General features: G+C 38.7%; 1 protein-coding gene across 1 annotated transcript; it reads right to left on the reverse strand.

The window, feature by feature from the left end:
- Window positions 1-26,244: 26,244 nt before the first annotated feature.
- Window positions 26,245-225,458, reverse strand: TMEM192 (transmembrane protein 192). Its single transcript, XM_053703799.1, has 6 exons — window positions 225,322-225,458; window positions 212,375-212,521; window positions 210,754-211,006; window positions 164,769-164,903; window positions 65,561-65,663; window positions 26,245-26,540 (listed from the first exon to the last, which is right to left on the reverse strand). The coding sequence occupies exons 1-6, from the start codon at window positions 225,349-225,351 to the stop codon at window positions 26,423-26,425; spliced, it is 786 nt and encodes a 261-aa protein (XP_053559774.1). The 5' UTR covers window positions 225,352-225,458; the 3' UTR covers window positions 26,245-26,422.
- Between the last annotated feature and the right edge of the window lie 62,900 nt (window positions 225,459-288,358).

The following is a 288,358-nucleotide window of genomic DNA, read 5'->3' on the forward strand; positions in this document are numbered from 1 at the left end:
TAAAAAATGATGTCAAAGAATCGGCAGTGGCTAATCACTTTAACAGTGAACACTTCACTAATGCAGCCAATATGTCCATTCAGGTCATTGATAGGGCGTTAGTGCCCCTTAGAGGAGGCAACAAATATAAGATGTTGGAGAAAAAAGAGCTCTATTGGATACTAAAATTAAAAACATGCAGTCCATTAGGCATGAATAGGGAGTGTGATATAAACTATTTTATTGACACATAACCTATATAATTGCACTCTGTGAGACATTAATGCCTAGTTTCTTTATTCATTTATTGTAATTAATTTCTTTATTCTTGTATTCATGTATCTATTTAATTATCTCTGTAGATGAATTGAGTGAGTAGTTACTAATATTGATTTACCAAGAATATAAAAGAAAGTTTTAGTTCCCATGGGAATAGGGCCCTCAATTCCCCCTTTATCTGTCTGTAAAATGTTGTCTTTTATTGTATTGTTTCACCGTTGTACTTTTATCCTTGTACCCATGGGCAGCACTGCAGAATCTGTTGGCGCTTTATAAATAAAGAATAATAATAATTTACATGAATTTGTTTAATACACTATTCATATTTGTCGCAAAATATCAACATGCAGTGAATCTTTATATATTGATTATTTTTTTTATGCTCAGATAGTCATCATTTATTTTCTTTCTGATGATAATATATTTTCTTTTTCATAATTTTTTTGTAAGTTTTTTATACATATTGTTTTTCCTGACATGACGTCTTTGCTATGTTGAATTCTCTATTTTATCATGTACTAATATTATACATTACCATGTTAGAGGTTCTGTGGTTCTTAATAACTTGTGTCCTTTATTGTATTCCCTTTAAGACACTTTAAGGTTGTTTTTTATGCATTAATTGGTTAATGTGTAATTGGTGGGGGTATTTATAGGTTAAGAGTTAGGAATAAAATATGTCTATGAGTAAGCGCCTGTAGAGGGCGTGAAACATGTTAGACGTTACCTGTTGTCCGTCTGTGTTTTTGTTTTGTGCCTGTTTTATGGACAATTAGTCTTTTTAATTGCCAAACAAGTTTTGGAATAAAGGTTGGAATTTTTTACTCTTGCCCTCATCTCGAGTGCCTGCTACTTTTTTTTCCCCATAGTCTCTACGGTCTGATTCAACCGCAGCTACGGCACTCTAAGCCTCAGCAGTTGTTTTTAGGGTTGCTTTCATTTGGATGCATTTCCGCTGTGGGGGACAGTCATTCCTGAGATGCCGAGAATGTCTGCTTCCTGTCTGTTACACACTGCTGTAGCATTGTATGACTGAAAATGTAGATGAGTCTCCCTTTCCAACAGGGGCCAACTCTGAAGGGCTCAGACACCCTGTGCTCTCTGAGACTCCCAGACTGCATCCCAGCCTGAAAAACTTGCATCAGTCAAGATCACAAACCAACTAGGATGAATAAATGAAGTCTCCTGAATATTGGACTGATGATCCAGCCACCAAGACAGGGACTATCTTGTCTTGGGATCCAAATAAATCCTCTGAGAAGCTAAATACTGTATAATCCCTGCACCATTTCCGATGCATACAAAGCGGAAGAGACCTCATGTGAAAACTAGCAAGAGAAAAAACTGTTGTCATTTTGAAAGTAGGAACCCTGAGAAACTATTCAGGGATTTAAAATCCAAAACTATACTAAAAGTATCTTCCTTCTTTGGTACAATGAAGAGATAGAAATCCAACCCCTGTTCCAAAATTGAAACTGGAACAATGATGCCCATGGACTCCAGATACGAAATTAACTGAAAGAGTTTTCCTTTAAATAGAGCATTTGGAACATTAGACAGAAGAAACCTTCCTCTGGAAGGCCTCATCCTGAAACCTATTCTATAACCCTGAGAAACAATATTTAAAACCAAGGGATCCTGAACAGACTGAAACCAAACCTCCTTCAAAAGGTGTAACTTTCCCCCTATCAGAATATCTGGATCTGCGGCCGCACCATCATGCTAACTTGAGGGAGCAAGTTTCTTAGATAGTTTAAATCTGTTCTAATTTGAACTAGGCTTCCATGCTACATTGGAAAATCCTTGTTTCTGAGAGGAGAAAGAAGATTCTTGTTCCTTACTCTGACAAAAGCAATGAAAAAATGATTAGGAGTTTCAAATTTACCCTTAGATTTCTAGACTCGGGGGAAAAAAAGCTCTCTTACCTATAGTCAGAGAAAATATAATAGAATTTAACCCAGAACCAAACAACATATTTCCCTAAAAAGAAAGATAAAAGTCTGGATATGGAACCATATTAGCTGACCAGGACTTAAACTACAAAGTCCTTCTAGAAAGAACTGCCAGTGACATTCTCTTAGAATTAATCTAAATCATGTCAATAACTGCCTCACAAAAACAAAATTTATGCTTACCTGATAAATTTCTTTCTTTCTTGACACAATGAGTCCATGGATCATCATTAATTACTATTGGGAACATCACCCCTGCCTAGCAGGAGGCGGCAAAGAGCACCACAGCAAAGCCGCTAAATATCTCCTCCTCTCCCTCCCACCCCAGTCATTCAACCAAAATAAAGGAGAGAAAGGAAGAAACAAGGTGCAGAGGTGTCTGAAGTTTATAACATACTAAGAACCTGTCTAAATAACAGGGCGGGCAGTGGACTCATCGTGTCAAGAAAGAAATAAACTTATCAGGTAAGCATAAATTTTGTTTTATTTCTAATGACACGATGAGTCCACAGATCATCATTACTGTTGGGAATCAATACCCAAGCTAGAGATCACAGATGATAAGGGAGGGCCAAGACAGGAAACTTAAACGGAAGGCACCACTGCTTGAAAAACCTTTTTTTCAAAAGAGGCCTCAGCCGAGGCAAAAAAAACATAATTTATGTAAGAACTTACCTGATAAATTAATTTCTTTCATATTGACAAGAGTCCATGAGCTAGTGACGTATGGGATATACAATCCTACCAGGAGGGGCAAAGTTTCCCAAACCTCAAAATGCCTATAAATACACCCCTCACTTCACCCACAATTCAGTTTAACGAATAGCCAAGTAGTGGGGTGATAAAGAAAGGAATAAAAAGCATCAACAAAGGAATTTGAAAATAATTGTGCTTTATACAAAAAATCATAACCACCATAAAAAGGGTGGGTCTCATGGACTCTTGCCAATATGAAAGAAATGAATTTATCAGGTAAGTTCTTACATAAATTATGTTTTCTTTCATGTAATTGGCAAGAGTCCATAAGCTAGTGACATATGGGATAGTAATACCCAAGATGTGGAACTCCACAAAAGAGTCACTAGAGAGGGAGGGATAAAATAATAAAAACCATTTTCCGCTGAAAAAAAATAATGCACAACCTAAATTATAAGTTTATTTTCATAATGAAAAGAAAAAGCTTAAACATAAGTAGAGGAATCAAACTGAAACAGCTGCCTGAAAAACTTTTCTACCAAAAGCAAATACATAAAAACGGTAGAATTTAGTAAATGTATGCAAAGAAGACCAAGTTGCTGCTTTGCAAATCTGATCAACTGAAGCTTCATTCTTAAAAGCCCACGAAGTGGAGACTGATCTAGTAGAATGAGCTGTAATTCTCTGAGGCGGAGCCTGACCCGACTCCAAATAAGCCTGATGAATCAGAAGCTTTAACCAAGATGCCAAGAAAATGGCAGAAGCCTTCTGACCTTTCCTAGAACCAGAAAAGATAATAAATAGACTAGAAGTCTTCCTGAAATCTTTAGTAGCTTCAACATAATATTTCAACGCTCTTACCACATCCAAAGAATGTAAGGATCTCTCAAAAAAATTCTTAGGATTAGGACACAAAGAAGGGACAACAATTTCTCTATTAATGTTGTTAGAATTCAGAACCTTAGGTAGAAATTTAAATGAAGTCCGCAAAACTGCCTTATCCTGATGAAAATCAGAAAAGGAGATTCACAAGAAAGAGCAGATAATTCGGAAACTCTTCTAGCAGAAGAGATGGCCAAAAGGAACAGCACTTTCCAAGAAAGTAGTTTAATGTCCAAAGAATGCATAGGCTCAAACGGAGGAGGCTGTAAAGCCTTCAAAACCAAATTAAGACTCCAAGGAGGAGAGATTGATTTAATGACAGGCTTGATACGGACCAAAGCCTGTACAAAACAGTGAATATCAGGAAGCTTAGCAATCTTTCTGTGAAATAAAACAGAAAGAGCAGAGATTTGCCCCTTCAAGGAACTTGCAGACAAACCCTTATCCAAACCATCCTGAAGAAACTGTAAAATTCTAAGAATTCTAAAAGAATGCCAGGAGAATTTATGAGAAGAACACCATGAAATATAAGTCTTCCAAACTCGATAATAAATCTTCTTAGAAACAGATTTACGAGCCTGTAGCATAGTATTAATCACCGAGTCAGAGAAGCCTCTATGACTAAGCACTAGGCGTTCAATTTCCATACCTTCAAATTTAATTATTTGAGATCCTGATGGAAAAATGGACCTTGAGACAGAAGGTTTGGTCCTAATGGAAGTGGCCAAGGTTGGCAACTGGACATCCGAACAAGATCTGCATACCAAAACCTGTGAGGCCATGCTGGAGCTACCAGCAACACTAACAATTATTCCATGATGATCTTGGAAATAACTCTTGGAAGAAGAACCAGAGGCGGGAAGATATAAGCAGGTTGGTAACACCAAGGAACTGCTAACGCATCCACCGCTTCTGCCTGAGGATCGCTGGACCTGGACAGGTACCTGGGTAGTTTCTTGTTTAGATGAGAAGCCATCAGATCTATTTCTGGACGACCCCACATCTGAACAATCTGAGAAAACACATCTTGATGGAGCGACCACTCCCCCGGAGGTAAAGTCTGGCGGCTGGGATAGTCCGCCTCCCAATTGTCTATACATGGAATATGAACCACAGAAATTAGACAGGAGCTGGATTCCACCAAAACAAGTATCCGAGATACTTCTTTCATAGCTTGGGGACTGTGAGTCCCACCCTGATGATTGACATATGCCACAGTTGTGATATTGTCTGTCTGAAAACAAATGAACAGTTCTCTCTTCAACAGAGGCCAAACCTGAAGAGCCCTGAAAATAGCATGGAGTTCTAAAATATTGATTGGTAACCTCGACTCTTGAGATTTCCAAACCCCCTGTGATCCCCAGACAGCTCCCCAACCTGAAAGACTTGCATCTGTTGTGATCACAGTCCAGGTTGGATGAAAAAAAGAGGCCCCTTCAACTATACGATGGTGATCTAACCACCAAGTCAGAGAGAGTCGAACATTGGGATTTAAGGATATTAATTGTGATATCTTTGTATAATCCCTGCACCATTGGTTTCAGCATAGAAAGCTGGAGAGGTCTCATATGAAAATGAGCAAAGGGGATCGCGTCCGATGCTGCAGTCATGAGACCTAAAACTTCCATGCACATAGCTACTGAAAGGAATGATTGATACTGAAGGTTCCGACAAGCTGAAACCAATTTTATTCGTCTCTTGCCTGTTAGAGACATAGTCATGGACACTGAATCTATCTGGAAACCTAAAAAGGTGACCCTTGTCTGAGGAATCAAGGAACTTTTTGGTAAATTGATCCTCCAACCATGTCTTTGAAGAAACAACACTAGTTGATTTGTGTGAGATTCTGCAGAATACCACGTTCTCTGATTACAGAGAGTAGGGCACCGATAACCTTTGAAAAGATTCTTGGAGCTGTCGCTAGGCCAAATGGAAGAGCGGCAAATTGGTAATGCTTGTTTAGAAAAGAGAATCTGAGAAACTGATAATGATCTGGATGAATTGGAATATGAGGATATGCATCCTGTAAGTCTATTGTGGACATATAATGCTCTTGCTGAACAAAAGGAAGAAAAGTCCTTATAGTCACCATTTTGAAAGTTGGCACTCTTACATAACGATTAAAAATGTTCAGATATAGAACTGGTCTGAATGAATTTTCTTTCTTTGGGACAATGAATAGATTTGAATAAAACCCCAGACCCTGTTTGTGAAACGGAACTGGTATAATTACCCTGAAAACTCCAGGTCTGAGACACACTTCAGAAAAGTCTGAGCCTTTACTGGATTTGCTGGGATGCGTGAGAGAAAAAATCTTCTCACAGGAGGTCTTACTCTGAATCCTATTCGGTACCCTTGAGAGACAATACTCTGAATCCATTGATTTTGGACAAAATCTGCCCAAATGTTTTGGAAGAATCTTAATCTGCCCCCCACAAGCTGAGCTGGAATGAGGGCTGCACCTTCATGCAGACTTGGGGGCTGGCTTTGGTTTCTTAAACGGTCTGGATTTATTCCAACTTGAAGGTTTCCAATTGGAACCAGATTCTTTGTAGGAAGGATTAGGTTTCTGTTCCTTATTTTGTCGAAAGGAATGAAAACGGTTAGAAGCTTTAGATTTACCCTTAGGTCTTTTATCCTGAGGAAAAAAACCTCCCTTCCCCCCAGTGACAGTTGAAATAATCGAATCCAACTGAGAACCAAATAACTTACTACCTTGGAAAGAAAGAGATAGTAATCTAGACTTAGATACCAGATACCAGATAGCATTCCAATATTTTAGCCACAAATCTCTTCTAGCTAAAATAGCTAAACATAGATTTAACATCAATTTTGATTATATCAAAAATGGCATCACAGATAAAATGAGTAGCATGTTGAAGCAAGCGAACAATGCTAGACAAATCAGGATCCATTTCCTGTTGCGCTAGACTTTCCAACTAAAAAGTTGATGCAGCTGCAACATCAGCCATAGAAAAATGGCAGGCCTGAGAAGATAGCCAGAATAAGCTTTCTTTAGATAAGATTCAAGTTTCCTATCTAAAGGGTCTTTAAAATAAGTACAATCTTCCATAGGAATAGTAGTACGTTTAGCAAGAGTAGAAATTGCCCCATCAACTTTGGGGATCTTTTCCCAAAACTCCAATCTAACTGCTGGCAAAGGATACGATTTTTTAAACCTTGAAGAAGGAATAAAAGAAGTACCAGGCCTATTCCATTCCTTAGAAATCATATCAGAAATAGCATCAGGAACTGGAAAAACCTCTGGAGTAACCACAGTAGGTTTATAAACAGAATTTAAACGTTTACTAGTTTTAATATCAAGATGACTAGTTTCCTCAATATCCAATGTAATCAACACCTCTTTTAACAAGGAACGAATATACTCCATTTTAAATAAGTAGATTTGCCAGTGTCAATATCTGAGGAAGTATCTTCTAAATCAGATAGATCCTCATCAGAGGAGGATAATTCAGTATGTTGTCGGTCATTTGAAATTTCATCAAGTTTATGAGAAGTTTTAAAAGACCTTTTACGTTTATTAGAAGGCGGGATGGCAGACAAAGCCTTCTGAATTGCATCAGCAATAAAATCTTTTATATTCACAGGTATATCATGTACAATAGATGTTGAATGAACAACAGGCATTGTACTATATTACTGATGGACACATTCTCTGCATGTAAAAGCTTATCATGACAACTATTACATACCACAGCTGGAGATATAATCTCCATAAATTTACAACAAATGCACTTAGCTTTGGTAGAACTGTTATCAGGCAGCAGGGTTCCAACAGTGATTTCTGAGAAAATTATCAATTTCCATATATAGCAGTTTCTGGAATTGGAAAAAAATGCAAACAGCATAGCCCTCTGACATAGAAAAAGGCAAGAGGCATATAGGAATGGGGTTTTTAAATAATGAAATAATTTGGCGCAAAGTATGACGCACAACGCAACTGAAATTTTTTTGGCGCTAACATTCGGAAATGACACACTCACGTCATTGAAGACGCAACCTTGTGCAAAGAACTCGGCATCAACTAAGACGCAGGAAATGACGAATGTGCATCATCGGACGTACTTTCGCGCCCAAAAATTCTCGCGCCAAGAATGATGCAATAAACTACGGTGTTTTGCGCCCTCGCGAGCCTAATTTTGCCCACGAAATTTAATGAAAAAAGGGGTCAATTTGAAAAAAGACTAAACCCCAGGTAAGAAAAAATATTTCCTAAATATGTTTTTTCCCAAATATGAAACTGATAGTCTGCAAAAGGAAATATTTATAAACCTGACTCATGGCAAATATAAGTACAATACATATATTTAGAATAGGTGTAGAAAGGAGATGTGACCTGGGCGCTGTGAAATAGAAATTCGAAATCCAAATGCTGCCAGAAATTCACCTATTGTGTTTCCGGATTCCCTCAAATCCATATGCACAATACAATAGATGATTAAAAAGAAGGGGGTTTGTGAATTGGCGCAAACGAAATTCAAAATAAAATATATATTTATAGATATCAAAAATAAACAATATAGAATAAATACAATAAATACAGAAAATATATATTCACAAATACTAAAATAACAGGTAAGAATTGCTATTAAAAATTCAATTGTAGTCTAATAGACATAAAAAAACAGATATAAAATCATGTATAAATACATATAAAATATATATGATATATAAAAAAAGAGTCCCAGTAAAGGAAAAAACATCAATGACTTCCAGTTTTAAATAAACAAGAGGTAGTCAAAAGTTCATAATAGCATAGTTGGAAAATTAGAATCCTGGTCCCTAATGGGCATCTACTTACACTCTTCTCAATCAATATGAGGTAAGGGCCGCACAGTGTAGAGAAGATCTAATCATAGACACCAGGGATAGCTTGTCTCCACGTTGTATAGTGATAGTATCCAACGTTGTCCAAACATGCAGTCACAGATCACATGAAATACAAATGGAGAGAGGGATAGTGCAACACAGTTTTTATTGTTTACAAACAACAGACATACATTCAGCACCATATGGTTATGTGCTCACATTTATCAACCTCAATAAATATGAGGTAATCATAAAACACTTCCACAAAGTATACTCAACTTCTCTGAAGCTGGATGCAAATAAGGACAATAACAGTGGCGTTATCTCCAAAGAAATCCTGATGCGTTTCATCTCTATCATATATATTTTATATGTATTTATACATGATTTTATATCTGTTTTTTTATGTCTATTAGACTACAATTGAATTTGTAATAGCAATTCTTACCTGTTATTTTAGTATTTGTGAATATATATTTTCTGTATTTATTGTATTTATTCTATATTGTTTATTTTTTATATCTATATATAGTTTTTATTTTGAATTTCTTTTGCGCCAATTCACAAACCCCCTTCTTTTTAATCACATATATTTAGAACTTTATATTAATGCATAAAGTGCCAAACCATAGCTGAGAGTATCTTAAGTAATGAAAACATACTTACCGAAAGACACCTATCCACATATAGCAGATAGCCAAACCAGTTATCAGTAGAGGTAATGGAATATGAGAGTTTATCGTCGATCTGAAAAAGGGTGTAGGAGATGAATCTCTACGACCGATAACAGAGAACCTATGAAATAGATCTCCCGCTAGGAAAACCATTGCATTCAATAGGTGATACTCCCTTCACATCCCTCTGACATTCACTGTACTCTGAGAGGAACCGGGCTTCAAAATGCGTAGAAATCTTAGCACAAACTTACTTCACCACTTCCATAGGAGGCAAAGTTTGTAAAACTGAATTGTGGGTGTGGTGAGGGGTGTATTTATAGGCATTTTGAGGTTTGGGAAACTTTGCCCCTCCTGGTAGGATTGTATATCCCATACGTCATTAGCTCATGGACTCTTGCCAATTACATGAAAGAAAGTCAAATTTAAAAAAAGTTTGAAAAAGTGTGAAGAGAGGAGCAGGTTGCGGGCTTGCAAATCTGTTCCGTAAAGGCTTCAATTTGAATGCCCAGGAAAAGGGAACAACCCTCGCAGACAAAGCCATTACTCCCTCAGGAGACTGCTGTCCAGCAGTTTCATAAGCAAAGCAAATGATACTCTTCAGCCACAAAGTAAAAGAAGTAGTTGTAGCTTTCTGTCTCTTACGTTAAACAGAAGACTGACGAAAATCCTTAGTTGCCTGTACAAGGAATCATAGTGCACGTACCACATCCAGATTGTGTAGAAGCCGTTCCTCATAAAAAGAAGGAATAGGACACAAGTAAAGAACACCAATCTCTTGATTAATGTTCCGATCTGAAACCACTTTAGGGAGAAACCCTAAATTAGAACGTAAACCCACCTTATCCGAGGTAAGGAGACTCATACTGTAAATCCGAGAGCTTTGACACTCTACGAGCAGAGGAAATATCTAAGGAATGCAGCGGCTCAAATGGAGCCCCTTGAAGAACCTTAAGAACTAAATTAAGACTCCAAGGAGGAGTAACTGATTTGAACACAGGCCTGATCATGACCAAGGCCTGACCAAACAAATGTACATCTGGGAAGTCCGCCAAACGATCATGTAACTGTTAGGAATTGTTAGCATGACTAGCACCATCTTGTTCTTGGCTGCCATTTTGTCTTAGGCATCCATCTTGTCTAATGAATCTTTTATTATAGCAGTTATTATGTAGTAAGAAATATGCTGATCTTAGTAAGAATTGTATTAGTAAGGTTGGCCTTGCAAAGGTTCCTGGCAAGACGCCTGGAAGACTGTTATCTAGGTAAGAGGCCCAAACGACCTTGCTTTAAGCTGAAATAGGCGCACAGATGTATTTTCGCTACTGTTATAAGAAACACTCCTTCATACTCCTCTTTCTCTCATATATTTTAATAAGCTTCTTTTGTTCATGAAATATGGTATAACATGACACAGTCATAACATGTCATCAAGTTAACCCTGTATGCTGTAATTGTTGGCTATAAGACATGTTGTGTGTCTTTCAATAAACAGAATTGTTTTTAGATCATTGCTGCATGGTCTGAATTCTATTCTCTTGGATATCCTCATCAAATATATTCATTTCCAGCTGATAAGGTGTGTTCCAGGCCAAGCCCTGACTGACACGGTCCCCCTCTGAAAACAACATCTAACAATTCTGGTGTCAGCTCGTGGGATTCGCACTGGATAAGTAGATGAGTGTTTTTTACTCTATTTTCCTTCTGTGAATCTAAACCTAAATTTAGTTGGTTTTATTTTTTTTTTAATAGGTGTTGGTAATATATGATAAAGGGTTAAGGGGATTCCTGCAGTAAAGAAAGAAGCAGGGTTGGTGCAGAGGTTCTTAGTCCTATCGGCACTTGTGACAATCCCTCTAGACAGGTTAATAGTCCTGTGCTAGTTTAAGACAGGTATTGTAGTCCTGTCTGGTGAAGTGCGCAAGATAAAAAAATTAGCATGCATTTGACGGGAGGTTATCATTCCCCCGGGCCAGTTGGCATCGCTTTGTTATAATGAGTTTGAGTCTCATGTGTGTCCCTATACAGTCCTATAGTAGTTTTTGTTACCTATCACTGGAAATGGATAAACTATTTGGTGCTTGCTTGCTTTTTATTCCTATTTGATTGCTGTGCTTAGAGAATATTAAGTGACTTAGCATTTTAGCATTGCTGCTCTTATTGTGCATGTAACAATGATAATAATGCATACATAAAATATGTAGGAGATTGCATTTTTAATGTCTACAAAGGGGTTAACAGAAGAATTTCAGGTGGGGAGATATCCACTCTAGAAAGGGTGGGGGATTATAAACCTGTCAGCTTTGTAGATTCAACAAGAAAACATCCTCTGTGTTAAAGAATGTTGTGGGCATGGGGGGGGGGGGGGCACTGAGTGCACACACCAGAGCACATATTCAGAGAACGAAAAAAAAAGAGGATGTTTTTATCCTGTTTGAAATGTGTTTTTCTCAATTTGTGGGGAAAATGGACATTCCTTGCAAATTCGGACACTTTCAAATACATTTTAAATTTGGTGGAAAGTTAATCTTATTGTATTTTTATATGTCTTTGGTATGTTATGAAATATATGTTTTCCTGAGAAGGAAAGAAAAAAGGGAGTGAATTTCTGGTATGCGAGATGAGATGAGCTTGTGTGTGTGTGTGTATCGCTGTAAAAATTACCTTGGTGCATTTTTCTTTCTGTATGGTAATTATTTAAGCTAGTTCCTTAGCTAAGAAATCAGACATTGTAATGAGGTATTTTGAAGTTTTATTGTTACAACTTTAAAGTCATAAGCATGTTTTTAAGTATGTGTGTTATTAATAGCAGTTTTTAGTTTTAAGTAATATTTGTTGTATGCAAATATAAAAACTGTCCACCTGTTGCGGCATATAAATATATTGTTTTTGCAAGTGAACTAATTAAGGGATCTGTGAATGTGTGGATGATTGAGTGACCTTTGGTCATGTTCTGGTAAATAAAAAAAATTAACAGGTTGATTCAAGTATGTTGTATTTGCAAGATTTGTGCACGGCATTAGTAGAAAAGATAAAATAAGGTTATAGGCTGTATATCATTAAATTTATCTAAAAGTATTTGGGTCCATTTCTGTTGCAAGTAAATTAATTCAGTAGAAGTTTTAATATACATGGGTGTTACATGATAAATGATTAGTCCTTAAAGGGACAATGTACTGTAAAATAGTTTTTTTATATTAATGTATTTTTAATGACTTGTGATACAAGCTGAATAGTTTAAAATATAGGGGAAGAATTGCATTACCGAGTTTATTTGTGTATATAAAGTAGCTAGTTTTATGCTTTCAAAACACAGTTGATTACAGTGGGTTGAATTTTCGGATAATTAGCATATTTTATTGTGTTCCTTATCTTATATTGGTCTGTAAAACCGGAGATCAGTGCTTAGACAGAGCAATGGAAAATTGTCATTTTATTACTTAAAGGACCAGTTCACTCATGTGAAAGGAGTTCATGAGCAGCAATAACACTGTATTAGTAGTTTGCAAAATATATTTCTTGAGACCTTTCCTTGTATATATTGTTTTTAAATCTGCCGTTTAGATAGCAGATATTTACGCAGTGTAACTTAATTCTCTCTGCAATGCAAGCTGAAAAGATAAATTTCCTGCAATTTTGGTGTTGCAATCTGTGAGACTAGCAAAATAGGAAAAAGAAGAAGAGAAAATATTTAAAGGGATAGAGGCAAACTGAGATCTGAGATTTTAAAGAAATATTTAGAGAGAGAGAAAAACATAATTTATGTAAGAACTTACCTGATAAATTCATTTCTTTCATATTGGCAAGAGTCCATGAGCTAGTGACATATGGGATATATAATCCTACCAGGAGGGGCAAAGTTTCCCAAACCTCAAAATGCCTATAAATATACCCCTCACCACACCCACAATTCAGTTTAACGAATAGCCAAGCAGTGGGGTGATAAAGAAAGGAGTAGAAAGCATCAACAAAGGAAATTTGGAAATAATTGTGCTTTATACAAAAAATCATAACCACCATAAAAAGAGTGGGCCTCATGGACTCTTGCCAATATGAAAGAAATTCATTTATCAGGTAAGTTCTTACATAAATTATGTTTTCTTTCATGTAATTGGCAAGAGCCCATGAGCTAGTGACATATGGGATATCAATACCCAAGATGTGGATCTCCACTCAAGAGTCACTAGAGAGGGAGGGAAAAAAAATAAAAACAGCCATATTCCACTGAATAAATTAATCCACAACCCCAAAAAAATAAGTTTATTTTCATTTTTAAAAGAAAAAAACTTAAATCAAAAGCAGAAGAATCAAACTGAAACAGCTGCCTGAAGAACTTTTCTACCAAAAACTGCTTCCGAAGAAGCAAATACATCAAAACGGTAGAATTTAGTAAATGTATGCAAAGAGGACCAAGTTGCCGCTTTGCAAATCTGATCAACTGAAGCTTCATTCTTAAAAGCCCACGAAGTGGAGACTGATCTAGTAGAATGAGCTGTAATTCTCTGAGGCGGGGCCTGACCCGACTCCAAATAAGCTTGATGAATCAAAAGTTTCAACCAAGAAGCCAAGGAAATAGCAGAAGCCTTCTGACCTTTCCTAGGACCAGAAAATAAAACAAATAGACTGGAAGTCTTCCTGAAATCTTTAGTAGCTTCCACATAATATTTCAAAGCTCTTACCACATTCAAAGAATGTAAGGATCTTTCCAAAGAATTCTTAGGTTTAGGACACAAGGAAGGGACAACAATTTCTCTACTAATGTTGATAGAATTCACAACCTTATGTAAAAATTGAAAAGAAGTCTGCAAAACTGCCTTATCCTGATGAAAAATCAGAAAAGGAGACTCACAAGAAAGAGCAGACAACTCAGAAACTCTTCTAGCAGAAGAGATGGCCAAAAGAAACAACACTTTCCAAGAAAGTAGTTTAATGTCCTCCAAAGAATGCATAGGTTCAAATGGAGGAGCCTGTAAAGCCTTCAGAACCAAATTAAGACTCCAAGGAGGAGAAATTGATTGAATAACAGGCTTAATACGAAAAAAGCCTTTACAAAACAGTGTATATCAGGAAGTATAGCAATCTTTCTGTGAAATAAAACAGAAAGAGCGGAGATTTGTCCTTTCAAGGAACTTGCAGACAAACCCTTATCCAAACCATCCTGAAGAAATTGTAAAATTCTAGGAATTCTAAAAGAATGCCAGGAGAATTTATGAGAAGAACACCATGAAATGTAAGTCTTCCAAACTCTATAATAAATCTTTCTAGAGACAGATTTACGAGCTTGTAACATAGTATTAATCATTGAGTCAGAGAAACCTCTATGACTTAGTATTAAGCGTTCAATTTCCATACCTTCAAATTTAATGATTTGAGATCCTGATGAAAAAACGGACCTTGAGATAGTAGGTCTGGCCATAACGGAAGTGGTCAAGGCGGGCAACTGGACATCCGAACCAGATCCACATACCAAAACCTTTGTGGCCATGCTGGAGCCACCAGCAACACAAATGACTGTTCCATGATGATTTTGGAGATCACTCTTGGAAGGAGAACTAGAGGCGGGAAAATGTAAGCAGGATCATAACACCAAGGAAGTGTCAGCGCATCCACTGCTTCCGCCTGAACATCCCTGGACCTGGACAGGTATCTGGGAAGTTTCTTGTTTAGATGAGAGGCCATGAGATCTATCTCTGGAAGACCCCACATCTGAGAAAACACATCTGGATGGAGAGACCACTCCCCTGGATGTAAAGTCTGGCGGCTGAGATAATCCGCCTCCCAATTGTCTACACCTGGGATATGCACCATAGAAATTAGACAGGAGCTGGATTCCGCCCAAACAAGTATCATAGCTTGGGGACTGTGAGTCCCACCCTGATGATTGACATAAGCCACTGTTGTGATATTGTCTGTCTGAAAACAAATGAACGGTTCTCTCTTTAGCAGAGGCCAAAACTGAAGAGCTCTGAGAATTGCACGGAGTTCTAAAATATTTATTGGTAATCTCGCCTCTTGAGATTTCCAAGCCCCTTGTGCTGTCAGAGATCCCCAAACAGCTCCCCAAACTGAAAGACTCGCATCTGTTGTGATCACAGTCCAGGTTGGCCGAACAAAAGAAGCCCCTTGAATTAAACAATGGTAATCTATCCACCATGTCAGAGAGTGTCGAACATTGGGATTCAAGGATATTAATTGTGATATCTTTGTATAATCCCTGCACCATTTATTCAGCATACAAAGCTGTAGAGGTCTCATGTGAAAACGAGCAAAGGGGATCGCGTCCGATGCTGCAGTCATGAGACCTAAAACTTCCATGCACATAGCCACTGAAGGGAATAACTGAGACTGAAGGTGCCGGCAGGCTGCAACCAATTTTAAACATCTTTTGTCTGTTAGAGACAGAGTCATGGACACTGAATCTATCTGGAAGCCTAAAAAGGTGACCCTTGTCTGAGGAATCAAGAAACTTTTTGGTAAATTGATCCTCCAACCATGTTTCCGAAGACACAACACTAGTTGATTCGTGTGAGATTCTGCAGTACGTAAATACTGAGCTAGTACCAAGATATCGTCCAAATAAGGAAACACTGCAATACCCTGTTCTCTGATTACAGATAGTAGGGCACCTAGAACCTTTGAAAAGATTCTTGGAGCTGTTGCTAGGCCAAATGGAAGAGCAACAAATTGGTAATGCTTGTCTAGAAAAGAGAATCTCAGAAACTGATAGTGTTCTGGATGAATCGGAATATGAAGGTATACATCCTGCAAGTCTATTGTGGACATATAATGTCCTCGCTGAACAAAAGGCAGAATAGTCCTTATAGTCACCATCTTGAAAGTTGGTACTCTTACATAATGATTCAAAATTTTCAGATCCAGAACTAGTCTGAATAAATTTTCTTTCTTTGGTACAATGAATAGGTTTGAATAAAACCCCAAACCTTGTTCCTGAGGAGGAACTGGCATGATTACCCCTGAAGACTCCAGGTCTGAAACACACTTCAGGAAAGCCTGAGCTTTTACTGGATTTACTGGGATACGTGAGAGTAAAAAATCTTCTCACAGGAGGTCTTACTCTGAATCCTATTTGATACCCTTGAGAGACAATGCTCTGAATCCACTGATTTTGGACAGATTTTATCCAAATATCTTTGAAAAACCTTAATCTGCCCCCTACCAGCTGAGCTGGAATAAGGGCCGCACCTTCATGCGGACTTAGGGGCTGACTTTGGTTTCCTAAATGGCTTGGATTTATTCCAATTTGAGGAAGACTTCCAATTGGAAGCAGATTCCTTGGGGGGAGGATTGAGTTTTTGTTCCTTATTCTGATGAAAAGAACGAAAACGGTTAGAAGCCTTAGATTTACCCTTAGGTTTTTTTATCCTGAGGCAGAAAAATTCCCTTTCCCCCAGTGACAATTGAAATAATAGAATCCAACTGAGAACCAAATAAATTATTACCTTGGAAAGAAAGAGATAGTAATCTAGATTTAGATGTCATATCAGCATTCCAAGATTTAAGCCACAAAGCTCTTCTAGCTAATATAGCTAAAGACATGGATCTAACATCAATTTTGATAATATCAAAAATGGCATCACAAATAAAATGATTAGCATGTTGCAGTAAGTGAATAATGCTAGATATGTCAGAATCCAATTCTTGTTGCGCTAAATTCTACAACCAGAAAGTTGATGCAGCTGCAACATCAGCCAAAGGAATTGCAGGTCTGAGAAGATGACCTGAATATAAATAGGCCTTCCTTAGATAAGATTCAAGCTTCCTATCTAAAGGATCCTTAAAGGAAGTACTATCTTCCATAGGAATAGTGGTACGTTTAGCAAGAGTAGAAATAGCCCCCTCAACTTTGGGGATTTTTTCCCAAAACTCTATAGATTTTTCTAGTAAAGGATACAATTTTTTAAACCTTGAAGAAGGAATAAAAGAAGTACCTGGCTTATTCCATTCCCTAGAAATCATATCAGAAATAGCCTCAGGAATAGGAAAAACCACTGGAGAAACCACAGGAGGTTTAAAAACAGCATTTAAACGTTTATTAGACTGAACGTCAATAGGACTGGTTACCTCAATATCCAAAGTAATTAAAACTTCTTTTAATAAAGAACGCATATACTCTATTTTAAATAAATAAGTAGATTTGTCAGTGTCAATGTCTGAGGAAGGATCTTCTGAATCAGATAGATCCTCATCAAAAGAGGATAAATTATTATGTTGTTGGTCATTTGAAATTTCATCAACTAAGAGGTTTTAAAAGACCTTTTACGTTTATTAGAAGGTGGAAATGCAGACAAAGCCTTCAGGATAGAATCAGAAACAAATTCTTTAAAATTTACAGGTATATCATGCACATTAGAAGTTGAAGGAACTGCAACTGGCAATGTACTATTACTGATGGATACACTATCTGCATGTAAAAGTTTATCATGACAACTATTACAAATGACATTCGGCAAAATAATTTCTACAATTTTACAACAAATGCACTTAGCTTTGGTAGAACCAATGTCAGGCAGCAATGTTCCAGCAGAAACTTCTGAGACAGGATCAGATTGAGACATCTTGCACAATGTTAGAGAAAAAACAACATATAAAGCAAAATTATCTATTTCCTTATATGACAGTTTCAGGAATGGGAAAAAATGCAAATAGCATAGCCCTCTGATAGAGTAAAAAGCAAGAGGCAAACATTCATGGGGTGTTGAAATAATGAAAAAGTTTGGCGCCAAAAATGACGCACAACGTAACAAACTTTTTTGGCGTCAAAAATAACCGGAAATGACACACTCGCGTCCCTAATGACGCAACCGTGTGAAAGGAAATGACAAAGTTGCGTCATAGACGTATTTTTTCGAGCCAAAAATAATTTCGCGCCAAGAATGACGCAATAAAGTTTAGCATTTGACGCACCCGCGGGCCTAATACCACCCGCAATTTGCAAGAAGTAGTCAATTGAAAAAAAGACTAAACCCCAGGTAAGAAATACATTTCTTAAAAAAATGTTTATATTCCCCAAATATGAAACTGACAGTCTGCAGAAGGAAATTCATGAACCTGACTCATGGCAAATATAAGTACAATACACATATTTAGAACTTTATATAAATGCATAAAGTGCCCAACCATAGCTGAGGTGTCTTAAAGGGACACTATACCCAAACATTTTCTTTCATGATTAAGGTAGAGAATATAATTTAAACAACATTCCAATTTACTTATATTACCTAATTTGCTTCATTCTTAAGATATACTTTAATGAAGAAATAGCGATGCACACAGTGAACCAATCACAGGAGGCATCTTTGTGCAGCTACCAATCAGCAGCTACTAAGCATATCTAGATATGCTTTTCAGCAAAGAATATCAAGAGAATGAAGCAAAATAGAGAATAGAAGAAAATTAGAAAGATGTTTATAATTGTATGCTCTGTCTAAATCATGAAAGAAAAATTTTGGGTTTCATGTCCCTTTAAGTAATAAAAAACATACTTACCAAAAGACAACCATCCACATATAGCAGATAGCCAAACCAGTACTAAAACAGTTATTAGTAGAGGTAATGGTAAATTGAGAGTATATGAAAAGGGAGGTAGGAGATGAATCTCTACGACCGATAACAGAGAACCTATGAAATAGACCCCCATTAGGGAAATCCTCGTATTCAATAAGCGATACTCCCTTCACGTCCCTCTGACATTCGCTGTACTCTGAGAGGAATCGGGCTTCAACAATGCTGAGAAGCGCATATCAACGTAGAAATCTTAGCACAAACTTACTTCACCACCTCCATAGGAGGCAAAGTTTGTAAAACTGAATTGTGGGTGTGGTGAGGGGTGTATTTATAGGCATTTTGAGGCTTGGAAAACTTTGCCCCTCCTGGTAGGATTGTATATCCCATATGTCACTAGCTCATGAACTTTTGCCAATTACATGAAAGAAATGAGGTTTACTGTAAGCCTAACACTAGTATATTTAACTGTGTCAGCAGTTTCAATTAAAGATATTTTTTAATTTGGGTAAAATGTCCCTTTAACTAGCCTGCACCCCACTGTGAGTGTGTTTTTTATGCTGGCTGTGTTTGCTTAGGCTATTTAATGAACGTCAGTATACATTTTTTATTATAAGTAAGGCCAATGGATCATTGGGAACAATTTAAAGGGGAAATTTTTTTTTAGACAAACTATCCTTTTTAATCTATTCGTGTAAATTATTATTATTATTCTTTTGTTGAAAGTTTATTTTTTGTTATATGCAATTGTTATATTTAGCTAGATAGCTGCAAAATGGTGAATATCAAATTATAAAACAAAGGTAAATCAAATAATTGTGTATTTATTAAAATTTTGGTTATGTAAAAGTATAAATTGGATTCCAGAGGTTTTCACAAATTATTTGTGCCACACCTGATTTATTTAACAGTGGATTTGCATGGTGCATGCGGGCAGGGGCTATATAGAACAGTGGCTGTACCATTATTATCTGATCTTTCCCAAAATAGGGTACTTAGATGTTTGTGTGTTTCTTTGTAAATTTATGGTTCGGGATTTTATTTGTAAATATGCAACTGGAGTTTATTGATCATCTGCAGTGATTGCATCATTAGTATGATCTCATAGTATTGTGCATGGTAGAATTTGCAGAACCAGGGTATGATGGTTGTTATAGGATTTTAATTATTTGTAGTGTTTTGCGAGTGCTGTGTTTCAGTGAATGTAAGTATATGTTTTGAATTTCAGGTTAATTCTGGTTGTTAAAAGTTTGTGTCGGCTGTTAATGTTTTGTTTTGTGGAATGGACAATTGGTTTTAACTGTTTTCTAAGAGATTGTTATGTTTTTATTTTTCGTGATTGCGTGTGGAAGGGTGCTGTATGAATGGAATATTGCATGTTGAGGTGTATTCAATTTTGCCTGATGTTATGAATAGTATACTACATGTATGAGTGGAGTGCATGATTTGTCTTTTAGTTTCGTGTTATATTGTGTTTGCGTGCCACATGGGATGTTTCACACAAACAAGGGGGAAATATTGATGAGTATTGATGAGTATCTTTATCTGATTTGGGTGATTATTATTTTAAATAAGAAAGTGAACCTAAAATGTTTTTATTTTTCTATTTTGTTCTTAACACAATATTTGTATTTGCAGGATGAGATCATGAAGCTGTATCCAGAGATTAAAGACACTAACTGAATTATTTTTGAGTTTTTCATATTTAGGTAAAATCTGTACAGATAAAATTCCATAGTGCACTCTTCAAAAGATTGAAGATAGAATGCAAGTAAACCTTTTAAAGAGAGAAAAAAATGAAGATAAAAGACCTTTTGTCAAGCTTGTTTTAACCACCATACTGCAGTAAAAGTTGCTGAACCATCTTTGGATCCATTCTTTGCTTTGCATGCTGGTACCAGCCCCAGAACTGGACTCTGGGTAATCTATGACTGTTTCCTATGATGTGATTCCTATGATTCAGAACATAAAAACTATCCTTCTCTGGACTGTGCCTTGCCAGTTGATATTGAGGACCTGTTATGCTGTTACAGGGTCAACCAATTAAATTAGGGGAGTATTGTTTTAACTTGTTTACTTATATTGCTTGTTTTGTATGCTCTTGTATTTGTGTTATTTTTGTTGATCATATTAGTTATAAGAAATCATATAGTTTTGTCTGCAGAGAAGCATGCCTTATTGGTATTAGTGCACATTGTAGTGTATGTACTTAAGCAAAGTAACCCTTTAGATAAGCGTAACTCTAAACCTTGCAGTATTGTAACATATTGAATGACCCACTGAGTATAGAAAATATGTTTGCACCTTTATAGTTTAAAGAAAATGCTGCAATATATCAGAATATTTTAGACCCTCCACCCTATGGAACACAATGAGGACATGTCTATTACTATTAATAGAATTATACAGAGAAATATTTGTTTAGGGAGTAGCATAATTATAGTTTATGAAAGCAAATGTATTTTTCCCTTTTATTAATTGGTATGTTATCTGCAATTTGAATTTGGTAATTCCAGATGTTTGTCAATGAAAAGAATTATCTTACCATAAAGATGTGTTTAACTTTAAGAGATTTTGTAGTTCTAAATGATGTCATGATTGTATTCTTTCCTCATACAGGAGTGTGAGAGAATGTAGGTTGCATAAAATAATTAGTAAACTAGCAGTGTTTATATCAGATGAGATTGCTGACTATTAGGATCATAGTTGGAGAATTATAAACATTACTGATAGTAGTTTTGCAGAATAAAGCAACACTAGGTTCTTTTATTTTTAGTAGTTCCAAGTGACAGTGTAAAGAGATTAATTTTAAAGAAAATATTTTTATTGACTGTTTTATGTTTTCATTTTTGTTACAGGGCAGGCCTTAGCATAAGTTTTAGCATAGCCATTCAGCCTCTTGATGAAGTCTAGCAGTTTACACTTGTTTAGTATTCATGAAGTATCATTTAAATTGTATAGAGAAGCTGTGAATTATTCTCTGTAAAAGTATCAATGTATTTTGTTTGTATTATATATCAACAATGTTTTCTTGATTTTAAATGACATAGGATGAGTTAAGCTAAAGGAATTGTGATGCTTAAAAAAAGATGAAAGAAGTTTTATTTGAACATAATTGTGATTGTATCGGGGTGTGTACTCATCTTGTGCTGTTTTGTTTCCTTCTTAGACTCCTGACTCGAGTGTTTGCTTGCTATGGGGATCCACTGGCTACCTTGTCTACCCCATGAACAAACCATCAGACTTCCAGCATCTCCCTGCAGAAGAACACTGGATAAGCACCCTTATTGCAAATGAACTGTATGGTATTGAAGCAAAGTGTCCGAGGAAGGTGGACCGCTCTAAGAGGACAAAGACTGTTCTTAAAGTGATCAGAGGCCACCTAGAGACATTTGTGCTGTCCCCATGTCATGCTTCACTGTGGAGAGTGTACAGAGCAAAGAACTGTTGGACATATTGGGGGGTGCTAGCAATGCAGGCGGAGAAATAAAAGATGCAGTGTTGTTTGGGGGTAGATAGGGGGCTAGTTGGGTCTTTGTGCCGATAGACCAGTAGTTTGGGGATGCTGGGAGGTAGACTGAGAGTATTGGAGAGGCCGCACCTATGTGCAGTGACAAATTGTGCCCTATTAGCCTATAGAATTATACCACTACATGTGAATATCTTTTCTCTATAGTATTCTCACATAGATTCACGTTACCGTAGTATTAGACTTATATTGTTGTTAAAGGCTTTTCCCGTTTTCTGTACTTTTCTATTTTTGTGTTATTCTGTTAGAATAAAAGGGTGGTATGTTGGGAATTGTTAGCATGACTAGCACCATCTTGTTCTTGGCCACCATTTTGTCTTAGGCATCCATCTTGTCTAATGAATCTTTTATTATAACAGTTATTATGTAGTGAGAAATATGCTGATGTTAGTAAGAATTGTATTAGTAATCTTGGCCTTGCAAAGGTTCCTGGCAAGACGCCTGGAAGACCGTTATCTAGGTAAGAGGCCCAAAAGACCTTGCTTTAAGCTGAAATAGGCGCACAGATGTATTTTCGCTACTGTTATAAGAAACACTCTTTCATACTCCTCTTTCTCTCATATATTTTAATAAGCTTCTTTTGTTCATGAAATATGGTATGATATGACACAGTCCTAACGTGTCATCAAGTTAACCCTGTATGCTGTAATTGTTGGCTATAAGACATGTTGTGTGTCTTTCAATAAACACACCCCGATACAATCACAATTATGTTCAAATAAAACTTCTTTCATCTTTTTTTAAGCATCACAATTCCTTTAGCTTAACTCATCCTATGTCATTTAAAATCAAGAAAACATTGTTGATATATAATACAAACAAAATACATTGATACTTTTACAGAGAATAATTCACAGCTTCTCTATACAATTTAAATGATACTTCATGAATACTAAACAAGTGTAAACTGCTAGACTTCATCAAGAGGCTGAATGGCTATGCTAAAACCTATGCTAAGGCCTGCCCTGTAACAAAAATGAAAACAAAAAACTAATGGAATAACATAATTGCTGCAGCAGACAGACAGTCACTGCAGAGATTAGCTCCCTATAGAAGTGATTGGTGAATAAGGCTAATAAGGTTCCAATATAAAATTCACGAAAATTTATTAGAAATACATAAAATATATAAAAAACAAACAATGGAACCAAAAGGTGGGGTATGCTAGCGACCCCCCTTACACAATAGGCAACGCGTTTCTCAGCATGTCAAAATGCTGTTTCATCAGGCATCTATAGGGAGCTAATCGCTGCAGTGACTGTCTGCTGCAGCAATTATTTTATTCCAATAGTTTTTTTCCTACATTGGAGATCGAGTGTTCCAGTTCTCTGGCTATCGAGGTCAACAGTAAGCTGGGTTGCTGCCAACTATCCAGCCTGCTTCTAATAGCACTGCTGAGTGCTTTTTGGAAATGTGAGTACCCCGATTAGGGTTTACATCCTGTGATTACTATATTATACTACAGGCACACACAGGCACTTCTTTTGTCTCTTTTACCCATTCAGATATTGGAAATCTCTACCTTCAGATGAACAGTGAGCTGGGTTGCTGCGAAATATCCAGCCTGTGTCTAATAGCACTGTCTGAGTGCTCTTCACAAATGTGAGTACCCTGGTTAGGGTTTGTTATTCTGATATCTCCATTGCTACTGGTACACACAGGCACTTCTTTTGTTTCTACTATCTCCCTAGACTTTGCTGAGGTGTCTATCTGCCTTCTGAAACCGGTTACATTCCTTCAGGAAAAGGTCCGGAACTTAGCTGTAGCGCTGTCTGGTCCTAACGCATGTGTAAACACTGAGGACTCTGTTTATAAAAACCAATCTCCAGGTCGCCATTTTTATTGTCTTAAAGTTAAGCCACCAGGAGATAAATTAACATTCTGCCAAGCCTGGAGGCAAATTGAGTCTTCCGCTTGCTAGATAGCAGCTTAGCCCTATATGTAACAGTAAACAATCACCTCATATGGAATCTTTTTTCCTCAGTCCTAGTGATTTAAGCCCCCAGAGTGAAAAAACACCTAATCTATCTCCTCAGCCCCAGTGCCTGCTTAAAAAGTGCTGTCACATAAATCTCCTCCTTTTATATATAGGAGTCTCTATGTCCCAGGTAAATAAAGTGCTCCACTTCCTCTGAGATCCTTTTAATTCCCAGACCCAGAATAAAAAGTCAGCACTTACATTTTAAATCTGCCAGACAGCAAGGCAGCTCACCCGGTTTGAGCGGTTCTTTCCCTCACATAGCCCTGTGGAGAAAAGATAAAGTCTGAGTAATCTTACTTAGGCTATCAGGATTAGGAAAGCATAAATATATGGGAGGCGCAGTGAGAATTATGTCCCACAAGTTCCCATTGCTCTAAAGCCACCACTGCTCTACTGAAGAGACTGATATGGACTACGGCTACACCCCAGAACAAAGCAGCACAATCTTGTACTACTAAAAAAATAATAAACTCTTGATTGAAGAATCTTTTACTAACACCTAACTTTACCACTTCTTTGCTCTAACGTAGGCAAAGAGAATGACTGGGGTGGGAGGGAGGGGAGGAGATATTTAGCGGCTTTGCTGTGGTGCTCTTTGCCACCTCCTGCTGGGCAGGGGTGATGTTCCCAACAGTAATTAATGATGATACGTGGACTCATCGTGTCATTAGAAAGAAAGCATTGGCAGACTTCAATAGAACCAAAAGGTTTAGAAAATCTTCACTAGCAGTATCATCCAAAACCTGCTCTGAAAGACTATCCAATCAAACAGAAAAAGCTGCAGCCACACAGGCAACACTAACTGCAGGCCTAAAGAGAAACATTTTTGCTAGACACGCAGCGTCACTTGATTGATTCTTGAGCCGGCTACAGGGTCACAATGAGGACGTTGTGGTTGTTTGTAATACAGCAGAAAGCGGAGGTGCCGGGGAGCCAAGTACACTAGGAAACACTAGCAGTTAATACAGCAGATGATCCTTTATGAACTGAGTGAGGATGGACTCTGAGGACCCTATAGACGGTACTTTCTGCACTGTATTATTTGCGTTATACAAACCTCATGTGTTTTGAGATTTTAAAGTGTGAGTGTTTTTATTCCTCAAAAATGTAAGTGGTGTCTTCTATACTACACTTAGAGTGGCATGGGGTCTTTTTGTTTGTTTGCTGGAAAATCCTCCTATGAAAATAATCATATTTCCAATTCATAGGCTCCTTAAAAGAAGAACTAGCCTATCTAGATATAACCCAATCCACTTGAGGAACTATCACCCAAAACTCAACATTAACAGCTGGCAAAGGATACATTTTCTTAACCCCTTAAGCCATTTGGAGGTATTTACTGCCTCACAGGGTACTTTGCCCAGTGTACCCTGTTGACGTTGTAGCTTCGTCCTACCTTGTGCCCATGCTGTGTGTCAGCTAAGAACGCAGCCAGAGGCAGAAGGCATCTGTCTACATATGGTAAGGAAGCGCTTATTGTGCTCCTTTACCATATGAAGACAGGTCGCCAATGCAAACAGTGACACTCTGTGCATCAGCTTGCAGAGGTGCTGTTGGTGGTGTGGGAGGGTAAGGAGGGAGGCGGTGACCGGCCCATCGCCGGAGGGGGGCGCGATTGCTACAGAGAAGAATTTTTTTTACACAGAGGGAGGGAGGAATCCACTACACTATGGAAAAAATATTTAGAGAGGGGAGAAGGGCCCTAAAGCATGATTGGAGGCAAAGACAAGACTGATTTCCAGTAAGGTGGGAGGGGTTAGTATAGAGCTCTTGGGGTTTGGGAATCTTTGCCTCTTCCTAGTGGTCAGGAAGAGTAATACCCAGAAGTAATTAATTATGGACTCTCACCACCTGTATGAAAGAAAAAGAACAGATACCAACAAGAGCATCACAAAAAAAAGACTACATTTTACCACATCAATGTGTAAATAGAGTTTCTTTATTCTTTGCAAGTAAGAAAAAAAAAATCTCAGTGCAATTATCTTTATATAAATATTAAGCAACATGGAAACAAATTCCACGAAGAGTCACAGTAGTACATGTATATGGTCTTCAGAGGAAAGAAGAGAGACTACAGGATTTCCCAGGAGTTGTCGTCCTAACTTTGCTGTGGTGTTGCTGCCAGCAGCTGCTTACTCAGCAATGCGTTGTGATGCTGAAGATATTCTATCACATCACCTTGTTTTTCTACGACATCTTCTAAACTCGCTCTTTCCCTTGATTGAAAATTAAAGAATAGGATAAATTAATACCATAAAGCATTTCAGTTACACTTACAAGGCTAAAACAAAGTAACATACTTAAATGCCAAGATTTTAATTACAGCTGCAAATTCTGATTACATTTTTTTTTTTAAAAGTTACATCACCATGTGCATTAAGTCACAGCAGCTGTAGGGTCTTCTCAATTACTTTGTGTCTTGAGCAGATTTAAAAGCTCATATCTCAGCCCCATACCACAAACAGACAAAAGACCCCTAAAAAACATAATTTATGTAAGAACTTACCTGATAAATTCATTTCTTTCATATTAGCAAGAGTCCATGAGCTAGTGACGTATGGGATATACATTCCTACCAGGAGGGGCAAAGTTTCCCAAACCTCAAAATGCCTATAAATACCACCCTCACCACACCCACAATTCAGTTTAACGAATAGCCAAGAAGTGGGGTGATATGAAAGGAGCGAAAGCATCAAAAAACAGAATTTATGTTTACCTGATAAATTACTTTCTCCAACGGTGTGTCCGGTCCACGGCGTCATCCTTACTTGTGGGATATTCTCTTCCCCAACAGGAAATGGCAAAGAGCCCAGCAAAGCTGGTCACATGATCCCTCCTAGGCTCCGCCTTCCCCAGTCATTCGACCGACGTAAAGGAGGAATATTTGCATAGGAGAAATCATATGATACCGTGGTGACTGTAGTTAGAGAAATTAAATCATCAGACCTGATTAAAAAACCAGGGCGGGCCGTGGACCGGACACACCGTTGGAGAAAGTAATTTATCAGGTAAACATAAATTCTGTTTTCTCCAACATAGGTGTGTCCGGTCCACGGCGTCATCCTTACTTGTGGGAACCAATACCAAAGCTTTAGGACACGGATGATGGGAGGGAGCAAATCAGGTCACCTATATGGAAGGCACCACGGCTTGCAAAACCTTTCTCCCAAAAATAGCCTCAGAAGAAGCAAAAGTATCAAATTTGTAAAATTTGGTAAAAGTGTGCAGTGAAGACCAAGTCGCTGCCTTACATATCTGATCAACAGAAGCCTCGTTCTTGAAGGCCCATGTGGAAGCCACAGCCCTAGTGGAATGAGCTGTGATTCTTTCAGGAGGCTGCCGTCCGGCAGTCTCATAAGCCAATCTGATGATGCTTTTAAGCCAAAAAGAGAGAGAGGTAGAAGTTGCTTTTTGACCTCTCCTTTTACCAGAATAAACAACAAACAAGGAAGATGTTTGTCTGAAATCCTTTGTAGCCTCTAAATAGAATTTTAGAGCACGAACTACATCCAAATTGTGCGACAAACGTTCCTTCTTTGAAACTGGATTCGGACACAAAGAAGGCACAACTATCTCCTGGTTAATATTTTTATTAGAAACAACTTTCGGAAGAAAACCAGGTTTAGTACGCAAAACCACCTTATCTGCATGGAACACCAGATAAGGAGGAGAACACTGCAGAGCAGATAACTCTGAAACTCTTCTAGCAGAAGAAATTGCAACCAAAAATAAAACTTTCCAAGATAATAACTTAATATCTACGGAATGTAAGGGTTCAAACGGAACCCCTTGAAGAACTGAAAGAACTAAATTGAGACTCCAAGGAGGAGTCAAAGGTTTGTAAACAGGCTTGATTCTAACCAGAGCCTGAACAAAAGCCTGAACATCTGGCACAGCCACCAGCTTCTTGTGAAGTAAAACAGATAAAGCAGAAATCTGTCCCTTCAAAGAACTTGCAGATAATCCTTTCTCCAAACCCTCTTGTAGAAAGGATAGAATCTTAGGAATTTTTACCCTGTTCCATGGGAATCCTTTCGATTCGCACCAACAGATATATTTCTTCCATACCTTATGGTAAATTTTCCTAGTTACAGGCTTTCTAGCCTGAATAAGAGTATCAATGACAGAATCTGAGAACCCACGCTTTGATAAAATCAAGCGTTCAATCTCCAAGCAGTCAGTTGGAGTGATGCCAGATTCGGATGTTCGAACGGACCTTGAACAAGAAGGTCCCGTCTCAAAGGTAGCTTCCATGGTGGAGCCGATGACATATTCACCAGGTCTGCATACCAAGTTCTGCGTGGCCACGCAGGAGCTATCAAGATCACCGAAGCCCTCTCTTGATTGATCCTGGCTACCAGCCTGGGAATGAGAGGAAACGGTGGGAACACATAAGCTAGGTTGAAGGTCCAGGGCGCTACTAGTGCATCTACTAGAGTCGCCTTGGGATCCCTGGATCTGGACCCGTAGCAAGGAACCTTGAAGTTCTGACGAGACGCCATCAGATCCATGTCTGGAATGCCCCATAATTGAGTTATTTGGGCAAAGATTTCCGGATGGAGTTCCCACTCCCCCGGATGAAATGTCTGACGACTCAGAAAATCCTCTTCCCAATTTTCCACTCCTGGGATGTGGATTGCAGACAAGTGGCAGGAGTGAAGCTCCGCCCATTGAATTACTTTGGTCACTTCTTCCATCGCCAGGGAACTCCTTGTTCCCCCCTGATGGTTGATATATGCAACAGTCGTCATGTTGTCTGATTGAAACCTTATGAATTTGGCCTTTGCTAGTTGAGGCCAAGCCTTGAGAGCATTGAATATCGCTCTCAGTTCCAGAATGTTTATCGGGAGAAGAGATTCTTCCCGAGACCATAGACCCTGAGCCTTCAGGTGTTTCCAGACCGCGCCCCAGCCCACCAGGCTGGCGTCGGTCGTTACAATGACCCACTCTGGTCTTCTGAAGCTCATCCCTTGGGACAGGTTGTCCAGGGTCAGCCACCAACGGAGTGAATCTCTGGTCCTCTGATCTACTTGGATCGTCGGGGACAAATCTGTATAATCCCCATTCCACTGTCTGAGCATGCACAGTTGTAATGGTCTTAGATGAATTCGCGCAAAAGGAACTATGTCCATTGCCGCAACCATCAAACCTATTACTTCCATGCACTGCGCTATGGAAGGAAGAAGAACAGAATGAAGTACTTGACAAGAGCTTAGAAGTTTTGATTTTCTGGCTTCTGTCAGAAAAATCTTCATTTCCAAGGAGTCTATTATTGTTCCCAAGAAGGGAACTCTTGTTGACGGGAATAGAGAACTTTTTTCTACGTTCACTTTCCACCCGTGAGATCTGAGAAAGGCTAGGACAATGTCCGTATGAGCCTTTGCTTGTGGTAGAGACGACGCTTGAATCAGTATGTCGTCCAAGTAGGGTACTACTGCAATGCCCCTTGGCCTTAGCACCGCTAGAAGGGACCCTAGTACCTTTGTGAAAATTCTTGGAGCAGTGGCTAGTCCGAATGGAAGTGCCACAAACTGGTAATGCTTGTCCAGAAAGGCGAATCTTAGGAACCGATGATGTTCCTTGTGGATAGGAATATGTAGATACGCATCCTTTAAATCCACCGTGGTCATGAATTGACCTTCCTGAATGGTAGGAAGAATTGTCCGAATGGTTTCCATCTTGAACGATGGGACCTTGAGAAATTTGTTTAGGATCTTGAGATCCAAAATTGGCCTGAATGTTCCCTCTTTTTTGGGAACTATGAACAGATTGGAGTAAAACCCCATCCCTTGTTCTCCTAATGGAACAGGATGAATCACTCCCATTTTTAACAGGTCTTCTACACAATGTAAGAATGCCTGTCTTTTTATTTGGTCTGAAGACAATTGAGACCTGTGGAACCTTCCCCTTGGGGGTAGTTCCTTGAATTCCAGGAGATAACCTTGAGAAACTATTTCTAGCGCCCAAGGATCCTGAACATCTCTTGCCCAAGCCTGAGCGAAGAGAGAGAGTCTGCCCCCCACCAGATCCCCGGATCGGGGGCCAGCATCTCATGCTGTCTTGGTAGCGGTAGCGGGCTTCTTGGCCTGCTTACCTTTGTTCCAGCCTTGCATCGGTCTCCAGGCTGGCTTGGTTTGAGAAGAATTACCCTCTTGCTTAGAGGATGTAGAATTCGAGGCTGGTCCGTTTCTGCGAAAGGGACGAAAATTTGTTTTATTTTTAGCCTTAAAAGACCTATCCTGAGGAAGGGCGTGGCCCTTTCCCCCAGTGATGTCTGAAATAATCTCTTTCAAGTCAGGGCCAAACAGCGTTTTCCCCTTGAAAGGGATGTTAAGCAATCTGTTCTTGGAGGACACATCCGCTGACCAAGACTTCAGCCAAAGCGCTCTGCGCGCCACAATAGCAAAACCTGAATTTTTCGCCGCTAATCTAGCTAATTGCAAAGTGGCGTCTAAGGTAAAAGAGTTAGCCAACTTAAGTGCTTGAACTCTGTCCATAACCTCCTCATAAGAGGATGCTTGATTGAGCGACTTTTCTAGTTCCTCGAACCAGAAACATGCTGCTGTAGTGACAGGAACAATGCATGAAATTGGTTGTAGAAGGTAACCTTGCTGAACAAACATCTTTTTAAGCAAACCCTCTAATTTTTTATCCATAGGATCTTTGAAAGCACAACTATCTTCTATAGGGATAGTGGTGCGTTTGTTTAGAGTAGAAACCGCCCCCTCGACCTTGGGGACTGTCTGCCATAAGTCCTTCCTGGGGTCGACCATAGGAAATAATTTCTTAAATATAGGGGGAGGGACAAAAGGTATGCCGGGCCTTTCCCATTCTTTATTTACAATGTCCGCCACCCGCTTGGGTATAGGAAAAGCTTCGGGGGGCACCGGGACCTCTAGGAACCTGTCCATCTTACATAACTTCTCTGGAATGACCAAATTGTCACAATCATCCAGAGTAGATAACACCTCCTTAAGCAGAGCGCGGAGATGTTCCAATTTAAATTTAAATGTAATAACGTCAGGTTCAGCTTGTTGAGAAATTTTTCCTGAATCTGAAATTTCTCCCTCAGACAAAACCTCCCTAGCCCCTTCAGACTGGTGTAAGGGCATGTCAGAACCATTATCATCAGCGTCCTCATGCTCTTCAGTATCTAAAACAGAGCAGTCGCGCTTTCGCTGATAAGTGGGCATTTTGGCTAAAATGTTTTTAATAGAATTATCCATTACAGCCGTTAATTGTTGCATAGTGAGGAGAATTGGCGCACTAGATTCACTAGGGACCTCCTGAGTGGGCAAGACTGGTGTAGACATAGAAGGAGATGATGCAGTACCATGCTTACTCCCCTCACTTAAGGAATCATTTTGGGCAACATTATTATCAGTGGCATCATTGTCCCTACTTTGTTTGTCACATTCATCACATATATTTAAATGGAGAGGAACCTTGGCTTCCGAACATACAGAACATCGTCTATCTGATAGTTCAGACATGTTAATAGGCATAAACTTGATAACAAAGCACAAAAAACGTTTTAAAATAAAACCGTTACTGTCTCTTTAAATTTTAAACTGAACACACTTTTTTACTGAATATACGCAAAAGTATGAAGGAAATGTTCAAAATTCACCAAAATTTCACCACAGTGTCATAAAGCCTTAAAAGTATTGCACACCAAATTTGAAAGCTTTAACTCTTAAAATAACGGAACCGGAGCCGTTTTTACATTTAACCCCTATACAGTCCCTGGTATCTGCTTTGCTGAGACCCAACCAAGCCCAGAGGGGAATACGATACCAAATGACGCCTTCAATAAGCTTTTTCAGTGGATCTGAGCTCCTCACACATGCATCTGCATGCCTTGCTTCTCAAAAACAACTGCGCATTAGTGGCGCGAAAATGAGGCTCTGCCTATGACTAGAAAAGGCCCCCAGTGAAAAAGGTGTCCAATACAGTGCCTGCCGTTTTTTTAATAAAATTCCCAAGATTAAAATAACTCTCCAAAGTTATAAACCATTAAATATGCTTATAAAGTAATCGTTTTGGCCCAGAAAAATGTCTACCAGTCTTTAAAGCCCTTGTGAAGCCCTTTTATTCTTATATTGAAAATTAAGAAAATGGCTTACCGGATCCCATAGGGAAAATGACAGCTTCCAGCATTACCAAGTCTTGTTAGAAATGTGTCATACCTCAAGCAGCTAAAGTCTGCTCACTGTTTCCCCCAACTGAAGTTAATTCCTCTCAACAGTCCTGTGTGGAAACAGCCATCGATTTTAGTAACGGTTGCTAAAATCATTTTCCTCTTACAAACAGAAATCTTCATCTCTTTTCTGTTTCAGAGTAAATAGTACATACCAGCACTATTTTAAAATAACAAACTCTTGATAGAAGAATAAAAACTACATTTAAACACCAAAAAACTCTGAGCCATCTCCGTGGAGATGTTGCCTGTGCAACGGCAAAGAGAATGACTGGGGAAGGCGGAGCCTAGGAGGGATCATGTGACCAGCTTTGCTGGGCTCTTTGCCATTTCCTGTTGGGGAAGAGAATATCCCACAAGTAAGGATGACGCCGTGGACTGGACACACCTATGTTGGAGAAATAAGGAATTGGAATAATTGTGCTTTATACAAAAAAATCATAACCACCACAAAAAGGGTGGGCCTCATGGACTCTTGCTAATATGAAAGAAATGAATTTATCAGGTAAGTTCTTACATAAATTATGTTTTCTTTCATGTAATTAGCAAGAGTCAATGAGCTAGTGACGTATGGGATAGCAGATACCCAAGATGTGGAACTTCCACGCAAGAGTCACTAGAGAGGGAGGGATAAAATAAAGACAGCCAATTCCGCTGAAAAATAATCCACAACCCAAATCAAAAAGTTTTAATCTCAATAATGAAAAAAACTGAAATCATAAGCAGAAGAATCAAACTGAAACAGCTGCCTGAAGTACTTTTCTACCAAAAACTGCTTCAGAAGAAGAGAAAACATCAAAATGGTAGAATTTAGTAATAGTATGCAAAGAAGACCAAGTTGCTGCTTTGCAAATCTGAACAACAGAAGCTTCATTCCTAAAAGCCCAGGAAGTAGAAACTGACCTAGTAGAATGAGCCGTAATCCTTTGAGGCGGGGACTTACCCGACTCTATATAAGCATGATGAATCAAAGACTTTAACCAAGACGCCAAAGAAATGGCAGAAGCCTTCTGACCTTTCCTGGAACCAGAAAAGATAACAAATAGACTAGAAGTCTTTCTAAAATCTTTAGTAGCTTCAACATAATATTTCAAAGCTCTTACTACATCCAAAGAATGTAAAGATCTCTCCTTTGAATTCTTAGGATTAGGACACAATGAAGGGACAACAATTTCTCTACTAATGTTGTTAGAATTCACAACCTTAGGTAAAAATTGAAATGAAGTCCGCAACCCTGCCTTATTCTGATGAAAAATCAGAAAAGGAGATTCACAAGAAAGAGCAGATAACTCAGAAACTCTTCTAGCAGAAGAGATGGCCAAAAGGAACAAAACTTTCCAAGAAAGTAATTTAATATCCAGAGAATGCATAGGTTCAAACGGAGGAGCCTGTAAAGCCCTCAGAACCAAATTAAGACTCCAAGGAAGAGAGATTGACTTAATGACAGGTTTGATACGAACCAAAGCCTGTACAAAACAATGAATATCAGGAAGATTAGCAATCTTTCTGTGAAAAAGAACAGAAAGAGCAGAGATTTGTCCTTTCAAGGAACTTGCAGACAAACCTTTATCCAAACCATCCTGAAGAAACTGTAAAATTCTAGGAATTCTAAAAGAATGCCAGGAGAATTTATGAGAAGAACACCAAGAAATGTAAGTCTTCCAGACTCGATAATAAATCTTCCTAGACACAGATTTATGAGCCTGTAACATAGTATTAATTACTGAGTCAGAGAAACCTCTATGACTAAGAATCAAGCGTTCAATTTCCATACCTTCAAATTTAATGATTTGAGATCCTGATGGAAAAATGGGCCTTGAGATAGAAGGTCTGGTCTTAACGGAAGTGTCCAAGGTTGGCAACTGGCCATCCGAATGAAATCCGCATACCAAAACCTGTGAGGCCATGCTGGAGCCACCAGCAGAACAAACGAACGTTCCATTAGAATTTTGGAAATCACTCTTGGAAGAAGAACTAGAGGCGGAAAGATATAGGCAGGATGATAATTCCAAGGAAGCGACAACGCGTCTACTGCTTCCGCCTGAGGATCCCTGGATCTGGACAGATACCTGGGAAGTTTCTTGTTTAGATGAGTGGCCATCAGATCTATTTCTGGAAGTCCCCAGATATGAACAATCTGAAGAAATACCTCTGGGTGAAGAGACCATTCGCCCGGATGTAACGTCTGGCGACTGAGATAATCCGCTTCCCAATTGTCTACACCTGGGATGTGAACCGCAGAAATTAGACAGGAGCTGGATTCCGCCTATACAAGTATCCGAGATACTTCTCTCATAGCTTGAGGACTGTGAGTCCCACCTTGATGATTGACATACTCCACGGTTGTGACATTGTCCGTCTGAAAACAAATAAACGATTCTCTCTTCAGAAGAGGCCAGAACTGGAGAGCCCTGAAAATCGCACAGAGTTCCAAAATGTTGATTGGTAATCTCGCCTCCTGAGATTCCCAAACCCCCTGCGCTGTCAGAGATCCCCATACAGCTCCCCAACCTGAAAGACTCGCATCTGTTGAGATCACAGTCCAGGTTGGACGAACAAAAGAGGTCCCTTGAATTAAACGATGGTGATCTAACCACCAAGTCAGAGAAGATCGAACATTGGGATTTAAGGATATTATTTGTGATATCCTTGTATAATCCCTGCACCACTGGTTCAACATACAAAGCTGAAGAGGTCTCATGTGAAAACGAGCAAAGGGGATCGCGTCCGATGCAGCAGTCATGAGACCTAGAATTTCCATGCAAAAAGCTACCGAAGGGAAAGATTGAGACTGAAGGGTTCGACAAGCTGAAACCAACTTCAGACGTCTCTTTTCTGTTAAAGACAAAGTCATGGACACTGAATCTATTTGAAAGCCCAAAAAGGTTACCTTTGTCTGAGGAATCAAAGAACTCTTTGGTAAATTGATCCTCCAACCATGTCTTTGAAGAAACAACACAAGTTGATTCGTATGAGATTCTGCAGAATGTAAAGACTGAGCAAGTACCAAGATATCGTCCAAATAAGGAAATACCGCAATACCCTGTTCTCTGATTACAGAGAGAAGGGCACCGAGAACCTTTGAAAAGATCCTTGGAGCTGTTGCTAGGCCAAACGGAAGGGCAACAAACTGGTAATGCTTGTCTAGAAAAGAGAATCTAAGAAACTGATAGTGATCTGGATGAATTGGAATATGAAGATATGCATCCTGTAAATCTATTGTGGACATATAATGCCCTTGCTGAACAAAAGGCAGAATAGTCCTTATAGTTACCATTTTGAATGTTGGTATTCTCACATAACGATTCAATATTTTTAGATCCAGAACTGGTCTGAAGGAATTCTCCTTCTTTGGTACAATGAATAGATTTGAGTAAAACCCCAGACCCCGTTCCAGAACTGAAACTGGCACAATTACCCCAGCCAACTCTAGGTCTGAAACACATTTCAGAAATGCCTGAGCCTTCACTGGGTTTACTGGAATGCGTGAGAGAAAAAATCTTCTCACAGGTGGCCTTACCTTGAAACCTATTCTGTACCCTTGTGAAACAATGTTCTGAATCCAAAGACTGTGAATCGAATTGATCCAAATATCTTTGAAAAATCGTAACCTGCCCCCTACCAGCTGTGCTGGAATGAGGGCCGCACCTTCATGCGGATTTGGGAGCTGGTTTTGACTTTCTAAAAGGCTTGGATTTATTCCAGACTGGAGAAGGTTTCCAAACAGAAACCGTTCCTTTAGGGGAAGGGTCAGGCTTTTGTTCCTTATTCTGACGAAAGGAACGAAAATGATTAGCAGCCCTGTATTTACCTTTAGATTTTTTGTCCTGAGGCAAAAAAGTTCCTTTCCCCCCAGTAACAGTTGAAATAATAGAATCCAACTGTGAACCAAATAATTTATTACCTTGGAAAGAAAGAGAAAGCAAAGTTGACTTAGAAGTCATATCTGCATTCCAAGATTTAAGCCATAGAGCTCTTCTAGCTAAGATAGCTAAAGACATATATCTGACATCAATTCTAATGATATCAAAAATGGCATCACAAATAAAGTTATTAGCATGTTGAAGAAGTTTAACAATGCTATAAGCATTATGGTCTGACACTTGTTGCGCTAAAGCCTCCAACCAGAAAGTTGAAGCTGCAGCAACATCAGCCAAAGAAATAGCAGGTCTAAGAAGATTACCTGAACATAAATAAGCTCTCCTTAGAAAGGATTCAAGCTTCCTGTCTAAAGGATCCTTAAAAGAAGTACTATCCGCCGTAGGAATAGTAGTACGTTTAGCAAGAGTAGAAATAGCCCCATCAACTTTAGGAATTTTATCCCAAAATTCTAATCTATCAGATGGCACAGGGTACAATTTCCTAAACCTTTGAGAAGGAGTAAATGAAGTACCCAAACTATTCCATTCCCTAGTAATTACTTCTGAAATAGCATCAGGAACTGGAAAAACTTCAGGAATAACTACATGAGGTTTAAAAACCGAATTTAAACGCTTAGTAGATTTAGTATCAAGAGGACTAGACTCCTCCATATCTAATGCAATTAACACTTCTTTAAGTAAAGAACGAATAAACTCCATCTTAAATAAATATGAAGATTTATCAGTGTCAATATCTGAGGCAGAATCTTCTGAACCAGATAGATCCTCATCAGAAACAGATAAGTCAGAATGACGACGGTCACTTACAAATTCATCTGAAATATGAGAAGTTTTAAAAGACCTTTTACGCTTACTGGAAGGAGGAATAACAGACAGAGCCTTCCTAATAGATTTAGAAACAAATTCTTTTACATTAACAGGGACATCCTGAACATTAGATGTTGAAGGAACAACAACAGGTAATGGATTATTACTAATGGAAATACAATCTGCATTAGAGAGTTTATCATGACAGTTATCACAAACAACAGCCGGAGGAACAGTTACCAAAAGTTTACAACAGATGCACTTAACTTTGGTAGAACCAGCATCAGGCAGCGTCTCTCCAGAAGTAGATTCTGATCCAGTGTCATGTTGAGACATCTTGCAATATGTAATAGAAAAAACAACATATAAAGCAAAATTATCAAATTCCTTAAATGACAGTTTCAGGAATGGGAAAAAATGCCAAATGAACAAGCGTCTAGCAACCAGAAGCAATGAAAAATGAGACTGAAATAATGTGAAAAAAAGGTGGAGACAAGAATGACGCCCACATTTTTTGGCGCCAAGAATGACGTCCACATTATTGGCGCCAAGTACAACGTCTATATTTTTTGGCGCCAAATATGACGCCACATCCTGACGTCGAAAAAAACGACACCCAAAATTTTGGCGCAAAAATAGGTCTGAACGTCAAAAATGACGCAACCATACACAAACTTCCGGCTTCAATTAGGGCGCCGGAAATGACAAAAAAATTTGCGCCAAAAAAGTCAGCGCCAAGAATGACGCAATAAATTGAAGCATTTTCAGCCCCCGCGAGCCTAACAGCCCACAGGGAAAAAAAGTCAATTGAAAACAATACTTTTAAGGTAAGAAAAAAATATTTCATATGCATTATCCCAAATAATGAAACTGACTGTCTGAAATAAGGAATACTGATTATCCTGAATCATGGCAAATATAAGTTTAAAGACATATATTTAGAACTTTACATATAAAGTGCCCAACCATAGCTTAGAGTGTCATAAAAAATAAGACTTACTTACCCTAAGACACTCATCTACATATAGTAGATAGCCAAACCAGTACTGAAACGAGAATCAGTAGAAGTAATGGTATATAAGAGTATATCGTCGATCTGAAAAGGGAGGTAAGAGATGAATCTCTACGACCGATAACAGAGAACCTATGAAATAGATCCCGTAGAAGAAGACCATTGAATTCAAATAGGCAATACTCTCTTCACATCCCTCTGACATTCACTGCACTCTGAGAGGAAAACCGGGCTCCAGCCTGCTGCGAAGCGCATATCAACGTAGAATCTAGCACAAACTTACTTCACCACCTCCATGGGAGGCAAAGTTTGTAAAACTGAATTGTGGGTGTGGTGAGGGGTGTATTTATAGGCATTTTGAGGTTTGGGAAACTTTGCCCCTCCTGGTAGGAATGTATATCCCATACGTCACTAGCTCATGGACTCTTGCTAATTACATGAAAGAAAGGAGATTACATTCTCTTTAATTTTGTTGTAATAACTGTGGCAATAGTGATCACCTGCCCTAATTAAGCATATGTGCAATGCATGAGTCTGTTTCCCTAATAAACCACACAGGGGTATGAACATGTGGTCTCTAATGGCTTTCATTAGTAGGCCTTTACCATAAAATGTAATTATTGTAAAAGGGAGCATACACAATACCCCTCATATGAAAAAGGAGATTACCAATTTTCAAATGAGGGATCTCATGCTTCTTTTAGGTAGTAGGTTATTGCCATAGAAACTACAATCACCTGTTTACTAGGTGACTTTTATGGTGCTCTGGTCTTTTAAAAGGGACCCTGGCACCCTAAAATAAGCACTACAACAGGCAAGTGACCCGTTTTTTGAAAAAAGTGATTACATTCTTTCAAATGATGGGATCACAGGTCTAGATGGCTTTCAGCCGATAACCATGGTAACATGGATCACCTTACTGTACCATAGGCACTATCAGGGACTGGAGTATCCCACCTCACAATCTATAGACAAACTTAAGACCCTTTATTTGAAAGCAGCAACCCTCAGCTTTTAAAATGAGTGGTACTGTGCCTGTCCAGCTGCCAAGTGATTAACAAAACAATTATATATTTTACCTCACAGCATTGGTTCTATTTTGGGGATACAGGTGGATTTTAAGAGATTAATTACCCACTAACCACAGAAATCCATCATAAGACTCTTTGTTTGAAAAACAGAGGTCCCACAATTTAAATAAAGGAGTTATGACAGTATAATGGTTATCATTGTTCCTATGACAATTAGTTGACCTAGCAGCTAACCTAATTTTGTTGTGTTGCTAGTTTCAGGCTCATAAATCTGATTCTCTGAACTAATAAAACAATTACAGGAATAAAAAAAAAAATATATGTTGTGTGAAATACTATATAGGATGAAGCAAATATTTTATGTCATATACATTTCTACATTCAGTGAGTTTGGACAGGTGTATGAGCATACAAGAATTGTTAGAAAGGGTAAAGGTCCCTTTCTGGGAAATCAGAATTTGTGGAAGTTCTCTAATTATTTATAGTTCAATATTTTACTACTCATGTTCCATGTAAATTGCAAAATTTTGAAAAAGTGACCAAAATAATACATTTAAATTGTAATTTTCATTCATAAATCTAACCATATAGAAATAAAATCCTAAATGTTGGTATTTTGGGAAGGGGCGATGCTAAATGTAGAAAGATAAAATATGTATTTGAAATATTTAAGAAAAAATAATGCCCATGCTGGTATTACCACTTATGCAATAGAAAATGACACAAAAATGTTAGCATTTCATATGGTGGTGTTCTCCCATATTAGGGTAATTTCTGAAAACTAATGTCACTGTATAAAAATGCTTGGCCTGATTTAAAAAAAAAAACATTTGTGTTTAAACCTCACAGATTGAAATCCATGTATAAGTGGAATTAAGCGCTAAACAGCCAAAAACAGCTCAGCACTGAAAGGGTTAATATAATTTTAAGAATATCAATTTATACAGATTTATCTTACTATCTTTTCATCCTATTTAAAGGGACATGAAACCCAAAAAAACCCACATAAATTATGCTTACCTGATAATTTAATTTTCATCGTGGGGAGGAGAGTCCACTGCTTCATTCATCACTTGTGGGAATTAAGAACCTGTCCACCAGGAGGAGGCAAAGACACCCCAGCCAAAGGCTTAAATACCTCCCCCACTCCCCTCATCCCCCAGTCATTCTGCCAAGGAAACAAGGAACAGTAGGAGAAATATCAGGGTATAATTGGTGCCAGAAGAATAAGATTAAATTTAGGTCCGTTCACCGGCAGAAATTATCAGGTAAGCATAATTTATGTTTTCCATCTAAAGGGTAGGAGAGTCCACTGCTTCATTCATTACTTGTGGGAACAAATACCCAAGCTCTAGAGGACACTGAATGAAAAAAACGGGAGGACAAAAGGAGGCAGACCCTAAACTGAGGGCACCACAGCCTGCAGAACCCTTTCTCCCAAAAGCTGCTTCCGCCAAAGCAAAAACGTCAAATTTATACAATTTTGCAAAAATATGTAAGGAAGACCAAGTGGCCACCTTACAATTCTGCTCCATAGAAGCCTCATTCTTAAAGGCCCAAAAAGGGCCACAGCTTTAGTTGAGTGAGTCGTAATCCTCTGAGGAGGCTTGTGTCCCACTGTCTCATACGCCAGATGGATCATACTCCTCAACCAAAATGATAGAGAAGTGGCAGAGGCCCTTTGCCCCCTGAACTTCCCTGAATACACAACAAATAAAGACGAGGCCTGTCTGAACTCCTTTGTGGCCTGAAGATAAAACTTCAATGCCCGAACCACGTCCAGATTATGAAGTAACCTCTCCTTCAAAGAAGAAGGGTTAAGACACAAAGAAGGAACTACTATCTCCTGATTGATGTTACGACTCGACAACACCTTGGGAAGGAATTCCAATCCAGTGCGAAGAACAGCCTTATCAGCATGAAAAACCAAGTAGGCTCACATTGCAAGGCTGCCAGCTCAGAGACTGCGTGCCGAAGCAATAGCCAGTAATAATAGGACTTCCATGAAAGAACCTTAATGTCAAGGGTATGCATAGGCTCAAACGAAGCCCTCTGCAAAACCTTAAGAACCAAGTTTAAGCTCCAAGGAGGAGCTAGATTTCTGAATACAGGCCTGATCCTATCAAGAGCCTGCACAAAAGACTGAATGTCAGGAAGCTCCGCAAGCTTCTTATGCAACAGTACAAATAAAGCCGAGATCTGTCCCCTTAGGGAACTTGCGGCAAGATCCTTATCCAGACTGTCCTGGAGAAAGACCAAAATCCTGGATAACCTGACCTTATGCCAGGGATATCCTCGTTCTTCACACCAGGACAAGTAGGTACTCCACACCTTGTGGTAGATGCGTCGAGTGACCGGATTCCTGGCCTGAACGAGAGTGTCAATCACTTTTTCTGCAAATCCTCTATTGGCTAAGACTAGTCATTTAAAGTCCACGCAGTCAGCCTCAGAGAATCGAGATTTTGATGTAGAAAAGGACCTTGAACCAGCAGATCCCTGCGACAAGGTAACCTCCACGGCGGAGATGACAACATCCCCACCAGATCTGCAAACCACATCCTCCTCGTCCACGATGGAGCAATCAGAACAGCCAAAGCTTGCTCCTGCTTGATGCGGCCCACTACACGAGGTAGAAGAGGCAACGGTGGAAATATGTAAATTAGGTTGAAGTCCCAGGGTACCGCCAAGGCATCTATAAGTTCGGCATGGGGATCCCTGGATCGCGACCCATATCTGGGTAGCTTGAAATTGAGTCTGGATGCCATGAGATCTATCTCTGGCATCCCCCATCTGCTGCAGATCTCCGCGAACATCTCGGGATCCCCTGGATGAAACGTCTATCTGCTCAGAAAATCCGCTTCCCAGTTGTCCACACCGGAAAGTAGATCGCTAAGAGCGAACAATTGTTAATCTCTGCCCATTCCAGAATCCGAGATACTTCCCTCATGGCTAGGGAGCTTCTTGCCCCCCCTGGTGGTTTATGTAAGCCACCGAGGTAATGTTGTCCGATTGGAATCTGATGAATCTGGACGACCCCAGAAGGGGCCAAGCCCTCAGAGCGTTGAATATCGGTCGAAGTTCCAAAATATTTATAGGTAGACTCGACTCCTCTCGAGTTCATCTGCCCTGTGCCCTTCTGGCACCCCAAACAGCTCCCAATCTTGATAGAATTGCATCCATGGTCACGATCTCCCAGGATGGTTTAAAAAAAAGATGTCCCCTGTGACAACTGCCCCGGTTGGGTCAACCAAGATTGGGACTCCCTCACCGGTCTGTCCAGAGATATCTGTTGGGACAGATCTGAATGATCGCCGTTCCATTGGCTCAACAAGCACAGCTGAAGATGTCTGAGATGGAACCTGGTGAATGGAATGACATCTATGCTGGATACCATGAGCCTGATCACCTCTTTACACCTGGCCACAGATGTCCTGGAGGATGTCTGAAGAGCTAGACAGTTGGACGCAAGCTTGCAACGTCTCTGATCTGTCAAGAATATCTTCATGGCTGAAGAATCTATTATCGTACCCCAGAAATCCACCCTGTTGCTGGGGACCAATGAACTCTTTCCTTCGTTTATCTTCCACCAGTGGGATCAAAGGAGAAGGAGAAAAGCTCTCGAATGATCCTCCGCAAGACTGTAGGATGGAGCCTGGACCAGGATATCGTCCAGATAAGGCACCACTGCAATCCCTCTGGCTCTCGCTACTGCAAGAAGAGCTCCCAGAATCTTTGTAAAGTCTCTTGGGGCAGTTGCCAGGCCAAACGGAAGTGCCACAAACTGGAAGTGTTGGTCCAGGAAAGCGAATCTTAGAAACCGGAAGTGATCCTTGTGTATTAGAATGTGAAGGTAAGCATCCTTCAGGTCTATAGTCGTTATGACTTGCCCTTCTTGAACCAGGGGCAAAATTGACTCGATCATCTTCATCTTGAACGATGGAACTGACAAAAACTTGTTTAGGGCCTTTAGGTCCAGAATTGGATGAAACGTGCGCTCCTTCTTTGGGACCACGAAAAGGTTTGAATAATACCCCAGACCTCTTTCTGCCAGAGGAACTGGGACGATTACCCCGAGAGATGAGAGATCCCTTACACACCCTAGGAAGGCGTCTCTCTTTTCTGGTCTTAAAGATATGTTTGACAGGAGGAATCTGCCCCTGGGCAGATATGACTTGAAACCTATCCTGTAACCCTGGGCAATGACCTCCAGAACCCAAGGGTCTAGAACGTCTCTTCTCCAGGCCTCCGCAAAAAGAGATAGTCTCCCCCCTACCTGATCCGGGGATGGATCGGGGGCTGCCCCTTCATGCCGACTTTGACTCGGCGGGCTTCTTGTTCTGCTTGGACATATTCCAAGAGCTAGCTTGTTTCCAAGATCCATTGGATTGCTCAGACTTTGCGGCAGGCTGCTGGCACTGAAACTTGTCCGCACGAAAGGGACGAAAAGTAAATCCCTAAGGATTGACCTACTTATCCTGAGGTAAGAAGGCACACTTGCCAGCCGTGACCGTAGATATAATAGAATCCAGGCCCGGGCCAAACAAAACTTGAATGGGAGAGAAAGCAAGCGAGACTTGGAAGTCATATCAGCAGACCACAACTTTAGCCACAGAGCCCTGCGGGCTAAAACAGAAAAACCTGATGTCTTAGCATTCAGGCAAATGATCTGCATGTTAGCATCACAAATAAATGAATGTGCTACCCTTAAGGCCTTGATTCATTCTAGAATCTCATCAAGGGAGTCTCCACCTCGACCATTGTCGATAGAGCATCACACCAGTAGGTAGCCGCACCAGTCACCACAGCGACTGCCGCCGCCGGTTGGAAAACAAACCCCGTGAGTTGGAACATCTTCCGCAACATGGACTTCATCTTTTTATCCATGGGTTCCTTGAAAGAGGAGCTATCCTCTAGCGGAATAATCGTTCTCTTAGCGAGCGTGGAGATTACATCATACACCTTAGTGACAGTTCCCCACAGTTCAAGCTGCACGTCCGAAATGGGTAAAAGCTTTTAAAAAGAAGAAGAGCGGGAAAAGGATAAACCAAGTTTCTCCCATTCATTCTTAATAATGTTAGCCATCTTGACAGGAACCGGGAAGGCCTGGGGCACTACCCTGTCCTCGTAAACCCTATCCAGTTTAGGGATCGAAGGTTCCGCCGTAAGCTTTGGTTCCGGAACCTTATAATTATTATCAGGTATTTATAGAGTGCCAACAGGTTCTGCAGCGCAAACCTCAAACGTAGCAAGCACCTCCTTCAGCAGAAAGTGCAAATGCTCCATCTTAAATTTAAAATCTGGTTCCTCTGCGGACGGAGGCCTAGAAGTAGCCGATTCCAACCCAGAAGCGACATCCTCCGATAAGTTGGAGTTGTCCTCCTCGGCGGATAATCTGTCTGAGACATCCAGCGGAGTCGAAGACCCCTGAGACGGATAGCAGTGCCGTACCTTCGGCTTGCCGGTTAGTAGGGCGAGGCATTGCATTAATTGCAGCAGAAACCGCAGGAAGCAACTAATCAGCGAAGTCTGGAGGCCAAAGGGCCCCTCCCGTAGGAGGATTAGTAGTGCCCTGGGGAACTGCTTGCGTAATCGGAGATGATAATAGGAAATGCACCTCGAGGGCAGAGAACCCTCAGAGGTAGACGGCTCAGTCATACTAAATACTTTATTCTTTTTAAAATATAGCAATATTGTCAAAGCATGTGGAAAAGAGTATCCTCTAGCATATCAGAGTACTCCATAGTTTGCGCCTTTATTACGGACTTGATCAAAAAATAAATGGCACCTTTATATCCCAATGGCCGGGGCACTCACCAACTCCTATGACCTGGACTACAAGAAACAGCTTTCGTCTCCATCGAACTCAGGTCGAGAAACAGTAAGTTACAGAGGCCACACCCAGTCACATGGAGTGCCATGCAGGACTGCAACCAGCATTCGAGAGGACGCGCCAAAAAAAGCCCATCTCAATCTCTCACTATTGAACGGACTGTTCCACACTGACAGAGCCCCATCTCACACAAGTGCAGCAGAAAACACAAACAATATTATGCATAATAAAATCCCCCCTGTTCAATAACCCCCTTCCGAGGGTATTACCCTAGATTCTATAAAGAAAAAGGAGCCACATTGTGACCCTGTCTTCTAGCGTTATCACATATAAATAAATTAAACGATCTTACCAGAATCAACGCCCTGGAACAGGAACACGGCCCTTCAAGTGTGAGAGGGTAGTAGCATTGCTCCTGACATGGATTTGAGAGAAGAATAGCAGGCAGCGAAACTCGTCAACGCCGATTGCTAATGGAGCTGTTAAAATGAGTCAGGATGGGTTTGCAGAAAGACTCTCCCTGCATCTCCGGACTCTAACATTCACCCATGCTCTCACTGAGAGGCTGACAGGACTACTTAAAACTCCAGTCCCATTTCGAAGAGTAATACCCTTCATAAGAGACTACTCCAAATCTTCCGACACTTCTCTGCCAACCTCCTGTGACGAAAGGCAAAGAATGACTGGGGGATGAGGGGAGTGGGGGAGGTATTTAAGCCTTTGGCTGGGGTGTCTTTGCCTCCTCTGGTAGCCAGGTTCTTGATTCCCAAAGTAATGAATGAAGCAGTGGACTCTCCTACCATTAAGATGGAAATGTTTTCATGATTTAGGTAAAACAAACAATTTTAAACAACTTTCCAGTATACTTTTATGATCAAATTTGCTTCATTCTCTTGGTATCATTTGCCGGTTGAGCAGAAATGCACTACTAGTTTCTAATTGTACACATGGGTGAGCCATTGACAAATCGATTATATATATATATATATATATATATATATATATATATATATATATATATATATATATATACACAGCCACCAATCAGCAGCTAGGACCTAGGTTCTTTGCTGCCCCTGAGTTTACCTGAATAAACATTTCAGCCAAAAGATAACAAGAGAAGGGAGCAAATTAGATAATAGAAGTAGATTGGAAAGTTGTTTAAAATTGTATGCTCTGTCTAAATCATGAATGTCTAATTAGGACTTTAACTGTCCCTTTAAATAGTGTGTGACAGATTTTACTGGAGCTTGCTATTATAATTATTGTTATATTATTATTGTTATAGTATTTATTTGTGTAAAACTACACAGATAAAAATTTTAAACCAAGCAATTAGGATAATGTAAGGAACACTAATGTAAAGTGTAACCCAGGAGAATAAATCTTAAAAAAAACTCCTCTGTTTTGTACACTATTTATAATTCTCCTGACAAGCATTTGTCCAAATTAAAAGAACTACATTCTGCATTGATATATCATATTCTTCCCTAGAAAACAATATATAATAGTGTGCAGAAGAATACATTTTATTCTCATAAGTGCATTATCATTCATGTCTCCAGGACTAATTAAAATCGATAAATCGGTCCCAGAATAACGCAGACAGATAGAATGTGACCTTAGTTTAACCTAAACATATTTTTGGGGGGATTCCGCATTTTTTTAAAGGATCATTTAGCTAACTAAATCACTCAAACTGATGACCAGGACTGTTAACTATACAAATGACTCATAAATTTAAAAGAGTAACATTCTGTGCTAAATTAGAATATAATAGCACTATTTGGTGTAGTCAACTTATATCAAGAGTTTAAAGTAAGGATAACTTTAATATAGTCATTGTCTACAAATCAATCCTATGAGCATTTTATGTATATAATATTTTCTAAATTAGTGTTAATCCTGACTGGCTGAGAGGCAGTTTAGCTCCAGTTAAAATTGAATTATTCCGTTAATAAAAAGTTACAGCATAAATTTGCAGCAGGGTGCATATATGTGCTTTAACAGCCCCCAATTAGGTGTATGTGAATATAGCAATACTCTGTTATTTAATCACTGTCCTAGTATCTGTTTAAACTATTACACCCTTACACTCTTAATAAAGTAGTTGTACTTACTGTTAAAAAGCATTTGTCTGAAGCAAACATCCATTCACACCACAGCTATTTCAATCAAAGGAAACTGGTTTACACATCAAATCCATTTGTCTTCATTTTGAAAATAACATTATTTAGAACACAGAATTCCTCAGCTTTATGCTAGAGGTAGTGCAGGCAAGGAGGCACATTACTACATATATGGTGGTTTGCCCTGCATTATCCCATACTGGAATATAGTTACCCTTGAGATGATTATTCCCATACCAGTTGATCCTACAATATGTCTGTTTAATAAAATTCCTAAAATGAAATACAAATTAAGGATTACACTTTTAAGTATTATGTTTAACTGTGCTATAAAGCTAATCCCCAGATTATGCAAAAAGAAGGAAGTACCATCTTTAGAGGACTGGAGTAACTGTCACTTTAGTATTATTTCTAGAAAAGTATCATTACCTGGTGTTTAACCAAACAAGATGATTATCTTGCTATAAAATTTCTTTAGGATGAATGTCTTAAAGGACCAGTCAACACAGTAGATTTACATAATCAACAGATGCAAGATAACAAGACAATGCAATATCACTTAGTCTGAACTTCAAATGAGCAGTAGATTTTTTTTCTGACAATTTTAAAAGTTATGTCTTTTTCCACTCCCCCTGTACCATGTGACAGCCATCAGCCAATCACAAATGCATACACGTACCATGTGACAGCCATCAGCCATTCACAAATGCATACACACTTATTCTTACACATGCTCAGTAGGAGATGGTGACTCAAAAAGTTTAAATATAAAAAGACTGTGTACATTTAGTTAATGGAAGTAAATTGTAAAGTTGTTTAAAATGGCATGCTCTATCTGAATAATGAAAGTTTAATTCTGATTGAGTGTCCCTTTAACTCTCGATAATGCAATTTTGTTTGTTTGTCTCTTCGCTACTAATTGAAACTTTATACCTTTTTGTTATTATCTCTGTAAACTGTTAAATTGTTATTTTGCTGTAATATGCTTATTTTGGAATAAAGTTTGTTGAAAATTAAAAAACAACAACAAAATTATTTAGAACACACTGATTCCATCTACAAAGAAAATGAATGAATTAAAAAATAAAACCACTCTTGAATAGAAGCATTGTTGTAGAATGGATGGACCACACCAGTTTTATAGGGAATCTAAAACAATGCCATGAATATGTAATCCAAAATTAAATGTTTCAAATTAAAGCCATTTATCAAGCTGCAGAGTCCGTTTTGAAGCTGTTGTGGTGCAGGCTCACTCATGCAAGCGTACTAATGCCAGTTAAGGGTACATGAAACACAAATTGGGTCAAATAGAGTATACAGTAAATGCTGCTTGTCCGCTGCCAACTCACCACAGACAAATGATGTCTAGTTAAAAACTTCTCCAAAAAAAGATCATACAGAAATTAAATCTTACAAGAATATTTATTAAAAAAAAGTGCTACCTAGGTGCGGAACCAAAAATGGACTGGCTCCAAAGCTTTACATTCCTGTTTTTAAATAACAATACCAAGAGAACGAAGAAAAGTTGATATCAGGAATTAGAAAGTTGCTTAAAAACTGCAAGCTCTATCTGAAGAAAAAAAATTGGGTTTCATACCCCTTTAAGCCATAGACATGAAAGTGTTAAATAAATATAAATAATAAGTGGGGGGGAATAAGTATCATTCAGATTATGATGGTCACACACTGAAGTGACACCATTTTAAAATGCGGAAACATGCAAAGTTTTTACAGCCACAAACAATAACAGACTATCAAAAAGTAACTGGCTAAAAATAAAAAACAAAACAAAGAAAACACCTGTAACAACAGGGTTAATGTTGAAATGAGCTACAGGTCTAGAAGGTCAGGAACTAGGGATGTACATTCAGATCTTTTGTGAGGATTGTGCCCTTTGGATAAATCCAGATCTTAGATTGGGGATCTTTTACAAGAATCAATCAATCTAACTACAAAAATATTCAAAGGGGATGAGCCGCTGCCTAGTTCCACATTTGGATCCTCACGAAAGATCCAAATGTACATCCCTATGAGGAACTATCTGTGGAAAAAAAACTTTTCCCACTCAAGAACCGGAGAAAAGAATTAAAACAAAGTTACTATGCATGATAATGTCTACAATATATAAATATTTAAAATTGTATTAGTTGTTTAAATATTGAAGAAATAAGTGTAAAGATTTAGATTTTTTTTCTCTTTCATGATTCAGATAGAAAATACAATTTTAAACAACTTTCCCATTTTAATTCTAGTATAAATTTTGATCATTCTCGTGATATCCTTTATGGAAGGGAGCTATCTCAACACAGTGGTAAACTAATAAGATGCACATATGAGCAGCCACCAATCAACATCTAGCTCCTAGCTTCTGAGCCTATCTAGGTGTGATTTTCAACAAAGGATACCAAGAGAAAATGTAAATTATATAATAGAAGTCAATTGGAATGTTGTTTAAAATTATATGCTCTATCTGAATTATGATAGAAATATTTTAGGTATAATGTCCCTTTAAGAAGAATATGCTTTTAAATCTAGGATAACTCATTTATAACACGGTGGGCCCATATTTTTATAGCAGTGGTTCCCAATGTTTTCTGGACTAAGGAGCACTTCAACGAGAAAGAAATTTGAAGTAACAGAAACTTGCTTGTAAATGGCCACTAAAGTCAAAATTAATTTTCATGATTCAGATACAGCATGCAGTATAAATAAAATATACTATCAAAACGTGCACATTTTTTATATACACATTTTCTGAGGCTCCAGCTCCTACTGAGCATGTGCAAAAGTGCACAGTATATCCATTTTGTGTTTGGCTGACTGCTGTCCCATGATACAGGGCAGGGTGGATAAAAATCAATGATTTCAAATGATTTTTATTATTTATTTAAAAAAATGTTTCTTGAGGAAATATTGATCTAAAGATTTATATTTAAGATACATTATAATACAGAGGTTGAAATAATGATTTGTTTTTAATTATGTAGCATGAGGCTGTATATTCATGGCTAAAAGATAAAAGGAGTAGGCGCAGAGGGCATTGTGCCAATCTTCTAAATAAGCTCCTCACTAGCTTATAAACAGAAAAAAACGTTATTAATAGGTGTGAAGTGGCACAGCACATCGGCTACCAACTGCACAATGCCGGAGGAGTATCGCATGGAGAAGGTTTCACTTGCCGCAGGTAAACGGTTTGAGAGACATTCCACATACTTCCCAAAGACAAAAGGCGGATGACAAGGTACTGTGAGTGGTTCTATTTGGCTTTGCAACGCTGAAATCTATAAGTGATATGGAGTATCTGTGAGATATCAGTAAACCACTGACTGATCTTATATAAAGGTGGTCTCTGACTTTTGTTTTTAATGTTTTTTTAATGTTTGTTCTAACACACATTTGTAGGACAAAAAGCTAATCCCAAGTGGAACACTTGATATTATCTAAAACAGGGAGACGTCCCTAAATCTACTTTTGGTTTATATTACCTATTCTTTGACTGAACAAATTTGAAGCTGACATCACTTTTATCTCTTTTTATAGATATACATATATATTATATACAGTATTTATATATATATCTTTAATATTTTCTATTAAATGGTTTGATCTTATCATAGCTAAAAGCTAAACTATAGTGTTAGCTTTTTAGTGCCCTCTTCACACCTATTAATACTGTATATTCATAGCTGCAAGGTTTCATTTTTTGGTGAATTAATTCTCTTAATCCATTCACAATGTCATGCTCTCCTAGAGGTTTCTGTAAGATTTGAATGAACATTTTTTTCTATCTAGAATATATCATAACATATTCTTGGTTTAAAAGTTCTCAAAACTGTGATTTTGTGCCTGTAGGTATAGCATGCCTCTTCTTCAGAGCAGTTGAGAAACAGACCTTAAAAGGGACATAAAACCCCCTCTGGACACAAGCATTTTCCTGAGCCCCTATCTGCCTACCTAGATTAACTCTATATAACAAAAGATACCAAGAGAACAAAGCAAATTTGATAATAGTAAAAACATAAATTATGCTTACCAGATAATTTCATTTCCTTCTGTATAAGGAGAGTCCACGGCTTCATTCCTTACTGTTGGGAAATACTGAACCTGTCCAACAGAAGGAGGCAAAGACACCCCAGCCAAAGGCTTAAATACTTCTCCCACTTCCCCTACCCCCCAGTCATTCTGCCAAGGGAACAAGGAACAGTAGGAAAAATATCCGGGTATAAAAGGTGCCATAAGAAAAGCATTTAGGGATCTGCCCATTGGAGAAGCACGGGCGGGAGCCGTGGACTCTCCTTATACAGAAGGAAATGAAATTATCTGGTAAGCATAATTTATGTTTTCCTTCTTAATATAAGGAGAGTCCACAGCTTCATTCCTTACTGTTGGGAAACTTATACCCAAGCTCTAGAGGAGACTGAATGATAACGGGAGGGACAAAAAAGAGGCGGACCCTAATCTGAGGGCACTACAGCCTGCAAAACCTTTCTCCCAAAGGCTGCTTCAGCAGAAGGAAAAACATCAAATTTGTAGAATTTAGAAAAAGTGTCTAAGGAGGACCAGGTAGCCTCCTTACAAATCTGATCCATAGAGGCCCCGTACTTAAAGGCCCAAGAGGAAGCCACTGCTCTAGTAGAATGAGCCATAATTCTCTGAGGAGGACTATGTCCCACTGTTTCACAGACTAAGTGGATAAGACTCCTCAACCAAAAAAGATAAGGAAGGTAAAGAGACCTTTTGACCCTTACGCTTCCCAGAATATGCCACAAACAAGGAAAAAGTTTGTCTAAAATCCTTAGCAGCTTGAAGATAAAACTTCAAAGCAAAAACCACGTCCAAATTATGAAGTGAACGTTCCTTTGAAGAAGAAGGATTAGGACACAAAGAAGGGACCACAATTTCTTGATTGATGTTACGATCTGACACAACTTTAGGGAGAAAATCTAACTTAGTAGGACAGCCTTATCCAAATGGAACACCAGATAAGGAGGCTCACATTGCAAGGCGGCAATCTCATATACTCTGCGCGCCAAGGCAATAGCCAGTAGAAAGAGAACTTTCAAGGACAACAATTTAATATCAATTTCATGCATAGGCTCAAATGGAGCCCATTGCAAAACTTTAAGAACCAAATTCAGACTCCAAGGTGGAGCCGAAGATCTGAACACAGGTCTGATCCTAATCAGAGTCCTAACAAAAAAGACTGAACATCTGGAAGCTCAGAGAACCTCATGTGCAGTAAAACAGACAAGGCCAAACAGTAAAACAGACAAGGAACTGGCCGAAAGACCCTTTTCCAGAACATCCTGGAGAAACAGCAGAATCCTGGCAACCTTAACCTTATGCCAAGCAAAACCACGCTCTTAACACCAGAATAAGTAGGTTCTCCACACCTTATGATAGATGCGACGAGTAAATGGCTTACGAGCTTGGATGAGTATCAATAACTCTCTCTGAAAAACCTCTCTTGGCTAGGACTAAGCGTTCAATCTCCACGCAGTCAGCCTCAGAGAATCTAGATTTTAACGAACAAAAGGACCTTGTTGCAGCAGATCCCTGCGACAAGGTAACTTCCATGGAGGAGAAGATGACATCCTCAATAGGTCCGCGAACCACTTCCTTCACAGCCACAATGGAACAAACAGTATTACTGACGCCTGCTCCTGCTTGATCCGGGCCACAACTCGAGGAAGGAGTGGTAAACGCGGAAACAGGTAGATTAGATTGAACCTCCAAGGCACCGCTAATTCATCTATTGTCTCCGCCTGATGATCCCTGGACCTCGACCCATATCTGGGTAGTTTAGTATTTAGGATTGGAGTAAAAGAAGAAGAGCCCTCGAGTGATCCTCTGCGAGACTGAACGATGGTGCCTGGACTAGATTGTCATCCAGATAGGGCACCACAGAAATGCCTCTGGATCTGGCAACTGCAAGTAGCACCCCCAGAACCTTTGTGAAGACTCTCTGGGCCATTGCCAGACCAAAAGGAAAGGGTCACAAACTGGAAATGTTGGTCCAGGAATGCAAATCTCAGGTCCCTGTGAAAAGACACATTACGGTAGACATCCTTCAAGTCTATTGTCGTCATGAACTGACCCTCTTGAACTAGGGGCAGAATAGATCCGATCGTTTCCATTTTGAACGATGGAACAGCCAGAAATTTGTTTAAACATTTTAGGTCCAGAATCGGGCGGAACGTGCCCTCCTTCTTTGGGACCACAAAAAGGTTTGAATAGTACCCTAGACCCTTTTCTGCTGGTGGTACCAGTACAATTACTCTGAGGGAAGAGAGATCCCTCACATATTCCAGAAAAGTGTCTCTTTTCTGGACTAGAAGATAGGTTTGACAGGAGGAATCTGCCCCTGGGTGGATGAGACCTGAACCCTATCCTGTATCCTTGGGCGACAACCTCCAGACCTCAAGGGTCCTGAACATCCTGCAACCAGGCTTCTGAGGAGAGATAATCTGCCCCCTACTTGGCCTGGAGAACTGTCGAGGGCCGCCCCTTCATGCTGACTTTGTTTCGGTGGGCTTTTTGTTCTGCTTGGACTTATTCCAAGACTGAGCTGGTTTCCAAGTGCCCTTGGACTGATCCGCTTTTGCGGCGGGCTGTTGGCATTAGGCCTTGTCTGCATGAAAGGGACGAAAAGTAGATCCCTTAGGATTAACCTTCTTATCCTGCAGTAGGAAAGCGCCCTTGCCTCCCGTAACCGTGGATATGATCGAGTCCAATCCTGGACCGAAAAGGATCTTTCCCTGAAATGGAAGGGATAGCAATCTAGACTTAGAGGTCATGTCCACAGACAACTACTTTAGCCACAGAGCCCTGTGGGCTAATACAGAAAACCTGACACCTTAGCGTTCAGACGAATAATTTGCACATTGGCATCACAAATAAAAGAATTAGCGACCCTCAAAGCCTTAATTATTTCCTGTATCTCATCGAGGGGAGTCTCCCTCTCGACTATGTCAGACAGAACCTCGCACCAATATGTTGCAGCACTGGCAACCGCAGCTACCGCCGCTGCCGGCTGACAAAAAAACAAACCCTGTATGTTGAAACACTTTTCTTAACATGTTCTGTAACTTTTTATCCATGGGCTCTTTAAACGATGAACTATCCTCAAGAGGAATCGTTGTCCGCTTTGCGAGTGTAGAGATAGCACCATCCACCTTAGGGACAGTCCCTCTAGCTTGAGCAGAGAGTCCGGGATGGGGAACAGCTTCTTAAAGGAAAAAGAAGAGGAAAAGGAAGAACCTTATCTCTCCCATTCATTCTTAATAATGTTAGCCATCTTAACAGGAACCGGGAAGGTCTGAGGCACCACCCTGTCCTCATATACTTTATCAAGCTTAAGAATCGAAGGTTCCTCCGGTAGCTTCGGTTCTGGAACCTCGAGGGTAACAAGCACTTGCTTCAGCAAAAAGCGCAAATTTTCCACCCTAAACCGAAAGTCAGGCTCCTCTGCCGTCGACAACATAGACTCTGACCCAAAAGGAACGTCCTCCGAAGAATCAGAGTCATCCTCATCAGCGGATAATCTTTATGAAATATTTATTGGCGTAGATGCCTGGGTTGGATCGCCATATTTTACCTTACGCTTGCGCTTGGCAGAAAGTCGTAAGGCACTAATCACCTTACAGACCGCCGTTTGCAATAAATCCGCAAAATCTGACGGCAAACGGATCTCTCCCGTAGGAGAAAGTCATGCCCTGGGGAGCTGCATGAGTACTCGGAGATGAATGTAGGGAACGCACCTCACGGGACGGGGAACCCTCAGAGGTGGACGGCTCAGTAGTACTAGACATCCTATTCTTTCTAGATGTCGTGACTTTATCAAGGCATGTGGAACATAGTTGAGCAGGCAGATCTACCGGAAAGTCCTCACAATAAACACAATTACTAGACTTAGTTAAAGAGGGAGTACCCTCTAACCCGTCAGAGTCCTCCATAGCTTACAGCTTTATTATGGACTAGTTATACATATAAAAAATGGCACCCTTATAACCTCCAATGGCCGGGGCACTCAACACCTCCTATGACCCGGACCACAGAAACCGTTACGTCTCCTGCACCGCCGGTCAAGCAAGGAAGTCGAGTAGGCCACACACGATCAGAACAAATACCTTGCAGGACCGCCCCTGCACTAGGGAGAAAACGCTAAGTTCACCCATTTCCAGAGGCTCATCTCACACATGTCACAGCAATGACACAATAAACAATATTATGTATAAACACCCCCTGTTCAATAATTCCCCTACCAGGGATATTAAACCCTTGATTCTATAAAGATAAAATGTATTACACTGTGACCCTGTCTTGTGCGTTATCATTATGTGTATAAAAAATGAAACGATCTTACCAGAATCTATGCCGTGGAACAGGAACACGGCCTCTCAAGTGTGACAGTGTAGTAGCATTGCTCCTGACATGGACTTGAGTGTAGAAAGCAGGCAGCGTAACTCGTCAACGCTGATTGCTTATGGAGCTGTTAAAATAAGTCAGAATTGTTTTGCAGAAAGACTCTCCCTGCATCTCCGGACTCTAACTTTCACCCAAGCTCTCACTGAGGGGCTGACAGGACTACTTAAAACTCCAGTCCCATTCCGAAGATTACTATCCTCCATAAGAGACTACTCCGAATCTTCCGACACTTCTCTGCCAACCTCCTCTGACGAAAGGCAAAGAATGACTGGGGGATGAGGGGAAGAGGGGGAGGTATTTAAGCCTTTGGCTGGGATGTCTTTGCCTCCTCCTGGTGGCCAGGTTCTTATTTCCTACAAGTAATTAATGAAGCCGTGGACTCTCTTCCCCTTTAGATGGAAAACGGCACCTTTATACCCCCAATGACTGGGGCACTCACCACCTCCTAGACCCAGGCAACCAGAGAAGAAGCGACCTCTCTGACAGCTAGCTCTGTCAGGAAAGAGAAAATGAAAGTGTGACAACACCTGCTCACGTGGTGTGCAATGCAGGACTGCCCCTGCTATGAGAAAAAGCATGCCAAGCTACAAGCTGTGCAGCGTTCAAAATGAAAGTAAAACACCTGTATGTTCTGTTACCGCATAACAGTCTATGAGCCCAAATAAATCTCACACATAAAGCAGCATAAATCAAAGAAAACACATCTGATTAATCCCCACTGTTCAATAACCTCCCTCAGGAGATATTAACCCAAGATTCTATAAAGATAAAAAGTCACACTGTGATCCTGTCTTCAGCAATTTCAACATAAGTAAAAATTTAAACTATCTTAACAGAATCCATGCTGTGGAACAGAAACACAGCCTCTCAAGTGTGACAGTCTAGTAGCATCGCTCCTGACAGTGAAACCCGTCAACACTGGTTGCTTAAGGAGCTGTTAGCAGGCAGTCTGGATGGGTTCGCAGAAAGACTCTCCCTGCATCTCCAGACTCTAACTTTCGTCAATGCTCTCACTGAGAGGCTGACAAGACTACTTAAAACTCCAGTTCCATAACGAAAGGCATATATCCCTCCTGAGGAACAACTCTGAAATCTTCTGACACTTCTCTGCCATCCTCCTGTGACGAAAGGCAAAGAATGACTGGGGGACAGGGGAAGTGGGAGGGGTATTTAAGCCTTTGGCTGGGGTGCCTCGTCCTTGTGGCCAGGTTCAGTATTTCCCTACAGTAAGGAATGAAGCCGTGGACTCTCCTTAAATTAAGAAGGAAAAGGTACATTTTATACATAGTGTGACCATATCCACAAAACAATAAATGTAAATATTTAGTAATAGCAAGATGGTTGTTTGTGGAGTAGTTTTCACAGAATTACCTGAATATTGCTCACTTAAAAAGGGACAGTAAAGTCAATCTTAAACTTTAATAATTCAGATAGAGCATGCAATTCAAAAAAACCTTTCAAATCTATTTCTATTATCAAATGTGCTTTCTACTCATGGTATCCTTTGTAGAAGAGTAAAGCTAGGTAGGCTGTTAGGAGTATACGCGTGTTTATAGCTGCCAATGGCAGCATTGTTTGCAACTATGTATAACATTGCTATATACAATGTTGCAAACACGGATGCCACATGAGTAAAGACACATGCACACTCCTGAGATCACCTTCCATTTTGTCTTTAACAAAAGGATATCAAGAGAACTAAGCCAAATTTATAATATAAGTAATTGGAAAGTTGTTTTAAATGTAATGTTCTATCCAATTAATTTAATTCCTTCACTACTGGGAATTTGCCCAAAACACTGGATAATTTTTAGCATTTTTGCCATCACTCCATCTAAACAGAAATAGAGCCTTTTTTTAAAATTATTATGTACCAGTCAAAATTATATATAATTTTTTTAAGTAGACAACGCAAAGTATTGATCTAGGTATATTTTGTTATATTTAATGCCACCGTTTCACCGCCAAATGCGTTCATATTAAAACAAAATCATTAACTTTTTCACAAACTTTCTGTTTCTCACTGAAATTATTTACATACCACTTCTGCAATCATGACACAAATGATAGTAAAATATTCTCTGGGATCCCCTTTGTTCAGAAAAAGCAGACATGGATGGCTTTGCCATTGCTTTTTGTTAATTAGAAGACCGCTAATTGCAGCTGAACACCTCCCTTCTTTTATTTCCAGCAGTGAATGGTTAATTTTAGTGTAGAGATTACCCTCCAACCTCCCCTTCACGATGCCTACCTGATCCATCCCAAACAACTCTCTTCCCTCTCTTACCCCCCACTGGTCGCCACCATCTTAGATATTGGCAAACAGTCTGCCAGTATGCAGTTTAGGGTTTGTTTGTATGAGCAAAACCAACACAGGTTTATCTAAAAAAATATAAATATATGTATAGCACAATTATTGGCACCCTTTTAGTCAATACTTTGTGCTACCCCCCTTTGCAGAGATAACAGCTCTGAGTTTTCTCCTATAATGCCTGATGAGGTTGGATAATACATGTCAAGGGATCTCACCCCACAGCTCTATTTTGGTTTAATCTGACCATGGAATCCAATCATTTGAAGTTCCAGTAGCGTGGGTGAGAGTAGAGGCTTTTTTTTCTTGAAACCCTTCCAAAGAACTTGTGGTGATGTAGGTGACATTGGATTGCAGTTTTGGAGAATTTCTGACCACAAGACACAACTAACTTCTTTAATTCTCCAGCTGTGATCCTTGGAGATATTTTGGCCACTTGAACCATCCTCTTCACAGTGCACTGAGACAATATATACACACACGTCCTCTTCAGGTTGATTCATAACATTCCCAGTTGACTGGAACTTCTTAATTATTGCCCTGATGGTGGAAATAGGCATTTTCAATGCTTTTGCTATTTTCTTATAGCCACTTCTCATCTTGTGAAGCTCAACAACCTTTTTCCGCACATCACAGCTATATTCCTTGGTCTTACCCATTGTGATGAATGACTAAAGGGAATTTGGCCTATGTGTTACCTCATATTTATACCCCATGTGACAGGTAGTCATAGTTGAACAATTTCCTGTTCCTAGTCACCCAGGTGTACTTAAAAAATGTAAAATATCAATGGGAATATACTTCAAAACATAATTTATGCTTACCTGATAAATTTGTTTCTCTTGTAGTGTGTTCAGTCCACGGGTCATCCATTACTTATGGGATATATTCTCCTTCCCAACAGGAAGTTGCAAGAGGATCACCCAAGCAGAGCTGCTATATAGCTCCTCCCCTCACATGTCATATCCAGTCATTCGACCGAAACAAGACGAGAAAGGAGAAACTATAGGGTGCAGTGGTGACTGGAGTTTTAATTAAAATTTAGAACTGCCTCAAAAAGACAGGGTGGGCCGTGGACTGAACACACTACAAGAGAAACAAATTTATCAGGTAAGCATAAATTATGTTTTCTCTTGTTAAGTGTGTTCAGTCCACGGGTCATCCATTACTTATGGGATACCAATACCAAAGCTAAAGTACACGGATGATGGGAGGGACAAGGCAGGAACATTAAACAGAAGGAACCACTGCCTGTAGAACCTTTCTCCCAAAAACAGCCTCCGAAGAAGCAAAAGTGTCAAATTTGTAAAATTTTGAAAAGGTATGAAGTGAAGACCAAGTTGCAGCCTTGCAAATCTGTTCAACAGAGGCCTCATTCTTAAAGGCCCAGGTGGAAGCCACAGCTCTAGTGGAATGAGCTGTAATTCTTTCAGGGGGCTGCTGTCCAGCAGTCTCATAGGCTAAACGAATTATGCTACGCAGCCAAAAAGAGAGAGAGGTGGCCGAAGCCTTTTGACCTCTCCTCTGCCCAGAATAAACGACAAACAGAGAAGAAGTTTGCCGAAAATCTTTAGTTGCCTGTAAGTAGAACTTCAGGGCACGGACTACATCCAGATTATGCAAAAGACGTTCCTTCTTTGAAGAAGGATTAGGACATAATGATGGAACAACAATCTCTTGATTGATATTCCTGTTAGAAACTACCTTAGGTAAAAACCCAGGTTTAGTACGCAGAACTACCTTGTCTGAATGAAAAATCAGATAAGGAGAATCACAATGTAAGGCAGATAACTCAGAGACTCTTCGAGCCGAGGAAATAGCCATCAAAAACAGAACTTTCCAAGATAACAGCTTAATATCAATGGAATGAAGGGGTTCAAACGGAACACCTTGAAGAACTTTAAGAACTAAGTTTAAGCTCCACGGCGGAGCAACAGTCTTAAACACAGGCTTAATCCTAGCTAAAGCCTGACAAAAAGCCTGAACGTCTGGAACTTCTGCCAGACGTTTGTATAAAAGAATAGACAGAGCAGAAATCTGTCCCTTTAACGAACTAGCAGATAAACCCTTTTCTAAACCGTCTTGTAGAAAAGACAATATCCTAGGAATCCTGACCTTACTCCATGAGTAACTCTTGGATTCACACCAATATAAATATTTACGCCATATCTTATGGTAAATTTTTCTGGTAACAGGTTTCCGAGCCTGTATTAATGTATCAATAACCGACTCCGAGAAACCACGCTTTGATAGAATCAAGCGTTCAATCTCCATGCAGTCAGTCTCAGAGAAATTAGGCTTGGATGATTGAAAGGACCCTGAATTAGAAGGTCCTGCCTCAGAGGCAGAGACCATGGAGGACAGGACGACATGTCCACTAGGTCTGCATACCAGGTCCTGCGTGGCCAAGCAGGCGCTATCAAAATCACTGATGCTCTCTCCTGTTTGATCCTGGCAATCAATCGAGGCAGCAACGGAAACGGAGGAAACACATAAGCCATCTTGAAACCCCAAGGTGCTGCTAGAGCATCTATCAGCACCGCTCCCGGGTCCCTGGATCTGGATCCGTAACAAGGAAGCTTGGCGTTCTGGCGAGACGCCATGAGATCCAGTTCTGGTTTGCCCCAACGATGAATCAGTTGAGCAAAGACCTCCGGATGAAGTTCCCACTCCCCCGGATGAAAAGTCTGGCGACTTAGAAAGTCCGCCTCCCAGTTCTCCACGCCTGGGATGTGGATCGCTGACAGGTGGCAAGAGTGAGACTCTGCCCAGCGAATTATCTTGGAGACTTCTAACATCGCTAGGGAACTCCTGGTTCCCCCTTGATGGTTGATGTAAGCCACAGTCGTGATGTTGTCCGACTGAAATCTGATGAACCTCAGTGTTGCTAACTGAGGCCAAGCTAGAAGAGCATTGAATATTGCTCTTAATTCCAGAATATTTATTGGGAGGAGTTTCTCCTCCTGAGTCCACGATCCCTGAGCCTTCAGGGAGTTCCAGACTGCGCCCCAGCCTAGTAGGCTGGCATCTGTTGTTACAATCGTCTAATCTGGCCTGCGAAAAGTCATTCCTTTGGACAGATGAACCCGAGACAACCACCAGAGAAGAGAATCTCTGGCCTCCTGGTCCAGAGTCAGTAGAGGGGACAGATCTGAATAATCCCCATTCCACTGACTTAGCATGCATAATTGCAGCGGTCTGAGATGTCCATTGCCGCGACCATTAAGCCGATTACTTCCATGCACTGAGCTACTGATGGCCTTGGAATGGAATGAAGGACACGGCAAGCATTTAGAATCTTTGATAACCTGGACTCCGTCAGGTAAATCTTCATCTCTACAGAATCTATCAGAGTCCCTAGAAAAGGAACCCTTGTGAGTGGTAACAGAGAACTCTTTTCCATGTTCACTTTCCACCCATGCGACTTCAGAAATGCAAGAACTATCTCTGTATGAGACTTTGCATTTTGAAAACTCGACGCTTGTATCAGAATGTCGTCTAGGTACGGAGCCACCGCTATGCCTCGCGGTCTTAGTACCGCCAGAAGTGAGCCCAGAACCTTTGTAAAAATTCTCGGGGCCGTAGCTAACCCGAAGGGAAGAGCTACAAACTGGTAATGCCTGTCTAGAAAGGCAAACCTTAGATACCGATAATGATCCTTGTGAATCGGTATGTGAAGGTAGGCATCCTTTAAGTCCACTGTGGTCATATACTGACCCTCTTGGATCATGGGTAGGATGGTTCGAATAGTTTCCATTTTGAACGATGGAACCCTTAGGAACTTGTTTAAGGTCTTTAGGTCCAAGATTGGTCTGAAGGTTCCCTCTTTTTTGGGAACCACAAACAGATTTGAGTAAAACCCTTGCCCTTGTTCCGTTCGCGGAACTGGGTGGATCACTCCCATTACTAAGAGGTCTTGTACACATTGTAGAAATGCCTCTTTCTTTATTAGGTTTGTTGATAACCTTGACAGATGAAATCTCCCTTGTGGAGGAGAAGCTTTGAAGTCCAGAAGGTATCCCTGAGATATGATCTCCAACGTCCAGGGATCCTGGACATCTCTTGCCCAAGCCTGGGCGAAGAGAGAGAGTCTGCCCCCCACTAGATCCGTTTCCGGATAGGGGGCCCTTCCTTCATGCTGTCTTAGGGGCAGAAGTAGGTTTTCTGGCTTGCTTGCCCTTGTTCCAGGATTGGTTGCTTTTCCAACCCTGTCTGTAACGAGCAGCAGTTCCTTCCTGTTTTGGAGCGGAGGAAGTTGATGCTGCTCCTGCCTTGAAATTACGAAAGGCACGAAAATTAGACTGTTTGGCCTTTGATTTGGCCCTATCCTGAGGAAGGGAGTGACCCTTACCTCCCGTAATGTCAGCAATAATTTCTTTCAAGCCGGGCCCGAATAAGGTTTGCCCTTTGAAAGGAAAATGAAGCAATTTAGATTTAGAAGTCACATCTGCTGACCAGGATTTAAGCCATAGCGCTCTGCGCGCCTGGATGGCAAATCCGGAGTTCTTAGCCGTTAGTTTGGTTAAGTGCACAACGGCGTCCGAAACAAATGCATTAGCTAGCTTAAGTGCTTTAAGCTTGTTCATGATCTCATCCAATGGTGCTGTGCGAATAGCCTCTTCTACAGACTCAAACCAGAAAGCCGCCGCAGCAGTGACGGGCGCAATGCATGCAAGGGGCTGTAATATAAAACCTTGATGAACAAACATTTTCTTAAGGTAACCTAATTTTTTATCCATTGGATCTGAGAAAGCACAACTATCCTCCACCGGGATAGTGGTGCACTTAGCTAAAGTAGAAACTGCTCCCTCCACCTTAGGGACCGTCTGCCATAAGTCTCGTGTGGTAGCGTCTATTGGGAACATTTTTCTAAATATCGGAGGAGGGGAAAAGGGCACACCGGGTCTATCCCACTCCTTGCTAATAATCTCTGTAAGCCTTTTAGGTATAGGAAAAACGTCAGTACACACCGGCACCGCATAGTATTTATCCAGCCTACATAACTTCTCTGGGATTGCGACCGTGTCACAATCATTCAGAGCCGCTAACACCTCCCCTAGCAATACACGGAGGTTCTCAAGCTTAAATTTAAAATTTCTGAATCCGGTCTCCCTGGATCAGATCCGTCACCCACAGAATGAAGCTCTCCGTCCTCATGTTCTGCAAATTGTGACGCAGTATCGGACATGGCTCTCGTGTCATCAGCGCGCTTGCCTCTTAACTCAGGCAAATTAGATAATACTTCTTTCATAACATTAGCCATATCTTGCAAAGTGATTTGTAAGGGCCTTGATGTACTTGGCGCCACAACATCACGCACCTCCTGAGCGGGAGGCGCAGGTACTGACACGTGAGGAGAGTTAGGCGGCATAACTTCCCCCTCGATGTCTGGTGATAATTTCTTTACCGGTAAAGACTGACCTTTATTTAAAGTAAAATCAATACAATTGGTACACATATTTCTATTGGGCTCCACATTGGCTTTTAAACATAATGAACAAGCAGATTCATCTGTATCAGACATGTTTAAACAGACTAGCAATGAGGCTAGCAAGCTTGGAAATTACTTTCAGAAAATTTTCAAGCAATGTAAAAACGCTGCTGCGCTTTTAAAAACACAAAAAGACAATTACAGTTGAAATAACAATGAACAAATTCAGTTATAGCAACCAAATATTTACATTAAATGTATGAAATTAGCAGAGGATTGCACCCACTAGTAAAAGGATGATTAACCCCTTAATACCCAAAAACGGATAATCAATTTAACAGTTAACGTTTTTATCACAGTCAAACACACTGTCACAGGTCTGCTGTGACTGATTACCTCCCTCAAATATAAATTTTGAAGACCCCTGAGCTCTCTGGAGACGTCCTGGATCAAGGAGGAAGAAACAGGAAGACTATGATTGAATTTTAACTGCGCAACAAGGCGCTAACAAAAAGCCCCTCCCAGTCATATTACAACAGTGGGAGACCAGCTATAACGGTTTCTATGCAGAAATATACGTTAGCCATGTGGAAAAAATCATGCCCCAAGAGATTTATCACCAAAGTACCTCACAAAACGATTAACATGCCAGTAAACGTTTTAAAAAACAACATTTCATATGTTGTGTAAAGTTATCACTAAGCCTGCTACCAGTCGCTTCTACTGCAGTTAAGGCTCATATTATTTCAGTATTAACAGTATTCTTTCAGTCAAATTCTATTCCTTAGAAAATAACTCTACTGTGCATACATTTACCAGCCTGATACCAGTCGCTACTACTGCATTTTAGGCTGTACTTACATCATATGGGTATCGGCAGTGTTTTCTTAGTCAATTCCATTCCTAGAAAATATTTTACTGCACATACCTCATTTGCAGGGGACCCCGCATGCTATTCCCTTTTCTGAAGTTACCCCACTCCTCAGAATGTGCGAGAACAGCCAGTGGATCTTAGTTACGTCTGCTAAGATCATAGAAAACGCAGGCAGATTCTTCTTCTAAATACTGCCTGAGAGAAAAAACAGCACACTCCGGTGCCATTTAAAATAACAAACTTTTGATTGAAGAATAATTAAGTAAAAAACTCCTAACTCCTCTCACGACCTCCTTCTTTGTTGAGAGTTGCAAGAGAATGACTGGGTATGACATGTGAGGGGAGGAGCTATATAGCAGCTCTGCTTGGGTGATCCTCTTGCAACTTCCTGTTGGGAAGGAGAATATATCCCATAAGTAATGGATGACCCGTGGACTGAACACACTTAACAAGAGAAATATATTTTTCTCATATGAATTCATAGGGGTGCCAATAATTGTGGCACACATATTTAACAAAGTTTTTTGGGGGGATAAACCTGTGTTGTGCTTGCAACTGTTTGATATCCATTAGAGTATTTTTGTGCATTTTTTGAACAAAAGCTCAAATGGTTAAACAATAAAGATTTTCACACCCTTCTTTGATCATATTTACCAAGGGTGTCAATATTAGTGGAGGGCACTGGCCCCACCCCACCTTTTTTTGCTGTAACGTAGATCCCCATCCATCCTTCTCACTTCATTTTTTTTGTGTAGGGCCCATCCCACTCCCTCCCCCTCCGCTAGTGGACCGCCCACCTGCCTCCCGCAGTGTCCAGCAGATAATCGTTACAGATGGTGACACAGAGTGTCACCATCTATAACGGTCTGGCATCTGCCTTCATATAGAACCGGAGCAACTATCGTGCTCCGGTCCCATATGTAGGCAGATGCCTGGAGCTTAGAAACGCCAGCCCTCGGATGTAACTTTACAGAAAAGACTGCTGGAGCTTTCTGCAGCTCAGACGTATATACGTCATGCGTTATGATAGGCAAAATACAGCATGATGTATATATATATATATATATATATATATATATATATATATATATATATACACATATATACACACACACACATACACATATATACCCTATTGGGTTAAGGGATTAAGTTTAATTTGGACTTTAAAGTCCCGTTAAAAAAGTCGATAGTTTTAAAGTCATAAAGGCCTTAAGTAGTTTTTGAAGACCTCAAACCTTGTGCCTCACATATAAAGAATTATTATTACAAAATATATAAATAATTAAATTAGATTGAATACCTGAATCCAATTTCTGGATTGACATGCCTTTCGTAGGCATGAATCTTCTCTTCTTCAATTATATCTGGGCTGGGCATAGTACTGTTAAATCTTTGTATTCTCACTGAAACATATAAAGAAAAAAATTGTCACACTTTTTTTTTTAAATGTTGTACATTAGCCTCTTACCATTACGCTTTATTAAAAAAGACAATTTTAAGCCTTAAACCCTTAAGTGGACAAATCTGGTTAAATTTCATATGTATAATTTCTTTCTATAGATTGTTACTATAGAGGCTATTGTTTGTAGAAAATAAAGAAACTTGTCTAATGCTCATTATCATACAATTAACTTTTTGTAAACATCAGGGGCGAGATTTCATATATACGGCGTAGGTTTCAGTGCAACTGCTGAAACCCACACCGCCCGTAAGTTCACCTTGCACATCGGGTGAATCACATATATGGCACCGTCAGATGATAAACTGCCGTAAGTCGGATAAACTGGCGATGTTAAGAAATGTTCAGAAATATAAATTTCTGGAGTCAACAGTGACTTACGGCAGTTTATGATCTGCCGGTGTGTAAGAAAAAAAACAAAAAAAATGAAATTGCCCGTAAAGGTCTAACCCGCCTCCTAAAAATGAAACCCAACATGTCAAAACGCCTATATCCTCTATCCCCCCATATCGCAACTAATAATAAAGTGTATTAAAGGGACACTCAATCAAAATTAAACTTTCATGATTCAGATAGAGCATGACATTTTAAACAACTTTCCAATTTACTTCCATTAACAAAATGTGCACAGTCTTTTTATATTTAAACTTTTTGAGTCATTAACTCCTACTGAGCATGTGCAAGAATAAGTGTGTATGGCATTTGTGAATGGCTGATGGCTGTCACATGGTACGTGTATGCATTTGTGATTGACTGATGGCTGTCACATGGTACAGGGGGAGTGGAAAAAGACATAAGTTTTAAAATTGTTATAAAAAAATCTACTACTCATTTGAAGTTCAGACTAAGTGCTATTGCATTGTCTTGTTATCTTGCACTTGTTGATTATGCAAATCTACTGTGTTGACTGGTCCTTTAACTTCTAAACTCCCATCCCCCCACATTGCAACTACTAACAATAGTATTAACCACTAAAACGCCAACCCCCCACATCGCAATCTACCTAATAAAGTAATTAACCCCTAATCCGCCATTCACCCACAACGCTAATTAAAGTATTATGTGGAGTAGGATGATTTATTTATTTCTTATTTCTTTTTTCATTAGAGTGAGCCTATATAGGTAATGTAAATAGGCTTATTTATGCAAAATATTCATGAGATTAATGAATTGGTCCAGTTTCCGATTAACACATATTTAATAAGATTTACACGAAAGGATTGTTAGGTATACTTGTGAAACTATTATAATAATGTGAAAAAGTTTAGATCTCAATAATACATGTTTCAAATATTTGATATAAGTACTTGACTAACGTCCAAGCTGTATCAAGACCCTTACTATCAATGGTTGTCTCTTTCTTTAGTCATAAAACTCAAATCAAGATCCCTAATATGTGAGGAACAATTGTATTTATATACTCATCTCTTAACATATCACAGTGTGTACAATGTTTATTTTTTTAGGCTAAATCACTTGTTACTTATCAATACAAATATATATATATTTTTTAATTGCTCGCCTGCTAGTATGGTGTCCTTTCCATGATGCCTATTGGTGATTGGATACGTTCACCATTTAAGGCAGAGTCAGGGCATAGGATATCTATGATTAAGTGCCGCACGGCACGAAACACGTAAGGACTCCTCCCCCTCCGTCCATGCTTTGTTTTTTGAGTGTTTGTTTTATTTATTTGAACAGCCAATAGGAATAAAGCAGCTGTCACCCTATTGGCTGATTTCAAAATTTTAGCATATAGGAATGCAAGATACCCAATATAAAACGGGGAACCTTGCTTTCAATCTTCAGTGTACGGTGATTATCACATGAAGAGGATCCTCCACGCTGGATGTCTCCACGGCTGCCGTTCCTGCTCCGCGCCGCCTTCGCTCCGGATGAAAAAAGAAGATGTCCCCGCGCTGGATGAAGATGGAGCCGTCTGGAAGACCTTCACTGCCTGACTTCAGGAATGGTGAGTACCTATTTCGGGGTTAGAGGTTTTTTTGTTTTTTAGATTAGGGCTTTTTTATTTTAATGGGCAGCAAAAGAGCCGAATGCCCTTACAAATGCCCCTTTAGGGGCAATGGGTAGCTTAGTTTTTTTTTTTTTAAAGAGTTAGTTTTTTTATTTTGGGGGGAAATTCTGTTAGGGGGTAATTTGTACTTTATTTAGGTAAAAGAGCTGATCGCTTTAGGGCAATGCCCTATAAAAGGCCCTTTTAAGGGCTATTGGTGGTTTAGTTTTAGATTAGGGGGTGTTTTTATTTTGGGGTGGCTTTTTTGTTTTTATAGGGGTATTAGATTAGGTTTATTTTTGATAATTTGGTTTATTATTTTTTGTAATCTTAGATTTTTTTATTTTTGGTAATATTAGATTTTCTTTTTTTATGTAATCTTAGGTTTATTTTTACTGTAATGCTAGGTTTTTTATTTTAATAGGAAGTTAGGATATTTTTATTTAAATACTTTTTTTTAGGTAACAGTAGTTAATTTGGGATTAAGTTATGGGGTGTTAGGTTAGAGGGCTCAATGATTAGATTGATACTTTGCGTTGTGGGAGGTTGGCGGTTTAGGGGTTAATAGTGTAATTAGGTACTTGGCGGTTTAGGGGTTAATACTTTAATTAGCTTATTTGCAATGTGGATGAATGGTGGATTAGGGGTTAATCACTTTATAAGGTAGATTGCGATGTGGGTGAATGGGGGATTATTGGTTAATCACTTATGTACTTTGCAAAGTGGGGGTTGGCGGATTAGGGGTTAATACATTTTATTTAGTTATTGCGGTGGGGGGATGGTGGTTGACAGGTAGATATTGCGCATGCATTAGGTATTTGTTAATACTTCTAGGCAGTTACGGTAGTTTTATATTCAGCGCAAGGTTTTATGTGCCTGCCTATGTGTGGCGAGGTGAAAATGGAGTAAAATTTCTCCATTTTCGCAAGTCCTTGCGCTGAATATGTAATACCGACTTGCGACGCCGGTTCTATATTAGTTTATGGGAGTAAAAATAGCGGGCGACAGGTGAAATAAACGTGTGGGATTTATATGTGGCGCCATATATGTGATAGCAATAGCCGACTAAAAAACAGCCAACATGCTGGTCGTTAAGGGGTCAAGGAACAGCATTGTACTACTGGCAGCTTGCTGAACACATTTAGTTAGACAATCACAAGAGACAAATGTAGGCAGACACCAATCACCAGCTACCTCCCACTAATGTAGGATATATGCGTATTCATTAACAACAATGGCTACCAAGAAAACAAAGCACATTTGAAAATAAAAGTGATTTTAAAAGAGTCTTAAAATGACATGATCTATCTGATTCTTGCAAGTTTAATTTTGACTTTCCTTTCCCTTTAAACTTGATTTATATAAACTCCTCTAAATTTGTGTGCACTGCATTTTTGGTAAAACTAAAAAGTTTATTTAAAAAGTACAGTAACACTAACTAGTATACTTACTATACTGAAAGTGTTTATACTTAGAGACATGAAACATTTTTTTAATTCATGATTGAGACTTTTAAACAACTTTGAAATTTACTTATTTTATCTAAATTTACTTGGTATCCTTTGTTGAAAAACATACCGACAGGGAGGCTGACGCTCAGAAGCAGGAAGGGAGCTAACGGATGATTGGTGGCTGCACATATAAGCCTCTTGTCATTGGCTTAACAATGTGTTTAACTAGCTCCCTCCAAGTAGTGCATTGCTGCACCTTCAACAAAGGATACCAAGATAATGAAGCAAAATTGATCATAGAAATAAAACGAAAAGTTGCTTATAAATGTATGCTCTAGTTGCATTTCTCATGGCTTTCTTCGTCGGGGTGGTCATGTTTTTGTTAATAATTACTTTCTATTTAGGTTACAAATGATTAAAACAAAGAACAAATACAACACAGTACACAGTCACTTACATACATATACACACTCATTTTCTATACCACACATACTTGTCGGTTGAATTAGCGCAATGTGGCTTTACTCATGCAGTGTCAGTAACACCATGGTATTGCGTCAACCAACAACCATTTTTACTCACCCCACATAGTCTCACTTTAATTTGAAAGATTTATTAACCATTTTGTTAAATAGATAAGCAGCTACTGGCTTTGCACTTAGTATTAAGTTTAATTGTACTTTCCAGTTATTTACGGAGTCCGTTTGTTCTGAAGCTGCACATAATTTGTTGGGGTTTTTTAAGCATCACTTAGGGATAGTGCATTTTTCAACTTGTGACCAAATGTACACCTTAAGCATCTTCTTCATAAACCTGTATACACACTCAATGAACCAGGAAAAAACATAACAGCACTTCAGTGCAACAAAGAAGCTCTGTTGCTCCCATTTGCAACCACAGAAGCTCATTCCACAGAGGAGTCCAACATCAGGTAGAAAACTCACCGGATTAACATGCTGGAAGAGGCAGATCAAGCCCCCTTGACAAATAAACTAGAAGTTGAGAGAAGCAGGTTTTAGTCCTACTCATCCTGTGATGGACAGAACTGAAAATTAGAAGACTAACAAAGGGAGTGGCCAACTTTGTTCTTTCCCAGTTAGAAGTAAGAATTCTCACCTGTTGACTACTTATTAGGTATGCCAAGAAACCACAAAATACATTTTTTTTAAAATATATATTTTTAAGAGTGTTCCCTGTGCAATGGTTAAGTGTGGAAATGTATTATGTATGAATAAAAGGATGCCCACTTAATGTTTACAGATAGGAAAGAAAATGACAAATAATGACACTCCAACGTATTAATAAATAAAAAGAAATATCTTAAACTGTTCAATTGATTCTAAGATTCTAATTCTAATATTGCATAACAAAATCTCAGAATTTTTTATTCTACATTTTAAAATATGTTTAATTGTCAATATTAAAAGACTGTGATACAATCGTTAGGGTTACTAGACAAAATGGCTTATGACTTATAAGTACAACTACCTCACTAGAGACGGCAACTGCCACAGGTAAAATTCCCCAAAACAATGGAGGATGGCAAACCTGTTCACTACCAATATCTAGTTTGTGTTATTTAAAATACATTTGTATTGCTTTTTTCTTACTCGGGAGGCAATAATTAAACATTCTTGCATATCAAATGTCTCCATAAGTACAGAATGGAATAAGTTATCTATTTGTTAGCCCTTTAAACCAAAATTTCCTACTATTTCCTAGATCTGTGGTAGCCATTTTGAATGGGAAATCGGCACTTTATTTTCTTCCTAGGCTAAAATCTGTAGTGAACAGATGTCATAAGTAGATTAGTCAAGTGAGTAGTAACAGTTTAGTATTACATTTAACACTACTAGTAAGCATAGATAATAAAAACTGTACCACAGTCTTGGTTCTGAGCAAAGAATCAACAGATCAATGCTACCCATATATAATGGCCCATTAGCGTTTCCCTTTGTTGTTCTTTGTGAGAGGAGCAGGGTTCCCTCCATTGTGCCCGAAGACCACCTGCCTATTTGGGAACAGTCTATATAACTTTACTAGACCTGCTCACAATGGTTCTCCCACAGAAGGGAATGAATATCAAATAGAAGGCTGTAAAGTAATCAGACAGGCCACCAGCATGACAGTTGTTGGTGGTCCAATTATACCCCTCTATTGTACAACACATTTCAGAACAAGAGAACTTGTTACTTCAGAGGAAATCCATTAAAGAAAATGAAAACAAACAATAAAACAACTGTAAATCAGGTCACAGCTAAGAAAGTATTAGAAGACTGGCAATCTATTCATTTGTTAGCTAATAGCAAAATGTAACAGCATTTGATTAAATGAATATTATATGTTTTTAAAAACAGATAATCTAATAAGAGACCCTGATGAAAGTTTGCATATATAAAGAATGTGGGCATTATACAGACATTTAATACAGAAAATAAGATTTACATCTACATATACATCATTGATATAGAAGCTTTAATTATGATTGCATAGCTAAGTGCAACTTTGTGTTTCTATAAATTTCATAGTCGTCTTTACATCTTCCCTTCCCTTAAATATCTTCCACCAATTTTTGTTGGCTTTAGCTCACAAGAAGTCAAGCTAGGAAATATTTAGTTAAAGATTGAGAAATAGGATTGTCCCTAACAGTAACTCAGAGTAAAGACCTGGACTCAGGTACAAGGAACCTAGTCACAACTTCGTCTTTCTCCAATTATTGCGCTGCCCCACGAGCTGGACGCCAAAGCCGGATTCGTTATCGATCTGCTAAAGAAAGCAGGAGCTACAGGCGGAGGATCTACGTTATGTTTACTATAATGCAAAGTAACTATTTTAAAAAATAAGCATCATTGTAAGCTTTAATGAATTAAATTGCCCGTTTTTAAGAGTATTATTTGATACTGGGCTTTAATTTGTTATAGTTTACAGTCATTTTAATCCTCATATTGGCAGACTGTCTGCCAGTACCTAAGATCGAGGCGACCAGTAGAGGGTGAGGAAGGGAAGCAAGCTGTTTGGGAGGGATCAGGGAATAACGTCAGGTGGGAGGGTAATCTCTACACTAAAACAAAATTTTACCTTACAAGCTACCTGATTAACCCCATTCACTGCTGGAAATAAAAGTAGTGAGGTGCACAGCTGAAAATAGCAGCATTCTAATTACCAAAAATCAAAGACAAAGCCATATAAGTCTGCTATTTCTGAACAAAGGGGATCCCAGAGAAGCTTTACAATCATTTGTGCCATGATTATACAAGCGGCATGTAAATAATTTCAGTAAGAACCCCAACGTTTGTGAAAAAGGTAGCAATTTATGTAATATAATTGCATTTGGCGATAAAATGGTGGCATGAAATGTACCAAAATGGGCCTAGGGTTGTCTAATTAAAAAAAATGTATATATATATATATATATATATATATATATATATATACATATATATATACATATATACACTATTCATAGTGCAAATCAATTTAATATTAAAAAGGCAAATAGCAAATAAACAACATTCAGGAGTAAATCCTACTCACAAAGGGAACCCCAATCATATGAGGTAAGTAATGTCTGTCGGATCCTTAAAGTGTCCCCACTTATTCCAGGCAACAGTCACAGTTATGTCTCCACTTAGGTATAGGTTAGTAAGTCCCAAAAAGTAGGAGAATCTCCTTATGTACAACAATTCCTCAGGTTTAACAGAGGTAGCGGTCAATGTTAAAAAGGAAATCCTGTCTGTCTTACCGCTCCTGTTGTTTGTTAAACAAACCGAGGCTGTGCGATGAGTTTTTCTTGCAAACCAGCGTGGATCCGTAGCTCTGTAGATCAACGTAGTAATGTCTAATTCAGAGCTCTCCTTTCCTCCTGTTTGCCTGAGATTCACAAAGGACGTAAGGTGGGCGTGGCCTTACGCGTTTCACGGTAACTTCCGCTTCATCAGAGGCTTGTAGTGCGCCCACCCTACCTGCTGTTCTAATATGACAGCGTCAAGGTACACGCCCCACTTACGTCCGTCTCAATATGACAACCTGTTAGTGCCACATGTTTAAATGCAAAAGTATAATATATTGGTTTGCAATAAACATTGTTGTCTGCGAGCAATTTATCTTCTAATGGCACCCAATTTAACACATCATAGTGACTATGCTATAAAGTGCGCCCTCAGTGCGCTTTATTAGTGAACAATTTTCAAATCTAGAAATCCTTATTGATGTTATCACACTAGTACATACTAATCAACAATTCGGAGTTTAAATTGAACATATAGTTAAATTCTAAATATAAATATAAAACCCTCCAAATAATCTAAAGCCACATTTGAAAGACACCAAAAATTATTTCTTTATTAGAGTATGGAGACTTTTTATATATAATTTTTTTATTTTATTTGAGAAAACTATTTTATGTTATTGTTGTAACTGATTTTGACCAAAAATCTCTAAGTGGTAGACTCAATGTGGATACCATGGGAATCATGTGATCAAATTCTATGTGCAACATGATTATTCTTACCCATTTGAATATCTGTCCTGAACATGAATTATATTTTTTATAAATTTAATCAGTTTCTAAATGAATTCATACTGACACTCTCTTTGATACTGAATCTAAAACCCATTGTGTATAGAATCCATAATTTAATATTGTGCTTAAAAGCCAAAAAAAAAAACATTTTTTTTTTTTTTTTTTTTTTTTTTTTTTTTTTTTTTTTTTTGGGAGCTAAATTCAATTGATTTGCCATTGTTAAAAAACCACAGTTCATCTCATTTTATTTCTACTTTAAAATTAGGATATAGATTCAATCCAATTCTTATAAAATTAAAATAAAATTACAGATGTTATTAAAATATAAAAAAATATATAAAAATATATTTAGACCAAAAAAGCCTGGATGTCTACTTCTCTATTCATTCCGTGAGGCTCCAAGGTCTGGAGGGAGTGGATCCAGAATGTCTCTCTCTGTCTCAGACGTAACATTCTGTCTCCTCTCCTCTCATCCAGAACAACTTGTTCTATTGCCTTGAATCTCAGACAGGATGGATCATTGTTGTGTTTTTTCCTATAATGATCCGTCACTCCATGAGATACATCCCCTTTTTCTATGTTTGCAACATGTTCCAAAACCCTTCTCTTTACTGTTCTTTTGGTCCTTCCTATATATTGCAACTTGCAACTGCATTCTAGGGCATACACGACGTACTTAGAATGACAATTCATAGATGTCCTGATAGACCTAGAAAAACCATTAACATGAGATGTTATTAGTTTGTTGTTTTGATCAATTAGTGGGCATGTGTTGCAATTTTTTCTGTTGCACTTGAAAAAGCCAGAGCTCGCTCTGTTCAGCCAATTATGTTTATTTGGATCCTGTCTCAATCTACTGGGAGCTAGAATGTCCTTTAGGTTTTTGTTTTTCTTAAACACAACCTTTGGGATTTGTTCTAAGGATTTGTTTAGAATGGGATCTTCTAAAAGAACATGCCAATGTTTTTTCAACACTTTCTTTATATCCCATGATTTATCATTATATTTTGTTAGAAATAGGTTATCCATCTTTTTGTTTTCCATATTTAAACTAGATTTTTGTTTTAAGAGAGTTGTTCTGTCTAATTGGCGTGCTCTTGAGTATCCATTTTCTACCAAATCCATGGGGTAACCTTTAGCTTTGAACTTGGTTTTCAATTCTTCAGATTCCCTGTCAAAAGAGGCAAGACTCGAACAGTTCCTCCTAACTCTCTGAAACTGGCCATATGGTATGTTTTTGATCCAATTCCTATGATGACCACTCCTAGCATGGAGGTAACTGTTCGAGTCTGTTTCCTTCCTATACAAGCTTGTGGTTATTTTATCCCCACTTCCTGTAAATACCACATCTAAAAATTCAATTTTTATACTATTTACATTCTTTGTAAATTTCAAATTGAATTCATTATGGTTGATATAATCAAAAAATCTGTTGATTTCACTTTCATCCCCTTTCCAGATGACTATAACGTCATCTATGAAACGTTTCCAAACAATAATGTTTTCCTTAAAAGGATTGTTACCCCATATGTATTTATCTTCCCAAGTTCCCATGTAGAGATTTGCATAGTTGGGGGCGAAGCGAGTACCCATCGCTGTGCCCCCAACTTGCAAATAAAAATCCTTACTGAACAGAAAATAATTTTTCTGCAAGATGAACTTAATAGCTTTTAGTAAAAATTCTCTTTGTTTAACTGGCAGGTGTTCATATTTGTCAAAATTATATTTGACACTCTCAACACCTGCATCATGTGGGATGCAGGTGTAGAGAGAAGCAACATCTAGTGTTAACCACCTATAGTCAGGTTGCCATTTTATAGTTTCCATGATAGATAGAATATGAGGGGTATCGCGCACATACGATTTTAGGGTAACGACCATCGGTTTTAAAAAATAATCAACAAACTGAGAAAGGTTGCTGGTCAGAGAGTTAATGCCCGAAATAATAGGGCGTCCAGGTGGCTTTTCCAAGTCCTTGTGGACTTTGGGCAAATGATAGAAAATTGCCACTCTACATTTATCCAACAGAAGAAATTCATATTCTTCCTTGGAGATGTTACCCAGCCTTAAGTTCTCAGTAAGTAGACTTTTTAATTCTTTAATAAAACCATTTGTAGGGTCTCCCTTTAATTTTTGATAAGTTGTAGTGTCATTCAGGATTCGATAGGCCTCTGTCAAATAATCCTCTTTATCCTGGATGACTATACTGCCACCCTTATCCGCTTCCCTTATTACTATTGTTGTGTCCTCCTTTAGTTGTTTTAGGGCTCTCATCTCAAAATGATTTAAATTGATATTTTGTTTGTACCCAGAACTGTCTTTTTTGCACAAGTCCATCAGTTCTTTCTCAACCAGTTTATAAAAAACTGGTATATGGTTACCTTGCGAGTATAGAGGATAAAAAATGGACTTAGGTTTAAATGAGGGTCCATTTTTATACTCTAAATTGGTTTTTTCAAGGTCCAATAATAATTCCAATGTATACTGGTCAAGACCATCTGCCAATTTTTCCATACCCCAATTTTCACATTCTAGAGAAATTAAATTTGTGAGGCTGGCAAAGTCTGTCTCATTCAAGTTAGCTCCTTCTTTTTTGCTTTTAAGTTTTGTAAAATGTCTATTCAAAGTAAGTTTCCTAATGAATCTATTTAAATCAATAAAGAGATCAAAATCATTAGGGGAACTATTCGGTGCAAAGTTGAGCCCTTTAGTTAGTAGACTATATTCAGATGGATTGAGGGGGCGTTTGGATAAGTTAAAGATTTTTGTGTAGTTCTTACTTAATTCTACTTTCTCCTTTTTATTTCGTACATGTCTTCCTCCTCTGTGTCCTCTTCGGAATCTATTCTTCTTTTTAATTGGGCTGTTTTTGTGAGATATTGTGCAATGGAAGGTGTTTTCCCCCACGACTTTGGTGGTTTTGGTTTCATACCTTTCTCTAAAAAAGGTGTTGGTGCACTGGCGCTATCTGCTTTGTTTCTTTCATGTTCTCTAAAATTTTGATTATCCCCTATTGCTTCTCTATTTCTCAAATTGGGATCATTTATATGTGTCATAAAGTAATGTGATCTCAATTCTTGATCCTCTCTAGGTGCATTAAATCTCCTGTTTTGGTATTCCATCTCCTGAAAATCTAATGGATATTCATTTTGAATATTCGACCTAGGTGGTTGATGTTGTGTATTTTGTTTTTGTTTGATTTTATTTTTATTAAAATTATTAGTACCGGACTTGGGCTGGCCATTAATGTATGTTCTAGTGTTTGAATTTGACTGATAGTCTCTATACATAGATGCTCCCATATGGGGATTTTGATTTTTCCATTGCGGTCTTAGGTGGTATGTATTTGGCTGTTTGTTTTTTGTACCTATATTTGTTACTGCTGGACTATTTAATGATGTAGTGTCCATTATAGCCCCACCTAATTCTTGCTCTTTTTCTATTCTGTTTTTTTCTATAGCTTCTTCTATGTCTCTTTTTAATTTTCTATTTTTTCTGCTTTTAATTTCCATTTCGTAAGTATGTACCCTTTGTTTAGTTTCCTCATTCAATTGCTCATAGAGGACATCCCCTTTATGTCTTTCTAATTCTTCTCTGATTTTATTCATTTCCTCTGTTATTTTGGAAAATTTGTAGTCCCTGTATTTTATCAATATATTAATAAAAGTTTTTGAGCAATCATTGAGAGCTTGCTCCCACTCTGTGTGATATTCCACATCAGCTAGGTCAAATATTGGTGTTTTTTGTAGTCTCAACCCCTTAGGGATAATTCCCTTCTTGATATATCTCTTAAGTATTTTCCTGTCATAGTATTGATTAATTTGACCCTTACTAAGTTTTTCTAAATTGATAAATAAATCAATTGGGTCTATGAAGTTAGAATCATCCTCTTCATCTTCAATTGAAGAAGTGCTCTCTAATCTTCTGTTAGAAAAATAATTTCCATAGTGAAATGTGGACATTTTAGAGTACAAAGTGCAGCTGCCACACAAGAACCAAACAGATGAATACAAATAATAAGATCACAGTAGAGAATTCAAATAAATGAATCTCACTACTGGGAGTCTAGGCTGCGCACACTTGTAATAAATTTAAAGTAGATGGTGATGATTTATCTAATGATAACAATTTACAGAGATAATAACAGTTGGTATAATATACACATTAGTAATAACAAGTATACTTATCACACTCTGCAAACTTTCCTGAAGAGAGGTGAAAGAGAAAGAAAACAACAATGTCCTTCTGAAATAAGATTTCAAGTTGCTGGGTGAATCCGTGCTGCTCGTTGAGGTACCACTCAAGGTTCAGTTTGAGTGAAGAAAATACAGCTGCAAATATCTAGAAGAACAAGCGCACAGATACACTATTCATAGTGCAAATCAATTTAATATTAAAAAGGCAAATAGCAAATAAACAACATTCAGGAGTAAATCCTACTCACAAAGGGAACCCCAATCATATGAGGTAAGTAATGTCTGTCGGATCCTTAAAGTGTCCCCACTTATTCCAGGCAACAGTCACAGTTATGTCTCAAAAAAAAAAAAAAAAAAAAAAAAAAAAAAAAAAAATGTTTTTTTTTTGGCTTTTAAGCACAATATTAAATTATGGATTCTATACACAATGGGTTTTAGATTCAGTATCAAAGAGAGTGTCAGTATGAATTCATTTAGAAACTGATTAAATTTATAAAAAATATAATTCATGTTCAGGACAGATATTCAAATGGGTAAGAATAATCATGTTGCACATAGAATTTGATCACATGATTCCCATGGTATCCACATTGAGTCTACCACTTAGAGATTTTTGGTCAAAATCAGTTACAACAATAACATAAAATAGTTTTCTCAAATAAAATAAAAAAATTATATATAAAAAGTCTCCATACTCTAATAAAGAAATAATTTTTGGTGTCTTTCAAATGTGGCTTTAGATTATTTGGAGGGTTTTATATTTATATTTAGAATTTAACTATATGTTCAATTTAAACTCCGAATTGTTGATTAGTATGTACTAGTGTGATAACATCAATAAGGATTTCTAGATTTGAAAATTGTTCACTAATAAAGCGCACTGAGGGCGCACTTTATAGCATAGTCACTATGATGTGTTAAATTGGGTGCCATTAGAAGATAAATTGCTCGCAGACAACAATGTTTATTGCAAACCAATATATTATACTTTTGCATTTAAACATGTGGCACTAACAGGTTGTCATATTGAGACGGACGTAAGTGGGGCGTGTACCTTGACGCTGTCATATTAGAACAGCAGGTAGGGTGGGCGCACTACAAGCCTCTGATGAAGCGGAAGTTACCGTGAAACGCGTAAGGCCACGCCCACCTTACGTCCTTTGTGAATCTCAGGCAAACAGGAGGAAAGGAGAGCTCTGAATTAGACATTACTACGTTGATCTACAGAGCTACGGATCCACGCTGGTTTGCAAGAAAAACTCATCGCACAGCCTCGGTTTGTTTAACAAACAACAGGAGCGGTAAGACAGACAGGATTTCCTTTTTAACATTGACCGCTACCTCTGTTAAACCTGAGGAATTGTTGTACATAAGGAGATTCTCCTACTTTTTGGGACTTACTAACCTATACCTAAGTGGAGACATAACTGTGACTGTTGCCTGGAATAAGTGGGGACACTTTAAGGATCCGACAGACATTACTTACCTCATATGATTGGGGTTCCCTTTGTGAGTAGGATTTACTCCTGAATGTTGTTTATTTGCTATTTGCCTTTTTAATATTAAATTGATTTGCACTATGAATAGTGTATCTGTGCGCTTGTTCTTCTAGATATTTGCAGCTGTATTTTCTTCACTCAAACTGAACCTTGAGTGGTACCTCAACGAGCAGCACGGATTCACCCAGCAACTTGAAATCTTATTTCAGAAGGACATTGTTGTTTTCTTTCTCTTTCACCTCTCTTCAGGAAAGTTTGCAGAGTGTGATAAGTATACTTGTTATTACTAATGTGTATATTATACCAACTGTTATTATCTCTGTAAATTGTTATCATTAGATAAATCATCACCATCTACTTTAAATTTATTACAAGTGTGCGCAGCCTAGACTCCCAGTAGTGAGATTCATTTATTTGAATTCTCTACTGTGATCTTATTATTTGTATTCATCTGTTTGGTTCTTGTGTGGCAGCTGCACTTTGTACTCTAAAATGTCCACATTTCACTATGGAAATTATTTTTCTAACAGAAGATTAGAGAGCACTTCTTCAATTGAAGATGAAGAGGATGATTCTAACTTCATAGACCCAATTGATTTATTTATCAATTTAGAAAAACTTAGTAAGGGTCAAATTAATCAATACTATGACAGGAAAATACTTAAGAGATATATCAAGAAGGGAATTATCCCTAAGGGGTTGAGACTACAAAAAACACCAATATTTGACCTAGCTGATGTGGAATATCACACAGAGTGGGAGCAAGCTCTCAATGATTGCTCAAAAACTTTTATTAATATATTGATAAAATACAGGGACTACAAATTTTCCAAAATAACAGAGGAAATGAATAAAATCAGAGAAGAATTAGAAAGACATAAAGGGGATGTCCTCTATGAGCAATTGAATGAGGAAACTAAACAAAGGGTACATACTTACGAAATGGAAATTAAAAGCAGAAAAAATAGAAAATTAAAAAGAGACATAGAAGAAGCTATAGAAAAAAACAGAATAGAAAAAGAGCAAGAATTAGGTGGGGCTATAATGGACACTACATCATTAAATAGTCCAGCAGTAACAAATATAGGTACAAAAAACAAACAGCCAAATACATACCACCTAAGACCGCAATGGAAAAATCAAAATCCCCATATGGGAGCATCTATGTATAGAGACTATCAGTCAAATTCAAACACTAGAACATACATTAATGGCCAGCCCAAGTCCGGTACTAATAATTTTAATAAAAATAAAATCAAACAAAAACAAAATACACAACATCAACCACCTAGGTCGAATATTCAAAATGAATATCCATTAGATTTTCAGGAGATGGAATACCAAAACAGGAGATTTAATGCACCTAGAGAGGATCAAGAATTGAGATCACATTACTTTATGACACATATAAATGATCCCAATTTGAGAAATAGAGAAGCAATAGGGGATAATCAAAATTTTAGAGAACATGAAAGAAACAAAGCAGATAGCGCCAGTGCACCAACACCTTTTTTAGAGAAAGGTATGAAACCAAAACCACCAAAGTCGTGGGGGAAAACACCTTCCATTGCACAATATCTCACAAAAACAGCCCAATTAAAAAGAAGAATAGATTCCGAAGAGGACACAGAGGAGGAAGACATGTACGAAATAAAAAGGAGAAAGTAGAATTAAGTAAGAACTACACAAAAATCTTTAACTTATCCAAACGCCCCCTCAATCCATCTGAATATAGTCTACTAACTAAAGGGCTCAACTTTGCACCGAATAGTTCCCCTAATGATTTTGATCTCTTTATTGATTTAAATAGATTCATTAGGAAACTTACTTTGAATAGACATTTTACAAAACTTAAAAGCAAAAAAGAAGGAGCTAACTTGAATGAGACAGACTTTGCCAGCCTCACAAATTTAATTTCTCTAGAATGTGAAAATTGGGGTATGGAAAAATTGGCAGATGGTCTTGACCAGTATACATTGGAATTATTATTGGACCTTGAAAAAACCAATTTAGAGTATAAAAATGGACCCTCATTTAAACCTAAGTCCATTTTTTATCCTCTATACTCGCAAGGTAACCATATACCAGTTTTTTATAAACTGGTTGAGAAAGAACTGATGGACTTGTGCAAAAAAGACAGTTCTGGGTACAAACAAAATATCAATTTAAATCATTTTGAGATGAGAGCCCTAAAACAACTAAAGGAGGACACAACAATAGTAATAAGGGAAGCGGATAAGGGTGGCAGTATAGTCATCCAGGATAAAGAGGATTATTTGACAGAGGCCTATCGAATCCTGAATGACACTACAACTTATCAAAAATTAAAGGGAGACCCTACAAATGGTTTTATTAAAGAATTAAAAAGTCTACTTACTGAGAACTTAAGGCTGGGTAACATCTCCAAGGAAGAATATGAATTTCTTCTGTTGGATAAATGTAGAGTGGCAATTTTCTATCATTTGCCCAAAGTCCACAAGGACTTGGAAAAGCCACCTGGACGCCCTATTATTTCGGGCATTAACTCTCTGACCAGCAACCTTTCTCAGTTTGTTGATTATTTTTTAAAACCGATGGTCGTTACCCTAAAATCGTATGTGCGCGATACCCCTCATATTCTATCTATCATGGAAACTATAAAATGGCAACCTGACTATAGGTGGTTAACACTAGATGTTGCTTCTCTCTACACCTGCATCCCACATGATGCAGGTGTTGAGAGTGTCAAATATAATTTTGACAAATATGAACACCTGCCAGTTAAACAAAGAGAATTTTTACTAAAAGCTATTAAGTTCATCTTGCAGAAAAATTATTTTCTGTTCAGTAAGGATTTTTATTTGCAAGTTGGGGGCACAGCGATGGGTACTCGCTTCGCCCCCAACTATGCAAATCTCTACATGGGAACTTGGGAAGATAAATACATATGGGGTAACAATCCTTTTAAGGAAAACATTATTGTTTGGAAACGTTTCATAGATGACGTTATAGTCATCTGGAAAGGGGATGAAAGTGAAATCAACAGATTTTTTGATTATATCAACCATAATGAATTCAATTTGAAATTTACAAAGAATGTAAATAGTATAAAAATTGAATTTTTAGATGTGGTATTTACAGGAAGTGGGGATAAAATAACCACAAGCTTGTATAGGAAGGAAACAGACTCGAACAGTTACCTCCATGCTAGGAGTGGTCATCATAGGAATTGGATCAAAAACATACCATATGGCCAGTTTCAGAGAGTTAGGAGGAACTGTTCGAGTCTTGCCTCTTTTGACAGGGAATCTGAAGAATTGAAAACCAAGTTCAAAGCTAAAGGTTACCCCATGGATTTGGTAGAAAATGGATACTCAAGAGCACGCCAATTAGACAGAACAACTCTCTTAAAACAAAAATCTAGTTTAAATATGGAAAACAAAAAGATGGATAACCTATTTCTAACAAAATATAATGATAAATCATGGGATATAAAGAAAGTGTTGAAAAAACATTGGCATGTTCTTTTAGAAGATCCCATTCTAAACAAATCCTTAGAACAAATCCCAAAGGTTGTGTTTAAGAAAAACAAAAACCTAAAGGACATTCTAGCTCCCAGTAGATTGAGACAGGATCCAAATAAACATAATTGGCTGAACAGAGCGAGCTCTGGCTTTTTCAAGTGCAACAGAAAAAATTGCAACACATGCCCACTAATTGATCAAAACAACAAACTAATAACATCTCATGTTAATGGTTTTTCTAGGTCTATCAGGACATCTATGAATTGTCATTCTAAGTACGTCGTGTATGCCCTAGAATGCAGTTGCAAGTTGCAATATATAGGAAGGACCAAAAGAACAGTAAAGAGAAGGGTTTTGGAACATGTTGCAAACATAGAAAAAGGGGATGTATCTCATGGAGTGACGGATCATTATAGGAAAAAACACAACAATGATCCATCCTGTCTGAGATTCAAGGCAATAGAACAAGTTGTTCTGGATGAGAGGAGAGGAGACAGAATGTTACGTCTGAGACAGAGAGAGACATTCTGGATCCACTCCCTCCAGACCTTGGAGCCTCACGGAATGAATAGAGAAGTAGACATCCAGGCTTTTTTGGTCTAAATATATTTTTATATATTTTTTTATATTTTAATAACATCTGTAATTTTATTTTAATTTTATAAGAATTGGATTGAATCTATATCCTAATTTTAAAGTAGAAATAAAATGAGATGAACTGTGGTTTTTTAACAATGGCAAATCAATTGAATTTAGCTCCCAAAAAAAAAAAAAAAAAAAAAAAAAAAAAAAAAATATATATATATATATATATATATATATATATATATATATATATATATATATATATATATATATATATATACACACACACACACACATATACACACAGTTTTGATAGGTAAATATAAAAGGCAAGGCTCTATTTCTGTTTAAATAGAGTGATAGAATTTTTTTTTTAAATTCTCCAGTATTTTGTGCAAGTTCTTATCTGAAAGTCCCGGTAGTGAAGGGGTTAACACAGTGGGTGCCAGTTTACACCTCCCTCAAGGCCATACTTAACTCCAGACATTTTATTTAAGCTTTTCTCTTGACGGGTGTTACATAAATAATATACCTCATTCAGAATTGAACAACTTTCCATTTTACTTCTACAAATTTACTTTATACTCTTGGTATCCTTTGTTGAAGGAGTAGCGAAGCATTACTGGGAACTAGCTTCTGGTGAGCCAATGGTAAGAGGCATATATGTGGAACCACCAAATTACCAAACAGCACCCTGTAGTGCATTGCTGCAGAGGATATGTACATATTCTTTTCAACAAAAGATCTCAAGAGAACAAAATAAAATTGTATGATAAAAATTCAAAAGGAGTATTAAAAAGTTACATGCTAAATCTGAGTCATGGCCGTTTAATTTTCACTTTCCTATCCCTGTAACTTCAAACATGGCAGCGCTCATTACTGTTAAAATAGGCTGATCTTTGCTTTGAATTAAATCATCACATCATTTACTGTTTAAAGAGACGGTATACACCAATTTTTATATAACTACATGTAATAGACACTACTATAAAGAAGAATATGCACAGATACTGATGTAAAAATCCAGTATAAAACCTTTTAAAAATGTACTCTCTCATAGTTTAGCACTGTTGATGAGGTTAGGCTGGGACACCCATTAAAAGGGGTTTAAAAATCAGGAAGAGTAGACTCCTCCCCTGCATATGAAAAGACACATTACACAAACAGAAGCAAGCAGGAATCTGTATACCTGAGTCTACATCTGATACTTTGGGGCTTGGTTAGGAGTCAGCACAATGTTATTAAAAAATAAGCAAAACTATACAAAGTTACAAAAACACTCCTAGATGGGCTATCTAAATGGATCATCAACAAAACGTGTATGCAAAGAAAAATCTAGTGTATAATGTCCCTTTGATATCCCTTTAAAAAGGAACCAAACTACAAATCTAATTTAGAAATAAGATGTGCGAAGAGCAGAAAATGTCTTTACAGAACCTTGAAAAAAGCCAGAATGAAGAATGATCGTCCAACCTCAGCTGACTACTGAGGACTTATTTATAGTGTTCTACAGAAACTGTAGCTCCCACAAAACTGACAGGTAGGCAGGCATTGTCCCCACATATAAAAAAGAAAAAGGTTTTCCTCTTAAATGGTTTGTGCATTACCAGTGAAATAAAGAATTCAGTAACCATAACATAAAATCTATGCCCAATTGAAGCCTTATCACTGAAGAAAGAATAGTTTCCACGTAAATAGAGCAATTGGTGAAAAAAAAGACATATACAATTCCCCCTGGGCATCTTACATGATACACAGCTTCTGTTTTCCATTGAAATCTGTATTTATGGTTTTTATCTAGAACTGTTTTGTTACAAAAAAGGTAATTATATTGGATGAATATATTGGCAGCTGTACAAATTTGCTTTCTATTTCAGAAAAAAAATGATATGAAAATGATTGGTTTGCCCTCAGATTAACAACCCCACAAAAACCTGCAGTTATATGAGTCACCATTTGAAGTGAAATGCAACTACAGACGTGATAAAAGATTAAATTTGTGGGGGGGGGGCGAATGCAAGAGTTTTATTCCTTTACAAAAATGCTGTAGTACCATGTAAGGTTTTATAGCTCCAGCATACTGTGATAAGCAAGTCTAATATAAAAAAAAATTGCCTTTACTTGTAGCAGAAGTAAGAATTTGGTACCTTTTGCACATCACAGAACATATCCAGGCGCTGATTGGTGCATCATGCACCAATCAGCAACTCTGTATGCTTTGAGATCAACAAGGGGCTGAGTTAAAGGGACAGTCTAGTCCAAATTAAACTCTCACGATTCAATAGGGCATGCAATTTTAAACAACTTTCCAATCTACTTTTATCATCAAATTTGCTTTGTTCTCTTGGTATTCTTTGTTGAAAGCTCAACCTAGGTCGGCTCATATGCTAATTTCTAAGCCCTTGAAGGCCGCCTCTAATCTCTGTGCAGTTTGACAGTTTTTCACAGCTAGAAAGCACTAATTCATATGTGCCATATAGATAATGTGTTAACTCCTGTGGAGTTATTTATGAGTCAGCACTGATTAGCTAAAATGCAAGTCTGTCAAAAGCACTGAAATAAGGGGGCTGTCTGCAGAGACTTAGATACAAGGTAATCACAAAGGTAAAACGTATATTAAAAGGACATGAAATTCAAATTTTCTTTCATGATTTAGGTAGGACATACAATTTTAAACAACTTTCCAGTTTGCTTCTATTATCAAATTTGCTTCATTCTCTTGGTATCATTTGTTAAAAGAGCAGCAATGCACTACTGTTTTCTAGCTGAACACATGGGTGAGCCAATGAAAATCGGTAAGTATATATGCAACCACCAATCAGCAGCTAGAGCCTAGCAAAGGACAGCAATGGAATGAAGCAAAATAAATAATAAAAGTAAATTGGAAAGTTGTTTAAAATCACATGCTCTTTGTGGGTTTCATGTCCTTATAATATAACTGTGTGCAAAACTGTAGAATGGGTAATAAGGGGATTATCTATCGTTTTTTACAATAAAAATTCTGGAATAGACTGGCCCTTTAAGAAACTGATTTCAGCTACAAGCAGGAATAGCAAACAAATGTTCACTGAAATGGGTCAATATGTTTCTAAAATAAACTGTTCTAAACAGTATCTTAGGAGGAGCCTCATAAGAATAATGGAAATGAGTTACTTTGAAGTCCCAGACTTAAAATGGCGATCTGCTTGCATCTATGTGCCTGTGTGCAATACATGCAGAGTGGCAGTACAGGTTGCCATTGTTATCTACTGATTAGCTCCTGAATGACATCTGATCTTGTTTGCTCTTCCTCTAATGTTGAATTGCTGTCTTGGAACCGTATAGAGACTTTTAAACTTCCAGTATCTCAGGGAAGGATGATATGGTACATTAACAAATCAGCTGACTGTGGCGACAATGGTCCTGATATTCAAAACCTCGCCGCCATGGAGACAAATAATGCAAAAACTTTGGGATATACTTTAGACCCTATATTGTAATGTAGGAGTCTCTCCTTTATATATATATATATATATATATTTCAAATTCAAATTTGTGGTTGATGTTTTTTAGGGACCTCTCCATACTGATGAGATGTCTTCGATCATCTCACATGAGCGGCGGGCTTTTGAATATCAGGCCCCATGTCTGACAAAGGGCCTGACTCAAACTCCCAAGCATGGAGAGAAATCATCAGTCTATTTTACTGAGCACTATATTGTAAACGGTCTATCCTTAACATAGAACATATTAATAAACGTAAGCTACACAGTCCCCAAGGTAAAATTGCCTTTAAAAAAATCTCTGAGGGGCCATGTAATAATGACAATATATCTTAAAGATTCTCACCAGACCAAAGAGTTTTAGAGGATCTAATCAATAACTATTCTTCTGAACACAGTGTTGCTTTTTAATTTTTCCCTTGAACAGAGATTCCGTCTTTTAAAAGAGTATTCCTTCCTTAAAACAGAATGTAGTCAATAATACCATTTATCTAGATCAAGAGTAATGGATTTGCTAATAAACCAAACTAAAACCTAGAACCTAAAAATAATGCTTATAAAACCAACCACCTTCTGCCATTACCAGCTTTACCTATGATATGCATACAACATGCAATTCATTGGATGAGCGGACATTGCTATAGTGCACAGGCTGCTCTGAGAGTAACTGACATTTCTAAATCTACTTAGATTTTTTTTGTTCACCAATAGAGAAAAAAAATGTATTATTTATTTATCATGGCCCGAATGGGGCCGTATACACGTTACCGCGTGAGCCTTCATGCTCGCCGGAAACAGGAGTTAAGCAGCGTATGCTGTCGACATTTATCGATATCTGGCGGACATGATTCGATATAGCGGATCATGTCCGCCAGACACTTGATAAATCGACCCCATTGTGTCTATAAACAGCAGCCTCTTTTCTGACTAATATGAGTAATTAAATAATACAGGTGATTTCCATTAGAACAAGGAGGTTTATAAAATGCGTATGAATGTGCACTATTTCAACATTCTAATCTTTTTCATGAAAAAAGAGAAAAAAAAAGGTATTTTAAAATAATTTAATATATTTATAAATATTCTTTACCGCAGATCATTTTTTGCATTACAGACCCTAGTGCATCATGGGCTAGATTACAAGTGGAGCACAAACATATTAGCGATACTGGGTGCTAAACATTGCTTGAGCTTATTCAATAGCGATTTTATTCTTGTGTTCATATTACAAGTTGAAAGTAATGCTTTAGTGCTCGAGTACCAACATCTGCATGTTGGATAGCGGGGATGCACTAAATCCTTCACATAATAGACTCCTATGGATGTGAACTAAAAACTCATGTCAACTATCACTACAGCACTAAGACGAAGTTGTGCTAATCCTTTGCTCAAGTAGTGGATTTCTTTACTTGCTCTTATACTATGATTTTCTATTGAATTAATAATATGTAAAAAAAAAAAAAAAAAAAAGAAGTGAAATACTTTTTTAAATATACTTCTTTAATATACTTTTGATGTGTTTTGTTGACACTTTACGTCAGGTCTACAAAAGTGCAACATTTTCCAGTGCTATTTTGTGTTGTGCTTGGGCATAACACAACTCAATGCTTGTAACAAGAATAGGGAATGCAAAATATATATACTGTATGTATGTATGTATGTATGTATGTATGTATGTATGTATGTATGTATGTATATATATATATATATATATATATGTGTGTATATATATATATATATATACATATATATATACATATATATATACACATATATATATATACACACACACACACACACCTTGAACTTCATAGAAAGGTGCATCCAATCCTGAGAAAAGGTATTTAAGGTGGCCAATTGCAAGTTGTTGTACTCTTTGACTCTCCTCTGAAGAGTGGCAACATGGGGGCCTCAAAACAACTCTCAAATGACGTGAAAACAAAGATTGTTCAACATTATGGTTTAGGGGAAGGCTACAAAAAGCTATCGCAGAGATTTAAGCTGTCATTGTCCAATGGGAGGAACATAGTGAGGAAATTGATGACCACAGGCACAGTTCTTGTTAAGGTCAGAAGTAAAATATTGGAGAGGCAAAGGATAGTGAGAACGGTCAAAAACAGCCCACAGACCACCTCCAAAGACCTATATCATCATCTTGCTGCAGATGGTGTCACTGTGCATCGTTCAACAATTCAGTGTATGGGAGAGTGACACGGGAGAAGCCTTTTCTGCACACACGCCACAAACAGAGTCGCTTGAGGTATGCAAACACACATTTGGACAAGCCAGCTTCATTTTGGAAGAAGGTGCTGGGGACTGATGAAGCAAAAATTGAGTTATTTGGTCATAACAAGGGGCGTTATGCATGGCGGCAACAAAGAACACAGCGTTCCAAGACAAACACTTGCTACCCACAGTAACATTTGGTGGATGTTTCATCATGCTGTGGGGTTGTGTGGCCAGTGCTGGTACTGGGAATCTTGTTAAAGTTGAGGGTCGCATGGATTCCACTCAATATCAGCAGATACTTGAGAATAATGTTTAGGAATCAGTCACAAAGTTATGCTGGAGCTGGATACTTCAACAAAACAACGACCCAAAACACTGCTCAAAAGCTACTCTGGCATTTATGCAGAGGAACAAGTACAATGTTCTGGAATGGCCATCCCAGTCCCCAGACCTGAATATCATTGAAAATCTGAGGGGTGATTTTAAGCTGGCTGTCCATGCTCGGCAACCATCAAACCTAACTGAACTGGAGATGTTTTGCAAGGAGGAATGGTCAAAAATACCTTCATCCAGAATCCAGACACTCATTACAGGCTATAGGAAGCATCTAGAGGCTGTTATTTCTGCTAAAGGAGGCTCTACTAAATATTGATGCAATATTTCTGTTGGGGTGCCCAAATTTATGCACCTGTCTAATTTCATTTTGATGCATATTGCACATTTTCTGTTAATCCAATAAATCTCATTTCACTACTGAAATATTACTGTGTCCTTCAGTTATTGGATAGTTCAAAATGAAATTGCTGAACCAAACATTAAATTTAAATATATATATATATATATATATATATATATAAATCATGTTAAGATTTTCTAGTACAAATGTTTTACCCTCCCCTTGTAATCCCATATTGTAAGTTATTCTTCATGCAATGTCACACAAAAGATAACACACCCTGCGCTAACGATTATACCACAATTCTAATCTAGCCCTATGTTTTTAACCCACACAAAGGGAGGGGTAGAAATAAATTTAGAGTTATGATAACAAAGACAAGAGGCAAATATGATTTAGCTTTTCCGCTTATAAAAGTGTAAAAACAAAGTTTTTTTTTGTTTAAGCATTTTAAAAAGAAAATCCCCTTTTCAATGCATTTTAAAACCATTCTAAGTTGTGCACCTAGACTCAATACATGGATAGTGAGCAAATGAGAAGCTGAATACTTACATATGCTTCAATCATACACACCCACACACCTTCAAAGTGCATGTCTGTGTTTTAATCTCAGTGAAAAGGTGATTTTGTCTAAATAAAATAAAATGTAAAAATAAAATGCTTTCATTCAAGTTCCATTTTTGGCCCTTCTTTTACAAAGGTTGGGATTCCCCCTAATAGATTATAAAGGCAGATGCCAGCAGATAGGCTCATCTGGCTACAAAAAGACTCATTGATCCGTAATCCTGAAAGCTGACCCTGGCAAACAAAACAAAGAGGAGGAAAAAGATCATAGCATTTTTGTTTTCCAACAGCATTATCTAGTGCACCCCAGTCATTAGCAAAGAGGGATGATCCATGTATTAAGGCATCATGTGTTGCATCTTAAATCTTTTCTCTCTGGCTTTGTTTAATCCTAAATTTGCAGTCCTGCTTAAACCTATATATGTGTTCACTTAATGCCGGATTATTTGGTAAATGATGCTGAAACAGGTGTGAAGTTCCTCATTTTAAATGCATGTTTAATTTACACACAGCAAGATTTGGGGACTAAGGGTCCGCTTCAAACACTTTTATTGACAAAAGCTAACAGCTTAGCAGACTGTTTGTCCATATGAAACATAGTTACATACAACAGGACACAGAAACAAGTACAAAGACCAAGTCAGTAAGAAGAAAAATACTGAGACTTTGATCTTATTCTTCTGTCTGTGTAGCTCCTGCACTTTACCTTAGGTTTTCACTTGCAAAATAACTAAACAAAGAAAAACTACAAAGTTCAGAAAAACACACAAAAGGCAATAGAAATATCAAAGTAAAACTTGAGTTTTAAGGATGAAAAAAACAAACATAATTAGGATGATACAAAGGAGTCCATAAACATAAGAAAGAGCACGAGCTGCTATTAAGTAGGAAGATACAGAAGAAAAACATCCTTTATTGAAGGGCATTAGAAAGTTTGTACATTTATAGGATGGTGTGCGTCTGTGTGTTTCCCAACAGACTCTTGCAACTGAGGAAAAGAGAGACTTTCTGGATCTATAAATTAAAAAAACAGAAAATCATATGGCTTAAACACAGATGTAGATCTAGCAGCATTTCTCTGATCCACATTGCTACCAAAAGACAAAGATGACAATTCCACACAAAACCAATATTTAAACATAACCTAAAAAATCTGCTTATTTTATGGGTTCATAATTTTTTTCCTCCTCTTTTTCTAATACAATTTTTTTTCTATTAATTTTTACAAATTTTTATTAATTTTTACGTTTTATCAATTTTTATACTTCATAATAATTTTAGCAATTCTAAACCAGACATTCCATAAATTAAAAAATATGTCTAAATGAAATTACTCCTTTCTATAATCTAGATAAATAATACTAAAAATGCCTCATCTTTTATAAATTTATCTCTAAACCAGTAGTTTTTAAACCATTTATTTTTAACTAGTTATTCGTATATAAGAAAAATTTATCTGAATCAAGATTCTGGAAAAATAGGCAACACATTTCTTTGTTCATATATATATATATATATATATATATATATATATATATATATATATATATATATATATATATATATATATATATATATATATATATATATATATATATATATATATATATATATACATATATATATATATATACATATATATATATATATATACATATATATATATATATATATACATATATATATATATACATATATATATATATATACATATATATATATATATATATATATATGTATACACACATACACAGTTTATATATATATATATATATATATATATATATATATATATATATATATATACACACACACACACACACACACACACACACACACACACACACAGTGTGTATATATATATATATATATATATATATATCACAGATGTTTGATTACATTCCAAAACAAGTCCATATGAAACCAACCTAAACAGATTCATTTTACTCCAGTATTAGTCCCAATATACCTCCAGATAATTAAGACACAATTAAACAATTAAGGAGACCATCTTCCAATTTGCAGACTATTTAAGCCTGCACAGGATGGTTACGGATTATCCTCTGATGAAGTGAGCATAGAGGCTAATGCTCATTCCTGACATCACTTCCGGGTTATCCTAGTCAGTCACTCGGCATGCTACTCTGCAGCGGTATTTGCAACGATATTTGTTGCCACCAACACTGGCATTTTAACTTTATTACTATATTTTTTTACTAAGAGAGATCAATAATAATGAGATGTGCTTATCTCACCTTTTAAATATTTCTTAAAGTATTTGTTTTAATTTTATTTTTAAAATACTCAGCCTAGCTCTAGAATAAAATTGAAAACCCCCTATTTTTTCCACTCATTGTAAAACACACTGAGCGAAGAGGGGGCTTCATACAATTTCTGATATTTTAATAAGGAAAAGAGACAGCCGGGTTTAATAAGAAAATAAAACCATCTTTTAGAGGTTCATTACTGGAGTCACCGAACCGGATCAAATCAACTATAACTCATCTTACCAAATACATCAGGTGAGCCGATATTATCGTTTACCATTCCCAATTGAACACAGTTCTTTATTATATCATTTCATGTGACAACACTGAAGAAATGACACTTTGCTACAATGTAGAGAGTGTACAGCCTGTATAACAGTGTAAATTTGCTGTCCCCTCAAAATAAATCAACACACAGCCATTAATGTCTAAACCGTTGGCAACAAAAGTGAGTACACCCCTAAGTGGAAATGTCCAAATTGGGCCCAAAAAGTCAGTATTTTGTGTGGCGACCATTTTCCAGCACTGCCTTAACCCTCTTGGGCATGGAGTTCACTAGAGCTTTACAGGTTGCCACTGGAATCCTCTTCCACTCCTCCATGACGACATCACAGAGCTGGTGGATGTTAGAGACCTTGTGCTCCCCCACATTCCATTTGAGGATGCCTCATAGATGCTCAATAGGTTTTAGGTCTAGAGATGTGCTTGGTCAGTCCATTACCTTTACCCTCAGCTTCTTTAGCAAGGCAGTGGTCATCTTGGAGGTGTGTTTGGGGTCGTATGTTTAAATACTGCCCTGCGGTCCAGTCTCCGAAGGGAGGGGATCATGCTCTTCTTCAGTATGTCACAGTACATGTTGGCATTCATGGTTCCCTCAATGAGCTGTAGCTCCCCAGTGCCGGCAGCACTCATGCAGGCCCAGACTTTTGACACTCCCCCCACCATGCTTGACTGTAGGCAAGACACATTTGTCTTTGTACTCTTCACCTGGTTGCCGCCACACACACTTGACACCATCTGAACCAAATAAGTTTATCTTCATCTCATCGGACCACAGGACATGGTTCCAGCAATCCATGTCCTTAGTTTGCTTGTATTCAGCAAACTGTTTGCAGGCTTTCTTGTGCATCATCTTTAGAAGAGGTTTCCTCCTGGGACGATGCAGACCAATTTTATGCAGTGTATGACGTATGGTCTGAGCACTGACAAGCTGACCCCCCACCCCTTCAACCTCTGCAGCAATGCTGGCAGCAGTCATACATCTATTTCCCAAAGAAAACATCTGAATATAACGCCGAGCCCGTGCACTCAACTTCTTTGGTCAACCATGGCGAGGCCTGTTCTGAGAGGAACCTGTCCTGTGAAACCGCTGTATGGTCTTGCCCACCATGCTGCAGCTCAGTTTTAGGGTCTTGGCAATCTTCTTATAGCCTAGGCCATCTTTATGTAGCGCAACAATTCTTTTTTTTTTAAGATCCTCAGAGAGTTATTTGCCATGAGGTGCCATGTTGAACTTCCAGTGACCAGTATGAGAGAGTGTGAGAGCGATAACCCCAAATTTAACACACCTGCTTTCCATTACCACCTGAGACCTTGTAACACTAACGAGTCACATGACACCGGGGAGGAAAAATGGCTAATTGGGCCCAATTTGGACATTTCCACTTAGGGGTGTACTCACTTTTGTTGCCAATGGTTTAGACATTAATGGCTGTGTGTAGAGTTATTTTGAGGGGACAGCACATTTATACTATTATACAGGCTGTACACTCACTACTTTACATTGTAGCAAAGCGTAATTTCTTCAGTGTTGTCACATGAAAAGATATAATAAAATATTTACAAAAATGTGAGGGGGGTACTCACTTTTGTGAGATAATGTATATACACACACACACATATACACACTCACACACTTGAAAAAAACTTGAAATCTATCCTAGCGCCAAGCCAACTAAAAACCATTGCTACTCAAGGTTCTAATTGGTTGGGAAAACATTCTGAGGGGCTTTATAAATGTAACCAAAAAAAATTGTGAGGCATGCATCCACCATTCCAATGGGAATAAACTGACAAAAAAATTTAAATCCAACCATACAGGAAAATAATTTGATATAAAAGCTTTATGTAATTGTAAAACCGAGTATGTGGTTTACATGTTACAGTGCAGCTGTAATTTACAGTATATTGGTAGGACCACCAGACCATATAAAAAAAGGTTATTGGAACATATAACAAATATACTTATGGGGGGGGGGGGGAACACACAACAGAAATGTACACAACAAAGACCACCAATGTCTCAGGGGAACCATCCTTGAACATTTGAAACCACACAGAAGAGGTGGCAGCAGAGTAATTGCACTAAGAAAAAAAGAAACTTTCTGGATCCATACTATGAACACTTTAACACCAAAAGGTCTAAATAAGGATAAAGACTAAGCTGCCTTTTTAGAAATCTGACAGAAGTATTTTAACCTTTATTTATTTATATTGAAACATCAAGTATTAACTTCATTACTGTCAAATCTGAATTATGCAAAAAATATTCATTTTATATGGGATTATTAAGTCTTAAAACTCTCTTTGTCCCCCCCCCCATCTTTTTCTTTAAAAAAAAGTATTTATATATATATATATATATATATAATTTATTAAGCATACATTTTAAATTTTTATATGGAACTTTTGTGGTATAATATGTTAAGAAAGAATGGATTTTAACGATTAGGCTTTCCAATGTTCTTTTAATGTACCTGATCTTTTTATTATATCAGGTTTCCTATAAAAAGGGAAAAAAAGGTCTTAATTTCTTTCTGTAGATTATGTGTCTAGGTATCCCTTTCGGGTGGAGACTTTTCCTCACATCAAACTGCTTGAAAGAACATACTTCTAATTATATATATATATATATATATATATATATATATATATATATATTATACTTTACACAGGACAAAATTTACAAACACATACAGGAGGAATTGAGGGCCCTATTCCCTTACAATCTAGAAGGGTAGGGGGTTGAGAAACAGGAGGTGAGGACTGCAAGACTGAGAAAGATGTTAATGCAGAGTTAGAGGAGGGAAATGTTGTTAGGTAAGATAAATATTATTGAGTTGGGTGGTAGGCTTCTCTGAACAGAAAAGTCTTCAGAGTGCATTTAAAGGAAGAAAGATTAGCCTGACAGCACGAGGGAAAGTGTTCCAGAGGGTAGTTGCTGCACAAAAGAAGTCCTGCAGTCTAGTATGAGAGGAGGTAATAGTCGCAGATGCAAGGAGCAGGTCATTGTTGGATCTTAGTGGGCGGGCTGGAGTATACTTGTTGATTAGAGAGGATAGGTAGAGGGGAGCGGTGTTGGTGAGCGCTTTGTATACAAGGGTGAGAATTTTGAATTTAATTCTGCTGTGTATGGGGAGCCAATGAAGAGACTCACAGAGAGGTGTAGCAGATAAAGAGCGACAGGAAAGGTGGATCAGCCTGGCAGAGGCATTTAGGATGGATTGAAGGGGGGAAGAGGCGGGAAAGAGGAAGGCCAGTAAGTAGGTTATTGCAGTAGTCAAGTCGGGAAATAACAAGGGAGTGGATTATTTGCTTTGTGGTGTTAGCGCACAGAAAAGGTTGAATCTTGGAAATGTTGCGTAGATGGTTGCAGCAGGATGTAGAAAGCGAATGGATATGGGGGGGTGAAGGATAGATTTGAGTTAAGTGTAACTCCGAGGCAGCGGACTTGGTGCGATGGGGAAATGGTGATGCCGTCAACAGGGTTAGAAAAGTCACAAGACGGCAAAGAGCTTTAGGGGGGGGGGGGTTAAGAAGGAGCTCAGTCTTGGACATGTTAATCTTTAGGTGGTGAGAGGCCATCCAGGAAGAAATACCAGATAAGCAGTTGATGACATGAGAAAGGACAGAGGGAGAGAGAGCAGGGGTGGAAAGGTAGATCTGGGTGTCATCAGCATAGAGGCGATATTTGAAGCCATAACTGTTGATAAGTTTACCCAGCGAAGAAATATAGATGGAGAAGAGTAGAGGACCCAGAACAGATCCTTGAGGTACTCCAACAGACAGAGGCATTGGAGAGGAGGAGTCGCCGGCAAATGACACAGAAAAAGACCTGTGAGAAAGATAAGAGTGAATCCAGGAAAGGGCAGTGTCACAGAGGTCAAAAGACCTAAGGGTCTGTGTGTATATATATATATATATATATATATATATATATATATATATATAAAATAATTATTTTTTTATGTGAAGAACATAGGAATGTAAAATATGTCTAACAAGATTTTTATACTTTTGCTCTAATGCGGTGTCAGGTTAGTGCACAAGAAGAATTAATAAATAAATAAAAAAAAAAAAAAAAAAAAAATATATATATATATATATATATATATATATAGTCATTCTATGGATTATTTAGAATTTTTAATAGCATGTATAAACATTTTTGAATATTAATATTTTATATGTAATATTTCAAGAACATGCTTTACGCATGCGACGTCATTTTCTCAAGCTGAGAACCGGCTCCCTGGTTTACTCGAAGTACGTTTAGTACAGCCACCAACAAACAACATGCCTTGTTCCGGATAAACCATCGTTAAAGACCCTGGAAGTGGAGGACTTCTTAACGATAACAGTTTACAGTAACGTATTAACGGACTAACCTGTTCGTAATCTTTACAATGCAAGGTGTCTTTCCTGGAAACAAGTGTCTTATAACATTATGCAATATAGTTTGAATTAGTGCTGGATTGGAACTGACATGTTTATCAACGTTGCATAAGCATTATTTAATAATGGTTCTAACTAGAGCATGTTATTTTGCAACTTTGTTATGTTAATGTTGCTTATATGTGGCTGTAATTACGCACTTATTACATTTTGAACATAGATCCTGAATGATTTCCATGGTAGCAAGTACCTTATTAAGTGAGTGGTGCTATCCTCTGGTTGGGGTGTTGTTCATCTCGTATAGTGTGTAAATTGTGTTGATTATATACTATCCATTTACACTGCTTCATTGATAGTGTTAATTTTTGGCATAGATCCTCAGGTGGTTTGTCTCATGATAACAGATTTCCAATCTTTATTGGGTTATCCTCTGAGAGAGGTGTTGCCATTTAATTTAATCTTAGAAACGCTTCTTGCATGGATCCCCATTTATAATCCATGGTAGCAGATTCCTGTGGGACTACAGGGCTACCCTCTGACAGGGGTGTTGCAATTTAGCGTCTAATTGGAGTTCTTTGTACTGTGTAAACCAAGTGTGAGCTGGCCAGCTTTTTTATTATTGAATATACATATTGTATGTAATATGCATGAGGTTATTTGTATATAATAAATATTTTTGCAACAAACATGGATGTGGTTTCGTTTAGGGGACCCAGCTGTTGTGTAATTTGCACCGGAGTGGAAATGACCAAAATAAACTTCGTTTTTTGATGAACTAAATATCTTGTGTGATTGACCAAGTTATTTCATATAAGAATTTTGAGTGCTGAAATCCCTGGCTGTTGTGGGGTCACGACAGTGTCCCCCTCTTTTTCTCTCTGTTTTTTTATCTAAATAAGTTTTATCAGATAGTGTTTATAGGACTGTACCTGTATATTTCAATGTATTTATGTTGTGTTTAGTGCATTTTTTTTCATGCATTACCCTCTACGTGAGGTTTTCAGCCGCACTAACCGAACAAGCGTAAAACGTGACAGCACTCTTGCGAAGTGGTGAAGTTCTTTGATAACAAATAAATATGTGACATAGCTCTCTAGTATGCGCGTACGGTCCTAAGTATAATGACTGAGGTCTCTGTAATAAATGCCTTTGTGAATCCCACTCCACCACTGGCAAGACAAGTCAACATGAGACCATAGGATCCAAGAAATTAACATTTATTTTTATATATATATATATATATATATATATATATATATATATATACATATATACATACATACATACATACATACATATACACACACCATATAAAAAGGACAACATCAAGCAAACAGGTAACGTTCAAGGACAAGTTCAGTTATGACCTACAGCTAAGAAAACACTGGGTGATATTCAGCTTTCTCATCTGTTCAGTTCCATCACTTTGAAATTTCTGCCTTACGTGCTGTGTCCAAAAACAGGTAAATCCAACGTACGTGTCCCCCACAAGGGCTTTTTCAAGGAGTAATTTCCTCTGCATTTTTCATTCCTTATGGATCGAGTGGGATTCACAAAGGCGTTTATTACTAAGAGCTCAGTCATTAGCACTCTAGTATGCGAGTACGGTCCTGAGTATATGTCACATATTTATTTGTTATCACAGATCTTTTTTACCTCTTTCATTTTGAGGTTATCTGTAAGTGAATATCTGAAGAGTTGTGTACATCACAAGCACTATATCCGTATTTATATTCTGTTACATATTTATAGTGCACAGTGTTATACATTACTTTTTGTTTCTTTATTATATTTTATGTAATAGTATTTGCACATTGTAGTAAGTGATAATTTCTGTTTTGCTTGTCAAGAATATAAAATAAAACAAACCATGAATTCATGGAAGAGCAGCACGAGTGAAAAGCCTACTGTCAGTTCAACAAGAAAATTGAATAATTTGAGCAATGCAATGATACCCTTGTACAAGGAAAGAGCAGACATTATTTGAATAGATTTCTCCTTTGTATTCAATAAGGGCCAAGAAGAAGAAATTACAAGAAATGCTGCAGACAAATTGCTTCTAACATTGGACATAATTAATCAAGCTGTTAGCTAAAATCTTTTCCCACCAACCTTTATTTCAAACCCTTCAAGGTCTAAATTATGGTCTACAAAGAAAAAGTTGCCAAAGCATAGAATTTATAACTGGGTCATAAATTGCAATAAAATGTAATTCTCTAAACTTAAAACAGAAAGGAAAAGAATAGGTCTTTATAATGATAGTTCTACAAAAGGAGGATAAGAGCAAATGACATGTTAATAGGACGGAGAACTTTTTTTTCTAGCTGTTTTTCTTTCAGAATTGTATTCTAAATAATCTTCATAAAACAAAAACAACAAAAAAATACCCCCCCCCACAAAATTAGAGAATAGTTTATTGTATTTTTTGCTACAGAAATACGTAATTACAATACAAAATTGCATTTTTAGTTAACTTCATTCTATACATAATAAACCACTGTATAATTTTCTTATTTATACCCTTAAATAAATGATTTAAAGAAATAAAGTAATTTACCACACTTATATACAGTAACATCAAAACTTTTAGTTTAACCTCGGACAACAATGAAAACAGAATTTATGCTTACCTGATAAATTACTTTCTCCAACGGTGTGTCCGGTCCACGGCGTCATCCTTACTTGTGGGAATATCTCTTCCCTAACAGGAAATGGCAAAGAGTCCCAGCAAAGCTGGCCATATAGTCCCTCCTAGGCTCCGCCCACCCCAGTCATTCGACCGACGGACAGGAGGAAAAAATAGGAGAAACCATAGGGTGTCGTGGTGACTGTAGTTAGAGAAAATAATTCATCAGACCTGATTAAAAAACCAGGGCGGGCCGTGGACCGGACACACCGTTGGAGAAAGTCATTTATCAGGTAAGCATAAATTCTGTTTTCTCCAACATCGGTGTGTCCGGTCCACGGCGTCATCCTTACTTGTGGGAACCAATACCAAAGCTTTAGGACACGGATGAAGGGAGGGAGCAAATCAGGTCACCTAAACGGAAGGCACCACAGCTTGCAAAACCTTTCTCCCAAAAATAGCCTCCAAAGAAGCAAAAGTATCAAATTTGTAAAATTTGGCAAAAGTGTGCAGTGAAGACCAAGTCGCTGCCTTACATATCTGATCAACAGAAGCCTCGTTCTTGAAGGCCCATGTGGAAGCTACAGCCCTAGTGGAGTGAGCTGTGATTCTTTCAGGAGGCTGCCGTTCGGCAGTCTCATAAGCCAATCGGATGATGCTTTTAAGCCAAAAGGAAAGAGAGGTAGAAGTTGCTTTTTGACCTCTCCTTTTACCAGAATAGACGACAAACAGAGAAGAAGTTTGTCTGAACTCTTTTGTAGCTTCTAAGTAGAATTTTAGAGCACGGACTACATCTAAATTGTGTAGCAAACGTTCCTTCTTTGAAACTGGATTCGGACACAAAGAAGGAACAACTATCTCCTGATTAATATTTATGTTGGAAACAACCTTTGGTAGAAAACCAGGCTTAGTACGCAGAACAACCTTATCTGAATGGAACACCAGATAGGGTGGAGTACACTGTAGAGCAGATAACTCAGAAACTCTTCTAGCAGAAGAAATAGCAACCAAAAACAAAACTTTCCAAGATAACAACTTAATATCTATGCAATGTAAAGGTTCAAACGGAACCCCTTGAAGAACTGAAAAAACTAGATTTAAACTCCAGGGAGGAGTCAAAAGGTCTGTAAACAGGCTTGATCCTAATTAAAGCCTGAACAAATGCTTGAACATCTGGCACAACTGCCAGTCGTTTGTGTAGTAGGACAGATAAAGCAGAAATCTGTCCCTTTAGAGAACTCGCAGATAATCCTTTATCCAAACCTTCTTGTAGAAAGGAAAGAATCCTAGGAATCTTTATCTTATTCCATGGGAATCCCTTGGATTCACACCAGCAGATATATCTTTTCCATATTTTATGGTAAATCTTTCTAGTTACCGGTTTTCTGGCTTGAACCAGAGTATCTATCACGGAATCTGAAAACCCACGCTTTGATAGAATCAAGCGTTCAATCTCCTAGCCGTCAGCTGGAGGGAGACCAGATTTGGATATTCGAATGGACCCTGAACAAGAAGGTCCTGTCTCAAAGGTAGCTTCCATGGTGGAACCGATGACATATTCACCAGGTCTGCATACCAAGTCCTGCGTGGCCACGCAGGAGCTATCAAGATCACCGAGGCCCTCTCCTGTTTGATCCTGGCTACCAGCCTGGGAATGAGAGGAATTGGTGGAAACACATAAGCTAGGTTGAAGGTCCAAGGCGCTACTAGTGCATCCACTAGAGTCGCCTTGGGATCCCTGGATCTGGACCCGTAGCAAGGAACCTTGAAGTTCTGACGAGACGCCATCAGATCCATATCTGGAATGCCCCATAGTTGCGTCAACTGGGCAAAGATCTCCGGGTGGAGTTCCCACTCCCCCGGATGGAATGTCTGACGACTCAAATAATCCGCTTCCCAGTTTTCCACACCTGGAATGTGGATCGCAGATAGGTGGCAGGAGTGATTCTCCACCCATTGTATTATTTTGGTCACTTCTTTCATCGCCAGGGAACTCCTTGTTCCCCCCTGATGATTGAGATACGCAACAGTCGTCATGTTGTCTGATTGGAATCTTATGAATCTGGCCTTTGCTAGCTGAGGCCAAGCCCTGAGAGCATTGAATATTGCTCTTAGTTCCAGAATGTTTATCGGGAGAAGAGACTCTTCCCGAGACCACAGTCCCTGAGCTTTCAGGGATTCCCAGACCGCGCCCCAGCCCACTAGGCTGGCGTCGGTCATGACGATGACCCACTCTGGACTGCGGAAGCTCATTCCCTGGGATAGGTGATCCTGGGTTAGCCACCAACGGAGTGAGTCTCTGGTCTTCTGATCTACTTGAATCACTGGAGACAAGTCTGTATAGTCCCCATTCCACTGTTTCAGCATGCACAGTTGTAATGGTCTTAGATGAATTCGCGCAAAAGGAACTATGTCCATTGCTGCAACCATCAATCCTACTACTTCCATGCACTGAGCTACGGAAGGACGAGGAATAGAATGAAGAACTTGACAAGCGTTTAGAAGTTTTGACTTTCTGACTTCTGTCAAGAAAATCCTCATTTCTAAGGAATCTATTATTGTTCCCAAGAAGGGAACTCTTGTCGACGGAGACAGGGAACTTTTTTCTATGTTCACCTTCCATCCGTGAGATCTGAGAAAGGCCAGAACGATGTCTGAGTGAGCCTTTGCCTTTGAAAGAGACGACGCTTGTACTAGAATGTCGTCCAAGTACGGTACTACTGCAATGCCCCTTGGTCTTAGAACCGCTAGAAGGGATCCGAGTACCTTTGTAAAAATCCTTGGAGCAGTGGCTAACCCGAATGGGAGGGCCACAAACTGGTAATGTTTGTCCAGAAAGGCGAACCTTAGGAACTGATGATGTTCTTTGTGGATAGGGATATGTAGATACGCATCCTTTAGATCCACGGTAGTCATAAATTGACCTTCCTGAATTGTGGGTGGAATCGTACGAATGGTTTCCATCTTGAACGATGTTTAGGATCTTTAAATCCAGGATTGGTCTGAAAGTTCCCTCTTTTTTGGGAACTACAAACAGATTTGAGTAAAATCCCATTCCTTGTTCCGCCATTGGAACTGGGTGTATCACTCCCATCTTTAACAGGTCTTCTACACAATGTAAGAATGCCTGTCTCTTTATTTGGTTTGAGGATAAGTGAGGCATGTGAAACCTTCCCCTTGGGGGTAGTTCCTTGAATTCCAGAAGATAACCCTGAGAAACTATTTCTAGCGTCCAGGGATCCTGAACATCTCTTGCCCAAGCCTGAGCAAAGAGAGAGAGTCTGCCCCCCACTAGATCCGGTCCCGGATCGGGGGCTACTCCTTCATGCTGTTTTGTTAGCAGCAGTAGGCTTCTTGGCCTGCTTACCCTTGTTCCAGCCTTGCATCGGTTTCCAGGCTGGTTTGGTCTGTGAGGTATTACCCTCTTGCTTAGAGGATGCAGAATTAGAGCCCAGTCCGTTCCTGAAATTACGAAAGGAACGAAAATTAGACTTATTCTTGGCATTGAAAGGCCTATCTTGTGGGAGGGCGTGGCCCTTTCCCCCAGTGATGTCTGAGATAATCTCTTTCAATTCTGGCCCAAAGAGAGTTTTACCCTTGAAGGGGATATTAAGCAATTTTGTCTTGGATGATACATCCGCTGACCAAGACTTTAGCCAAAGCGCTCTGTGCGCCACAATTGCAAACCCTGAATTTTTCGCCGCTAATCTAGCTATTTGCAAAGCGGCATCTAAAATAAAAGAGTTAGCCAACTTAAGTGCGTGAACTCTGTCCATAACCTCCTCATATGGAGTCTCTCTACTGAGCGACTTTTCTAGTTCCTCGAACCAGAACCACGCTGCTGTAGTGACAGGAACAATGCACGAAATGGGTTGAAGAAGGTAACCTTGCTGTATAAAAATCTTTTTAAGCAAACCCTCCAATTTTTATCCATAGGATCTTTGAAAGCACAATTATCCTCGATAGGAATAGTAGTGCGCTTGTTTAGAGTAGAAACTGCCCCCTCGACCTTAGTGACTGTCTGCCATAAGTCCTTTCTGGGGTCGACCATAGGAAATAATTTCTTAAATATAGGAGGGGGAACAAAAGGTATGCCGGGCTTCTCCCATTCCTTATTCACTATGTCCGCCACCCGCTTGGGTATAGGAAAAGGCGTCGGGGTGCACCGAAACCTCTAGGAACTTGTCCATCTTGCATAATTTTTCTGGAATGACCAGGTTGTCACAATCATCCAGAGTAGATAACACCTCCTTAAGCAGTGCGCGGAGATGTTCTAATTTAAATTTAAATGTCACAACATCAGGTTCAGCCTGTTGGGAAATTTTTCCTGAATCTGAAATTTCCCCATCTGACAAAACCTCCCTCATGGCCCCTTCAGATTGGGTTGTGAGGGTATGACAGAACAATTATCATCAGCGCCCTCCTGCTCTTCAGTGTTTAAAACAGAGCAATCGCGCTTTCTCTGATATGCAGGCATTTTGGATAAAATATTTGCTATGGAGTTATCCATTACAGCCGTCAATTGTTGCATGGTAATAAGCATTGGCGCGCTAGAAGTACTAGGGGGCCTCCTGCGTGGGCAAAACTGGTGTAGACACAGAAGGAGATGATGTAGAACCATGTCTACTCCCTTCATCTGATGAATCATCTTGGGCAACTTCATTATCTGTGACCAGTACTGTCCTTACTTTGTTTGGACGCTTTGGCACAATTATCACATAATTTAGAAGGGGGAGACACATTGACTTTCATACATATAGAACATAGCTTATCTGAAGGCACAGACATGTTAAACAGGCTTAAACTTGTAAAACACAAAAACCATTTTAAAACAAAACCGTTACTGTCTCTTTAAATTTTAAACAGAGCACACTTTATTACTGAATATGTGAAAAAATATGAAGGATTTGTCCAAAATGTACCAAAATTTCACCACAGTGTCTTAAAGCATTAAAAGGTATTGCACACCAATTTTCAGTGCAACAGCAACAGTGCTACAGCCTTTGCCTGCGACTCTACCAAGCCCAGAGGGGAATACGATACCAAATGACGCCTTCTAGGAACTTTTCCAGCTAATTTCAGGTCCTCACACATGCATCTGCATGTCTTGCTCTTAAAAACAACTGCGCAATAATGGCGCGAAAATGAGGCTCAGCCTACAACTGGGAAGGCCCTTCCAGACTGGAAAAGGTGTCTAACATAGTGCCTGACGTTAAAAAACGTTCCCCAAGTTTATAAATGTGAAATACCAGCATAAACATGTATAAAATGCCCAAATAAAGCAATCGATTTTGCCCATAAAAGTGTCTACCAGTTTTTATAGCCCATATTAAGCCCTTTATTCTGCTTGAGACTAAGAAAATGGCTTACCGGTCCCCATGAGGGGGAATGACAGCCTTCCAGCATTACACAGTCTTGTTAGAAATATGGCTAGTCATACCTTAAGCAGAAAAGTCTGCTAACTGTTTCCCCCAACTGAAGTTACTTCATCTCAACAGTCCTATGTGGAAACAGCAAAGGATTTTAGTTACTGTCTGCTAAAATCATCTTCCTCTCACAAACAGAATTCTTCATCTCTTTCTGTTTCAGAGTAAATAGTACATACCAGCACTATTTTAAAATAACAAACTCTTGATAGTAGAATAAAAAACTACAACTAAACACCACATACTCTTAACCATCTCCGTGGAGATGTTGCCTGTGCAACGGCAAAGAGAATGACTGGGGTGGGGCGGAGCCTAGGAGGGACTATATGGCCAGCTTTGCTGGACTCTTTGCCATTTCCCTGTTGGGGAAGAGATATTCCACAAGTTAAGGATGACGCCGTGGGACCGGACACACCAATGTTGGAGAAATGTTAACACTTTTTAAATAGCCCTAGCCCTCTACAGAACACTGTTATCCCATGATTGAAGTCAACATAGAAAAGCTAAAAACGTTGCTTTTCATTATATGACTGCATCTTAAAAGCTATAGTAACATATTTACTATAGCTTACAGTAGCATATTTACTATAGCTAGAGTAGCATATTTACAATAGTTACAGTAGCATTTCTAGAGACGAGTCATTCAGTTACACATGTTCTAAAATGGGATTTTACCAGTTCTGACCGTGCAAATCATTAAATCATTTACGAGCTTCCCTCCATTGTGATAATGTAGCCGCAAAATTTATGACTGGATTACAACATATTGGGCAGTCTTAAAGTAGGTAGAGGTCTGGCAAAAATGGAAGGTAGAAGAAGTTCTCTGAATCCTTGCACATGCTCAGTAGGAGCTGGTGCCTCAGAAAGTTTATATTCAAAAAGATTGTGCACATTTAGATAATGGAAGTGAATTGGAAGGTTGTTTACTATTGAGTGCTCTGAATAATGAAAAGTTTAGATTTTTTACTTTAGTGTCCCTTTAAGCCCATACAGATTAAATGTGGATCTTAAAGGGACAAACAATTGAAAAAGAAAGTGCTGTAATATGCACTAATATGAACATTTTATTTTTGATTGCATAATTAATGCCTTCAAAGGGATTAAACACATTGTTAAAGTCAACTCCAGAGATGCAATAACCAACTGGGAGGTACATGAATACATCTGGCGAACCAATGACTAGAGACAAATGTGGGTAGCCATCAATCACCAGCTAGATCCCAGTAGTGTACTGTTGCTGGTTATATGTACAGATTCTTTTTAACAAAGTAAACCAAGAAAACAAAGTACATTTAATATAAGTACATTTAAGGGAGTCTTAAAATGTAAATCTCTATCTGAATTAAAAAAAGGTTTCATTTTGGAGTGTCCCATAAAAGGGACACTCAAGTCAAAATTAAACTTTCATGATTCAGATAGAGCATGCAATTTTAAACAACTTTCCAATGTACTCCCATTAACAAAATGTGTACAGTGTTTTTATATTACACTTTGAGTCACCAGCTTCTATTGAGCATTTGCAAGAATTCACAGAATATAAGTATAAGCATTATGATTGGCTGATGGCTGTCACATAATACAGGAGGAGTGGAGATAGACATAACTTTGAAATTTGTCAGAAAAAAAAAATCAATTAATTATTTCAAATTGCATTGTCTTTTTACCATGCATTTGTTAAATATGAAAATCTACTATAGTTACTGGTCCTTTAACTTAATTACATTGAAAGAGTAGGTTATAATATGTTCTATAATAAAAAGGTATGGTCTACATTTCAAAATACTTTCAAATGTCTAAGCTCTATTTTATTACCTACCACATGAATAATGGTGCTGTTAGATGAAAGCTAGATTGCAATTATCTTTCAGATCCCAGTATAGAATACACTGGTTTGATTAGTTTGGTGAAGTCCAAATTTAAAAGTTCTATGCCCCTCAGACATGAATATAAGTGAGAAGAGAGATTTTAATTTCTTCTATTTCTCTTGTCATTGGTTTCTATGAGAACTAAGAACATCAAGGGAACTCATACTTGTTGAGTTCTAGTCTTATGCAATGATGAAATTTCCTTTTTACTTATGCCTTATCATTAGGTCTACATGTTTGCCTGTCAATTTTAAAACAGGTACTTAAAAGAGATAGTAAAGTCAAAATTAAACATTCATGATTCAGATAGAGAATACATACATACACACATACACAGCGTCCCTGCCTCATACAAAACCTGAACTGAAGTGCAGACCAGACATATATAGTTCAAAACATAAGCCCAACCCCTATTAACCAATCAGTGAACCGATAATCATCCCCATCATACCAGTGTCAAGATACAAAACATACCAAATTATTTACAAAATAACTCACTCTCACCTCTATAATAAGCACAGCCCTATAGTTCTTTCAGGGCGCATCTAATATAGGACACAATCATACTCTAATAGTATGCATGCAATTTGACGTTTACTACATCAACACTAATGTGCAAATATTCTCCTAGGGGTGGGTACAACCAATTATATTGGATTGAGCTAGTGCTATAAGTCACTACGTACATGACGCAATACCCATATGCTCATTGGTCTTCCTAACATGTGGATAATGTATGTAAACAATAACACATGGCTAACACTATTACATCCCTATAGATCGTTGCCAAATAAGACTAAGAAGTGTCCTTGTACTATATCGATGTGCTTTAAACCATATGCATTTTAAAGGGGGTGGATATATCTGACTCGTTACCTCCACCTAATATTATATGGCCATATCTTTAACAACATACTGGTAGAGTGTGTAATGTACTCTTGGCTGTAATAAATATAACATTATGTGGAATCCTTAATGTATAATAATTATTCATTGTATGTGCGTGACTAACCCCACCTCTTCACTATTCAATGGACTACTACTTAGTGAAGTACATACCAATAGAGGGAGAGAGTTATACACTTTCATTGGATAGATCACCGTGTCCATAGAGTAAACTATTACTCTTGTATCTAAGGAGAGATAAGGGGGTAAATGGGCCATAGTATCAATTAAAAGTTCATGGTCCAATTTCTACAGGAAACATTGCCTTTTTTCAATTAAAATAATAATTTAAAAAATGATGTTCAAAGTTTCCATTATGTCTCATTTTTTTTTTTCTTTTTTCACTAAATATTGTATGTAAACTGACTAATAGTTCAAAAAGTTATTTTGCTTAATGGTCTACCGTTACTTATTTTGTCCAAATTACATAAAATAAAAGTGTTGTTTTTACAGTGGTTTTGATACAAAGCTCATAATACAATGCTTAATGACTTCTACTACCATGCATTGTAAACCAGTAAATTGCCTACTAGTTTTTGGATTCAATGTTCTGAAACCACTCTTGTCGAGAAACTCACTAATTGAGCCTTGCATACACTTTTACAGCATGGGCTAAATCTGAAAAAAAAAAAACACTAATGGGTGCCCTGTTACAATCTCTTAGCTATTGCCTTGTTGTGGGTCATACCCAGCTGATCAGGAGTGTTCTGATTAACCACATGGTTATATGCAAACTTTATTATGAATTTTTTGTTAGGGGCCATACAGTAACTTGTCTCCAATGGGTAGAAAACTAGTATTAAACAGCAAAACCATACCAGCAGGAAAGGAATTTAATTAGTACAGCTCTCCTGGCAGTCAACGAGGAAGTATTTTATTTCAGGGTAAGGTTTTTGGGGTTGGGTGCCAATATAACCAAGGTTAGGTTTGAGTTTTAGGGTTATAGTTAGATAAAAAAGCAAACTTTAGTACCTTAATCATTGACAAGTACTGTACAACCTGAAAGATACTAGTTCGTTTTACATAGGATTTCAGCTTCCTTTCCAGGAAAGAGATCCCATTTTCAGAGACTAAGTACTGAGGATAAAATCCTAACATTTATTAAGAGAATCCAACAATCACCTTCTGTATTTAGGTTCATGCAAACAATAATATACCTCTTAGATACAAATGTACTGGGCAATATATTTCATTTCCACTCTTATCGTATTAACCCTTAGCCCTTCCAAATATCTGGTTAAATTAAAAAAGAAATATTGTTGTTAAACATTTTAGTAGGGCTGCAACTAACGATTATTTTCATAATCGATTAATCGGCCGATTATTTGTACGATTAATCGACTAAAAAAAATAATCAATAATTGTTTCCTATATTTTAAATAGAATCCACATACTGAGTGTTACAAATATAAACTTCAGACTAAAACTTTACATTAACACAACCGTTTGTCCATTTTTTAAGCAGCAGAGCACAGTTTTATAATTAAGCAAAACAAAAAACAAAACTATTTGAAAAGAGGTAGAACTTCCACCTTGGCAAGGGGCCTCTCAAGCTATAAGGTTAGCGGAAAATATCTAGTCCGCTCTAAAAATAACAGATATATACTTATAAAGGATGAATCTGGTACATATTGATTAAAAATATAAAAAATATAAAAAAAACTAAATCAAAATCGCTAAGGACTATATATCAATAACAGGACAAAGCCTTACACATTTATTTATACAGTACATATAATCAGCAATAGCAAGCAATCTGCTAATAATTTTGCAAAACAGATAATAGTGCACGTCAATTTAAATAACTCCCATCAATCTAGGGGCTAGGTGTAAATAACAAGCTTGGCACTATATCATGCAAAGCATAGTTCCAAATCCCCTGATTTAATATAAACAATCCAAATGATGACTCCTATTATATCTGGGTTGCACATAAGCCAGGGGTAGTTGTAAACTTATACTGTCCTGAAAAAGTGAAAAGTATACGTCTGTAGACATCCTTTAGGCTAAGGACATAACCATAAAACACAATACCATGTGCAGGAGCTCAGTGGAGTTAGGCAGCTGGTGTTGTGCACAGACCAACTAATTGCAAACCAACTAATCGATTATGAGATTAGTTGACAACTATTTTCATAATCCATTATTATCGATTATGACGATTAGTTGTTGCAGCTCTACATTTTAGGTTTGTGGTTTGAATTACAGAGCAGATCTGCCTAATATTTAGGTGCATAACATTTTGACAATCTACATTAAAAATGCCAGTCCCATATTATTTTCCAAGATTTGTACTTTTACACTACTTTAAGATGTTTTTTTTCCCACAATAAAGTGTTATCATCTTTTGCTGGAAAACATGTAAAGTCTATAACATTTTAATATTTAAAAAAAACAGTTATCAGCTGTTATATAAACAGCTGAACATTTAGACTTATTGAATAAATAAAATCATAATGTTCTTTGTAGACCCCATAAGGTTCATAGAAATGTATAACACATATGAATTATGTACTAACAATGATTTAAGACTTTCTCATTTAGTATTGTTTCCTTCTAAGAAGATTGAGATTTTTTTATTGTCGTATATAAAATTGATATTGAGTAAAGTTTGGAGATTGATATGTTTATATTTGTGCCTGTAATACAGCATACACTACGGCACTCTACCTTTAGTCATTTATTTAGATTTACAGAAGATGAAAAAATCAGAATTTATGCTTACCTGATAATTACTTTCTCCAACGGTGTGTCCGGTCCACGGCGTCATCCATTACTTGTGGGAAATATTCTCCCCACAGGGAAAGGCAAGGGAGAGCACACAGCAAGAGCTGTCCATATAGCTCCCCCCTCTGCTCCGCCCCCTAGTCATTCGACCGACGGTTAGGGAGAAAAGGAGAGAACTATAGGGGTGCCGTGGTGACTGTAGTGTATAAAGAAAAAAAATTTCAACCTGATTAGGAAACCCAGGGCGGGCCGTGGACCGGACACACCCGTTGGAGAAAGTAATTTAGCAGGTAAGCTTAAATTCTGTGTTCTCCAACAGTGGTGTGTCCGGGTCCACGTCGTCATCCATTACTTGTGGGAACCAATACCAAAGCTTTAGGGACACCGGATGAAAGGGAGGGAGCAAATCAGGTATACCTAAATGGAAGGCACCACGGCTTGCAAAACATTTCTCCCAAAAATAGCCTCCGAAGAAGCATAAGTATCAAATTTGTAGAATATTGGCAAATAGTGTGCAGAGAGGACCAAGTCGCTGCCTACATATCTGATCAACAGAAGCCTCGTTCTTGTAGGCCAAGTGGAAGCCCACAGTCCTAGTAGACGTGAGCTGTGATTCGTCAGGAGGTTGCCGTCCGCAGGTCTCATAAGCCAATCGGATAATGCTTTTCAGCCAGAAAGAGAGAGAGGTAGTAGTAGCTTTTTGACCTCTCCTCTTACCAGAGTAAACGACAAACAAAGATGAGGTGTTGTCTAAAATCTTTTGTTGCTTCTAAGTAGAACTTTAAAGCACGAACAACATCTAAATGTATAATAAACGTTCCTTCTTTGAAACTGGATTCGGACACAGAGAAGGAACAACTATTTCCTGGTTAATATTCTTGTTGGAAACAACTTTTTGGGAAGAAAACCAGGCTTAGTACGCAAAACAACCTTATCTGAATGGAAAACCAGATAGGGTGGATTACATTGCAAAGCAGATAATTCAGAAACTCTTCTAGCAGAAGAAATACGCAACCAAAAACAGATTTTTGCCAAGATAATAACTTAATATCTATGGAATGTAAAAGGGTTCAAACGGAACCCCTTGAAGAACTGAAAGAACTAAAAGTTAGACTCCAAGGGAGGAGTCCATGGGTCTGTAAACAGGCTTGATTCTAACAAAGCCTGAACAAAAGCTTGGTACATCTGGCACAGCTGCCAGGTCCGTTTGTGTAACAAGACAGATAAAGCAGAAATCTGTCCTTTTAGAGAACTAGCTGACAACCCTCTTATCCAACCTTCTTGGAGAAAGGAGGAGAATCTTTGGAATTTTAATCTTAGCTCCAGGAGAATCCCTTGGATTCACACCAGCAGATAATTTTTTTTCCATATTTTATGGGTAAATCTTTCTAGTCACAGGTTTTCTGGCTTGGACCAGGAGTATCTATCACAGAATTCGAAAACCCACGCTTGGATAAAATCAAGCGTTCATTTCCAAGCAGGTCAGCTGGCAGAGAAACTAGATTTGGGATGTTCGAATGGACCTTGTACTAGAAGATCCTGTCTCAAAAGGTAGCTGTCCGATGGTGGAGCCGATGACATATTCACCAGGTCTGCATACCAAGTCCTGCGTGGCCACGCAGGAGCTATCAGAATCACAGAGGCCTTCTCCTGTTTGATCCTGGCTATGAGCCTGGAAAGGAGAGGAAACGGTGGGAAACACATACGCTAGGTTGAACGACAAGGCGCCACTAATGCATCCACTAGAGTCGCCTTGGGATCCCTGGATCTGGACCCGTAGCAGGGAATCTTGAGATTCGACGGGACGCCATTAGATCCATGTCTGGAATGCCCCATAATGGGGTTAACTGATTAACAGGAGCAAAGACCTCCGGGTGGAGTTCCCCCTCTCCCCCGTATGGAAGGTCTGACGACTCAAATAGTCCGCCTCCCAGTTGTCTACTCCTGGGATGTGAATAGCAGATAGATGGCAGGAGTGATTCTCTGCCCATTGGATAATCTTGGTTACTTCCTTCATCGCTAGGGAACTCTTTGTTCCCCCCTGATGATTGATGTACGCAACAGTCGTTATGTTGTCTGACTGAAATCTTATGAACCTGGCTTCCGCTAGCTGAGGCCAAGCCAGGAGCGCATAGAATATTGCTCTTAGTTCCAAAATGTTTATCGGGAGAAGCGACTCTTCCCGAGACCATAGGCCCTGAGCTTTCAGGGAGTTCCAGACCGCGCCCCACCCCAAGAGTCGTGACGATGACCCACTCCGGTCTGCGGAAACTCATTCCCTGAGACAGGTGATCCTGGGTCAACCACCAGAGAAGTGAGTCCCTGGTTACCTGGTCTACTTGAATTTGGGGAGACAAGTCTGTATAGTCCCCATTCTACTGATTGAGCATGCACAGCTGTAATGGTCTTAGATGAATTCGAGCAAAAGGAACCACGTCCATTGCTGTGACCATTAGTCCTATTACTTCCATGCACTGAGCTATGGAAGGTTGAGGAATAGATGAAGACTCGACAAACGTTTAGAAGCTTTAGCTTTCTGACTTCTGTCAGGAAGATCTTCATTTCCAGAAAAGGAACCCTTGTGGACGGTGACAGTGAACTCTTTTCTATGTTCACCTTCCACCGTGAGATCTGAGAAAAGCCAACACAATGTACTGTGTGGGCCCTTGCTTTGGAAAGAGACGACGCTTGGATTAGGATGTCGTCTAGATAAGGTGCTACAGCGATGCCCCTTGGCCTTAGGAGACCGCTAGAAGGGACCCCTAGCACATTGTGAAAATTCTGGGAGCGGTGGCTAAACGAATGGAAGAGCCACGGAACTGGTTATGTTTGTCCAGAAAGGCGAACCTCTGGAACTGATGATGAGTTTTGTGGATTGGAATATGCAGATTACGGCATCCTTTATATCCACGGTAGGTCAAATATTGACCCTGCTGGATTGTCGGCAAGATTGTCCGAATGGTTTCCATTTTGAAGGATGGGAAACACTGGAGGAACTTGTTTAATATCTTTAAATCCAGAATTGGCCTGAAAGTTCCTCTTTTTTGGGACCACAAACAAGGTTTGGAGTAAGAAACCATAGACCTTGTTCCCCGGAGGGGACTGGGTTTTATCACTCCCATCTTTGATAGGTCTCTTACACAATGTAAGAATGCCTGTTTCTTTATCTGGTCTGAAGATAAGCGAGGACAGGTGGAACCTTCCCCTTGGAGGAAGTCCCTTGAACTCTAGCAGGTATCCCTTGGAGACTTCTCTAGTGCCATGGATCCGGAACATATCTTGCCCAAGCTGAGCGAAGAGAGTTAGTCTGCCCCCTACCTAGGATCCGGTCCCGGATCGGGGCTACCCCTTCATGCTGTCTTGGTTGTAGCAGCACAGGTTTCTTGGTCTGTTTACCCTTGTTCCAGGCCTTGGCATGGGCTTCCAAGCGGGTTTGGGCTGGGCCGCGTTACTGTCTTGTCTAGCGGCAGTGGAGTTATTAGCCGGTCCGTTCCTGAAATTGCGAAAGGGAACGAAGAATTAGACTTGTTCTTAGGCCTGAAAAGGCCTATCCTGGGGAGGGGCATGGCCCTTACCTCCCAGTGATGTCTGAAATAATTTCCTTCAATTCCGGCCCAAAAAGGGTCTACCCTTGAAAGGAATTATTAAGTAACTTAGTCTTGGACGACACATCTGCCGACCAGGATTTCAGCCAAGCGCCCCTCGCGCGCTACTATAGCAAAACCCTGAGTTTTTCGCCGCCAATTTCGTTATTTGAAAGGCGGCATCCTATATAAAGGAATTAGCTAATTTTAATGCGTGAAATTCTGTCCATGACTTCTTCATAGGAAGTCTCTTTCTGGAGCGACCTTTCTAGTTCCTCGAACCAATAAGGACCGCCGCTGAAGTGACAGTAATAACACACGTAGCTGGTTGAAGGATGGACCCTTGCTGAACAAAAATCTTTTTAAGCAATCCTTCCAATTTTTGAAAGCGCAGCTGTCCTCTATAGGAATAGTGGTGCGCTTCGCTAGTGTTGAAACAGCTCCCTCAACCTTCGGGACCGTCTGCCATGCGTCCCTTCTAGGGTCTACTATGGGAAACATTTTCTTAAATATAGGAGGTGGGGCAAAGGGTACACCTGGCTTCTCCCACTCATTTTCCACTATGTTCGCTACCCTTTTGGGTATTGGAAAAGCATCGTCGTGCACTGGGACCTCTAAAAATTTGTCCAATTTGCACAACATCTCTGGTACTACCATAGAATCACAGTCATCCAGAGTAGCTAATACCTCCTTTAGCAAAGCGCGGAGATGTTCTAGCTTAAACTTAAATGCTACTATATCAGGTTCTGCCTGTTGAGAAATTTTTCCTGAGTCTGAAATTTCACCCTCAGACAGCCCTTCCCTCACAGCCAATTCCGATTGATGTGAGGGTAAAATAGATAAAGCATTCGGCCTGCGTCGGATTGTTCATCTCTTTATCTTGTATTAAAGCTGAACAATCACGCTTTCTCTGAAATGCTGGCAGTTTGGATACAAGATTTTGCTATAGGAATTATCCACTACTGCTGTTAATTGTTGCATAGAAAATAAGCACTGGCGCGCTAGGTGTCGCCTGCGCGCGGGCAAAGCTGGTGTAGACACAGAAGGAGAGGATGTAGAACTATCCCCCACTACCCTTCATTAGATAAATCATCTTGGGCAACATTATGAAATGTAACAGAGCTGTCCTCATTTTGTTTGGACGCTAAGACACAATTATCACAAACACTCGAAGGGGGAACCACATTTGTCTCTACACACACAGAACATAGGTTATCTGATGGCACAGACATGTTAAACAGATTTAGGCCAGGCAAACAATGCAATTAAAAAATCGATTTTAACACAAAAACGGTTACTGTCTTAAATTATAAAATGGACACACTTTATGTTCTGAATGGTTCAAAAAACTATGAAAGGCAATATCCGATTTTTCTGAAATTTGCACACCCAGTGTCTTAATGCTTAGAAAGTATTGCACAGCAAATATGGAGACTCTAGCTCTTAAAACACGCAAACCGGAGCTAATTGTTGATTTAACCGTTTTTATACACCACAATCCCTGCTTACAGCATTGCTGCAGCTTTTACCTTTCTTAGGGGGTCAATCATCCACTGAAATAAGCCTTCTGGGAGTCACTTTCTGAGCCACAGGACCCTCTCACATGGAACTGCATGCACTGCCTTGAAATTAACTAAAGTGCCAAAATGAGGCCTCCTCCCTCATTACACTAGAGTGAAGGGGCCCTTCCTGACTAGGATTTTAGGTGTCTAAAGCAAGCCAGATCAATAAGAAAACGTCCCCAAGTGTATATGAGCTTATAAAACATTTCAATTGCCATGATATTGTAATAAAAACAATCGATTTGGCCCCTGACAGTGTCTACCAGCATAAAAATCAAAAAGGGGAAGCCTGTTATCTTTTTTGCTGAGGTGAAAGAAAAATGGCTTACCGTTTTTCCCTGAGGGGAAAAATGGACTGTCATCTAGCATTAGCCTGTGCTGTTAGAAGGAGACTAGTCATACCTGAAGCAGATAAGTCCTGCAAAACTGTTACCCCCAACTGAAGTTCGCTGGTTTCAAACAGTCCTGCGTGGTAACAGAAATGGATTTTTAATTACTTGTGCTAAAATCATAGCCCTCTTAAACAGGAAAACAGAATTTATGTTTACCTGATAAATTACTTTCTCCAACGGTGTGTCCGGGTCCACGGCGTCATCCCTTACTTGTGGGATATTCTCTTCCCCAACAGGAAATGGGCAAAGAGCCCCAGCAAAGCTGGGTCACATGATCCCTCCTAGCTCCGCCTTCCCCCAGTCATTCGACCGACGTAAGAGGAGGAATATTTGCATAGGAGAAATCATATGATACCCGTGGTGGACTGTAGTTAAAGAAAATAAATTATCAGACCTGATTAAAAAACCAGGGCGGGCCGTGGACCGGACACAGCCGGTTGGAGAAAGTAATTTATCAGGTAAACATAAATTCTGTTTTCTCCAACATAGGTGTGTCCGGTCCACGGCGTCATCCTTACTTGTGGGAACCAATACCAAAGCCTTTAGGGACACGATGAAGGGAGGGAGCAAATCAGGTCACCTAGATGGAAGGCACCACGGCTTGCAAAACCTTTCTCCCAAAAATAGCCTCAGAAGAAGCAAAAGTATCAAATTTGTAAAATTTGAGTAAAAGTGTGCAGAGAAGACCAAGTCGCTGCCTTACATATCTGATCAAACAGAAGCCTCGTTCTTGAAGGCCCATGTGGAAGCCACGGCCCTAGTGGAGATGAGCTGTGGATTCTTTCAGGAGGCTGCCGTCCGGCAGTCTCGTAAGCCAATCTGATGATCGCTTTTAAGCCAAAAAGAGGAGGAGAGGTAGAAGTTGCTTTTTGACCTCTCCTTTACCAGAAAAACAACAAACAAGGAAGATGTTGTCTAAAATCCTTTGTAGCATCTAAATAGAATTTTAGAGCACGAACTACATCCAAAATTGAGCAACAAACGTCCTTCTTTGAAAACTGGATTCGGACACAAAGAAGGCACGACTATCTCCTGGTTAATGTTTTTGTTAGAAACAACTTTCGGAAGAAAACCAGGTTTAGTACGCACAACTCATATAACACTTTTAAAAGGAACAAGAAACTTTCTCTACAAGAGAACAAAATTTCAGACCCGCTTGGCAAACAACAGGATACAACATAAACAGCACAACCACCAAAATTACTACCAGAGAAATAAGAAAGAAACAGGACTACTTCCAGAGTAAATAGAACAGAATATTTACACCAACCTACTTATTACAGAGAACAATACAAAAACCACAATTACTACAATAGAAACCAAGAGTATACAACCAACACAACTCACAACCATGGTTGGAACAACAAAAATAAAAATAACAGGACTGAAAAAGGAAATTGGACAGTGCCCACATACAACAGATTATGCCCCTTTAGAAATGGAAATACTATCACAAAAGGGTGAACACTCCGCTGTAACTACTGAACAACATTTTTTAGAGGTAGGACCACACCCAAATACCAGAAGAAAAAGAAAACCATTCAGAAGAAGAGGTAACAGAGGGGAGGGGAACAGAGAGGAGAAAGAGGAGAGCCCCAATACCAAACCAACCAAGCGAAAAGAATGAGATAAAGCAAAATGGCATCTTTAATCTTAGCAAAGTCACTCTAAATACATCCCAAATAGAAATCTTGAATAAAGGCCTCTCTTTTGGCACCAACAAGAAAACAAATATAGACGCCAGCAAATTTATTAGGAAATTAACCCTCAAAAAAATATTTCCAGAAGACCTCTCTCGAAAGAGAAATAACTAATGACATCACAAACACCCAAACAGACAACTTTCATACACTCAGGGCTAAAAGAAAAATCAAACTTTTATCCTAAACATGAAAAAGGCAACTACATAGAAACCTTTGAGAAACTGATTTTAGAAGATATAAGCAACATCGCACAAAAGAAAATAAAACAGTAACATCACACTAAAACAAAAAACCTTATAAAAGACTAGAAGAAAAACAACGAAATCACAATAAAGCCAGCGGATAAGGGAGGAGGGATAGTCATCTTAGATACAAACAAATACAAAGAAATGGTACATTCACTTATACAAGATGTGAACACCTACAAAAAATTACGGTGTAATCCAACCATCATTTACAAAGTATTTCTAAAACACCTTCTGGATAAAGCATCTAATATAGGTATTCTTAATGAGAAAGAACACAACTACCTTCTCCCTAACCACCCTATTATTCCAGTCATATACGTCCTTCCAAAAATCCACAAATCACTTACTAACCCACCAGGCAGACCAATTATTTCAGGGATTGACTCACTAACGTCAAATTTATCAGCCTATATCGACAAATATCTTCAAAAATACGTCATAAACTTAGACTCATATTTAAGAGACTCAACAAACCTATTAATAATGTTAGATAATTTCAAATGGACTGATGAATATATACTAGTGACATGCGATGTTCAGGCACTGTATACCTCCATTAGACACGAAGATGGCCTCCATGCCATCAATAAATATTTAAGAAATGACCCAACTATGTTAAAAGAACAACGAGAATTCATAATAGATTGTATAGAATTTATTCTAACCCATAACTTTTTTATGTACGAAAAACACATACTATGAACAGATTTGCGGAACAGCTATGGGCACTAAATTTGCCCCTAGTTACGCAAATCTGTTCATGGGAATATGGGAAACACAATTCCTACAAGAGAGCCCCTTCAAAAATAATTTCATCATGTATAAAAGATTTATTGATGATCTCTTCTTTGTCTGGAAAGGCACAACACAAGATTTAAATACCTGCTTAGAACATATGAACAACAATCAACTTAATCTAAAATTCACTGCAGACTACAGTACAGAGAAAATACATTATCTAGACCTAGAAATTAGCATAGAAAATAACGAGCTTCTCACAAAAACCTATTTCAAAGAGGTCGATGCCAACAACTTCATACACGAAACAAGTGGTCACCTCAAGCGGTGGAAACAAAATATACCAAAGGGTCAGTTCCTTAGACTCAAAAGAAACTGTAAAAAAGACACAGATTTTGAAATCCAATCAAAGAGACTTAAAGAGAAATTCATAGAAAGAGGATACACAGAGGAAGAAATAGAAGTGGAAAGACTTCAAGTACAAAAAACCAACAGAAAGGACATACTCAAATATAAACCCAAAGATAAAACTAACACTATAGAAGAATCTAAAGAATGGTTCATCCCTTTCATCACAGAGTACAGTGAGGATAGAGGTGAAATAGAAAAAATTATCAAATCACACTGGAAAATACTACAACAAGATCCACACTTAGGAGAGAAATTACCACAAAACCCAAAATTCATTTACAAAAAGGCCAAAAACCTAAAAAGTTCACTAGCTCCAACCATAAAACATAACAAACCGAAAATCCAAAAAGGAGTTCAAGGTGAAACATTACAGGGATTTTATCCCTGCGGTTTCTGCAAAGCATGCAGACATGCAAAAAAAGCTAAATCATTCAAATCCAGCATCACAAACAAGGAATATAAAATAAAAGAGACTATAAGATGTACAGACACAAACATAATATATCTTATAACATGCACAAAATGTGACAAACAATATATAGGTGAAACGGAAAGGATGATAAAAGAACGAATAAGGGAACACATATTATCAATAGAAAAATCGGAACTAGAAAGAAATAAAGACCTGCCAGTTCCCAAACACTTCAGAACTTGCAATAACAGCAATCTAAAATATTTCAACTACACAGCTATACAAAAAATTAAACAAAATATAAGAGGTGGTAACCAGGCAAACAACCTACTTAAAAAAGAAGCAAAATGGATCTTCGAAATGCAAACCTTAAGACCAAAAGGTCTGAATATAGACTTCAGTCTAAACTGTTTCTTGAATACTTGAACCACAAAAAATCCTGCATGCCAACACCAAAAACCCAATCTGATAACAACACTTCATAAACAATTCAAAATTTCACCAAAAATTTAAAAAAATCGTTTTATAATACAATCCTTCAACAAAGGCTAAAAGAGAACAACCACTCCAAATTCGGAAGAGAAACCCAACAGGTTGATACACAACTAATAATAATGGATGTTCTATATCCTTGAACCAATACAATTGTAATGATGAATACCAAAATATTAACCTGCTCTTCAACAAAAGATTATAAAAGAACAAACACTAAAAATAAATAAATTACAAAAATAGGAATAAAAATTCCAGAACCAATAATAATGCATGTTTTACCAAAAACCCAATCTGATAACAATACTTCATAAACAATTCAAAATTTCACCAAAAATTTTAAAAAATCGTTTTATGACACACTCCTTCAACAAAGGCTAAAAAAGAACAAACACTCCAAATTCGGAAGAGAAACCCAACAGGTTGATACACAACTAATAATAATGGATGTTCTATATCCTTGAACCAACACAATTGAAATGATGAATACCAAAAGATTAACCTGCTCTTCAACAAAAGATTATAAAAGAACGAACACTAAAAATAAATAAATTACAAAAATAGGAATAAAAATTCCAGAACCAATAATAATGCATCTGATAACAACACTTCATAAACAATTCAAAATTTCACCAAATTTTAAGAAATCGTTTTATGATACCCTCTTTCAACAAAGGCTAAAAGAGAACAAACACTCCAAATTCGGAAGAGAAACCCAACAGATTGATACACAACTATTAATAATGGATGTTTTATATCCTTGAACCAATACAATTGAAATGATGAATACCAAAAGATTAACCTGCTCTTCAACAAAAGATTATAAAAGAACGAACACTAAAAATAAATAAATTACAAAAATAGGAATAAAAATTCCAGAACCAATAATGCATGTTTCATATACTTGCACCAAAGCAATAATAATGGAAATAACGATTATTAATAAAAAAACTGCTTTTTAACAAACGATTACTAAAGATCAAACAAGAACACGCAAAATTGAAATTTCCCATTCCACTGTTATATTAAATTGCATCATCAAAACAAATGACTAAACCTCTAATTTACCAACCCTAGAATTGAACCAACAATAAAATATGAATTCTTGCACTAAAGGACTAAATAGAACATAATAAATATTCAAATTGGCATATACCAAAAACCTTATACTGACTCACAAACCCTGTAAGGACAGATTCTCTGACGTACAAAAAGTTATTTATGTTTTTATTATAACAATACATTCGTATTTGTGTTTACTACTGGAACAAGTTTTCATAACGTTTTATGCATTTACTTGGTCATCTGATACAAATAAGTGAAAATTCCCCCATCACCGTGATAAACTGAACCATTAATAGGTCACATGCTAAGGAATGACCAATCAAAAGCACCGACACAACAACCAATAGGATCACCAGATTGTAAAGATACAACTACCTAGGGGATCCAATAGAATCAAATCACAGAATACAAAAACCCACTGTTTACAACTGCAAGGATATGCTTGATAAAGGCTGTATTAATCAGCTGAAACGCGTTGCCTACTCCTTGCTACACTGAACATTTTCATAGTCCACTTTCGAAGTGGACCGCCAAGACTACATCAAACCACGGACCAACAAATACGCTTGAAAGATATTCTGAAGCGTTCAAGAACAACCTTCAAAGCACCTAGTCCTCCTTTCAAAGGACCGCCAAGAACAACTGAAATACCTTACCTAATAATTGGGCCTAAAGAAACCTGTGGACACCTGCAGATCGGATACTCTGAAACAAATAGAGTACGGATCTAAACAGAACACATTCGCAACAATTCAAGAGGTTTTGAAAACCTGAACCAGGCAAAAAGCCCAGCCATCTGACAAAAGGATTAACGGTTAAAGCACACTACCACAATACCCCAGCATCTACTTCTTCAAGTGTGTGTAATCGCAGAGACAAACCAACTCGACATACTGAAACCACTACAACACCGGCAGCGGCTATCCCGGCTTCCGATCCACATTCATCACAGTAAAGATTGAATTGGGTACAAAAAGAAACTAGACCAGAAACAAAGTATCCCAAAAGAAACAACGGGTAAGATTTATTATACCTACACCAACTAAGGAAGTTAATGTGAAGGACAGATAACCAAAACTACTTAACAGTGACTTATAATCGCAATATATATAGCAATTAGATAAAAACGTGTTGCAGCACGCCCGCACATACTATCCCCACGGAGGACTTAACAACAGCGCTTTTAACAAAAAGCAATTAACAATTACTCTAACGATCACGGCAGAAAGACTTTATCTTTCATAACTTATACGATTTTTACTGTATCACTTTATTTTTGTTTCACTTTTATTATTTGTTACTATTGTTGATACCATTGACGCTATTTTAATTATATTGTTGATACCATTGACGCTATTTTAATTATGTATGTTCAGCTTTAAACAAACGAATATGGTAAATATGGTAATTAAGAATTAATATTGCGAATATTCTTTGTGGATACCATACTTCTTCACAAGTCCACTATATCAAATCCATAAAAAATATCTGCAATTAAACCAAAATTCAAAAATTCAAATATACAGATATGTTTGTATAACACACTAAGTAACAGGGATTGGAAAACATATTATAACATTTTATTCACACTGTATGGTTGGCCAACCAGTTAGATTTGTTTTAAGAATCAATTTCTATTGTTTTAAATTTTATTGTATGTATTTATAATTCTAAAAATAAATAGATCTCATTGAATCCAACTACATAGTAAGACTATCTTTCCTTATTGGGTAATTAAGCACAAGCGCTTAAGAGTCTCATCCAATCCAGATTAGTACGCAAAACCACCTTATCTGCATGGAACACCAGATAAGGAGGAGAACACTGCAGAGCAGATAACTCTGAAACTCTTCTAGCAGAAGAAATTGCAACCAAAAACAAAACTTTCCAAGATAATAACTTAATATCAACGGAATGTAAGGGTTCAAACGGAACCCCCTGAAGAACTGAAAGAACTAAATTGAGACTCCAAGGAGGAGTCAAAGGTTTGTAAACAGGCTTGATTCTAACCAGAGCCTGAACAAAAGCTTGAACATCTGACACAGCTGCCAGCTTTTTTGTGAAGTAACACAGACAAAGCAGAAATCTGTCCCTTCAAAGAACTTGCAGATAATCCTTTCTCCAAACCTTCTTGAAGAAAGGATAGAATCTTAGGAATTTTTATCTTGTCCCAAGGGAATCCTTTAGATTCACACCAACAGATATATCTTTTCCATATTTTATGGTAGATTTTTCTAGTTACAGGCTTTCTGGCCTGAACAAGAGTATCAATGACAGAATCTGAGAACCCTCGCTTTGATAAAATCAAGCGTTCAATCTCCAAGCAGTCAGTTGGAGTGAGACCAGATTCGGATGTTCGAACGGACCTTGAACAAGAAGGTCCCGTCTCAAAGGTAGCTTCCATGGTGGAGCCGATGACATATTCACCAGGTCTGCATACCAAGTCCTGCGTGGCCACGCAGGAGCTATCAAGATCACCGATGCCCTCTCCTGATAGATCCTGGCTACCAGCCTGGGGATGAGAGGAAACGGTGGGAATACATACGCTAGTTTGAAGGTCCAAGGTGCTACTAGTGCATCTACTAGAGTCGCCTTGGGATCCCTGGATCTGGACCCGTAGCAAGGAACCTTGAAGTTCTGACGAGAGGGCCATCAGATCCATGTCTGGAATGCCCCACAACTGAGTAATTTGGGCAAAGATTTCCGGATGGAGTTCCCACTCCCCCGGATGAAATGACTGACGACTCAGAAAATCCGCTTCCCAATTTTCCACTCCTGGAATGTGGATTGCAGACAAGTGGCAGGAGTGAGACTCCGCCCATTGAATAATTTTGGTCACTTCTTCCATCGCCAGGGAACTCCTTGTTCCCCCCTGATGGTTGATGTACGCAACAGTCGTCATGTTGTCCGATTGAAACCGTATGAATTTGGCCTTTGCAAGCTGAGGCCAAGCCTTGAGAGCATTGAATATCGCTCTTAGTTCCAGAATATTTATCGGGAGAAGAGATTCTTCCCGAGACCAAAGACCCTGAGCTTTCAGGAGTCCCCAGACCGCGCCCCAGCCCACCAGACTGGCGTCGGTCGTGACAATGACCCACTCTGGTCTGCGGAAGCTCATCCCCTGTGACAGGTTGTCCAGGGACAGCCACCAACGGAGTGAATCTCTGGTCCTCTGATCTACTTGTATCGTCGGAGACAAGTCTGTATAATTCCCATTCCACTGACTGAGCATGCACAGTTGTAATGGTCTCAGATGAATTCGCGCAAAAGGAACTATGTCCATTGCCGCGACCATCAAACCTATTACTTCCATGCACTGCGCTATGGAAGGAAGAGGAACAGAATGAAGTACTTGACAAGAGTTTAGAAGTTTTGATTTTCTGGCCTCTGTCAGAAAAATCCTCATTTCTAAGGAGTCTATTATTGTTCCCAAGAAGGGAACTTTTGTTGACGGAGACAGAGAACTTTTTTCTACGTTCACTTTCCACCCGTGAGATCTGAGAAAGGCCAGGACGATGTCCGTGTGAGCCTTTGCTTGTGGAAGGGACGACGCTTGAATCAGAATGTCGTCCAAGTAAGGTACTACTGCAATGCCCCTTGGTCTTAGCACCGCTAGAAGGAACCCTAGTACCTTTGTGAAAATTCTTGGAGCAGTGGCTAATCTGAACGGAAGTGCCACAAACTGGTAATGCTTGTCCAGAAAGGCGAACCTTAGGAACCGATGATGTTCCTTGTGGATAGGAATATGTAGATACGCATCCTTTAAATCCACCGTGGTCATGAATTGACCTTCCTGGATGGAAGGAAGAATTGTTCGAATGGTTTCCATTTTGAACGATGGAACCTTGAGAAACTTGTTTAGGATCTTGAGATCTAAGATTGGTCTGAATGTTCCCTCTTTTTTGGGAACTATGAACAGATTGGAGTAGAACCCCATCCCTTGTTCTCCTAATGGAACAGGATGAATCACTCCCATTTTTAACAGGTCTTCTACACAATGTAAGAATGCCTGTTTTTTTATGTGGTCCGAAGACAATTGAGACCTGTGGAACCTCCCCCTTGGGGGAAGCCCCTTGAATTCCAGAAGATAACCTTGGGAGACTATTTCCAGCGCCCAAGGATCCAGAACATCTCTTGCCCAAGCCTGAGCGAAGAGAGAGAGAGTCTGCCCCCCACCAGATCCGGTCCCGGATCGGGGGCCAACATCTCATGCTGTCTCGGTAGCAGTGGCAGGTTTCTTGGCCTGCTTACCTTTGTTCCAGCCTTGCATTGGCCTCCAGGCTGGCTTGGCTTGAGAAGTATTACCCTCTTGCTTAGAGGATGTAGCACTTGTGGCTGGTCCGTTTCTGCGAAAGGGACGAAAATTTGGTTTATTTTTAGCCTTGAAAGACCTATCCTGAGGAAGGGCGTGGCCCTTACCCCCAGTGATATCAGAAATAATCTCTTTCAAGTCAGGGCCAAACAGCGTTTTCCCCTTGAAAGGAATGTTAAGCAATTTATTCTTGGAAGACGCATCCGCTGACCAAGATTTTAGCCAAAGCGCTCTGCGCGCCACAATAGCAAACCCAGAATTTTTCGCCGCTAATCTAGCCAATTGCAAAGTGGCGTCTAAGGTGAAAGAGTTAGCCAATTTGAGAGCATGAATTCTGTCCAAAATCTCCTCATAAGAAGAATCTTTATTGAGCGCCTTTTCTAGTTCATCGAACCAGAAACACGCTGCTGTAGTGACAGGAACAATGCATGAAATTGGTTGTAGAAGGTAACCTTGCTGAACAAACATCTTTTTAAGCAAACCCTCTAATTTTTTATCCATAGGATCTTTGAAAGCACAACTATCTTCTATGGGTATAGTGGTGCGTTTGTTTAGAGTAGAAACCGCCCCCCTCGACCTTGGGGACTGTCTGCCATAAGTCCTTTCTGGGGTCGACCATAGGAAACAATTTCTTGAATATAGGGGGAGGGACGAAAGGTATGCCGGGCCTTTCCCATTCTTTGTTTACAATATCCGCCACCCGCTTGGGTATAGGAAAAGCTTCGGGGGGCACCGGGACCTCTAGGAACTTGTCCATCTTACATAATTTCTCTGGAATGACCAAATTCTCACAATCATCCAGAGTAGATAACACCTCCTTAAGCAGAGCGCGGAGATGTTCCAATTTAAATTTGAATGTAATTACATCAGGTTCAGCTTGTTGAGAAATTTTCCCTGAATCTGAAATTTCTCCCTCAGACAAAACCTCCCTGGCCCCCTCAGACTGGTGTAGGGGCACTTCAGAACCAATATCATCAGCGTCCTCATGCTCTTCCGTATTTTCTAAAACAGAGCAGTCGCGCTTTCGCTGATAAGTGGGCATTTTGGCTAAAATGTTTTTGATAGAATTATCCATTACAGCCGTTAATTGTTGCATAGTAAGGAGTATTGGCGCACTAGATGTACTAGGGGCCTCCTGTGTGGGCAAGACTGGCGTAGACGAAGGAGGGGATGATGCAGTACCATGCTTACTCCCCTCACTTGAGGAATCATCTTGGGCATCATTTTCTCTAAATTTTGTGTCACATAAATCACATCTATTTAAATGAGAAGGAACCTTGGCTTCCCCACATACAGAACACAGTCTATCTGGTAGTTCAGACATGTTAAACAGGCATAAACTTGATAACAAAGTACAAAAAACGTTTTAAAATAAAACCGTTACTGTCACTTTAAATTTTAAACTGAACACACTTTATTACTGTAAATGTGAAAAAGTATGAAGGAATTGTTCAAAATTCACCAAAATTTCACCACAGTGTCTTAAAGCCTTAAAAGTATTGCACACCAAATTTGAAAGCTTTAACTCTTAAAATAACGGAACCGGAGCCGTTTTTATATTTAACCCCTATACAGTCCCTGGTATCTGCTTTGCTGAGACCCAACCAAGCCCAAAGGGGAATACGATACCAAATGACGCCTTCAGAAAGCCTTTTCTATGTATCAGAGCTCCTCACACATGCATCTGCATGTCATGCTTCCCAAAAACAAGTGCGCAATAGAGGCGCGAAAATGAGGCTCTGCCTATGATTAGGGAAAGCCCCTAGAGAATAAGGTGTCCAATACAGTGCCTGCCGGTTATTTTACATAATTCCCAAGAATAAAATAATTCCTCAAAGCTATGAAGTATTAAAAATGCTTATATATCAATCGTTTTAGCCCAGAAAATGTCTACCAGTCTTAACAGCCCTTGTGAAGCCCTTTATTCTTATGTAATAAAAATGGCTTACCGGATCCCATAGGGAAAATGACAGCTTCCAGCATTACATCGTCTTGTTAGAAATGTGTCATACCTCAAGCAGCAAAAGTCTGCTCACTGTTTCCCCTAACTGAAGTTAATTCCTCTCAACAGTCCTGTGTGGAAACAGCCATCGATTTTAGTAACGGTTGCTAAAATCATTTTCCTCTTACAAACAGAAATCTTCATCACTTTTCTGTTTCAGAGTAAATAGTACATACCAGCACTATTTTAAAATAACAAACTCTTGATTGAAGAATAAAAACTACAGTTAAACACCAAAAAACTCTAAGCCATCTCCGTGGAGATGTTGCCTGTACAACGGCAAAGAGAATGACTGGGGAAGGCGGAGCCTAGGAGGGATCATGTGACCAGCTTTGCTGGGCTCTTTGCCATTTCCTGTTGGGGAAGAGAATATCCCACAAGTAAGGATGACGCCGTGGACCGGACACACCTATGTTGGAGAAATCTTCATCACTTTTCTGTTGTAGAGTAAATAGTACAAGCCAGCACTATTTTAAAATAACAAACTCTTGATAGAAGAATAAAAAACTACAACTAACACCACAAAATCCTCACCATCCCCGTGGAGATGCTACTTGTTCAGATCGGCAAGGAGAATGACTGGGGGGCGGAGCCAGAGAGGGAGCTATATGGACAGCTCTTGCTGTGTGCTCTCCTTGCCTTTCCCTGTGGGGGAGAATATTTCCCACAAGTAATGGATGACGCCGTGGACCGGACACACCAATGTTGGAGAAAGTGAAAACAGCACTAGTTATATAGTGCTAGCTAGTGTGAGCACTAGCTTTAAATTAAAGTACAAAATCATATTTTAAATCAAGGTAAGGTTAATAAATGACAACTGGGCATTTGTGTAGACCGTGTTTTACTTTTTCTTTAAAAGGTTTTTATTTTATTTGAGCATACATTATTACTGAGAATGAAGATTGTATCTCTTTATAGTCATGCAGTTTATGATTCTGTTTAATTTCTCTTTAAGTAAAATAATCTATTATAGCAGAAGAATTGCTGTAAAGCTCAAATGTATACGGCAAAATAAAACATTCACCATTCTAAAAAACTGCCACTTACCATACAGTCTGCCAGGCCTAATAAGTCAATTGAATTGCTTTTGTGAGGTCTCAAGTTTATTTATTTTTTTAAAACAGAGCTGCTTCAAGAAGATAATTGTTTTACGGAACTTTATAATAATCTCTATTTACAGGACAATACCAAATTCAGAGAATATAGTTTCTCTAGAGAATGACCTTGTTAAATTGGCATCTAGGTGAGATAAATGGAAAAAGTTATTTAAAAGGGAACAGCTATTAAATAAATATAATAAAAAAATATAAATATATTTTGTGTTAATAGGTAAGGTTTTGTGGCTTTATTTGTATATAACCCCCCCCCCCTTCTCAATCTCTTAAATCAGTATAGTGAATTGGCCTACTTCACATAAGCTACTTGTTCAGGTTTACAGGAATGTTATACTGAATGGGAAATGTACATTTAAAAAAATAATAAAAATGTAAATCAACCAAAAATGTTAGAACAATCAGATGTATCTGGTAAGCAGTAGTAGTACCCTTTCAATAAAGATAAGCACATATATTTGACTATTAAAAATGAAATATCACAGTTCATTGAAAAGGGTTCTTGTGGGTAAGATAAGCTTAGTTCCCATACTAAAAACTTACATTGCGTTTTAATTACCATTATATAGATGGAGTAGTAATAGAGATCCGATGTATGGAAGCTCATTTTGTATTGGAATTACTACAAAATCTAACAATTATAGAGTGCATTTGTAGGCTCTTTTCCACTTAGTGTGGACAATTTTTTTTTCGGTATACCTATAGCCCCAATGGCTAAGGGGCTCCGTTTGTAACAGGATGGATCTTACACTGACTTAGTGGCTTTTAAAAAAGCAAGTCAATCTGAGCAGTATTTCTGGAAATATTAAAAAAAATTAAAAAATGTAGACCTTGATAAAAAGTCAATACCGGTGACAGAGCATTACAAACCAAACTTAAAGAACTTAAAACAGGAATATAGAGGGAAACCCATTTCAGATCAATCTATTGTTGCAATAATCTGCTTCCAGAGCAATTTTTTTTTAAAGGGCATTCTATAGCAAAAAATTACTTGCACAAAGTCCATTCCTTTTACTTCCTTCCAAGGATCCAATAATAGGAAGAATCTTGTATGACAAATTTCTATTCTGCGCCTTAGGGAATCTGAATTGTTTAGCAATGATGAAAAAGACATAAAATCCATATACAGCAAACCTCGTTTTATTGCAGTATACTTTATTGCGCTTCACAGATTTATCTCTTTTTACAAAATGAAGGTTTGTGGCAAACCTGTGCCGAGCAAGTCTATTGGTGCCATTTTTCCAACATATATACACACATATAAATACACACATATACAGTGGATATAAAAAGTCTACACAAAGATGAGACAAAGATAAATCATTTCAGAACTTTTTCCACCTTGAATGTGACCTATAAACTGTGCAACTCAATTGAAAAACAAACTGAAATCTTTTAATTGGAGGTAAGTAAAAATAAAAAAATAAAATAATATGGTTGCATAAGTGTGCTGTTCTAGTAGGTTTTTCCTGACATTTTCTTAAATCGCATCCTACAGAAAAAGCCATGGTCAGCAGAGAGCTTCCAAAGCATCAGAGGGATCTCATTGTTAAAAGGTATCAGTCAGGAGAAGGGTAAAAAAGAATTTCCAAGGTATCTGATATACCATGGAACACAGTGAAGACAGTCATCATCAAGTGGAGAAAATATGGAGCAGCAGTGACATTACCTAGAACTGGACGTCCCTCCAAAATTGATGAAAAGAAGAGAAGAAAACTGGTCTGGGAGGCTGCCAAGAGGCCTACAGCAACATTAAAGGAGCTGCAGGAATATCTGGCAAGTACTGGCTGTGTGGTACATGCAACAACAATCTCCCATATTCTTCATATGTCTGGGCTATGAGGTAGAGTGGCAAGGCAGAAGCAAAACATACAAGTACGGCTAAATTTTGCAAAAACACATCTGAAGTCTCCCAAAAGCTTGTGGGAAAAGGTGCTATGGTCTGATGAAACCAAGGTTGAACTTTTTGACCATAATTCCAAAAAATATGTTTGCTGCAAAAACAACACTGCACATCACTTAGTCAAGGTAGAGGGAATTATGAACAGTTCCAAATACCAGTCAATATTGGCACAAAACCTCCAGGCTTCTGCTAGAAAGATGAACATGAAAAGGAACTTTACCTTTCAGCATAACGACCTAAAGCATACATCCAAATCAACAAAGCAATGGCTTCACCAGAAGAAGATTAAAGTTTTGGAATGGCCCAGCCAGAGCCCAGACCTGAATCCAATCGAAAATCTGTGGGGTGACCCGAAGAGGGCTGTGCACAGGAGATGCCCTTGCAATCTGTCAGATTTGGAGTGTTTTTGCAAAGAAGAGTCAGCAAACCTTGCCAAGTCAAAAAGACTGAGTGCTGTAATAAAATCAAAAGATGCAACCATATTTTACTTCCCTCCACCTAAAAGATTTTAGTTAGTTTTTCAATTGAGTTGTACAGTTTATAGTGAAATAGAAAAAAAGCAAAGATCTAAGATGACAAAAAGTGCATTTATTAAATGCCACAATAAAAATGAAGTTGCAAGTGCATCAAACAGGTTATAAGGGTCATCTGTAGTACAGACCCACAGCTGACAGCCTGCCAAAGCTTCCAAGAGGAGGATAGATAAGCAGCTGTGTTTCAGTCCGTAGCCGTAGTCAAAGCTGATACAATTTTAAAACAAACCGCCCCCCCCCCTTTATTTTTATTTTTTTTATTATTATAAAAGAGGCCTGGTATCCTCCTGTTGCTCTCTTCAGTTCCAATGAATCTGGTGTGGCGAACATTACACAGGAATACCTGATAAAACAAGACACTGTGGGAATTGCATACAATTCAAAGTTACCTATTCTAATACACAAATGTAAGTTTCAATCTGTTGCTATACTTACATGTAATGCTGCAGTTTATTTTGAAGCTAATGAAAAATATACCTTCTATGAAAATACTTGAAACCGGCTATTCTATCGTAGCTCCTAAATCTGAATTTATATGTGTTTATTCCTTAATTTTCAAAGGATCTAAGTGCCTGACATTTTAATTATATAAACATTAACATGAAGATGCTAAGTATGTACAGTATAAGGCAATCTCGACCTCAATCATGAATGTTTAGCAGTATTCTCAAAAAAGTATTTAAATTTGGATACAGTCTAAATAAACATATATTCCTTTTTACCTTAAATCTAAAATGTATGGTGCACTATACACTAGAGGGGATGAGGTGATAATGGCTCTCAAATATAATATATAGTTCTATATTTACTGGTGCAGACTCATTGTAACTGAAGAAATTAATAGGAAAAAAGGGGCAGTTTGTATTTAATTGTTATCAGCTTTGACTATGGGCCGAAACGCATCAGCTGCTTATCTATCCTCCTCTCTGAAGCTTTGGCAGACTGTCAGCTGTTTGGACTCTTATTCAGTGAGTTTGGCTGCTAAGGCACCGCTACGGGGTGCCCTCCTCCCACCGCCTATGATTGGCCAGCCTTAAGGATGGGTAACATACCGCCTATCAAGCTACAACAATGGAGATCTGAAAGAGGGTGTGTCAGCTTGTCTGATGCTTCAGCCGAGGGATGGCAGTTTGCGGAAGCAGTCAGTCCTGAGGATATCTGTCGGCTCTGAGCCATAGGTATGTTGTATACATTTTTTGGCTACCAATATTGGGGACTGAATGTTACACACAAGGACCACCTTATGACTGGATCCAGATAACGTAAGTCCCTAGGATAAATCCTGCAACCGTTATATTGTAAGCTGAACGCACCTCACTCGAGGTATTAATTAGACTGCCCTTCCTGTATTTGGACCGTATTAAACTTGGGCCTATACTAGATTTGACCGGGTTAGAGTTTATTCCCGATTCTTCTGTTACTGTGTGTACAGTTTATAGTTATAGGTCACAATAAAGGTGGAAAAAGTTCTGAAATTATTTATCTTTGTCTCGTGTTTTTACATCACAGAAACCTGACATTTTAACAGGGGTGTGTAGAATTTTTATATCCACTGTACATATAATGCAAAAAAAAAAAAAAAAAAAAAATATATATATATATATATATATATATATATATATATATATACATACACATATACATATACATATACACACATACACACACACATTTTTATTATTTTTTTTTATTTTTTTATTATTATTATTTTTTAAGACATAATGCTATTGCACACTTAATATACTACAGTGTAGTGTAATATAACTTTTATATGCACTTAAAAACAAAATTAAAATTAGGGTGACTCACTTTATTGCTATATTCGCTTTATTGTGGTGGGCTGGAACCAAACCCCCAACATCTCCGACGTAAGCCTGTACACTGGAATAGTCTTAACCTAACTCCTAAAAGCAGACATTGGAAAGGTATGGATTGACCATCAGGCTTCCAGGGGCTTGGTCTGTTTATATGTTCTAGATTCTGACATTTATGACTCAATGATCAAAATCTTGTAGGAATGGATGCAATATCTGCTACTCTGTGTAGATTGGTGATAACCTGCCTATTATCTTAGAAATGTGAGACCATATCGTCATCTTATTTGGATATATGACATCTGCAAACAATGCTGACACAGAAGATGTAATATTTGTGTTGATTCTACCTCTGCCCACTGATCCAGAGTGTTGAGGCCTAAGGCAAACTCTATGAAGAGAAGCCCACAACTACCCCCACCCCCCGGTTATAGAACAGTCCAGGTAAACAGTGAATTGATACTGAAATTAAAATCCTACAAAACGACCAAACAATCTCTTATATCCGTTGCAAGTGAGAAAGAGAGATTTAAGAATACATCAATAATTTACCTGGTGTCAGGGTTTTTCCCTGCTGTGCTTGCCATGTGCTGCTGGCAGCCATTTTACTCACCTCTCTTCCTGACTCTGGTGCATACTGTGTGATGCCGCTCATTTCCTGCATTTCACTTCCTTTTATTGTCAGACTGGTGTACATCATCCGTGTGAGACAGGATGCAGTCTCAGATGTCATCACTTATTATTTAAAGGGCCTAGGTTCAGTATGCTTTGCCTTTGCGTTGTCTCAGACCTGTTTGTGAGAGTTCCTGTGTATTACCTGGCTGCCTGACGTGATTCCTGATCCCTGGCTTGTTCCTGACTCTGCTGTTCTCCTTGTTCCTGATTCAGGCTCGTCTGACTATTCGCTTTGGCTCCTGACTCGGCTCGTCTGACTACCAGCTCTGGTTTTGATTCCTGGCTTGTTATTTGACTTCTGGACTTTTTATTATTTTTTGCTATTAATAAAGGTGTGATTATTTTTGCCCTTCTCGTCTCAGTCTAATTCCTGGCACCCTGAAATTACGCAAGGGCCATGAATCCTGATGGTGCTAATAATCCACCTTTACCTGCCATCATTTCCAGGATGGATGAACAGGATAACCGCTTGGATCAATTTGCACTAGCCCTGCAAACCCTGCTGACTCGCACTGCACATTTGGACCAAAGTGTTCCGCAAGTTATGGCTGCTCCTGTTTCCGCTGCAGCACCTAGTCCTACCAGGAGCATATCTGGTTCTGCACCTCTACCTCAGCGATATGGAGGCGATCTTAAGAAGTGCAGAGGGTTTTTGAACCAGGTGGGCATTTTCTTTGAGATGTTACCTCAGGCGTCTCCCTCTGACAGAGCTAAGGTGGGATTTCTCATCTCGTTACTCTCTGACACAGCTCTTGCCTGGTTGAATCCCTTGTGGGAGACTAATAAACCTGTGATTTCAAATTACCCTGAATGTTTGGCCTCCTTTTGAAGGGGTATTTGATATTCCGGCTCGCTCCTCCTCTGCTGCTAAACGAATCATGTCCATTCAGCAAGGTACAAGATCTCTTGCTCAGTATGCCATTGAGTTCTGTACGCTTTCCGCAGAGGTAGGTTGGAACAATGAAGCCCTTGTTGCCGACTTCTTTCATGGGCTCTCTGATGCGATTAAAGACAAAGTTGCTGCCAGAGATTTACCAGAACAACTCAAGGCATTGGTGTCTATTTTGATCCTAATTGACATCAGACTAATTGAGAGGCCCTCTTTCAAGGAGCGCTTGTGGAAGCCTCCTGTTTCGTTGTCTCCTACGTGTTCGTTCCCACCCATGCCTCCCTCTCCTCCCATGTCTCCTGGTCCCGAGTCACCAGGTACTGCTGAGCCGATGCAGTTGGGGATTCACGCGTCTCTCCGAGGGCGGAGAGGGCCTTTAGGAGGAGGGAGGGGCTCTGCCTCTATTGTGGGTTACAGGGGAACCTTTTGAAGTCTTGTCCTACACGTCCGAGAAACGCTCACACGTAAGGTCCTGTCGGGGGCAGACCTTGGGTGGTTTATCCTCGTCCCCGGGAACCACTAAAGGAGAAACCTTTGGTCACAGTTGTCCTTCCCTGGGTGGACTCTTCCATAGTCACCCAGGCTCTTGTTGACATCCGGTGCTGCGGGCTATTTCATTGACAGTGCTTTTGTATCAAAGCACTCCATTCCTGTTTTGCTTTGGTCTGTTCCGCTTGCTATTGAGGCCATTGATGGCAGGCCCCTTCAGCCCGCACTCGTTACTCACAAAACTGCTCCGTTATCCATGGCTGTTGGGGTTCTCCATTTTGAAACCCTCCAGTTCCAGGTGATAAACACTCTCGCATTTTCAGTTATTCTGGGTTATCCCTGGCTCAAAAGCACAATCCCAGTCTTGACTGGCGCAGGGTTCGAAATTTTGTCGTGGTCTCCGCAATGTAATTCCACTTTTCTTCGGAAACCAGTTAAATTCTTGTGCGCGTCTTCGGTATCTTCAATTGCCAGAGGAGTTCTGAGAGTTCCTAGACATTGACAAGGGTGCGTGCCGGTACTTTGCCTCCTCACCGGTCTTACGATTGTGCCAATAGACCTGCAACCCGGAGCCATTCCTCCTCGGGGCCAGGTTTACCCTCTGTCTGTTGCGGAGAATTGTGCTATGGAGGAGTATGTTGCCAATGCTCTGTCGCGGGGACAGGGATCATCCGCAAAATCCTGTTCTCCTGCAGGGGGCTGGCTTCTTCTTTGTGAAGAAAAAGGGTGGTGAGTTAAAACCATGCATCGATTATAGGGGTCTTAATCATCTTACCATTAAGAATGCTTACCCCTATTCCGCTCATTAACGGAACTCTTTGACCGCCTCATGGAGTTACGGTCTTTTTCTAAACTTGATTTGAGAGAGCGTACAATCTCGTTAGGATCAAGGAGGGCCACGAATGGAAAACGCATTTTAACACCATGAGTATCTTGTAATGCCCTTTTGCCTATGTAATGCCCTGCGTTTTCCAGGAATTTATTAATGATGTCCTACGAGATATGTTGCAACAGTGTGTTGTGGTTGTACTTGGACGACATCCTCATACACTCACCCACACTTGAAGCTCATCGTTCTGATTTTACACGGGTTCTTCAGAGACTATGTGAGAACAGTCTGTTTTGTAAACTCGAGAAATGTGAGTTCCATCAGACTCAAGTAACCTTCCTAGGTTATGTTATCTCTGTTGCAGGGTCTTCATGGATCCTGAAGTTATCTGCAGTTCTGCAGTGGCCTCGTCCAGTTGGTCTTCGGTCTATTCAACGTTTTTTGGGGTTCGCCAATTACTATAGGAAGTTAATTAAAAACTTTTCTTCCTTGGTCAAACCTATCACAGACAAGACCCGTTAAGAGAATGATCCACTCCATTGGTCACCTACTGCCATTAAGGCCTTTGATAGTCTTAAGACTGCCTTTGCTGCTGCTCCAGTTCTGGCTCATCCTAACCCTGTCCTGCCTTTCATTCTTGAGGTCGATGCATCTGAGACTGGAGTAGGTGCCCTCATGTCTCAACGTCCCTACACCTGACGGTTCCTTGCATCTGTGTGGTTTCTTTTCTATAAATTGTCTCCAGCGGAGTTGCAATTAAGAAATTGGCGACAGGGAATTACTGGCCATAATTTTGGCACTCAAGGAATGGAGGCATCTTCTCGAGGGTACTAGCGTGCCAGTGCTCATTCTTACTGACCACAAGAATTTTAACTTATCTATCTGAAAGCAAAACGTTAGTCACCCTGACAGGCCAGATGGGCGCTATTTATGTCTCGGTTTAATTATGTGGGTCTCCTACCTGCCTGGGTATAAGAATGTTAGGGCTGATGCCCTCTCTCGACAATTTTTGCCTCTGTCCAAGGAGGAGTCTGTACCTAATCCAAGTATACTTCCTGACCATATTTTGGCTACCATACGTACTAATTTGACTTCTCCCTTGGGGGAGGAGATCCTGGCTTCACAAACCAATGCACCTCCTGAGAAACCTAGTGGTAAGTGTTTTGTTCCTGAGAATCTTCAAAACTAAATTTTTGCACACTTACCACTATCCTAAAGCCGCAGGTCACCCAGGCAAGAACCAAATGATTTGGTCTGTCACTCGACAATTCTGGTGACCAGTTTCTTCGTTCTGATGTTGCTGCGTATGTTGCCTCCTGCTCAGTTTGTGCACAGAATAAGACTCCTCAACGTCTTCCTGTGGGTCTTCTTCAACCTATTGCTAATGGTGAGCGTCCTTGGACACACCTTTCAATGACTTCATTGTCAAGCTCCCTGATTCCACCGGCAATACTGTTATCCTTATTGTGGTTGACCGTTTTTCTAAAATGTCACATTGCATTCCCTTGAAGAAGTTGCTACCGCTCAGGAGCTTGCTTCAATTTTTGCCCGCGAGGGTCTTCCTTTTACATGGGTTACCCAAGGAGAAAGTGTTTGGACAGAGGTAGCCCGTTTGTCTCCAGATTTTGGCATTCCTTTTGTGCTCAAATGGGGATCCAGCTTTCCTTCTCCTCTGCATATCACCCTCAATCCAATGGGGCTGAGGAACGGGCTAATCAAGCTCTGGAACAGTTCCTCCGTTGCTATGTCTCAGATCACCACAATAATTGCTCTGAACTGTTACCCTTGGGCAGAGTTTGCTCGTAATAGTGCTATTAATGCTCTTCTCCAATTTATCCCCGTTTATGGAGAATTATGGGTTTCAACCATCCTTGCTGCCCGATTCATTCATGTCTCAAGGTATTCCTGCTTTGGAGGAGCATCTCCAGGAAACTCCGTTCCACGTGGGTGCAGATTCAGGATTGTCTTAATCGTTCTATGCAGCGCCAAAAGTTCCAGGCTGATCGTAGGCGTCTGCCCGCGCCTTCCTACCAGGTTGGTGAGAGAGTTTGGCTGTCCTCCCGCAACTTGAACCTTTGTGTGCCTTCCAATAAACTGGCACCCCGTTATGTTGGTCCTTTTAGAATACTCCGACGGGTCAATCCCGTGGCCTACGCTCTTGAACTTCCTCCTGCAATGCGCATCTCCAATGTTTTTCATGTCTCCCTCTTGAAACCATTGGTTTGTAATCGGTTTACCACTGTGTTGCCTCGTCCCCATCCTATCTTTGTTGACCAACCATGAGGAGTATGAGGTCAGCAGCATTATTGACTCTCGTATGTCCAGGGGCCACGTACAGTATTTGGTTCACTGGAGGGGCTACGGTCCGGAGGGGTGTTCATGGGTTCCCTCCTCTGTGCCTTCCATGCCCGTTTCCCCAATAAGCCTTTTGTCCTCCCGCTGGGGAGGGGTCGTTGAGGGGAGGGTACTGTCAGGGTTTTTCCCTGCTGTGTTTGCCATGTGCTGCTGGCAGCCATTTTACTCACCTCCCTTCCTGACTCTGGTGCATACTGTGTGATGCTGCTCATTTCCTGCACTTCCTTTTATGGCCAGACTGGTGTACATCATCAGTGTGAGACAGGATGCAGTCTCAGAATTGTGATGTCATCACTTATTATTTAAAGGGCCTCTGTTCAGTATGCTTTGCCCTTGCGTTGTCTCTGACCTGTTAGTGAGAGCTCTGTGTATTACCTGGCTGTCTGACGTCCCCTCCTGGTTCCTGATCCCTGGCTTGTTCCTGACTCTGCTGTTCTCCTTCTTCCTGATTCCGGCTCGTCTGACTACTCGCTTTGGCTCCTGACTTGGCTTGTCTGACTACCAGCTCTGGTTTTGATTCCTGGCTTGTTATTGGGACTTGTGGACTTTTTTTTTTTTTTTTTGCTTTTAATAAAGGTGTGATTATTTTTGCACTTCTCGTCTCAGTCTGATTCCTGGAACCCTGACACCTGGATCTGAGCTTTGATGGCGATTAGTAAAGAAGATTTAATAGCTGCTTTGTCACAGTTACTGGATGATTATTTTCAGAGCTTAAAGGGACAGTCAACACCAGAATTTTTGTTGTTTTAAAAGATAATCCCTTAATTACCCATTCCCCAGTTTTGTATAACCAACACAGTTATAATAATACACATTTTACCTGTGTGATTACCTTGTATCTAAGCCTCTGCAGAATGCCCCCTTATTTCAGTTCTTTTGACAGACTTCCATTTTAGCCAATCAGTGCTCACTATTCGGTAAATTCGCAAGCATGAGCTCAGTGTTATCTATATGAAACACATGAACTAATGCCCTCTGGTGGTGAAAAACTGTCAAATGCAGAGGTGGCCTTCAAAGTCTAAGAAATTAGCATATGAACCTCCTAGGTTTAGCTTTCAACTAAGAATACCAAGAGAACAAAGCAAAATTGGTGATAAAAGTAAATTGGAAAGTTGTTTAAAAATTACATGCCCTATTTGAATCATGAAAGTTTTTTTGGACTGGACTGTCCCTTTAATGCATCATTTTACTTTAGAACGGGGAAGTGTGCAGGACATGGAAGACCAAAGAGAATGACAGATGCAATTAAGCTATGAGCAATCTAAATGTGACGCTCTGCAAGTCTGTTCAGATGAGGTGGTTAAGGGATAGTAAAGTCAAAATTAAACTTGCATGATTCCGATAGAGCATGTCATTTAAGACACTTTTAAATTCACTTCTATTTTCAAATGTGCTTCGTTCTCTTAGTATCCCTTGTTAAAAATGAATATGCACATAACATACACTAGTGGGAGCTGCTGCTAATTGGTGCCTGCACACATTTGTCTCTTGTGATTGAATAACTAGCTATGTTCAGTAGCTGCCAGTGGTGCAATGCTGTTCCTTCAGCAAAGGATAACAAGAGAATTAGGCACATTTGATAATAGAAGTAATTGGAAAGTTGTTTTAAATTGTATGTTCGGTCTGAATTATAAAGAAAATGTTGGGGTTTACTATCCCTTTAATTCACCTATACAGGTCATGATGGTGGCGTTGAAGCTACATGTGTTGTATGTCTAGTGTGTGTGTGTGTGTTTTGTATGAGAGTATGTGTACTGTGTGTGTGTTTTGTATGAGAGTATGTGTACTGTGTGTGTGTGTTTTGTATGAGAGTATGTGTACTGTGTGTGTGTTTTGTATGAGAGTATGTGTACTGTGTGTGTATTTTGTATGAGAGTATGTGTACTGTGTGTGTGTTTTGTATGAGAGTATGTGTACTGTGTGTGTGTTTTGTATGAGAGTATGTGTACTGTGTGTGTATTTTGTATGAGAGTATGTGTACTGTGTGTGTGTTTTGTATGAGAGTATGTGTACCGTGTGTGTATTTTGTATGAGAGTATGTGTACTGTGTGTGTGTTTTGTATGAGAGTATGTGTACCGTGTGTGTATTTGTATGAGAGTATGTGTACTGTGTGTGTGTTTTGTATGAGAGTATGTGTACCGTGTGTGTATTTTGTATGAGAGTATGTGTACCGTGTGTGTTTTGTATGAGAGTATGTGTACCGTGTGTGTTTTGTATGAGAGTATGTGTACTATGTGTGTGTTTTGTATGAGAGTATGTGTACTGTGTGTTTTGTATGAGAGTATGTGTACTATGTGTGTGTTTTGTATGAGAGTATGTGTGTTTTGTATGAGAGTATGTGTGTTTTGTATGAGAGTATGTGTACTGTATGTGTGTGTTTTGTATGAGAGTATGTGTACTGTATGTGTGTGTTTTGTATGAGAGTATGTGTGTGTTTTGTATGAGAGTATGTGTACTGTATGTGTGTTTTGTATGAGAGTATGTGTACTGTATGTGTGTGTTTTGTATGAGAGTATGTGTGTTTTGTATGAGAGTATGTGTACTGTGTGTGTGTGTCTTGTATGAGAGTATGTGTGTTTTGTATGAGAGTATGTGTACTGTGTGTTTTGTATGAGAGTATGTGTACTGTGTGTTTTGTATGAGAGTATGTGTACTGTATGTGTGTGTTTTGTATGAGAGTATGTGTGTTTTGTATGAGAGTATGTGTACTGTATGTGTGTGTTTTTGTATGAGAGTATGTGTGTGTTGTATGAGAGTATGTGTACAGTATGTGTGTGTTTTGTATGAGAGTATGTGTGTTTTGTATGAGAGTATGTGTACTGTGTGTGTGTGTCTTGTATGAGAGTATGTGTCATGTGTGTGTGTGTGTAGTGTGTTTTGTATGAGAGTATGTGTAGTGTGTGTTTTTGTATGAGAATATGTGTAGTTTGTGTGTGTGTTTTGTATAAGAGTATGTGTACTGTGTGTGCGTTTTGTATGAGAGTATGTGTTCTGTGTGTGTGTTGTGTTTTGTATGAGAGTATGTGTACTGTGTGTTGTGTGTGTTTTTGTATGAGAGTATGTGTTTTGTATGAGAGTATGTGTACTGTGTGAGTGTGTTTTGTATGAGAGTATGTGTATTGTGTGTGTCTGGTATGAGAGTATGTGTACTGTGTGTGTGTTTTGTATGAGTGTATGTGTAGTGTGTGTTTTGTATGAGAGTATGTGTAGTTTGTGTGTGTGTTTTGTATGAGTGTATGTGTAGTTTATGTGTGTTTTGTATAAGAGTATGTGTACTGTGTGTGTTTTGTATGAGAGTATGTGTAGTGTGTGTGTGTGTGTGTTTTTTGTATGAGAGTATGTGTAGTGTGTGTTTTTTATAGAGAGTATGTGTACTGTGTGTGTGTTTCGTATGAGAGTATGTGTACTGTGTGTGTGTGCGTTTTGTATGCGAGTATGTGTACGTGTGTGTGTTTTGTATGAGTGTATGTGTACTGTATGTGTGTGTTTTGTATGAGTGTATGTGTACTGTATGTGTGTTTTGTATGAGTGTATGTGTACTGTATGTGTGTGTTTTGTATGAGAGTATGTGTGTTTTGTATGAGAGTATGTGTACTGTATGTGTGTGTTTTGTATGAGAGTATGTGTACTGTATGTGTGTGTTTTGTATGAGAGTATGTGTGTGTTTTGTATGAGAGTATGTGTACTGTATGTGTGTGTTTTGTATGAGAGTATGTGTACTGTGTGTGTGTTTTGTATGAGAGTATGTGTACTGTGTGTATGTGTCTTGTATGAGAGTATGTGTACTGTGTGTATGTGTCTTGTATGAGAGTATGTGTCATGTGTGTGTGTGTGTTTTGTATGAGAGTATGTGTAGTGTGTGTTTTGTATAAGAGTATGTGTACTGTGTGTGCGTTTTGTATGAGAGTATGTGTTTTGTATGAGAGTATGTGTTTTGTGATGAGAGTATGTGTACTGTGTGAGTGTGTTTTGTATGAGAGTATGTGTATTGTGTGTGTCTTGTATGAGAGTATGTGTACTGGTGTGTGTTTTGTATGAGAGTATGTGTTGTGTGTGTGTGTGTTTTGTATGAGTGTATGTGTAGTGTGTGTTTTGTATGAGAGTATGTGTAGTTTGTGTGTGTGTTTTGTATGAGTGTATGTGTAGTTTGTGTGTGCTTTGTATAAGAGTATGTGTACTGTGTGTGTGTGTTTTGTATGAGAGTATGTGTTACTGTGTGCTTTGTATGAGAGTATGTGTACTGTGTGCTTTGTATGAGAGTATGTGTACTGTGTGCGTGCGTTTTGTATGAGAGTATGTGTACTGTGTGCGTGCGTTTTGTATGAGAGTATGTGTACTGTGTGCGTGCGTTTTGTATGAGAGTATGTGTACTGTGTGTGTATTTTGTATGAGAGTATGTGTACTGTGTGTGTGTTTTGTATGAGAGTATGTGTACTGTGTGTGTATTTTGTATGCGAGTATGTGTACGTGTGTGTGTTTTGTATGAGTGTATGTGTACTGTATGTGTGTGTTTTGTATGAGTGTATGTGTACTGTATGTGTGTTTTGTATGAGTGTATGTGTACTGTATGTGTGTGTTTTGTATGAGAGTATGTGTACTGTATGTGTGTGTTTGTATGTGAGTATGTGTGTGTTTTGTATGACAGTATGTGTACTGTATGTGTGTTTTGTATGAGAGTATGTGTACTGTGTGTGTGTTTTGTATGAGAGTATGTGTACTGTGTGTATGTGTCTTGTATGAGAGTATGTGTCATGTGTGTGTGTGTGTGAGTTTTGTATGAGAGTATGTGTAGTGTGTGTTTTGTATGAGAGTATGTGTAGTTTGTGTGTGTGTTTTGTATAAGAGTATGTGTACTGTGTGTGCGTTTTGTATGAGAGTATGTGTACTGTGTGTGTTTTTGTATGAGAGTATGTGTTTTGTATGAGAGTATGTGTACTGTGTGAGGTGTTTTGTATGAGAGTATGTGTATTGTGTGTGTCTTGTATGAGAGTATGTGTACTGTGTGTGTTTTGTATGAGAGTATGTGTTGTGTGTGTGTGTGTTTTGTATGAGTGTATGTGTAGTGTGTGTTTTGTATGAGAGTATGTGTAGTTTGTGTGTGTGTTTTGTATGAGTGTATGTGTAGTTTGTGTGTGTTTTGTATAAGAGTATGTGTAGTGTGTGTTTTGTATGAGAGTATGTGTACTGTGTGTGTGTTTTGTATGAGAGTATGTGTACTGTGTGCTTTGTATGAGAGTATGTGTACTGTGTGCGTGCGTTTTTGTATGAGAGTATGTGTACTGTGTGTGTGCGTTTTGTATGAGAGTATGTGTACTGTGTGCGGTGCGTTTTGTATGAGTGTATGTGTACTGTGTGTGTGTGTGTTTTGTGTATGAGAGTATGTGTACTGTGTGTTTTGTTATGAGAGTATGTGTATTGTGTGTGTCTTGTATGAGAGTATGTGTTCTGTGTGTGTTTTGTATGAGAGTATGTGTTGTGTGTGTGTGTGTTTTGTATGAGTGTATGTGTAGTGTGTGTTTTGTATGAGAGTATGTGTAGTTTGTGTGTGTGTTTTGTATGAGTGTATGTTGTAGTGTGTGTGTTTTGTATGAGAGTATGTGTACTGTGTGTGTGTTTTGTATGAGAGTATGTGTACTGTGTGCGTGTGTGTGTGTTTTGTATGAGTGTATGTGTACTGTGTGTGTGTTTTGTATGAGTGTATGTGTACTGTGTGTGTGTTTTGTATGAGAGTAATGTTACTATGTGTGTGTTTTGTATGAGAATATGTGTAGTTTGTGTGTGTTTTGTCAGAGAGTATGTGTACTGTGTGTGTGTGTATATGTGTGTGTGTTTTGTATGAGAGTATGTGTACGTGTGTGTGTGTTTTGTAAGAGAGTATGTGTTACTGTGTGTGTGTGTTTTGTAGAGAGTATGTGTACTGTGTGTGTTTTGTATGGAGAGTATGTGTCGTGTGTGTGTGTGTGTTTTGTATTAGTGTATGTGTACTGTGTGTGTGTTTTGTATGAGAGTATGTGTAGTTTGTGTGTGTTTTGTATAAGAGTATGTGTACTGTGTGTGTGTTTTGTATGAGAGTATGTGTTTTGTTGTACTGAGAGTATGTGTACTGTGTGTTTTGTATGAGAGGTATGTGTACTGTGTGTGTGCATTTTGTATGAGAGTATGTGTACTGTGTGCTTTGTACAGGGAGTGCCAGAATTATTAGGCAAGTTGTATTTTTGAGGATTAATTTTATTATTGAACAACCATGTTCTCAATGAACCCAAAAAACTCATTAATATCAAAGCTGAATAGTTTTGGAAGTAGTTTTTAGTTTGTTTTTAGTTATAGCTATTTTAGGGGGATATCTGTGTGTGCAGGTGACTATTACTGTGCATAATTATTAGGCAACTCAACAAAAAACAAATATATACCCATTTCAATTATTTATTTTTACCAGTGAAACCAATATAACATCTCAACATTCACAAATATACATTTCTGACATTCAAAAACAAAACAAAAACAAATCAGTGACCAACTATAGCCACCTTTCTTTGCAAGGACACTCAAAAGCCTGCCATCCATGGATTCTGTCAATGTTTTGATCTGTTCACCATCAACATTGCGTGCAGCAGCAACCACAGCCTCCCAGACACTGTTCAGAGAGGTGTACTGTTTTCCCTCCTTGTAAATCTCACATTTGATGATGGACCACAGGTTCTCAATGGGGTTCAGATCAGGTGAACAAGGAGGCCATGTCATTAGATTTTCTTCTTTTATACCCTTTCTTGCCAGCCACGCTGTGGAGTACTTGGACGCGTGTGATGGAGCATTGTACTGCATGAAAATCATGTTTTTCTTGAAGGATGCAGACTTCTTCCTGTACCACTGCTTGAAGAAGGTGTCTTCCAGAAACTGGCAGTAGGACTGGGAGTTGAGCTTGACTCCATCCTCAACCCGAAAAGGCCCCACAAGCTCATCTTTGATGATACCAGCCCAAACCAGTACTCCACCTCCACCTTGCTGGCGTCTGAGTCGGACTGGAGCTCTCTGCCCTTTACCAATCCAGCCACGGGCCCATCCATCTGGCCCATCAAGACTCACTCTCATTTCATCAGTCCATAAAACCTTAGAAAAATCAGTCTTGAGATATTTCTTGGCTCAGTCTTGATGTTTCAGCTTGTGTGTCTTGTTCAGTGGTGGTCGTCTTTCAGCCTTTCTTACCTTGGCCATGTCTCTGAGTATTGCACACCTCGTGCTTTTGGGCACTCCAGTGATGTTTGCAGCTCTGAAATATGGCCAAACTGGTGGCAAGTGGCATCTTGGCAGCTGCACGCTTGACTTTTCTCAGTTCATGGGCAGTTATTTTGCGCCTTGGTTTTTCCACACGCTTCTTGCGACCCTGTTGACTATTTTGAATGAAACGCTTGATTGTTCGATGATCACGCTTCAGAAGCTTTGCAATTTTAAGAGTGCTGCATCCCTCTGCAAGATATCTCACTATTTTTTACTTTTCTGAGCCTGTCAAGTCCTTCTTTTGACCCATTTTGCCAAAGGAAAGGAAGTTGCCTAATAATTATGCACACCTGATATAGGGTGTTGATGTCATTAGACCACACCCCTTCTCATTACAGAGATGCACATCACCTAATATGCTTAATTGGTAGTAGGCTTTCGAGCCTATACAGCTTGGAGTAAGCCAACATGCATAAAGAGGATGATGTGGTCAAAATACTCATTTGCCTAATAATTCTGCACTCCCTGTATGAGAGTATGTGTACTGTGTGCGTGTGCTTTGTATGAGAGTATGTGTACTGTTTGCGTGTTTGCTTTGTATGAGAGTATGTGTACTGTGTGTGTGTTTTGTATGAGAGTTTGTGTACTGTGTGTGTGTGTATATGTGTGTGTGTTTTGTATGAGAGTATGTGTACTGTGTGTGTGTGTGTTTTGTAAGAGAGTATGTGTACTGTGTGTGTTTTGTATGAGAGTATGTGTCGTGTGTGTGTGTTTTGTATTAGTGTATGTGTACTGTGTGTGTGTTTTGTATGAGAGTATGTGTAGTGTGTGTTTTGTATGAGAGTATGTGTAGTTTGTGTGTGTTTTGTATGAGAGTATGTGTACTGTGTGTGTGTTTTGTATGAGAGTATGTGTACTGTGTATGTGTGTGGTTTGTATGAGAGTATGTGTTTTGTATGAGAGTATGTGTACTGTGTGTGTTTTGTATGAGAGTATGTGTCGTGTGTGTGTGTTTTGTATTAGTGTATGTGTACTGTGTGTGTGTTTTGTATGAGAGTATGTGTAGTGTGTGTTTTGTATGAGAGTATGTGTAGTGTGTGTGTGTTTTGTATAAGAGTATGTGTACTGTGTGTGTGTTTTGTATGAGAGTATGTGTACTGTGTATGTGTGTGGTTTGTATGAGAGTATGTGTTTTGTATGAGAGTATGTGTACTGTGTGTTTTGTATGAGAGTATCTGTACTGTGTGCGTGTGCTTTGTATGAGAGCATGTGTACTGTGTGCGTGTTTGCTTTGTATGAGAGTATGTATACTGTGTGTGTTTTGTATGAGAGTATGTGTACTGTGTGTGTGCTTTGTATGAGAGTATGTGTACTGTATGTGTGTGTTTTGTATGAGAGTATGTGTGTTTTTTATGAGAGTATGTGTACTGTGTGTTTTGTATGAGAGTTTGTGTACTGTGTGTGTGTGTGTTTTGTATGAGTGTATGTGTAGTGTGTTTTGTATGAGAGTATGTGTACTGTGTTTTGTATGAGAGTATGTGTACCTGTGTGCGTTTTGTATGAGAGTATGTGTACTGTGTGTGTGTGCGTTTTGTATGAGAGTATGTGTACTGTGTGTGTGCGTTTTGTATGAGAGTACGTGTACTGTGTGTGTGTTTTGTATGCGTGTATGTGTACTGTGTGTTTGTGTGTTTTGTATGAGTGTATGTGTAGTGTGTTTTGTATGAGAGTATGTGTACTGTGTTTTGTATGAGAGTTATGTGTACTGTGTGTGTTTGTGTTTTGTATGAGAGTATGTGTACTGTGTGCGTGCGTTTTGTATGAGAGTATGTGTACTGGGTGCTTTGTATGAGAGTATGTGTACTGTGTGTGTTTTGTATGAGAGTATGTGTACTGTGTGTGTGTGTTTTGTATGAGAGTATGTGTGTTTTGTATGAGAGTATGTGTACCTACTGTGTGCGTGCGTTTTGTATGAGAGTATGTGTACTTTGTATGAGAGTATGTGTACTGTGTGTGTTTTGTATGAGAGTATGAGTACTGTATGTGTGTGTTTTGTATTAGAGTATGTGTGTTTTGTATGAGAGTATGTGTACTGTGTGCTTTGTATGAGTGTATGTGTAGCGTGTGTGTTTTGTATGAATGTATGTGTACTGTGTGTGTGTGTTTTGTATGAGAGTATGTATAGTGTGTGTTTTGTATGAGTGTATGTGTACTGTGTGTGTGTGTTTTGTATGAGAGTTTGTGTACTGTGTGTGTGTGTATATATGTGTGTGTGTTTTGTATGAGAGTATGTGTAGTGTGTGTGTGTTTTGTAAGAGAGTATGTGTACTGTGTGTGTTTTGTATGAGAGTATGTGTTTTGTATTAGTGTATGTGTACTGTGTGTGTGTTTTGTATGAGAGTATGTGTACTGTGTATGGTTTGTATGAGAGTATGTGTTTTGTATGAGAGTGAGTATGTGTACTGTGTGTTTTGTATGAGAGTATGTGTACTGTGTGTGTGTGTGTTTTGTATGAGAGTATGTATAGTGTGTGTTTTGTATGAGAGTATGTGTACTGTGTGTGTGTGTGTGTTTTGTATGAGTACTTTGTTTGTTTTGTATGAGTGTGTGTGTGTTTTGTATGAGAGTATGTGTACTGTGTGTGTGCGCGTTTTGTATGAGAGTATGTGTACTGTGTGTGTGCGCGTTTTGTATGAGAGTATGTGTACTGTGTGTGTGCGTTTTGTATGAGAGTATGTGTACTGTGTTTTGTATGAGAGTATGTGTAGCGTGTGTGTTTTGTATGAGAGTATGAGTACTGTATGTGTGTGTTTTGTATGAGAGTATGTGTGTTTTGTATGAGAGTATGTGTACTGTGTGCTTTGTATGAGAGTATGTGTACTGTGTGCTTGCGTTTTGTATGAGAGTATGTGTACTGTGTGCGTGCGTTTTGTATGAGAGTATGTGTACTGTGTGCGTGCGTTTTGTATGAGAGTATGTGTACTGTGTGTTTTTGTATGAGAGTATGTGTACTGTGTGTGTTTTGTATGAGAGTATGTGTACTGTGTGTTTTGTATGAGAGTATGAGTACTGTATGTGTGTGTTTTGTATGAGAGTATGTGTGTTTTGTATGAGAGTATGTGTACTGTGTGCGTGTGTGTTTTATATGAGTGTATGTGTAGCGTGTGTGTTTTGTATGAATGTATGTGTACTGTGTGTGTGTTTTGTATGAGAGTATGTATAGTGTGTGTTTTGTATGAGAGTATGTGTGGTTTGTGTGTGTTTTGTATGAGTGTATGTGTACGAGAGTATGTATAGTGTGTGTATTGTATGAGTGTATGTGTACTGTGTGTGTGTGTGTTTTGTATGAGAGTATGTATAGTGTGTGTTTTGTATGAGAGTATGTGTACTGTGTGTGTGTGTGTGTTTTGTATGAGAGTATGTGTACTGTGTTGTGTGCGCGTTTTGTATGAGTGTATGTGTACTGTGTGTGTGCGCGATTTGTATGAGAGTATGTGTACTGTGTGTGTGTGCGTTTTGTATGAGAGTATGTGTACTGTGTTTTGTATGAGAGTATGTGTAGCGTGTGTGTTTTGTATGAGAGTATGAGTACTGTATGTGTGTGTTTTGTATGAGAGTATGTGTGTTTTGTATGAGAGTATGTGTTACTGTGTGCTGTGCGTTTTGTATGAGTACTGTATGTTGTGTGTTTTGTATGAGAGTATGTGTGTTTTGTATGAGAGTATGTGTACTGTGTGTGTTTTGTTATGAGAGTATGTGTACTGTGTGTGTGTTTTGTATGAGAGTATGTGTACTGTGTGTGTATTTTGTATGAGAGTATGTATAGTGTGTGTTTTGTATGAGAGTATGTATAGTGTGTGTTTTGTATGAGAGTATGTATAGTGTGTGTTTTGTATGAGTGTATGTGTACTGTGTGTGTGTGTGTTTTGTATGAGAGCATGTGTACTGTGTGCGTGTTTGCTTTGTACGAGAGTATGTATAGTGTGTGTATTGTATGAGTGTATGTGTACTGTGTGTGTGTGTGTTTTGTATGAGAGTATGTATAGTGTGTGTATTGTATGAGTGCATGTGTACTGTGTGTGTGTGTGTGTGTTTTGTATGAGTACTTTGTTTGTTTTGTATGAGTGTGTGTGTACTGTGTGTGTTTTGTATGAGAGTATGTGTACTGTGTGTGTGCGCGTTTTGTATGAGAGTATGTGTACTGTGTGTGTGCGCGTTTTGTATGAGAGTATGTGTACTGTGTGTGTGCGTTTTGTATGAGAGTATGTGTACTGTGTTTTGTATGAGAGTATGTGTAGCGTGTGTGTTTTGTATGAGAGTATGAGTACTGTATGTGTGTGTTTTGTATGAGAGTATGTGTGTTTTGTATGAGAGTATGTGTACTGTGTGCGTGCGTTTTGTATGAGAGTATGAGTACTGTATGTGTGTGTTTTGTATGAGAGTATGTGTGTTTTGTATGAGAGTATGTGTACTGTGTGTGTTTTGTATGAGAGTATGTGTACTGTGTGTGTATTTTGTATGTGAGTATGTATAGTGTGTGTTTTGTATGAGAGTATGTATAGTGTGTGTTTTGTATGAGAGTATGTGTGGTTTGTGTGCGTTTTGTATGAGTATGTGTACTGTGTGTGTGTTTTGTATGAGAGTATGTATAGTGTGTGTTTTGTATGAGAGTATGTGTACTGTGTGTGTGTGTGTGTTTTGTATGAGAGTATGTGTAGTGTGTGTGTGTGTTTTGTATGAGAGTATGTGTAGTGTGTGTGTGTTTTGTATGAGAGTATGTGTAGTGTGTGTGTTTTGTATGAGAGTATGTGTAGTGAGTGTGTGTTTTGTATGAGAGTATGTGTACTGTGTGTGTGTGTTTTATATGAGAGTATGTGTAGTGTGTGTGTGTGTTTTATATGAGAGTATGTGTACTGTGTGCTTTGTATGAGAGTATGTGTAGCGTGTGTGTTTTGTATGAGAGTATGAGTACTGTATGTGTGTGTTTTGTATGAGAGTATGTGTGTTTTGTATGAGAGTATGTGTACTGTGTGTGTGCGCGTTTTGTATGAGAGTATGTGTACTGTGTGTGTGTTTTGTATGAGAGTATGTATAGTGTGTGTTTTGTATGAGAGTATGTGTGGTTTGTGTGTGTTTTGTATGAGAGTATGTGTACTGTGTGTGTGTGTTTTGTATGAGAGTATGTGTAGTGTGTGTTCTATATGAGAGTATGTGTAGTGTGTGTGTGTGTGTGTTTTATATGAGAGTATGTGTACTGTGTGCTTTGTATGAGAGTATGTGTAGCGTGTGTGTTTTGTATGAGAGTATGAGTACTGTATGTGTGAGTTTTGTATGAGAGTATGTGTGTGTTTGTATGAGAGTATGTGTACCTACTGTGTGCGTGCGTTTTGTATGAGAGTATGTGTACTTTGTATGAGAGTATGTGTACTGTGTGTGTTTTGTATGAGAGTATGAGTACTGTATGTTTGTGTTTTGTATGAGAGCATGTGTGTTTTGTATGAGAGTATGTGTACTGTGTGTGTGTGTTTTGTATGAGAGTATGTATAGTGTGTGTTTTGTATGAGAGTATGTATAGTGTGTGTTTTGTATGAGAGTATGTATAGTGTGTGTTTTGTATGAGAGTATGTGTGGTTTGTGTGTGTTTTGTATGAGTGTATGTGTACGAGAGTATGTATAGTGTGTGTATTGTATGAGTGTATGTGTACTCTGTGTGTGTGTTTTGTATGAGAGTATGTATAGTGTGTTTTGTATGAGAGTATGTATAGTGTTTGTTTTGTATGAGTGTGTGTTGTACTGTGTGTGTTTTGTATGAGAGTATGTGTACTGTGTGTGTGTGTTTTGTATGAGAGTATGTATAGTGTGTGTTTTGTATGAGAGTATGTATAGTGTGTGTTTTGTATGAGAGTATGTGTGGTTTGTGTGTGTTTTGTATGAGTGTATGTGTACGAGAGTATGTATAGTGTGTGTTATTGTATGAGTGTATGTGTACTGTGTGTGTGTGTTTTGTATGAGAGTATGTATAGTGTGTTTTGGTATGAGTATTTTGTGGTTTGTTTTGTATGAGTGTGTGTGTACTGTGTGTGTTTTGTATGAGAGTATGTGTACTGTGTGCGTTTTGTATGAGAGTATGTGTACTGTGTGTGTGTGCGTTTTGTATGAGAGTATGTGTACTGTGTGTGTGCGCGTTTTGTATGAGAGTATGTGTACTGTGTGCTTTGTATGAGAGTATGTGTAGCGTGTGTGTTTTGTATGAGAGTATGAGTACTGTATGTGTGTGTTTTGTTTGAGAGTATGTGTGTTTTGTATGAGAGTATGTGTACTGTGTGTGTTTGTATGAGAGTATGTGTACTGTGTGCGTACGTTTTGTATGAGAGTATGTGTACTGTATGCGTGCGTTTTGTATGAGAGGATGTGTAGTGTGTGCTTTGTATGAGAGTATGTGTAGCGTGTGTGTTTTGTATGAGAGTATGAGTACTGTATGTGTGTGTTTTGTATGAGAGTATGTGTGTTTTGTATGAGAGTATGTGTACTGTGTGTGCTTTGTATGAGAGTATGTGTACTGTGTGTGTGTTTTGTATGAGAGTATGTATAGTGTGTGTTTTCTATGGCCTAGATTTGGAGTTCGGCGGTAATAGGGCTGTTAACGCTCCGCGGGCTTTTTTCTGGCCGCACCATAAATTTAACTCTGGTATCGAGAGTTTAATCAAATGCTGCGTTAGGCTCCAAAAAAGGAGCGTAGAGCATTTTTACCGCAAATGCAACTCTCGATACCAGAGTTGCTTACGGACGCGGCCGGCCTCAAAAACGTGCTTGTGCACGATTCTCCCATAGGGAAACAATGGGGCTGTTTGAGCTGAAAAAAAACCTAACACCTGCAAAAAAAGCAGCGTTCAGCTCCTAACGCAGCCCCATTGTTTCCTATGGGGAAACACTTCCTACGTCTGCACCTAACACCCTAACATGTACCCCGAGTCTAAACACCCCTAACCTTACACTTATTAACCCCTAATCTGCCGCCCCCCGCTATCGCTGACCCCTGCATATTTTTTTTAACCCCTAATCTGCCGCTCCGTAAACCGCCGCAACCTACGTTATCCCTATGTACCCCTAATCTGCTGCCCTAACATCGCCGACCCCTATATTATATTTATTAACCCCTAATCTGCCCCCCTCAACGTCGCCGACACCTGCCTACACTTATTAACTCCTAATCTGCCGAGCGGACCTCACCGCTACTATAATAAATGTATTAAACCCCTAAAGCTAAGTCTAACCCTAATACTAACACCCCCCTAAGTTAAATTAATTTAAATCTAACGAAATAAATTAACTCTTATTAAATAACTTATTCCTATTTAAAGCTAAATACTTACCTGTAAAATAAATCCTAATATAGCTACAATATAAATTATAATTATATTATAGCTATTTTAGGATTAATATTTATTTTACAGGCAACTTTGTAATTATTTTAACCAGGTACAATAGCTATTAAATAGTTAAGAACTATTTAATAGTTACCTAGTTAAAATAATAACAAATTTACCTGTAAAATAAATCCTAACCTAAGATATAATTAAACCTAAACACTACCCTATCAATAAATTAATTAAATAAACTACCTACAATTACCTACAATTAACCTAACACTACACTATCAATAAATTAATTAAACACAATTGCTACAAATAAATACAATTAAATAAACTAGCTAAAGTACAAAAAATAAAAAAGAACTACCGTAAGTTACAAAAAATAATAAAATATTTACAAAACATAAGAAAAATATTACAACAATTTTAAAGCTAATTACACCTACTCTAAGCCCCCTAATAAAATAACAAAGCCCCCCAAAATAAAAAATTCCCTACCCTATTCTAAATTAAAAAAGTTACAATCTCTTTTACCTTACCAGCCCTGAACAGGGCCCTTTGCGGGGCATGCCCCAAGGATTTCAGCTCTTTATGCCTGTAAAAAAAAACCATACCATACCCCCCCCAACATTACAACCCACCACCCCCATACCCCTAATCTAACCCAAACCCCCCTTAAATAAACCTAACACTAAGCCCCTGAAGATCTTCCTACCTTGTCTTCACCATCCAGGTATCACCGATCCGTCCTGGCTCCAACATCTTCATCCAACCCAAGCGGGGGTTGGCGATCCATCATCCGGTGCTGAAGAGGTCCAGAAGAGGCTCCAAAGTCTTCCTCCTATCCGCTAGAAGAGGACATCCGGACCGGCAAACATCTTCTCCAAGCGGCATCTTCACTCTTCTTCCATCCGGTGCGGCGCGGGTCCATCTTGAAGCAGGCGACGCGGATCCATCCTCTTCTTCCGTTGTCTCCCGACGAATGACGGTTCCTTTAAGGGACGTCATCCAAGAGGGCGTCCCTCGAATTCCGATTGGCTGATAGGATTCTATCAGCCAATCGGAATTAAGGTAGGAATTTCTGATTGGCTGATGGAATCAGCCAATCAGAATCAAGTTCAATCCGATTGGCTGATCCAATCAGCTTGAGCTCGCATTCTATTGGCTGATCGGAACAGCCAATAGAATGCGAGCTCAATCTGATTGGCTGATTGGATCAGCCAATCGGATTGAACTTGATTCTGATTGGCTGATTCCATCAGCCAATCAGAAAATTCCTACCTTAATTCCGATTGGCTGATAGAATCCTATCAGCCAATCGGAATTCGAGGGACGCCATCTTGGATGACGTCCCTTAAAGGAACCGTCATTCGTCGGGAGACAACGGAAGAAGAGGATGGATCCGCGTCGCCTGCTTCAAGATGGACCCGCTCCGCACCGGATGGAAGAAGATTGAAGATGCCGCTTGGAGAAGATGTTTGCCGGTCCGGATGTCCTCTTCTTGCCGGATAGGAGGAAGACTTTGGAGCCTCTTCTGACCTCTTCAGCACCGGATGATGGATCGCCAACCCCGCTTGGGTTGGATGAAGATGTTGGAGCCAGGACGGATCGGTGAACCTGGTATGGTGAAGACAAGGTAGGAAGATCTTCAGGGGCTTAGTGTTAGGTTTATTTAAGGGGGGTTTGGGTTAGATTAGGGGTATGTGGGTGGTGGGTTGTAATGTTGGGGGGGGTATGGTATGTTTTTTTTACAGGCAATAGAGCGGAATCCTTGGGGCATGCCCCGCAAAGGGCCCTGTTCAGGGCTGGTAAGGTAAAAGAGATTGTAACTTTTTTAATTTAGAATAGGGTAGGGAATTTTTTATTTTGGGGGGCTTTGTTATTTTATTAGGGGGCTTAGAGGTAGGTGTAATTAGTTTAAAATTGTTGTAATATTTTTCTTATGTTTGTAAATATTTTATTATTTTTTGTAACTTAGTTCTTTTTTATTTTTTGTACTTTAGCTAGTTTATTTAATTGTATTTATTTGTAGCAATTGTGTTTAATTAATTTATTGATAGTGTAGGGTTAGGTTAATTGTAGGTAATTGTAGGTAGTTTATTTAATTAATTTATTGATAGGGTAGTGTTAGGTTTAATTATATCTTAGGTTAGGATTTATTTTACAGGTAAATTTGTTATTATTTTAACTAGGTAACTATTAAATAGTTCTTAACTATTTAATAGCTATTGTACCTGGTTAAAATAATTACAAAGTTGCCTGTAAAATAAATATTAATCCTAAAATAGCTATAATATAATTATAATTTATATTGTAGCTATATTAGGATTTATTTTACAGGTAAGTATTTAGCTTTAAATAGGAATAAGTTATTTAATAAGAGTTAATTTTTTCGTTAGATTTAAATTATATTTAACTTAGGGGGGTGTTAGTGTTAGGGTTAGACTTAGCTTTAGGGGTTAATCAATTTATTAGAATAGCGGTGAGCTCCGGTCGTCAGATTAGGGGTTAATAATTGAAGTTAGGTGTTGGCGATGTTAGGGAGGGCAGATTAGGGGTTAATACTATTTATGATAGGGTTAGTGAGGCGGGTTAGGGGTTAATAAGTGTAGGCAGGTGTCGGCGACGTTGAGGGGGGCAGATTAGGGGTTAATAACTATAATATAGGGGTCGGCGGTTGTTAGGGGGTAGCAGATTAGGGGGTACATAGGGATAACGTAGGTGGCGGCGCTTTGCGGTCGGAAGATTAGGGGTTAATTATTTTAAGTAGCTGGCGGCGACGTTGTGGGGGGCAGGTTAGGGGTTAATAAATGTAATACAGGGGTCGGCGGGGTTAGGGGCAGCAGATTAGGGGTACATAAGTATAACGTAGGTGGTGGTCGGCAGATTAGGGGTTAAAAATTTTTAATCGAGTGGCGGCGGTGTGGGGGGACCTCGGTTTAGGGGTACATAGGTAGTTTATGGGTGTTAGTGTACTTTAGGGTACAGTAGTTAAGAGCTTTATGAACCGGCGTTAGCCAGAAAGCTCTTAACTCCTGCTATTTTCAGGCGGCTGGAATCTTGTCGTTAGAGCTCTAACGCTCACTTCAGAAACGACTCTAAATACCAGCGTTAGAAAGATCCCATTGAAAAGATAGGCTACGCAAATGGCGTAGGGGGATCTGCGGTATGGAAAAGTCGCGGCTGAAAAGTGAGCGTTAGACCCTTTAATCACTGACTCCAAATACCAGCGGGCGGCCAAAACCAGCGTAGGAGCCCTCTAACGCTGGTTTTGACGGCTACCGCCGAACTCCAAATCTAGGCCTATGAGAGTATGTGTGGTTTGTGTGTGTTTTGTATGAGTATGTGTACTGTGTGTGTGTGTTTTGTATGAGAGTATGTGTAGTGTGTGTGCTTTGTATGAGTGTATGTGTAGTGTGTGTGTTTTATATGAGAGTATGTACTGTGTGTGTTTTGTATGAGAGTATGTGTACTGTGTGTGTGTTTTGTATGAGAGTATGTATAGTGTGTGTTTTGTATGAGAGTATGTGTGGTTTGTGTGTGTTTTGTATGAGTATGTGTACTGTGTGCGTGTGTTTTGTATGAGAGTATGTATAGTGTGTGTGTTTTGTATGAGAGTATGTATAGTGTGTGTTTTGTATGAGAGTATGTGTACTGTGTGTGTGTTTTGCATGAGAGTATGTGTGTGTGTGTGTGTTTTGTATGAGAGTATGTATATTGTGTGTGTTTTATATGAGAGTATGTGTACTGTGTGTGTGTGCGCGTTTTATATGAGAGTATGCGTACTGTGTGTGTTTTGTATGAGAGTATGTGTACTGTGTGTGTGTGTTTTGTATGAAAGTATGTGTACTGTGTGTGTGTGTTTTATATGAGAGTATGTGTACTGTGTGTGTGTTTTGTATGAGAGTATGTGTACTGTGTGTGTTTTTGTATGAGAGTATGTGTAGTGTGTGTTTTGTATGAGAGTATGAGTACTGTATGTGTGTGTTTTGTATGAGAGTATGTGTGTTTTATATGAGAGTATGTGTACTGTGTGTGTGTTTTGTATGAGAGTATGTATAGTGTGTGTTTTGTATGAGAGTATGTATACTGTGTGTGTGTGAGTTTTGTATGAGAGAATGTGTAGTGTGTGTGTGTTCTATATGAGGTATGTGTAGTGTGTGTGTGTGTGTTTTATATGAGAGTATGTGTACTGTGTGCTTTGTATGAGAGTATGTGTAGCGTGTGTGTTTTGTATGAGAGTATGAGTACTGTATGTGTGTGTTTTGTATGAGAGTATGAGTACTTGTATGTGTGTGTTTTGTATGAGAGTATGTGTGTTTTGTATGAGAGTACTGTGTGTGTTTTGTTATGAGAGTATGTATAGTGTGTGTTTTGTATGAGAGTATGTATAGTGTGTGTTTTGTATGAGAGTAAGTATAGTGTGTGTTTTGTATGAGAGTAAGTATAGTGTGTGTTTTGTATGAGAGTAAGTATAGTGTGTGTTTTGTATGAGAGTAAGTATAGTGTGTGTTTTGTATGAGAGTATGTGTGGTTTGTGTGTGTTTTGTATGAGTGTATGTGTACTGTGTGTGTGTTTTGTATGAGAGTATGTATAGTGTGTGTTTTGTATGAGAGTATGTGTACTGTGTGTTTGTTTTGTATGAGAGTATGTGTAGTGTGTGTGTGCGTTTTATATGAGAGTATGTGTAGTGTGTGTGTTTTATATGAGAGTATGTGTACTGTGTGTGTGCGCGTTTTATATGAGAGTATGCGTACTGTGTGTGTGCGCGTTTTATATGAGAGTATGCGTACTGTGTGTGTTTTGTATGAGAGTATGTGTACTGTGTTTTGTATGAGAGTATGTGTACTGTGTGTGTGTGTTTTATATGAGAGTATGTGTACTGTGTGTGTGTGTTTTATATGAGAGTATGTGTAGCGTGTGTGTTTTGTATGAGAGTATGAGTACTGTATGTGTGCGTTTTGTATAAGAGTATGTGTGTTTTGTATGAGAGTATGTGTACTGTGTGTGTTTTGTATGAGAGTATGTATAGTGTGTGTTTTGTATGAGAGTATGTATAGTGTGTGTTTTGTATGAGAGTATGTATAGTGTGTGTTTTGTATGAGAGTATGTGTGGTTTGTGTGTGTTTTGTATGAGTATGTGTAGCGTGTGTGTTTTGTATGAGTGTATGTGTACTGTGTGTGTGTTTTGTATGAGAGTATGTGTGGTTTGTGTGTGTTTTGTATGAGTGTATGTGTACTGTGTGTGTGTGTTTTGTATGAGAGTATGTGTACTGTGTGTGTTTGTTTTATATGAGAGTATGCGTACTGTGTGTGTGTGTTTTGTATGAGAGTATGTGTACTGTGTGTGTGTGTTTTGTATGAGTGTATGTGTACTTTGTGTTTGTTTTGTATGAGTGTGTGTGTGTGTGTTTTGTAAGAGTATGTGCAGTGTGTGTATTTTGCATGAGAGTATGTGTAGTTTGTGTTTGTTTTGTATGAGAGTATGTATAGTGTGTGTTTTGTATGAGAGTATGTATAGTGTGTGTTTTGTATGAGAGTATGTGTACTGTGTGTGTGTATTTTTCATGAGAGTATGTGTAGTTTGTGTTTGTTTTGTATGAGAGTATGTGTACTGTGTGTGTGTGTAGTATGTGTAGTGTACATGTGTGTGTGTTTTGTAAGAGAGTATGTGTAGTGCGTGTGTGTTTTGTATGAGAGTATGTGTAGTATGTGTGTTATTACCTTTTACAACACACTTTCAAGTTTGACTACAATCAGGAATAAAGTACACACACTTTTTGGTCATTGCAACTATCTTGCTGTGGCAATTCAGAAATCCAGCACTTCAATCCTTGATAGGGTGCATACTGCAGTAGGATTACTGCAAAAATCCTCAAAGTAATGTAAAACAAAAGTAGCAGACGCACCACAAAGTCCTTATGCAGAGGTTCTCTTTATTGTCACAAACTGGGAGCCAGGAAAGCAGAACAACGTTTCGGGCTACAAACCCTTATTCATGTTCATAACTTGTACATCACACATAATCACCTTAAATACCTACAACCAGGTAAAACCACACCTTTTTAATTTAACCCTTTACAAGACATAAAGAAGGCCTGTCATAATGACCTCTAGTGGTTTATACCTGAAAATACATATTTTTCACCACATTTATTTAAAAACATTTTTTAAAAAAAATACAAAGTTAAAATGCATTTAACAGATGTCATAGCAAGATATTATACAAAGAATTCAAAAAGCCAGAGAAACAAGGATTATCAGATAACTCTTAGTATTATTACACCTCTTAAAGGAACACACTCAAATCCAATTCTCTATTCATTCCATTGGGAGCCAATGTGTTTAACTTATTGATCCAGAAAGCCTCACGTTTTTGTAACAATAATTCTCTATTACCACCACGCCTAGGGCTTTGTACAAAATCTATAATTTGAAAGCGCAGTTGTGCAATTGTGTGGTTGCAGCTCAAAAAATGATAGGCTACAGGCGCATTTAAATTGTTGGTCCATATGTTGGATTTATGCTGTATAATTCTATCTCTGACCCGCTGGGTCGTTTCACCTATATAAATTAACCCACACGGACACTTAATTAAGTATATTACAAAGTTTGCATTACAATTAAAGTAGCCCCTAATCCTGAATTTCTGACCCGTTTAGGGATGTATAAAAAGGTCACCTTTTATCATATTTTTGCAATTTGAACAATTCAGGCAAGGGAAGCAACCATTATTTTCTGATGTAATAAAACCTTGTTTAGATTTCTTATTTGACCCAACATCAGCTTTGATTAATTTATCCCTAAGACTGGGTAATCTAGTGTAGGCTGGCATAGGAGGCTGTTGGAATGCTGCAACCTCTGGATTACATTCCTTCAAAACATTCCAATGTTTACGAACAATTTTTTGTATTGCTGCACTGTTAGCACTGTATTCTGAGACAAAAACCAGTCTATTAGGGTCCTTTTTCTTTTTAACATCTGTCATATTGACCCTATTCTTTGGTGTCTGTAGAACTTTTCTCAAAATTGTCTGTATCATATCATAAGGATACCCACGCTCAATAAATCTTACACCCATTTCTTCTAACCTTTGCAGGGCCAATTTTTCATCTTTAACAATACGTTTAACCCTAAGCATTTGACTATATGGTAGTGACTGGATTAGAGAAGGGGCATGGGCACTAGAAAAGTGTAGAAGGCTATTCCTGTCTGTTTTTTTCCTATATAAATCTGTCTTTAGACATGAACCATCCTTATAGACTTTAGTGTCCAAAAAATTAATTGATTCTTCACTCCAAGATAGGGTAAACTTAATACATCTAGAAGCCATATTGAGATCTGTAACAAACTGCTGAAGGGAGCCAACGTCGCCCCAGCAAATGCCAAATATATCATCTATGTAGCGCCACCAGGTGGCGCCACACAGATGAAATAGATTGTTCTCATAAACAAACTTTTCCTCGAATACACTCATAAAAATGTTGGCATAGGTAGGGGCGACGTTGGACCCCATAGCAGTACCCTGCTTCTGTACAAAATAAGAATCTTCAAACAAGAAGTAATTACAGTATAACACAATCTCCATTAATTCAATAATAAACTGCTGCTGCATAACTGTAAATTTATTACTTCTAGCCATCATTAACCTAATAGAATCTAACCCACTGGTGTGGGGTATAGCAGTGTACAGACTCACAATATCAAGACTATACAGAATACATTTATCCATATTACCTGGTAAGTTCTCAATTTTAGATAGAAAATCATCTGTATCTTTGATATATGACATTGCTTGTGACACAAAAGGTCTCAAGAGCTTTTGACTACAATCAGGAGTTTGACTACAATCAGGAATAAAGTACACACACTTTTTGGTCATTGCAACTATCTTGCTGTATTATTACTTCAGAAATGTTCAGACCAAGCATAAAAATAGGGTTGCAAAGGTATGTGGTATCATGGCACTGGGTCTTGGAAAAAAATGTTTGATGAAACCGGCTTTAAAATCTTAACCTTGATTAATTAAAATGAAGCTACTGTGCTGATCTAAGCAATCACTTTAGCATGTTTCAGGGCTATATCATAAATAAATTATGTTGTAAGAAATAGTTTCATATAAGATAAAATGTGTGTAAAGAAACAATGTTTAAAAATCAAAGATAAAGAAATGAAACGCTTCTCATTTCAATATGCGTGACTTTACCAATAAAAATGTACAACGATTGCTTAAAAGGGACATAAAGCATTGTTTACAGTATATTACTTTTTTGCATGAAAAAAAGGATTAAAAGGGACATGAAACACCCCAAAAACATTCTCTCATGATTCAAACATAACATATCATTTTAAACAATGCTTCTGAGCTCACCTGGGATTACTCTTTAACAAAGGATACCAGGAGAGCAAAGCAATATTGATAATAGAAGTATATTGGAAAATTGTTTAAAATTACATGCTCTCTCTGAATCATGAAAGAAAAAAATTGGGTTTCATATACCTTTAAAATGTACATGAAATTAAAAAAAAAAATTATTTCTGGATTCAGATTGATGCAATTTTAAACAAATTTCTAATTTACTTCTATTAAATCTTGTTTACTTGGTATCTTTTGTTGAAAAGCAGAGATGTAAGCTCAGGAGCTTGACTGGAGCACTACAGGGAGTGCAGAATTATTAGGCAAATGAGTATTTTGACCACATCATCCTCTTTATGCATGTTGGCTTACTCCAAGCTGTATAGGCTCGAAAGCCTACTACCAATTAAGCATATTAGGTGATGTGCATCTCTGTAATGAGAAGGGGTGTGGTCTAATGACATCAACACCCTATATCAGGTGTGCATAATTATTAGGCAACTTCCTTTAATTTGGCAAAATGGGTCAAAAGAAGGACTTGACAGGCTCAGAAAAGTCAAAAATAGTGAGATATCTTGCAGAGGGATGCAGCACTCTTAAAATTGCAAAGCTTCTGAAGCGTGATCATCGAACAATCAAGCGTTTCATTCAAAATAGTCAACAGGGTCGCAAGAAGCGTGTGGAAAAACCAAGGCGCAAAATAACTGCCCATGAACTGAGAAAAGTCAAGCGTGCAGCTGCCAAGATGCCACTTGCCACCAGTTTGGCCATATTTCAGAGCTGCAACATCACTGGAGTGCCCAAAAGCACAAGGTGTGCAATACTCAGAGACATGGCCAAGGTAAGAAAGGCTGAAAGACGACCACCACTGAACAAGACACACAAGCTGAAACGTCAAGACTGGGCCAAGAAATATCTCAAGACTGATCTTTCTAAGGTTTTATGGACTGATGAAATGAGAGTGAGTCTTGATGGGCCAGATGGATGGGCCCGTGGCTGGATTGGTAAAGGGCAGAGAGCTCCAGTCCGACTCAGACGCCAGCAAGGTGGAGGTGGAGTACTGGTTTGGGCTGGTATCATCAAAGGGGCCTTTTCGGGTTCAGGATGGAGTCAAGCTCAACTCCCAGTCCTACTGCCAGTTTCTGGAAGACACCTTCTTCAAGCAGTGCTACAGGAAGAAGTCTGCATCCTTCAAGAAAAACATGATTTTCATGCAGGACAATGCTCCATCACACGCGTCCAAGTACTCCACAGCATGGCTGGCAAGAAAGGGTATAAAAGAAGAAAATCTAATGACATGGCCTCCTTGTTCACCTGATCTGAACCCCATTGAGAACCTGTGGTCCATCATCAAATGTGAGATTTACAAGGAGGGAAAAACAGTACACCTCTCTGAACAGTGTCTGGGAGGCTGTGGTTGCTGCTGCACGCAATGTTGATGGTGAACAGATCAAAACACTGACAGAATCCATGGATGGCAGGCTTTTGAGTGTCCTTGCAAAGAAAGGTGGCTATATTGGTCAATGATTTGTTTTTGTTTTGTTTTTGAATGTCAGAAATGTATATTTGTGAATGTTGAGATGTTATATTGGTTTCACTGGTAAACATAAATAATTGAAATGGGTATATATTTGTTTTTTGTTAAGTTGCCTAATAATTATGCACAGTAATAGTCACCTGCACACACAGATATCCCCCTAAAATAGCTATAACTAAAAGCAAACTAAAAACTACTTCCAAAACTATTCAGCTTTGATATTAATGAGTTTTTTGGGTTCATTGAGAACATGGTTGTTGTTCAATAATAAAATTAATCCTCAAAAATACAACTTGCCTAATAATTCTGCACTCCCTGTATATGTCAGCAGTTTTTCAAGAATGTTATCCATTTTCAAAATCACTAGATGGCAGAAGTATTCCCTGCCATGTAGTGCTCAAAACACCTATGTATCTCTTCAACAAAGAATACCATGGGAATGAAGCTAATTTGATAATAGAAGTTAATTTGAAACTTTTTTTCTGTCTGAATCACAAAACAACATTTATGGGTTTCACATCCCTTTAATGCAAACAGTTTTACACTCCGGGTTTAGTAGCACCAATAAGATACAACAGAGAGACTGAGAAACAACAATGACTATATTAAGCAATTCTCCTTTTAACCCCTTAATGACCACAATGTACCCTGTATGTCACTGGTCGTTAAGGGTTTTTTCAGGACATAATAGAACAAGTCTAGCAAGAACACACTATTAATGCCCTCCCTCCAGCAGGCTTTGCGGAATAGAGCAGTCTCAATGCTGGTGGCAAGACCGCGCTATAAAACAATCAAGTCCCAAAAAAGGCCAGCGACATACAGGGTACGTCGCTGGTCCTTAAGGGGTTAAGGAAAAAGGCTGAACCGATCCTTCTGTCGACAGCTTAAACCTGCATCAGTAACAGATATCAGAATAAAGGTACGTTAGTAATATAAGTGCTATATTTATGAACCACAAGTATCTGCGCTAAAGTATTACAAAACCCTGTATATATTTTCCTTTTGGATTGGTTTAGCGTTTGTGTGCTGTCCCTGAACGTCAGTGTGCAGCTAACTGTAGAATATTACCGATTTCTAGCTGCAGCAATGGTTAAGGATTATTTACAATCCCCTATTTAGGGTCTCAAGTGTGGGAAATTGATGAGAAAATAAAAAGAGAGAGAGTGAGAGGGATTCGATGAAGTGAACGACAAAAACTTTGCAAGGCATCTGTCATCACATTTTAGAGCTGTTCCTTCTTGGCCCTTTAAATAAGCCTGAGGGACGTATTCTAAACAGGTAGAAGAAAATCCCAGAAATCTTCAGCTCTGCAGATAACATCCTTGAGAACGCACAAACTGACATCAAAGTAAAAACACAGCACTGAGAGGAAACACTTCTCATTCCAAGGATTGCTAAAGAATGGAGAGGTCTTAAAGCAAGAGATAAAGTCACTCGGAGAAAAGGGCACATTGTTTAAATATCCCGCCCTGATAAAACAACAAACAGTGCTATAAACACTACTACTCCTATATAAATGCTATAACTTTATTAAACACAACTAAAAACTTTATATTTTAGCTAAACAAATACTTTCTACATCCTCTCCCTTCCACTGTTTTGAGTTCCAAGCAAACATTACAGCTTTAATGATGTACTTTCAATTGTTACCGTTTCCTGTTTTCTTTTTTCACTTTAGAAAAAGATAGTCTAAACATTATAAAAAGGTACAGACATGAGGGAAAAACAAAAAAGCGATCCGGTCTGCTAGGTGCTATGAGAGCTATAATGAGGAGTTTACAGAGCCAGTTCTCACCTGTGTAAATTGTTACAAACACAAGGGAAATGATAAGTTCCAGTCCCAGGACACTCAGAATGAGGTAGATGTATAGGTAACCGCTGCCATCAAAGGAATCCTGGGCGGAGATAATCACAAGTAAAGCCGCATTGCCTAGTAAAAAACAAAACAGGAGAATAATATGAAATGTGTCACCTGAAGAAAACTACTTCTACTGTCTGAGTTGGCAAATATGTACTTGTACATACACAACAGTTCCTAAAATGTACTACAAATAATAAAAAGCAAAAGCATTTAAAAGGGGCAGGAAACACCTTAAAGGGATAGTAAACACCAAAAATGTTATTGTTAAAAAGATAGATAATCTTTTTATTACCCATTCCCGTTTTGCATAACCAACACGGTTTAAAAATATACTTTATACCTCTGTGATTACCTTGTATCTAAGCTTCTGCAAACTGCCCTCTATCTCTGATCTTTTGACTTGCATTTCAGGCAATTAGTGCTGACTCATAAATAACATTGTGCTCACGCCCATGGAGTTATTTAAATGGCACACGTGAACTAACACCCTCTAGCTGTGAAAAACTGTCAAATGCATTCAGATAAGAGGCGGTCTTCAAGGGCTTAGAAATTAGCATATAAGCCTACCTTGGTTTAGTTTTCAGCTAAGAATACCAAGAGAACAAAGCAAAGTTGATGATAAAAGTAAATTAGAAAGTTTAAAATGGCATGTCCTATCTGAATCATGAACGTTTAATTTGGACTTTACTATCCCTTTAAGATTCCCTTTTTAGTTATGCGTAATATCGTTGTTTATTTTGCTCCTTTTTCATGTAATTTAAAGGGACACTGAACCCATTTTTTCTTTTGTGATTCAGATAGAGCATGCAATTTTAAGCAACTTTCTAATTTACTCCTATTATCAATTTTTCTTCGTTCTCTTGATATCTTTATTTGAAAAAGGCCTCTAACATTTTTTTTTTATTCAGAACTCTGGACAGCACTTTTTCATTGATGGATGAATTTATCCACCAATCAGCAAGGACAACCCAGGTTGTTCACAAAAAAATGGGCCGGCATCTAAACTTACATTCTTGCATTTCAAATAAAGATACCAAGAGAATGAAGAAAATTTGATAATAGGAGTAATTAGAAAGGTTGCTTTAAAATTGCCATGCTCTATCTGAATCCCGAAAGAATTTTTTTGGGTTCAGTGTCCCTTTAACTCTGAAATTGAAAATGGTGGTGCTTGTAAAACTTGAAATGCACCTGCTGACTTTTCAAGGCTAAACCTGCTACACATCCCCCCTAATTGGCTTTAACTAATAAAACTGCAATTGTAAGCCTTGTTTTCTGTAGAATCAAGCCCAGATTGGCTTTTCCAAATAAGGCAAATGGTGGGTGGCGTTCAGCTAAGCAAATGCAGCAAACAAGATGTTACTTGGCTTTTATGTTATTCTATAGCAACACAACAGAGATGTCTTGTAATTATAGCTGCTTAAAACAAAACTACATCATCTTCTGGAAATTGCTAAAAGCACTGCTACCTCTAATGTTTTCCACCACATTATTACTGAGCATCCCTGTGAATAAAACCGGTGAAGACACGCTGGAGCCCACATTAAAAAGGGAAATGAAACACTACGGGCTAGATTACAAGTTTTGCGCAAAATATCGCTTCCGCAAAAGTGATATTTGCTCTTAACTTAGTAATACCAGTGCATGCAAATGTGCACTGGCATTACCAGTGAGGTGCAATGTGAACGCGACATTGCTTTTACATTGCACGGAAACATTGCGCACACGAGGCCACACTTCCATAGGCTCCAATGGGTCAGACACGGCATGAGAACTAGCGCATAGATGGGTAGCAAGTAACATAATTTATGTAAGAACTTACCTAATAAATTCATTTCTTTCATATTGGCAAGAGTCCATGAGCTAGTGACATATGGGATATACAATCCTACCAGGAGGGGCAAAGTTTCCCAAACCTCAAAATGCCTATAAATACACCCCTCACCACACCCACAATTCAGTTTAACGAATAGCCAAGCAGTGGGTGATAAAGAAAGGAGTAGAAAAGCATCAACAAAGGAAATTGGAATAATTGTGCTTTATACAAAAAAATCATAACCACCATAAAAAGGGGTGGGCCTCATGGACTCTTGCCAATATTAAAGAAATAGAATTATCAGGTAAGTTCTTACATAAATTATGTTTTCTTTCATGTAATTGGCAAGAGAGGTCCATGAGCTAGTGACATATGGATATCAATACCCAAGATGTGGGTGTCTTCCACTCAAGAGTCACTGAGAGAGAGGAATAAAAATAAAAACAGCCATATTTTGCTGAAAAAAATTAATCCACAACCCGAAAAAAAATAAGTTTATTTTCATTTTTGAAAGAAAAACTTAAAACAAAAAGCAGAAGAATCAATCCTGAAACAGCAGCCTGAAGAACTTTTCTACCAAAAACTGCTATCCGAAGAAGCAAATACATCAAAACTGTAGAATTTAGTAAATGTATGCAAAGAGACCAAGTCGCCGCTTTGCAAATCTGATCAACTGAAGCTTCATTCTTAAAACCCACGAAGTGGAGACTGATCTAGTAGAATGAGCTGTAATCTCTGAGGCGGGGCCTGACCCGACTCCAATAAGCTTGATGAATCAAAAGTTTCAACCAAGAAGCCAAAGGAAATAGCAGAAGCCTTCTGACCTTTCCTAGACCAGAAAATAAAACAATAGACTGGAAGTCTTCCTAAAACTCTTTAGTAGCTATCCACATAATATTTCAAAGCTCTTACACATCCAAAGAATGTAGGATCTCACCAAAGAATTCTTAGGATTTGGACACAAGAGGGACAACAATTTCTCTACTAATGTTGTATAGAATTCACAACCTTAGGTAAAAATTGAAATAAGTCCGCAAAACTGCCTTATCCTGATGAAAAAATCAGAAAAGGAGACTCACAAGAAAGAGCAGATAGCTCAGAAACCTCTCTAGCAGAAGAGATAGCCAAAGGAACAACACTTTCCAAGAAAGTAGTTTAAAGTCCAAAGAATGCATAGGCTCAAATGGAGGAGCCTTTAAAGCCTTCAGAACCAAATTAAGACTCCAAGGAGGAGAAATTGACTTAATGACAGGCTTAATACGAACTAAAGCCTTGTACAAAACAGTGAATATCAAGAAGTATAGCAATCTTTCTGTGAAATAAAACAGAAAGAGCGGAGATTTGTCCTTTCAAGGAACTTGCAGACAAACCCTTATCCAAACCATCCTGAAGGAACTGTAAAATTCTAGGAATTCTAAAAGAATATATCTTCTACAAATTTGCACCCAGGCAGTTTTCCTCTGTGGGCAAGTTCTGGTGTTTTGGATACCTATACACACGACCAGGCGTGCCCCTCCTGAATTAACCTCATCATTTCTACCCACTTTGATAAACGGAAACTTTCTTACTGTGATTTGGCTCTAATTGTACAAGATATCGACACAACTTTTTCATAGAGGTTCAGTGTGATTGTTGATGGAATTTGTTCTATAGGCTCCCTTATCTTCTGGTACCAACTATGTCATCACAAGGTGAAAGCCATCAAGATCCTACTGTCACTCATGTGGAAACGGTTGAAGACCCGGCAATACAAGCCAAGGCAGCACAAACAGGGACGGTTTCCTACACCCAGGACGACGCTAACCGCATATTGTTTGCACCCATATCCAGGACGACTGGTGAGACTCCTATTAACTTATATTTTGCATTGTTAAAATTGAAAAAACGTGAGATAGATTATATCTTTACACGGTAGCTATCTTTCAGACTACCACAGAAAAGGGCAAAATTCCAAGGGGGTTTAGGGTACACAACATCCCTACCATAGGTAGAGACAACCCTGAATTCAGAAAGAAGTGGTGCTACATTCTAAACAAATGTTCTTTTGATTTAAATATTGTTGGTCATTGAGGAAGTACACTCTATCTTAGCTAAGGTTTAAATTGAAATTCAGCATTTTTGAAACAACACATAACCCAATTCTTGCTAATGAACAACAAGAGAACTGGTTATCCAAAATCAAAACTCAAATTAATAAATACAAAAAATGACTTAAGTTACATTTAAAAATAGGAAACTGGATACTGTCAAGTTAGATTACTCTCAGGGCAAGGTATACAAATGGCTAACAGGCACTAGAGAGATACAGCCCAGGAGAAGGGCAGCGAGACAGGCGTGTACGCTTTGATACAGTGGATACAAGTGGAGCTGAGTCCACGATACTGAGGAGAGCTCTTAGTGCAAGGCCATAAACCCCACCGGGCACAGGTGACAATTTTGACCAATACAATGCACAGTCAACACCCAGACATTGTTTAGGGGTTACAACACGCTCACAGAGGAGCAGACACACGAGACCCCACATCAGGCGGCAGGCACCAAGACACAGACCACCAAGAAGGGGGAGGCGAGGGATGCAATAATTAATTGAGCTCTCATGTTCTGACAAACGTTGAAATACAACTGCTCAATAAGGGACTATCATTTGTTCCCCAGCACAACAATCAATGAGTACGAGCAGAAACTTGATATTCACAAATTTTGCAGAACCTTAAAGCTTAAAGAGGTTTTTCCAGAACACTGAGCAGATAACACCAAAACTGCAATTGGAACGCCAATGTCATATACCAAGCTCATTTGAACCTATTAATTGTAGCGCCAGCACCAAGACCTTTATCGTATGTCTCTCAAGACCTAGATAAGGACAGAGAGCATCTATATGGAAACACAATCTCACACTAATAGAAAGGAAAAGCTATTAAACGCTACAGGATGACACCTCCCTTACCATTAGACCAGCGGATAAGGAGGGGCCATAGTCCTTCTGAGCTATGACTACTATAAAGGCGATATTGTACATCAACTCTCAGATACATCTACGTATATGGCTCTGAAGGGTGATCCAACAGGTACATACAAAAAACAATTGAATGCAAAGGCACCTCCGGTCGGGCCTAGTGTTGTCGGCAGTGGATTCCTTATGCCAACCGGTGGTCACAGTACATTGACCTACTGTTACAGCCGGTTGTCAGAGGATACACGATCCTTTTTTGCTGATACCAGCAAATTCATTAGACTGTTGGGGGCTGTTCACGTCCAGCCTGGTGATATTTTTGGTCACTATGGACGTGAACAGCCTAGTATACTATCATTCCCCACGGGGAGGGATTAGAAGTGGTCAGGCACACCTCACGAATAACCCCCTCTATGAGGGACCCCCCCATTGAATACCTACTATCTCTCATTGAATTTTGTTTACACAAGAATTATTTCAGATTCGAAACAAATTCTTTCTTCAGATAGCTGGGCACGGCCATGGGGTCATCCATGGCCCCCTCCTATGCTAACATCTTCATGTCACATTTCGAGAATATATACCTATGGGGAAAATGTGATTCATCTATCATTTTCTACCGTAGGTATATCGACGATATCTTTATGATTTGGAGAGGGGGCATGGATGACCTCCATGAGTGGTTTGAAACATTCAACAATACACAGACCACGTTAGATTCAAAATCTTGAGCGATACAGAGTCTATTAACTTTCTTGACCTCAAAGTATACAAAACCACACAGGGATTAGGTAATGTACACTATTCAGTAAACCCACGGATAGAACTCCCTACTGAGGTCAGATAGCTGGTCACCCCCCAGCATTATTAAAGGGTATACTGAAATCGCAGCTTATCAGAACAGTTAGAAATAATTCTGACCCTATCTAGGAGCCACCCAGTTGTCCGAGAATGGGGTGCAAAATTTGCAGAGAGGGGCTACAAGACCCAACATATCATCCAGATGATTGAAGGAAGTGTCACAAGTAACACAAGCACAACTACTGGCCCAAGAACCTAGACAAACGCAGGGTGATGACAAAATCATACTGGCAACTACATTTTCTCCGTAGTACCAGAAATGCTGGACTTTCTTTAAGGACACATTGGCCTATCGTTTCCACTGATCCAAAATTACGAGTTTAGTAAACATCTTACGCCTATGTCGGTTACCAGGAGGGGTACAAACCTGCGAGACTTATTAGTCAAGACTGACTCAAAGGCAAGTATAATCCCAGGACACAGTACCAACATCAGAGGATCTTAACGATGCCTAGGATGTACTACCTGTAATTGTGACTTATAAGTACCAGAATATTTAACCATCCCCATACCAACAGGCAGTTCCATATACGACATTCGATTACCTGTACAACCACGTTTGTCATCTACTTATTGGTATGCCCATGCTCTTGGCATTATGTCGGTAAAAACGACAGGTACCCTGAGAGAAAGGATGGCCAATCATCGCATGCCATAAGGTCGGCTCACAAGTCCGGGGAATCGGAACAACCGGTAGCGAGACACTGGTGCAGGAATACAGACATTCGGTGGCATCAATAAGATACACACTTATTGATCATGTACCCCACTAGATAGAGGGGGAGACAGAGGTAAAATACTTCTGCACACGGGAGGGCACAATAGGATTGTACCGACTGGGTACCTATTTACCCAGGGGGGCTCAACACCACCCCATGACTTTAAGGCTTTGATGTAAGTGGCTATATAGTGTGATACAAGCGCAGGGTACGGCACCTAGACTATCATGACTCTGTGGGCCATATGGTCGGCGTGCCTCGCTCTAGGGGTGCTCCTAAACCTCGTTGGCATACAGCACCAGTGTAAGGAGGTCTTTGGTATTTCTAATACCTGTGTGGAAGTCGGATAGTGGTGCCTTGGAGTTACCAGGGTTTTTTACACACATAGCATTACACATAGTCAAAGCTGGACACTTGATCCTTAATCATCCTAGGAAGAAGAAACAACAACATGGAGAATATTTTGATGGCAGAATAACCAGGATAACATAATGCATATTAAGCATTCGATCCTAAAGGCCACGTTAACCTAGAAGACTAGGGTGTAATAGAAGGCACCGAAGAATGCACAGAAAAAAATACAGAGCGGGTCATTATATATATAAATTTAGAAGTAAATGACCAGGCGCTCTTTATTCTGCATACATGATAATCATGGACTTTTGGAGCTAAATCAATCCCGAATGGATATTGTTTAAGTTAATGGAAAGACCGTCATATCAATTGTTTTTATTTTTTATTTTATTTTTACTTTCATTTTTTTATTCATCTTTATTTGCATTTGTGTTAAATGGTTTGGAGTGTTTAGATAGTGAGTATATGGGGGCATTGCTAGCCGCAAGATGGAAGTGGAATATGCATATATGACCCTCACAGCTCTAATAATGAGATTTAATATGGTGTAAATATATAACCTCATCACTTAATAGGAAGTAGTTGAGCTGTACAAATTCCTTAAAATTTTTTCATGTTCTAAGTAAATAAGGTGTTTTTGACAGAGGGTATGAATAGCATGCATGTCAATAGCTCATGACAATGGGAAGATCGCAGATAAATGATAATTTTTAGTATGTTAGTCGTTTACAAATCGAAGGCTATATATCGGGAGGTATACATCTCCATATGAGACTCCTTTATGAATATTGGGTAGACTGACTTAAATATAAGGCAACACAACAACACGTATATAGCACAATATGCCAGCTGGCGTGTCTCATAATTAGATTTGTTTATCCTCTTTTTTCAATACGTACACCTTCTTTAAACACACATATTGTAGTCAAACAGCACGCTTGCTTTAACACACTTTGATATACCTTGAAACATAACTACTGTTAGTCTGTTCCTGTACAGGATTACATTCTTAGCATTGTTTAGGTTGTCATGGCAACAAGCGGCTGCTACACCTACTATCACTATTTAATGTAATAGCACAATCGTTTGCACGCTAAGAGTTTGTTTTATGTTTTTTAAGATAATATGCCACAATGGTTTTATAATTATGGCATTTACACAGATAAGCCGATTTTTTACGGCTACAGAATTTTGACAACCGGAAGTAGTTTGGCGCACTACTTCCGCCACTTAGCACGTTTGGAACGCACTATGCGGTCCAACACCGGTAATTTTGGCGCCAGCACAGGTAGTGGTTTGAAATGATTTTGAGTGAGTATGTAACTATTTAAAAGTTTGTTTGCTTTCACTTTATTCATGCTGATGAAGGAGGCAAGACCTCCGAAAACGTTACAGAAATAAAAGTAACTTGTTTATGAAAGTCCTGAGAGTGCATTTTCTTTTGGCTGCATATATATATATATATATATATATATATATATATATATATATAATATACATACATACATACACACACATATATTTATGTGTTAATATGTCTATACATTAACACAAATGTATTATGCATATACATTTACAGGGATAACACAGTCCCCATAGACCGCTATGTAAAGGCACTTTTCAGTGACTATTTTTTCCTCTAACACCCCACTTCCGCCACCTTTAACCTCTAAAACTGCCTCCTGCAGTTATTAATTTAAAGGGAAAAAAAAAAATAACAGATGCCACATTTTTGGGGACATTTTAAAATTAACAAGAGGTCTGACCTCTGGTTAATTTTCAGAGAGCTATGGCTGGTTATTTATTTAAACTGAGAATTTGCCCGTTTTCGGGCCTAGCAATAAATTAGCGCTCCACTTATAATGTAGCCCTAAATTTTATGCACCTCCATCTAATTATGGGAGCCACATTTTTGGAACCTAGGTTAAAAATGGCAGGTGAACAGACAAATGCCCAGCGAGCCTCAAGGTAATGAATAAAAGTTCTTTTATTGGTAGAGAAAAGTAAAAAAGCATAAAGCTTATATCCCAAGCATAAGTAGTAAATACAGGTCCTACACGTTTCGGCAGCCCCCTGCCTTATTCATAGTAAGGTAATCTCACCCCTTAAATACACCTGTGTCCCCAGGTGTTAATACCACGTAGATGCATGCAGTTAAAGGGATATTTAGTACATTGTTATCAAATAGCGCATACACTCATAGAATTAGTATGGCAAACTCTAATACCTATATGTTTGAAATTTAAATCTGATTTTAATATTTAAACAGCTAAATCGACAAATTATCTCCCTCCATAAGTGTGACATTCAGTACTTGTTATGAAGCCATAGAGAACCAACACTAAGCTAAAATATGTATGGGAAAACGACATTAAGATCTAACATTTGCATACAAATTATAGGGGTGGGAACTTGAATAACCGGCCGAGTAGGTGATTCCACTATATTTAAATATGACCTAAATGTCAACCTAATCCTATAAAAACAAGGATGGACTGGTATACAGAGCAGACATTGTTAACAAAAACTATTAAGAGGACTGAGAGTTAACAGCATGAAGTTCATTAAATGGCAAAACGCCAGATAGTTGCTAGCAGTTTACTAAGTAATCTAATATTATGCAGTCCCCATTTCACTGGGGCTTGGAGGCAATTCCTAAAGTTATCGATTTAACCCATTCAGTAGCAATGTGCTTGCTTCCTAGTATAAATATATGAGTGGAAATCCAAGTAATGGATGTTCAAACCTTTTCTCAAGGTAACCTACCACAGTGTTGTACTAGGAAGGGGAATGGGATCAAGTAGTGAATCCCACTGGTCAGGGACCGATCGATGAAAAACCATAAAGTACTTAAGACCTACAATGCACAAATATGCATACTCACTCAGAACAATCCAACACCCATAGAAGAATGTATATATATGTGTACTCAACAATGGCCACCAGGTCGGGCCCATAACATTGATAACATCATCAATTCAATTTGACAATACACCTCACACAGTTCACAACCGTGGAATGCTAAAGAAACTACAGCAAGGTCCTTAACAATTAACTCTAATTTCCAGTGCATCTGTGAGTCATCATAATCTTATCAGTGAGCGTCATTATTAGCTGTGAAAGAGATGAATAAAATCACTTTGTAACATATAAAAAAAAAACTGAAAGAAGTGGGAACTATCAATTGGGGGAGGCGCTAGTTCATACAGAACTAGCGCTGATGAGTCCAAAAGTTAATAACGTCCCCATCGATATTAAATCCCTTAGGCCCTTCTGGTCTCTAATTTAATAGATCCAAGAACGCCTCTTTGTATAGCAATTTAGCAGATCGATCTCCCCCGCAAATGCAGGTTTAATATGATCAATGATTTGCCATTTGAAAGTCACAACTGTCTTATTATGGACATGTATAAAGTGTCTCACTAGGTTCAGAACATTCTATTCCGTTTTCAATATTTTTCAAATGTTCCCTGATCCTGCTTCTACACTCACGAGTAGTGCACCCAACATACTGTTTCATACACTGAGTGCAATCCACCAGATATATAACAAACGTAGTGCAGCAATTGGTATAGGAATCCAGACTGTAAATCCTCTGGGTGACATATGATTGAAAATTCCGCGTCACCTTTGCAAATCCACATGAGATGCAATTACTGAAGTGGCATTTATAATGCCCTTTTACCTCTAACCAACTGCCTCTCCTGGTAGAAGACTGACGTAACAGGCTGGGAGACAACAAGTTGCCTAGTGTGCACCCTCGTCTGGGTACAAAGTTGCAGCCTTTAGACACAAAATCTTTTAGGCTGTCTTCAGTCGTAAGTATTGGCAAATGACGACTCACAATATTACAGATGTCATCGAATTGAGCACTATAGGCTGTGATAAACGTAGGTTTCGATGAATCAAAACCTCTATCGGTTTTATCCGTCAGATTACGATTAGACAATAGGTGTTTTCTATCTAACCTAGAAACCTCTAGATATGCACGCTCTATTACCTTCCTTTTTATAACCTCTTTCAGGAGGCTGTCCATCAACTGTTGACTTTCTCTTTCAAAGTCTTCAATTCATCCGTGCAATTCCTCTTAACACGGATGAATTGTCCTTTAGCAACTCCAAAACCAGTATATTTCAGGATGGTTACTCCTTCCATGTAATACAGCATTGGTCACAATAGGTTTTACGATACAGTGTCGTTTTGACACTATGGGGTATCTTTATCTCCCATCAAATGAGATCAGATATGGAATGGAAACCTTATCACATGCATAGGTAAACTGAAGATTACAGTTATTATCGTTTAGATAATCAATGAAATCATCTATTTTTTGATGACCCTCCCGTCCAAAATGAAACAGGAGGTCATCAATGTAACCCTCTTGTACATAAGTATCTCAGCATGAAATGGGTTAGCCTCCTCCAAAGACGTGGCACACCTCCCACCAACCCATAAACAGGTTTGGTGTAGGCTGGGGCAAAAACTTTGCCCCCATCGCTGTGCCACGTCTTTTGGAGGGTAAAAGTATCCCCATCAAATTGAAAGAAATTGTGGGGACAGTAGGAAGTCTAGGGGTGGACTAGCAAGAATCCCTTAAGGACTTCATCATATTCACTAAACCTGTCCAGCATATAGGATACAGCCTCCAAGCCTAATGTGTGGGGGAATGGCAGAATTATAAACTGACAACGCTCAACTGTTATCCATTCAGTTTTCTTCCGTCCACTCTACTTGTTCAATTACATTTTAGAAGATGTTTTAGTATCCCTCAAATATGATGGGAGACTATAAACGATGGGCTGGAGCAAAGATTCAACCCACATAGACATGTTCTCGAACATGGAGGCCAATGCCTGCCACAATAGGCCTCCCCCTTCACCTCCTCAAGGGGACTTGTGCACCTTGGGGAGGGTGATGGAAGATCGGTACCATCGAGGTGTGGCCACATATAGAAAAACAAATCGGCTGTGTCCTGGTCATAGACTCCTAGCTCGAGATCATCATCTATAATAGGACTCTAGTCGTTTTCCAAATTCAACAGTAGGGTTACACGTCAGAACTTGATAAACCTCAGGGTCCCCAAGCTGTCTCATGGCTTCCTGTATATAGTGTGACCTTGTCCTGTACCACCACACTGCCCCCCTTTGTCAGCCTGCTTGATTATAATATCTTCCATCTTCTTAAGGTTTTCTAAGGCCTTTGACAGTTCCTCACTAAGGTTAGGGCTGGGATGGTAACTTTCTGCTGAAAAGACTAATAAGGTCTTCCTCCACTCTACGGTGGAAAGCTTCCAGGAAGGGTCACCCTTTCCCGGTGGTAGGATAAAAAATAGACCTAGGTCTGTATCCACCATGTGTGGCCCTTAAGTAGTGTCTGATCAATTGGTGTGTCTAAGGCTAATTCATGAATGTTAAGGAAGGTCACTTGCCTCACTAAAGTCTACAAGGTCATAAGGTTTAGGGAAAGTTTCCTCCCCCCAAATCAGAAAACCACTGGCAGTATCATTTGTATGCATCTCTTTATTTCCAAAAATACTATTTTTAATGTTAAATTATGAATTAATTTGTTCACGATCTACTATGGACTGGAAAAGATTAAATTGGAGGTTGGTACAAAACCCCAAGCCCCAGACCCAAGTACCTCATTCTCTGCATTACTTAATGTATTACTAGAAATATTTATGAAATTTAGGATGGCATATTTTGTTGCGACCCCCTCTTCTTCTGAACCTTCCTGCGCCTCTGCCTATTTGTCCTCTTCCTGCGTGCCCTCCCTCCCCTCTTCTAAACTGTAATCCCTCTGAAAAACATAATTTATGCTTACCTGATAAATTTATTCTCTTGTAGTTGTGTTCAGCTCCACGGGTCATCCATTACTTATGGGATATATTCTCCTTCCCAACAAGAAGTTGCAAGAGGATCACCCACAGCAGAGCTGCTATATAGCGCTCCATCCCCTCTCACATGTCATATCCAGTCATATCGACCGAAACAAGACGAGGAAAGGAGAAACTATAGGGTGCGAGTGTGGTGACTGGAGTTATAATTTAAAATTTGGAACCTGCCTCAAAAAGACAGGGCGGGCCGTGGACTGAACACACTACAAGAGAAATAAATTTATCAGGTAAGCATAAATTATGTTTTCCTCTTGTTAAGTGTGTTTCAGTCCACGGGTCATCCATTACTTATGGGATACCATACCAAAGCTGAAGAGTAACACCGGATGATGGGAGGGACAAGGCAGGAACATTAAACAGAAGGAACCACTGCCTGTAGAACCTTTCTCCCAAAAACAGCCTCCGAAGAAGCAAGTGTGTCAAATTTGTAAAATTTAGAAAAAGTATTGAAGTGGAAGACCAAGTTGCAGCCTTGCAAATCTGTTCAAACAGAGGCCTCATTCTTAAAGGCCCCGGTGGAAGCCACAGCTCTAGTGGAATGAGTTGTAATTCTTTCAGGAGGGCTGCTGTCCAGCAGTCTCATAGGCTAAGCGTATTATGCTACGAAGCCAAAAAGAGAGAGAGGTAGCCGAAGGCCTTTTGACCTCTTCCTCTGTCCAGAGTAAACGACAACCAGAGAAGAATTTGTCGAAAATCTTTAGTTGCCTGTAAGTAGAACTCTTCAGGGCACGGACCCATGTCTAGATTATGCAAAAGACGTTCCTTCTTTGAAGAAGGGATTAGGACATAACGATGGACAACAATCTCTTGATTAGATATTTCCTGTTAGGAAAAACAACATTAGGTAAAAACCCCAGGTTTAGTACGCAGGACTACCTTGTCTGAATGAAAGATCAGATAAGGAGGAATCACAATGTAAGGCAGATAAACTCAGAGACTCTTCGAGCCGAGGAAATTAGCCATCAAAAACAGGAACTTTCCAAGATAAAAGCTTAATATCAATGGAATGAAGGTGTTCAATACGGAAACACCCTGAAGAACTTTAAGAACCAAGTTGTAAGGAGTAAGCTCCACGGAGGATCAACAGTTTTTAAACACAGGGCTTAATCCTAGCCAAAGCCTGACAAAAAAGCCTGGACGTCTGGATTCTCTGCAGATGCTTGTGTAAAAGAATAGACAGAGCAGAAATCTGTCCCTTTAAGCGAACTAGCGGATAAGCCCTTTTCTAAACCCTCTTTGTAGAAAAGACAATATCCTAGGAATCCTAACCTTACTCCATGAGTAACTCTTGGATTCACACCAATATAAATAATTTACGCCATATCTTGTGGGTAAATTTTTCTGGGTACACAGGTTTCCGAGCCTGTATTAATGTAATCAATAACCGAATCCGAAAACCCATGCTTTGATAGAATCAAGCGTTCAATTTCCAAGCAGTCAGCCTCAGAGAAATTAGGTTTGGATGGTTTGAAAGGTACCCTGGTTTAGAAGGTCCTGCTCAGGGGTTAGAGACCATGGTTGGACAGGACGACATGTCCACTAGGTCTGCATACCAGGTTCCTGCGTGGGCCACAACAGGCGCGACTCAGAAAAAACCGATGCTCCACTCCACTGTTTGATCCCTGGCAATCAGTCGAGGTGAACAACGGAAAGGTTGTAAACACATAAGCTATGCTGAAAACTCAAGGGGCAGCTAGTGCATCTACCAGCACCGCACCCGGGTCCCTGGACCTGGATCCGTAACAAGGAAGCTTGGCGTTCTGGCGAGATGCCATGAGATCCAGATCCGGTTTGCCCCAACGACGAATCAGTTGAGCAAATACCTCCGGGTGAAGTTCCCACTCCCCCGGATGAAAGGTCTGTCGACTTAGAAAATCCGCCTCCCAGTTCTCCACGCCTGGGATGTAGATCGCTGACAGGTGGCAAGAGTGAGACTCTGCCCAGCGAATTATCTTCGAGACTTCCAACATCGCTAGGGAACTCCTGGTTCCCCCTTGATGATTGATGTAAGCCACAGTCGTGATGTTGTCCGACTGAAATCTGATGAACCTCAGTGTTGCTAACTGAGGCCAAGTTAGAAGAGCATTGAATATTGCTCTTAATTCTAGAATGTTTATCGGGAGGAGTCTCTCCTCCTGAGTCCACAATCCCTGAGCCTTCAGGGAGTTCCAGACTGCTCCCCAGCCTAGTAGGCTGGCATCTGTTGTTGCAATCGTCCAATCTGGTCTGCGAAAAGTCATTCCTTTGGACAGATGAACCCGTGACAACCACCAGAGAAGAGAATCTCTGGTCTCCTGGTCCAGATTTAACAAAGGGGACAGATCTGAGTAATCCCCGTTCCATTGACTTAGCATGCATAGTTGCAGCGGTCTGAGATGTAGGCGCGCAAATGGCACTATGTCCATTGCCGCGACCATTAAGCCGATTACTTCCATGCACTGAGCTACTGATGGGCTTGGAATGGAGTGAAGGACACGGCAAGCATTGAGAATCTTTGATAACCTGGACTCCGTCAGGTAAATCTCCATCTCTACAGAATCTATAAGAGTCCCTAGAAAAGGGACCCTTGTGAGTGGTAACAGAGAACTCTTCTCCACGTTCACTTTCCACCCATGCGACCTCAGAAATGCTAGAACTATCTCTGGATGAGACTTTGCATTTTGAAAACTTGACGCTTGTATCAAAATGTCGTCTAGGTACGGAGCCACCGCTATGCCTCGTGGTCTTAGTACCGCCAGAAGTGAGCCCAGAACCTTTGTAAAAATTCTCGGGGCCGTAGCTAACCCGAAGGGAAGAGCTACAAACTGGTAATGCCTGTCTAGAAAGGCAAACCTTAGGTACCGATAATGATCTTTGTGAATAGGTATGTGAAGGTAGGCATCCTTTAAGTCCACTGTGGTCATATATTGACCCTCTTGGATCATGGGTAGGATGGTCCAAATGGTTTCCATCTTGAACGATGGAACCCTTAGGAATTTGTTTAAGATTTTTAAGTCTAAGATTGGTCTGAAAGTTCCCTCTTTCTTGGGAACCACAAACAGATTTGAATAAAACCCTTGCCCCTGTTCCGTTCGCGGAACTGGGTGGATCACTCCCATCACTAGGAGGTCTTGTACACATTGTAGAAATGCCTCTTTCGTTACTAGGTTTGTTGATAACCTTGACAGATGAAAACCTCCCTTGTGGAGGAAAAGTTTTGAAATCCAGAAGGTATCCCTGAGATATAATCTCCAACGTCCAGGGATCCTGTACATCTCTTGCCCAAGCCTGGGCGAAGAGAGAGAAAGTCTGCCCCCCACTAGATCCGTCTCCGGAAAGGGGGCCCTGACTTCATGCTGTCTTAGGGGCGGAAGTAGGCTTTCTGGCCTGCTTGCCCTTGTTCCATGACTGGTTGCCTTTCCAACCCTGTCTGTAACAAGCAGTAGTTCCTTCCTGTTTTGGAGCGGAGGAAGTTGATGCTGCTCCTGCCTTGAAATTACGAAAGGCACGAAAATTAGACTGTTTGGCCTTTGATTTGGCCCTGTCCTGAGGAAGGGTGTGGCCCTTACCTCCAGTAATGTCAGCAATAATTTCCTTCAAGCCTTTGAAAGGAATGTTTAGTAGTTTAGACTTAGAAGTTACATCTGCTGACCATGATTTAAGCCATAGCGCTCTGCGCGCCTGTATGGCGAATCCGGAATTCTTAGCCGTAAGTTTGGTTAAATGCACTACGGCATCCGAAACAAACGCATTAGCCAGCTTAAGGGTTCTAATCTTGCTCAAAGATTCATCCAATGGTGCTGTGCGAATCGCCTCTTCCAGAGACTCAAACCAGAATGCCGCTGCAGCAGTGACAGACGCAATGCATGCAAGAGGCTGTAATATAAAACCTTGTTGAACAAACATTTTCTTAAGGTAACCCTCTAATTTTTTATCCATTGGATCTGAGAAAGCACAGCTATCCTCCACCGGGATAGTGGTACGCTTGGCTAAAGTAGAAACTGCTCCCTCCACCTTAGGGACCGTCTGCCATAAGTCTTGTGTGGTGGCGTCTATAGGGAACATTTTTCTAAATATCGGAGGAGGGGAAAAAGGCACACCGGGTCTATCCCACTCCTTGCTAATAATCTCTGTAAGCCTCTTTGGTATAGGAAAAACGTCAGTACACACCGGTACCGCATAGTATTTATCCAGCCTACATAATTTCTCTGGGATTGCCACCGTGTCACAATCATTCAGAGCCGCTAACACCTCCCCTAGCAACACGCGGAGGTTCTCAAGCTTAAATTTAAAATTTGAAATTTCTGAATCCGGTCTCCCCGAATCAGAACCGTCACCAACAGAATGAAGCTCTCCGTCCTCATGTTCTGCATATTGTGATGCAGTATCAGACATGGCTCTCGTGTCATCGGCGCGCTCTGTCCTTAACCCAGAGCTGTCGCGCTTGCCTCTTAACTCGGGCATATTGTATAATACTTCTTTCATAACATTAGCCATATCATGTAAAGTGATTTATAAGGGCCTTGATGTACTTGGCGCCTTAATCTTACACACCTCCCGAGCGGGAGACGAAGGTACTGACACGTGAGAAGAGTTAGACGGCATAACTTCCCCCTCGTTGTCTGGTGAGGGGGTACAGATTGACTTTTATTCAAAGTAATATCAATACAATTGGTTCACATATTTCTATTGGGCTCCACATCGGCTTTTAAACATAATGAACAAGCAAATTCCTCTGTATCAGACATGTTTAAACAGACTAGCAATGAAGCTAGCAAGCTTGGAAATTACTTCAATAAGTTTACAAGCAATATAAAAAACGCTGCAGCGCTTTTTTTAAAAAACACAATTGAATAACAAAGAACTAGTTCAGTTATAGTCAACAATTCTTTAAATGTATTAATTAGCAGAGAATTGCACCCATTAGCAAAAGGATGATTAACCCCTCAGTACCCAAAAAACGGATATCAAATTAAGATTTAACGCTTTTATCACAGTCAAACACACTGTCACAGGTCTGCTGTGACTGATTACCTCCCTCAAAAACGAATTTTGAAGATCCCTGAGCTCTCTGGAGACGTCCTGGATCAAAGAGGAAGAAGCAGGAAGACTGTGCTAGAATTTTAACTGCGCAACAAGGCGCTAAAAAAAGGTCCCTCCCACTCCTATACAACAGTGGGGGACCTGATATAACGGTTTCTATGCAGAAATATACGTTAGCCGTGTGGAAAAAAATCATGCCCAAAAAGATATATCACCAAAGTACCTCACAAAACGATTAACATGCCAGTAAACGTTTTTTAAAAAAAAAAACAACATTTCAGATGCTGTGTAAAGTTATTACTAAGACTGCTACCAGTCGCTTCTACTGCAGTTAAGGCTCACACACTATATCAGTATTAACAGTATTTTTTCAGTCAAATTCTAGTCCCTAGAAAATAACTCTACTGTGCATACATTTATCAGCCTGATACCAGTCACTACTACTGCATTTAAGGCTGTACTTACATCATACGGGTAACAGCAGTGTTTTCTTAGTCAATTCCATTCCCAGAAAATATTGTACTGCACATACCTCATTTGCGGGAGACCCCGCATGCTATTCCCATTTTCTGAAGTTACCCCACTCCTCAGAATGTCGAGAACAGCCAGTGGATCTTAGTTACGCCTGCTAAGATCATAGAAAACGCAGGCAGTTTCTTCTTCCAAATACTGCCTGAGATAGAAAAACAGCACACTCCGGTGCCATTTAAAATAACAAACTTTTGATTGAAGAATTATTAAGTAAAAACTCCAGCTCCTCTCGCGACCTCCTTCTTTGTTGAGGGTTGCAAGAGAATGACTGGATATGACATGTGAGGGGAGGAGCTATATAGCAGCTCTGCTTGGGTGATCCTCTTGCAACTTCCTGTTGGGAAGGAGAATATATCCCATAAGTAATGGATGACCCGTGGACTGAACACACTTAACAAGAGAAAACCTGCGGTTCTCTATCAGCTGAACTAAGTACCACCTCATAGTTTATTGGCCTAGAATCATTGCCTTTTACTGTCAAAAAATCCTGTCTCCTTTGTTCAATTTGAGAGGACTCAACCTGATCAGTAGTAATTTTCTTATTCAAACTTGAATTCCTAGTGACAATAGGGTCTAGACGAATAATACTGTTGGTTTTGGGTTTTACAGTTTGCTCCACTTGCATCTCAGTGTACTGAGAACTAGGGGCAGGGGGTAGGCATAACTGGGCATCTGTAGTAGGAAGCAAATTAGAATCAGAAAAAGACACATGTTTATCTTGTGAATTTATCACATTCCTACCACGTGACCTGGACCTAGACCTATATCTACTTTGTGTGATGTTATTACGTGTGTGCCAAGTGTAAACTCTGTTGTGTAGGTGGTCATGACTATCCCTCAAAAATTTCTTCAACTTGAAATTATCTAATTCAGTACGAAACTTATTAACAGAGTCTTTCAATAAAGTGTCTATTTCAGTAAATTTGACATGCATGGTATATTCATTCATCCTTAGCTGTAAATCAGTTATTTCTTCTCTAGTTTTCATCAGAGCTTTCTCCTTAAAGGTAATAATTAACTCAATAAGTCTCCTAGAACATTCCGTTAGGATAGTATTCCATTTCAATACAAAAGATGTATCATCAACCTGGAAGGTGGGAAACTTATTTAGGCGTAGGCCCCTGGGAATAAGATCCATCAACAGATATTTCTCCAGGGCCCGCTTATCCCACCATACCTTGTACTCCTTAATAAGGGTTTTCTCCATCTGCAAGAAAATGTCACTTATGGAGAGTGTCTCCCTTTGATTAACAAATGTATCTTCGATACTGAGTCTCTCCATATCCACAAGAGAGCGCATTGAAAATAAATTGTGATTCTCCATAGTAAAGAACTAACAGTTCACTCCTGTAATATATCTAATTATATGAGTCACAAATAGCAACGTTAAGAAACAGGGAGGATCGGTCCTGATAAACAGTCACAGTTAGACCAAGTCGAGCCGTGAGTGGGAAATAGGTAGCAATACAAAAATTCAATTCGTCCCACTTTACAGCTCTAGACTTAGATGGCACAGTGTTACAATGTATGGAAGAAGGGAAGAAACTCACCCGGTAGGCCCATGTAGCGAAACTTATTACGGGACTCCACAGTCGCGGTTGCGGGTAAATTCCACTTACTTGGGAACGTCACTCCTGTTCCGACCGGGATTATCTCTCCGCCAGCCCCAGGTTTCAAACTTCGCTCCACTCACGATAGCCAACACCGGGTGAGTATTCACACTCCGCCAAGAGGCAGCTGCAGCCGCCTACGTCTCAGCCACTTTCCTGAGCAGCACATTCACTGCCGTCTTAACGTCATCAATAGTGCTGTCGGTCCGGAATGCTTACCAAGGCTCCACTGGAAACGATATCCAAAAAGCAGAACAGACAAATGCCAGCGAGCCTCAAGGTAATGCATAAAAGTTATTTTATTAGTAGAGAAAAGTAAAAAAGCATAAAGCTTATATCCCAAGCATAAGTAGTAAATACAGGTCCTACGCGTTTCGGCAGCCCCCTGCCTTATTCATGGACATAAAGGTAATCTCACCCCTTAAATACACCTGTGTCCCCAGGTGTTAATACCACGTGATGCATACAGTTAAAGGGATATTTAGTACATTGTTATCAAATAGTGCATACACTCATAGAATTAGCATGGCAAACTCTAATACCTATATGTTTGAAATTTAAATCTGATTTTAATATTTAAACAGCTAAAATCTTTTTTTTTTTTTTATAATGAACACTACACTAAATTTTAAGGGCAATTGGGGGACATTTTAAAATTAACAAGGAGGTCTGACCTCTGGTTAATTTTCGGAGAGCTATGGCTGGTTATTTATTTAAACTGAGAATTTGCCCGTTTTCGGGCTAGCAATAAATTAGCGCTCCACTTATAATGTAGCCCTAAATTTTATGCACCTCCATCTAATTATGGGAGCCACATTTTTGGAACCTAGGTTAAAAATGGCAGGTATCTAACAGAGTTGCTGTACATGTGCAAACAGATCAGCACTGGAAAACAGTGAAAGCTAGGTTTCAACATGGCAGCACCCATGACTAGAGAGGCAGGGAATATCCTCAATGTAATGTTTATGAAATGTATTTAGTGTTAAATGTCCCTTTAAGTAAAACACAGGCACTTGCTTTCAAAAGTCAGTAGAAAAGCAGTGCTGCCTCCAGGGGTTTGCAGGTGAACTGCCCTAGTTTCATACATCTCTATAAATGCCCCTCTTTTCATTATTTGTAATCCAGATTAGGGACTTTTTATATGTAAATATATTATAGTGACCCTAAACCTTCACAAGTTCAGTGTTCGTCTGTGTTATGTGCTTTTAATAGTATAGTGTGCTCCAAGCATAGCATTTAAAGGGACATCAATTGCAACACTCAATAGCTAGGTTATAGTAAACTTGTCTCTTAGTACCCAGTAACAAAATGTGGTCCCACTATGTGTACACACCAGCTTTAGCAATAAGAGCATGCATACCTAGATTCAGCAATGGGCGTCACAAGAAATAATTACAATACAGATCTTGGATGTTACACAAATGACAGATTTTGTTATATAAAACTTTAGATAAAGTTTCAGTACAGTTTTCAATATAGAAATAATTATGTTGCAAACAAACAATGGCATGTTTCTATTAACTTGCTAAACGGTTCTAAGATAATATGCATTTTCCCTTTAGTCCTTTTAAAGGCGGCGGTCAGCAAAGCAATTCCCGTTGTCCACCCAATTACAAATAACCCCAGTTTTATCATGCTAATGACTGATTAGAAAGCATGGACGCAGAGTCACGGGGAGGCCTTTTATAATAAGTGAATGCCTTCAGCCTCACACATTTACATTTATAGAGCTTAAAATGCATTAAATAATATAGCCCACGGATAAAGAAGATGCAAAAAAAAGACTGCATTTTTTTTAAGTGTTAAAGGTTCAGTAAATTATTTAGAAAGCAAGAAAATGATAGAACTTTCCATTTTTTATGCAATAAAAAAATTAAAATACCACATGACTATAGTATCACCATTTGTATTGTTATTGTGCAACCCTATATTTAGCCTGGGATGTTAAACATATTACAGTTCTTAAACGCCATACACACTAAACACCAAATACATTTAACATAAAGATTAGTATAGTCTACAAGGTCTTGTAAATAAGTAAAATAAATTTATTTCACCATACTCTATTCTATGACTTCCATCATTATTTCACCTTCCCCAAACATATTTTGATTTTTTTCAACTTTATTCCCTCTAAACATTTTCTATATATACTGGTTTCAAAGGGACATGTTAGTCAAAATTAAACTTTTATGATTTACAGAGAATGCAATTTTAAATAATTGTATCATTTAAATCCATTAAAGGGACATGTTACCCATTTGTTAAAGGGATACTAAACCCATTTTTTTTCTTTCATAATTCAGATAGAGCATAGATTTTAAGCACCTTTCTAATTTACTCCTATTATCAATTTTTCTTTGTTCTCATGCTATCTTGATATGAAAAAGCAGTACTGTAAGCTTTAGAGCCAGACCATTTTTTGTTCAGCACATGGGTAGCACTTGCTGATTTGTGGCTAAATGTAGCAAACCAATCAGCAGCTCTACAAGGTGCTGAACTAAAAAATGGGCCGGCTCCTAACCTTTTATGACTGCTTTTTCAAATCAAGATAACATGAGAACAAAGAAAAATTGATAATAGGAGTAAATTAGAAAGTTGCTTAAAATTGCATGCTCTATCTGAATCATGAAAGAAAAAATGTGGGCTTAGTATCCCTTTAAATCACAAGTAATGCAGCATATCTGTAATATTGCGGACCAGAAAAGATCACATGAACATCTCTGTAAAAAAGGAAGTTAGTGCTCTGTGAGAAATTACTCTTCAGCTTTTTACTGCCCTCTTCATGCTGAAAAAAACAACACTTGGCATTATCAGTGCTGAGTTCACACTTTGTTTTATTGTGATCTTGTGCCGTTTAACCTCTTAAGGACATATGACGGAATTTTTCCGTCATAAAACAATTGAGAAAACTGAAAGCTGTGTCCTTAAAGGGTTAACTACAATCTTGCAAGAAGAAAAAACTGTGAAGGGAAATAATGTGACTGTCTACTTGCAAGTTCCAGGACAAGCATTCTGATTGGATGCTTAAAATCCCTTTACACGGGAATGTGGCTACTGAGGGAATTTTGAGGTAAAATGTTCCTTTTTTTGTACATAGAAATGTTTGTGTGATATTTTCTTGTTAGCTTTGTATATGTATGCTGAATCAGACAGTTTCAATGTTATACACTTTTAAACTCTAGATGGCAGAAGGGTTTGTAATAATGTATAACAGTTACATTGTTTCAAACACTGATGTAACATAGTGCCTATGATTTGCATTCCTCCAAGTCTACCTAGGTATGCTCTTCAACAAAGAATACCAAGGGAATGAAGAAAAAGGTGATAATAGTAAATTAAAAAGTTGTTTAAAATTGAACGCTCTGTCTGAATCATGAAAGTTTAATTTTGACTTTCATGTCCCTTTAATAAAAAAATCTCAGTACTGGTATATGCTGCATGCCCGCACTTCTGCATTAGGGATGTGCATTTGGATCCTTTGTGAGGATCCTAATGCGGAAGTAAGCAGCGGCTTGCTGTAAAAGATCCCAACACTAAGATCTGTGCAAATTCAGATCTTAGAGTGGGGATCTTTTACAGCAAGCCGCTGCTTACTTCTGCATTCGAATCCCCACAAAGGATCCTAATGCACATTGTAATTCTTCATTGCACTTATGACATCATGTGACAGCACCAGCTTGATCATCTGTATAGGATAGAGCCGCTTACATGTGACAAACACATATCTGAGGCAGGTCACACACACGTAAAGACGGAAAAATGTAAAGGGACAAGAAACTAAAAAAATGTATTTATGGATTCAGATAGAAGTAAATAGAAAAGTTATTTAAAATTTATGCTCTATTATCTCATTTACTTAATTCTCTTGCTATCATTTGTTGAAGATTAGAATAGATTATCTCCAGCACCTGTGTATCCAGTGGGTGACAACGCCATCCAAGACCTCACACCAAAAGTCCCAAAAGTTAATCCAATAGAGCAAATCAGATGGCAGCACTCCAGTAATCTTAAAAGGTGTATTATTTATTCACCTCAACTCCAAAAAAGACAATAAAACAATGTTTCGGGTGTTACCCCTTAAATGCAACATGATTAACACCCGAAACATTGTTTTATTGTCTTTTATGGAGTTGAGGTGAATAAATAATACATCTTTTAAGATTACTGGAGTGCTGCCATGTGATTTGCGCTATCATTTGTTGAAGAAGCAGCAGCAATAAACTACTGGGAGCTAGCTGAACACATTGGGTGAGCCAATAACATGAGGCATATATGTGCAGTATATTCCCCACTGACCCTGCCGCTTGTGAACTTTTCCCTTTTATACAGCTTTAATAAAAGTTACAGAGTTTCTTGTATTTGGATATTTATATAACCAGTGATCAGCTTCACCGCTGTTCCTATTGACTGCAACGAGGCTCCAGTTACCGCCCACCCAGTGACGTCACCTTACCAGGCACACAGCATGAGTGTGAAGGGGAACGTCGTGGACATAGCAGGTGACAGGCCAGAGGCAAGTCCTCCCCAATAAAAGAAAGTCCTTACAGCTGTTACATTGGATACCATGGAGCCCCCTTAGCCATTTTATATGGATATCAGGACATGGGATGCTTCAATTGGGTGAATGTGCATGAAACAAGTTATATCATTCTGGAGCTCTTTATTTCATATACTTCTATGTTTCTTATTTTATTGAGGGTTATTGAACTTGTTTTAATCAGAGGCAGGCCACACACGTAAAGGAGGAAAAAAGCTCATGCTCAATCTGAATAAAGAAATTAAAAAAAAAATTGATTTTATGTCCCTTTAATTTAAAATTAGCATTAACCTTTAAAAAAAAAAAAAAAAAAAGTAGTATATTCAAAACCTCATATAAACCATTTCCAGACAATCTCAGTAATCCTGGCTGGTTAGGAGGACAAATTCAGTTATGACAATAGCCTAGGTGACTTAAAGGAACATGAAACTCAAAATGTTCCTCTCATGATTCAGATAGAGCATACATTTGTAAACATTGTTCCAATTTAGTTCTATTATCAATATTACGTTATTCTCTTGGTATCCTTTCTTGAAGCAGCAGCAATGTACTACTGGGAGGTAGCTGAACACATTTCTAAGCCAATCACAAAAGGCATATATTTGCATCCACCAATCAACAGCTAGTTCACATTTCATAGGCCTACATAGGTATGCTTTTAAACCAAAGGATATCAATAGAACAAAGCAATTTAAGTAATAGATGTTAATATTGGAAAAAGTTGTTTAAAATGGTATGTTATCTGAATTCATGAAAGAAACCTTTTGGGTTTCATGTCTCTTTAATATCTACTTTTCTATAAGACATGGGTTAAACAACTTTAGGTAAATTCTGACCTTACTTATTACGTAGGTTAGTTTTGACTGTATCTTTTTTGTTAAGATGTCTAAATTAGATCTATGATTATGCATTTGTTTCAACACCACATGTCTACCTTCCCAAGACAGTTGTGGTCATGTGTAAAGATTGCGGTGAGCTTCCAGTGATAGATAGCATTAGTAACAGAGAATCAAGAAGCTTTCCACAAAAGAACAGAACATGAATATCGTTTAAACATTCCAAAGAATCAGACATTAAAAAATGAGACAAAGCATTCTGTCAAGTGAATAAAAAAAATATCACTCACACAGCAGAAAAAGCTATAAAATAAAATAACCAGTTTATGTAGATGATGCAGTGATACAAAGAACCTTTCATTTTAATGTGTAGGATAAAGATAGAAAGTGATGGTAAATTTAGAGCGATTGGCAAATACATTCCTAATCTTTAAGTATGTCCCAGATAAAATCGCTATATTTTTTTTCATTTCCTCTTATTCCTTTATATAAAAATGTATATTTTACTTAGAGCGTTATCGCTCCTTGCCTCCGCTCCCCGTCATTGTATCGGCATCTATAGCACTGTCCAGTCAGCGATCCAGCATGTAGCGCATGCGTATAAATTAACGTAGGCATGTTTGTTTCGCCGACTGGCCTGGGCTGTCATTGGTAGTTTAAAAAAAGGGGACCTGAATAAATGAATGGCGGCCATTGTACGGGATGAGGAAGGCATGTTTAAGAGGTTTCATGAATGAAAGTCACCTTTTTTTACTTTACATACGTTCGCATGTTTGAAGTCTGCATAGTTTCTCATCTCTTTAACTATGAGCTTATGCTGCTCCCTATATAAAAAGAGTATTTAAACAAAAATAAAATACGAGGGAAAGACAAAACCTACCTTGACTAATGTGTCCACAAAATATTAAACACAGTTTTAAAATGCAAAATTATGTAGTTTTGATTACTTAACATTATAGTAACACTTTTTTGTTATGTTGTTATAATTCTGTTTATGTTAAAAAAAAAACATTCCCAGGATGGAATTATTTATCCATATCCCACACAGAACAAATACAGATAAGTAAACGGCATATGTTGAAATATTTGTGAGACTACAGCTCCCCTTAGTGGCTGCATGTGGAACGTTTCTCAATTATGGTCCTCAAGCAGCCCTGAAAATATCTTAGAAGAGAAATACTTAAAGTGAATGACAACTTTCACGAATGAAAGCCCCTGTTTTTTTTTATGTCTAGAAATGAAGAATCCGGCTTCCTCTAAGAACAGCTTCCCCCAGAGCAAACATTGCCTGAGGCCACGCCGTGATGGGAGGAAAGCCGGATCGTCATTTCTGAAGTAAGAAGAGACGTCCTGGGGACGGGGGGACCGCTGCTCTGGTGCACTATACTTGCTAGGAATAAAAGGTAAGTATTTTAAAAGAAACGGCTTCAATGTAAACTTTCACTAAGAAAGTGCCCCTAGTTAAATAGTATTTTTAAAACCAGGGCTTTCATTCGTGAAAGTTGACGCTCACAATAAATTTGTGCCAGTTAGGGCTCCCTGAGGACCTAGAATTGAGAAACAGTCTAATACATTAAACTTTTTAGGTTTTAATATATTTTAGGTCTCTTATTGGCTATCCTATAATTTCCAATGAGAAGTGTATTGTAGTCTTTGTGGAGATTTCAAATTCATACCTATTTGAAATGCTTTTACACCCCATCATAACCCATTTTATTTTATGCATTTGTACCATGAAATCCCCTCCCTAAACATTGAGACAAGTTGACACCAGTATCCCAACCAACTATGAACAGTCATCAACTTTTCAAAGGATTTTTTGGCCTTTTCAAAGTAAATACCATACATATACTATATATCACCTCTGTGATTACCTTGTATCGAAGCTTCTATAGACTGCCCTCTTATCTCAGTGATTTCTTAAAGCTTGCATTTTAGCCAATTAGTGCTGTCTCATGCGTAACTACACTGCTGTGAGCACAATGTTATCTATATGGCCAGGCAAATATGAGCTAGCATTGTCTGGCTGTGAAAAAATGATAAAATGCACCAAGATAAGAGGTGGGCCTACAAGGGCTTAGAAATAGGAAGGCATTTTAGAGGTTTAGATGTTACAAAGTATATTAATATAACAATATTGGTTGTGTAAACCTGGAGAATGGTTAGTAAAAAGCATGATCTGTCTGTTTTAAATAAAAAAAGAAAGCTGTCCCCTTTAAGCAACATTTCAAATATGTTTTAAATACACAAACATTGCACCATTAAACCATTTTGAAATATCTTTTTGTTTGAAATACACTTCACTTCACACTAAGAGTATGCAGGTGCAGACAACCTACTGCTGTATCCTAAGCTGGTCATGCGCACAACAAAATCCATGACTGTAGCAAGTGAGCTTTCTGCAATAATACGTCTAGTGGTATATTAACCTGCTCCCACATTTCAAATGTTATTAAAATGCCCTGCTACGTGAGCATTGAACTGAAGCGTCTTTGCACTTCGCAGGTTTTAAACCTTCAAATCCTCTCAAGTTCAGTGCATTTAAAAAGGGAAGTTATACAGTGCATAGAAAATGAAAGATTGGGGAGCTAGCCTTGGGCCAAACGTTTATTTCTGTATAGTGGACTTTGCATACAAACAAAATAGCTTTAAAAACCCCCACAGTATTCCAGTAGAAAATTCAGCAGGTCATCATGGTCACAGTGTATTGTGTTTAACCGGAAGAATAACAACAAGTGAATAAAAGATCAGCTGTTACTGTACCTTTGCACCACAATCAAGATATTGAACTAGCATTTAACTTCAAAACCTTGCCCCATCTCACACCTTCCTTGTTTTTATCTTAAGGGAACTTAAGATCTGTTCTGTTATAGATAATAGGAATATGGTTGTGTCACCCATGCTTATCCTAGACAGATACGAGTTACACACGCTGCAGTATGTGCAGGGAGAAACATGCATTGTGCCCCCGGTAGAGCACTATTCATTCCTGCCTGCAAACCCTGCAGCATGTGCAACTCATAACTATCCCAGGGGAAACATAGGCGAGGTGGCAACCCTAACTGGGAACAGAAGTTGAAAACTACCTGTGTAATCTTTTCAACAAATGTTATCTTTAACACAAGAAGACATTTATATTTTAAGTGAATGTAAAGTCCAATGAATTAGTGCCCGGTGTCTAAAAGTACTCATTGTAAAGTTTAATGAATGAAAGTGCCCCTGTTTTTAAGAGTATTTTTAAATAGCTGGGAACATATTCATTAAACTTTACATTCACTTTAAAACCCCAAAAGCGGCAGAGCACTAAAGGTACCACAATAAAAATATAAAATGTACCTTTTATTAAAGGGACACAGTCTAGTCCAAAATAAACTTTCACAATTCAGATAGAGAATATAATTTTAAACAATTTTCCAATTTACTTTTATCACCAAATTTTGCTTTGTTCTCTTGGTATTCTTAGTTGAAAGCTAAACCTAGGAGGTTCATAAGCTAATTTCTAAAGCCCTTAAAGGGCCGCCTCTTCTTTTAGGGCATTTTGGACAGTTTTTCACCACTAGAGGGTGTTTATCTATATGGACACACATGAACTAACACTGTGCTCATGCACGTGGAGTTCCAGTGAGCCATCACTGATTGGCTAAAATGCAAGTCTGTCAAAAGAACTGAAATAAGGGGGCAGTTTGCAGAGGCTTAGATACAAGGTAATCACAGAGGTAAGAAGTATATTGGTATAACTGTGTTGGTTGTGTCAAAACTGGGGAATGGGTAATAAAGGGATTATCTATATTTTTAAACAATAAAAATTCTGGTGTAGACTGTCCCTTTAAACTATTAAAAAGTTGAAGCATCAAGGTATAGAAACCCTTATGCATTTCAAGCCAATGACAGGCACTTAATCATTAGTGGCCTGTGATCAACGCAAAATGAGTAAGGGCTTGCCTATGCCTTAAAGGACCAGTCAATGCAGGGACAATTACATAAATTAACAAGTACATAAGAAAAAGGCGATGCAATAGCACTTACTCTAGATTTCAAATAAGCAGTAGATTTTTTTCTTCTGATAAAATTTATTTTGTCTCCCATTTTCCGGCCCGCTGTATCATGTGACAGACATCAGTCAATCACAGACTGGTATACAAATACCCTGTGAGCTTGTACACATGCTAAGTAGGATCTTGTTCCCCAGAAAATTTGAATATAAAAAGACTGTGCAAAATTTGATAATGGAAGTAAATTGGAAAACATCTTAAAACTGCATGCTCTTTCTAAATCATAAAAGTTTATTTTGGACTTGAGTATCCCTTTAAATGGACCTTCCTCAGTTTAAAATTTAATGACTTTATAGCACCTCATAAAAAGGCTATTGTACTTCCATTAAATCCCGTACTTAATGGCTTTTTTTACAGCTATGCTGCATCATATTTCAAGTGATTCCCCATAGAAAGTAATAAAGTGTTTTCTTGGATAGTGATTCTCATAATATAAATTCTCAGTTTGCAACAATATATAATTAAACAAATGTGTTTCGCTATATTTTAACTTGTATTTGCTTCTAATATAGTAGCATTACTTTTCCGTTTGGTTAAATACCCAGCTAATACAGCAGTTAGGGACCCGGAATGCCACTTGTAAGTGAAAACCGCCTTAGAGCGGAGCAAGGTGGTTTTCACTTTCTTTTCACTTGCCAGTGAGTTTAAAAACATGTCTGAACTAACATATATTAGGTGTGCAATAGCGCTAAGTTTAGGTTAATGCTAGCACAGTACAATACTCAATTACGCAAGTACAATACATACAGACACAAGATGGGGGGGTCATATACATAATACAGGTACAGTGCTTTAGGAAATAAAACTGTACAGTACATATAAAACAGTGACAAACTACTGTATTCAAATTTGCCAGAATTACAAAACTGAGGGCACGGAGTGCACTTGCAATTTCGCGATGAGTACAGTACGGTTTCAAAATCCTTGGAGCTTGGACTTCAGCTCCGTATTAGCAAAAAGCTGCAGAGCAAAGAGCGGTAAAAGCTGTGTTTTCCTGTATTATGAACCTTGAATAAAATGAATCTGCATACAGCTTGCAAGTTAAAAAAGGGACAGCAAACCTCTTTATAGTCCTAATTTAAAATGTTTAGTTATGCATAATGAAAAAATATTGCAATTTATTATTTATTTATTTTTGCTCCCTTTTCATGTAATTTAAAAATTGAGCGATTTCTAATTCTCAGAACTTGAAATGCACCCTACTGACTTATCAAGGCTAACTCTGCTACATATGTGTCCCTAAGTGCTTTATCAGATAACAACTGCAAAACAATTAATTTATACTAACGTTATGACAGTGGCTAGCCTTATTGTCTGGAATAAAGCCCAGATTTGGCTCCTCCAAATAAGGCAATTGGTAGGTGGAGTTTGGTTATTGAAAACTAAATTCCTGTAAAAAGGATGTATTGTGTATTTAAAAGAATACTTGGCTGATAGGTTTACTGTCCCTTTAAATCAGTGAGAACTGCAGATGTAAAACGCTTAGAGAATATAATGAGCTGTGAGAGAGCTTCAGACACACCCAGCAAACTCTCCTGTCCCACCTACCTTTGTTGGGCACAGTAGTGAAGCAGCTTAGGCCAGCCTTTACCTTGAAATGGCAGGTGTTTGTAAGTAAATATTTTTTTCTTAAAACGTTTTATTCCTATAAAACCTATAAGTAGATTATATTTGTTTTAAATTTCTTTAGTGAAAAAACAAGGAGAATAATTAGAAGAAAAAAAAAAAAAACTTGCATTAAAGATCATGAACATTTTTATAACTTTCTGGAGTCAGATAAAAGTAATTGCAAAGTTGTTTAAATTTGTATGTTCTATTATCAAAATATGCTTCACGTCCCTTAATGTCCTTTGCTGAAGGAGCAGTATTGCACTGCTGGGAGACAGCTAAACACTTCTAGTCCGGCAATCATAAGAGACAAATGTGTGCAGGCACCAATCATCAGCTTTCCCAGTGCAGGCTATGTACATATTCTTCCTCTTCAAACAACAGATAAAGCACTAAACTGAAGTGAATTTTAAAAGGGTCTTAAAATGACATGTTCTAATTGAATCAAGCAAGTTTAATTTTGACTTTTCTCTCCCTTTAAAGCCAGAGTTCAAGGTGTATTTTTTGCATATAAATTTAGATATGCACAATAATGCTACCACTCACTGGATTTTAATGTCAATTCTATTTTATGGATGTTACTTTAAAAGAACAGAATTACATTAAAAATACACTGAGTACTGTGAATTACTTTTTGAAGTGAAACCATGCACCTCTATTGCAGTACTGGGGCCACTGTGTCATAATTGTCCCCTGAAATATCACAAGGAAAATATGCGACAATGAAAAGTACCAGGTGAATATATAGATGTCCTATACCCAAGTGTGCCACAGCAAAACAAGCCTGATCACCTTGTATGTGAAAAGTTAGATGCAGAAATATGGTAACATGAATATTACACCAAGGGCCAGATTACAAGTGGAGAGCAAAATTTCAATTTCGCTAAAAAATATTTGCCTTTGTAATAACAGCACACGTACATTTTACGAGAGTGTGCTTCCATAGGCTCCAATAGGAGTCTCGTTCTCATGCCGTCAGACACGACTAGCACCGCAAAGGGGGTAAGTCATGCAGCAAAGTGTAAGTATATGCTTATATATTTATGTGTTAATATGTGTATATACACATATTAAACCCAATAAGATAGCAAATATGCAGAAAATAGGATGTAGATAAAACGTAGCATTTATTCCAGCAACATGATAAAAAAGTCCATGGAGGGACAGGTACAAAAAGAGATGACTCAGTATACGCGTTTCGGCTGTATGCCGTAATCACTACTGCTAAAGACAAGTTGGTAGCATACAAACTTAAAAGGTGTACTTGATCCTGATTGGTTAAGAACTCTAATAAGGAAACACCTTGCATAATGTAACAATTGTACCTATTGTCAACTAACTATATTAATGTTGATTATAATTATATGTTATATATACACAATATGTTATTTTTAAACATTAATACCAGATACCATATGTGCTTAACATTCTAAGAGCCAAAAATAATAATGAAATATACATGTCTAGGTGCGAACAAGACACAACATTGTTGTAACATATTTAAAAGCGATAGTAACGTGTATGTGATACACATTGAAACCTATCACAGAATCAGGTTAGCTCATAAATTTCCATATATGATAAGTAAGATATTTGAAAAACAGTAAGAGTATATTTACCAAAAACATAAAGTAAATGGGTAATAAATATACTAAATGTTCAGATGAACTAAATGCAGCACAAAGGATGTGTGAAGAATGAAGATAATATAATGAATAAATTGTGAATGATAAATATAAAATGGGGGGAGAGGGAATGGGGGAGCGGAGAAAAGAAAAGAAAAAAAGTGGGGGGAAGGATGGGGCAGAGTATAAAGCGGGAAAGAAAGGGGGGGAAGGGAAGAAAAAGATAGGAAAAAGGGGAAAGAAAAAAGGGCAAAGGGACTCTACTGAGGGGTGTAAGTGATGTATGGAGAATGAAAATCTCAAATTGTAAACTGACAAGTAAAGTGGTATAAGTAAGTCACTCCCAATAATTTATTAGGTCATATTCAGCATTTAGACCAAAAAGGGACCTTTGTGGATAATTTAAATATCCAAAGCATCTCACGCTTATCTAGTAATCTTTGTCTGTCCTCCACCCCTTTCCGGATGTGGTATGTAATCAATGCCTGCCACTTTAGAGAAGAGGCATCTTTGTTGTGTTTGATACAAAAATGTTGAACTTTAAGTGAGGAAGACTTTCCTAACCTAATCGTGGACAGATGTTCCCCTAATACGAGATCTTATGTCCCTTGTCGTAAGTCCAACGTACTGAACATTGCACAAAGTGCATGTGATGAGATAGATAACAAACTGCGATGTACAGTTTAAACAGTAATTGATATCAAATGAACGTTGGGTGACAGTGGACGTGAATGTGTCGGATGTAGTGACATAGTCACATGGTTTGCACCTGCTGCTCCCACATCTAAACATGCCTTTAGATGTCAGCCATGAACTCATTGTGGCTCAAGGATTGCTCAAAACCGTGGGTGATAAGTAATTACCAATGTTTTATTACGGCGGAAAGAGCATCTCATTCCTTCAGCCACACAGTTGATGAGCTTGTCATCTGCCACAAGGAGTTTAAAGTGTCTTTTGACAATATCGCATACTTCTTGATAGTCAGTACTATAGTCGGTTACAAAAGTAACCTTATCAAATTTGGGAATCAGTTTTCTATTCTTGGCTTCTCTCTCGTTTAACATGAGTTTGCGATCTATACCCTGAACTTCACCAACAGCCCTAATAATAACCTTTTTTGGATATCCTCTGCTACTCAAACGATCAAGTAGATCTTTTTGGTGTTCAGCAAAAGCTTCCTCTGCTTGAGCAATTGCGTTGGCTCTAATCAATTGGCCCTTAGCTATAGAGTACATAACACTTTTTTTGGATGGCAGCTTTTTGCGTGTAAACTGAGTTTCCTGAAATAGGCTTCCTGTAATTACAGGTCTCAATCTTGCCTGAGATATTGCCCTTGAGAGAAATAAAGAAAATTGATGGTGTCAATGTGTGTTTCTGAGGTGAATTTCAATTCAGGGTGTTCTTATTTATGTATTCCAAAAATCTGATTTTGTCTTCTGTACTACCGCTCCAAATGAGGAGTAGGTCATCAATAAAATGACCGTAGTATGTGATGTTGAGTCTGAAGGGGTTCCCATCCCCATAGATGTGGGACAGCTCCCACCAACCCATGTACAGGTTGGCATATGAGGGGGCAAACTTCGCCCCCATCGCTGTCCCACATCTCTGGAGATAGAAAACCCCCTCAACTCAAAAATAATTATGACTTAGAAGAAATTCTGTAACTTCAATCACATACTGCTTGAAATTGTGGTCTAAGTTGGAATAATGCGTCAGAATGAAATCTATAGCCTCAAGGCCAAACTCATGTGGTATAGAGGAGTATAAGGCTGTGACATCAATTGTCATCCAGCTATTAGTGGGATCCCACACCAGATTGTCCATCACTCTCAGGATATGCTTAGTGTCCTGTAGAAAGCTTGGTAAAGCCTGAACCAAGGGACATAGAATGGCATCAAGCCACTCTGATGTGTGTTCAAAAAGGGGATCCCGATCCCACTAACAATTGGATGACCAGCAACGTTAATCAGGGACTTATGCACCTTCAGGAGATGGTGTAACACAGGAGTCACAGGAACTCAACATACAAATAGTCAAAGGTATTTCTATCTAGAAAACCTTGTTCCATACCATTGTCCAGAAGGTGCATAAGTTCAACCTGAAAATGTTTAGTGGGATTATTGGAGAGAACCGTGTACTGTGTAGAATCATTCAGTTGGCGTAGTGCTTCCTTCTTATAATCCACGGTATCCATAACCACAACAGAGCCCCCCTTATCCGCATTGCGGATCACAATTTGATCATTGTCTTTTAGTTCCTTCAAAGCCTTCCTCTTCAATCTAGAAAGATTGTCAGGAGGTTTCTTTTTCTGAAGGGCTAGATCTTTTTGATCCTTCTCAACCCTATTGTAGAATTTTTCTATAAGGGGCCTCTGCTGTGGATAGGATAGAACGTGGATGCCTTCTTGTAACCTATAAATTTGTCCATACATTGCGCTCCCATGTCTGTTGGCTTATCCCTGGCCATAGTATCAAGAGTGATTACATCACAGGTTTCAGAAATGAAAGATCGTTATTCAAGTTAACCCTTGTGATGTTTGAGTCAGCGGTCTCCAATAGAGATAGGTAAAACATCTTGATTACAATTAGAAAAGTGGTTTTTCAGTGTAATGTTGCAAACCAAACATCGTTTTGAACAAATCAAACCCAACGAGAGGTACAAAACCTAATCCCTAGACTTAAAAGTTTGACTTGTGGATCACTTAGAATTGTGTTGGACAGATTGATTACACTGAAGGTGCATATTTGTTGGTCCCTTTCGTTACCCTTAAAGGATAATGACTCTGAGCATTCTGTGTATTCCTCTCCCCCCTTGGGGTTCATTGGGGCAAATGGAAAAACCTGGTCCAATTGGGTATTACTACAATGGGAGTCAGAAATAGAGTGTGTATCTATGTTTTTTGGCTCTGTTCTGTCTGAGGTGGTATTAAAGGGACACTGAACCCAATTTTTTCTTTTGTAATTCAGAAAGAGCAACTTTCTAATTTACTCCTATTATCAATTTTTATTTGTTCTCTTGCTATCATTATTTGAAAAAAAAAAAAAGGCCTCTAAGCTTTTTTTTTGGTTTCAGTAGTCTGGACAGCACTTTTTTTATTGGTGGATGAATTTATCCACCAATCAGCAAGAACAACCCAGGTTGTTCTCAAAAATGGGCCGGCATCTAAACTTACATTCTTGCATTTCAAATAAAGATACCAAGAGAATGAAGAAAATTTGATAACAGAAGTAAATTAGAAAGTTGATTAAAATTCCATGCTCAATCTGAATCACGAAAGAACATTTTGGGTACAGTGTCCCTTTAACTGTTGAGTTGTATTTATTTCTTTCCTTAGATTTTACAGAAGGTGGTACAGTGCCACTATGTGTCTGAGCCCCCTGTGTAGTGGTGTTTTTCAAATACCTGGTCTTACTTCATTACAAGTGTCAGTGTCTGAAATATACTTATACTCACCAGATTCTGCGTCACTGTCTGAAAAGGGTAACACGCTGACTACTATTGGATCTATGGTTCCTGTTGCGTGACCTACTCAGTGTACTACTTTCTGTAAAATCCAATGAACCCCAAGGGGGGAGGGAATACACAGAATGCTCAGAGTCGTTATCCTTTAAGGGTAACGAGAGGGACCAACAAATATGCACCTTCAGAGTAATCAATCTGTCCAACACAATTCTAAGTGATCCACAAGTCAAACTTTTAAGTCTAGGATTAGGTTTGTACCTCTCGTTGGGTTTGATTGTTCAAAACGATGTTGGATGTGAAACGTTTGGTTCGCAACATTAGACTGAAACACTTTTCTAATTGCAATCAAGATGTTTACCCATCTCTGTTGGAGACCCTGGCTCAAACATCACAAGAGTTAACTTGAATAACAATCATTTTCTGAGACCTGTGATGTAATCACTCTTGATACTATGGCCAGGGATAATCCAACAGACATGGGAGTACAATGTGTGGACAAATTTATAGGTTACAAGAAGGCATCCACGTTCTATCCTATCCACAGCAGAGGCCCCCTTATAGAAAAATTCTACAATAGGGTTGAGAAGGATCTAAAAGATCTAGCCCTTCAGAAAAAGAAACCTCCTGACAATCTTTCTAGATTGGAGAGGAAGGCTTTGAAGGAACTAAAAGACAATGATCAAATTGTGATTCGCTATGCGGATAAGGGGGGCTCTGTTGTGGTTATGGATACCGTGGATTATAAGAAGGAAGCACTACGCCAACTGAATGATTCTACACAGTACACGGTTCTCTCCAATAATCCAACGTTTTCAGGTTAAACTTATGCACCGTCTGGACAATGGTATGGAAACAAGGTTTTCTAGATAGAAATACCTTTGACTATTTGTATGTTGAGTTCCCTGTGACTCCTGTGTTCCACCATCTCCCGAAGGTGCATAAGTCCCTGATTAACGTTGCTTGTCGTCCAATTGTTAGTGGGATCGGATCCCTTTTTGAACACACATCAGAATGGCTTGATACCATTCTATGTCCCTTGGTTCAGGCTTTACCAAGCTTTCTACAGGACACTAAGCATGTCCTGAGAGTGATGGACAATCTGGTGTGGGATCCCACTAATAGCTGGATGACAATTGATGTCACAGCCTTATACTCCTCTATACACATGAGTTTGGCCTTGAGGCTATAGATTTCATTCTGACGCATTATTCCAACTTAGACCACAATTTCAAGCAGTATGTGATTGAAGTTACAGAATTTCTTCTAAGTCATAATTATTTTTGAGTTTGAGGGGGTTTTCTATCTCCAGAGATGTGGTGCGAAGTTTGCCCCCTCATATGCCAACCTGTACATGGGTTTGTGGGAGCTGTCCCACATCTATGGGGATGGGAACCCCTTCAGACTCAACATCACATACTACGGTCGTTTTATTGATGACCTGCTCCTCATTTGGAGCGGGTAGTACGAAAGACAAAATTAATTTTTGGATACATAAATAAGAACACCCTGAATTTGAAATTCACCTCAGAAACACACATTGACACCATCAATTTTCTTGATATTTCTCTCAAGGACAATATCTCAGGCAAGATTGAGACCTGTATTTACAGGAAGCCTATTTCAGAAAACTCGGTTTTACATGCAAAAAGCTGCAATCCAAAAAGTGTTATGTATTCTATAGCAAAAGGGCCAATTGATTAGAGCTAAACGCAATTGCTCAACAGAGGAAGCTTTTGACGAACACCAAAAAGATCTACTTGATCGTTTGAGTAGCAGAGGATATCCAAAAAAGGTTATTAATAGGGCTGTTGGTGAAGTTCAGGGTATAGATCGCAAATTCATGTTACAAGAGAGAGAAGCCAAGAATAGAAAACTGATTCCCAAATTTGATAAGGTTACTTTTGTAACCGGCTATAGTACTGACTATCAAGCAGTATGCGATATTGTCAAAAGACACTTTAAAACTCCTTGTGGCAGATGACAAGCTCATCAACTGTGTGGCTGAAGGAATGAGATGCTCTTTCCGCCGTAATAAAACATTGGGTAATTACTTATCACCCACGGTTTTGAGCAATCCTTGAGCCACAATGAGTTCATGGCTGACATCTAAAGGCATGTTTAGATGTGGGAGCAGCAGGTGAAACCATGTGACTATGTCACTACATTCGACACATTCACGTCCACTGTCACCCAACGTACATTTGATATCAATTACTGTTTAAACTGTACATCGCAGTTTGTTATCTATCTCATCACGTGCACTTTGTGCAATGTTCAGTACGTTGGACTTACGACAAGGGACATAAGATCCCGTATTAGGGAACATCTGTCCACGATTAGATTAGGAAAGTCTTCCTCACCTATAGTTCAACATTTTTGTATCAAACACAACAAAGATGCCTCTTCTCTAAAGTGGCAGGCCATTGATTACATACCACATCTGAAAAGGGGTGGAGACAGACAAAGATTACTAGAAAAGCGTGAGATGCTTTGGATATTTAAATTATCCACAAAGGTCTAAATGCTGAATATGACATAATAAATTATTGACTTACTTATACCACTTTACTTGTCAGTTTACAATTTGAGATTTTCATTCTCCATACATCACTTACACCCCTCAGTAGAGTCCCTTTGCCCTTTTTTCTTTCCCCTTTTTCCTATATTTTTCTTCCCTTCCCCCCCTTTCTTTCCCGCTTTATACTCTCCCCCCTCCTTCCCCCCCATTCCCTCTCCCTCCATTTTATATTTATCATTCACAATTTATTCATTTATTTATCTTCATTCTTTACTCATCCTTTGTGCTGCATTTAGTTCATATGAACATTTAGTATATTTATTACCCATTTACTTTATGTTTTTGGTAAATATACAATTACTGTTTTTCAAATATCTTACTTATCATATATGGAAATTTATGAGCTAACCTGATTCTGTGATAGGTTTCAATGTGTATCACATACACGTTACTATCGCTTTAAATATGTTACAACAAGGTTGTGTCTTGTTCGCACCTAGACATGTATATTTCATTATTATTTTTGGCTCTTAGAATGTTAAGCACTTATGGTATCTGGTATTAATGTTTAAAAATAACATATTGTGTGTATATAACATATAATTATAATCAACATTAATATAGTTAGTTGACAATAGGTACAATTGTTACGTTATACAAGGTGTTTTCTTATTAGAGTTCTTAACCAATCAGGGTCAAGTACACCCTTTTTAAGTTTGTATGCTACCAACTTGTCTTTAGCAGTAGTGATTACGGTGTACAGCCGAAACGCGTATACTGAGTCATCTCTTTTTGTACCTTGTTCCTCCATGGACTTTTTATCATGTTGCTGAAATAAATGCTACGTTTTATCTACATCCTAGTTGCAGCATATTTGCTATCTTATTGGGTTTGATGTCTTATGCCCTTATAAGCAGTAACACTTCCCCAGTGGCAACCGTGGAGTCGGCTTTGATGGGAGCTTTCAAGCACCAAGGACGATCCTAGTACCTGCATTGGCCCTGACTGACAAGCCTTGAGACGAGCCTCTTTTCCCCAGCATCCGATTGGTTCACAGAGTGTGAGTGGATACTTCCGGTTTCAGCGGCTTCAGCGTGGAGTGAAGCAAACGGAGCAGCACAACAGTGTTGGGGCTTTCCATCTGGATCACCTGTGACGAAGCCTGGTCTTCGTGGGGGACGGCTCGGTGAGTGAATCGGAACAAGGTTTTAACATTACCCTATTCAAGACAGTTGCCAGCAGGTACATTTTCTTACACGTTGTTCCCAGCTATGGAACTATTTTGCACATATTGTTATTGTTGATAACAATGATCACTTTATAAGTTGAATACGTGTGGAGCAGCCTGTTTACTGGACGTTTACTTGGCTATTTTTATAAGATTCTCAACTTGTGGAATACTTAGCTATCTTGGAAGTGTCTCCTAATCATCAGGCTGTGTGTCTCTCACCACTACATTAACCTCCTTCCTCACTAGCATATTTTTGGTTGTTACTATACACATATTAACGCTCCACTTGTAATCTAGCCCCATAGGTTTTTTTTCTAATACAGGTCACAATATTCAGGAACTACTTGTGTGTTTTGTGTTTTCTATAAATTGCTTTAGTTATTAAAATACCGATTTGCTGCATTAGCATTCAGTAAGACAATTTAAAAAAACAAGTCCAGAAAAAAACAGAGATATTTTTCTGATACCAATTTGTCACATTTGGGGATATGTACAATTGCCTGTTATTTGTTTCATTTAATAATATTTACGTTTTGCATCTTCCGTACACATGGCAACAACGTATGCGTATATGTATACAAAAAGGATCGAGAAACACTGTTCTAGGCAACTGGATTAATGGTAAACCCGCAACTTAAGGAAACATTAACGTCAAAATTAAACATTTGTGATTCAGATAGAGTATGACATTTTAAACAACTTCCATTTGATTTCTATTATTTAATGTGCTTCATTCTCTTGTTATCCTGTGTTGCAAAATATACCTAGGTAAGCGCAGAAGAAACAGTGCACTGCTAGAAGTGAGCTAGTCATGTCTCTAGTCATTGGCTTGTTCAATTAATTTATGGGTTTAAAAAAGTTTCCAATTTACTTCTATTATCAAATTTGCTTTGTTCTCATGTTATTATTTGTTGAAGGGATACCTAGGTAGGTAGCCTGAAGCACTACATGACAGGAAATAGTGCTGCCATCTAGTGCTCCTGCTAATGTATAACATTGTTGCAAAAATGCTGCCATATAGTGCTGTAGACACGTCCACATGCATGAGCTTAGATCCCAGCTTTCAACAAAGGATAACAAGAAAACAAAGAAAAGTTGATAACAGAAGTAAAATTGGAATTTTTTTTTTTAAATGTTATGCTCTATCGGACTCATGAAAGGAAAAACTGTGGGTTTTTATGTCCCTTTAAAGCACTGAAGCACTGCCCTACCTAACTACTACAAGACCTAAACCACCAGAATCCCCAAATTCAATAAACTCCAACTGTTTAAATCCCCAAAAACACAACAGCCTGGATCTCTAGCCATAACCCCCACACTAACATCTCTAACACCCATCACCCCTAAACAATGGCAAAAGTTACTATTAAAAAAAAAATACTTCAATTTCAAACATGTTTTATTAGCAATTGGTAACACTTGTACACTTGTTGAGTTGTACACTCAACTTGTAATTCGACCAAATGTTAGTAAACTTAGGTTCAGAATAATTGAACAAAACCGGGAATCTGAGGAGGGCTGGCAAGAGGGAACGTCTCTTGAATAAAAGAGAAATGCTCTGCCTTTATACATTACATTCTTGTAACCAACAGGTCTACATAGGGACTTTAATTGGTATTTCTAATTGTAGCTACAATTTCTGTGCTTATTTTTTGGTTAAGTATCATTAGTATTTATTTGCGTAGTCCTCGTTTGTATATTGTAAAGATGTATAATTGATTTTATAATTTTTTTTTCAATTTTAACATAACCAAACCTAGCACCACTGGAAATGTAAAGGGACATAAAAGTCACATTTATTTATTTTTTCATGATTTAGAAAGAGCATACTTCTTCATTCTCTTTATATCAATTTTTAAAAGATAATTAAATTGGAAAGTTTTTAAAATTGATGTTCTTTTTGATTCATGAAAGTTTTTTGACGTTATTGTCCCATTAAAAGGGACAGTCTAGTCCAAAATAAACTTTCATGATTCGGATAGGGCATGTAATTTTAAACAACTTTCCAATTTACTTTTATCACAAATTTTGCTTTGTTCTTTTGGTATTCTTAGTTGAAAGCTATTTTGACCACTAGAGGGCATTAATTCATGTGTTTTTTATATAGATAACATTGAGCTCATGCACATGAATTTACAGAGGAGTGAGAACCGATTGGCTAAAATGCATGTCTGTCAAAAGAACTGAAATAAGGGAGCAGTCTGCAGAGACTTAGATACAGTAATCACAGAAGTAAAAAGTGTAGTATTATAACTGTGTTGGTTATGCAAAACTGGGGAACAGGTAATTAAGGGATTATCTATCTTTTAAAACAACAAAAATTCTGGTGTTCACTGTCCCTTTAAATATTCTCACATAAATATGAATATTGGCCACTAGAGGGTACTACAAGCATAAAACACACATACTACTAGTTAGACAAGACTAAGGGCTGATAAAGATTTAAACATCTCTCTGTTTGTAAATGGACCACGATTTAAGACAATAAAATTACTTTTAATTGGAAGTACCAACAAAAAACTATATACAGGAATATGGTTACAGGGACTAGCAAGTCTGTAACCACATTCCTGTAAGATGGCAGTGCTTGTTTTATTGTTCAGTTGCAACCTCCTTTATGGTGCCAATGGGCAGCAAGGTTGAATTCCCCCTATGCAAACTTTTTGAATGATTTTTCTTTATCAGACATCACTTACGTTACCAGAACTATCAATGTCTGGGAGGTACTGGTCATGAAGTAAACTCCAGAGGTTTTACTCTCCCCCGATGACATTTTGATAGACTTATATAGAAAATCAGTGAAGAACTGATGACAGGGTACAAATATAGCACTCATGAACGTTTGAAAAAGTGGTTGAGGAAATAAACTAAAATATAACTTTTACTAAATAATGTTAAAAACTGGGGTTATACACACACTTTAAAATAATATATTAGTCTACTACCATAGAGCCAGGAAAAGTTTATACTGGCTCTTTAGAGACAGAAAAACCCTGTTGGGATATTGATTTAGTCTCATATATGAATAACTCACCACTAGTACAAAATTAGATACTCATAGATTCGCCTTTAGTGATATCTGGGTATCTCAGACCACTATATTACATGATAAAATTATATTTATTAGTGGTACTGGAACGTGATGTGTGCAGTTGTTTAACTTTGATTCTCAAAAAGGTACAATAGATGGATATTTATGAGGCTAGAATTCTTGCCCAACAAACTATCTGTTTGTGTGTAACGTTATACCGTTAGTAAGGAACTCAAGCAAAAATATGTATTAGCCTTATTTAAATTGATCGTATTGTTTTCTGGATATACTGACTCTGGATATCTTTATCTGATAGTGGTACTTAGTGACCCTTTATATAGGAGTCTGGAAATACCAGAAAATTAGTACCTACTAATAACTATGATATCCCATCCTTAGATGGTCTAACCATACCAGAGCAGATAAAATATATCTACATCTGTACCTAGATTTGTAATAAGATAAATAGTCCTACCGAGTCAAAGTCACTTGAACCAAATGTTGCTATATGATTTCTGATATATTCCAAAAATATTGGACATCTATATCATAGGTTATTGTAATTTATCAAACAGGTATATCTAATAAAATTATAGAATAGTAGTTATATCAGGAAAAACCGGACATTTCTGTCTTATTAAGTTATAAATAGTGTAATACCTATACCTTGTATTTACCATAGATAGCTGTATCCAGAAAGTCCGGACACCTATACCTTGTTATTACCATAGATGAATTATTGTGTTTTTTAAATTAATTGTGATTTATAATTGACATAGATAGTCAAAAAGTGCCTATGTCCAAGGATTACCGTAAGTAGCAACTAAGTTATGGATCACCTGGTGGCTAAAAACAACAAGAAGGGAAGAGAGGGGGATGCTACTGACGCGTTTCGCCGAGGTGGCTGTATCAAAGGGCGCCCTTTGATACAGCCACCTCGGCGAAACGCGTCAGTGGCATACCCCTCTCTTCCCTTCTTCTTGTTTTTAAACGTTTAGTCTACTACCAAATTAATAATGACTACCTAATATTCAAAGATATTCTGACCGCTCTGGCGGCCTTAATCTACTCTGACAACGTTGCTCAGTAGAATAGGCCTGACAACTGACAGTATCCAGTATTATTTTCAAACAGCCGGTATAGGTGTTCTATAACTAAAAGCTCAGATACCCGGTTATACTCATTAGCCATTTACAACGGTAATAACAAGGTATAGCAGTTAGGCTTTTCCTGACTAAGATACTGGGTTTATCAGGTATTTAACGAGATTTGAAACTCAGTCTCTATTTACGGTATTAACAAGGTATAGAAGTCAGGCTTTTCCTGATTAAGATACTGGTGTGATCTAGTATTTAGCTAAACTCAGTCGCTATTTACGGTAATAACAAGGTATAGAAGTCAGGTTTTTCCTGACTAAGGTACTGGCGTGATCTAGTATTTAGCCACCAGGTGATCCATAACTTAGTTGCTACTTACGGTAATCCTTGGACATAGGCACTTTTTGACTGACTATCTATGTCAATTTAAAAACACAATTAATTTAAAAACACAATAATTCATCTATGGTAATAACAAGGTATAGGTGTCCTGACTTTCTGGATACAGCTATCTATAGTAAATACAAGGTATAGGTATTACACCATTTATGACTTAATAAGACAGAAATGTCCGGTTTTTCCTGATATAACTACTACTCTATAAGTTTATTAGATATACCTGTTTGATAAATTACAATAACCTATGATATAGATGTCCAATATTTTTGGAATACATCAGAAATCATATAGCAACATTTGGTTCAAGTGACTTTGTGACTCGGTAGGACTGTTTATCTTATTACAAATCTAGGTACAGATGTAGATATATTTTATCCACCTTTAATAAAGATTATCTGCTCTGGTATGGTTAGACCATCTAAGGATGGGATATCATAGTTATTAGTAGGTACTAATTTTCTGGTATTTCCAGACTCCTATATAAAGGGTCACTAAGTACAACTATCAGATAAAGATATCCAGAGTCAGTATATCCAGGAAACAATACGATCAATTTAAATAAGGCTAATACATATTTTTGCTTGATTTCCTTACTAACGGTATAACGTTACACACAAACAGATAGTTTGTTGGGCAAGAATTCTAGCCTCATAAATATCCATCTATTGTACCTTTAAAAATCAAAGTTAAACAACTGCACACATCACGTTCCAGTACCACTAATAAATATAATTTTATCATGTAATATAGTGGTCTGAGATAACCAGCTTTCACTAAAGGCGAATCTATGAGTATCTAATTTTGTACTAGTGGTGAGTTATTCATATATGAGACTAAATCAATATCCTAACAGGGTTTTTCTGTCTCTAAAGAGCCAGTATAAACTTTTCCTGGCTCTATGGTAGTAGACTAATATATTATTTTAAAGTGTGTGTATAACCCCAGTTTTTAACATTATTTAGTAAAAGTTATATTTTAGTTTATTTCCTCAATCACTTTTTCAAACGTTCATGAGTGCTATATTTGTACCCTGTCATCAGTTCTTCACCGATTTTCTATATAGATTGTAAATCGGTACAAGCACCAATCCCTAATACATTACTATTTAAATAATTAGTATTAAATATATCAATTTTCTTTCAAACGGGGAACGTTTATCATTTCTGAGTAGTGCCATTGTTTCTTCCCTATGACAATTTTGATAGACTTACTCTTGTCCACTCAGACAGCCAATCTTAATCTGGGATATCAACCAGAGGCTTGGTGTCTGTAGTTAAAGCATGGCAATTATCTAGAACAATCTCCTGTCATGTGGTTACAATGAACATGAGATAAATATACATTTTAACATGTTTAATTGTAGGGGGGGGGAATTCAACATAGTGTCTCTACTACAAGATCACAATATAATAAACTAACTTGTACATTGTTTGTTATTAATTTGTTTTGTGGTGTTTTTTTCAATTACATAAAGCAGCTACTAACACAATAAGATGAACATAACACATACAAAAATATTATTTTAGAAAGAAAGAAGTGTATAACTTCCCCACCACAATTCTCGCATGTGTCATCTCACATTTCTAAATTTTCTTATCAGTGCTTCACATGCACCTCCCTCCTATTTATGGCTTTCCTTCTCTCTCACCCAATACTTGGAATTTCGCCATCCAGCCAGGAAAAAAAAAAAAAAAGAAAGAAAGAAAGAAACTGCATCTTGTATGCTTACAATATAGTATGAATCACATGACTGTACCTCACCTGTTGACTGTATAAGTAGAGGAAATCTTTTAAGATACTCTGTGGACCGATACAGGTTAAGGTAGCCTCTACTTTTAACTTTTCGATGGTGATATTGGAGAAATCTCTCATTAAGCACATGAAACATCCAGAGTATTACTTTAGAGATGATCACAATAGTTTGAATCTGGAATGGCTTAATATATGGCTTGCATTTCTCTGTTTCTTTAGCGCAGAACAGAGCAGCTACAAATGACAAACTTACGTAGGACACCTAGAAGAAAGAAAAAAAGAAGATATAAAATAGAATTAATGGCATCTGACAATGGAAGCAGTTATCTGGACACATGCCATTACAACATTATCTATATCAATACACACACTCGAGCAATTCTGCTGCAAGAGGAGTTCTACAAACTTCAAACTACCAAGTCAACTAAGATTTTCCAGCTCTTTTCCACAGCTCTAGTACAAATCTGAATTTTAGTAAGTGCTCTACTCTTTCTTAACTTTATACACATTACCAAACTTGACAGGTGCTGTTACCTTTTTGTGGTAAGCTTCTAAAATCTTCTTAATCCATATACTCATAATAAGAGTGAAAACAGCTTACCACTGCCCAAGCACATGTTTATCAAGTCATGCTTTAGAGAAAAATGCAACATTTTGGGGAACAACTCACCCTTTGTCATGTTTGCTCTGGGGAAAAGTGCTCACTCATGGAACATCATCTCAAACACGTGTGTCTTCCACACAATCCAACATATAAGAATATGTAATAAAAAAAAAAACTGGTCCCATTCAAAAGTAAAGTCCAACCCTCAAATACTAAACAAGTCACCTCTGAACAAGAGACAGTAAACCAGAGATGTAAATGTCAATCTAGTATTGAACTCTCCACAGAAATGTAGCTCCATCTCTCTTGGTGTGGTGTGCAAAGGCCACAGTATCTGCTTCCACATTACTATTATCAAAAAAAAAGCCATAAGAATATTTCATGGCTTACTTGGAATTAGAATCAATTCAGGAAAGTTCTGCTTAGTGAAAATCATAAGTGGGCTAAAAGGGACTGTACGATCTCGAACACCAAAAGCTTTTTAAATTTCTTTCCTCTACAAGTTGCTCCTACTTAAATTACTGCACGTCTTACCCATTCTACATAAAATAATGCGTTTGCACATCAGTATTCATACTACGATACTTCATTCTTTTGGTATCCTTTCTTAAAAAGCAGCAATGCACACATGGGAGCTAGCTGAGAAATGGATGAGCCAATGACAATAGGCATCTATGTGCAGCCACCAATCAGCAGCAAGCCTACAATTTGGCATTGCTGCTCCTGAGTCTACCTAGGTATGCTTTTCAACAAATTATATGAAGAGAACAAAGCAAATTGACAAATGGCCAGGCATTTTTTTACCTAAAAATCAGCTTGGGTGTAATCAATAACCATAATTAGATAATCATATATTTATTTATTATTATTTTTTTTTTTTTGGGGGGGGGGGTATTGGGATTTCTCAATAATATTAACATGTTTAAAAATGATCTTACATCCTAATATTTCTGAAAATATGAAAAGTGAAATGAAGCAGTATAATTATAATAAAGCACCAAACAAGTATCTAAGGCATTAGCTTACTTGCACAAGCTGGAGTAGAATGGAAACACAGACGGTAGGAACAGGCTGGAAACTTGGCTTGATCTCAGACATCAGCTTCTGAGATGGCAGAAGAGGGGCATCTAGAAGGCAGTCGTCATCTGCACTCTGTGTGAGCTCCCCAGAACTCTAAATAGGGAAGAAATAGTCACATATTACATACCTGTAACATAAATCTTTTTCATTTAAAGGGACAGTATACTTTAAAATAGTTTTTCCCTTAAATGGACAGCATACTCCAATTTTCATATAACTGCATGTAATAGACAATTTATAAATAATAATATGCACAGATACTGATCTAAAAATCCAGTATAAAACCTTCTAAAAACTTACTTAGAAACTCCCAGTTTAGTACTGCTGAAAAGGTTAGGCTGGGACACCTAGTGAAAGGGTCTGGAAAGCAAAAAGAGCAGAGACACTCCCCCTTTCCCCTGCATATGAAAAGACCTTTTACACAAACAGGAGCAAGCTTGATCTGTGGACTTGGGTCTACATCTGATACTTTGGGACTTGTTTAGGAGTCTGAAAATCAGCACAATGTTATTAAAAATAAGCACAAATTGTCTAAATGTAGCCACCAATCAGCAAATGCTACCCAGATTCCGAACCAAAAATGGGCTGGCTCCTATGCTTACATTCCTGCTTTTTCAAATTGTCAGGGTACCTGTGAAATAACATTAAATAAACTACAGATGTATCCCAGAATATAATATTTCATTTTAGCTAATATCTAATTTGATATAAATGGATCTCACTACAACCCCTGCCCCTCTCCTTGCTGCTTAAGACAAGCTAGGTACAAAATGAAAACATTTGGTTGAATTAGTGAAAGCAGATTTCTTCTTCAAAGCAAGCCTTTATAAGGAGGAGTTTTTCCTATCTGTTGGCAACGGTCGCTAGGCCTGGGACTGATCTCTTTGAAGCCTAAGTATATGCAAGAGTTGATTACCCCTGCCGAGTTGAATGCATGCAAATTCCAGACGTCACGTCTATGTGAAGATTAACTAGCAGGAACACGTTTAAAATGGATTTCAAAGTTACAATTCAAAGTACAACCTATGTTTAAATTTCAATAAGGTATACCTCAGTCTTGTATAAAAATGTATATCTCCATGGATCTGAGAAATGCATTTCAAGTTTGTAATAAATTAAATGAACAACTATATAACCTTATTTTAAAGATGTATGAAACAAATAACATCTTGATTTTTCCAGGAGTATAGAGGTACACTCATCAAGAGATATACAGATATGCAGTATTTATATTAATATGGGAAGTTCAAATCCTGAGAGTTAAGATTTTAACATGTCTTAACCTATGTATTGTTGAAAGCATAGATGTTTTAAGGATTTAAAATGTCTATTCATTTCAAAATGAACAACAACATTATTTCTTTCATTTCAGACTGAGGAGAAAACGGTAAATTGTCCCATAATTTATATATAAATTGTGTTTTTCATTCACTCAAAATAACACTATCAAGAGATGTACAAAGATGTGGGCTATATTTATTTTGAAAATGAATGAGACTCCAATAAGCATATTTTAACATAGAATTGATAATATACTCGTGTTTGATCCCAAATTGTACATTTTCAATTATATTAAATGGGACATATATGTTGGCCAGATAAGTTTATTAATACAAGAAATTATAGTATAGTATATTGAATAAACATTTTAAGGTGAGATATTAAGCTGTAGCAGTATTGATAGTGAGACTGCATTTCTGGTTATCCGCTGCCCCCTCGTGGATTAAAACTGGTATGACAGCCAAAACGAGTTGACTGTTTAAAACATATGCCAAACCAAACAGCCTATAAAATCTTCAGATACCAGAGCGAATTAGAGACAAGCATCCGAGGGCCTATCAAAATCTTGTGGGAATGGTTAAAGAAAAGGAGGAGGGATTCTTTATTATTTTTTTTAATAAAGACCCAGACACACAGTAGACAAAGGACACACAGACTCAAAGAGCATATGTTTTGGAGAGGAAAATACACAGGCTTTGTGCCGAGTAGATTCTCTGCCATTTTGGGACACTTTCTTGAAAAAAGGAAGATAACAGTTTTGAGGCCTGTACCTTTGCGATATAGTGGATAAATCCTTCTTAGATGACCCACAAGAAATTCTGGAAACTGAATAATCATTTGGTTATGTGGTAACGTATGGCAGTGACTATAATTTAAAGGGCCATGATACCCAAATGTTGAAGCACATGCAGCATAGCAGAAGTGATGCAGCATAGCAGTAAAAAGCTCACTATAAAATATTACCTGAACATCTCTATGTAAAAAAGAAAGATATATTTTACCTCAAAGATTCCTCAGTAGCCACATCTCACTGTAAAGGACTTCTAAGCAGTAAATCAGTATGTCTGTCCCGGGACAGCTAAGGGAGTGAGCTTACGTGCACACTCATCTTATTTCCCTATTCAGTTTAAGGAAGTTTACTATTAAATCTCATGAGAGTTAAGTCAAATCTCATGAGATCACAGTAAAAGAGTTCATGACCTCAGCACTGCTGATGCGGATTGGCTGCTGTTCATTTCTTAATTTTTTTTTACCTGCAGCTGAGCAACAGCTGAAGTATATTTTATTTTATGCAGATGCTCAGGTGATATTTTCCTCTCCGCTTTTTACAGTTATACTGCATCAGTTTCAAGTGATTTAGCATACAAGTATTATGTCCATTTAATATTGTAAAGCAAATACATTCATTATTGCTACAGTTTAATTGAATTTAATCATTTTAAAAGGGCACTTTGAATTTTATGCTTATATCCATAGTCCTGTGTAGTCTTAGCTAGCCACATAAATTGGCTGTTTGCATTAGTAATATATATATATATATATATATATATATATATATATATATATATATAAATAAAACTAATCTAAAGAATTTAGAAATAAAAATTAATTTAAATTGTTTCGTATATACATTTTTAATTGGGGGTTTGTTTTAAAGAATAATAAATTATATTATAACCCTGCTATAAACTGACAAAATAAAGATAGAAAGGGAACAAAGAAATAATTATAATATGAGTAAATTAGAAAGTTGCATGCTCTATCTGAATCATGAAAGAAAAAAATGTGGGTTGTGTCCCTTTAATGCTGAATGATTGTATCATAAGCATCAGCTCACAAAGCACTTTCTATATTTCTCAGCTTGTGTGTGATCAAGTATTGGAACTGACTGCATTTACAATGTTTCTAGTGGGGATCCCTGCAACGCACAATTGCTCAATTAGACAAGCATGTCATAGGTTTTAGGGGGAATAAAACCAAAAGTGGCTGGGCTCTATCAATACTGTGTGACAATATTTCCGTTTTAAGGCTTGTAAGTCTCTCACCAAGAGAATGCAAAGGATTTAAGGGCCCATTCACTGTCAGGCACACAATCCTTAATGTGTAAAAAGAGGTCTAATATATTTATTGTCAGTATTAAAAATAAATAAAAACTCACATGCATATTTTTATTCAAACCTGGATATACATTTACACTCATAATTTTGACTCCAAGATGTCATAGATTACATCGTTAATGATGTTATGAAAAGCTCATGCATTCTCATGGAGGGGGGGGGGGGAGATAGATATATACATATACACACACACATTGCAAAAATGCTTTTAATAATCGCATTTGAAAAGGTGTTGTTTCTACATTATATCTGAGGGCTAGAAAAGCAAGTTTATTTGTTTTTAGAGTTAAAAGGACAGTCAACACTAAAATTATTATAGTTTAAAAAGATAATGTCTTTACAACCCATACCCCAGCTTTGCACACACAACATTGTTATATTAATATACTTTATAACATTTAAACCTCTAAAATTTCTGCCTGTTTCTAAGCCACTACAGACAGCCTCTTATCACATGCTTTTTTATTTGGTTCTTACAGCAGGAGACTGCTAGTTCATGTGGGCCATATAGATAACATTGTGCTCGCGCCCCTGGAGTTATTTAGGAGTCAGGACAACACAGCACTAATTGGCTAAAATGCAAGTCAATAGATAATAAATAAAAAGTCATGTGATCAGGGGGCTGTCAGAAGATGCTTAGATACAAGGTAATCACAAAGGTAAAAAGTATATTAATAAAACTGTGTTGGTTATGCAAAACTGGGGAATGGGTAATAAAGGGATTATCTATATAATAACAATTATATTGTAGACCGTCCCTTTAATAAAACAGTCATAAAATAATATTACAAGAAACCATAAAGGTTTTTTTCCTTTCTGAAACCAGTATTATCAGGCTAGACAAAAAAAAAAAATATCGGATGAGGAGCACAAAGAAGAGTACTCAGCTCTGAAATAGGTCTAGCTTTGGGCAAAGCCATTAGCACTACAATCTAAGGCATGCAGACACTTTGTACAAAACTTCAAACGGGTGAATCTGCAGAACCAAAATTTAGATCACAAAGAAGAATGAGATTTTTGAAGAAAGGGCAAATTCTTTCTAGGGCCTAAATATTTAATAATATATCTCATAGCATCAGGATGAAAGGCAATTTAAAAAAAATCTTTTTTTAAGTTTCAGGAAAGTAATCAATAAACCCACATAAATTTGCAGAAGAGTTTTTCTGGTAAACTGCACAGCATTAGTCAAAGGTGGATCAATTTGTAATATAGCATTACCTTTATTAGTGTGTAAAGACAGATAGATAGCTGATAGACAGGTAGATACATTGATAGATAGATAGATAGATAGATAGATAGAATAGATAATTGTTCTCTAAAATATAGCAGGGAGCCCACTGTATTGAGTCATACAACAGTTGAGCATGCTAAAAGTAGGTAAGGTTACAAGGGTGTCACAACTGTTGCTTCTACAATGAACCAAAGGTAAAGGAGTAAAATTCAATACTCCAAACATACTGTAAGTGATAGCTTAAAGGGAATCTATTCCTTACGGCAATTTAATAAAGGTTTGACAAAAATATTGTGTAACCAAAATGCCATTTGATATAGTGATGCATAATATGGTGACACTTTAGAAATAGAAGATACAATGCTTTTTCACTAGGGATGATGACATTAAATGTTTAGATTACCCAGAGGACAAGCAATTTCAATTGAAAATGTTGTTCAAAATTATATATACGTTACATATACACACATAGAAAAAAAACTATAAAAAGTAAGCTACATATTTGCATAACTTTATATCAGATGCCAAATGTATCCTTCTATCAGAACACATCTGCTGCTACAAGAACATAACTACAATGTAAAGAATAACTCTCTGGCTGAGGTACAAAGAGTGTTCAGTATCAATTACTGGAGGAGCAAATGAAATGTATTGGAGGGCAGCAGTTTGGTCCATGGGCCTTAAAGGGACAGTATACACCTTTTAATTACAATACATTTGTCATGTTGCTATAGAATAAATTTATGGGCCGCGTCTTAACATTTATTTTTTAAACAAACTAACATATTTTTCACCAGGCAAACTACACCCTTCACTTGCCTCATTTGGAGAAGCATGAGCCTGCTGCGGACAAGTTAGCCATGGTCAAAATGTTAGTATAAACTGCATGCTTTAGAGATGTTATCAGCTAAACACAATTAGGGATATATATCAGTTCTGACAATTAAAAAGGCACAATTTTCAAAGCTAAATTAAATGAAAAGGGGCAAAATAAATAATAAAAGTATATTGCAAAGGTGTTTACTGTCCCTTTAAGTAGAACAACTCAGATTTTAATCCCAAGGTTCTAGAAGCATATCCATGGCAATGGGAATTCTCTTTTACTGTAAGCACAAGGAAAAATATGCGTAAGACAACACATCAATGTGGTAATGTGAGTAAATGAATGCTGTGTAATAAATTCCTTAAAAAATTGGCCATGCTTAATTTTTCGATATTAAAAAAGGGACATGAAACCAAATGTTTTTCGTTCATGATTCAGATAGAGAATAACATTTCTAAAACAACATTACAATTTACTTCTATTATCTATTCTGCTTCATTCTTTAGATATCCTTTGTTAAAGAAAGAGCAATGCACATGGATGAGCCAATCACACAAGGCATCTATGTGCAGCCACCAATCAGCAGCTACTGAGCCTATTTAAGATTAACAGATATCGATTTAGCAAATATAGTTTGAATCCATTACTGTGTCTGACAGCTTCAATATTCTAGAGGCAACGCTGAGGCCTATGCCTCCAAAGCCCCCCCCCCCCCCCCTTGCGGAGTGCGTCTCTGATGCAGTGCACTACCAAGTGTGTGCTGTACTTACTGTGCCATAAAATTGCATGCTCTACCTGAATCATGAAAAAAGAAAAAAAAATGGGTTTTTATATCCCTTTAGGTTGTCATTTGCTTTTACTACACTATCTTACTAAAATATTTAAGTTAGCATATTGTCTTTACTTGTGCAGTTCAAACTTGCAGACTAATAATTAGTTGCAGAACTAATAATCCCATATAATAATCTATATTATTCAATGACATATTGAATATCACGAAGATCGTAGGACCAATAGTAGCTCTAACTGGCATTATAATAAATTTAAAAATTACTTGACTAACACTTTTCAACTATATAATCCCTATGATGATGTGCACAATAACAATGAGATCCATAAAACACAGAAATCAGCACTCAATTGAGTTCGATATAGATAAAATACTACATTGAGTATTGGAATATCCCGCAATTGGAATTAATGCCGGACGTACAAGATGTTATTTTTGTACAAGGATATGCAAACAATGGTGATGACAGTAGTAGACTTTTAATATGATCTTGGAATAATCAATCACAATGTCATAGTCCACCTTAATGACAAATCTAAGCAAACTTAATAATCCACCTTATCAGTTCATGAGCAGACTTAATGAATGCGCTATTTGGATTAGCTTTCAAGATGACGGACAGTACGTCCTCCTATTAGAAAATTACAGAGGCGGAACTTCCGGTTTATACCGGGTATATATCCTCAGAGAACGGGCAGCTTGCCGCCTTTGATAAAGCCCAGAAGAGTGAAACGCTTCTTGGGGGCTCCTTTTTTAACAGAAGGATTGGAGTAGTTGTTGCTCATACCAGCTGAGTTAATATTTATTACTAATTATAGCGTCTGGTTTCCCAGTGACCTGGGTGAACCGTTTCCTGTGGCTGTGGTTAGCACTATTATATAGTATTCACCAGAACGCTTATATTGAACCTTTAGCGAATAATTACACTTAGTTGATGCCTAACACTTAATCACAGATAAGAGCTAATACACTTTATAATTGTAACTAACACTACCATGATTAATATCTAAGATATAAGTTTGAGAACCAGTTGGCCATATCAGGCACTTGCTGTATCCATTAACTGCAGCGACAAACAATATTGTTTTTATTGATAACCTTTGTCTGGTAGCGCAGTTGATATTTACATTTAGCAAGCTGGTTGTAAAGTGGAACCGGCGAATACAATATACTATAGCCAAATAGCTACATTACCTGTAGCGATAACAAACACTATTACTATAGTTAACACTTGCCCGATAACGAACGGTACCGACACTTAACATACGGGTGGTACAAGTACAATTATCAGACTCAATATATCATAACACAATAGTTACAACAACTGTAGCGTTAACTATTTATTTAAACGGCAACTGCATTTAATCTTTCACACCAGCAAGCTGGTAGTAAATTGTAACCGACGAATATAATATACCTTAGCATACTAGCTACAACTACTGTAGTGATTACAAATGTTGTTACTATTGGAAACATTTGCCTGGTAATGAGTGGCACCAATACTTAGTAAACTGGTGGTAGAAGTGCAACTTATGGACACAATATATCATATGATAATAGTTACAATAACGGCAGTGTTAACAATTTTATTTAAACTGCAGCAACATCCAATACTGTGCATCTGAAGCATTTGCATACATAAAATAACATAAACACTATGGTTATGTTATGACTCCTAGAACGATCTAATGATCTCAGTGATTATTACTTTAAAATACATGTGTTAAAGCATTACACTATCAACAGATCAATAGTGTCCTTATTACTATACCTGGCCTGTTCCATACGGTCAGTGAATTACCATAATGGTGTTTGGATTATTGCCTAAAACACTCACATTTATGGGACAGTAGCTATCTATTATGAATTAATATATTATACTACACTCCCTGAATTAAAGGAGATCTTTAAAGGGACAGTATACTGTAAAATAGTTTTTCCCTTAATGTGTTTACAATTGCTTTTTTTACCAACTGCAGAGTAAAAAATGTATGAAAATTAGCTTTTTAAGGCTTATTTGTGTATATTAAAGCTCTGATTTTGTGTTTTGAAGCCACAACCTAATAAAATAGGTTGAGCTTGTAGGTATAATCGGATCTCATTACTGTATCACATTGTGCACATATACTTGCTTCTTTATCTTATATCTGTCCTTAAAACAATCACCAATACTTTGAGAGAACAATGGAAAATCAACATTTTATTACCTTATCTCTGCTTTATCACACTGGGAGTGTAATTTCTTCTGCTGGCTGTGTTTACAAAGCTTATCTATAGCTGGTACGCGCGGCCACAAACTTTCAGAATAGGTGGGGATACCACATGCTAAATTAACAATTTCAAATGCCAATATAAGGGTAAAGGAGCTACTTGTAAACAATTTAATACACTCCAGCAGGTAAAGTGGATCATTGGGAACAAATTAAAGGGGAGAAAATTTTTGAGTAAACTGTCCCTTTAAGATATTTCAGCATAACCATATTTTGCTGTAACTATACGTATGACTTCTTAATTTGTGAAGCCATAATTATTGTGTGATTCTATATTATTCAACCAACAACAATTGTTGTATACATATGAACCCCTGCCTTTTATTTAAACCCTTATCAATCTAGAGGCTATCATACCTCAGAGGCCCACTAAACTACATAGATTAAGGGTTACTATTATTCAACTACTCCATCCATGGTTTTAATCTCTCACCCACTTTATAATACATTATTAAAAGTTATGTTTTAATGGAGTTGTTTGTTATTTCTGCCTAGTAGTCAGGGCAGCGAGTGCTATATTCGCATTCTTTAGTGGGAATTCTCTCTTCATTCCCTTGTTCTTTGTTGATTGGCAATGCTTGACTACCTGCATTGTATTCGCTCATTTTTACTCATTGATGCAAAGGGATTGACACTTAAACAGCAATAGAAATGTGACAGTTCTTCCTATAACCTTTGTTATTATGTCCTTGGAATTTTATTGTTGTTGTCATAGGTATGAATCTAGTACTTGTTTTTTCTATATATCCTGGGTCCATAAGTGGCGCTTTTTGTCCTTCACACAAGTGAACCTGCAGTAAGGATTATTCAAGCAGCGGTCATCAGACAAATGCCTCCCTGTCATGTTCTCCCTCTTAGGTGGAGAATTTCAGTTTCCTTGGTCTATTCCGACAGGAGAGATTGACAGCTCCTGTCGCGCTTGATTTGGTGTGCATGGGCAGGGGTCGGGTTGCACACAAGCGCTCGTGCGCAATGGTAAATGTGGGCAGCGTATTGCTGCCTGCCAGGGAGAAGGTGATCAGAAAGGGGCAAATATTTACGCCCCTGTCCCCCAGTGAATAATAAACCGAGCTCTATTTGTTAAATATATGTTGGTTGGTCCAAGAGTAGCCACTATTGTTAGGAAACTTAATTTCTCCTCCTTGAAGCAGACTGATATCTGTAGGGGATAGTGACACTCTTAAGATTTGAAATTAGAGGTTACTTTAAACTTGTATATATTGACTGCAGACAAGCATTACATTTTCCATGTATTATTGCATTTGCATTGGCATGAGCATGTGTGAATGTGTAGATTGCTCTTCTGTTAGCCAATATAACTATGTATGTACTTCTATTTGTGTATTTGCATGGCAAATGTTAACACTTTCTCTGTTATGCTTTAATTCTTAAACCTCAATTAAAAAAAATATATATATATATACAGTATATATAATAATAATATATTTACATAAGAGCACACCAAGTCAGGGACAGAGCATGCAATTTTAAGCAACATTCTAATTTATTCCTATTATCAAATTAATTTTCTTCATTCTCTTGTTATGTTTATTTGAAAAGCAAGAGTGTAAGTTTAGATGCCGGACCATTTTTGGTGAACAAACTGGGTTGTCCTTGCTGATTGGACAGCACCAATAAACAAGTGCTGTCCATGGTTCTGAACCAAAAAATGTGCTGGCTCCTTAGCTTAGATGCCTTCTTTTTCAAATAAAGATAGCAAGAGAACAAAGACAATTTGATAATAGGAGTAAAATAGAAAGTTGCTTAAAATTGCATGCTCTATCTTCATCATGAAAGAAAAAATTTGGGTTCAGTGTCCCTTTAACCCTTTGAGTGCTAATGAAGGCTCTGAGCCGTCACAGAGTTTCCCACTCTGGTGCTAATGACGGCTCAGAGCCGTCACTAGCACTCTCCCATCTTGAGGGAGATCTGTGGGCTCCTACCACGGCAATCGTGCCTGTAGAGTGACAGGCATCGCCGGTCTTCCCGTTTTGCGTGGTGACGTCACGCGCAATAACATGATGACGTCACCACGCAACTTTATTTATACTTAACAATGTTAAGTATAGGAGCAGGGGGCATGCTGCTTAGAAGCCTGTATCTCAGGCATCTAAGCAGCTACAGACCCCCAAGACCCACCATTGGAAAGGTAATCGCCTAACCTCTCCAACAGTGTCAGTCTTGGGGGTCTGAAAAAAAAAATGTATTCAAAAAATAAAAAACTTTAAAAAATCTTAGCACCCAGGTGGGAAAGTGCTTAGCACTCAAAGGGTTAAGTACAACTCGTACTTACAAACGGAGAAAATAGAGCTTTATCGCCAATCCTTCTTTCCAGGATAACTTAAAATACTCAAAATCCAATTGTCAGAAGGACAGAAAGTGATGTGAAATTTTCTGAAAAGGGGCACAGATAGAAAAACAAACTTTTCCCTATGCTATCCAAAACTAAAAAAATGTTTGGCTAGAGTTTCACCTAAAAAAAAAGTGCCTGTTCCAACTTACATACAAATTCAATTTAAAAAACAAACCTACAGAACCTATCTTGTTTGTAACCTGGGGACTGCCTGTACTTCCAATAGCAAAAATGCATCATGTAAAAGATATTATTGTTTCAGTGGCATATGCACATATGCTACACATGACTAAAGGATCAGGAGTCTAACAATATACCTGCTCCAAGAGCCGTCAGTGGTGCGTTTTGCATCAGTGAAGAGTTTATGTCATAAAGTGTGGTGCTTGAATGCTTGTGCAGGTGACACCCACATCATATGTTTGAATGATGCTAAAAAACACTAATAGTTTTTGCTACAAGCATTTTTGTTTAAGAAATTATATTGCATAATGTTTCTATTTAAAACTTAAAGGGACAGCATACACCAATTTTAATTTAACTGCATATAATAGACACTACTATAAAGAGTAATATGCACAGAAATGGATATAAATATCCAGTATAAAATCATTAAAAAAAAAAAAAAAAAAAAAAAAAAAAAAAAAAAAAACTTACTTAGAAGCTCCCAATTTAACACTGTTAAAGGGACACGCAACACAATTTTTTTCATTCATGATTCAGATAGAGCATGCCATTTTAAGCAACTTTCTAATTTACTTATATTATCAATTTTCTTCATTCTCTTGGTATCTTTATTTGAAATGCAAGAATGTAAGTTTAGATGCCGGCCCATTTTTGGTGAACAACCTGGGTTGTTCTTGCTGATTGGTGGATAAATTCATCCACCAATAAAAAAGTGCTGTCCACAGTTCTGAACCAAAAAAACAGCTTAGATGCCTTCTTTTTCAAATAAACATAGCAGGAGAATGAAGAAAAATTGATAATAGGAGTAAATGAGAAAGTTGCTTAAAATTGCATGCTCTATCTGAATCGAGAAAGAAAAAATTTGGGTTCAGTGTCCCTTTAATGAGGTCAATCTGGAACCCCCACTGAAAGGGGCTGATAGCAGACCCCCCTACCCCTGCAGATAAATAGATGCATTATACAAACAGAAGCAATGTGAAGTCTGTGAATATCTAAAACTTTGGGGCTTGGTTAGGAGTCTGAAACTCAGCACAATGTTATTTAAAAATAAGCAAAACTATACAGTGTTACAAAAACACTCTCATATATAAATGGATCATCTCTAAAACACATTTATGCAAAGAAAATCGAGTTTACAATGTCCCTTTAAATGCAGCCAGACTCATTTATATATTCGCCTTTCTATCCCTTTAACAAACTAAGCACTACACTTGCAGAAGTTGCTGGGCAACAAGCACTGCTTTGAAGAGAACTGGCAAGTCACGTGACACAAGGGGAAATGTCACAAGACCAGCATTCATGCTAACGCTCCGGGGTTACTGTCATCCAAATACCTAACGTATCCGGTGATTAACCCATTGATTGTGCGAGCGATGAGATATGGACAGCTAATGAGTTTTACAAATATGGCAACAAATATACATTAGCTGTATGTAAGAGATTAATTGAGATCTTACTGCCTAGTGCCTTGGTATGTAATTATTGCAAATGTTATACAGCTACATGACAAGTACTAGAGTAAAACAATAAAGAGACAATAAAACAATAAAGATCTCAAAATTATAATCTAAGCATCATTTTAAAACAATATATGAACAGGGAGCTTGTTGACTGATGATACAATACTAAATTGTAATGCATAGAAAGTAAAATCTTTACAAACTCAAAATATGTTTACCTCAGGAAGTAATGTATGTCTTTTAAATAAAGTTGGGGTTGGCATGTTACACAAAAAAATAAGGATACTGAAAATGGTTAATATGAATCAACTGGCTCCTTAAATGCAGCATCCACACTGACTGAACAGACAAGCTGACAGCACAGAGGATCACGTGACCTACTTACATCTAGTAGCAGCCGCTGATTCCCTGCCATTCTCCTACCGTCATATTCCAGCTCTAGCTGCAGCTCAGGCTCCTATAATTATTATTCCTTTCTCTAAACTCTTACAGCCCTCCCCTTCCTTGCTACATGTGTATTTCCTGTTCCCTGTAAACGATTCCTCTGCACATCAGTTCTGCTGTCCAATAGATGCTCATTTAGCTGCAGAGGGCGTAGCAAACATTACCAAAGGGGAGGTGATAACGTGTTGTGGTTTAGCACATAAACCCCACGTGTCACAGAGGTAGCTGCTCTAGGATGTGCACTGTTAAGAGATAGAATACGTGAAAGCGTCAAATAATTTGAGTGGGGGTGTGGTAAATGTATGTTTCTCAGATCTGTTGTGGGGTGACGATGATGTAGTCTTGTAATTTACTATTGAAATCGAGTTCTAAATTATTTTCCGCCCATACAGCATTATTGTACTTCAAAAAATGTGTACGGGGTTCAAACTATGGCTACAAGATACCACTGTTTGTATCTTCAGGAACAATATAGGAGACATATTTTGGATAGGGTGACCACATATTCAAACTGCCATTCAGGGACGCCCCCCCCCCCCGGGCCGCCCCCCCCCCCCCCTCTGGACCGCAACCCCCCCCCTAGGGCCGCCCCCCCCTCTGGACCGCAACCCCCCGGAATGTGATGTATAGGAACCGGCCATTTTTGGTTGAGAACCTGGGTTACGATTGCTTATAGATGGGTAAATGTAAGCCTCCAATAAGCAAGAACTATCCATGGTGCTGAACCTAAAATGGGCTGGCTGCTAAGATTTACATTCCTGCTTTTAAAATAAAGATAGCAAGAGAACAAAGAAAAATTTATAATAGGAGTAATTTAGAAAGTTGCCTAAAATGGCATGCTCTAACTGAATCATGAAAGAAAAACATTGGGTTTAGTGTCCCTTTAACAATGTGATTAAATGATGGGCTATGCTATTAATACATTGTTTTTAATGAGTTCTCATACTTTCCACAACCTGCTTAATACCTTTTATGTTAAACTTGCATTACTGGGGTTCTTGCAATAACTGCTTCCTTTACAGCAACTATATACACACACAAAAAAATTTATATTATAAGTTCCAAAATCAAAAGTGTGTTTTATACACATACACAATCAACTGTTATTATGACAGATGTATATTAAGTAATAAGTTAACAAAACAGCTAAACTATATCAGCTCTAGTTTAAAGAGGAAGAGAAATTGCTCCTTTAGGTTTAGTTTTAATATGAAACAAACAGCAATCCAATCTAAAGGGCTGAGCTTGCAGGGAGAGCAATCCTTGTTATCTCAACTATCTCTAAACAAATAACTTTTTTTTTTTAAAGCCCCCCTTGGCAATGGCAATTTCAACTAACAGACTACACTACAACATAACATACATAGTGCCAATGTGCCATATGTCAGTGTTTAAATAAGGAAGAAATGTGTTTATACACATTTTGAACCCCTACAAGTATTGTAGGGGTTCAAAATGTGTATAAACACATTTCTTCCGTATTTAAACACACCTTTTGCACTATAACCCTTTGTCCTGCTAGAAATACTACATGCAAAATTGAGTGTATGCAATAAAGCAGGGCACGTTGTGACAAAAATGTATGTGCTACTGCTTACACACAAACTGGACATTGCGATGTACATACCAGGGAGGCACATGCAGTTACACATACATGCACAGTGCCTGATGATGAATATACACAAAAAAAATATCAAATGCAATTGCTAACACACTGAGAAAGGTATACTGCAAGGAGCAACAAACTATTTATATAAACCACAGGCTGTAAAACGATCTGCCTTGGATACCTGCGCTATGTGTAAAATAAACAACTACAAACAGTAACTAACAAGCCCTGTGATAATCATGATATGTCACATACACACACACCTGGCGATTGTGGTGAATTGAATGCAGATAGATGTGACAGTCTGACTGCACGCTCTCCTCCTTGTCGGGCCGGCTCAGCTGGGCTCCAGTCCAAAATCTCTAGGGCAGCACGGCAGTGTCAGTGACAGCACTCCTCCACCGGTCTCTCTCGAGTCTCGACTCCGTCCACTCCACACACATTGTTGCACTCGCATTATATAGACAGGTAGTGTATAGAGTAGCCTACAGATAGAGGCTAGAGCTAGACTACACAGAGCCGCACGTGGCGGCAACTAGAGGGGGCGGATCGGGGTCCAGGGAATCGTGGGGATATATACATAATAAATTAATACACAATTAAATTAATATCCGGAAGGAAGCAGCCCTCTCAACTTACTGGCCAGGTAGCCACTGGCGGGCGGCGCCGGTGCCTCTGTCTGCAGCCTGCTCTGGAATTTGGCCCCCTGTGATGATGTAGTCTAGACTCTAGGAGCCTGGAGGAGTCTCACCAGTCACCACCACTCTTACGTGCGCTGCGGGAAGCCTGCACCTTGCTGCCCTAGAGTCTTAATGCTGTCAGACCTCTCACTGAGTCAATCCGCTCGCGCTGCTGTCAGTGCTGTCAATGCTGTCAGAGTGTCAGTTTCAGGAGTCCGGGACAATGTATGAAGGTGCCCGGGACCCGGGACAGACCTTTAAAATGCGGGACTGTCCCGGGCAATACGGGACACGTGGTCACCTTAATTTTGGAGTGTAAAACCCTGTTTTCCCCATAGATTTTTTAAAGGTCATGATTTACACATGAGCTATGGTCACTTACATTGATACATTGTATGAAACCCTCAGCCAACATTGCTTATATACATTTCAGCAACATTGTTTATATACATTTCAGTATGTTTTTATAAATGTGTTACTATACAGACTTAAAGGGACCATGCAGTACCAACTGTACAAAGCCCTTACTTAAAGGTACAGCTCTCCTTATGCTCACACAGTATTAAAGAGACAGGCGCACACAACCCACACAACAATTAGAGGGATATGAAACCCAAATTGTTTCTTTCACGATTCAGATATGGCATGCAATTTTAAGCGACTTTTTAATTTACTCCTATTATCAGTTTTTCTTTGTTCTCTTGTTATCTTTATTTGAAAAGCAGGACCATTTTTTTGTTCAGCACACTAGGTAGCGCTTGCTGATAGGTGGTTACATTTAGCCACCAATCTGCAAGCGCTACCTAGGTGCAGAACCAAAAATTGACTTGTTCCTAAACTTATATTCCTGCTTTTCAACTAAAGATACAAAGAAAATGAAGAAAAATGGATAATAGTAGTAAAGTATAAAGTTGCTTAAAATTGCATGCGCTATCTGAATCATGAAAGGAAATGTTTGTTTTATATCCCTTTAAAGGGGCAACTCATGCCACAAACACAGTCTTAAAGGGACCCTAAACACCTGTTTTAATATATTAAATATTTTTTTTTATAAACTATTTATTGATTTGTATGTTTATTATTTTCTTACTTTTTTATCCTTGTCTTGTGCATATATATTGCTTTCTCAGTTGTGTACATAAACCACAGCCTACTGAATGTGATGGTCGCCATATTGTAACATACATTCCAGACGTGTCACGTGATGTGCGCTCCAGTATCCATTACTGCAGGAGCATTAGAATAACAGTAATTGCTGAATCTATGAAGCTCATTCTCAGAACCCTCGTGAGCGAGCGTTATACATTCAGTGGAGCCGTTTTTCACTGTATGACAGCTGTGTGAGAGGACCGGCTTGTCAGTGATCCGTGATCATCGATTATCACAACTTTTCTCTCAAGAATATTTTATCTATGAGGTTGTAAAAATCTCCTTATGCTTACTTTTTACCACACAGTTAAAAAATTGTTTCTTTTAAAAATTATTATTTTAACTGCATCTCTTAAAGGGGACTTGAAGTGCATCGATTTTGAGTTCTATCATTGTGATTATACACATTCTAAAACGTTACACCATAAAAGTATTGAATTTAAATACAAGGTATATTTACAATATTTTATTTTATTTGAATAATTCTGTATTTTTTCTCTTTGGTTATTTTTACTTATGTGAGCGCGATGTCTGCATGTATGTGTGCTCATAGCAATAAGCACAGACTTCCGGATTGGTGCACATCACTTTCCCCAAGGTCTGCACAGATTCAGAACGGAGCAGTATCACAACATATGTAAATAAATAAAAAAAATTGGAACACATATATAAAAAAAAATAATAATGCGATTTGACTTTTCATAATTAAAACAGCCTTATGAATAAAAAAAAACCATAAACCCAATTGACAAGTGTTTAATGTCCCTTTAATGAAACAGATCACAGTATGTGCACACATACAGGGCTAGATTACAGTTGGATCTTAAAATAGCGTTTATGCGAAGCCGTAAATTGGGATTAAAAATTGAAAGTAGAAACATCTCTTGCTCTCACTATTTATGGGTTAGTGTATATTATCACAAATGGATTTTCTATGATATAGTGTTCGCACTACATCATTTGCGCGCTCAAAGGCCTGCTTAGGCTGTGATGTCATTAATTGAGGGGATAAGAACCCCTTTTTTAATTAAAACAGACTAATTAAAATGGTGACATCCATTAATGTGTTGGATAACCACTTAGAACGACTGCATATTAACACATCTACCATGTGCATATGCATACACAGAATTTATTTATAGGGTCATCACAAGAAAGAACAATAATCACTTTTTAAATTATACTTACATCTTTAGCAGAGTTTAAAATGATCGCTGGAGTGCACATATGGTAGACACCGTGGCCATGTTTTTATGGACACTTATGATTTATACATAATGCAGGGTATGCAAAGGGAAACAAGAATAGTGATCTCCAGCCCTCAATATATGTGTGCTGTCCAGGGGAGCAATGCTTGTTATGATTTGCACACCGTGAAAAATGGGTATCTCAGAAAACTGCTAGGAAACTAGTACACTGAACAAACGTCATGTTGGAGACTACCATATAAGCATGTGCGCGCATTATGATTACACGTTAAACATTGTGGAGGCATTATGTAGTTTACTAACAAACAACTGTTTAGACAGCAATTATGGGTGCCATACTTTAGAATAATTTATTTACATTGTGGATGCGAAAATTACAAAATGAACATCAATAAAATACAGAAATATCTTCCTGTGTTTAATGAAGGATCAGACTGCTTCTTTGGTATACTAAACTTGACTTGTTTTATGTCTTCTCTTTCGGATTTTCCCTGCATTTGGTGACTAATTGGACTGCTTTTAGGTATCTGACCCTTGGCTTGTCTTCAGACTGTTCTCCTGTTTCCAGTCTGTTACAACTTCTGGTATTTCCAGTGTCACCAAGCTGTCACTCCAGTATCCTTCTTCAGTACCCTAGCCCTGCAGAGTGCGCATTCAAAGCACCAGTATCCTGATCCAGTACCAAGTATTGCAGAGGGCATCTGCCAAGCACCATTTTTCTGCTTCAGTATGCAAACCATGTGAAGGGTGTCTGCCAAGCACCAGTATCCTGCTCCAGTACTCAAGACCTGCAGAGTGCGCCTTCCTTAGCCCAGTATCCTGCTCCAGTACCAAGTCTTGCAGAGGGCATTTGCCAAGCAGCAGTATCCATCTCCAGTACTCAAGTCTTGCAGAGGGTGTCTGCCAAGCACCAGTATCCTGCTTCAGTCCTAGGCCCCTGAGTGGGCACATAAGTTCCAGTGCTTGGCCCTAGAGTGGAAACTCATGTCTTTGACCCTTAAGTGGGCACTCCTGTCTCTGGCCTTCAAGTGCACACTCCAGCCTTGGCACTCCTGTCATTGGTCCTCAAGTAGACACTCCAGTATTTGCCTTAGAGTGGGCACTCCTGTCTTCGGTCCTCAAATGGGCAATCCATTCCTTGGTCCTAGAGTGGGCACTCCAGTTCCTAGCACTGGAGTGGGCTCTGCTTCTAACTTCAGCTCCAGTGTGGCCCCCAAGTGGGCACTGCTCCTGACTTCGGTTTCCAAGTGGGCATTATTGCATCCTATCCTGTTTCCAGAATCCAAACCTTTTTCCTGTACGATACACCTACCTTATCTGTCTCTTTGCTACCATGCTTAAAAAATGGTAATTCTTCAAAGAAGCCCATTCCACTAGCCCCTTTTAGTGCTCTAAGTCTGACACCTCTACACATGAGCCCCAAACCCCTGAACCCACTCTGTTAAGTGTAGCAGATAGTTTGGTAAGACTGGTGAGCCCCTGTGTAAGCACTGTGGTCAGGACTCAGGAGGTATTTTTATCTTTACCGGGACTCTTTCTAGATGATGGGGAACACCTAAAGTTGGATTTAACAGCTTCATTTTAAAAGCCAATTATTAGTGTATAACTGTTTTTTCCCTCTGTATTGTAGAGGTTAGTTTATTGTATATTATAAGCATCATACATGTTCTGAATATTATCTTGGAAAAAACAGCCTAGAGTTATATGCAATATCACCATAAAATATATGCCTCAGAAATAACAGCCTTGAGTTTTATGGACACATCACCATAACATATGTTGGTTAGATAAATGCCTTAGAAACACCAGCCTTGAGTTATACGATAGCATCAGTATGGCATTATGTCAATATTTTTTATAATCAAATTTTTTATAATTGTTTCCCGGTAATTGGAAATCCCTGTAAGTTCAACATTCCTTGTTAATATCTCAAGCACAGAGCAATATAATCAGGTAGGTGCAAAGTTAATCAATGAAATGTTATTTAGGAAAGTAATGGAGGTAGTGAACATGTATCCATGTTAATATCCCAAACACAGAGGGGGGTAGTTATCAACGTGTCAACTTTCCTGCCTTCGCCCAATACGCCTGCCTAAGCTCGCCTCACATCGCCTCCGCGGACCTGAAAATTTTGCCTAAGTTATCAAATAAAGCTGTCAAAAAGCCGTGGGGCGATGAGCAGCGGACTGTGAGAGTTATCACTCATCCGATCTCGCTGCTCTTCGGCTTTTTCCCAGCTTTATTGCTAGCCTGTCACTAAGCACTCACACTAAACTGCACTGTTCTACCCCCTATACCGTTGCCCCCGGAGCCCCCCGCAACTAAATAAAGTTATTACCCCCTAAACCGCCACTCCTAGACCCTGCCGCAACTCTGATAAATGTATTAACCCCTAAACCGCCGCTCCTAGACCCTGCCGCAACTCTGATAAATGTATTAACCCCTAAACCGCCGCTCCCGGACACCGCTGCCACCTACATTATACCTATTAACCCCTATCCTGCCCCCCCTACACCGTCACCACCTATAATAAATATATTAACCCCTATCCTGCCCCCCACTACACCGCCGCCACTGTAATAAATTTATTAACCCCTAAACCTAAGTCTAACACTAACCCTAACACCCCCCTAACTTAAATATTAATTAAATAAATCTAAATAATATTTCTATTATGAACTAAATTAATCCTATTTAAAACTAAATACTTACCTTTAAAATAAACCCTAATATAGCTACAATATAAATAATAATTATATTGTAGCTATGTTAGGATTTATTTTTATTTTACAGGCAAATTTCAATTTATTTTAACTAGGTACAATAGCTATTAAATAGTTATTAACTATTTAATAGCTACCTAGCTAAAATAAAGAGAAATTTACCTGTAAAATAAAAACTAACCTAAGTTACAATTACACCTAACACTACACTATACTTTAATAAATTATTCCTATTTAAAACTAAATACTTACCTTTAAAATAAACCCTAATATAGCTACAATATAAATAATAATTATATTGTAGCTATCTTAGGATTTATTTTTATTTTACAGGTAACTTTGTATTTATTTTAGCTAGTTAGAATAGTTATTAAATAGTTATTAACTATTTAATAACTACCTAGCTAAAATAAATACAAAATTACCTGTAAAATAAATCCTAACCTAAGTTACAATTAAACATAACACTACACTATCATTAAATAAATTAAATAAATTACCTACAAATAACTACAACTACAAGTTACAAAAAATAAAAAAATAGGTTACAAACATTTTAAAAATATTACAACAAGTTTAAGCTACTTACACCTAATCTAAGCCCCCTAATAAAATAACAAACCCCCCAAAATAAAAAAAATGCCCTACCCTATTCTAAATTAAAAAAGTTCAAAGCTCTTTTACCTTACCAGCACTTAAAAGGGCCATTTGTGGGGCATGCCCCAAGGAATTCAGCTCTTTTGCCTGTAAAAGAAAAATACAAACCCCCCGCAACATTAAAACCCACCACCCACATACCCCTAATCTAACCCAAACCCCCCTTAAAATAACCTAACACTAATCCCCTGAGGATCATCCTACCTTTAGTCGTCTTCACTCAGCCGAGCCACCGATGGAACTGAAGAGGAGACCCGGACCGGCAGAAGTGATCCTCCAAGCGGCGCTGAAGAAATCTTCCATCCGATGAAGTGATCCTCCAATCGGCGCTGAAAAAGTCTTCCATCCGGGCGATGTCATCTTCCAAGAGGCGCTGAAGAAGTCTTCTATCTGGGCGATGTCATCTTCCAAGCCGGGTCTTAAATCTTCATCCCGCCGACGCGGAACATCCTTCTTTACCGACGGACTACCGACGAATGAAGGCTCCTTTAAGGGACGTCATCCAAGATTTCGTCCCTTCAATTCCGATTGGCTGATAGGATTCTATCAGCCAATCGGAATTAAGGTAGGAAAAATCTGATTGGCTGATTGAATCAGCCAATCAGATTCAAGTTCAATCCGATTGGCTGATCCAATCAGCCAATCAGATTTTTTCTACCTTAATTCCGATTGGCTGATAGAATCCTATCAGCCAATTGGAATTGAAGGGACGACATCTTGGATGACGTCCCTTAAAGGAGCCTTCATTCGTCGGTAGTCCGTCGGTAAAGAAGGATGTTCCGCGTCGGCGGGATGAAGATTCAAGACCCGGCTTGGAAGATGACATCGCCCGGATAGAAGACTTCTTCAGCGCCTCTTGGAAGATGACATCGCCCGGATGGAAGACTTTTTCAGCGCCGCTTGGAGGATCACTTCATCGGATGGAAGATTTCTTCAGCGCTGCTTGGAGGATCACTTCTGCCGGTCCGGGTCTCCTCTTCAGTTCCATCGGTGGCTCGGCTGAGTGAAGACGACTAAAGATAGGATGATCTTCAGGGGATTAGTGTTAGGTTATTTTAAGGGGGGTTTGGGTTAGATTAGGGGTATGTGGGTGGTGGGTTTTAATGTTGGGGGGGTTGTATTTTTCTTTTACAGGCAAAAGAGCTGAATTCTTTGGGGCATGCCCCACAAATGGCCCTTTTAAGGGCTGGTAAGGTAAAAGAGCTTTGAACTTTTTTAATTTAGAATAGGGTAGGGCATTTTTTTTATTTTGGGGGGGTTTGTTATTTTATTAGGGGGCTTAGATTAGGTGTAAGTAGCTTAAAATTGTTGTAATATTTTTTAAATGTTTTTATTTTTTGTAACTTAGCTTTTTTTATTTTTTGTACTTTAGTTAGTTTATGTAATTGTATTTAATTGTAGTTATTTGTAGGTAATTTATTGAATTTATTTAATGATAGTGTAGTGTTAGGTTTAATTGTAACTTAGGTTAGGAATTATTTTACAGGTGATTTTGTATTTCTTTTAGCTAGGTAGTTATTAAATAGTTAATAACTATTTGATAACTATTCTAACTAGCTAAAATAAATACAAAGTTACCTGTAAAATAAATATAATTCCTAAAATAGCTACAATGTAATTATTAATTACATTGTAGCTATCTTAGGGTTTATTTTACAGGTAAGTATTTAGTTTTAAATAGGATTAATTTAGTTGATAATAGAAATATTATTTAGATTTATTTAATTAATATTTAAGTTAGGGGGGTGTTAGGGTTAGTGTTAGACTTAGGTTTAGTGGTTAATAATTTTATTACAGTGGCGGCGGTGTAGTGGGGGGCAGGGTAGGGGTTAATAAATGTATTATAGGTGGCGACGGTGTAGGGGGGGCAGATTAGGGGTTAATAAATTTAATATAGGTTGCGGTGGGCTCCGGGAGCGGCGGTTGAGGGGTTAATATGTATAGAGTAGCTTGCGGTGGGCTCCGGGAGCGGCGGTTTAGGGGTTAATACATTTATTATAGTTGCGGCGTGGTCAGGGAGCGGCGGTTTATGGGTTAATATGTATAGAGTAGCTTGCGGTGGGCTCCGGGAGCGGCAGTGTAGGGGGGACAGATTAGGGGTGTTTAGACTCGGGGTACATGTTAGGGTGTTAGGTGTAGATAGTTCCCATAGGAATCAATGGGATGTCTGGCAGCAGCAAACTTGTACTTTCGCTATGGTCAGACTCCCATTGATTCCTATGGGATCCGCTGCCTCCAGGGTGGCGGTTTGAAAACCAGGTATGCTGGGCCGGAAAAGTGCCGAGCGTACCTGCTAGTTTTTTGATAACTAGCAAAAGTAGTGTGATTGTGCCGAACTTGTGTGCGGAACATCTGGAGTGACGTAAGAATCGATCTGTGTCGGACTGAGTCCGGCGTCACAAAATTCTACTTTTGCCGGTCTCTAGCCTTTGATAACTAAGGCGAATCAGCCTCGCCACAAATACTCTGCAGAATTCCAGCGTATTTGAGGTTGACGGCTTGATAACTAGGCCCCAGAGACATGAAATGAGGGAGAAGCAAAGTTTTCAAATGCTACGTTCTATTAGTGGAATAATTTAATTCTGCGTTCAACGTTGAACACAATTTTAAATTAAAACCATAAACCAACATAAAACTCAGAATTAAAACTCTCATGAGTGCATTTCAGGTTTGGATAGAATCATTTTTGCAAAACACATGTATTATCAAAATTGTTTGTGGCAAAACGTATCCTTTGAGTGGAAGCTTTTACTGTGCACAGAGCATATCTATATATATCTCATAGGCCCTTATTCAAATACCAATCCAGCTCATGGTGGCATGTATTATATACACGGTGGCATGTAAATTTAATCCTCACTGACACAGTATATGCTGTCTGGGCAGACACAATGATTGAATTTGAATGCAGGTGCAAGAGGCATAGGTGCATATGCTTCATTAATAGTACAATCTATAACTGGAACAGTGTTAACTTTTGCTTTTACTGAAAGCATATTTTAATTCATGTCTATTGCAAAAATGATTCTATTTAAAATTGGAAAGGATTCATGTGGATTTCAATTTTGAGCTTTAAAGGGATACTAAACCCAATTTTTTTTCTTTCATGATTCAGATAGAGCATTATCAATTGTTCTTTGTTCTCTTGGTATCTTTATTTAAAAAAACAGGAATCTAAGCTTAGGAGCCGACCCGTTTTTGGTTCAGAACCCTGGGTAGCGCTTGCTGATTGGTGGCTACATTTAGCCACCAATCAGCAAGCACTACCCACATTAAAATGTTGACAACAGGAATCTAAGTGCTCTCAATTGACACTGGGCCCACATATTTAGGGGGCCCTCCTGGCCCATTCTGTAGAGCCATTGCTACCCGGGAGGTTGTGGGGCTTGGACACCACCTGCATCCTGTCTGGCCCCTCTGTGTACCCCCTCCCTGCAAAACAGGGCTTATATAGTGCACAGAAAGTGTATGAATTTGCCTTTACAAATATAGTGACAGGATTTCCAATATGGCTACCTACAGTGTTGATGTACAAAAAAAACCTGCCATCATATATGTACAGAAAGGTTGGACAAGTGCATATCCTCTGGGATGGACTAACCAAGGGAGAAAGATGACTCAGTCACATAGTCTGTCAGATTATTTCTGCTAAAAACAATGGCCACTATTCTATTCTTATCTTACTTGACCTGTCTGCTGCCTTTGATACTATTGACCATCCCCTCCTCCTACGGACTCTCAGCTCCCTTGGGCTCTGTGACATTGCCCTCATCTTATCCAATCTTATCTCTCTAATAGGTCATTTTCTGTCTCATTTGCTGGCGACTCCTCTTCATTGCCTCTGTCTGTTGGAGTACCTCAAGGCTCTGTTCTAGGCCCTCTACTCTTCTCTATCTATACTTCCTCACTGGGTAAACTTATCAATAGCCATGGCTTCAACTATCAAATCTATTCTGATGATTCTCAGATCTACCTATCCATCCCTGCACTCTCTCCTTCTGTCCTTTCCCAAATCAGCGACTGCCAGTGCTTATCTGGCATTTCTTCCTGGATGGCCTCTCACCACCGAAAAATCAACATGTCCAAGATTGAGCTTCTTCTAATCCCCCCATCTAATTCTACTCCAGTTTCTAACTTTACTATCAATGTTGGTGACACCACTATCTCCCCATCACCCCAAGTCCGCTGCCTAGGAGTTACACTTGACTCCAGTCTGTCCTTCATACCCCACATCCAATCTCTCTCTTCATCCTGTCACAACCACCTGCGCAATATCTCAAAAATTTGTCCTTTTCTGAGTGCTGAAACTACTAAACAGCTAATCCATTCTCTAGTTATTTCCTGGCTTGACTACTGTAATAACCTACTAACTGTCCTTCCTCTCTCCCGCTTCTCCCCCCTTTAATCCATCCTAAATGCCTCTGCTAGGCTAATCCACCTCTCCTGATGCTCTGTAACGGCTGCATCCCTCTGTGAGTATCTTCACTGGCTCCCCATTCACAGCAGAATTAAATTCAAAATTCTCACTCTGACCTACAAAGCCCTCACCAATGCAGCCCCCCCCACCTGTCCTCACTCATCAAAAAATATAATCCAGCCCATCCCCTAAGATCCAACAACGATCTACTCCTTAATGTTACGACACAAGAACAATGGCACCACAAGGGTTATTTCCCTTTTATAATCTATCAAAAGAATGATGCTCTCATGGCTTATCATTAATATAGTTCATAGGGAATGGTGCTAATGCATAAAGTTAAACTTGGAACACAAAGTAGAATATCACAGAAGATTTGTGAAAATCTACTGAAAGTATGCACTTGGAAGCACTCTAAGCCCAGACTGTAAGGCAGTATGTGCGGTACTAGGTTTAAAATATAACTTTTATTACAAAATAGACTTAAAATAAGGGTAACAAACAAATTAAAAATGACACAGACACTCTAATGTGTTAGACATAGAATATGTGACAAGTGGGGAAATCACTATAGTTTCAGTACCTCGCAATAGTTAAATATAAACGCAAACTTGTCTTGTTAAGCAAATTGTGTTGTATATAAAAAAAAAATATTAATTTAAATGTGAACAATATAACATATAGAGGATGTCGGGCTTTTAAAATTCGAGCGCCCAAACGCTCACTATGATTCCTGACTAGTTTTGCCCGTTCGGGCTTTGTCAAAAGCAGACATCCTCTATATGTGATTAAGACTGCTTACACTGCCACACTCTGTAGAGTTAATTTGTTGAATAGTCTGGGTTGTGCCAGACTTAGCCGTAGTTACGGATTCAATATCATAACGGTACATTTAAACTGCACACTCCTTGATCATTTCTCTGGGACCTAAGCTGCACATTGTTCCCAATGAACATTTACCCATTGTTTGGCCACTGTTGTGATTACAAACAGGGACAAGGGGCACATAATGTTAAACGTTTTCCTCTATGTGGAGAACTGATTTATATAGCATACCACAATAGTTACTTGTTACTGCCCTAGCCTTGCAATAGATACAAATTGTTTTCCTTATTCACAAGTTTTATCTAGTTTATCTGAACTAGTTACTCTTTAACATACGGCTAGATTTGGAGTTTTGTCGGTAACGACCCGAAAAAACTAACGCCGGCTTTTTTCTGGCCGCACCATAAAAATAACTCTGGTATTGAGAGTCCACATAAAGGCTGCGTTAGGCTCCAAAAAAGGAGCGTAGAGCATTTTTAACGCAGCTTCAACTCTCAATACCAGAGTTGCTTACGGACGCGGCCAGCCTCAAAAACGTGCTCGTGCACAATTCCCCCATAGGAAACAATGGGGCTGTTTGAGCTGAAAAAAACCTAACACCTGCAAAAAAGCCGCGTTCAGCTCTTAACGCTGCCCCATTGTTTGCTATGCGGAAACACTTCCTACGTCTGCACCTAACACTCTAACATGTACCCCGAGTCTAAACACCCCTAACCTTACACTTATTAACCCCTATTCTGCCGCCCCCGCTATCGCTGACACCTGCATTTTATTTTTAACCCCTAATCTGCCGCTCCGTAAACCGCCGCTACTTACATTATCCCTATGTACCCCTAATCTGCTGCCCTAACATCGCCGACCCCTATATTATATTTATTAACCCCTAATCTGCCCCCCTCAACGTCGCCTCCACCTGCCTACACTTATTAACCCCTAATCTGCCGAGCGGACCGCACCGCTATTATAATAAAGTTATTAACCCCTAATCCGCCTCACTAACCCTATAATAAATAGTATTAACCCCTAATCTGCCCTCCCTAACATCGCCGACACCTAACTTCAATTATTAACCCCTAATCTGCCGACCGGAGCTCACCGCTATTCTAATAAATGGTTTAACCCCTAAAGCTAAGTCTAACCCTAACACTAACACCCCCCTAAATTAAATATAATTTTAATCTAACGAAATTAATGAACTCTTATTAAATAAATTATTCCTATTTAAAGCTAAATACTTACCTGTAAAATAAACCCTAATATAGCTACAATATAAATTATAATTACATTGTAGCTATTTTAGGATTAATATTTATTTTACAGGCAACTTTGTTCCGATCAGCCAATAGAATGCAAGCTCAATCTGATTGGCTGATTGGATCAGCCAATCGGATTGAACTTGATTCTGATTGGCTGATTCCATCAGCCAATCAGAATATTCCTACCTTAATTCCGATTGTCTGATAGAATCCTATCAGTCAATCGGAATTCGAGGGACGCCTTCTTGGATGACGTCCCTTAAAGGAACCGTCATTCTTCAGTTGGACGTCGCCGGAAGAAGATGGGTCCGCGGTGGAGGTCTTCAGGATGGAGCCGGTCGTCATCGGATGAAGATAGAAGATGCCGCTTGGATCAAGATGGAATTGTATTTAATTAATTTATTGATAGTGTAGTGTTAGGTTAATTGTAGGTAATTGTAGGTAGTTTATTTAATTAATTTATTGATAGTTTAATTGTAACTTAGGTTAGTATTTATTTTACAGGTAATTTTGTAATTATTTTAACTATTTTAGCTATTAAATAGTTCTTAACTATTTAATAGCTATTGTACCTGGTTAAAATAAATACAAAGTTACCTGTAAAATAAATATAAATCCTAAAATAGCTATAATATAATTATAATTTATATTGTAGCTATATTAGGATTTATTTTACAGGTAAGTATTTAGCTTTAAATAGGAATAATTTATTTAATAAGAGTTAATTAATTTCGTTAGATGTAAATTATATTTAACTTAGGGGGGTGTTAGTGTTAGGGTTAGACTTAGCTTTAGGGGTTAATACATTTATTAGAGTAGCGGTGAGCTCCAGTCGGCAGATTAGGGGTTAATAATTGAAGTTAGGTGTCGGCGATGTTAGGGAGGGCAGATTAGGGGTTAATACTATTTATTATAGGGTTAGTGATGCGGATTAGGGGTTAATAACTTTATTATAGTAGCGCTCAGGTCCGCTCGGCAGATTAGGGGTTAATAAGTGTAGGCAGGTGGAGGCGACGTTGAGGGGGGCAGATTAGGGGTTAATAAATATAATATAGGGGTCGGCGGTGTTAGGGGCAGCAGATTAGGGGTACATAAGGATAACGTAGGTGGCGGCGCTTTGCGGTCGGCAGATTAGGGGTTAATAAGTGTAGGCAGGTGGAGGCAACGTTGAGGGGGGCAGATTAGGGGTTAATAAATATAATACAGGGGTCGGCGGTGTTAGGGGGAGCAGATTAGGGGTACATAAGGATAACGTAGGTGGCGGTCGGCAGATTAGGGGTTAAAAATTTTTATTCAAGTGTCGGCGATGTGGGGGGACCTCGGTTTAGGGGTACATAGGTAGTTTATGGGTGTTAGTGTACTTTAGAGTACAGTAGTTAAGAGCTTTAGAAACCGGCGTTAGCCCAGAAAGCTCTTAACTACTGACTTTTTTCCTGCGGCTGGAGTTTTGTCGTTAGATGTCTAATTCTCACTTCAGAAACGACTCTAAATACCGGAGTTAGAAAAATCCCATTGAAAAGATAGGATACGCAATTGATGTAAGGGGATCTGCGGTATGGAAAAGTCGCGGCTGAAAAGTGAGCGTTAGACCCTATTTTGAGTGACTCCAAATACCGGCGGTAGCCTAAAACCAGCGTTAGGAGCCTCTAACGCTGGTTTTCATGGCTACCGCCAAACTCCAAATCTAGGCCATAGAGATTCTGATACAAGAAATTAATGTCAGTTGTTGTCCATATACATAGAGTCATATCTCTGTTTCAATAAACCTTGGCTACCAGATACATATTAAGTGGATAATAGAGTGACATTCAGGGTCAATATAACAACAATTTTTTGGACCAATCCACGGTAATGACACAATTCATCCAGGTTGTTTGAGGATTAATAAACTTTAACTTTACCTCGGACAGTCATCAACAGCTTATTATACTTAGATTACAGTTAATGCAGGTCAATTTTCGTTTTGACTATCCTAATTTGAGGTAAAAACAATAAGTGATGTCATTCTCTTACAAACAGAGCTGACATATACATGCTTTCTATCACTGACTATAGTTTAACTAGATTGTTGTAAGATACTTTTACATTCACTGACAGTGTTATAGCAGCACTAGTAACAGAGCTACCATAGTACCTGTACAAAATCAGATCTGGATACATTAGACCATTGTGGTCAATTTTTATTTTTTATTTTTGATCACAACAGCAACCATAATTGCTGCTTAGAAGTATATCCCAGTATTCACCAAATACAACATTATAGGAGTGAAACAGTTTTAAACTATAGGTTTTATTTACTCTCTGACAGAGCCATTTTTTGTTGTGTATATATATATATATATATATATATATATATATACAGCAGGTAGTGGCAGGTGCACTCTCACTAACACTTTAATTCCAAATGCCAGGGTGCTAGAATATGGTGTAGAATATGGAAATCAGGAGACAGCACTCACTGGTCTTGACAATACTGGATTTATTGTCAAGACCAGTGAGTGCTGTCTCCTGATTTTTATATATATATATATATATATATATATATATATATATATATATATATATATTATATATTGAGTGAACCTAACGCAATTATATTGTTCACTCACATTTAAATCAATTATTATTTTTTTTATATACCACACAATTTGCTTAACAAGACAAGTTTGCGTATATATTTAACTATTGCGAGGCACTGAAACTATAGTGATTTCCCCACTTGTCACATATTTTATGTCTAACACATTAGAGTGTCTGTGTCATTTTTAATTTGTATGTTACCCTTATTTTAAGTCTATTTTGTAATAAAAGTTATATTTTAAACCTAGTACCGCACATACTGCCTTACAGTCTGGGCTTAGAGTGCTTCCAAGTGCATACTTTCAGTAGATTTTCACAAATCTTCTGTGATATTCTACTTTGTGTTCCAACGATCTACTCCTTGCCTCTTCTACCATCACCTCCTTCCATGCTAGACTACAGGACTTCTCTCGTGTGGCAACAACCCTCTGGAACGCACTTCCTCGAGCTGTCAGACTTTTCCCCAACCTCTCTTCCTTTAAACGCTCCCTAAAGACCTTCTTGTTCAGGGAAGCCTAGCACCAAATCAGCAACTAATGAATTCCACTTGCCTAATAGTTGCCCTCATCTAACTCCACACTAACATCATTCCCACCTTTGCAGTCCCCACCTCCTGTTTCTCACCCTCCTATCTAGTTAGATTGTAAGTTCCCACGGGAACAGGGCTCCCAATTCCCCCTGTATTTGTTAAATTTTGTCTGGTGCCTCATATTGTACTGTCCATTTATCTTTGTTACCCATGGACAGCGCTGCGGAATCTGTTGGCGCTTTATAAATAAAGAATAATAATAATAGACGTACATTCTGCTCCTGTTTACTGCAAACAACCAGAAATGAAATACTCACACACTGCAGCTTATTAATTTGCAATATAAATCTATGGAAAACATCTGATACTTGGTTTATTTACTATTGCTTGTGATCTCTTTAAGTCTCTCTCTTTCTCTGCATGGTCGAGCAGGTATAATTAAAGTTTGCAATACTGTACTATGTTAAACTCTGTTTACGAGTGGAGTGTTATTTATCGATCCCGCTTACTGTACTCTGGCTTTTTGTGCATGGTAGTGCAGAGCATATTACAAGTTGAAAGTAGCTAACCCGCCGCATACAAAAAGACGAAGTTAGAATATTGCAACCGTGTGAACGTATTCCCCCATAGACTTCAATGGAGAGTGAAAAGTAGAAAAAAACGAATACCCTTACTCGCGTGCTAATCTGATCGCATTTTCTCAACTGCGCTAAGCCAACATGAAATATATATATATATTACATTCCAATGTTCTTCATATAGAAGAATATGTTGTATTTATTCTTAAACGAATATTTCTATATATATATGAGAGAGAGAGATGAATATATACAGTATAGGTATAGATATATACACACACATGTATGTGTGTATGTGTGTATATATATATATATATATATATATATATATATATTTATACATATATATATATATATATATATATATATAGGAATATCTCTTTTAAAATACTTTGAACATATTCCCATATGTGAAAAACATTGGAATGTGAAATATTTACAGCAAATACACAGTATAACACTTTATTAATTATGGCTTTTGCATAAATATGATTTTACTTGTTTTCATCTACTGCAAAACTACTGCAAAAGGATTCAATGCAGATATATATATATATATATATATATATGTCTATATACGTATACATATGTATTTACGTGTTTATATGTATATATATATGTCTGTAAATACATAAATACATATGTATACACACACACACACACACATATATATATATATATATATATATATATATATATATAGTATATAGATAGATGTACATATTTAGACATGTATATCTATGTATCTATGTTTTAAAGCCCTTTGCAGGTTTTCTTTCCCCTAACACCTGAGACCTCATATCTTTGAGCCCTTATAATTTTTTAATGCAAATTTTTTTTAAATAATTTTTATTAGTGTTATTATGAGTGTAACTGTACTTTGTAATGTATTTTTTTTATGTGTTTTGAGCAAATTTCTATTCAAGCATAAAAGTTAACCAGATACTTGCTAAATTAAATTGCGCTCAAATGAATGCATTAACTTTCAACTAATACACACACTACTTCTGACGCACGCAAACAACCCACGATAAACCCCTGTTAGTGGGCCAATCATATTCTAGCTCAATATGAGGTATAACAGTATTATAATAAAAAAACAATCTAAATATCTTTTATGTCAATATGTGATATATACATTTCCACTGCTGTATTACTGGCTGTCCTTCAGCCATATTTATTTCTTCAGGGATTCCACCAACAGCCATTGAGAGCATCCTGCCCTGTAGCAACTTTTCCCACCTAATGTAGAAAACCTTTAGAGCTGGGCCTCCACCATGTCCACTGGTGGTAATAACCTCCATGGACATCTTCTTCATTACCCACTTGCAATAATGCCTCAAGAGAACTGACAGCCTGCTTTATCTTCCCCATAGCTTTACCCATACATTAGGGTGCACATTAGCAAGTGCTGCATGCTCCTAAAGCAGGTCCATATGAAAGACAACTTCCCGGCTCATGGTCTTTAGAAAGGAAGGGCCAACAGACTTGTGGCTGCCTGTCTGTCTGTGGAGGGGAATCATCCCTCTCTTTCTGACCTTCATAACCCCAATCTCACACTCTACAAACCTATATACTCACCTTCTATGTTCTAGATATGCCTTCCTGAAGATTAGCTCCTCCTCCCACTGGCCCTCTCTCCTTAAGCAGCAGAAAGCTGCTCCAATAGTTTAATCTTCCTATTGCCCTAGCTCTCTCATCATTGATCCCTCTGACAGCCCCTCATCCCCCCACTTGCCTCACTATAAGCACATCTAACATTTTGCTTATTCATACCTAAAATAAAAAGGTAGATAAAACAAATATATAGAAAGTGGTGGAAAATAAACTATATTATATAATGGATGCTGAGTGGTTTCTATGTGATGATAAAACACAATTAAAAATGAGATTCAACAACCATTTATTTGACTGAGCTACAGAGTTTGTTGAGTGAAAGGTTAAAGAATGAGTATATCAAGTTTTATATATATATATATATATATATACTGTATATAAATATGGTCCATATGTAAGCACACATGTGTCACAGAAAAATCTATTCAGCTCACCTATATCTAATGGAATTTTTACAACCAAAGTCCACATGTATGTCTTACCTTTTGCAATGTGGCTGCAAATAAGGTGGCATTAATAAGCTCTACCTTAAACATAGCATATCTAAGATTTTTAACAAGGTACAACAGTGTGACAGCAGTAACTGAGCAGAGAATTGGATGGATCCCCAAAAATGAAAGAGGTGCGGATAATTTATTTATATTGATAAGAAAACTTTATGGATCCATCGGCAAGGTACTAGCAAACCAGGAAGATTAAATATTGATATAGTAGCATTTCTAGTTTAATGGAATAGCTTTCAATAAATGATCACAAAATGACCAAAAAGACACAATGAGGATGTAAATATTCAAAAAGGGTTTTATGAATTTAATAAAATGTTATAAAAAGTATTAAGAGAATATTTTTTAGTATCAAAATGTATAACTTTATATATATATAAGTTTATAATGTCAAAAAATTTAAATATTTTCATTTAATTAATTTAATGGGACTGACATGGTCTTAATACATATACATTTTTTATTGTTTGCAAAATATACTATATAATTGTTCTAATTAATTTAGATGCAAGATTGATACATTTAATTATATATTTTAATTATTTAAGAAGATATTTGTATTGTATGTACCTGAAATGTGTAAGATGTGCTATGCATACACACAGTTGTATTCTAAACATATGAGCAGAAGATGGCGCTGAATGCACTAGTATAAAGTAAGATGTCTCAGATATCTTTTGAAAAGCAACCAGTTTGGTATGAGAAATGTGTGAGTCTTTCCTGTGCTTAGTAGACTGAACCATGTATATTTTAATACATTTAGGGTCAGATCACAAGTCTTGCTGGCATGCTAACTGAGCTCAAAGTAAACTTTTACCACAGTGGGGTTATTGCGTGTATTACAAGTTGAAAATAAAAAGTTAGTGTGCGAGCAAAACCTGATGCGTGATAACTTCAGATAGCGCAACCGTGTTAACGTCTTCTCTTCATAGACTTCAATGGAGCTCGCTAACACTTATTGCTTGTGCGATAATCCGACACCCATTAGACCAACTACGCTGAATCGAAGGAAGCTATGCATATATATATATATATATATATATATATATATACACACAGATATGTATAGAAATACAAAGAACATTTTCTTTTAAATTAAGAACACTGGAATGTAAAATATTTACACTAAAAACACAGTAAAATATATTAAAATTGATTAAAAATAATTTTTCATGTTTAAATATATTTAAATGAAAAGGGCTCCAAAGCGTGTGTGGGTTTGTGTATGTGTATAATATATATACATACAGTCATGGCCAAAAATATTGGCACCCCTGCATTTCTGTCAGATAATGCACCACTTTGCCCAGAAAATTGTTGCAATTACAAATGTTTAGGCATTCTCATGTTTATTTTTTTTGTTTGTATTAGTATGACACAAAAAAGTGGAGAACATGATCCAATCAGCGGATCATGTCTGATAGACCTCGCTGAATGCGGAGAGCAACACGCTTTCCGCATTCAGCATTGCACCAGCAGCTCTTGTGAACTGCTTGTGCAATGCCGCCCCCTGCAGATTCGCGGCCAATCGGCAGCTAGCAGGGGTGTGTCAATCAACCCGATCATATTCGATCGGGTTGAATTGTGGCGATGTCTGTCCACCTCCTCAGAGCAGGTGGACAGGTTATGGAGCAGCGGTCTTTCTGGCTCGCCAGAAACACGGGGCTTCAAGCTCCATATGGAGCTTGATAGATATACCCCTTTGTCTTAAACCATTTCTGGGTGCTTTTTGACGTGTGCTTTGGGTCATTGTCCTGTTGTAAGACCCATGATAGAGACCCAACTTTTTGACACTGGGCCCTACATAGCACCACAGAATTCTTTGGTAGTCCTCAGATTTCATAATGCCATGCACACAGTTAAAACATCCAGTGCTTGAAGCAGCAAAGCAACCCTAAAACATCAGTGAACCTCCACCATGTTTTACTGTAGGGACTTTAGGGTCACAATCTAAAGTTAGAGAGTAGCAGATTCAGGAGAAATTTGAGGAAGCATTTTGTTACAGAAAGGGTGGTGGATTCATGGAATAAACTCCCATTTGAGGTTGTAAACACAAAGACTGTAAAGGAATTAAAAAATGCCTGGGACATGCATAAGGCTATCCTAAGGAAAAAGTAACATGTAATATGGGTAGACTTTTTTGTTCTTATACCGTCAAATTGTATGTTTCTATGTATCTATTCTTTTTTTTAAAAGCCTAATTTCTTTTTCTCAAAACTGTAGAATGATGGGCTTTACCAAAAAGCTGTAATTATGTTTCGTCTGTCCACAGCACATTCTCCCAAAATGATTTTGGCTTCTTCAGGTAAGTTTTGGCAAACTCCAATCTGGCTTTTTTATGTTTCTGTGTCAGCAGTGGGGTCCTCCTGGGTCTCCTATCATAGTGTTCCTTTTCATTCAGATGGTGATGTATAGTGCGAGCTGACACTTTTGTACCCTGTGCCTGAAGGTCAGCTTGAATTTGTCTGGAAGTTGATTGAGGATCTTTATCCACCATTCGAACCATCCTTTGTTGCAATCTTTGATCAATTTTTCTCTTTTGTCAACGTCCAGAAAGATTTGCTACAGTGCCATGGGCTTTAAACTTCTTGACAATGTTGCGCACAGTGGACTCAGGAACATTAATGTCAGGTTAGGAAATGTCCAGAAGAAGACCCAAATGCTAGGGCGAACTTAAACAACACCCTTGCACTCTGAGTTTAATCCAGGACGTGACCCCACGACAACCTCCAAAAAACAAAGTACTCACGATATGGAGCAGGGTTAGCCTGTGCCAAAGTAATTCATGATATCAGCCAGATAGATTTCTGAATAAGGAACTGGTTTCAGGAAATGTCTTTCACAGTATCAGGAGAGCAGGGATAGTCCACTTATACTCAGACAGAAGAAGGGTAAAACAGGAAACAGTTAATAATGCAGGAGTTGGTCATTTGTTATCAGGCAGTCTGAAGGTTAACACTGTGTAGACAGTCTTTGCAGAGTATGCAACAGGTAATCAGGCAGTTTGAGGGTTAACACTGAGTAGACAGTCTTTGCAGAGTATGCAACAGTTAATCAGGCAGTTTGAGAGTTAACACTGTGTAGACAGTCTTTGCAGAGTATGCAACAGGTAATCAGGCAGTTTGAGGGTAAACACTGTGTAGTCAGAACTTGCAGAATTAACAACATGTAATCAGATAGTTTGAAGCTTAACACTGTGTTGTCAGAACTTGCAGAGATAGCAACAGGTAAGCTGGTAGTTTGAAGGTTAACACAGATTAATCAGTACTTGTTGAGATTGGCAACAGGATATCAAGCAGTTTGAAGGTTTACACTGAATAATTGTATTTGCAGAGTTTGGAAACAGGTAAACATGCAGATTGAAGGTTTCACAGAAATAACAGTATTTGAATAGTTTGGCAGTACACAGAGTAGACTGAATATGCAGGGTTTGCAGCAGGTAAACAGGAAGTTTGAAAGTTTCACAAAACAAACAGTACTTGCATTGTTTGGAGACAGGTAATCAGGAGGTTGAAGGTTAATCCAGCATAGTAAATCCTTGAAGAGATTGGCAACAGAAAAGCAGCAGTTAGAGAGATTCCTCAGCAAAATCCTATCAGAAGCCACAAAGTTAACAAACAAACTGGCACTGGAGAAACAGGAAGCCAAGAATAAAAAGCCTGGTTGTGACATCATCAGGAAGGAGTGGCTCAGACACCTGTCAATCAAGCACACAGAGAGGACTGCAGAGCTTCCCAGCAGCTGAGCGTGACAGTGCCCCCTCCTCAAGGACCCCTCCGGGGGACCCGACCGGGCCTGGCAGGGTATTTCTTGTGAAAAGACTTGACAAGAGCTGGAGCATGAACATGAGAGGCTGGTTCCCAAGATCGTTAAGAGATAGGATAACCCTTCCAATGGACCAGGTAGTACAGCCGATTGCCCCGTAGCTTGGAATCGAGAATCTGGCTGACTTCAAACTCAGAAGTTCCCTCTACGGAAAGTGGAGGAGGTGGTTTACTCTTGATAGAGTACCGATTGTAGATGACTGGCTTGAGTAGGGAGACATGAAACACTGGATGGATCTTGAGAGTCTTGGGTAAGGCCAGGCGGTATGCAGAAAAACAAACTCTGGAAACAATTCGAAAAGGTTCAATGTACTTAGGACCCAACTTGGTACAAGGTTGTTTTAGACGTATGAATCTGGTGGATAAAAATACTCTGTCTCCAGTATGAAGTAAAGGAGCCTTGCACCTTCTGCGATCAGCATATTTCTTATGTCTTAAGGAAGAAGAGAGTAGATTTTGACAAATGAGTTGCCAGTGATTACTGAGATTTTTCACTATACGATCTGCTCCAGGGACTTCAGTAGAACTGGTAATCCTAGGAAAGGTTCTAGGTTCAAATCCATAAACTGCCTTAAAGGGAGAGGTCTGTAATGAGGCGTTATAACGTGAGTTGTGAGCTAATTCCGCCAAAGGCAATAACTGAGACCAGTTGGAGTGGTGATGGTCTACATAATGTCTTAGAAAAGATTCCAAGGCTTGATTTACACGCTCAGTCTGTCCGTTGGATTGAGGATGGTGTGCAGTAGAAAGTGATATGTTGATTCCGAAGTGTTTACAAAAAGACCTCCAAAATTTGGAAACAAATTGGACTCCACAATCTGAGACTATGTCAGTGGGAAAACCATGTAAACGAGATATATGTAGAACAAAGAGTTCAGAAAGTCTTTGAGCTGAAGGCAAGCATGGAAGAGGTATGAAGTGAGCAGACTTGGAGAACTGATCCACCACTACCCAAATGGTCGTATTTCCAGCAGAAACAGGAAGATCTGTAACAAAGTCCATGGATAAGTGAGACCAAGGGTAATGAGGAATAGGAAGAGGGTGTAATAGACCAAACGGTCGATGAGAAGATTGTTTGTTCGAAGCACAAGAACTACAAGCAGCAATATAATCCTTAAAATCCCTCCTCATAGTGGACCACCAAACATGCTGCTTCAGTTTCCACAATGTATTGGTTATTCCCGGATGACCTGCTGAAATGTTGTCATGAGCCCAACGTAGAAGCTTAAGATGTAATCCTTTGGGTACATACAGGATACCAGAAGGTAGTTTGCAAGAAGATGGTACCCGGACTTGAGCAGCATGTAAAGCCTGTACTGGAAAAGAGGATACTTGAGCCAAAACTTTGACTGGACGTAGTTTAGGTTCTGAATCCAATGGAGAAGGTTCAGAGGATTGGAACTGCCTAGATAAAGCATCTGCCTTGGAATTTTTTGAACCAGGAACATAGGAAAGTACAAAATTAAACCTGGAGAAGAACAAGGCCCACCGAGCCTGACGAGGATTGAGACGTGTAGCTGTTTGGAGGTATAAAAGATTCTTGTGATCTGTCAGAATGAAAAAAGGTTGACTGGTACCCTCTAACCAATGCCTCCATTCATCCAAAGCTAATTTTATAGCCAAAAGCTCCTTATTGCCCACATCATAATTTAACTCGGCAGGATTGAATTTTTTCGAAAAGAACGCCACAGGATGTATCTTGCTGGTAGTCGGATCACGTTGGGAGAGAACAGCTCCAGCTGCTATAGAGGAAGCATCAACCTCCAAAATAAACTTGAAATCAGGAATTGGATGACTGAGAAGAGGTGCAGAAGAAAATGCTGATTTTAGCGTTTCAAAAGCCTGTACTGCCGAAGAGGACCAGTTCTTACAATTTTGCCCTTTCTTAGTAAGAGAAGTGAGTGGAGACGTGATGTCAGCAAAGTTCTTTATAAACTTTCTATAGTAATTGGCAAAGCCAAGAAACCTCTGCAGGGATTTGAGTGTAGTTGGTCTGGGCCAGTCCTTGATAGCCGACAGTTTAGCAGGATCCATCTCAAAACCTGATTCAGAAATGATATACCCCAAAAAGGGGATGGAACTCTGATGAAAAGAGCATTTCTCCAATTTAGCGAATAGGGAATTGTCTCGTAACCTCTGAAGAACCAGTCTTACATGATGTACATGTTCCTGTAATGTTTTCGAATAGATTAGAATGTCATTGAGGTAAATGATAACAAATTGATTTAGATAATCTCTGAAGAATTCGTTGACAAAGTGCTGAAATACTGCTGGTGCATTGCACAATCCAAATGGCATTACTGGATACTCGTAGTGACCAAATCTAGTGTTAAATGCCGTCTTCCATTCATCTCCTTTACGGATTCTGACCAGATTGTAGGCCCCACGGAGATCTAACTTGGAAAAAATAGAAGCACCTTGAAGACGATCGAATAACTCAGAAATGAGCGGCAGAGGATAGCTGTTTTTGACAGTAATCTGATTCAAGGCTCGATAATCAATACAGAAACGAAGACCTCCATCTTTTTTCCCAATGAAGAAAAAACCTGCACCCACAGGTGAAGAGGAAGGACGAATGAATCCTCTGGCTAAGTTGTCCTTTATGTATTCCTCAAGAGAGACATTTTCTTGACGAGAGAGGGGATAGGTCCTTCCCTTAGGTAGTGGAGCCCCTGAATACAATTCGATAGGACAGTCAAATATCCGGTGTGGAGGTAACGTCTCAGCCTCTTTTTTAGAAAACACATCACAAAAGGCATGATAGTAATTGGGCAATGATTCAGGAACTTCCACCATAGCTACGACAGGACAGGATGGTTTAGAGGGATTTTGCAGGCAATGTTTGAAACAGGTAGTTCCCTAGGAAATAAGTTCTCCTTTAGACCATGAGAAAACTGGATCATGAAGCTGCAACCAAGGTAACCCCAGAATCAATGGTATCTGGGGAGAAGAAATGACATCAAAACGAATAATTTCAGAATGAAGTATGCCCACAGTGAAAAGAAGAGGAATGGTAGAATGTTGTATGATACCAGTACCTAGAGGCTGTCCACTGACAGTAGTTACCTTAATTAACTGTTTCTTGGCTTGAAGAGGAATCCTGAGAGAGTCAGCAAAGTTTGAATCAATGAATACTCCAGCAGCTCCAGAATCGATGAGAGTTTGAGCTTGAAACTTGGTGTTTCCAAAAGAGATAGTTACAGGAACAAAAAGTTTAGAATTGAGGGAAGACATGGGATTCTGGCTTAACTCTGTCGCTCTATCAAAAGTTAAGCCTTGGCTTTTACTGGCCGGATAGGACAGTCCTTCAGTAAATGTCCTTCGGTACCACAATACAGACATAACCCAAGAGTACGTCTTCTATGGCGTTCAGCTTCTGACAATTTAATAGCTCCTACTTCCATAGGTTCCACAGACTCAGGAGATTGGGAATAATTATTAGAAAGACTTGAGGTTCGAATAGGAGGACGAAAAGAAGATTTAACAAAGGATCTCCGATTCCTATCTCTCTCCTGAAGACGTTCAGAATGCCGGGCGTCAAGAGTAATACATAAATTGATAAGACCCTCCAATGAATCGGGGAGTTCTCGAAATACAAGTTCATCCTTAAGGCGTTCGCAAAGTCCTTTGCGAAAGGCTGCCCATAAGGCTCCATGGTTCCAATCAGTTTCTGCGGCTAAAGTCCTGAATTCAATAGCATATTGAGCTACCGAAAGGGATCCCTGTCTCAGATCCAACAATCCTGCCTCAGCAGCTGCAGACCTCCCAGGCTTGTCAAAAACAGAAGAAAAAATGGACACAAATAATTCCACATCCTGTAGTAACGGATCATTCTTCTCTAAAAGAGGGGACACCCAGGCTAGAGCCTTACCCTTCAAGAGAGAAATAATAAAGGTGATTTTGGAAGTAGAATTGGAAAAAACTTGAGGATTGTTTCTGAAGTGTAAACGACACTGATTAAGGAATCCACGGCATTCTTCAGGATTACCGTTATATTTATCTGGAAGTGGGATTCGTGGTATATTCTGTCCAACAGTTTGAGATGGATTAAAGACAGCATTGGTGCTAGTAGCAGTGGCAGCAGGAGTCACCGTCGCTTGAGAAGGAGCGGAGAGGTTATGTAGCAGAGCAGTAATCTGGTCAAGCTTGGAATCCAAAGATTGCAAATGAGCAGAATGATTTCCTAGAAGTTGCCCTTGTAGAGCCACAGCCCTGGATAACTCGTCAGGGTCCATATTATGGCCAGTTTGTACTGTCAGGTTAGGAAATGTCCAGAAGTAGACCCAAATGCTAGGGCGAACTTAAACAACAACCTTGCACTCTGAGTTTAATCCAGGATGTGACCCCACAACAACCTCCAAAGAACAAAGTACTCACGATATGGAGCAGGGTTAGCCTGTGCCAAAGTAATTCATGATATCAGCCAGATAGATTTCTGAATAAGGAACTGGTTTCAGGAAATGTCTTCCACAGTATCAGGAGAGCAGGGATAGTCCACTTATACTCAGACAGAAGAAGGGTAAAACAGGAAACAGTTAATAATGCAGGAGCTGGTCATTTGTTATCAGGCAGTCTGAAGGTTAACACTGTGTAGACAGTCTTTGCAGAGTATGCAACAGGTAATCAGGCAGTTTGAGGGTTAACACTGAGTAGACAGTCTTTGCAGAGTATGCAACAGGTAATCAGGCAGTTTGAGAGTTAACACTGTGTAGACAGTCTTTGCAGAGTATGCAACAGGTAATCAGGCAGTTTGAGGGTAAACACTGTGTAGTCAGAACTTGCAGAATTAATAACATGTAATCAGGTAGTTTGAAGCTTAACACTGTGTTGTCAGAACTTGCAGAGATAGCAACAGGTAAGCTGGTAGTTTGAAGGTTAACACAGATTAATCAGTACTTGTTGAGATTGGCAACAGGATATCAAGCAGTTTGAAGGTTTACACTGAATAATTGTATTTGCAGAGTTTGGAAACAGGTAAACATGCAGATTGAAGGTTTCACAGAAATAACAGTATTTGAATAGTTTGGCAGTACACAGAGTAGTCTGAATATGCAGGGTTTGCAGCAGGTAAACAGGAAGTTTGAAAGTTTCACAAAACAAACAGTACTTGCATTGTTTGGAGACAGGTAATCAGGAGGTTGAAGGTTAATCCAGCATAGTAAATCCTTGAAGAGATTGGCAACAGAAAAGCAGCAGTTAGAGAGATTCCTCAGCAAAATCCTATCAGAAGCCACAAAGTTAACAAACAAACTGGCACTGGAGAAACAGGAAGCCAAGAATAAAAAGCCTGGTTGTGACATCATCAGGAAGGAGTGGCTCAGACACCTGTCAATCAAGCACACAGAGAGGACTGCAGAGCTTCCCAGCAGCTGAGCGTGACAGTGCCCCCTCCTCAAGGACCCCTCCGGGGGACCCGACCGGGCCTGGCAGGGTATTTCTTGTGAAAAGACTTGACAAGAGCTGGAGCATGAACATGAGAGGCCGGTTCCCAAGATCGTTAAGAGATAGGATAACCCTTCCAATGGACCAGGTAGTACAGCCGATTGCCCCGTAGCTTGGAATCGAGAATCTGGCTGACTTCAAACTCAGAAGTTCCCTCTACGGAAAGTGGAGGAGGTGGTTTACTCTTGATAGAGTACCGATTGTAGATGACTGGCTTGAGTAGGGAGACATGAAACACTGGATGGATCTTGAGAGTCTTGGGTAAGGCCAGGCGGTATGCAGAAGAACAAACTCTGGAAACAATTCGAAAAGGTTCAATGTACTTAGGACCCAACTTGGTACAAGGTTGTTTTAGACGTATGAATCTGGTGGATAAAAATACTCTGTCTCCAGTATGAAGTAAAGGAGCCTTGCACCTTCTGCGATCAGCATATTTCTTATGTCTTAAGGAAGAAAAGAGTAGATTTTGACAAATGAGTTGCCAGTGATTACTGAGATTTTTCACTATACGATCTGCTCCAGGGACTTCAGTAGAACTGGTAATCCTAGGAAAGGTTCTAGGTTCAAATCCATAAGCTGCCTTAAAGGGAGAGGTCTGTAATGAGGCGTTATAATGTGAGTTGTGAGCTAATTCCGCCAAAGGCAATAACTGAGACCAGTTGGAGTGGTGATGGTCTACATAATGTCTTAGAAAAGATTCCAAGGCTTGATTTACACGCTCAGTCTGTCCGTTGGATTGAGGATGGTGTGCAGTATAAAGTGATATGTTGATTCCGAAGTGTTTACAAAAAGACCTCCAAAATTTGGAAACAAATTGGACTCCACAATCTGAGACTATGTCAGTGGGAAAACCATGTAAACGAGATATATGTAGAACAAAGAGTTCAGAAAGTCTTTGAGCTGAAGGCAAGCATGGAAGAGGTATGAAGTGAGCAGACTTGGAGAACCGATCCACCACTACCCAAATGGTCGTATTTCCAGCAGAAACAGGAAGATCTGTAACAAAGTCCATGGATAAGTGAGACCAAGGGTAATGAGGAATAGGAAGAGGGTGTAATAGACCAAACGGTCGATGAGAAGATTGTTTGTTCGAAGCACAAGAACTACAAGCAGCAATATAATCCTTAAAATCCCTCCTCATAGTGGACCACCAAACATGCTGCTTCAGTTTCCACAATGTATTGGTTATTCCCGGATGACCTGCTGAAATGTTGTCATGAGCCCAACGTAGAAGCTTAAGATGTAATCCTTTGGGTACATACAGGATACCAGAAGGTAGTTTGCAAGAAGATGGTACCCGGACTTGAGCAGCATGTAAAGCCTGTACTGGAAAAGAGGATACTTGAGCCAAAACTTTGACTGGACGTAGTTTAGGTTCTGAATCCAATGGAGAAGGTTCAGAGGATTGGAACTGCCTAGATAAAGCATCTGCCTTGGAATTTTTTGAACCAGGAACATAGGAAAGTACAAAATTAAACCTGGAGAAGAACAAGGCCCACCGAGCCTGACGAGGATTGAGACGTGTAGCTGTTTGGAGGTATAAAAGATTCTTGTGATCTGTCAGAATGAAAAAAGGTTGACTGGTACCCTCTAACCAATGCCTCCATTCATCCAAAGCTAATTTTATAGCCAAAAGCTCCTTATTGCCCACATCATAATTTAACTCGGCAGGATTGAATTTTTTCGAAAAGAACGCCACAGGATGTATCTTGCTGGTAGTCGGATCACGTTGGGAGAGAACAGCTCCAGCTGCTATAGAGGAAGCGTCAACCTCCAAAATAAACTGGAAATCAGGAATTGGATGACTGAGAAGAGGTGCAGAAGAAAATGCTGATTTTAGCGTTTCAAAAGCCTGTACTGCCGAAGAGGACCAGTTCTTACAATTTTGCCCTTTCTTAGTAAGAGAAGTGAGTGGAGACGTGATGTCAGCAAAGTTCTTTATAAACTTTCTATAGTAATTGGCAAAGCCAAGAAACCTCTGCAGGGATTTGAGTGTAGTTGGTCTGGGCCTGTCCTTGATAGCCGACAGTTTAGCAGGATCCATCTCAAAACCTGATTCAGAAATGATATACCCCAAAAAGGGGATGGAACTCTGATGAAAAGAGCATTTCTCCAATTTAGCGAATAGGGAATTGTCTCGTAACCTCTGAAGAACCAGTCTTACATGATGTACATGTTCCTGTAATGTTTTCGAATAGATTAGAATGTCATTGAGGTAAATGATAACAAATTGATTTAGATAATCTCTGAAGATTTCGTTGACAAAGTGCTGAAATACTGCTGGTGCATTGCACAATCCAAATGGCATTACTGGATACTCGTAGTGACCAAATCTAGTGTTAAATGCCGTCTTCCATTCATCTCCTTTACGGATTCTGACCAGATTGTAGGCCCCACGGAGATCTAACTTGGAAAAAATAGAAGCACCTTGAAGACGATCAAATAACTCAGAAATGAGCGGCAGAGGATAGCTGTTTTTGACAGTAATCTGATTCAAGGCTCGATAATCAATACAGGGACGAAGACCTCCATCTTTTTTCCCAATGAAGAAAAAACCTGCACCCACAGGTGAAGAGGAAGGACGAATGAATCCTCTGGCTAAGTTGTCCTTTATGTATTCCTCAAGAGAGACATTTTCTTGACGGGAGAGGGGATAGGTCCTTCCCTTAGGTAGAGGATCCCCTGAATACAATTCGATAGGACAGTCAAATATCCGGTGTGGAGGTAACGTCTCAGCCTCTTTTTTAGAAAACACATCACAAAAGGCATGATAGTAATTGGGCAATGATTCAGGAACTTCCACCATAGCTACGACAGGACAGGATGGTTTAGAGGGATTTTGCAGGCAATGTTTGAAACAGGTAGTTCCCCAGGAAAAAAGTTCTCCTTTAGACCATGAGAAAACTGGATCATGAAGCTGCAACCAAGGTAACCCCAGAATCAATGGTATGTGGGGAGAAGAAATGACATCAAAACGAATAATTTCAGAATGAAGTATGCCCACAGTCAAAAGAAGAGGAATGGTAGAATGTTGTATGATACCAGTACCTAGAGGCTGTCCACTGACAGTAGTTACCTTAATTAACTGTTTCTTGGCTTGAAGAGGAATCCTGAGAGAGTCAGCAAAGTTTGAATCAATGAATACTCCAGCAGCTCCAGAATCGATGAGAGCTTGAGCTTGAAACTTGGTGTTTCCAAAAGAGATAGTTACAGGAACAAAAAGTTTAGAATTGAGGGAAGACATGGGATTCTGGCTTAACTCTGTCGCTCTATCAAATGTTAAGCCTTGGCTTTTACTGGCCGGATAGGACAGTCCTTCAGTAAATGTCCTTTGGTACCACAATACAGACATAACCCAAGAGTACGCCTTCTATGGCGTTCAGCTTCTGACAATTTAATAGCTCCTACTTCCATGGGTTCCACAGATTCAGGAGATTGGGAACAATTATTAGAAAGACTTGAGGTTCGAATAGGAAGACGAAAAGAAGATTTAACAAAGGATCTCCAATTCCTATCTCTCTCCTGAAGACGTTCAGAATGCCGGGCGTCAAGAGTAATACATAAATTGATAAGACCCTCCAATGAATCGGGGAGTTCTCGAAATACAAGTTCATCCTTAAGGCGTTCGCAAAGTCCTTTGCGAAAGGCTGCCCGTAAGGCTCCATGGTTCCAATCAGTTTCTGCGGCTAAAGTCCTGAATTCAATAGCATATTAAGCTACCGAAAGGGATCCCTGTCTCAGATCCAACAATCCTGCCTCAGCAGCTGCAGACCTCCCAGGCTTGTCAAAAACAGAAGAAAAAATGGACACAAATAATTCCACATCCTGTAGTAACGGATCATTCTTCTCTAAAAGAGGGGACACCCAGGCTAGAGCCTTACCCTTCAAGAGAGAAATAATAAAGGTGATTTTGGAAGTAGAATTGGAAAAAACTTGAGGATTGTTTCTGAAGTGTAAACGACACTGATTAAGGAATCCACGGCATTCTTCAGGATTACCGTTATATTTATCTGGAAGTGGGATTCGTGGTATATTCTGTCCAACAGTTTGAGATGGATTAAAGACAGCATTGGTGCTAGTAGCAGTGGCAGCAGGAGTCACCGTCGCTTGAGAAGGAGCGGAGAGGTTATGTAGCAGAGCAGTAATCTGGTCAAGCTTGGAATCCAAAGATTGCAAATGAGCAGAATGATTTCCTAGAAGTTGCCCTTGTAGAGCCACAGCCCTGGATAACTCGTCAGGGTCCATATTATGGCCAGTTTGTACTGTCAGGTTAGGAAATGTCCAGAAGAAGACCCAAATGCTAGGGCGAACTTAAACAACAACCTTGCACTCTGAGTTTAATCCAGGACGTGACCCCACGACAACCTCCAAAAAACAAAGTACTCACAATATGGAGCAGGGTTAGCCTGTGCCAAAGTAATTCATGATATCAGCCAGATAGATTTCTGAATAAGGAACTGGTTTCAGGAAATGTCTTTCACAGTATCAGGAGAGCAGGGATAGTCCACTTATACTCAGACAGAAGAAGGGTAAAACAGGAAACAGTTAATAATGCAGGAGCTGGTCATTTGTTATCAGGCAGTCTGAAGGTTAACACTGTGTAGACAGTCTTTGCAGAGTATGCAACAGGTAATCAGGCAGTTTGAGGGTTAACACTGAGTAGACAGTCTTTGCAGAGTATGCAACAGGTAATCAGGCAGTTTGAGAGTTAACACTGTGTAGACAGTCTTTGCAGAGTATGCAACAGGTAATCAGGCAGTTTGAGGGTAAACACTGTGTAGTCAAAACTTGCAGAATTAACAACATGTAATCAGGTAGTTTGAAGCTTAACACTGTGTTGTCAGAACTTGCAGAGATAGCAACAGGTAAGCTGGTAGTTTGAAGGTTAACACAGATTAATCAGTACTTGTTGAGATTGGCAACAGGATATCAAGCAGTTTGAAGGTTTACACTGAATAATTGTATTTGCAGAGTTTGGAAACAGGTAAACATGCAGATTGAAGGTTTCACAGAAATAACAGTATTTGAATAGTTTGGCAGTACACAGAGTAGTCTGAATATGCAGGGTTTGCAGCAGGTAAACAGGAAGTTTGAAAGTTTCACAAAACAAACAGTACTTGCATTGTTTGGAGACAGGTAATCAGGAGGTTGAAGGTTAATCCAGCATAGTAAATCCTTGAAGAGATTGGCAACAGAAAAGCAGCAGTTAGAGAGATTCCTCAGCAAAATCCTATCAGAAGCCACAAAGTTAACAAACAAACTGGCACTGGAGAAACAGGAAGCCAAGAATAAAAAGCCTGGTTGTGACATCATCAGGAAGGAGTGGCTCAGACACCTGTCAATCAAGCACACAGAGAGGACTGCAGAGCTTCCCAGCAGCTGAGCGTGACAGTGCCCCCTCCTCAAGGACCCCTCCGGGGGACCCGACCGGGCCTGGCAGGGTATTTCTTGTGAAAAGACTTGACAAGAGCTGGAGCATGAACATGAGAGGCCGGATCCCAAGATCGTTAAGAGATAGGATAACCCTTCCAATGGACCAGGTAGTACAGCCGATTGCCCCGTAGCTTGGAATCGAGAATCTGGCTGACTTCAAACTCAGAAGTTCCCTCTACGGAAAGTGGAGGAGGTGGTTTACTCTTGATAGAGTACCGATTGTAGATGACTGGCTTGAGTAGGGAGACATGAAACACTGGATGGATCTTGAGAGTCTTGGGTAAGGCCAGGCGGTATGCAGAAGAACAAACTCTGGAAACAATTCGAAAAGGTTCAATGTACTTAGGAACCAACTTGGTACAAGGTTGTTTTAGACGTATGAATCTGGTGGATAAAAATACTCTGTCTCCAGTATGAAGTAAAGGAGCCTTGCACCTTCTGCGATCAGCATATTTCTTATCTCTTAAGGAAGAAGAGAGTAGATTTTGACAAATGAGTTGCCAGTGATTACTGAGATTTTTCACTATACGATCTGCTCCAGGGACTTCAGTAGAACTGGTAATCCTAGGAAAGGTTCTAGGTTCAAATCCATAAGCTGCCTTAAAGGGAGAGGTCTGTAATGAGGCGTTATAACGTGAGTTGTGAGCTAATTCTGCCAAAGGCAATAACTGAGACCAGTTGGAGTGGTGATGGTCTACATAATGTCTTAGAAAAGATTCCAAGGCTTGATTTACACGCTCAGTCTGTCCGTTGGATTGAGGATGGTGTGCAGTAGAAAGTGATATGTTGATTCCGAAGTGTTTACAAAAAGACCTCCAAAATTTGGAAACAAATTGGACTCCACAATCTGAGACTATGTCAGTGGGAAAACCATGTAAACGAGATATATGTAGAACAAAGAGTTCAGAAAGTCTTTGAGCTGAAGGCAAGCATGGAAGAGGTATGAAGTGAGCAGACTTGGAGAACCGATCCACCACTACCCAAATGGTCTTATTTCCAGCAGAAACAGGAAGATCTGTAACAAAGTCCACGGATAAGTGAGACCAAGGGTAATGAGGAATAGGAAGAGGGTGTAATAGACCAAACGGTCGATGAGAAGATTGTTTGTTCGAAGCACAAGAACTACAAGCAGCAATATAATCCTTAAAATCCCTCCTCATAGTGGACCACCAAACATGCTGCTTCAGTTTCCACAATGTATTGGTTATTCCCGGATGACCTGCTGAAATGTTGTCATGAGCCCAACGTAGAAGCTTAAGATGTAATCCTTTGGGTACATACAGGATACCAGAAGGTAGTTTGCAAGAAGATGGTACCCGGACTTGAGCAGCATGTAAAGCCTGTACTGGAAAAGAGGATACTTGAGCCAAAACTTTGACTGGACGTAGTTTAGGTTCTGAATCCAATGGAGAAGGTTCAGAGGATTGGAACTGCCTAGATAAAGCATCTGCCTTGGAATTTTTTGAACCAGGAACATAGGAAAGTACAAAATTAAACCTGGAGAAGAACAAGGCCCACCGAGCCTGACGAGGATTGAGACGTTTAGCTGTTTGGAGGTATAAAAGATTCTTGTGATCTGTCAGAATGAAAAAAGGTTGACTGGTACCCTCTAACCAATGCCTCCATTCATCCAAAGCTAATATTATAGCCAAAAGCTCCTTATTGCCCACATCATAATTTAACTCGGCAGGATTGAATTTTTTCGAAAAGAACGCCACAGGATGTATCTTGCTGGTAGTCGGATCACGTTGGGAGAGAACAGCTCCAGCTGCTATAGAGGAAGTGTCAACCCCAAAAATAAACTGGAAATCAGGAATTGGATGACTGAGAAGAGGTGCAGAAGAAAATGCTGATTTTAGCGTTTCAAAAGCCTGTACTGCCGAAGAGGACCAGTTCTTACAATTTTGCCCTTTCTTAGTAAGAGAAGTGAGTGGAGACGTGATGTCAGCAAAGTTCTTTATAAACTTTCTATAGTAATTGGCAAAGCCAAGAAACCTCTGCAGGGATTTGAGTGTAGTTGGTCTGGGCCAGTCCTTGATAGCCGACAGTTTAGCAGGATCCATCTCAAAACCTGATTCAGAAATGATATACCCCAAAAAGGGGATGGAACTCTGATGAAAAGAGCATTTCTCCAATTTAGCGAATAGGGAATTGTCTCGTAACCTCTGAAGAACCAGTCTTACATGATGTACATGTTCCTGTGATGTTTTCGAATAGATTAGAATGTCATTGAGGTAAATGATAACAAATTGATTTAGATAATCTCTGAAGATTTCGTTGACAAAGTGCTGAAATACTGCTGGTGCATTGCACAATCCAAATGGCATTACTGGATACTCGTAGTGACCAAATCTAGTGTTAAATGCCGTCTTCCATTCATCTCCTTTACGGATTCTGACCAGATTGTAGGCCCCACGGAGATCTAACTTGGAAAAAATAGAAGCACCTTGAAGACGATCAAATAACTCAGAAATGAGCGGCAGAGGATAGCTGTTTTTGACAGTAATCTGATTCAAGGCTCGATAATCAATACAGGGACGAAGACCTCCATCTTTTTTCCCAATGAAGAAAAAACCTGCACCCACAGGTGAAGAGGAAGGACGAATGAATCCTCTGGCTAAGTTGTCCTTTATGTATTCCTCAAGAGAGACATTTTCTTGACGAGAGAGGGGATAGGTCCTTCCCTTAGGTAGAGGAGCCCCTGAATACAATTCGATAGGACAGTCAAATATCCGGTGTGGAGGTAACGTCTCAGCCTCTTTTTTAGAAAACACATCACAAAAGGCATGATAGTAATTGGGCAATGATTCAGGAACTTCCACCATAGCTACGACAGGACAGGATGGTTTAGAGGGATTTTGCAGGCAATGTTTGAAACAGGTAGTTCCCCAGGAAATAAGTTCTCCAATTCCTATCTCTCTCCTGAAGACGTTCAGAATGCCGGGTGTCAAGAGTAATACATAAATTGATAAGACCCTCCAATGAATCGGGGAGTTCTCGAAATACAAGTTCATCCTTAAGGCGTTTGCAAAGTCCTTTGCGAAAGGCTGCCCGTAAGGCTCCATGGTTCCAATCAGTTTCTGCGGCTAAAGTCCTGAATTCAATAGCATATTGAGCTACCGAAAGGGATCCCTGTCTCAGATCCAACAATCCTGCCTCAGCAGCTGCAGACCTCCCAGGCTTGTCAAAAACAGAAGAAAAAATGGACACAAATAATTCCACATCCTGTAGTAACGGATCATTCTTCTCTAAAAGAGGGGACACCCAGGCTAGAGCCTTACCCTTCAAGAGAGAAATAATAAAGGTGATTTTGGAAGTAGAATTGGAAAAAACTTGAGGATTGTTTCTGAAGTGTAAACGACACTGATTAAGGAATCCACGGCATTCTTCAGGATTACCGTTATATTTATCTGGAAGTGGGATTCGTGGTATATTCTGTCCAACAGTTTGAGATGGATTAAAGACAGCATTGGTGCTAGTAGCAGTGGCAGCAGGAGTCACCGTCGCTTGAGAAGGAGCGGAGAGGTTATGTAGCAGAGCAGTAATCTGGTCAAGCTTGGAATCCAAAGATTGCAAATGAGCAGAATAATTTCCTAGAAGTTGCCCTTGTAGAGCCACAGCCCTGGATAACTCGTCAGGGTCCATATTATGGCCAGTTTGTACTGTCAGGTTAGGAAATGTCCAGAAGAAGACCCAAATGCTAGGGCGAACTTAAACAACAACCTTGCACTCTGAGTTTAATCCAGGACGTGACCCCACGACAACCTCCAAAAAACAAAGTACTCACAATATGGAGCAGGGTTAGCCTGTGCCAAAGTAATTCATGATATCAGCCAGATAGATTTCTGAATAAGGAACTGGTTTCAGGAAATGTCTTCCACAGTATCAGGAGAGCAGGGATAGTCCACTTATACTCAGACAGAAGAAGGGTAAAACAGGAAACAGTTAATAATGCAGGAGCTGGTCATTTGTTATCAGGCAGTCTGAAGGTTAACACTGTGTAGACAGTCTTTGCAGAGTATGCAACAGGTAATCAGGCAGTTTGAGGGTTAACACTGAGTAGACAGTCTTTGCAGAGTATGCAACAGGTAATCAGGCAGTTTGAGAGTTAACACTGTGTAGACAGTCTTTGCAGAGTATGCAACAGGTAATCAGGCAGTTTGAGGGTAAACACTGTGTAGTCAGAACTTGCAGAATTAACAACATGTAATCAGGTAGTTTGAAGCTTAACACTGTGTTGTCAGAACTTGCAGAGATAGCAACAGGTAAGCTGGTAGTTTGAAGGTTAACACAGATTAATCAGTACTTGTTGAGATTGGCAACAGGATATCAAGCAGTTTGAAGGTTTACACTGAATAATTGTATTTGCAGAGTTTGGAAACAGGTAAACATGCAGATTGAAGGTTTCACAGAAATAACAGTATTTGAATAGTTTGGCAGTACACAGAGTAGTCTGAATATGCAGGGTTTGCAGCAGGTAAACAGGGAGTTTGAAAGTTTCACAAAACAAACAGTACTTGCATTGTTTGGAGACAGGTAATCAGGAGGTTGAAGGTTAATCCAGCATAGTAAATCCTTGAAGAGATTGGCAACAGAAAAGCAGCAGTTAGAGAGATTCCTCAGCGAAATCCTATCAGAAGCCACAAAGTTAACAAACAAACTGGCACTGGAGAAACAGGAAGCCAAGAATAAAAAGCCTGGTTGTGACATAATCAGGAAGGAGTGGCTCAGACACCTGTCAATCAAGCACACAGAGAGGACTGCAGAGCTTCCCAGCAGCTGAGCGTGGCAATTAATATCTCTGGAGATGGACTTAAAAACTTGAGATTGTCCATGCTTTCCACAATTTTTGTTCACAAATCCTGCTCTTTCTTTTCTCCATGCTCAGTGTCACACAGAGAGACACACAACAGAAAGGTTGAGTCTATTTTTCACCATTTTAACTGGTTGCCGGTGTGATTTCTATATTGTCAGCACCTGTTAATTGATACAGGTGAGTTGCATTATAAATTACAGGAGCATCACAAACTTGGAATGCAATTATTTCTTACAATTTTGAGAAGGTGCCAATAATTTTGTCCAGTCCATTTTTGGAGTTTTGCATGGAATGTGTCAGATTTGGCATTTTTTTATCCATTTTTTTGTGTTATTCCAATACAAACAAAAGAAATAAACATGAGAATGCCTAAACATTTGTAATTGCAACAATTTTCTGTGCGAAATGGTGCAATATCATATCTGACAGAAATGCAGTGGTGCCAATATGTTTGGCCATGACTGTGTATGTGTGTGTATATATATATATATATATATATATACAATATATATATGTGTATATATATATATATATATATATATATTCAAGACAATCACTGAAGGACACTCTCAGTTCTTATTAAAAAATCTTGCTTTATTTCCATAATTCATTAAAATTCAATGTCGACATTTCACGCTTATCTATAAGCCTTTTTCAAGACATCAATATTTAGTTTTTTTTATTTTAACAATTGTATATTGCTTTAGAGTGGCTTGTCCGAGAATCTCAGCGTGTAAACTAGGGCTGGGCGATATGGGAAAAAAAAAATCGCAATTGTGATTTAATCGCGATTTTATTAAAAATGTCTATAACAACTTCATTTAGTATTACAATTTTTATTTAACACTACAGACTCTTAATGTACATGTTTACCAATGTCCAATACACTCTTGGAGCATAAAAATACAAAACAAAAAATAGATACAATAACATTTTCTGCCTGTGATGTGATTAAATAGTAGCCACTAGCCAGTTATTAGGTCTTATGACACACAAGTTCACACAACATTGTCATGTTTTATTAAAAATTTAAAATAAAAAAATATATATATTACTTTATTTGCACTTGCAGCAACTGCAGCAATGCATCCATTCATTAATAAAAAATAAACATTTTATTAAACCAATATAACTTTTTGGGGAACATAAATTAATATAATAATAGATCTTTTTGATTATTTATTAAAAATTATTTGTGTTATGGTACACTACTGGACTGCAAACTGGTATAATAAGGGTAATTGTAATGTAAATATAAAATAAACCATTTAAAATTAGAGGAAAAATATTATAAAAAAACAAAAAATGAGCACTGACTGCACCACTGTTTACTGTTTAGGAGATTGATGATCTATCTTCTGGGAATCTAAATCTATCTATTAAAAAGTAACTATCTCATTCTCTATCATTATCATCCTCTATATTCTGATGATGGAGTAGCTAGAGACTGTTCTGTAGTAGTAAAATATATTATTAATTATAATATTATTTTATTGTGTAACATAAACAATATAATATATTATATAAATACAAATTTCACAAACAATACATCCTACAAGCAAGTAGTAGTATCAACCCTTAATGAACAAACATGTTATCTAAATCTCAAAGTTCACATTCACATGCATCACAGAAAGAGAAGTGCACTTTAAAAGTTTACTTTTTTTTTTTTAATACTCACTTTATTGCTCACAACGTTGAGCTGTCCCACCGCCACACCACCGCTTGACCACCGCCACACTACTCCCAGATGACTGCAGGATGAAAGCCAGTTGCTGCCTCACACTCAGAATTCTCGTCAAAAATGGCTGTTTCACTGGCCTTCTCAGGTCCGCCCACGGCCGCACCCTGGTCCGCCTCTCATCCGCCCTTTCTGCCTCCATTTTCATGGAAAAAGGATGTTGGTTTTTTTCCGGAAAATCACGTACTCTCATGGTTTAAAACTGCATGTGCGGTTAATCGTGCAGCCCTAGTGTAAACCAACACTGCTGGAGTTACCTGAAGGTCAGATGTAGATATACGGATGTCCGCAATTATGCAATACGATGGGTATGTACCACATGATGTATATCGATTGCCGCAATGAGTTAATATTTATATGAACTATTTTTATCAGAAAATGTATATATGAGTGTAATAGTTTTTTCTTTAATGTGTTTAAGTTGTGCTTGGTGCAACTTTTCTAAAAAAGGGGGGATATAGTATAGCGCAAAAGTCAAGGATACCAAACTCCTTACAAAAGAATAGATCCTTTGTTCTATTCGAAAAAGAGTGTGCAAGTGGAAGTAACTAAGGGCACTAGGGAAGCTAAAGGTATATAAATGTGGTATTATAGTGTTTTAACTCAAAAATGAAAGGTTCTATATAGATTATATCTAGTGTATGATATACTAACCAAATAAACATTCATATGAACGTAGACTGAAAGTTAAATACAATTTATTAACAAATAAAATATAATCTAAGAGACATCAGAAAATAAGAAGGTGAAAAGAAAGAGAGTAAAAACCAAGGATAAGAAATTTAAGCGTAGGGAAGTCTCCCTAATAAAAGGACACAATTTAAAAGATTCAACAGCAATAACAAAATTTATGCTTACCTGATAAATTTATTTCTCTTGTGGTGTATCCAGTCCACGGGTTCATCCATTACTTGTGGGATATTCTCATTCCCAACAGGAAGCTGCAAGAGGACACCCTCAGCAGAGCTGTCTATATAGCTCCTCCCCTAACTGCCACCCCCAGTCATTCGACCGAAGACAAGCAAGAAAAAAGGAGAAACTATAGGGTGCAGTGGTGACTGTAGTTTAAAATAAAAAACACCTGCCTAAAAATGACAGGGCGGGCCGTGGACTGGATACACCAAAAGAGAAATAAATTTATCAGGTAAGCATAAATTTTGTTTTCTCTTGTAAAGGTGTATCCAGTCCACGGGTTCATCCATTACTTGTGCGATACCAATACCAAAGCTTTAGGACACGGATGAAGGGAGGGACAAGGCAGGCCCTTAAATGGAAGGCACCACTGCCTGTAAGACCTTTCTCCCAAAAATAGCCCCCGAAGAAGCAAAAGTATCAAATTTGTAGAATTTAGAAAAAGTATGAAGCGAAGACCAAGTCGCCGCCTTACAAATCTGTTCAACAGAGGCTTCATTTTTAAAAGCCCATTTGGAAGCTACCGCTCTAGTGGAATGAGCTGTGATTCTTTTAGGAGGCTGCTGGCCAGCAGTCTCATAAGCTAAGCGTATTATACTTCTTAGCCAAAAAGAGAAGTTGCCGAAACCTTTTGGCCTCTCCTCTGTCCAGAGTAGACAACAAACAAAGCAGATGTTTGACGAAAATCCTTCGTAGCTTGTAAATAAAACTTTAAAGCACGAACCACATCAAGATTGTGTAAGAGACGTTCCTTCTTTGAGGAAGGATTAGGACATAATGAAGGAACAACAATCTCCTGATTGATATTCTTATTAGATACTACCTTAGGAAGAAACCCAGGTTTGGTACGCAAAACTAAATCAGATAAGGGGAATCACACTGTAAAGCAGATAACTCCGAAACTCTTCGAGCCGAGGAGATAGCTACTAAAAACAGAACTTTCCAAGATAAAAGTTTAATATCTATGGAATGCAGAGGTTCAAACGGAACCCCTTGAAGAACCTTAAAAACTAAATTTAAACTCCATGGCGGAGCAACAGGTTTAAACACAGGCTTAATTCTAACTAAAGCCTGACAAAATGCCTGAACATCTGGAACCTCAGCCAGACATTTGTGCAAAAGAATAGACAGAACAGAAATCTGTCCCTTTAAGGAACTAGCAGACAATCCTTTCTCCAATCCCTCCTGGAGAAAAGATAATATTCTAGGAATCCTGACTTTACTCCATGAGTAACATTTGGATTCACACCAATGAAGATATTTACACCATATCTTATGATAGAGTTTCCTGGTGACAGGCTTTCGAGCCTGAATTAAGGTATCAATGACCGACTCGGAAAAACCACGTTTTGATATAATCAAGCGTTCAATCTCCAAGCAATCAGACGCAGATAAATTAGATTTGGATGTTTGAAAGGACCTTGAAGTAGAAGGTCCTGTCTCAGCGGCAGGGTCCATGGTGGAAAGGATGACATGTCCACCAGATCTGCATACCAAGTCCTGCGTGGCCACGCAGGAGCTATCAAAATCACCGAAGCTCTCTCCTGCTTGATCTTGGCAATCAGATGAGGGAGCAGAGGAGGAGGACTGAAGGACCTGGGCGCTTCTAGAGCATCTATCAGCGCTGCCTTGGGATCCCTGGACCTGGACCCGTAACAAGGAAGCTTGGCGTTCTGACGAGACGCCATGAGATCCAGTTCTGGTTTGCCTCATAGATGAATCAACTGGGCAAATACCTCCGGATGGTGTTCCCACTCCCCCGGATGAAAAGTCTGCCGACTTAAAAAATCCGCCTCCCAGTTCTCTACTCCTGGGATATGGATAGCTGAGAGATGGCAAGAGTGAACCTCTTTCCATAGAATTATCTTTGAAACCTCCAACATCGCCAGGGGGCTCTTTGTACCCCCTGATGGTTGATATAGGCTACAGTCGTGATGTTGCCTGACTGAAATCTGATGGACCTGACCGCAGCTAGCTGAAGCCAAGCCTGAAGAGCATTGAATATCGCTCTTAGTTCCAGAATGTTTATCGGAAGGAGGGCTTCCTCCTGAGTCCATGAACCCTGAGCCTTCAGAGAGTTCCAGACTGCGCCCCAGCCCAGAAAGCTGGCATCTGTCATCACTATAGTCCATTCTGGCCTGCGGAAGCTCATTCCCCTGGACAGATGGACCCGAGATAGCCACCAGCGAAGAGAATCTCTGGTCTCTTGATCCAGATTTAGCAGAGGGGACAAATTTGTGTAATCCCCATTCCACTGATAGAGCATGCAAAGTTGCAGTGGTTTGAGATGTAGGTGGGCAAACGGAACTATGTCCATTGCCGCTACCATTAAGCAGATTACTTCCATACACTGAGCCACTGACAGCTGAGAAGTGGAATAAAGAGCACGGCAGGAAGTTAGAAGCTTTGACAACCTGACCTCTGTCAGAAAACTCTTCATTTCTACTGAATCTATCAGAGTTCCTAGGAAGGAAACTCTTGTGAGAGGGGAGAGAGAACTCTTTTCTTCGTTCACTTTCTACCCGTGAGACCTCAGAAAGGCCAGAACAATGTCTGTATGGGACTTGGCGATTTGAAAAGTCGACGCCTGTATCAGAATGTTGTCTAGGTAAGGAGCCACCGCTATGCCCCGTGGCCTTAGAACCGCCAGAAGGGACCCTAGAACCTTCGTAAAGATTCTTCGTGCCGTGGCTAACCCAAAGGGAAGAGCCACAAACTGGTAATGCCTGTCTAGGGAGGCAAACCTGAGAAACCGATGATGATCTCTGTGTATCGGAATGTGGAGATAAGCTTCCTTTAAGTCCACGGTAGTCATATATTGACCCTCCTGGATCAAAGGTAGGATGGTTCGAATAGTCTCCATCTTGAAGGATGGGACCCTGAGAAATTTGTTTAGGATCTTGAGATCCAAGATTGGTCTGAAAGTTCCCTCTTTTTTGGGACCTATAAACAGATTTGAATAGAATCCTTTCCCCTGTTCCTCCCTTGGAACTGGGTGGATCGCTCCCATGACCAGAAGGTCTTGAACACAACGTAACAATGCCTCTCTCTTTATCTGGTTTGCAGATAATTGTGAGAGATGAAATCTCCCTTTTAGAGATGAGGCTTTGAAATCCAGAAGATATCCCTGGGAAACAATCTCCAGAGCCCAGGGATCCTGGACGTCTCTTGCCCAAGCCTGGGCGAAGAGAGAAAGTCTGCCCTCAACTAGATCCGGTCCCGGATCGGGGGCTACTCCTTCATGCTGTCTTAGAGGCAACAGCAGGTTTTTTGGCCTGCTTTCCCTTGCTCCAAGCCTGGTTAGGTCTCCAGACTGGCTTGGACTGGGAAAAATTTCCTTCTTGTTTTGTAGTAGAGGAAGTTGAAGCTGCGCCACTCTTGAAGTTATGAAAGGAACGAAAATTAGTCTGTTTGGTCCTTAATTTGTTGGACCTATCCTGGGGAAGGGCGTGACCTTTCCCTCCAGTAATATCAGAAATGATCTCCTTCAGTCCAGGCCCGAATAGGGTCTGCCCCTTGAAGGGAATGTTGAGAAGCTTAGACTTTGAAGTAACGTCAGCTGACCAGGATTTAAGCCATAGCGCCCTACGCACCTGAATGGCAAAACCTGAATTCTTAGCTGTTAGCTTAGTTAAATGAAAAATGGCATCAGAAATAAATGAATTGGCTAACTTAAGAGCTTTAAGCCTGTCTAGGATATCATCCAACGGGGTCTCCACCTGAAGAGCCTCTTCAAGAGACTCGAACCAGAAAGCCGCTGCAGCAGTGACTGGGGCAATGCATGCAAGAGGCTGGAGAATAAAACCTTGTTGTATAAAGATTTTCTTAAGGAAACCCTCTAATTTTTTATCCATTGGATCTAGGAAAGCACAACTGTCCTCGACGGGGATAGTTGTATGCTTAGCTAGGGTAGATACTGCTCCCTCCACCTTAGGGACCGTCTGCCACGAGTCCCGTGTAGCGGCATCTATGGGAAACATCCTTTTAAACGCAGGAGGGGGAGAGACTGGTACACCTGGTCTATCCCATTCCTTCATAATAATTTCTGAAAACCTCTTAGGGATTGGAAAAACATCAGTGTAAACAGGGACTGCAAAGTATTTGTCCATTTTACACAATTTCTCTGGGACTACAATGGTGTCACAGTTGTCCAGAGTTGCTAAAACCTCCTTGAGCAACAAGCGGAGGTGTTCAAGCTTAAATTTAAATGCTGTTATTTCAGAGTCAGACTGGAGTAACGCCTTCCCTGAATCAGAAATGTCACCCACAGATAGAAGCTCTCCTGCTTCGGCTTCTGTACATTGTGAGGGTATTTCAGACATAGCTACTAAAGCGTCAGAAAGCTCTGTATTTGTTCTAGCCCCAGAGCCGTCTCGCTTTCCTTGTAACCCTGCCAGTTTGGACAATACCTCTGTGAGGGTATGATTCATAACTGCCGCCATGTCTTGTAAGGTAAACGCATTGGACGCGCCAGATGTACTTGGCGTCACTTGCGCGGGAAATATAGGTTCTGACACATTAGGAGAGCTAGGTGGTTTAACCTCTTTACTGCAGGAGATCTACCTGACAATCCAAAAGTGCAGTAGGATAGGAACCTCCTTTCCTCACTTATTCTGAGCCATATTAAAGAGAAGAATATTGACATGGTAATCACATTTGACGAAAGAGGTGTGAGTGGACATTCTAATCATATTTCATTGTACAGCGCTATAAGGATTTAAGAACAACCTTTTTTATTTGATCACCTCCAAGTTTTTTATCACTGTTTTAGTTTGGATCCATCACATCACAGCATTTGAACAAGTGTGAATTTGATTTTTGCTCTTTCTGGTTTTTGGTTTTTGATTATTGATCTTATATTTTGTTTTTTAAATATTTTTTCACCTGGATTTGATTTCACCACCCCATCACATTAACACTAACATTTTGGGTTATTTGGAATAATAATTTTTTTTTAATTTTTTTTTGAACATTTGGACATTATTGGAACTTTGTATTTGGGACTCTTCATGATGCAATAATTCTATTTGTAATTATTATTTTTTGTTAATTTTACACCACCCTATTTAGGGTTGCCTTCATATTGCACGTTGTTACAATTTTATATCCATATGCACTCTAGTATCTTTTAGAGTAGTATTTCATGTGCCATACTTATTATTTATTGTTTTTAATCTGTTTTTACTATAACAAACCAGTGTGACCAATATTAGATTTGTACCTACTGTCCGAACTTTTATTAATTGTTTTAATTTTTGTATGTAATTGTCTTTTACATGGATCCATGTCTAATTTGTATTTAGTTTACCTTTTAATGTAATAAATTAACCATTTATGCACATATAATTCCTAAATTTATCCTAATCTTCACCAAAACTCCATTGGTCCTCCTCGGTTTTTGTACTACCCTTTATACAAGTATCACAATATATCTGTTCATTTGGGTTACTTCACTATTAAGACCTAGCCTTCATATAGGCGCTCCTTCCTATAACCATTTAATCACGCATCTGTTCTCTATGGGTAACTAGGGACCCATTGGTTCTAGGAGCTATAGGTCGATTTCAGTTAGCGCTGTTGGATAACTCCCCTCATTCGCTTTCCTTGTAACCCTGGCAGTTTGGACAATACCTCTGTGAGGGTATGATTCATAACTGCCGCCATGTCTTGTAAGGTAAACGCATTGGACGCGCCAGATGTACTTGGCATCACTTGCGCGGGAGATATAGGTTCTGACACATTAGGAGGTGGTTTAACCTCCCTTTTGTCAGTCTGAGAAACCTCTGGTGATAAATCCTTAAAACCCATAATATGGTCTTTATAACTTATAGAAAGGTCAGTGCATTTGGCACACATTCTAAAAGGGGGTTCCACAATGGCTTCTAAACATAATGAACAAGGAGTTTCCTCTATGTCAGACATGTTTAACAGACTAGTAATGAGACCAGCAAGCTTGGAAAACACTTTAATAAATGTGAAAAAGCAATTAAATAAAAACGGTACTGTGCCTTTAAGAGAAAAAAACTACCTCATAAACTGCAAAACAGTGATAAAAAGTAGTAAACTCTACGAAATGTTTACAATGTGTATAAGAGACTAAAGCAGCATTGCACCCACTTGCAAATGGATGATTAACCCCTTAGGCCCCAAAACGGATTATAAAAACGGAAAAAAACGTTAAAAAACAGTCAAACACAGCTCTGCTGTGGCCCTACCTGCCCTTAAACACGATTTTTTACAGGAAAAACACCCTCTATAGTGGTCCTAGATGCCAGAGGACTCCTTTAGGGAAGCTGTATGTCTCAGTCTGAAGATCAACTGTGCATAAAGTGTGTGAAAATAGGCCCCTCCCACCATGCACTGAATGTCAGAGGGCCTTTTTTAGGAGTGATCTAACAAGCCATGTGGAAAACTAGGCCACAAAATAAAGCTTTATCACCCTCAGAGAAAAAACGTTTTTACTATAGAATATGCAAACGTTTTTACACTAAGTAATATGAGTATTAACATGAATATTACACTTTTTTGCAAGCATGATCCCAGTTGCTGTTAAATCACTGTATCAGGCTTACCTCAAATATACCAGGCACTGTCAACATTTTCTAGACCTTATCATCTCTCTAGAAAAAAATATACTGAACATACCTCAAAGCAGGCAATCTGCAGACTGTCCCCCCAACTGAAGTTTTCTTTCCATACTCTTCAGTTATGTGTGAGAACAGCAATGGACCTTAGTTACAAACCGGTAAGATCATCAAACCTCCAGGCAGAATTCTTCTTCCAATTTCTGCCTGAGAGTAAAAACAGTACAACGCCGGTACCGTTTAAAAATAACAAACTTTTGATTGAAGGTAAAAAACTACACTAATTCACCACATCTCTCTTGATACTTCCTTTCTTGTCAAGAGCCGCAAGAGAATGACTGGGGGTGGCAGTTAGGGGAGGAGCTATATAGACAGCTCTGCTGTGGGTGTCTTCTTGCAGCTTCCTGTTGGGAAGGAGAATATCCCACAAGTAATGGATGAACCCGTGGACTGGATATACCTTTACAAGAGAAATATGCATAAATCTAAAATCACAATCTAAAATTATATGAGCATATAGTTCTCAAGTAGTATGCAGTATCAAAAAGAAACAGAAACATATACGCCTAGATTACGAGTTTGGCGTTAGCCTTAAAAAGCAGCGTTGAGAGGTCCCAATGCTGCTTTTTAATGCCCGCTGGTATTACGAGTCAGGCAGGAAAGGGTCTACCGCTCACTTTTCTTCCGCGACTCGAGGCTACCGCAAATCCCCTTACATCAATTGCGTATCCTATCTTTTTATTGGTACTTTCCTAACACCGGTATTACGAGTCTTGGAAGAAGTGAGCGGTAAACCCTCTCCTGTCAAGACTTCTACCGCATATAAAAGTCAGTAGTTAAGAGTTTTATGGGCTAACGCAGAACATAAAGCTCTTAACTAAAGTGCTACAAATTACACTAGCACCCATAATCTACCTATTAACCCCTAAACCGAGGCCCCCCCACATCGCAAACACTAAAATAAAATTATTTAACCCCTAATCTGCCTACCGGACATCGCTGCCACCTACATTATACCTATGAACCCCTAATCTGCTGCCCCTAACATCGCCGACACCTACATTATATTTATTAACCCCTAATCTGTCGCCCCCAACGTCGCCACCACCTACCTACACTTATTAACCCCTAATCTACTGACCGGACATCGCCGCCACTTTAATAAATGTATTAACCCCTAAACCGCCGCACTCCCGCCTCGCAAACACTAGTTAAATTGTATTAACCCCTAATCTGCCTGCACTAACATCGCAGACACCTACTTACATTTATTAACCCCTAATCTGCCACCCCCAACGTCGCTGCTACTATATTAAAGGTATTAACCCCTAAACCTAAGTCTAAACCTAACCCTAACCCCCCTAACTTAAATATAATTTAAATTAAAGGAAATTAATTTAACAAAATTAAATAAATTATTCCTATTTAAAACTAAATACTTACCGATAAAATAAACCCTAAGCTAGCTACAATATAACTAATAGTTACATTGTAGCTAGTTTAGGATTTATATTTATTTTACAGGCAACTTTGGATCAGCCAATAGAATGCAAGGTCAATTCTATTGGCTGATCCAATCAGCCAATCGAATTGAACTTCAATCCGAATGGCTGATTAAATCAACCAATCAGATTTTTCCTACCTTAATTCCGATTGGCTGATAGAATCCTATCAGCCAATCGGAATTCGAGGGATGCCATCTTGGATGACGTCATTTAAAGGAACCGTCATTCGTCGTTAGTCGTTGTGCTGGAATGATGCTCCGTGCCGGATGTCTTCATGATGAAGATAGAAGATGCCGCTTGGATGAAGCCTTCTCCCGGTCTAGATGTCCTCTTCTGCCCGGATAGGATGAAGAATTCTGCCAGTCTGGATGTTCTCTTCTGCCCCATCTGATGAAGACTTCTGGCCGGATTGGATGACCACTTGTGCCCGGCTGGGTGAAGACGGCTCAAGGTAGAGTGATCTTCAATGGGGTAGTGTTAGGATTTTTAAGGGGGTATTGGGTGGGTTTTAGAGTAGGGGTGTGTGGGTGGTGGGTTGTAATGTTGGGGGGGTATTGTATTTTTTTTTACAGGTAAAAAGGCTGATAACTTTGTGGCAATGCCCCACAAAAGGCCCTTTTAAAGTACACTAACACCCATAAACTAACTATGTACCCCTAAACCGAGGCCCCCCCACATCGCCGCCACTCTATTAAATTTTTTTAACCCCTAATCTGCCGACCGCACACCGCTGCCACCTACATTATCCCTATATACCCCTAATCTGCTGCCCCTAACACCGCCGACACCTACATAATATTTATTAACCCCTAATCTGCCCCCCCTCCAACGTCGCCGCTACCTACCTACAATTATTAACCCCTAATCTGCCGACCGGTCCTCGCCGCTACTCTAATAAATGTATTAACCCCTAAAGCTAAGTCTAACCCTAACCCTAACACCCCCTAAATTAAATATAATTTTAATCTAACGAAATAAAATAAATCTTATTAAATAAATTAATCCTATTTAAAGCTAAATACTTACCTGTAAAATAAACCCTAATATAGCTACAATATAAATAATAATTATATTGTAGCTATTTTAGGATTAATATTTATTTTACAGGCAACTTTGTATTTATTTTAACCAGGTACAATAGCTATTAAATAGTTAATAACTATTTAATAGTTACCTAGTTAAAATAATTACAAAATTACCTGTAAAATAAATCCTAACCTAAGTTACAATTAAACCTAACACTACACTATAAATAAATAAATTAAATAAACTACCTACAATTATCTACAATTAAATCAACTAAACTAAATTACAAAAAAACAAACACTAAATTACAAAAAAAACAAACACTAAATTACAAAAAATAAAAAAAGATTACAAGAATTTTAAACTAATTACACCTACTCTAATCCCCTAAAAAATAACAAAGCCCCCCAAAATTAAAAAATGCCCTACCCTATTCTAAAATAAAAATTGTAAAGCTCTTTTACCTTACCAGCCCTTAAAAGGGCCTTTTGCATTGCATGCCCAAAGAATTCTGCTCTTTTGCCTGTAAAAAAAAACATACAATACCCCCCAACATTACAACCCACCACCCACAAACCCTCAATCTAACCCAAACCCCACTTAAATAAACCTAACACTAAGCCCCTGAAGATCTCCCTACCTTGTCTTCACCACGCCGGGTATCACCGATCCGTCCAGAAGAGGGTCCGAAGTCTTCATCCTATCCGGCAAGAAGAGCTCCTCCAGAGGGTCCAAAGTCTTCATCCTATCCGGGCAGAAGAGGAGATCCGGACCGGCAAACATCTTCATCCAGGCGGCATCTTCTATCTTCTTCCATCCTGTCAGTATATTTATGAAAATCTTAGTAGTGCTCTCCAAATAATATATCAGCTTATGGCAGGGTTATACACAATACAAATAATAATTATCCTTAAAAATAGAAACCCTTAATCGATATGCATCTACTAGAAACCATACAATTAATATAAATATCTGAATTATTTTATTTAGTTAATATCCATGAACATTTTTGAAATATATTTGTAATAAAAGGAATATGAAATAAATTTATATGCGTTAAAACCAACTCTTAAGATATGCTATCCTTCTTACAAAGCCCAGAAAACTGTATCTTTAAAACCAACCTTTCATTCAGAGCTGCATTTAAAATATTACAATGAGACTAAAATCTTTAACATCCAAGCAACACAATTCTAAATAGTGCTTATAAACAATAGGATAATATATATATTATGCTATTTAACTGCAATTTATCCTAATACAATATTGACTTAAAACACCAGAACTTGCACAGATAAGTTATTTAGCCAATCAGATACAGATTTAAACAATATATAGGCTGTGACTACCAATTTAAAATACAATATACACTTCTGAATTATTATTATATATTTGCATAGATAAACAATTTAAGATTGGGATTAGTTTAACAATACATAGGCTATGAAATGCTAACTTGAAACATGCGCTATTTCCTTAAAGGGACAGTTTACTCCCCTTTAATTTGTTCCCAATGATCCACTTTACCTGCTGGAGTGTATTAAATTGTTTACAAATAGCTCCTTTAATCTTATATTGGCATTTGAAATTGTTAATTTAGCATGTGGTATCCCCACCTAGTCTGAAAGTTTGTGGCCGCGCGTACCAGCTATAGATAAGCTTTGTAAACAAAGCCAGCAGAATAAATTACACTCCCAGTGTAATAAAGCAGAGATAAGGTAATAAAATGTTGATTTTCCATTGTTCTCTCAAAGTATTGGTGATTGTTTTAAGGACAGATATAAGATAAAGAAGCAGGCATATGAACATAATGTGATAAATTAATGAGATCTGATTATACCTACAAGCTCAACCTATTTTATTAGGCTGTGGCTTCAAAACACAAAATCAAAGCTTTAATATACAGAAATAAACCTTAAAAAGCTAATTTTCATACATTTTTTACTCTGCAGTTGGTAAAAAAAGCAATTGTAAACACATTAAGGGAAAAACTATTTTACAGTATACTGTCCCTTTAACTCTGCTACATACAGCAATAGTAAATGTTTACTTTAAATGCTTGCATACAAATAGGCAGGCTAAGAGCTATTCAAGGTTATGCAATACAATTTAAAAACCCAATTTGTTCTTTCCAATCTTCCAATTGTAATGTTACTGTAGTGACTATGCATAGAATTTATCTTACCAAAAACCTTGTATACGTTTCCAGGATAAACAGCAATCGATCTCCAATATTCATTAATAGGAATTGTTTCACCTCAGAATACCAAAAAGTATAATTTGCAATCAATGAGTAGAATAGATCAGCTTTGCTTTGAGTATATCTGTCTCTCTCTATGTTTGCAAGCTTTATATGGGTTCTCCTCACTGGTGAAATTGGAAACGCCCCAAATGGAAACCTTGTTTCGGATTGGCCCTGGTGCTTGTCCCTGGTCCGCCCTTAGAGTTGAAGCATGTTTACCATGGCAACGTATCTTTTGGACAGTTAAATTCCCTTAATTAACTGTCCTACCAGTATTGGCCCTTAGGTGGCAGCAGATATCCAGACAAAACAATTTCACCTTTAAAATTTCTAAGCATTTTTAAGCAAGTTAATTATTCTCATAAAATGGTTATTTAATCAGATTACACTCTCTGCATTAATCATATATAACCCCAATTACAGATGGGTAGTATTAGATTTTTTTTCTGATTATTCTGATACCAAATATGTTATATTATTAACATTTTATTATATTAAGGCAATTTAATACTGCTAATTATTAGCTTAAAATGCATTATAATTTTATCAGTATCCTGGCATTTCTATAGAAATAACAGCCTATTTTTATATTTTCAATAGTTCTGTCTGCATTGTGTTCTCTACGATCCATCTGAAAAATAGAAAAATTATGTTATATATATGCACTTCAAATATGGGATTATTAAAATGGTTATTCAATCTGTACTAATTCTGAATTTATTTCCTATATAAATATCCCATGCAGCAATTATCTATTTAATATAATGTGTTAAAAGACCGTCATATATCCATTCAAAATATATATATTTTCTTATAATGCTGAAATGTATTTTACTTGCCTATAACATAGTTGTTTTAAAATTTTATTGTGAGCCATTTGCTTTCTTTGTGTTACCCTAAGGTCTTCACTGCCCTTTCAGTAATTTTAAATTCACACCATAGCATTTGTCTTTTGTTTCCTATGGTCTTCACTGCCCCACCCACATAGCATGGTGTCAATCCATGAGTAGTTGTAAAAGTCATAATACAACATATTTTCTGTTTAGCTAGCAATGCAGACGTGTATTTGATGTTTAGGGATAACTAACACCTATGTGCATAAAAACTGTTTCCCTATGATTTTGACCATTTTCAAGAGGGTATTCTAGACGCCACGTCTCCATACATTGTGTGGTGTCACCTATCTGACAATCTATCCTCTTAATTTATCTTTTATGACTCATCCTGTCTCAAACTGTAAGTTGATTAGAGCAGATGTTTTAGTGTCAGTGGGAATGTCTTTCTGAATGAAATGAATCTTTTCCCACTGACCAGCCAAACATCTGAATAAATATATATATTTATTAACCGTAAAATATATGATTAAAGTATATATATATATATATATATATATATATATATATTTATTAACCTTACATGTACCTTGACATAAATCCCCCTTCCAATTTTAAATAGATGTAGGACACATGTATTTAAATTGGCTTAAAGTCAATGGTATTCAGTTTGGATGTTGACCGTACACATCATAGACAGTCTTCTATGTAGATAGTCTGTCATTTTTGAGCCTTCACGTTCATCAGCTGGTCATCTTTAAACTACAGTATGTCTTTAGTGCATTTGGGGATATGACACTTCATTCTCCCTCTATGACTTGTAGTTGGGATCTGGGATGACATGCCCGTAATTGATTGATATGGACCCATTTATCTATGGAACTTTCATTTTTGGGGATCCGTATTTTATAGGCCACTGGAGATATTTTGTCGGTAATGACAAAAGGACCTTTCCATGAGGGTAGAAATTTCTTCTCCCTAACCTGATCTCTTCCAAAGTTATAAAGATAAACTTTATCATTTATTTCATATTCCTTTTTGGATGTTTTGAGATCATAATAGGTTTTAGTGGCAGTTGCGGCTCTTTCTAAATTCCTTTGAGCAAATGCAAAGGCATATTGCAGGTGCTTTCTTAGGTTCTCCACATATTGATGTGTATTGGAAGCGTTTATCAAGTTTTGGTCTGTTGTTCGGTACAGCAGATGCTGAGGTAGAACCATTCTTCTACCAGTCATCAGTTCAAAAGGTGACATCTTGGTAGCACTACTTGGAGTTGCTCTTAATGCCATTAAGACTAAAGGTAGTTTTACATCCCAGTCTTTACCCGTTTCACTCACAAACTTTTTGAGGATTTTAACAATGGACTGGTTGTAACGCTCTACACCACCACTTGAGGCAGCTCTATAAGCAATATGGAGCTTTCTTTTAACCCCTAGTATTTTCCACATTTTGGTCATTACTTCGCTAGTGAAGTGGGTTCCCCGATCTGATTCGATGCTTTGGGGCAAACCAAATCTGGAAAACACATGGTTGATGAGCAATGCTGCACATGTTTCCGCACTATTGTTAGGTGCACTAAGGCATTCTACCCATTTAGTGAACAGGCATGTCACTGTTAACATGTATTTGCTACCTCTTGATGACCTAGTTACTGGACCAATAAAATCAATTTGTATATCTGACCATGGCATTACCATCCCCCTTTTTTGCAATGGCGCTCTATGCGTTGGTGCAGTGGGTTGGAACTGTGGGCAGATTAAACACCCTTGACAGTAGGTTTGAACATCTTTCAACATGTGTGGCCAAAAAGCGTAATCACGTAATATTTCATACATGAGTTTGGCACCACGATGACCAGATGTGGGAGCATCATGGGCATGTTGAAGCATTAGACCTCTGAACTTGGTGGGTACTGCCCACTACTGGATGCCAGTTTTGGAGGTTCTAATTAATATAACATCCTGTAACTTGAATTGTGATCTAGATTTTATTAAGATTCTAAGATCTTCTTTGCCAATACAATCATCTTTTGAGATGGGGTTGCTTTCAGGATCTTCTATGTGTTTATAGAAGATGCCTACAATGGGGTCTTCTTTTTGACTAGTGATCAGGTCCTCACTAGGAGAATCCTGACTCCATTGTACCAGGTTAGGCTCACTCTGTTGTTTTGCCTGGTTTCTGGTAATGGCTTCTACCTGAATTGCACCCATTAAGTGGTCAATATTAAGGAGTTCTCCAGTTATAGCTCCTTGTTTGGCTAATGAATCCGCAAGGTCATTGCCTTCCTTATCCGGACCTAGAACTCTGGAATGACCCTTGGTCTTTTTCCAGTGTATGGTTAAATCATTGGATACCACCAGATTATCAATCTCGCAGAACAACTTGCCATGCTTGACTGGTTTGTTATTGCTTTGCTGCATGCCATTTCTTTTCCAAGTTGGCAGGTATTCAACAAAACTGTCACGCACATAATTTGAGTCAGTTATGATCACAAATTCATGAATACCATGTTCAATAGCCATTTCAATGGTTTTGAAAATAGCAGTTAGTTCTGCAACTTGACTGGATCTTGGTCCAATGTTGAAACCTATGGATATATTTGGGAATCCATTTGCCCCAGTTATACCAATGCCAGCGACTAATCTGCGCTCATTATCAATAGTGGCATGGTAAGAACAACCATCAACATACACCCAAGGTAATGTTTGACAATGGTCCTCGTATATTTTATATGGGGAAAGCAATTGTTCCTCCAGAAAATCATCTTCTGATAATTCTTCCCCAGGATCTCTAACAGTACAGTCGTGGAGCTCAGAAAGCCCTTGTGCGACTGGATTCTTTTTATTCTGCTTGTAGCGAATTTCTAAGGGCCAGCCTTGTAAGGAAAGAGTCCACGCTGTTATGCGGCTATTAGACAAATTCCCATCTCTTATTCTCTCACTTTGCAAATATAGCAAAGGCTGGTGGGCCGTTTCTACAATAATTTTCTCGCCCTGTATATAGCTGCGGAAATTTTGTAGAGCCCATACAGTAGATAAGAGAGCTTTTTCGCAATCGTCAAACTTTATTTCTACTGGGGATAGATTTTTGCTCGCATAAGCAATGGCTTTGTTCAAATTATCATGCTTTTGGTATAAAACAGCACTCATGCTTATATCTGTGTAACCTGTCTCTAAGAAGAAAGGTTTACCACCTTCAGGGTATGCTAAGCAAGGTGCTTGAGTGAGTTTTCTCTTCAGCTCTCTGATGGCTGTCTCTTGAGACTCACTCCATTGCCATTTCACATCTTTCTTTAGAAGTAGTAGTGGTTTAACTAATTCCGCATAATTATCAATGAATTTGCGAGAATAATTTGTCATACCCAGGAATGATCTCAATTCCTTTAAGTTAGTTGGGTTTTTAGAATTCACTATAGCTTCCACCTTTTTCTTCTGGGGATTTAATCCTTCAGAGGTAACTTCATGTCCCAAGAGGTTTACACGAGTGCGGCACCATTGAGCTTTTTGTAGGGATAATTTGACACCTGCCCTTTTAAGTTGGCTGAGGACGTGTTTAAGCTCTGCAACGTGTTTTTCAAAGTCTGTGCTTTTGATTAAAACATCATCAACATAAGATAAGGTCCCCCTTTCCAGTGCATCAGGCATAGCCTTATGCATAAATACAGCAAATTCATGTCCAGAATTTATGTATCCAAATGGAAGTCTCTGGAATGCATATTGGACCTTTTGGAAAGAGAACGCCAGCTTATATTGGTCCTCTTCATGTACCTTTATGGTCCAGTATCCCTGTGCACAATCAATGGCAGTGAATATTTTGGATCCCTGCATTTGTGCTAGGCACTGGTCAATGTATGGTACAGGCCAGCCAGACATGTATACTCGTTTGTTTAGCTGTCTTAAGTCAGCACACAAACGCCATTGTCCATTGGGCTTAAGGACACCTAGAATAGGATTATTATAAGAGCTGTGCACCTGTCTGATAATACCTCTTTCTTCCAAATTCCTTATGATCTCTGCAAGAGAATCATATGAGGCTAAGGGAAGTCTGTATTGTTTGACAAATACAGGTGGTCTGTTGTATTCTTGCAATGTGCAATGTGCAAGTCTGTAGTACCACAGTCATACGAATCCTTAGCAAAAATATCCTTGTACTCCATCAGGAGTTCTTGCAGCTGTTGGCATTCATCATCGCTGGAACAGCCATTAGCTAAGGATATTTGCTCTTCGACTATTTGCTGAAATCCTGGAAAGATTTCAGGCTGTCCTATTTCATAAAAGTTCAACTTGTCCCACAGTACAGCTCCAGACTACAGATAGCACAATGTTGCAATTAATGGAGGAATGAAGGAAAACACTCACCCGGTAAGTCTCAGTAGTTAGTCTATTTGCGGGACTCCACCATCGCGTTTGCGGGCAACTCCATAAACTTGGGAACGTTACTCCTGTTCCCACCGGGATCAATGCTCCGCCAGCCCCACACTCCGCACTCCAGTCACAGGTGCCAATGCCAGTTGAGTATCACTCTCTGCCAAGTTGCAGCTGCTGCCGCACACGCCTCAGCCTCTCTCCTATGCAACACCTTCACTTGCCGTCTCAGCGTCCTGACGTCATCAGCAGTGCTGTAGGTCCGGAATGCTCACCAAGGTTCAGCTGGAAAAATCATCCAAGTAGCATAGAAACAAATGCCAGAGAGCCTCAAGGTGATGCATAAAATTAACTTTAATCAGTGGAGAAACACATATATAAAAAACGATAAGATACTGCCTTAAATCCCAAGCATATGTGAAAAATTCTGGTCCTACGCGTTTCGGCAGCCCCCTGCCTTATTCATGGACATAAAGTGTTAGGTAATCTCACCCCTTAAATACACCTGTGTCCCCAGGTGTTAATATCACATGATGCATACAATTAAAGGGATATTTCTCTGTTTGTCATTTAAACAGTATATACACTCTTAGAATTGAATAGGCAGACTCTAATGCATATCTAGATATGAAATTTAAATAGTAATTTATATTGGCTATTTGAATAATTTAATCAGTAAGTTGACTCCCTCCATTACAGTTGCCTATGAGACTTGTTGTGTAGCCTTAAATAGCAACGCTATACTAATCACTTGTGAAAGAATTCTATTGTTAACATTGTAGTAGATGGGAGTGGTAATAGAGATATCTAACCTAGTGGGTAAGCAACTAAATTTAAAAAAAAAAAAAAAAAAAAAAGATCCTTATGTCACTTTAGTGCTGTAGAGGCAGTGCAGACAAATTTGTAAGACAAAGGTATGTGCTATTACAGTAATTATGAGTGTCATAGGTACTGAAAGGTAACCGCTGGGAGCTGTAATGTACATATATACATCTATGTGCACAGATCTATAACTAACCACCAAAAAATGGTAAGAATTTACTCAGTCCTCTGATGGTCTGAAAATTACTACGTCCTCTGTTATTAAATGATCCCCGTTATATGGGGAATGAACATATTTGTAATAATAACAGCTATTGGTGATTATCCAACATTAGTGCTTATTTTCAAAGTACAGACAAGTGAAGACCTAAATAGTAGATATTCAAATCTTGTCTTATGGTATCCAACCACAATATGTACTCGAGGGTAGGACATAAACACTCGGTCCTTCCAAGCACTAGTATATTGGATCACTCATTTATTAAATAGTAATATATATCTAACTCATTTGTGGATTAAGTTCATATGTGCTCAACACTAGCCATCCGGCTAGGCTCAAGGCATAAATAGTTGCCTCACTTGAATTTAGCTAGATACCTTGTTTAATTTCTGCCTATCGACAGCCAGACAGGATACAACCATATCTTTGAGGCAGGTTATTAGCTAATATTCCCATACATCAATTGATCAATTTAATCCAATCAATTGGTACCTTTACTGACTGAGACTATACATTTGTTCTAGAACCTGGAGGTAGAGGGGCGCTAGCCAATACTGAACTAGCACTGATGGGTCCAAAAATTAATGATGTCCCCATCAATATTAAACCCCTTAGGCCTTCTGGTCTCCAACTTGAAGATCCAGAATGCCTCTTTGTATAGCAATTTGGCAGATCGATCTCCCCCACGAATGCCGGGTTTGATATGATCTATAATTTGCCATTTGAAGGTTGCAACTGACTTATTATGGACAAATATAAAGTGTCTAACCAAGTCAGAGCACTCTATTCCATTGTCAATGTTCTTCAAATGCTCTCTAATCCTGCTTCTACACTCACGAGTAGTGCACCCAATATACTGTTTCATACACTGGGTACAGTCCACCAGATATATGACAAAAGCGGTACGGCAATTAGTATATGAGTCCAAACTATATGTCCTCTGAGTGACATATGATTGGAAATTTCTCGTCACTTTTGCAAATCCACAAGAGATGCAATTGCCAAAATGGCATTTGTAGTGTCCTTTTACCTCCAACCAACTGTTTCTCCTGGTGGTCGACTGTCGTAGCAGGCTGGGAGACAATAGATTGCCTATAGTGCACCCACGTCTGGGTACAAAATTGCATCCCTTAGACACAAAATCCTTTAGGCTGTCTTCAGCCGTGAGGATCGGCAAGTGTCTACTCACAATATTACATATGTCAGTAAATTGAGCACTATAAGATGTAATAAACGTAGGTTTTGTCGAATCAAAACCTCTGTCAGTATTATCCATCTGTTCACGATTAGACAGTAGGGATTCCCTATCTAGTCTCGATACCTCTAGGTATGTGCGTTCAATAGCCTTCTTTTTGTAGCCTCTTTCAAGAAGGTTCCCCATCAATTGTTGACTCTCTCTCTCAAAATCCAACTCATCCGTGCAATTCCTCTTGACACGGATGAATTGTCCTTTAGCAACCCCAAAACCAGTATATTTCGGATGGTTGCTCTTCCCATGTAATATTGCATTAGTCGCAATAGGTTTTCGGTATAGTGTCGTTCTAACACAACAAGTGTCTTTATCACCCATCAGGGTCAGGTCAAGGTATGGAATGGAGACCTTATCGCATGCATAGGTAAATTGAAGATTAAATTTGTTATCGTTTAGATAACCAATGAAATCTATTATTCTGTGATGACCTCCCGTCCATATGAACAAGAGGTCATCTATGTACCTCTTGTACATAAGTATATTTGTATGAAATGGATTAGCCTCTCCAAAGACATGGCACAGCTCCCACCAACCCATAAACAGGTTGGCGTAGGCTGGGGCAAACTTGGCCCCCATAGCTGTGCCACGTCTTTGGAGGTAAAATATCCCTTCAAACTGAAAGAAATTATGGGATAGTAGGAAGTCAAGGGTTGACATCAAAAAGCCCTTGAGGACTTCATCATATTCACTGAATCTGTCCAACATATAGGATACGGCCTCTAGGCCCAGGGTGTGGGGAATGGCAGAATATAAACTGACCACATCAACTGTTATCCATTCAGTATTATCCGTCCACTCTATCTGTTCAATACATTTGAGGAGGTGTTTAGTATCCCTCAAGTATGATGGAAGATTAAACACAATGGACTGTAACAGAGATTCAACCCAGGTGGACATATTCTCGAACATGGAGCCAATGCCTGCCACTATAGGTCTCCCCTTCACCCCCTCAAGGGACTTGTGTACCTTGGGGAGGTGATGGAAGATAGGTATCACTGGATGCGGTACAAATAAAAAATCTGCAGTATCCTGATCGTAGACTCCCAGCTCGAGACCATCATCTATGATTGACTCAAGTCTTTTGCCAAATTCAACAGTAGGGTTACACGACAGGACTTGGTAAACCTCAGGGTCCCCAAGTTGCCTCATGGCTTCCTGTATGTATTGTGCCCTATCTTGCACTCTGACTCTACATTGCCCCCCACTATAGATGCCCAGTTATCTTTACCCCCTGCCCCCAGCTCACAGTCTGTTGCGATGCAAGTGGAGCAAACTGTTAAGCCCAAACCCAATAGTATTATTCGAGTAGATCCTGTGGTTACTAGAAATACGAGTTTGAATAAGAGAAACACCACTGAGCCCACACAAACAGAACAAAGGAGGCAGGATTTCCTGACAGTAAGGGGCAATGATTCAAGACCAATAAACTATGAGGTGGCATATAACACTGCAGATAGAGAACCTCAGGTTTTTCAGAGGGATTACAGCACAGAAGAGGGGGGAGGACACGTAGGAAGAGGGCAAAGAGGCAAAGGCGCAGGAAGGTCCAGGAGAAGAGGGGGCCGCAACAAATATGCCATTTAAATGTTATAAACATTTCTAGCACTACGTTAAGTAATGCAGAGAAAGAA

Source organism: Bombina bombina, chromosome 2, assembly GCF_027579735.1.
Source record: "Bombina bombina isolate aBomBom1 chromosome 2, aBomBom1.pri, whole genome shotgun sequence".
NCBI classification, from domain to species: Eukaryota; Metazoa; Chordata; class Amphibia; order Anura; family Bombinatoridae; genus Bombina; species Bombina bombina.

Coding starts and splice junctions, on each gene's coding strand:
- TMEM192 (XM_053703799.1), bottom strand. CDS start 225,351: ATGGCAGGGAATCAGCGGCTGCTACTAGAT. Junction 212,522..225,321: donor ATCAGCGGCTGCTACTAGAT/GTAAGTAGGTCA, acceptor TTCCCTATTTAG/AGTTCTGGGGAGCTCACACA. Junction 164,904..210,753: donor TCTACTTATACAGTCAACAG/GTGAGGTACAGT, acceptor GTTTTTTACTAG/GCAATGCGGCTTTACTTGTG.